The sequence below is a fragment of the Strigops habroptila genome, chromosome 13 (assembly GCF_004027225.2).
Source record: "Strigops habroptila isolate Jane chromosome 13, bStrHab1.2.pri, whole genome shotgun sequence".
Classification (NCBI taxonomy): Eukaryota; Metazoa; Chordata; class Aves; order Psittaciformes; family Psittacidae; genus Strigops; species Strigops habroptila.
This window is the reverse complement of record NC_044289.2, coordinates 3,461,731-3,743,776: the sequence shown is the minus strand read 5'-3', so window position 1 is coordinate 3,743,776 and position 282,046 is coordinate 3,461,731. Positions and strand designations below refer to the sequence as shown.

At 52.1% G+C, this 282,046-nt stretch overlaps 8 protein-coding genes across 11 annotated transcripts; 4 read left to right on the top strand and 4 right to left on the bottom strand.

Annotated features, from left to right (window-relative positions):
- Window positions 1–26,379: 26,379 nt before the first annotated feature.
- Window positions 26,380–30,451, bottom strand: LOC115615368 (perilipin-3-like). The gene is given in 9 exon segments (XM_030503453.1): window positions 26,380–26,841; window positions 26,934–27,062; window positions 27,195–27,394; window positions 27,609–27,864; window positions 28,101–28,183; window positions 28,786–28,981; window positions 29,669–29,754; window positions 30,386–30,421; window positions 30,424–30,451. Coding segments are annotated over 9 exon segments (1,476 nt in total).
- A 45,832-nt stretch (window positions 30,452–76,283) lies between these two features.
- Window positions 76,284–102,439, bottom strand: CHMP4B (charged multivesicular body protein 4B). The gene is made up of 5 exons (XM_030503509.1): window positions 102,025–102,439; window positions 82,522–82,699; window positions 81,664–81,778; window positions 81,006–81,132; window positions 76,284–77,832 (listed from the first exon to the last, which is right to left on the bottom strand). Exons 1-5 carry the CDS (start codon window positions 102,218–102,220, stop codon window positions 77,765–77,767), a joined length of 684 nt encoding a protein of 227 aa, XP_030359369.1. The 5' UTR covers window positions 102,221–102,439; the 3' UTR covers window positions 76,284–77,764.
- A 2,718-nt stretch (window positions 102,440–105,157) lies between these two features.
- Window positions 105,158–126,440, bottom strand: ZNF341 (zinc finger protein 341). Of its 2 annotated transcripts, XM_030503506.1 has the most exons (15): window positions 126,360–126,440; window positions 121,966–122,076; window positions 120,667–120,854; window positions 119,098–119,250; window positions 118,244–118,483; window positions 116,541–116,736; window positions 115,305–115,389; window positions 114,128–114,318; window positions 113,048–113,241; window positions 112,059–112,267; window positions 110,631–110,727; window positions 109,156–109,288; window positions 108,590–108,701; window positions 107,705–107,775; window positions 105,158–106,251 (listed from the first exon to the last, which is right to left on the bottom strand). In XM_030503506.1, the coding sequence occupies exons 1-15, from the start codon at window positions 126,388–126,390 to the stop codon at window positions 105,737–105,739; spliced, it is 2,526 nt and encodes an 841-aa protein (XP_030359366.1). In that variant the 5' UTR covers window positions 126,391–126,440; the 3' UTR covers window positions 105,158–105,736. The 2 variants fall into 2 exon arrangements, with proteins under 2 accessions (XP_030359366.1, XP_030359365.1); XM_030503505.1 differs by lacking the exon at window positions 126,360–126,440 and having other exon boundaries at window positions 121,966–122,361.
- Window positions 126,441–126,854: 414 nt separating this feature from the next.
- PXMP4 (peroxisomal membrane protein 4) lies at window positions 126,855–134,892 on the top strand. Its single transcript, XM_030503510.1, has 5 exons — window positions 126,855–127,004; window positions 127,979–128,041; window positions 128,695–128,893; window positions 129,629–129,889; window positions 131,383–134,892. Exons 1-4 carry the CDS (start codon window positions 126,889–126,891, stop codon window positions 129,887–129,889), a joined length of 639 nt encoding a protein of 212 aa, XP_030359370.1. The 5' UTR covers window positions 126,855–126,888; the 3' UTR covers window positions 131,383–134,892.
- A 2,966-nt stretch (window positions 134,893–137,858) lies between these two features.
- Window positions 137,859–141,849, top strand: E2F1 (E2F transcription factor 1). The gene is made up of 7 exons (XM_030503508.2): window positions 137,859–138,376; window positions 139,188–139,278; window positions 139,772–139,991; window positions 140,365–140,517; window positions 140,625–140,739; window positions 140,825–141,029; window positions 141,269–141,849. Exons 1-7 carry the CDS (start codon window positions 138,164–138,166, stop codon window positions 141,493–141,495), a joined length of 1,224 nt encoding a protein of 407 aa, XP_030359368.1. The 5' UTR covers window positions 137,859–138,163; the 3' UTR covers window positions 141,496–141,849.
- A 5,277-nt stretch (window positions 141,850–147,126) lies between these two features.
- On the top strand, window positions 147,127–172,445 carry NECAB3 (N-terminal EF-hand calcium binding protein 3). The gene is made up of 13 exons (XM_030503504.1): window positions 147,127–147,435; window positions 152,030–152,054; window positions 153,005–153,113; window positions 160,163–160,188; window positions 160,503–160,600; window positions 167,447–167,583; window positions 167,754–167,875; window positions 168,153–168,232; window positions 168,619–168,672; window positions 169,120–169,232; window positions 170,681–170,758; window positions 171,082–171,173; window positions 171,881–172,445. The coding sequence occupies exons 1-13, from the start codon at window positions 147,343–147,345 to the stop codon at window positions 171,907–171,909; spliced, it is 1,056 nt and encodes a 351-aa protein (XP_030359364.1). The 5' UTR covers window positions 147,127–147,342; the 3' UTR covers window positions 171,910–172,445.
- A 934-nt stretch (window positions 172,446–173,379) lies between these two features.
- CBFA2T2 (CBFA2/RUNX1 partner transcriptional co-repressor 2) lies at window positions 173,380–236,346 on the bottom strand. Of its 2 annotated transcripts, none has more exons than XM_030503502.1 (11): window positions 236,264–236,346; window positions 191,266–191,409; window positions 186,503–186,744; window positions 184,299–184,388; window positions 182,987–183,168; window positions 182,143–182,396; window positions 181,374–181,459; window positions 180,917–181,109; window positions 179,203–179,271; window positions 178,692–178,882; window positions 173,380–176,022 (listed from the first exon to the last, which is right to left on the bottom strand). In XM_030503502.1, exons 1-11 carry the CDS (start codon window positions 236,289–236,291, stop codon window positions 175,741–175,743), a joined length of 1,761 nt encoding a protein of 586 aa, XP_030359362.1. In that variant the 5' UTR covers window positions 236,292–236,346; the 3' UTR covers window positions 173,380–175,740. The 2 variants fall into 2 exon arrangements, with proteins under 2 accessions (XP_030359362.1, XP_030359363.1); XM_030503503.1 differs by lacking the exon at window positions 236,264–236,346 and adding an exon at window positions 213,223–214,499.
- Window positions 236,347–259,543: 23,197 nt separating this feature from the next.
- Window positions 259,544–271,712, top strand: SNTA1 (syntrophin alpha 1). Of its 2 annotated transcripts, none has more exons than XM_030503437.1 (8): window positions 259,544–259,846; window positions 262,647–262,832; window positions 268,450–268,648; window positions 268,740–268,947; window positions 269,016–269,146; window positions 270,098–270,294; window positions 270,371–270,558; window positions 270,836–271,712. In XM_030503437.1, exons 1-8 carry the CDS (start codon window positions 259,573–259,575, stop codon window positions 270,926–270,928), a joined length of 1,476 nt encoding a protein of 491 aa, XP_030359297.1. In that variant the 5' UTR covers window positions 259,544–259,572; the 3' UTR covers window positions 270,929–271,712. The 2 variants fall into 2 exon arrangements, with proteins under 2 accessions (XP_030359297.1, XP_030359298.1); XM_030503438.1 differs by lacking the exon at window positions 259,544–259,846 and adding an exon at window positions 262,261–262,491.
- Window positions 271,713–282,046: the final 10,334 nt, after the last annotated feature.

The following is a 282,046-nucleotide window of genomic DNA, read 5'->3' as shown; positions in this document are numbered from 1 at the left end:
CGTCTATACATCCCTAGCAAGATGCTGGACTCTATCCCCTTGGGAGAGGCCAGATCAGCCCCATCCCACCTGCCTGATCCCTGCCGTGGTTGAGCAGGGTCATGGCTCTTCCCTCCATAAAACAAATGAAGATCTGCTTAGGATGAGGTTTTAAATCTCCATTCAGAAATGGAGCATGGCCCAACCCTCCTCAGGCCAAACTCCTGGGTGGAGGATGGAAAACATTGCTCCTGCCATGTCATGATTTCTGATGAAAAATCATTCACTTGGAAAGCTGTCCACTGCATTTACCTGCTCACAGCTGTGAGGCACCTAGCGATGCCCTGCATGAGCCAGCAATGTCAGCAGAGCAGCATATTCTAGCTGATTTTCCATGTGATAAATGGATGGTAATATAGACAAGTGTGCAAACAAGCCGCAAACCCTGCCAACAAACCACAGAACCCAGCCCGGGAGCACTCTCCACTCTCTTTTGCCTCCAGCTGTCCTTTCTCTCTCCCAAAGGGACTCCTCCAAGCCCTGGCCAGCACCCATTCCTCTCATACCCGCTGCTGAGCCTGGCCCACAGCATGAGAACAGGCAGGCACTGAACAGCACTGCAGCAGAGGCTGAGAGCCATGACAAAGCCACCAGCCAGCAGCATTTGGGCAGCACACAGGGTTCCTGCACAGCCATCTGCTGCCCAGCTCTCACGTCAGTGCAGTGCTCCAGGCTCCAGTGAGCTTTGTGTCAAGACTTTTACTTAAGTTTTCACCTTTATTATACCCTTGCTCTTGAATTTAATAATGCATTTTTGTAGCCGTCAGATGCTATAAAAGGAGCTTGCCTTTCTTTGTTGTTCTTGTTTGAGAAATCCACCTGAAATCTAATACAAGTGGGGAAAAAGTATTATAGACCCACAATATCATAAATTGAGCAAGGGCAGAAATTCTTTCTTCCTAACCTTTCCAAGCATAAGCTCTTTCATTTACCTGAGACTTAGAGCATATAGGTTGGAATGAACTCATTAGAGGTAAATCACGTCAGGTATTACAGCAAGCCTTGGAGGAAGAAGACAGTGAGCTATTAAGTTGATGTTGAGTTTGCCTTTGCGAGCGTGCTGCCATCCTGCTGATTGGTATTCCTGGGGACACAGCCCACTTGATCATGTCCCCACAGCAAGTCCCAGGGCAGTCATCAGCTTCTGGAAGGTGTTGGTAGGACACATGGCCCCACTGACCTTCTCCATGCTATGGGCTGCCTCTGTGTCCTCCTGCTTTCTTTCCCCCCCCTCACTTTCTTTACCTGGAAGTGGAAGTTGCACTATGACGAGCAAGTCCTCAAGCGCTGGGAGGAGGAAAAGCAGTACCAAAGCCCAGCTTTAGCTCTCTGACCTTTTCCTCTTCCTCCCAACACCATTCCAAACACCTGCCTCAGGTTAAGAGGAGTGTAAGCCCAGGCAGCTAGCTCCTCAGAGGACCAGATGGACACTGGGATGGCAGGCAGTGCTCTGGATTTGTGTAAGAGCAGTCCAGGTGTTTTAGACCTAAGGTTCATGCACTCCACTATCCTTGGTCTGACAGCAACCAGTGCCAGACATTGAAGAGATAGATAGTATGAGAACAGCAAATGTAGGTATTTCCTGGATGTATTTTTCAACCCTCCAGAGATCTGCAGCTTCTAGAGGTAGTGTTTTTATACTTAACAGCCCTCCATGGATTCTTCTTTCCATGCATTTCCTTGATTTTTGAACCAAGGTAAACTTGCTGCATCTGTTGCTTCTGTAGCAAGGGTTTCCTCAGCTTATCTGCACGCTGAGGCAAGAGGAGCTGCCTTCACTTGGGCTTGAGCCTGTCACCTACAGGTTTCATCAGATGGCAGGAGGTATTACCCCTGAAAAGTCAGTGCAATTTGTTCCTTGTTCGTCTTCTACACATCAATCAGGATTTTAGAGTCCTTTGTAGGTTTTTGAGGCATGTATTTTCTCAGAAACAGTCAGTCCTAACAGGCCACAGTTAACCATGTGTCTACTCATTACAGCCTTTGGAATAGCTTCCACCATGTTGTCTGCTGCAGATGGAAAACTACCACGTGTCACTCTATGGACCTTTCCAATCCTATTTTTAGATAGCATTGTATCTGTCACTTTTCACTCTGGTATTGAGACAGTCTAGAGCAGAGGATTGCACCCTACAGTGAACAGGTCCAGTACTTCATTCTTATCTTGAGAGCATGTGGATGATACCATCTGGCCCCAGCAACCTGCTGCTGTTCATCTTGTTATCTTTTGCTGTAACCTCCTTTAGCAATGCATCAAATCATGACAAGTGTTCTGTAAAGAGAGGCTCTGAGGTACAGACCACCCTAAGCCTTGGTGGGCACAGACACAAAACAAGCCCTGTGTTTTTCTGCTGTGATTTTCCCATCTCTAAGTACTCCTTTTACACTTGGGTTGTCAAAGGCCATATGGGTTGTCAAGCAATTTTCCAGCTCCCAAGGGTTGAGGTGTTAGGGGTTTTGTAAGCTGCTCCTGTGTTTTTCCATGTGACCAGTTAATGTTTGTGTTCTCTTCTCAATTCCTTATCAGGATATTAACTCTATTTTGCTGAAGATGCTTTTGTATCCTCATAGTCTCCTGACGATGTTTATACATACCTTTTCTTTTGCATTCTTTCTGAAGAGTTTTATGGAGGAGAAGGTTGAGTATCCCAGTGGGAGTGAAAGAACTGTGGCTGCTGGAGGGGAACTCCTCTTCTAGGAAAGCTTGTCAAGCAAAGGCCAGGACCTGGAGTCCTTGCTTTGCTCCATCTCAATCCCACTCACCACTGGCATGGCCTGATTATGTTTGGGACACCTTGCATAGGTACCCAGAGTACATGGTTGCCCAGATCACTGGCCGTGCAGTAGTCCATCTTCGCAGTCAGACCCTTGCACAAGCAGGAGAGGCAAGACGCTGCACATACATTTCATTTCCTAGAGAGAGCAACTGGCCTCATGTTTTCAGGACCAAAGCATCACAGTCACTATGGAAAATTATTTGATTCTCCGAAGATTAGCTATGGAAGATGAAAAATACATTCTCTGTTCATTGTGCAGATAAAATATTTGATGACTAATTCTTTGTGACGTCTATATCCAGTTATGACTTCTGCCTCTATTCCTAAACTCATGAAGATAAATGGTATAACAGAGATCAGTAATCATATATTTTAATGTACTTGGAGTCTAATGTCTCTACTGAAGAGTGTACATGGCAAGAATGTCTTATTTCTGAGGGTGCTTTACATCAAGTGCTATTTCAGATGATCTCTAAGTTGGATACCCTGCTGTTTCTTGGCAAGTACAGACTCCCTGGATCTTACAGTCCCAACACTGACAGGCAGCAGGATGCATTTGCAGAGAATCTGAAGTGGCAACTCAGCCACTCATCCATCTCCTTAAACCCAGCACTTTTCTTTCCTGAGATGCCACAGGAATGTGGCCACTGTTCTTCCATTTGGTGTTCACTACTTTCCTCCTCACCACAAACCTAAGAGGACAGTAGCACCCACAGCCACACGCCAACCTCATTCCTGGGTGCCTGGAGGAGGTGAGACATGGCAGGGGAGGGGCGTATGGGTCCTGTGGGGTTTGTGCGTTGTTGGTGGCACAGCATGAGAGAAATATGTGTGTTTTGAAGCTTTCAGGATGTCCTGGTTTGGGGGAAGAGCCAGGCAGGTTCATGCATCATGAATTATCACACTGTGTTGTGTATCCTCTGAAGGCAAGAATCCCCCTGTGCTTCCATCACCCATGTTTTCCCATTAAGCCTGCTTAGCTCCTGGGAGACCTAAACCGGTTGACAAACCTTTACAGCAGGTTAAGAATGGGCAACACAGCAGCAGCCCAGCTGTGGGGAAGGACTGATCTACTCCTGAAGTCCCACCAGCCTCCTTCTCTATGGGAAGAGCCTGAGGGAGATCCAAATGGAAAAACCCCTGATGCTCTCACTGATGGAGCAAAGATCACGCTGGGTTAACTTCTCAGCATCAAAGGTGGCTGTGTTGTTTAGTTTCTGCCCTCTTCAGTATGAAACCAATTAATTTTACCAAAACCAGGTATTTTATAAAAAACAGCATTCCAGAATATCACCCACAATGTGCTTCTAAAGGAAGGCACTTGGCTGGGCTATTAAACTTTGATTCTCCAAAGATTAGCTGTGGAAGACTGGAAGATTAGCTAAAGACTGGAAGTAAAACACAGTTACTGCACTGGCAGAATGGGGCTGCAGTGGTGTAATCAGTGTGCTCACCCCAAAACTGAGACAGTCTGTACCAGTCACTGCTGTCCTTATCTACTGCACTGCCCCAGGAGTCCTGTCTCCCTTTTCATGAAGATGTGCTGAGATCCCCTCTGACACTGGACTTCATTTGCAATGAAGGTTTCTGACCAGCATTGCTATTTCTGGGGGCTGTGGCTTCCTTTCTGGGAAACAAAGCCGTCTACAGCACGGGGCAGATGAAATCACCATCAGAAGTTGACACCTTTTCACATCCTGCTATAAAACAGGCTGCAGGAGAAGAGCAATAAATCATTGTGGTGATCACCTCCTTCAGACTGGACCTGCAGGGTTTGAAAAAGAAATGCTTGCCCCAGGGTCACTGCAGAGAAATAGCTGCTGGATGATGGGGGATGTGAGGGGGACAGGATCTCATCCAGACCAATTTATCTTCTTCTGCTCAGAACTGCCTGACATCCTCCACAGACGGCCTGCCAGGAAATCAGCCATGACCAGGCCCATGTCCTCCCTCCAACATGGAGGTCAGAACATCCTGAGGCTTCAAAACACACTAATGGGCAACAAACCCCTTCCTTGCCTGCCTGCTCCCTCTTCCTCCTGCTCCCATCCCTGCCAATCCCAACATGGACGATGTGGTAACAGGAAGGAGGACAAAACCTGCTGAGGGAAGGTCTTCTTGCAGCCTCCCTTGGCCTCACATGGCTTTTTCCTTCTGAAAAGTCTGGACACAGCCCTGGCTGGTGGGGTGAGGTCTGACTTGGCTATTCCCAGTGAGATAGGGGGAAGTGGAAGCTGGGCTGGCACCGCATCCACCGGTGCATTACTGGGATGCCTTGGGAGGAATTCACGGGTTGGTAAAGGAGCCAAGCAGGGAACATGTGTCATTCAGGATGTTTTAGTTAAAATGATAAACCCAGCTTTGGAAAGAAGCATGAGATGGATTCACTCCAGGATTACTCAAATATGTTGCTTTGGGGGAATATACTTCACTTCTCTTTTAACTTCTATATCACATTAGAGACTGTTTTCTGGGATGGTGGATACTGTATTCTGAATACTTTATCACCAGACTCTGAGAGCTAGTGAAGTGTTTTGGATAATAGGGATGAATAATGTATCATGCATTCATTGCCTACCAGACTGATTTGTTTACTAATAATTTAAAGTACATTATTATTTTACTACTCACACACTGATTTACTTCCAAACATTGACTGAACAGATATCATTAAATTAGAATAATTTTTAACTCTAAAAAGATATTGTTTACAATTTGCTCCTGAGCAAGGCATTTGGGCTGAGCTACATGTATTTGTCTCTAGGATTAAATGATCTTCAAGCTGATTATTTCTAGGATATTTCAAGACTTCCATTTGTATCCAGGGTCCATCCTAGCTCTCTGGTTACTCAGCTCTTCAGCAAAGGACCTCAGCAAGCACAAGAAGAGTCCCTCATTAGTAGATCCTCTGCAAGATACTTGAACAGAAACCAAGCCTGCGGCTCCATGGTTTTCGCCTGGACTGACTCTTAATCCTGTGAAGAGCTTGTGCATCATTCTCTATTTCTGCACATAGCTCTGCAGTGCAAAACTAGTTATGGGTGGATCCTTTAGCATATTTTGCAATGCACAACATTTTTGTGCTCATGAAATTCAGAATCAGAATAACTCAATCTCTGAAACCTTTCTCTCTAGTCAGACTGTAGTGGGATAAAGTTCACAGGTTATAGCTGTAGAAAGGCAGCCAGGTTTAGGCTGTGCAGCTAATAGCTGTTGCACGTATTTGACATAATTTTTTCTGAAGCTCACTAACTTTGTAGTGGTACTACGAAGGCAAAGATCTGTTTTACACAAGTTTCATTGTCTGCAGATCCAAGGCTGCTAAATACATTCCTAACACTTCCATGTTATTCAGCAGTTTGAGTAATAGGACCTGTAAGAGGAATGAACAAACTGGGACCATTCAGCATAAAATATAGGAGATGGAGAAAGGGCAGGATGGAAAAGGCTGTTTCAAAGAGAGAGGCTGGTTGTTTTCCATGTACGTGGAAGCTAGGAAATGGTGCATTGAAAATGAAGTATGAAATATTCTACTTACTCATTAGGAACTTCTAAAAACCATTTTGTAGGTAATAGAGGACTGGAGTAGATTGTCTGGTGCAAATGCAGTGTCTCCTTCAAGGGAGGCTGGAAGAAGTGGCTGGACCAACATCCACGGGGTGAGATGGGGCTGACCCTGCTGGGCTGGTAAAATCCTAGCTTCAATCCAGACTCTCAGACAGCATTTGTCCAAGCTTCTGCATTTATGGCTACAAAACACAGTGCTGGAGCTATGGGGTGCACTCTGTGTACATGTCAATGCCTTCAGAAACCTGGCTTTAAAAAGAAACAAATGTATTCTGAATTATTTATATGTCAGGACTTACATTTGAGATAATTAAAATGGTGCTGGAAGGGGGTTCTGGCCGGATTTACTGCTGGGCATGCTCAGCCTCCATCTGCTCTTAACTGGGGTGTGAGAGTGGTTTGGAGGAGGAGGAAGTGTCACCTCTGCGCAGTTTGGACCCCCTTCATCCAGGGTCAATGGAGTCAAAAGATGTTTGTTCTGGAGGCAGGAAATCCCTTCCCGCTGGTGCTACATCTGTTAATTTGCTATAAAGAAGAAGCTGAGGTTTCACAAAACCTCAGCACTGACTCACAAGACTCTTGCAAACCCTCCCGAGAGAAAACCAAGGCAAGCTGTTGGGCTACAAAGAGCCCAAAGCAGGCAACCTTATTTGAATTTTCCTACCCCTTCAGATCTAGAGAAGTTAACAGTGTCAGAGAAGAGGAAAGCATCCAGACAGTGCTCTCAGGGATGAAAACTGGGAAAAGATTGCACGGCTTACAGGATGAGAATGAAATTAAATTGCAGCATACAAAACTCCAATATCCCAGCTGCAGGCTCAGCCACTAGATGAAACCAATCTAATTTGTTGGACTCTTTATTCCCAAAGCCTCCTGAGACCAGGAGTGAAAGCAAGAAGCTGCTCAGAGAGAAAAGAAAGTTTCCAGCCTGGAGGAGCAAAAGGGATGTCATGTTTATTTCAAAAGAGGGAGATCCAGCAAGATAAGTGCCAGTATTATCAGAACTTGGAGTTTTCTGAAGCTCCCATAATACTGATGGAGGAGCCGTGCATGATGCCAGTGGTTTGAAAGCCTCGGAGCTATTGTTGATGCAAATGTAAAGCAAAAGCTCCAGCAGCAGTTCCCAACCTGTCACTTACAGCCAACACAGGTCCCGTCCAGAGAGACCCTCCTGCTTTGCTCCAGGCAACCGTGGAGGAGAAACCTCCAGCCCAGCTAACACAGAGTGCGAAGGGCTGTGATGCTTACAGAGCCCGAGGGTAAAGAATAACAAATACCTTGGTCACTGGGGATGAGGTGGGCAGGAGGGAGCAGCCTAAAGGGAGTGGAGGAAAGTCACCCAGTCATCAGGTACCCGAAAGGTTGCCTGTGGAATGGCTTGTGTGGAAAAGCACCAAGATAAAAACACTTTGGGCTGTGAAAATGATTCCCTTAACACACTGACAAAACAGATTTCCCATATATCACAGGGAAAAGGGCTGTTTAGTCATCTGCAATTGGCATGTTTTCATAAACACTTGTGCTCCTGGGAGCTGTCAGGAATATTCCCCCAGTGCAACTCCGAGGAAGGGATTCATGGTATGCCCTGCAGACATGTGTGATTTCACATGACAAACTGCTGCAGCTTTCATGGAATGGCCAAAGCCTCAATGAGAGTATTCAAGAACTTAGTCACAGTCTTTTGCCTGGACTGGAACACTGTCAGGGATGGGGCAGCCACAGCTTCTCTGGGCACCCTGTGCCAGCGCCTCAGCACCCTCACAGGGAAGAACATCTGCCTGAAATCTCATCTCAGTCTCAGTTTAAAGTCATTCCCCCTTGTCCTATGTTGGTGGCTTCTGCTGGACTCACTGGTCTTGCACTGGGAGCCAGAACAGCCCAGCACTGCTGATGGGGTCTCACCAGTGCAGATAAAGGGCAAGGATCCCCTGTGTTGCCATGCTGGCTGCACTCCTGCTAATGCAGCTTCTGCAGGAGCACGGGGTTGATTCATGCTTTACTTGCCCATCAGCAGCCCCATTTCTGCAGCCTCTCAAGGTCCCTGTAGATAGCAGCCCTGACCCCCAGCATACCAACCATCCCCCCCAAGTTATGTGGAAGACACTCCAAAGCCTGTGCTGTCAAGGAGAGAGGTTTTATTCTGCAATGGCTCCAAGAACTTTGGTATGATTCCATGCAATTTAAAATATAAATTAATAAGATTATTTTAAATTGAAATGGAGTGGATTCTACATTCTTTGGTCCAAACTCTGCACAAACTACAATTTCTGATGCCTGACCTGCTCATGTATCTAAATCTCTCTTTCCTCATTCATATTAGAGCTGGTAGAATTAATACATTATTCAGTGATTTAGTCCCTCCGTCCATGATCCAAACCCATTTTCTGCAAATGTATTCACTGCTTTCTCATGTTTGTTGACTTATGTGAAGGACATTCAGCCAATATAGAGTATTTGGGAACATTTTGCTTTATTTGCAAAAAGTTATCTGTGGTGGGGAGGTCATTTCAGTCTCAAAGTGGTGTTCCCACCTACCAAATCTTTGTAAATGAAGGATTAGCAAATCACCAATGCAGATATGTAATAGGTATGGAATATTGAATAACAAGTAGTCAGGTCTACTTCCAGTTCAAGAAATCCTGGCTGCCACACAAATACCCTTACTTACTTTTGTTCTGGTATGAGGAAGAACTTGCTTCCCAGAGGCTGGTGGAGCTGTGTACCATGAATTCCCCTATATCCACAGCTAAGGACTAAGAACAGGACTCTGTAGGATTGCCCAAAACCCCCATATCAATTGGGAACATACCTTTATGAATATGTTCATCGTTTAGGTGAAGTTTGCATTGTATCTATTTGGAAAAGCTTTCAAATTGTGTTTACAGGTATTCTAGGGATACCTTGGAGGGGTGTCTAAATTCTAGGGGTACCTTAGAGAAGCGGGTGGGTGGGGGGGTGCGTGTTCAGAATTGCAGCTACTTTACTCAGAGCATCACTGAGACATGCTGTGCTGAGTCCCACGCTGACATGAACCTGTCCCATGGCACTGCCAAGTCAGGTTGAGCTCTCAGGAGCTCCTGAGCTTGGCCTGAGCCCTTGTTGTCCACATAGCTGCATGCAAGAAGTGTTGAAAGGACTGGACTGGAGGCCTTGCTGGGTCCCCTGAGACCTCCACAGACCTGGGGGTACTTTCCTGGTACCCCAGGGCTAGCAGAGCAGCCTCCCATCCCACAGGATCTCCCAAAGGACAGGCTGGATCCCACCTCCGGCAACAAGGAGCACACAGGTGCCAGAGTTCTGCACACCTATAACCCCGTTCCACCTCACTAAAGAAATCCCAATCAATATTCCCCATTAGAGAGCCACTGAAGTGGAAGTAATTTGGCCATGAGTTGTTGCTGGAGGTCTGATCTTCTTCCTGCTGTGGGCTGTGAAGGCTCTTAGAGTGAAAGATTTACAGTCTTTTGGAGAGACAGGGTTATCCTTCATGAGACAGGAACATTGACAAGCTGGGCCTTTTTGTCTTCATTCCACTCCTGAAAGTCCTCTTGATTCATTACACTTTGTCCTTCTCGTTGGTGTAATGAAATAAAAATGTTTATGTTGATATATAAAGATAGCAACATTGATTTTCTTTTCTGTGGTACGTTTGATTACTATCAAGCTTCCAAAACCTTCCCGAGGTCCTTTTTTATGTTATTGCAACACCTTTTCAAACTCACAGCTTTTTCCTAATTGTATTTTCTGCTGAGAGAAGCGTGTGGAAGAATCTGAAAAGGATGCAGGTGAGGTCTCAGAGGAGCCATTTCAATGCATTAAAATGTTGAGACACTGATTTTACAAAGACAGTACTTCGCAAATTACATATTTGCAAGAACTTGAGGTGAAATTATAAGACTGCAAGCAAAGTTATTCCACGTTTATTATTACTTCCTCTAGATTTTCATCTCATCTCAGATCCCTGGGGTTTTGGAGGTTTGCCCATCTTGTGACAGTATCTGTATTCCTGTTTCAGTGTATGATACCTTCTATAAGCTTATAGGAATGGATGAGCAGATGTGGGTAAGTTGTATGGGTGCTTTAAATATGCTCAAAACCAGAGCCAGCTTTAATGCTTACACAACATATTTGTTTCTCTGTGTTAAACCTGCACTAGGCTCGAACCTGAAGAAGCAGCCCCAGATTGGAAACCTGTGAGAGAACTGAAACATTTTACATTTACAGCTGAGGTCCCTTTCACATGCTCTGCTTTGCACCATACTATGGGAAAAAAGCAGAGACTGAGGCGGTGCTATTGCAATATTCCAAATCCTCAAGATGCAGAAAGCACAAGGAACCTTCCCAGTGCTTGTGCTACTCCAGACCAACAGCCAAAAATCAGTCAGAGGCTGTTAGGACCATCTCTTGCACAGCCGGTCTGCTCCAGGTGCTAAGCTGCTCCTACAACAAACACTTCCTTGTTAAGCTGCTTAGAACTATTGATTTACTGAGGCAGAATGTTAATTATTATGGGATCCATGAAAAGGTTTGTTGTTTCCTTTGTGCTTAACAAACAATGTTCTCCAATTAATCTGGGCTTTGTTATGAATGCGGGAAAGATTCTTCCTAACTACCAAAGAAATTGATTTTTCAGGTTTCAATGTGTTTACATTGGGCACAACTTCACCATTTTCTTGTTTGCTAAAAAGAAAGGGATATAGATATACTGAAGACACTAGAGGTTTAAATATCAGCTTCCCAACAGTGCCTGGAACTACATGTTTGAATAAGGCTTGAACCAAAATGGTTCAAAGAAGGAAGTTATGTTAATACACTGGAAACACAGTCCAAGCTTTTCTTCAGATTATGGCTCAGTCTTCTTTTCTGATTGTTGACTTAGGGATTTTCCTCTATCTTTTATGATCTTTCTTTGAAATATTTTCTTTTTGACTTCTAACTTAAAAGAAATCCCATTCCATTAATTCAGTCTTAGTTGTTCTTTGCTATTTCCTTCTACCAGTCAGCTCCTTCTTGGGGTCGCAGCTGGGGAAGGGGCAGCTGAAGAATAGCCTTTTGCTCCAATGGACCCTTGTTCTGGCTGAGATGCAGCACAATGAACCAGCTCACTGGGTACAGGCTGAAGCCATCCATTGGGCAGCCCCTTAATCTGATGAACCCCACTAGCCCTGGGGCTAGTGCACTTGTTCAGGATGTAGCAGGCCTGAAGTAAAGCCTCTTTGGATCTCCCTCCAAGTAGCCTGAAATCAAGACTATATACTACTTTGAGCTGTTCCTCTCAAGCCCTATGACCCTATCAATCAGAGCTGGTCTGTTCAGCACGAATGAGATTTGGAGCAGGGACTTGAACATCACACAGCCATGTGTAATTGCCATGGTCCGGAAGGCCAGTTCCTTGTTTCTTCTTCCAGTCAATGAAGATATTAAGCGTGGTTCCTCAACCCACACATGTCCAGAATACCAGCTGTTTAGCTATAAGAGGCACAAGGAAGTGATGTGAGTCACATCCCTGGTGAGTGCCTGGACTGTGGAGCCAAAGCAACACATCGAGCTGAAGCTTGCAGAACATCATGCACAAAGCCCCCAAGCTGCAGATCACATGGGGTGCAAGGCTGAGGGGAGCTCTGAGCAGTTCATGGTCAGCTCTGCACATACCTGCAGGCAGGAGTTTTAGTACTTCTGAGATGTTAGTGAGATAAATGGTCATTTCCTCAATATTTGCACCCTCAAGCTCCACTGGGAGAGGTGACAATCTAATAATTCCACTCCAGAATAGCAGACAAATACCTGCACACCCTCACCAATCTAACCCTAAGCAAACGCACACATCTTCACATTTGTCCTCAGTCTCCTCCAGGATGCATCTGAATCCTAGATGAAAACTCATTCGGCATTAAACACTTTGTTAGCTGGATTAGCCTGAGGGGTTGCTTGTAATTGCAGTATTGTTAGGGCTGCTTTTCATTCAGAATCATTCTGTTAGAGATGCTTTCACACCAAGTCTTGTAATTTTCCTAGTAGTGGGCTGAGTGTAAACTCTTTGCTAAGCTGATAGATGTCTTTTTCCATAAAGTCAATTACTGTAGAAAATCCACTAATACAAAAGGCATAATGCAATTATTTGGAATCGATTTCTTATAAGCTTATGAATAGACATTTGGGCAACTTCAAGTTTGCTGAGAGAGTTTATAATAATAGCTGTCACATTTTACATTAGTTTTAATCCCAGTGGATTTCAAAGCACTTTAAAACCCCTGAACTCGCATCTCTAAAGAGAAAGCATGGCCCAATGCCCACTTGCCTTTTACTCAGGAAATCTGCATTCAATTCCCCCTTTCACCAGAGCCTTCCAACACAATCCTTCACAAGTCTTCAAACTGCTCCTACAAAATGAGCAAAAATGCATGCTTCTTCCGCGGGGCAGTGAGAGGAAAGAAACCCTAATGACTGGCAGGGGTAAGAAGGTGCAAAGTGATGTGGAGGAAGTCCATTTAGACCAAGGATCTTAGGATGAGAGTCAACTGCCATGACTTACTCTCCTTCAGATGCTGATTCAGCTGGTCACCTTGCTTGAAGCCCTTTGATAAAGCAGTTGGGATGCCAGAGGAGAGGATCAATCCTATCTGCATGTCTAAAATGGGAGAGATGTCCCACTGCCAGCAGGGGAGCCTACTTTTCTCCATGGACTTTAAAGGAACCTAACAGCGAAGAATATGGATTTAGGCTTTTCACAATATAAAGCTAAAGGCCTCCTCCCCAGTATACCACAGAAGTCCCAGCAGTTGATTGAGAACTATGGACACTTTGGGGTTTTAGGAGTAAAAGGCAAGTGGTGATGATCTAAGCCAGGTTGGACATGCCTTGGAGCAACCTGCTCTAGGGGAAGGTGTCCCTGCCCATGGCAGGGCTTGGAACTGGAGGAGCTTTAGGGTCCCTTCCAACCCAAACCAGTTGATGATACTGAGCCATGAATGGTTTCAGGAGAATGCAGACCCCTGCCAGAGAGCCACAGAGGAAGGAAGCAAAAGGATGACAGCCAAGTACAGACCACAGTTGAGTGAGGCTGATGGCTAAAATCTGGCACACCCTTTGTGGTTTATTAATGGTGCATTTATGAGAAACATTCTGTAATAGCTTTGCAAAGCTCCAGAGTTATCCAAAGGCAGAACCTTCACAAGGAAATAGAACTGATGTACTGCAAGAGGCTTTAGTGAGGGTGTCATTGTTATTACTGGTCAACACAACCTATAGCTAAGAGAGATTTCATTAAAAAGCTAAGTAAAGCTGAGGTTCTGAAGTAAAATTGAGGCATGTATTCCCCCCGCAATGGATACATTCTGCATGACTGTAAGGAACAAGGAGTCACGTTTTTGTTTAGTTTTGCCTCTAAGATGAGCTTCATATCAGTATGCAGACCAGGAAAACCATCAGCACATACTGCATTGTGCTGAAATAAATCCACTTTTCATCTAGCACCCCCTACATTTGGCTTTTCTTATTTGTTTTGGTTTTGAAGTTGCAGTGGACATAAAACAAACCTGCTCCTTCTTCAGTTATATTCGTATCTGTTTCTACCACTTGAAGAATAGCTTTCATATTCTGAGAGGCCGGATAATAATTAATAGACTAGATAATTGCACCATCAAGGCTGCCACTTTGTATGGATGAGGATTTATTGCTTCAATGTTTTAAAACTCTCAGAATTGTTTCAGATGTATGGGAATTTTATAGTATTTCTTGTGCAGCACATCAGAAGCCAGCCTGAGGAAGGGCCAGGCTTAGCTGAAGTGGTTGTAATCATGCCACTGTTTTTAAAAGGACCTGAGAAAAAAAATTAGGCATTATAAAGACATATTGACAGATTAAATAGATTCTATGATGGGAACTGGTAAATGGCTCAATTAAAGCATGTGTGTATTACAACATTAGGCAATTATTAAATTAACAGATGGCAGGGACTTCTCAGAGCTCTCAAAATGGAACTTAGCAGCATGCAAGTGATAAAGGGAAAGTCATATGATAATGCAGGCAGGAATCTGAACACGCCTCTCAATCACTGGCACGTGGGAATTTGGGTGTTGAAACTGATGCCTTGATCTCACAGCAGCAATAAAAGAGTAACTCATACGATGATGAAAAATCTGTGTATTATTTCCCCCAGTCAATAGTAAATTGGTCCCCAAAAGGTGATTTTCCTTGTTCCCCAAGTAGCAACAAATCTGCTAGAGGAAAAAATATAGGGAAAGATAGAGGAACCAAAGCAAGCTAACTCACAAATAAGGATAATATCCACCTCTTTGCCCACAATCTCAGAGGCTGGGAATGCTCACCTGAGACCCAGGAAAGCACAGGACACATCCCTCCTGTTCTCTAGGGATCCCCGTCACATTCTGCACCTCCTGTTTGGGTCATAGTCCAGATCTCCACAACATCTCCAAAGCACAGTGTAGAAGTGAGCACTTTGCATCTTTCTTCCTTATCCTGTTCCCCTTGCTTAAGGGATTAAATTTTACTGGAGCAAAGACTGTAGTGCTGGTGAACCATCACATCCTCCATTCGACTCCTGAAATCTGCTAAGCACCACAGTATCCCGGATGAGAGTAGGCGGGTTAAGACCTCCTGGGAAGGGGCAGTTGGAAGAGCCCCCTTACAAACAAGACATGGCCCCTGTCTCTGCTCTGGACGTGGAAAAGATTGAGTATAATTTTGGCCCTTGGCTGAGCCCTGTCCCCTCAGGAAAGGGGCTCTTCACTCCTTGCCACTGGCACTTTTCTCAGCTGCAAGGATTTGTTAGGTTGTTATTAAATCCAAGAGTAAAAGCTTGAGAAAGGCTCTTTAGCCTGGAGGTGAGAACAGTCACTTGGGAACTAGGTTTGCTTCAGGGAACAATTAATTGTTTATACACAGCTTCACAGTGTTGAAAAAGTGATATTTACCATCCAGGCTGTCTCCTTGGACTGCCAGCGGTCAGAGCACTTTCCTGGCCAGATGACTGATCCCTTAAATCCCCTCCAGCAGAAAGAAAACTCAGATGACATCAACTTCTTGGGTGGTTTGTAAGCCCAGGCCTCCATTTTCAGCATGGAAATTTTTGCATTAAATGGAAAACTGTGCATCAAGCCACACGAAGGTCTGGAGTTTGGGGAAGATGGAGAGTAAAGTGTTGTTTCAGCTCTCCAAAGCTCAGCAGTTTTGGGGAGAAGTTTTGGGTTGGCTGTCACATGGAAAAATAAATCAATCATTCACAGCATTTTAGCAATTACCTCCTTTTCAGATACAATTTATCCACATTGGAAGCCTGGACTAAAAGCAAATCCAAGATAACTGTTGCATTATTCTGGACTTCTTAATATCTAATGATTTCCCAAGGTCTGGTCTGCACACAGAGCTCCCCTGGATGACAACTGGGAAGATGCCATTTACCTACAGTAATCATTTATTTATAAGAATTAAATAGGCAACGAGTGGTTGTTGGAGTTTGTACTCACAGTCTGACGGTCAACCACCTGAAAAGTAGCCTGGGAAGAAAGGTTACCTTTCAGAAGTGTTTCACAGGTAATAACAATTCAGATGTATTTGAGATGCACAAGGTAACACATCTTTGGAAGTACAGGAATCTGCTACTTGACAGCAAGAACAGCTGAGCTGGAGCATCTCACAGACTATCCAAGAAAACTCTTTACTACCACACACCCAAGAAAATAAATGTTAGACTTACACCTTCAGATATAAAGACAACCATCAGAACTCTTTCACTCTCCCAGGCAGGGACTGGGGTTGTATTATCTGTAGATAGATAACTATATGGAAAACAAAGAGATTTAGGAGCCAGAGACCTGTTTTCAGCAGTGGCATAGAAACACTGGCATACCAAGGGCCACATTCTCAGAGGTATCTGGGTTTAGAGATGCAAATAGACCCAAGTTATTCAGAGGCACAGTAGCCAGGGAAAGAGATTTTTCTTAAATCCAAATGCAATTGGTTTGAAATAGTATAGATACAGGTCAGGGATTTCAACCTGTAGGGAGGGGAGAGCACAGGAGGGGGCTGTGAGCCTGTTCAAAGGAGGCCACAAGAAGTGGCTTAAGAAATTACTTTCATCCACACCGTACCTCAGTCCATAGCCCTGGCTTCCAAAGCATTTGCATCTCAATCCAAAGCAGAAGCAGAATCCACAGGTTGAAGGTGTTTGAAAACTTCTGGTTCAGCCCATTTGGAAGACTCATATTACAGCAAGAAGGGCAAAACAACCATAACGATCCTGCTCTCCAAAGAAATTATTTATGCTTACAGAGAAAGTAAAAATTGAATTGGGCATTATGAAAAATACTCCGTGTAGCTGCAACTATAACCTAGATAATTCATTTAGGCTAAATATATGGTTGTAATTGAAAATCCAAATAAGGTATGCATATGCATTGATCCATGTGATTTAAATCAAGCTATAAAACATCAACATTATCCAGCCAAAGCTGCTGAAGAAATGGCAGCCAAGCAGAATATGAAATTCCAGGGAGACCATTGCACTGGCTGGGAGGAGGATTTAATTGATTTTGACAAAGAAACCTATTTGCTGTTTAATTGATTCCTACTTTAAACTCACAGCTCTCTCAGACCTAGCAGAGAGAAGCAGCAGAATAGTGATTACCCACAGCAAATTACAGCTGCCTGGCTCCAAAACACTTCAGTTCCTGGTTATTCTCTATTTACTGAATTACTACTGTGGCTTTTCAGAGAAACACTAACAGCTACTCGTGTAAGTACACGAATCTCCCAAAGTACAGGCTGATTGAAAGAGCTGTTCAGATCACCAGAAAGACCTCACAAGAAGAAGTAAGGATCCTCATTTTATTCCAAAAGGATTCATGCTCTTCTGCACTTCCTGTAGGTTAGCAGGAGCTGTATTTGCTGGGTGCAGAGAAGAAGGGGGGGTCACAAGCTGTGTCAATGCTGTAAAGTCGACTTGGGAAATCCTGTGACAGTAGTGGATGACACTTCCCAGCTTTGATAGATGCTTCTCCAGGAGCTACCACCACCACACTGACCTCCAGTCCATCTTCCCCGCTCCTAGAGAGAAACCATTCAGCAGCCTCATGAGCCCCAGGAGCAGCACTATGTCCTGGTGCTGCTGTGCCACTCCCTGTTACGCTGGAGCCTACAGGGCTGCTGCATTTACAGTGTCTCTGAAGCCCTCCAAGGGAATTCACAAGCATCACTGAGCCTTTACCTTCGTGTCAGGGAGTGAGTGAGAATGATTTTCTTTCCATCTTAAAACAAAAGCAACTCCTGCAAGTCAGGTACTTCCCCCATGCACAGGCTCTTTTAGACTGCCCTGGGGTGGAGTTGCACAACAAGACCAGTGGAAATACGAAAAGAACCTCAGAAACTGTTTGAGCGGGGAAAGCCACCAAAACACCCATGTGCTGCTGCAAGCCTTTGTGTAGCAACACCCTGGTGTGACCTGGGAGCTGTTAAGTGTAAAACCATGCTTAGCTCTCTACAACTGCTCTCTGCCAAGATCACAAGGAACACACAGATGGGCACTAGCTGCTGCAGACCTGCCAGCACAGCTCACGCAGCCCTGCTCCAGGAGCAACAAGAATGGTTGACTCACCCTCCTGAAGCCTGGAAGCACAAATGAGCACTCACAACGCACCATCTCCCTGTTGTTTAAGCCACTGTTTCCCCAAGTACCTCCCTAACAGTGACTGATGGACTCAGGGCAAAGATTTTTCAATTTGAAAAATCCATTCTCATTTAAGAAATCATCTTCCTCGGAGCTCATCCATTTGTCATACAGTGCAAGGCAGAGCTGGGGTTGCAGTCGGCACTGCTGGCACACTGCTCTTCAACAGAGAGGCAAAGGTCTGTGGAAAGTGAGGACAGAAAGTTTCGTAACTGCAGCTTGGAGAAAGAAGAATAAATCATTGACTTTGCTTCAGAATAATTAAAGAAATGATGCATGGAAGTGGTAAAGGATGGGCTGGACCTCAGAAAATACTATCATGATTAGTCAATACTTTATGGCAAGTCTTTTTCTGTCAGGGTTTAGACACTTTGTCCACCTCTCATGCTGAAATGCACCTTGCATGGAGGAGCAGCAGCACACATCTGGGGGTGAGACAGGCAGCACATGGAGATGCCCAGATACATGGCTCCAGGCTGAAGCTATTTGTGCAGATGCTTCAGAGACAGAAACAACTTGAAGACCTGACCTCCAACCTCTGTCCTGGGAAACACTGAAGCCTCCTCCAGCAGTTCTGGGAAGAGGGATGACAAATGACAGCTATACCCAGACTGACCTTTCACAAGCTCACCCCTAATTAAAGCAGGATTCCAAGACATCACTTACCCTCACCACAGTGTGGCCTGAGGGATCTTATTAAGGTGGCTGAACGCTTTAGTGCATCCTTACAGGAAGATGTTTACAGCCCTGGAGGCTCCCCTTGAATCTTTCTCCCCACAGATGAGGCTGCTGTGGGCCCCTGACTAGAAAGGGACCCTCTAAACCGATTCAATGAGAGAAGCAGCCTGAGAATTTCCTTCCTACTTCCAACAGAGGAACTTCCCAAATCAAAGGCTGCAATCAAATGAGAAAGAGCAAAGAGAAACACAGGTATTCTGCAAGCTTCTCCGAGGTGCATTTCCAGCACCTCTGGATGTCATTGTAAGAGTTTCCCAAGGAAAGGAGCTCAGAGACATCCAACTACACGACGACAGATAACCAGAGGCATTATGGAAAAGGCTGAATCCCTCTGGGGTGGGATGCTGCAGTGCCTGCCTATAACCATCAAAAAAAGGAGCCATGTGGGGGGCTAGATAACACCAGTTAGGACAGCTAACACCAAGAAGTAACTTATGAGAAGTGTATCGTACCTGAAGTACAGGGGAGAAGATAAACAACACCTGCACTCTGCACACCAGCCTGTTCCCATCAGGTTTACTGATGCATGTGATTCTCAGCCCCCTCCAGCAGCCCTACAGCACGCAACACCCCAGCATCTTGGATGCCATCCTTTATAGGGATCCTCATGCTAGCCCATCCCACAGCTCCTGCTTCCAGGCACCCCCATTCCCAAGAAGTAGGGGGAACACCACAAGGAGGTGATGGCAGGTCCTTCTGCCCGGGACAAGGTCTCTTCACCCCAGGAGCTCCAGAACTCATCCAACAAACATCCATAGCATCTGTGCCTTCTGCATTTCCCTCCATCTATAAGGAACTCTTATCTAAGCTCCTTAATTCCCATTGGCTCCTCCTAGTCACCTGCCAACAGGCTCCTGGAACTTAACCCCCAATTAGGGTGAAGAAACAAACCAGATTTCCCATAACAGCTGCCCAGCACCTCCTGAAACCACTGAGGAATTGCAGCAACTGGCCTTCTGCACAACCAGCAGTTATTACTGCAACCGGTGGTTTCTTCACCCTGCTCAGGTACCTCCTGCCTCCTTCCCCAAAGCATCCAAACAGAGGGACATCAAAAAGATGACTTTCTCTGAGCTGAGGTTTCTCTCCGAGCTGAAGAGTGTCCAGTGAGGTAACACCACAAGTTTCTGTGCTGCACACATCTTTGATAAAGCAGGCTGGGAACCAGGGAGTTTCTCTCCAGATCTGCCACACACCTTTTCCCATGGTAAATCCCAAATAAGTTTGGGCCTTTCAGTTTTTCCTAAGCAAGTGGATTGGATTGTCCAGGAGCTTTCCAACCCATCTCACAGGAGGCAAAGCTTATTCAAGTACCCATCAGCAGCAGTGATGTTGCTGCAGCATTTCAAACAAACACATGCATTTTGGTTTGGGGTTTCTTTCTGCAGGGAAAGCAGACAATCTGGCCCAGCATTTCCTTTATTACTCAGAAGCTTTTGATGTTGATAACTGCAAATGAGTCTTCAAAGCCCCAGCATTCCCCCAGAGGCAGTGAAACAAAGAGTTTCAAAGGGGAGCTGAGTGCTCACAAGAAGCATCACAAGTTTCAGCCATCAGGTTTCCAAATTTCATGTCCATTACCTGCAGTCAGCACTCAAACTGCACAGGAATGCTAAGATCAACATGGGGCTGTGGTCTGATGAAGCTTCCAGAAGGGATGCCATTACAGAAAGCAACCAGATCCCACCATTTCCTGCACATAAAAGCGGCTAAATCTTGAAGACCTTCACTTTTACATAAATAAAACCCAGCTTAAACACTGACAACTTGTCAAAGTGTGACCAAGCAACAGGGTTAAATAACCAGTGTTTTGCAGCATGTTATTTGATAGAGCTAATGTGCTCACCTTCCTCTTACCACCACAGCCAGGGCTGCATGCTCTGGCACATAGGCACAAAGGCTGATCAGCTCCATGGCCTTCTAAGGAAGGAATTTTAAGATGTAATTCTGGCGATTTGGTTCGAAGGACAAAACAGTTACTGATGGTAACTTCCAAAAAGAGCAGTCTCCCACTGGGCTGCTGTAGTTGATCACTTACAAACATGTATCATGGATTTTTTTTCCCCTCCAGATTGATGTTTTAATGCTCAGGAGCTGGCTGAACTGGGCATTTCCCAGTAGCAATACCAATGGACAGGCACAATGTAGGAAGAAGTTTTGGTCTGGCAATCAACCAAAAAGCCACATAAGTGATATCTTCAAACTTGCTTTCTCTGCTCTGAGGGTTTTTTAGCCATAGGTGCTCTGGTGAATGGGATTTTTGGGACAAAACGGGAACAGCCACCTCAACCACAGAGAAATGAAACCACCCTCTTGGGGCCTCTGTCCTTTACCTCCTTTATTCTGTAGGGTTTGCTGCAGTGTCTCTCTTGAGCAAAACTCTTCGCAGCAACATCGACAACAGGAAGGTTGGAAAACCCTGAGCCAGGATCTGCAGAAGCACAAGACCTGAAAGTGATATGTATTGCCTAGAAAGGGCTCTCCTTTTCTGTATTTCATTCTACAGCTTTAAAGCCTGAGCTGTACAAGGGTACCACATTGTCTTTCCTGAGGTCAAAATTCTCTAGTTGTGACTGTAAATCAGAATAAGGAAAGCCCCTGAATTCCTGGTTTTCACAATATGAAAACGTGTTTGGCCTCACACAGGAGTTTGAAGAAAGTAAAACTGGAAACACAGAGGTTGGAGATTGCATTGAGAGACTGCTTTTTACTTATTCTTGTTTCTGAGCTTAAATTACAAATGACACAAATAAGGTCCCTTTCTGCTTCAGCCCAACTTCCAGTTAGGGCCTGGAGCAGCACTCAGTAAGCATGAGAAGCCTCACATCTACTCCAATGTGGCTTTTGTGCTGATATAGAAAGTGAGGGGTTTGTCACTCATCAGCCGGTACAGCCCCTGGAGTAGGCACAACCCCACCAGGTAGGTGTAAGGAAGACACATACATGAAGACATCCTCATAGGGAACATGAACCCTTCAGCTCCTCAACACTTCCTTGTCCTCCATTTCCACATAGAAGCCAATGAACTTCCAATTCATCTGCTGCACACAAACCTGCTCATCAGGAACTGCTCTGTTGACACCTATGGTACCTGTGCTCCTCAGATTGCACAACTTGGACTACTCTGCCACAGAAAAAGCCCAAGAGGCCCTCTGGTCCACCACCTCACTGAGCCATCCCTGCAGGATGGCCAGCAAGTGCTGAGATCTGATCCTTCCCTGCTTTACAACCACTCCTCCCATGTCTGAACCCTCAGCAAAGCATAAGAGCTTTGCTTAGGCTCATTTGCCCTCCTTGGTGCTATTGTTCAGCCTCACTAGGAGAATGAGGGGTCACAGACCAAGACACACCAGCCATAGCATCACACAGTGTTGAGGAGGGGACAGAGCAAGACACACGTGACAGGTACAAGCACAAATAAATCAAAGCCTTAAAATTGCTTTTCTCTGCTTCACAACATGGCAGGTGTCTCCAGTCATTTCTTACAGGGTAAACACTGCATTTGGTGTGTAATTTGTTTGGTAAACCTTACATTTCAGCTATAATTACCCCATCAAGGCAGCTCAATGAAGATGACATTTAAAGTGACCTTCAGCTCACAGCTGCAGTATCCATCCCACGGGAGGTGGAGCTGGGGGGGAGGTAGCACATCATTCCCCAGGAGAGAGGTGCTGTGAGAGTGGCAGCCAGATGTGCCTCCAAAAATCAGCCAATTCACAGAGTGGTCTTTTAGTGAGATTTAGTGAGATTTAGTGCACATTAAAACCAAACTATTTGATTTCTCTGCCAGGACCACTGCAAGATGCAGGCAGTTGATATTTCCTCAAATGGGAGGGCTCAGGATCTCTTTCATCCTAGGGAATAACAGCTCCAGTAAAGTGATGATATCACCCTGGAGGATGGTCCATGCAGGAACAGTTACATGCAGCATACATCTCCTAGTGTCCCTCTTGCAAAGGAGTATTTCCTCTCCAACATTCACTTGCCAAAGGGCGGATATATTGTTTTGCCTTGCACTGAGACAGCCAGTGAGACAACTGGACAAGGTACATGCACACAGTGCCTCTAAAAAACAAAAGGAGCCTCTAGCTCCCTGCCATCTGGTTCCTCTCCTGCCCTCCTGCTTTCTCCACCTTGCCCAAGACCTGCCCTAAGTGAACCCCTCTTTTTACAGCACTCCCCTGCTTTTCTGCTCCAATCTTTCAGACATTCTATTTATCCCTCCTCCTCCATACTCACCGAATTCTCACCTTTAATCTCAATCCACCATTTTTCCATCCAGCCTCTCACCTGCACTCTACTTGTCCCCAGTCCTCCTGGTGTCTCCTCTTGCAGCTCTCTCGCTCCTTCCCACTCCTCCTCTCCCCAGCCTTAGCCTCAAACTCCTCCACATCCTTCCCTTCCTCATTGTTTCCTGCCCTCACTTGGCTTTCCAGACAATTGCATTTAATTCCCATGCCACCATGCCTTCCAGGACCTGGAGGAGTCCGTAGGAGAAACAGGCAGGAATCTGCCTCCTGCACTAAGCTCCCATCAGACTTTATGAAACAAGCTTAACATAGACAAAAATTATCATTACTGAGGATGGCATAAAAATCCAACCATGTCAGCATTCAGTTTGTTAATTATCCTCCAAATCCACTGCTGGAGATGCTGAAGCCATCGCTGAAGCTAAATAAATATGGGAATCGGAGGGAAACCAGGAAGTCAATACTGTAAACTAACTGCTTCTGCAAATGGATTTTCATTACCAGAGGGGCAGACACCAGTGTCCCGAAAGCATCGCAACAAGGGTAATTATTTCCTGGCAGTGCTCTGCATTCACACAGAGTACTTTGCCTTGTTTGCAGCAATAAAGGGCAGCAGAGCTATCGATCAGGTCAGACGCCTGTCACTCCTGGAGGCATCAGGGGTTTTAACAAGCCATGCAAAGAGCATTTTGGAATTGTCACAAGTTCACGCTTGGTTTGTAAGGCAATTTGAAGCAGACTTATTGACCTCCTTCCCTCCCCTGCCATCAGGCAACAGAGGGAAGGAAAGCTGTCCAGCTCCAAGTCTTGCCAGGACCTGCCAGAAGAGGCCTCTGGCAGGAGCCTTTGAAAGGAGGAAGAGTTGAATGCTGACACCAGCAAAGATTTTAGCTGGAAAAACAGCTATGTGCTCCAGTTAGGAGTGCAGGTCACTGCAGAATGCTGCTGCTGAAAGCACCTGTGTCCTTCTCCAGCAAACAAGTTTATATTCTTAGGGGCTCCTAAACCCACACTGGTCTCACTTGATCATTTCAGGTCAGCATAACCCAGCTCAGAGCACAGGGAAATGCCTCCAGGTTTCTCTCCCATGCTCTGGAACACATAGTTCCCTCCTCTAATGCAAGGAAAGGAGGTGCAGTAGGGAAGGGATGGGGATGGTTACAAAAGGGAAGCAGAGGGCCAAGTGCTAACCACAAAAATAGAATTCCTGCCTGCCCACATGAGACAGCAGCAGCAGGAATACTGCTCCCACACCAGCCAATCACAGCATCTTCATCCTTTCGCACCAAGGGCAGCTGCTTCATCCCATTCCAAACCAATTCCAATCAGCTTTAAAAGGACTTGAAGTTCCCCATCCACAGGGACTTAGGGTAACACAAAAGCTGGAGCCAGCCAGCTCCTGCCTGAGCAGAGCCCCAGTTACACAAGCAGCCCTTCAGGGAGGTCACAAACCTTTTAACATGGTGTTATTTCACAGCAGGCAGTAGTACAGCTCTTGCAAAAGAGATTACAATATCCAAGCATGTCAAGAAACACAGAAGTGAAAGGGGAAATTAAGTTCCTTGCAAGCAGCTAGAGAGCTTTTGCCTTTCAGCACTTGCTGAGAACTTCAGTTTCCCAGTCTATTGCCTTCATGACAAAGCTGCTTCGGAAACCCTCCTTAAGCAGTTACCCTTGCCAGTTAGAGGTCACAGTAACATGTTGGCTAATGCTTCCTAACTCAACTCATGAAACATGACAGCCTTTTGGAGTGATGCCCAAGGTAACCTTCACCCAGCATCAGCACATTGCCTGGCCTAGAAGTCAGGCATTTGAACAAAGAACAGCAGGAACTGAATGAAGAGAGGCAGAAGTACATGAACATGAGAATTAAATAATTAAAATGTGAAACAAACTGGCAGATGGAGATGGTGGCATCTACCAAAAGGGAAACAAGGAGCAAGTGCCCCTGTGATTGCATTTGAAATTCAAATCAACCTGTGTTATCACATGTGACCACAGCAGAAGCAGGGAGGAACAGCAGTAGTGGAGGGTAAGATATAATCACTTGGGCTATAATTATCAGCATCAAGGAACACTACATCATTCCCAAGGGCCACTGAGAGCCAAAAGGGACACGTCAAAGCATGTCTTCCCCACCAAAGTGTTTGTCTAGGGTTTTCACATCACCAACACATTTCTATCCAAATTTACTCAAAGTGTGGATAGTCAGACAAGCCTGGATAGAACAGAATAATCCGGATACTTTGCCAGAGCTCAGATGAGTTTCCATCTTAAACACTGCAGAAAGCCAGTCCATTGGGCATTCCCAGTTCCTTTCTCACTTTACCCCCCTCCTGTCTGTGCAGCATGGATAAGACCATAAGAGGAAATAAGTCAAACTATTCCTAACCACAGCTAGTCTTGGAACAGTAGTCACTTCTATTTGAGGAGAAAGTTCCACCTCTTCAAGCCTATATTTGCTCTCCCCCATCTCTGTTTCTGACCTCCATGAAACAATTTTAACCATCTTTAAAAAAAAGATAAGCTTAGAAGCAGTACTCATATGGGAGCAGATTCCACTTCTTTCCTTGAAGACAGGAAGACAAGAAGCAAGGAGCAGGCATTTTCATTTAGAAGTTCAAAAGGCATTTTGTCCATCAGCCTTTAATACTTCTGCAGCCCACCACTGCCCCACAACAGACTGATGTCTTCACCAGGTACTAACAGGCAGCTACAGGAGGAGAATTAGACCCAAGTGGACTGATAACAAAAGATGACAGCATCCTCACAGCTTCCCACAGCTTCTCCAAGCCTTGCAAAGTGCCAGGAGGGCACATACAGCTTGGGAGTGAGAAGGAATTACAGCTTCCTACTTCTCAGGGCAGTGGCAGGGCTTATCAGCTGTAATCCTTACTGCACCACTGACTTCTCACCAGTTATTGCATTCCTGACTGCACTATCAGCTTGGACAAGCACAGTTCACCTCTCTTGAGCAATACTCACTCTTGCAGAGTTTCTCCAGGAGAAGCTAGAGTCAGGAAGGATTTTTGCATGCAGTAGTTTTATTTTCAGCAGTTATGACCTAGTACAAGCAGCTTTTAGGAAGACAATTCTTTACACTGTATACTAGCTGAAGGTTTAAGATCAACAGCAATCATTATATTGAACATAAGCAGTGCCTGGATACACTGGTGAAGGACATACCATAGCTTGCTAGGGATGTGGCAGCATTGCAGAGCTTCAGTGTTCCTAGCATTCCTGAAGGCAACTACAAGCACCTAAGAGCGGCCCTGCTACTTCCACCACCTTCCTTAGAAGCTCCTAAGGATTTATTCACCAATAATCATCCAAGATGTGACATGGGAGATTCCACTTCTGTACTCACAGCCTTATCCTTTACATGAGTTGCAGAAGCCTCATGATGCCCTGCTCCTGCTGTCTCTGCCCCCTCCTCCTGCAAGGGTTCATCCTCCTGTGACATTTCCCTCTCCTCCCTGGGGGAGAAGGGTCCCACCAGCCAGGATAGAGGTATGTTGTTCTTCAGGTAGTCCAGCAGCTCCTCCATGTACTCATGGATCACAGCCAGCTTCCTCTGGTTCTGGGTCAAGATACTGCTGGACAAGTCCTGAAAGGATTTTGCTGCTGAGAAAGAAGCATGAAGCTCCTCTGTGTTAGTAAGAAGTAGTTTCACCTTATCCTGAAGGCTCGAGGGAAGACCTTGGATTGCAGACACTACTTTACAGCAGGTGATTTGTAGCTGCTGTGTGATACTACATGCCAACAGCAGGGCCAGAGACTCCATCTCCTGGGAGGAGGCAGAAAGGACAAAAATCAGAGGATGAGTTACTTTAACAAGGGGATGCCCAGAGCCCTTTACTTGCCTGCCCAGGGACATACCTCTGGCTCTGCAGAGCTGTTGTCTCCACCCTCTTTGGAAGACTTTCTACTCCAGTCCAGCCACATCTGGTGTAGTTTCTCCTGCTGCTCCTGAAGCTTTTGGTTAAATCCTTGCTTAAACACTTCAATCTGTGGCAAGGGAAGATCAGAGCATCAAGACAGATCTGCTGGTGAACAGCATAGCTCTTTATCATAGCATTGAAGTTGACACCAAACCAACCATTCGGTCCCTCTCCTTCCAGGAAACTGGGCTCAACCTACCAGGTCAATGATGGAGTGAAGCTGTGCAAGGGCCTCCTGCATGCCCTGCCAGACCTGCTTCATTTTGTCTGTTGAGTGCAGGTAGGCAAACAGACGAAGTTCATCAGGGAGAGACCTCAACCGCACGAAGTACCTCCTCTTCTCCTGCTGCTGCTCCACAGGCATTGTGTCTGCACCCTCTTCAGATACTGCCAGTTTGGCTGAAAGAAAGATGTAGTGTCTGCAAGAGGCTGAGCAGAGATGTTTACTACACAGAGAAAATAAGTATCAGGAAATCCTAGACTAGGAGACAGGTAGGCTCCAGCATGGCGTTTCTCATTAGCCCCATTCCAGAGTAACCAATTGCAGAATGGGGCTGGCCATCCCCAGTTTGATGGTTCCCATCACAAGTAGTCACATATACAGTTTCCTTACCTAGTTCTTCATTTCCCATAGGGAGAGAGCTGTCTTCTGTCACCCCCAGGACAGCTTCTGCTCCGCTTACGGCTGTCTGGCTCACTCCAGAGTCCATAACCATCCCCACACTGCTGGTCACTGCAGACCTGGCAGCCTCTATGCTGCTCTGAAGAGTCTCCTTAGTTACATCTATCACCTCCATCACTTTGCTGCTCACAGCATCCTTTGCATCAGCCACTCTGGATGATACCAGCTCTTTTGTGTCAGAGATAACCTGTGGAAGAGGAGACAGGTCAAATAAGGGATTGAGTCATGTAGTACACTACAATCATGAATTGCACCAAGGCAACACCATAGTCTCTGCCAAGTATTTACTCCTGTAGGAGCTTGCCCTATGCACCTAGGGGTAGTTCATTCATGATGTAAGAACCTACTTTGCTCCCAAGGTTAGAAACCCTGCAAGAACCTGCAAGGCCCCTCTGCCAGCCAGGGAAAGCCTTTGATTCTTACCTGTTCCATTGGCTTTTGAAGGAGTGGGATCTTTTCCCCTAGTTTATCCAAGCCCTTGGAGGCATACTCACTGGCCACAGCAACTGAAGAGGGAAAAAGAAAGTGTCAAACCCTGTTTTTCTGGAATCCCATCTCAAGTTCCACCTTCCCAAGATGTTGTACTGCAGGGAGCCTAGATGAAGATTAGATATTAGGCAGAAGTTCTTCCCTGTGAGGGTGCTGAGGCACTGGCACAGGGTGCCCAGAGAAGCTGTGGCTGCCCCATTCCTGGCAGTGTTCAAGGCCAGGTTGGACACAGGGGCTTGGAGCAACCTGCTCTAGTGGAAGGTGTCCCTGCCCATGGCAGGGGGTTGGAACTGGAGGAGCTTTAAGGTCCCTTCCAACCCAAACCAGTCTGGGATTCTATGAAACTCTCCATTCACACCACCAGGTCAGGTCTGTTAGAGGCTGACTCTGTAGAGCTGCTTGTCTTGGGCGCCTCGTAGATCTGTTCACTTTGATAGCGGCCAATTCTCACTTGTACAAGCATAGCCACCATCTGTGCCCAAGCCTCCACATCCCGAGGATCCAGGATCACATAGTAACTGACAGAAGGAGGTGCGCTCTCCGGGCTTAGTGTGAATTCAGGCCTGCCACAGACTATGTTATCAGGCAGGCTCAAACCTGTTCTTGCACAAGGCATTACCATGAGGCTCCAGTGTAGTCAGAACTGGCTGCACACAGCTGGCTGTGGCTTCAGTTACACTCTTCACTCCTTTCTCTGCTGCAGCACACACAGATCCGATGTAGGGGTGGCTCTCCTTTGTGGAGGTGTAAGCTGTAGAAACCATGTCACAGGCAGAGCTGACCAAAGTCAGGCTAGCCACCTGATTTACGGCATCCTAGAACATAAAAGATAAAGCCATGAAACTTGCAAACCTGTCCTTCCTACGTAGATTCTGTTCAAGCCACCCAGTCTGGTTGAAGCAGCAAGGCTTCGTTGTTTGGACATTTGCTTTAAAATCTACAACTCAGTTGTGAAACAAGCTGTGGAGCATTGGTCCATTCTAGAAAGGTCTTCCTTTAGCACAATGCTACCCAAGTGACAGCTGAGTTTGTGGGCAACCTCAACACTTCCGTACCCATAACCAGCTCTAATTCATTTGGCATAGCTATTTAACAAGCTAATACTCCAGAAAAGCATCATCAGACAGGATCAAGTTGGCTTTAAGTTGACAGACATTATATTAATTTTCAAGAAGGATGCTGCTGGTCATGGGAGTAAAGCAAAGGAGCTTCAGGGCTGCTCAACATGGGAGAGTTTCTGTAGAAGTACTGCCTGCAGCAAGCCTGTACCTACAGAGGTACAGAAACATCTTTCCTAGCTAAAAACCAAGCTATTTTGCTTAGCCTAGCAGGTTACATATGAGGTCTTCAGGCCTACTTTTTTGGCTATGCTACCACAAGTTTCCAGAGAAGCTGGAGGGCACAGCCTGAGCTTCTGTGGAGATTTAGCACCACAGAGGAGCCACCTCCTCATACCTGCACTCAGGAGCTGCCACCCCATACATCTCCCATGGAGCATTTACCTTCTGCTCCTCTTCCTTCACCTCCAGGGAGCTCTTGGCAGCTTCCTCTTTGTCAGGCATAGCAGAGGCCATTGCAGCTGAAATGCAAGTAGCACCACAGTTTTAGGAAGAGGAAAAGACAGGGAGCCTCCAGAGGAATTCACCTTCCCAGGGGACACATCCCTCTGACCACATTATAGGGAGAAGTTCCTTTACTACCCATTATGAGAAGACTCCCACAATGGGCTTATTCCCATCACTGAAGGAAAGGACCTGTGCTACTTGCAAAGCTGCCTAGTACTTAGGTTTCACATGGTTTATGATAACCAGAGAAGTGAGGAGAACAAAACCTTTCCTCACCCAGGAGAGCTCTTGTAAGAGAGGTTATAATGCCCATTGTCAACATACTTAGAAGCACTGGATTCCTCCTTCCTCCCCTTTGAGGAAATCTCACCTTAGAGAGATAGTAACAGCAGAACCAGAAAAATAAAGCAGCCCAAGAAGCTACCCTGCTGCTATTAACACATCCCAGGCAGAACCAGCTTCTCACTTGAAACCAGCACAGGCTGTGTCTAACCTCTCAGGCACAATCACAAACAACTTTGTGTTAGTTAAGACTAAGCCTATTCCATAATTAAGCCAGGTAAGAAGCACCTAAACACAAACCAGGAGTTTATAGAGCATTTAAAGCCCTAACACCTGGGAAAAAACCACCACCAAACATGTGAGAACACTACCTTTCTGCCCTGTTGGAGGCAAGCAGATGACCAGCAAGAAAGAACCTGTCACCACACCATGCTCCATTAGTCCTGCTCTGCCTTTTTATACTGGCTGGGGAAGTAGGGTAAGGAGGGACCCCCAGTGAGTGGCAGCTCTGGGAAGCAGCAGAAAGGAGCCAGGCTCTGTCCTGGCCAATTAGAGGTGGAATGTGGCAGATGGCCCCTGTTGTGGCTTGTTGATTACTCTGCAATCAGGCAGGTATCTCTACACCTTGCCCTGTGTAGAGGAGCTCCCTTTGGAGGCTCCTGGAAGATGAGAGGTATTACTGGCATGGAGCATGCACCTTCTATGATGCTGCCTCAGATCACACACCATCTGGAAATGGCAATTAGTTTTGTTTCTCTTTTTGAAGAGAAACAATAACCAGAAAAGAAAATGAAATATAGTAAAACAAATGCAGAAGAGGACTTCACACCTAATGTGGGATTCCTATTGCTTTTACCTGCTGGGGTTTAATGTCTAATGACAGAAGTGGCTGCTCAGCTGCTGCCTAATCTTAGAAGTGTTGGAACTCAAGTTTCTCATCTTGAAGTCCCCAGAGAGCCTGGTCTCTCTATGTCTTCCCCAGGGTCCATAAGGGTGAACAGTCGCTGCATAAGGCTGACAAGTAGCCAGGTTAGACCAGTGTGTACTTTCAGGTCTGATCTGACTTGTACCTTCCTGCTCAGGCAATCCACTTTCCTTCAAGTGGAGGATCTAGCTATAGATCCTCCATATAACATAGGACAGCCATGTTGTGCTATCTTGAGGAGAAGGAGAAGGCTGATGGCTGCTGGAATGGAGGTGACCAAAGGCAAGATGGTTGCACATTTCACCGCTTTTGCGAAGCATGAGTCAAAAGTGTCACAGGAAAGGTATCAAGCCCTGGAACAATGTACAGAGAAGTGTCAAACTGCCTTCGCCCCCCAGAGCCAGAGAAGGGAGGTCCACCAGGAGTGAGGCCAGAAACGGTAAATCACAAGAGTCTGGAAGTCCCTTACGGCTCTGGTTGGTTTAACTATTTACTAAGCAAGTCCCTTTCTTTTGCTGCTCAGAGCCCGTGTGTCTTTGTACATATAGGAATGCACAGGCAGGGACAACTATTGGGAGGGAAAGACACTACCCAAGGTGGGAACAGGGAGAATACGGGTGCTGCTGTGCTATGAAGAGCAAACAGGGAGTGTAAATCCTGTAGGTAAGTTACAGGAGGTAACTGATCCAACAGGTCCTGACGGTCTGCTCCAGTTGGTGCTGGAGAAATCAGTGAATCAACCAGCTCAGTTAATCTAAGAGGGTCACAGCTAACAGTTTATTATCTATATTACACAGTGAGCATTTGCACTGGTTGCAAACGAATCACTCTTTCTGTGCTCATTATTGCACTGGTGTTTGAAGACCACAGAGCTATTGTGGAAGAGCAGGGCTCCCACCAAGGCAGAGTAGAGCCTGCAGATGCTGTATCCATGACGACAGCTCCTTCCACTTTCAATCACCAATTGACACCAATTAGAGGTAGTCTTCCCAGTGCTAATGATGGGAATAGGGAGGCTGGAGCACTGGGCTGGACTTGGGGACTGTGGGACTCTGCCCTCAGTTCTGCCAGCTGCCTGTGGGATGACTTTCTCTGAGGCTGTTGGGCTCTGTGTCTCAGCTTCTCCATCTTTAAAATGGTGATCATGATTTTGACCTTTTTCCACAACATGTTTTGTGCTCTGCTGATGAAAAGTGCCAGATGAGAGCTGGGGATTTCTGATAACAAACTCCACACTTGCCATTAGAAAGGCAGTTCCTGCTCAAGTCAAAGCCACAGCCCCCTTAATCAGAGAAATAGTTTCTCTGTGCAGATCTGGCCAGCACCAGTTTCCAAGTTCTTGGATTTGCCTCCCTCCAGGAGTCACGTTCAGTCTCTGATGGGGTGATGTGCTGATGCAAGAGCTCAACTTGGGCACGTAAGCAGAGCTGTCAGGAGGGCAAGCTGAGCTCTATGCACACCAAATCTTGCTCCTTCTCCTGATACCTGGGCAAACTACATACAGCAACTGTCTGAAATAGGTGCCTGCTCCCTGAGAAGGTGCCACTAGCTGCCTTCCACCAGCATCCCTCTCAGCTGAACCAGGACTTCCCTGCGGGCTGGACCACTGGGCAACTAACTGAAGCAGGCAATAGCAGGTTACCCATACGAGACCATCCAAACCCCTCCAACAGCATCCTTAGCATGGAGATTGATGTGTAGTTAACTGTGCTCTGTTTCAGTGTGGAAGATGGATCTGGAGGACTTGTGCACAAAGGAAAACAGGAGGTCTGGATGCCTCTCTGCTCTACAGCACACTTGCTCAGATTGCACTTTCAATCACCTCTGTATCATGCTATCAGCAGGTAACATAGGACCAATATTTGAAGAGGGTTCCCTCTAAACTGTCAGAAACACCCCTCAGAAATATCAGTTGAAGTTTCATTCATAAAAAGAAACTGGAGTTTGAAATATGGATAGAGCATGGAAGAATAGGCACATTCTGAAGATCACTGCTTTAGGCAATCTCCTTAGCAGCTTGTTAGATGTTTTATAAGTGTCCTTCCCTGCTCTAGAAGAAATAATACTACTAATGATTGTGTCAGATACAAAATAATTTCACAGCCGTTTTTGTCTGCAAGCTTTCCAATCTTAATAAATCATGTGCCCTTCCATGCAGCTGAAGGGATCCAAAACCTGTAGCACAGGCAGCTTGGCTGGCAAAGAGAAATAATACATAAAATAGAAAGGACAGCAGGGCCATCTTTTGCTGCATTAGTTCCAGCCAATACTTTGTTTGCCTTAGCAAGTCAGGCGCTTACTGAACTGTGACACCTTCTCATTAGCACAGCTGAGCCCTCTCTGGGATCCCAGGAGGTGTTAGTATTAAGCATGGAGAAGCATTATAAGGGAATCAGCACAGCGGTCTGGTGTCCTGGGAGAGCTGGTGAACATCTCACCACCAGGGCTGGGGTGGTGAGATAGTTGTGCTGGTAGTGGGAGCTGTGCCACGATAGATGTCCCTTCAAGCAAAAGACACCATTTGCATGCCTGATGTATTGGGGGAATGTTTTAACCAGTGAACTGTGGGAACTAGTAAGGTCCATGTAAATACTCCCATGCTCAGGATGATTGTCCTTGTGGACATTACCACACATGAACAATTGCATCAATCCACTAGGAAAAGCTTTCCTGCTAGCAACGTCCTCTGCCATGGCAGAGATGAAGCCAGGCAGAAAGGGCACAAAAGTCTTTGTGTCTTCTACTCAACAACACACCAGTGAAAGTTTTACTTCTTTGATTTTAAATATGGGATACCCTATAGGGGAAGTGGCAAAATAATTTCACACTCCTCCCTTGAATGGTTGGTTTATTTCTAACAAAATCACTGCAACCCAGGCTAGAGTTATGTGAAATACCCAGAAACAGCCAGTACAAACTCCCATTTCCAGAAGTCTTTTGAAAGTCCCTGTGGAATTTTCACTGTGAGTGATGGGGGAAAGGTCCCAGAAGTGACTGGTTAAAAAAATAAATAAATAAAATAAATGCACTGAAAAGAGCAGAGGACAGTGACTCTTCAGTGCTCAATGCAGTTACAGACCACAGATAAATATCTTGCATTGCTAGATCAATCTTCCAATGTTGATTGCATTCATCTACTCCTTTGGCTCTGAAAAACAGAGAACATCATTGCAGACTCTTGTAGAAAGTAAGTGAAGGCCAACAGCTCTCCAGCATCAAAGTTTGGGTCTCCAGTGGTCTGTAGAGCACTTGAGTGGAACGATGGCCTCCTCTTCTGCTGCTTCTCCCTTTGAGGTGCTCCCTCCTGTCCAGTTCAGCTCATTGTGTATGCTGGTTTGAGGTGGGATAGAGCTGTTCCATCCATGCTGGTGAAGGAGAAGAGAATCACCCAAGCCTGCACAAGGAGAAACACCAGCATGTGAGTCCCTTGGCCACGTGTGGTCCCCAAACATGGGGGCTGATGAAGCAGGTTTACATCTCATGACTGACTGCAGATCCCGGCTGAACTTTATCTGGAATCTGCTCGCTCTCCATCCAATACTCTGATGTCTGCCAGACTGAGCTCACACAGTGATCTTTCTATCAGTTAGGATACTTACATCATTTTCTTACTCAGTTGCCTATTTTCTCACATTTTGCAAGAATTTAATTACCTTTGAAACCTATTCCCTGCTCTGTAAGATCTGATTGAAATTTAGCCAATGGATTCAGAAACTACAGAATAGGGACAATTTAAAAACCCAAAGGAGGGACTTACACTGCAATGTGAAATAATACATAAGCCATTCGAGTTCAATTTATCCACAGCACTTCCATTTTTTCCCTATATGTTAATTGATGCAATCTGGAGATATTTATTCTAATCCTGTATGTCCTCTCTTTTTTCACTGAACTGCCTGAAGTACCTGGCACCAACTGAGAGATATTCCTCCTCAAGACCTACCAGGGATCCCACACTGGGCAGAGCAGCCTCAGCTCACAGGCTTTTCAGTGTGTCTATAGAGTAAAGAATGCAATTCAAACAAGAAACAAAAGATCAGAAACCAGAAAGCTTGTGATTAACTAAATTTAAATCTCTGTGTGTGAATATTTAACCTCTGAATTGTTAAATCTATACCTGAACTCCTGAGCTTTGCCATAGAGGTAAATGGGCAACTCAACTGTAATGATCTTCAGGACACCATCATCTTCCACCTATATTGTTTCCACTGCACTGCTCTGTGACTAAGCTTTAGATCTTTCTAATTCCCCTGGCATGAGCCATGATAAACCCTCATAAGGTTCCCTTCGCCCATGACCACTGTCTCAGGGGATGGTGGGAGCTGCCTGTCCCTTGCATTAGTCTATCATAAGACACAGACAGTGCCAGCTTTTTCTTTCTGATAGAAAAGACTCCAATAACTTGTCAAGAAGGTTTGACAAGCCTTCTTGTCAAGGCTGAGATTGACAAGAATGACTGGTTGAGGCAATTTGGTGTTTTGAATCCCCCCATATATTGTCCTTTTCGGAAGGCACCTGACCTTCAGTCTCCTTCTTCAAATTGTCTTCCTACTGTAGCATTGACAGATCCCAAATGGATGTCTTTTTTCCACATAGCATGGCTTGAGGCTTTCGTGGGAGAATGATGTTGCAATATACAGTCCTTGAGGTCTGGAAACGTCATTTTATAGAGAAGAATCTATGTCACACTTCTTGGCAGGGAGGCCACAGGTGTTATTAAGTGCATAAATGTGGCTGAATGAACGTTGTCCATGGCCAGTTGAATTCTAGCCACCAAACACAAACACTGAAGTTTTAGACTTCCACAGAGTACTTGCAAAGTGTTGCCACCGTTGAAGTGCTGTTGGTAGATTAATTTCATTGTGGTTCAATGTGCAGTTTAATGGCATCAAGGTTAGAACAAATTACAGCCATTTTGTCTGGCCTCCAGTTCAACTGTAGCTCCAAGTGTTACTCACAGGATTCCACAAACGTTTCAGGAATATCTCTGGAATGCAAACAGCAGCCTATGCACTGTCACAGTTACTTTGCATTTGAATTTCAGAACCAGCAGCCTGAGGGGCAGAATAGTTTAAGTGCTTGGTGTGGCAAATCAGCATTCAGTCTTCTGTGGCTACATGATGCCAGGCAATCAAGATTGCTTATAGATGTAAAAATATTATGGGAGAACACTGATTCAATCAAGGGTAACTTGACTGTAACATTCACATATTGTTTTCCCCATCTGCCAACAGCTCTTTTATTGATTTTTTTGTTTGGTTGGGGTTTTATTTTATTGCAGAAGTTAATTTTAAAGATGTTACATGAGAAACGTGTGTGTCTATACTGCGGGATCACCTCTCTTTAAATTGATGCCCTCAACTCCGAACAACAATGCGTTTTCCAGCAGCCCCATTTTGGAACTGATGTCCATGCTGCCGTGGCTTTGTGGCCATCCCCACACCAGCAACCTCGAGGATGTCTGGCTTGGCACTGCCTGTGTGAGAAGGGGCATTATCTTCCTCCTGCTACAAATCTCCTGAGCTGTCAGTGGAGGCTCACAGCTCCAGTGATGCTCATGTTGAGCCGTGGCCAGGAGCTCCCTCTCCTTGTTTCCATGGGATTAGCTGTTTCCTGTGGCAGGCTTTCCCAGGAACCTCTCAATACCAGGGAGAGCTGCAGCTCTGTTCATAACTCACTACTTGCTGCTGTTTCATTTGACTGTGTGCTCTCGAGTAGCTTTTGTTTCCATTATTATCTGGAGCAGTGGGATACGACTGTCCTACTTTGCCTCTTGTAAAAAATAGCAGGGAAATAAGGTTTGATCTCTTTCAAACCACAGAGATAATTGTGAGCTTCCACCATCTTCTTAGTCAGTTGTTATAGCTATTTTAAAATTACTCTTTCAGAGCTCTTTTTTTCCATGGGGTCACCCAGATCGTTGGTAAATACACCTTTCAAAACACTTTTTTTCACTGACGGAACATTTTGTTCTCAATGTTGCAGCATTAGTGTGGATTTTAATATGTATCTCTTCCTTTTGCCATTCTTTAAAGTAGTTTGGAGGATATAATTTTCAAATCTTTTCTTGTTCGTCCTTTTATACAAGTGTCTCCATAGCTGCTTCTTTCTTTCTTTCCTCTTTTTGAAATCAGATTTCTTTCTGATAGGCTCAGATCTGAAGCAATTTGTTATGTTCCTTGCATTTGTCGTTTCTGAAGTCAGGCATTGCTTTTCACACAGTTTGTCATTATTTTTTGAGGCTTTTGTACTTCTTTCCTCCTCTTTTAATAGAAATTCTAATGTTTGTCAGACAATTTTATTTCTGGCATCTTTGTTCTCTGTTTTATTTGATCTTTCCTGTTGGTGCTTTCCTACAAGTTTTCTGGCTAAATTTCTTTAATTTTCAATTGACGTACTTTCTCTAAGTACTCTTGACATGGAAGAAAAGCAGAAAAAGCATTATGCTGGTTTGACAGTCTAATGAGAGGTAGAAACAAACCACACACTGAAAGGGGGGAAGCAGCTCCTTATGAATCTTGAAGGTTTCCTGGAGTGGAAAGATAACGTGTCTGATATATAGGAGTGAGGTCCAAAGGAGAATCATAGAACCATAGAATGGTTTGTGTTGGAAGGGACCTTAAAGCTCATCCAGTTCCAACTCCCTGCCATGGGCAGGGACACCTTCCACTAGAGCAGGTTGCTCCAAGCCCCTGTGTCCAACCTGGCCTTGAACACTGCCAGGGATGGGGCAGCCACAGCTTCTCGGTGCTGAACATCACCAAGCTGTGGATCCAGCCAAGCAACCATAGGAACACAAATTAGTTACTTCATAAAGTGGATCTCCTTTGGTAGAAGAAATGGAATGACTTCCACCAGATTCTGCCTGTCAGTGGAAGGTGATATACAGTGTATTCAGGTCTGGGTAGGGGTAGATCTCTTCACCGCATTTCCACAAGAATTCAGAAAGAAGGCCTTGTCATACACTAGGGTGAAAATCAAGTACAATAATAGAGACACTGAACAGTGATGTGGAAAAATAACCAGCTGTTTAGAAAAGCTTCCCCAGGTCTGAGGAAGGCTGGAACAAACCATGCTCAGCTGCTGCCCTGTACATTTCTCATGCTCTGCTTGTTTCTTCAGTTTCTTACAACCCTCTTTGTTCTGGCTGTATCTGTTCTTGATGCCAGTATCCAACCCAGCTGGGTTTCATGTGTGCTGAGAGCAGCCAAGGAGTCATGGAGGGGCTCTCATAAGCCATTTCTGCTGTATTATTTAATGCATTAAATCTATATTCATGCCATTTGAAGTCTGAGAGTTAGGGCCATGGTGCGCTGTGCTTACACACACAATCCAAAGCAAGAAGAAAGACAGATGCAAAAACCTTCCAGCAGCAAACAGGAGAAACAGCAGAAAACCAGGAGATTGCTAATAAAACTAGTCAGAATTACCAGTGCATGGCAGGGGGCTTTGCAACACCCCAGCCAAGGAAGGGGGGAAGCTGGGGACAGCATCACATCCCATCAGTGAGCTGCGAGAGGTGCAGGGTGAGCTGACAGTGAAGGTGGCAGCCTGGGAAATGCCCTGGAAGGACACGAATTCAGGGTGGATTGCATAAGCTGACTCTAGAGCAGCAAAGCAAAACAAGCTGCCCTCATTACAGTAATGGTAGGCAGCTTTTCCCTTTCTTGCCCAAAATACTGAACTTCCCCTCAGAAGGTATTAGCAAAGCCATCCCTCACCTCCACCTCTCCAGAGACCCCTGCCTCGAGAGCTGCTGTTTTTAAATGGCTCTCACCTCTGTCTGTATTTAGGGGAAAGTCCCATGGGCCCAAAAGGAAAACCTCAGCAGCAATCCAACTTTGTAAAGGGAATCTGTTTTCTGTGTAAAACCAAGCTACCTACAGAGAAATTATTCCCCAGACAGCAGGAACATCATGAGGCCTCTCCTGAAGTTTCTAAGAATCACTGCCATCAGGTAACACTTGCTGTTATTGGGCACGACCTCGATCCATTTCTTACTCTCTCATGTAGGAGCCTGTTTTAAGAACCTTTTAACTCGGTTGTTGGGGATGGAACAACGGAGGAAATGACAGGAATATGTAACACTTGGGAATTCTGCTGGAAGATACCACTTGCAAATGGTATCATCTCTCAGACCAGGTACCTTGGCAAGCCTGGCCTGGCCTTCCCTGAGGTCATATCCAAAGACAAGAACAAACATTGCGCTCAAGTCCAAGGGAGTAGAGCTTTCCACCACCTGTGACCTTCCCTTTCTCTTTAGTTCTGCTGGGGATACAAGGAAGAAGGGTCCATCTGCCTGCATGTGCCAAAACAACTGCCAGAGTTGTTGTCACAACTTTTAATACAAATGAAGACACATATAATTTATTCTCCCTTCTGTACAGAGCTAAAGTAGCATAGAAGTGATTGTATTGACGGAGACATCCACCAGCACACTCCCAAGCCTGCCACGTTTAAGCTGCATAGGTATTATTGAGGCTTGCTGGCCCTGTGTGTCCAAACTTGCTGGGAATCAAATTCCTGCTGCTCCCCAGCCTCTGGCTGGTCCCCTGCAGGCACCATCTCCCCAGTCCTCCCCAGAGCATTCAACCCACCCGAGAGCAAGTGTCTGCCTGCCCCAACTGACATCCCAGGTCAGAACATCCCACTCAGGAGCTGCTGTCATGTGCAGTTGCTGCTGGCAGTGCTGGGAGCATCTCTCCTCTTCCCAGGCCACCTGTGGGGACGGATGGGCTCCAGGTCTTCTGGGTTAATAGATGGGGAGAAGTGGGGTGTCTTCTTCTGAAAATAAGCCCCAATACCTGCTCATGTTACCAGCTGTGTAGAAATCCAGCATGCAGCAGCAGCAAGAGTCCTCAGGAGCAGCCACGGCCAGGTTGGACAGGGCTTGGAGCAACCTGCTCTAGTGGAAGGTGTTCCTGCCTGTGGCAGGGGGTTGGAACTGGATGAGCTTTAAGGTCCCTTCAACACAAACCTCTCTGTGATTCTATGACAACTTTGAAGGCTGCTTAGTTTAGAGATCAACAGCAGACGTAGCTGCAGCTTTCACATTAATTCCTGCACAAGGGCTAGAGATAAAACCAATGGGCTCAGCTCAAGACAAGTGAGAAACAAGGCAGGTCATGGAAGAAATCACTGACGCTGGACAGTGAAGCATGGAGGAAGGTGTAGTCTCTACCTGTGAGACCCTGAAGCACATCACAGAAGTCAGAGTCATCATGGTATATAGATGATGATGCCTCAGAGCAGGGGGCTGGACACCTTCCAGCCTAATCCTCTGTGGTGCCAGGGTGGGACAGAGGAGGAGGGAGCTGTATACATGGAGTCTGGTAAGATTTAAAAGGATTTTATAAAATCTTAAGATGATGTAACTTGGTTTAGATTTCAGTTCTTCTTTTGCACATCTGCTGCTTTTCATTAATTATAAGTAACAAAATGTGGTTTATTTTATGAAGCCTGGAGGTGTGGAACATGACCCAACTGTGCCAAACATCCACACAATTTATTTCTTACCAGATGTCCCAGTGCCCAGACTCACGGGCCGGGAAACACACTCTGAGCCCTGCTAAGTGCTCACCCTCAAATGAGCCTCTTCATCGTCCAGGAGTCCAAGATGTCAATTGAACTGATTTTAATAGTTTGGTTTCAGTTGAGAGGCTTCTGAGATGAACAGCCCAAAGCCAGAACTTCCCACATCTCCTTGTCCTAACTCTTTGCCACATTGTGCTCAGAGTAATGATTTACTGAAGCCCAGCTGGCACAAGGCCCCAGCCGCCCTCTGAGCTCCAGCTGTGCCCAGAAAACCAAATACTGGCACAAAATATGTTACCTGGAGGACAAAGAGGGTGGCCCATAACGTTCAAAGCAGGAGCTGTTCTGCAAGTCCGGAGCCATGATCACAGAATCCCAGATTGGTTTGTGTTGAAGGGACCTTAAAGCTCATCCAGTTCCAACCCCTGCCACGGGCAGGGACACCTTCCACTAGGGCAGGTTGCTCCAAGCCCCTGTGTCCAACGTGGCCTTGAACACTGCCAGGGATGGGGCAGCCACAGCTTCTCTGGGCACCTGGATGCTCCAGCTGGAGTTGCATCCACCCTCTTCCTGTTGTGATGCCCTTACATCAGCCTTGGAGGTCCTAAGACCCAAGGAACCGAATGGGTCATGAGGATATTCAGCTTGGGGACAATATTGCAGGAGGGAGTGCAGTTGTTCAGAGGGGTTTTGGAGGGAGGTTGCTGTTGTAATTCCAGTGCTCAGTACATGTTTGCAAAGCTCATGGCACAGCTCAAGTGCTTGTAGCCGCCTGCAGAGAGCTGGATGGCTCTGCCCCGTGACCACTGTCCATCTCACATGAGAGGGGCACGGGGCAAAGAAGTGTCTGCATGGCAGATCTTGACATTTCCTGCACAGCAACGGATTGCCTAGGCTGTATTATTGAAATGATAATAACAATGATGCCATTCATTGGCTGTGAGCAAGCACAGCCACTCAGCAGTCCACACGTGGATGTGCATCACTTCATTTACAAGAGTGCTCTCCTGGCAAGCAGCAGCTTGAAAATGGGGGAGAATGGTGTAAAATTTTACCCCCAAAATGGTTAATTTGAACCCATTTTGCAGGCAGGAAAACAAGCCCTTTAACAATACATCCAACTAAGGGCTGTGGATGCTCCTCTCCCTGCATTTCGGGTGGGAAAACATGAGCAACCAGCAGCTTGGAGATCTGCTGACAGCCTGCAGGAAACCTTCAGCTCGCTGGCACCCATGTGCTTAAAGACCTTTGGAGCCCTGTTTATGATCTGTGAGTCCAGCCCTCTGATGTGCAGCTAATCCCATGGGAACATTCCTAACCTACCACCAGCAGTGAGCAAGGACACATCTCCAACCTCTAAAGCTCTCCATGGATCTCTGCGTATGCAGCTGCTGTGGCAACAGCCTCCAGAAATGATGGTGCAATGCAGGCAAACTGAATTAGGTTTCAGGCTGAATCTCGTTGCAGAGTGGAGAGCACAAGCTGGGCTACTCGGACACGCAGGTTTGCAGCACCACTCCATCACCAAGCAGAAGATCACCGTGGCCAACACATCTCTTGGCTCCCAGCTACATGCTGGTCATTACTGTGAGGTTCATTAGGTGCTTTGTGAATAGGCAGGAAACCCAAATGCAGGACACTTTACCCTTAACTCATTGATGCTTATTTGAGAGTGCTGTGCTCCGGATTTAGCTTTGTCTTTGTTGGTAAAAGGAAGGAAATGACAGGCTGTTTCAGACAAAGCAAAGTATCAGTGATGCACAACACACCCTGGACAGAATATTCTGTGGCCGGTGTGTCAGTGAGATGGCAGACAAGAGGGCAGGGGGGAGGCAAGGGTTCCCTGCCTCTGCAGATATGGGAGCCCAACTCCCCAAAACCTGGATTGCCATGAGCTTACCTGAACTTGGAGAACTGGTCTGGACTCTGACAAGCACCTCCACCCTGGTGCTCACAGTGCATGGCAGCTGGATCCCACCATAGCATCATGACTCTTCTGTGTCCCAGCTCCCCTGGAATTCATTGAAAGGAAGTAAAGTTTCTAGTCCTCAGGACTGCAAAACACAGCTCCATTTCAGGTCATTTTTTGGCACTTTAGGTCCCTTTTTAACCCTTTTCCATTTTTAATTTCCACTCTTTTTTTTTTTAGTTGGACTGAATTTTAAAGCCAAAAATGTCTTTGAGAAAACCCCCCTTTGAAAAGCCCAAAGGGAAAAACCCCACTTAAAAATGCTCAAAGTATTTTATGGCATTTTGCTTTTTTTCTCTTTCAAACCTTTCCACTGAACCTCACCCTGATTCGTTCCACACCCTCAGAAACGTGATTTTTGGGACAAACACCCAGTTCATGAGAACATTTCACCCAGCTCTTGTTTTATATTCAACCAAGCATCAAGCTTTGGCAATGCAGAAGCCACAAATGTGCCTTCCCCTGGTGCCAGGAGCTTGGGGCCAGAGCCTGGGCTCTGTTGCCGTTGCTGTGAGTGCTCCTGCTATTAGTGCAATCAGCCCAGACCTTCAAGAGCAGGTTGGCAGGAGACACCCCCAAACAGGAGGGGCGACACTGCAAACTTGGCCCTGGCCATGCATGATGCCATGTCAGCAAGTAACTGCTTGTGGGCTGGGCTTGAAGTAATGCTCTGCTTCATGGTTGTAGTGATTCTTCTTCCCCTGGTAGGAGCTCACTGTGACTTGTAATGGGAAATGGTGATGTTGCTGTGTGGAGAAGTCTCATTCAAGTTGGTCACAAACAGGTAGATGAAGAAAGGCTTGTGAGAACAAAGACCCTTCCAAAACTTATTCTATCTTTCCAACCAAACCCAGCCCACAAAATATACTTCTGTGCTTTCATAGGTCTTGAAATAACAGCCACAAAACACATAGAAGCATATCCAGCCCTGAGCTCACTGTCCTGGAGGTTTTGTTATCCTTATCTTTGGCTTCTTGACACCGAAGGTCTTAAGGAGATAAATGCTCAGATGCTGCCGATATTCAACACCAACACCATCTGGCCCCTGTCCTTATTCAGTCTACATTAAAGACTAGAAAGCTTTTATGGAGTCATAAGAAATGAGGGGGGAAAGAGTGACATGTCATCTGGATTTCCTGCTGTTTGCTGGTAATTAAGTTTGTCACAATCTTGACAGAGCTGGGAACAATGGAGGGAATCAGAAAAAAAAAATGCAGAGGGAGGGAAAAAGATAATAAGAGTCTCTCTGGAGCTTTTTCCATATGATTCTATTACCAAAGAAAATTATTAAAAGAAATACTGATATTTCAATGATGTTTGCTCCCCAGCTCTACTGGGGATAGAAATTAAGCCTAACAATTTGTCCAATTTTTTTTAACTTCAGGTAATATCATTCCAGCATTTATTGGTCTGCACACCAGTTCCTGGGCTTTATATCAATTCAAATCTAGTGTCTCACTCTTTATTGTTTCATCTTAGTTCATATCCTTTCTTTGACTTGGAGAGAGAAAATAGCAATCCTCCCAGCTCAGCAGCAGTGTCTCTGATGCCAGGCTGAAGGGCACCTCAACAGAAGTTTCAGAAGCAACAGATGCCCGTCTGCATCTTCCTGCAGGAAAAAGGTGATCATTAGAGCTTATTTTCATCTTTTGCACTGCTCACTGCAGACCTGGCTGCAGGGTAAAACCAAAACCTCTTGGGGATGATTGCTGCAGAGGGAACTAACCTTCCTGCTTAGCCTCCTGCTGAAAGCCCCAGCACATCCCCAGGGCATTCTTTCATAGAATCCCAGACTGGTTTGGGTTGGAAGGGACTTTAAAGCCCATCCAGTCCCAACCCCTGCCACGGGCAGGGACACCTTCCACTAGAGCAGGTTGCTCTAAGCCCCTGTGTCCAACCTGGCCTTGAACACTGCCAGAGATGGGGCAAGCCCCTCTGCCAAACATCCCACCTATGCCAAGCCAATGGAGATGGAGATGAAGTTGTCCATAGATTGTCCTTGTTAGGAGCAGGGCTTCATGCTCCTCTGGGTCCACAGAATTATTTAAGTTGGAACAGACTCTTAAAATCATCAGATACAGTGTGGAAGGACACAGGCAGAGCAGGAGGTGTTGGCAGAGCTTCTCTTGGATAATAAGCAAGCTGTAGGAACCCAAACCAAGGGGCCATGCAGCATCCGTGATGTGCAAGAAGGGCACTAGTGGTGGCAAAGGGATGGTTTGAATGAGGGACTGTCTGCAGTGGAGAGGTAGTTTCAGGACTGAAAGACATTTCCAGACAAAAGAATAGTCTTTTTACGGGAAGTATTTCTAAAAGGAAAACATGAATGTGGGGAAATCATTGCAAAATTCCCCCAGCAGTTCTGGATTTGGCCTCATCTCTGCTCTATCAGTGCCCAGTTTAGAGATGCTGCTAGCCCCTGCATGAGCTCCTGACATGGTTTAGTGGCGGACTTGGCAGTGCTGGGTTAATGGTTGGTCTTGATGATCCCAAAGGTCTTTTCCAACTTAAACGATTCTATGAATTCTGCCTATTTTCCTTTATTTTCTTGGGAGGAATGACAATCATTTGCCGCTTAGGGGAAAATATAGTCCCTGCTGAAATAACTGCAGCATTAAGGGACACCATAGGACAGCTGCTCTGATGTTAATCTTATGCTTTCCCATCTCTTCACAAATGTTAAACCTGCAGAGGATTCTCAGAGTGGACTTTGCAGAGGGCCATGAAAATAGATTTATTTTGGAATATTTCCACTTGTCATCACGATTAATCACCAGAACCCAAGGAAAAGGAGCACAGTTTAGGAAATCACCAAGCAGGGAATTTGACTGCAGGAACCTGACAAATGGGCAGCAAGACAGAGAGATGGTTTAGAATAATCCATTTTCATGCCAGCTCCAGTAAAAAAGGAAAAAGAAAGACTGAGCAGCATCCTTCCCCGTGACAACCTCCCGAGCATAATCACGGCCTTCATCTGAAACCATGCAGGAGCTCCTCGGAACATTTCAGAAAGAGAAGGCACCTTATTTTTCAAGCCCTGTCTGAAGCATGAGCCTCAAGAGAGTCCCTCTGCTGTGAAAAATAAATGCTGCTCTATGAAAGAACTAAACCCACATTTCTCAAAACTAGCCTCAACTCTGGACATGAACTTCAGAATACACAGAATAATCTTGACTTATGTTTTGCTCTGAGGACACTGGCAAGACGGACTCAGTTTCTCCTCCTCTTCCCTTGTGAGTAGTTCCACTCCCCTCCACCATCTGCCATGAGGCAACAGGCTCCTCCGGGATGCGTTTCTGCAAGGTTAGCATCGTTAATAGGTAAGAGGAGTGGAGAGCTGCCCATTTTCTAACTCAGCAGCTAATACTTAGACTTAGCTAAGTCTAAGTCTGAGGCAGTAATAGCTGCACTGAGGCAGTAATAGCTGCACCCACTAAGTGTTTATAAATGACAGCCTGCCACAAGAGGGTAATGCCCAGCCGCAGCATCTGGCTATGAAAGGAAGCAGAAGCACGCCTGGGTTTCACTCTCCTAGCAAAGTGCCCTAACCTCCAAGTTACATGGGAGGATGAGGATGAAGAGGACAAGGAGGAAGAAGAGAGCCCCTTCCCAACAGCCTTGTGGTTCTTACCTTTGGCTCCATTTAGAGTCAGACACTTGCAGAACAGGTGGTTGAGTGAAATGGGAGTTTGCTCAGAGATCCACTGCAGTGAGAAGAAATGTATTTTGTGTCGATCCAAACCAATTTATCCTTTTGCGTCTTGGCAGCTGAGCTGTAAAGACAAAACAAAGAAATTCCCAAACTGCAGCCCTGCCTTGGTCTTCCTTCCAGGAAGCAGATGGTTGGTTTCTCCTACTCTGCTTCCCAAAACCCTCGATTTTGGGAAAAACCCAAAACATCCTTCATGTGCTCCATCTTCTGAGTGCATGCATAGCCAGAGCAAAAATGCCTCAAAGTGTTTTGTGGCTGCTAATTCAAGAACTATGAAAGCACACAAGCATATTTTGTGGGGCTAGGTTTGGTGGGAAAGATAGAATAAGTTTTGGAAGGGTCTTTGTTCTCACAAGCCTTTCTTCATCTACCTGTTTGTGACCAATCTGAATCAGTCTTCTCCACACAGCAACATCACCATTTCCCATTACAAGCCACAGTGAGCTCCTACCAGGGGAAGAAGAATCCCCACGGCCATGAAGTAGAGCATTATTTTAAGTCCAGCCCACAACCAGCTACTCATTGACAAAGAACTCCACAGGCTTCTTGACCACCAATTAACCATGAGAAAGTTAATAGCCAGATTTCACCATGAGTTTTGTTAGTAATCCATAACCAGAAAAGCATACTCCTGGGATTCCCGAGATGAACGATGCCTCATGAATAGTTCATTATCTTTATCCAAGACAAAGTGCTTTCTGAATATACTCCTAGCCATGAGGCTCCCATGGGACTTGCATCTCTGTGTGTCCACTGATATCTTGAGTGGATATACCAAAATCCTCTTCAGCAGTGCCAGATAAGGAAGCCCTCAGCTGCAATCTGCAGATGGAAGGAGCTCTCAGCTCCAAAAGCCAAAATTCAGTTTGTGCTCAATAATTAGAACCTCAAATACCAGCTTTCATGTGGGAGCTGAACCATTAAATTACAGAGGTAGATCTCAGCCTTTTTACACTAGGTGGAGTTTACTCATGTGGAAATTCCCTGGTGCATCCTCCAGTGGACTCATTAATGATGTAAAACAAGGTGAGCAGGCATCACTTTTATGGCATTGATTAAACATGTTTCTCTTCCCTCCAGACAACAAAATAATTTGTGGGTTGTTTGTTGAGGGGTTTTTTTTAATCCATTTGGCATAAACAAATTCCTCATTATTTCAGCTGAATGTCAGTGCTGATGCACGTGAGGTTTAGAGACGCAATCGGAACTGAAGTAACTTTACAGCAGCCTCAAACAAGGTCTTTGGGGCTGGTAAAAGGAGTCAGTGATGCCCCCAGGACTCCTGTGGCAGTCTTCTCTGAGCCTTGTCTTTGGCCTCAGCCACCAGGCACGCATTAGCCAAGGGAATGCAATGGGAACCACTATGCCAACTGCACTCCCCTACAGTTTCCTCAACTATAGGTGGTCGAAGCAGAAGGTCTTGTATTGGATTTTCTCTTATTCATTGCTCTAGCTCAAACATCAGTGATTGTACAACACAGTCAAACACCCATCTCTTATCAAAAGATTCCTGAGCCAAACTAAAACAAGTTTCTATTGCTTGTGTAGTCAGCAGAAGGGCTTCCCACAAGCAGCTCTTTCCTGCTCTCGATCACAGAGCTCTTTGTTAAATATAAATGTTTTAAAGGACACATGCAAGACCCTTCTAGCTGTTCACACACACAAATCTTTACACACAAGTATCTTTACTCGCTGAAGAAGTGTAGTAGGACTAATGAAATCCTAATCCGCATGCTAATTAATGTACATATTTTCTCAGTAAATTTTGCACAGCTATAAATGGCCAAATAAATAATGAATGCCATGAAATAATTTATGTGAGCTGTTTCTTACTGTACATGTTTTAATTACTGATATGAACACATCCTAATGAATTATTGAAAGTCACAATAAATAACATTACAATTAATTTGTCACCCATAAGTATGTGAGAAGCCAAATTCAAATAGGTATTGAATTCTGTTAACATGTTGCATTGTAATATTTGCCCAGTAATTGACAGCAAGAGAGGAAATATTCCTCCTGGCCAGCTTGATTAGAAACTCCGTTTCTGCTGGGTTTTGTTTGTGACTTCCAGTGTTAACATTCAGCAGCTAGAGCTGAGGAGATGCTTTTCATCATCAGACTTTCAGAGGGAGCTATGTGAGACCAGACTCCTTTATGAAGCACCATGTATAAAACCAACACCCCTCTTGAAGCATTATAAGCAAGCACTTCACACTCACACAGCACACTGCAACTGAGAATTTCACAGTCGCTTGTAGATTAATTAGTTAAGCTTTACAGTTTCCCTGTGGACCTACATATTATCATCCCACTTTCCCACAGTAAATCAAGGGATGGGGATGTTCTGAGCCTCTAAATGCAATCATTGCATGATGTAAACTGGTTTTGCCGCCGTGACCAGGGGTTAGAAGCAATTAGAGGAAAATGGCCAGTAATCAACATTACTTGTTGTTAGCATCCTCCATTGCTTGATTCTCATATGCATGCAGAGTTAAAAACTGTGCTCTGAGGGTAGATTTTTACAAGATGCTGCTGTGGTCTTTAAGAACCTGCCCTGGATGCTTTGCCCAGCAAGCCAGTTGCAAACATTTAGCAGAAGTGTGTGCCTAAAGACCTCCATCATGAAATGCTGAGTGCGTTTGCTGGATGGATGGATGGATGCAGCCACTCCCCTCATCCCAGCAGGCACACTCCAGCCTAAACTGTGCCACTTACCTATTAGTTATCCACTTAGTGTACCATGATGTGCAGCTCATCACTCAAACCCACTCCCTTTCCCTCTTTCAGCAAACCCATGGTTAACATGATGGATGAACTGCGACACTCTGAATGCTAGATTAATCAGCGAGAAGATTCATCCTTGGTCGGGATGCTCATGGTGACATTGCCTTCACCACAATTCAGCCAGGAGATGTCCCATCAGACAGTGCAGCTGAAGGTCATTTCACCATAAGGAGCACCAGAATAACAGCATGCAACCATCGCAGCTCCAAGCCGAGTGTCCAGGCTGAGCATGGACTTCTTCAAGTGGCCACTCGCAAGAGCAGAGCTCTCAGAGCACTGTTTTTCCTATCAGGGGCTGAATAGTGATTAAATTACCTATTAAATTAATAGCACATGTGGAAAATGGTTCAGTGGTTCAGACCCTAGGCTTAGAAAAAACCCACGTTCATGTCCTTGGTCTGCCCTTGTGTGTGCAACACCGTGTGGGTCAGGAACTGCCTGCCTAGGAAGAGCCAAGGCCTCAAGACCAGCCTCTGATGAAGGGTAACCAAATTCCTTCTCTTGCCTGTTCAGAGTGATCCCTCCCAGGCACACGATGGGTGGCACAGCAGGCAAGTACGGGGGAATGAAGCAGACTGGAAGTGACATTCTTCCATGCTGTCACTTCACGTTAGTCCCTGTGCCTACAGAATGGTAATAACTATTTTTAAGTTATGTTGCAGATTTGTTCAGGGTTTTCCAAGGCTTATCAAGCATTTCCATTTGAGAGATGTCATAGCTCCTGCTTTTGATCCTTTCTATGACTTTTCTTCATATTTCTTTATTTTTCCTTGTCCTGTCATACCCCAATCAATCAGTTTTCTCCACAAAGACAGCATCCACTTGTGATATTTTTAAAGGTTTTTCTATGAAAATTCTCAGTGAACAATTTCTGAGCAGCTCTACAAATGGAAAACACTAAATATTTGATAGAAAAGTAGCAATAGGTGGACAACCCCAACACAGACACACAAAATATCATCCTTAAGACAGCTTAGTTTGCAAACAAAGCTGCAAAAAACACTTGCAACTTGCAAATACACTGAAGGTAAAATTCCTTAAATATATATATATTTAGGAACAAATGCAAGAATCAGAGAATCGTCTCCATCTATTTCTACACAGGACACAACACATGGAGTTGCTCAAGCTCAGCTCATAGGCAAGATCTCAGCTCAACCCCCTCCCAGCAGCCTTGGCCAGAACAACCCCAGACACTGCCGTTCAGGTACAAAATGCTCAGGCTGGGAAGGCTGAGTGTGATCCCTGCAAAGCCCATGTCTCACAGTCACTGATATTCGCCATTCTATTATGGGACAGGTTCTTCACTGCTGATGTCCCCTTTGCCACATGTCCACATGGGCAAAACACTCCCCTCCCGGCTGCACACAAAGGTGTGAGAGCAGAGGGGAGGAAGGATGAAGATCAAAGCCCTGGAGAAAGAGGTGAGAGACCAGCCCCTTCCACCACCTGGAAGCAACACGAGATTCTGCTGTTTCCAGCAACATCCAGGGCTATCCCTGCTAACAAGGTGGAGGTGAGCTCAGGGAGAGGCACTGTGTTCAGATCCAGATCAAGACAAGGCACCATCCTTGTCAGCCTTTCCCCATGCACCCTGGCTTAGCCAAGTGACTTACTATTCACTGAATAGTTAACTAGCACATCTAATATGAACTTTGCTTTATAAATGACAAATCAAGCACCTTTTTTTAAAGCTATACCTTATCATAGTCTCTCCTCCAGCACTTTCATGGGCAGGAATAATTATTTAGTGCACACTGCATGTATAATGAATTTTCAGGCATACTTGTTTGATCTATAGCCTTGGAAATAAAAATCCCATTAGTCTAACAACCTCACCAATTATTTTCTGAGATCATTGAGCCTATTCCAGAGAAGAAAGTTGCATAAAATTGGAAGTGAATGGAGAACAGTGCAGTATGTTGTCTTACAGAGTCAAACATTTTACAGGAGTGTTTCACATCATGCTGGGGGAGATTGGTAGAATGAACAGAGAATTTGGGTCTGCTTTAGCCAGGTAGCTCACTTACTGCTGGAGGGTGGAAGTTGAGTTAAAATTAGGGAAGAAACACATTGGTCCAAATTCAGACATTAACCACAGAGCTGTCTCCATCCAAGCTAGTCACTCAGACTTCTTCTGAAGGCTGCATGTTAAAAACCCCAACTAAACAATCAAAAATGCTTCTCCAGGACATGTACTCTCACTGATTTCGGATGTCTCAGTCCACGGAGATGAATAGCACTCCAGAAAAATTGTTTTCCCTGTGGGCTCCGGGGGAAGCATGTGTAGCTCACTCACACAGACATGTTTGCACTGGAGACACGTAAAGTTGGATGAGGCAAATCTCTCCTCTATGTCCAATCTCACCAAGTCACCATGAGCTTCTAGGGGCTGTGGAGACCATGGCCCCTGAGAGCCACCCACCCTTGCTCTCTTTAGAGACCAACCTCCAAATGAGATCAGCTGCCCTCTGTAGTGACCACCTCTCTCCACTGCCTTGGCCAAAGTGAGGAAAAACAACCCACAACTGCTCTAATGAGATGCCTCAATGCAGATGGCTGATGCTGGCAAGTCGAATACAACACACAGAGGGATTTGTAAACTGAAGGCAACAAGAAGCCAAGTCCAAGACAAAGATTCCCAGTCAAGTCCACAGCTTGGAACAAGCTGGTGGTGAGCATGGACAGGATACAAGCTCAGTAAAACCCTGAACGAGAAGTAATTTACTGTTAGCATGGCTGGGAGGCTAAATAAGAATTACATCCAAATCTTGCTCCTGCATACGCTTTGTAGTTCATGGATCAATACATTGAGGAAGGTGTTAGAAAAGAGACTCAACATGGTTACGCCTCTGATGGCAGAGATGGCTCCAGGGCTTTCAACAGACCTTTCTCTGCCACTCACAGTGGCTGAAAGGAGGAGGGAGCACCAGGTTCTGTCTGCAGATAAGGTAAGTCAAAGCACAACTTAATTCCTGTTTGCTCAAGGCTGTTGGGAGATGTGTTTTGTGTGATTATAGAGGGGCAGAGGAGCCTGCAGCAGCAGCAAAGGAAGGTAGCAATTAGAGAAAATGCCTTAACAAACACAACATTTCTGACTCTCAAGTACTTCGTTCTGCACCCAAAAGGTGGCCTTTTACTGCTGAAACACCCATGAAAAATACAAATTAAACAGACCCTGAAAACAGAAACATTTTGTCCTTATGGGATGGGGTCAGCAGCAAAAGTGGAATTTCATAGGCAGAAAGGGTGATGTGAGTTGATCTAACAGGATAACTGTAGCTCTGATGAGCTATGGTCTTGTGCAGGGAGTGAAGAGATGCATTTTGGGGGTTCCTTCCACAGCTGGGACCACAACAACCCCAGCACTTACCTCCCAGAACCAGTCCAGCCTTGACGAGGAGCAGGGCTGAGAGTGCAGATCCCTGCCCCAGCTCACTCAGCCTGTTTCCTTCTGCTTTCACCCCCAACACATCCCTTTACCCTGTGCTTGGCTGTCATGGAGTATGCATCCTTGGTCTTGCTTCTCACCCTGTGCCTCTAAGCGGGTCACAGCTGTGTTTCTGCTCTTCTTTGCAGCTTTGCCCTCTTTCCAAGCCCGAGAGACACCATCTCCCTTCTTGCAGTCCTGACACACAGCACCCAGAGGGGTGATTGAAGTATGGGTGTCCCCCAAGACCTCAGGTGAAACATTGAACAGACCATGCTCAAGTTCAGACCATGCACAGGAAACATGGGTGCAAAAGCAACATCAGCACAAATGGGCTCTTTAGAGGCTGATGCCATCCCTGCTCTCATTTCCCCAGTTAACTGACCCTCCTGTTGGACTGATGCAACTGGCCATGGTGCTCAGCCAGGGAAGGTTATTTCTATTTTTAATAATCAAACATATTTTTTCTCCCCTGTCTCTCTGGAACAAGAACCACAATTGAAAGTAGAAGATGGAAGTATTAAAAACAACTGGGCATGATGAAAGGGCATGAATGGACTAATTGGGATGTGAAAATGGAGTCTCAGCTTGCTGCATTCACTACTGTCTACAGGAACCTGGGAACACTTTGCTCACTGGATTCCTTAATACCTATCTAACAGTGTCTAAGCTTTAGACACCCAACCAAACAGGGTCATGAGCCACTTCTGGTTAACTTCTAATGCTTGTCAAGTGCACACAGCAGGATATTAATTAAGGGTTTGAATAGATGGGCATCTCAGGTCACATCTGATCAGGTTCAAAGCGAGCGGCCCCCATTCTCCCCAGGAGCAGCTCATTACCACCCATCAGCAGAAGATCACAGCTCCAGGGCTGAGTCGTACCATGCTGCTGGAAGGCTCCTGGTGCCATTTAACAGAGATCAAGCAGGGTTTGCACAGAGCTGGAGCCCTTCTGCTCACCTGGGAGATGCTTCCCAGCAATGGGTAAGATGTAGCAGGAGGAGACACCAACCTCAGTCTGTCCAAACCCACCTGAGCCTGTCTGTCTTTCCCAAGACCCACTAGCTACATGTGAAGTGATTTATCTGCAGGAGCAGTGAAGTTGCTCCAAAGGCTGGAGCAGCTCTGCTCTGGAGCCAGGCTGGTTCAGCCTGGGCAAGAGAAGGCTCCTGAAGGGGAGACCTTAGAGCAGCTCCAGTGCCTAAAGGGGCTACAAGAAACCTGGAGAGGGGCTTTGGACAAGGGCCTGTAGGGACAGGACAAGAGGAATGGCTTTAACCTGCCAGAGGGGACACTGAGATGAGCTCTTAGGCAGAAGTGCTCAAGGGAAGCTAATCAGGGCAGCTAAGCCAACACACAGACATGTTTACTTATGTCTGCCTGTGTTTGTCAGGGCAGACTCAGCAGTGACAGCCTGCAGAGGACAGCAGGAAGGGCTGTATCACAGTCCTGCCCAGCAGCTCCCCCGGCAGAGATGCTCCAAGGAGGCTACAGCCCTTTACCAGGCTGCAGTCAGCCTCCTCTTGCATTGGGCACCTCAAGCCTGACCCAGCTTGGGTTTCACCTTTGGTCTCTGTAAGTCTTGGAGAAGATCAGGGATGTCTCTGAGCTTCAGCAAGTCAGTGGTGCTAAACTGATCTTGGGCACCACAGAGAGAGCTTAAACAGACCCTGAAGTCCAGCCACATGCACCTAGGTCTGCCTTGGGTCCAGCTGGTGAGATGACCACTCCTGGGCACACACCAGCCAGCCTGATACACCTCACCCTACACATGACGCTGAGTTCTTGGTATCAGAGATCTTTCCTTGCCATTGCTGCAGGGAGGGAAAAACACACCCTTGTCCCTCATGATTGCTCCCAAGACCTGTTGAGCTTTGAAAAGGAGACTGAAAAAGGCTTAGTTTTGTGCTAAAGGCTGTCACAGCCTCTAGAGCACTAGCTCTTCATGGATGAGCTGCTGGGCTGGGTGAGGGCTCCTGCACACCCAGGGAGCAGCAGGAGCCCTGGGTGCTAAGGGCAAACAGGAATCAAGCAGAAGATGCCTCTCTCCAGCACTATTCTGCAGAGCAGAGCCCTGTTCCTTTCCCGCAGCCACCCATCCCACAGAAGTGGCCAAGACAAATGATTCCTCCTAAAACACATTCCCAAGTTGGAAAGGGTGCAGAGATTGATGTGTCCCTGCACCAGACAGCTGGCAAGAGGGGAAAAAATTATATACAAAAAAAAAGATATATCAATCACTCCACAAATTGCACTCCAATACGTCCTTCAGGCATGAAGGTCCCCTGCTTGCTGCCATACTCAGTTCTTTTGGGGTATGCACAGGTTACAAGCAGCTAAGTGCATGTTTAAGAGAACCCTGCCCATCACAGCCACAAAGTCCATGCAGGGCATCACTGTGGGGTACCCAGCAGGGATGGGAGCCATGGGATTATCCACCCACCTTCCTTTCCCTGTCCCTCCACAGGGTCTGGCTGAGCAGCACTGCCTGGGAGCAAACCAGCACCGGAGCAAGGTGGGGTGTGAAGCACCACATGAATCACTGCCCACTGCCAGGGGCTTCCCCCCGGTGCAGAGGATGTAGTTGCTTTCATCCACTCACTCATGGGTTCTTCCTTCAGTTGTCATTCCTTCTCTCTAACTGAATCTTGATGCTGGTGTCTGTATTTGAGCGCTCAGCTGAGAGTGTCGTGCTAGACGCTGTGAGTGGAAAATCAAAGCTTTGCTGTAGTTCCAGGGCTGCCTGCAAACACCTCCCATAGATCAGGCTGTTACAAGCGGGTTCCTACCACAGCGCACTCGAATTGGGGTTACAAAACAAGCTCTGTTATTACTTCCCCTTTTTGCATACAGGTAACTATATCAGCTATTCACTATGTAAAAGTGAAGCTTTCTATGTTTTCTGAACTTTTTGAGAGGGAAAAGGGTTTGAAGAACATTTTGTCATTTTTTGAGTCATGGCGTAGCTATTACAAGATGATTTTCCCAGTAGTTTAAAAAGAAAACAACAATAGACACTTTTTAGAACTGGAATAAAGCCAAAAGCGAAAGTTTGAAACTGGTTCAGTCACCAGGCTGTGGAGCAACACTTGTAAGTGAGATGGACAAGTCAGATCACTTCTGAGCAGGAGCAGCAGGTATCTCCTACATCTGGCCCTTCAGTCAGCTTCTGTGGGATGGTTTGCTTTGCTTCTTTTTGTAGAGGAGCCAAATGGAGTCCTTTCCACTTCTCTGCGTTGCTGGAAAGTCTTCCCATATCCCTGTTGCTGGAGTGTTTTGAAGAGGAGGCGGCCAGCCTGTTGGCACGGCTTTGTTAGGGACAACAGCAGCCTGGGGAAGCTGCAGAGTGGGAGCCTGGGAGAGGCAGGACTGCAGTCTCAGAGCCCTGTGTTGTGTAAAACACTGCACAACTGCTGTAAGGACTGATAATCCACCTCCTCTCCACTGCCCCTGGTGTCTACACCAGATGTCTTTGAGGAATTGCACCCCCTAAGAGCACACTGATCTATCTGTTGTAGCCATAACTCAGCCAAAGAACACAACCCATCAGCCATCCAAGGTGGCATTCTTAACCCATGGTTTCTGTATTCCAAGGCACCCCCGACGCATAAGAGAAAATGAAGGAGTTGGGGGTCAGGTATCCGAGTAGGAGAACATGGCTTTGCCCTCAGCACATCACTTGGGGACTCTCACCACTTATGGAGCTACAATGAGCATCATTGCTCAGAGGGCACTTGAACTGCATGGGATGAGATTTGTGTTGGTACAGCCTCCAAGATCAACCAGAACTCAGTTGCTGCTTTCAATAAGGCAGATTTAGCTCTTGAACCATCTCTGTTTCTCATTGCCAGATGAATAATGAACAAATATAAATCACAAAGAATTTATCTGATGATGGCAAGGAGAGGAAAAGGATGAATAATTTATTTGATGGATATTATTCATCCATCCATAGAGCCAGCCAAGTAATGAAAACATTTATTCACAAATCGCTCTTCTGACAGTTGAAAACTTTCTACAGTAAGTTATTCAAATATATATGGTTTGAGTCCCTGAGAACCCACAACAGCGAGCTGACCTTGGAGAGGGGGAAGAAGTGTTAGTGCTGCACCTACCTTGTGCCTACCAGCTCTGGGGTAGCTCTGGACCATGGGAAATGGGATCTTCACTCACAAGACAACCCCAGAACTGGACAGTCACTTACCACATGGCCATGCTCAAAGGCCCAGCCTGAGGCTGCAGTCCACAAGTATCCCAAAAGGCACTTTGTCAGTGGCATCACAGCTGAGGTTCTCCACATCTGCACTCCAGCTGAGAGACCTGCCAAGCACCACAGTTACTCTCCTATCTGTGGAGACCATTGCTCTCTGATGCCTCAAAGGGGCTTCCAGCTCATGGCATTTAAAATCATTAGAACATGGCATGCCACTTTCTGATGAAGGCAAAGAGATGTTCTTCCCACCAGCCTTGCTCTGTTCCAAAGATGCAACAGCACCCACCCCTCCATAAATTAACCACAAGAAAGGCCTAAAAATAACTTCTTTTCTGTCACGGGGTATTGAGCTGCCTTTCCAAATCCTGTGGAGTTTATGCCATTATCAGAACTATTTCCTCCATCCTGTCTTACAACTTTTGGATTGATTAAATAAGCCAAATGGGTCCATATTGCCTCTAAACAACATGAACAACAGTCAAGCAAGGTTATAGCTGCCACATATGAAAATATGATATTTATGGCCCCCTGAATTCCAGTCACTATTTTACAAGCTCAGCTCCTCTAAAGCGGGTCACAAACCTAAATTGAGTCCCCAGGTGCAGGGTTGTGCACTTGGATCCTCCAAGATATTTAAAATTACACGAAGATGGACTGCTCCCTATTCACCATCCCGATACAGAGGCACAAAAACACACGTTGTTGCAGCATGGCCACAGAATAAATTGCCATCTGCTTTCAAGTAGTAGAAGAGGAAAAATTTCTATGGGCAGACCTCTGGAGCTGGTGAACCACAAAACTTGTCACAGTTGAATTAATCTCACAAAAACATCAAAATCCTGTCTGCTGCTCTGAAATAGATTCAAACTATCCATTCCCCTTTGGTGAATGAAGCTGAGATGGTAATCATGTTAAACCAGGTTGCTTATGAGATTTTATTGCTTCTGGGGAACTACAGTGGAACAACTCTGGGCATACAGCATTTGCAAGGTACTCCCTCTTCCCAACTGAGATTGTTATTGCAGAAGATGTGGAAATGAGGATTAAGACAAAAGTTCATGCAGGCTGAGCAGATGGCTGCTGTTTCCTTGCCACAAAGACCCTGATATAGGGCTATGTTTAGAGGGAGAAAAGCGGAAGGGTGTAGAGCAGCCTGGGATGACTTAGGACATCCACTTCCCTGCAAAAGCTCAATGTCGCTAAAAGCAGAAGTGTCCACAGCCAAGAAACTGCTCTTCATCCTTATCTCCACCTGCAGCAGGATGGGATCTGAGCTGCAGGACCTCAAACACCCAACCCAGTCACAGCTTTTTGAACAGTTACACATTTAAGGCCAGATCAGATAGCTTTTCCTAGGCTGAGTAATACCCTCCTCTACAGGGATCCTTAAGACCGCAACAGTGCTAATAACAGCATACAGAGTTCCTTCAAAGTAACAGTATTCTGGCCCTTAAAACACATACCTGCTACAAGGTCACCTATACAAGATGTTTCCATGACTTATTGCAAGTGTACAATTATCAAAGGTAGTTGGGACATCAAAATCAGTGTCACTGCAATAAAAAGGTGATAACATGAGCTGAACAAGATTTCCCAGGACACTGAACAGAGGAGTGAATAATCAAACTACACAGATGCATATATACCAGACTGGTACTGGTACTAAAGGGAGCTTACTTTGGTACATGCCATAAGCAGGCAAACTCATCTAGTCCAAGCTTCAGTTTGGTTTAGCGACATACACCCTTTTTCCCCATGCAGACATTGAACTAGAAGTTGCAGTGTGACTGGTGACCTCAAAGGATGTGTCTTGGTTATATCTGGGGTAACTTGCCCCAAATTTGCTTTAACCACAGCTGGTTTTCTGTTTGTCCAGACTAAAACCCTGCTGGCTTCTCCTGACAAGCACCCCAAGGGAGATCACACAGTGGGGCTGTCCCCAGCCCTGCTCAGAGCTGGGCATCAGAGGGTGGTCACCCTTCACCCTAAAGAGCAGCTCCATCTTCTTCCATCCTTGCCCATGGCATGTCCCTATTGAAGGTCTCACCCTCTGGCACATTTTCAGGGTTTCAGTGGTCCAAAACAATGGCCACAAGATGAACAATGTTGCATGCCAAAAATACAACAATTGGATGTTTCTGACCTTGAGCCTTACCTGGAAGCAGAGCCTGGGCTGAGACACACATGAAGGTTGTGCAAGCACAGCTCCACATTTCAGCTTAGTGCATTGACACAACGGGTTGGCCACACAAGCACCAACAGCCAGCCAGAGCCCCACCAGAGAGGTTGTTTTCCCCATTAAAGAATCATGGAATATCCCAAGTTGGAAGGACCCATAAGGATCATCGAGTCCAACTTCCTGCTCCTCACAGGAATAGCTTACCTCTTGGAGAGAAAAACCTGTTTATCCAGCACTGCTCTCATACTTCAGGGTCATAGTGAACACAAGGCACTTCATAAACAAGACAAACACTCCATTCTGATAGCAGATACCTGCATCATCTCAATGGCCAAACATCACCTTCAGTCAATATATTATTTTTAAATTTCTAGAGATCCTCAGCAGCATTTACTCAGAGCATCAAATAAATAAATAAATGAACTAGAGTCTATTTCTTAGAGTCTTTTCAGAGGTTTTAGTACCATTTATAAATGGATTTTTAAGCAAACTATTCCTGTGAACACACCTGCCTGGACAGCAGGATCTCACTGAGTGTCCAAGAACATCAGGAATGCTGAAAAGCTCCACCATAACCCTTCACCTGATGCGTTTTTATTCCTTTGCCCTTCATCACCAGGCCCAGTACTTCCTATTAACTTCCATTAAACCTTCACAGGTGCCTACCAAGCCAGAGATTTAAGGAGAATTTAAACTACCTGAACCTGCTAGAAAGGTTTATTGAAAGGAACAGTGAAATCTCTCCCTTCAGTTCCTCCAGGTTCATTTTTTACTGCTTTTCCCCCATTACTCATAAGTGTTTCCATATTTTTACATCCGAAGTGAGGTCCCCTTCATTCAGTTTTAATCTAAGGTCTGCAAAACCTCTGCAGCAGCCATGACTGCTCCAATGCCCATTTTGCTCAGGCGGATAGACATCCCCTCTGCAAAGATGCAGATGATGCCAGCAGCAGGTGGGCTGAGGGCAAGGACAATGACATGCTCCTGCCTCTGACATGGGGCTGACCAAAGAGACAGTCTGTGGTGGAAGAGGGGAGCAGGGGCTGGTATTTTTCATAGCATTTCTGGCCCAGAAAATGGTCTTTGACTCACCCAGCAATGTCTCAGTGAGATGGTGGGAGAAGACAAGAGCTGTTCATGGACAGCCTCACCTGCTGTGAGCCTTGCTGAGCCCCAGCTGGCCAAGAGGCAACGGTCGTACTTTCCCAGAAGACAGATAAATCCAGATAAGTGAAACATGGAATCATAGAATCACAGAGTGGTTTGGGTTGGAAGGGACCTTAAAGCTCATCCAGTTCCAACCCCCTGCCCCGGGCAGGGACACCTTCCACTAGAGCAGGTTGCTCCAAGGCCCTGTGTCCAACCTGGCCTTGAACACTGCCAGGGATGGGGCTGCCACAGCTTCTCTGGGTACCCCATGCCAGAGCCTCACCACTCTCTCTGCTGATTCTTGCTTAAGTGAAAATTAAAAGGCGTTTCCCTCAGAGTACTGCGAAGTTATTTCCACATTTTTACATTTTTCTTTGCAAAACCAGCTAGCAGGTATCAAATGAGATCAGCCTAAGGCGCCCTGCGGGCTTTGCTGGGATGATTGGGGTGGCCACCAGTGTCCCTATGAGGTCACCTACATCAGCTCCCTGTGTCCAGCCACCTTCCACGGCTGGGCAGTGAAGGGCAGGCAGCTATCCTGTAGCTCCATCTAGTGTGCTGCACACCTGCCACGGCCAGCACCCAGCTTTATCCCCATCTCTGCACTGTGGGAAGCCCTGGCTCCTGGAGTCCCGGGATTCCCGGAGACTCGTGCTTTGGGATTCTCAGAATCACAGAATCATGGAATGGTTTGGGTTGGAAGGGGCCTTAAAGCTCATCCAGATCCAACCCCCTGCCACAGGCAGGGACACCTTCCGCTAGAGCAGGTTGCTCCAAGCCCCTGTCTCCAACCTGGTTGTTGCCGCTGCAGAAGACACCATTAAACACAATTTTGGTGCATTTACAACCAGAGACAAAGCAAAAGGACATCGAGCCGCTATTTTTTACATCCTCTTATTGTTTTCCCACTTGAGAGCACTTGGGGCTGTCCCCACTGAAGAGCTTGTGCTGCTCACCAGCACTAGTGCAGAGCAGATCCAGGCATCAGGGCATGGCTGCCTGAAACACGGCTCTGGGGTTTCCAAAGGATTCAGGTTTTCAAGGTGTCAGCACCTGCCCGATTGCCTTCGAAAGCATCCACCACAGCAGAAGTGCTGAGGGCTCCAGGAAAAGGTGGTTTCCCCTTTAAACAATCTCTTGCTGTAGGGTGTCAGGAAACAGGGAGCCTCCACCGTGAGCATGACAGAGCTGTGAGCTCCTGGGTTTGCTTTAACCATCAGCATCAAAAGGGGAGAAAAAGGAGAGAAGATGATGGGAAGGAAGGGGAGGGGAAGGAGGGGAGGAGCAGCATTAGTTTCCAAAGGAATTAAGGAAAAAGCAGGATGATCCTTCTTGCTGCTTTTCCCCCAATATGCACTCTATTTGACATAGAAAGCCGGTTCTCTCTCTCCCCAGTACTCCATGCAAACCCGCTTTGAAAAGACCCCCTGCTACCCATGCCCACCCCACCAGCCTTGCACCCCAGCATCTCCCAATTCTCCTGCCTCTTGCTCCTCGGGGAAGCTACGCCAGACTTTGCGCATGGTTTTACATCTTTAACCATTCCCAATACACACAGTTTCAACAGCAAACACCTCTTTGTTCATCCATTGACCCAGGCACAGAAGCAAGAGGCTAATTGCTCACTGGGCTGATGAATGAGGTGTTATTTGTCACCTGCCTTGGTGCTGGGTCACAGTCCGGCCTCAGCGCTCACGGTGGGCTCAGGCTCTCCCATGCACTGAGATGGAAGGGAACTTTAAAGGGAGATGTATAAATACTTAAACCAAGACATGAATGATTAACAGAAATAACTGTCTTTCTTTTTGCCATGACAGTTGCCGAGATGCATTATAGAAGGCTACAAATGATCTCCAGCTATTAACAGATGAGGCTTCGGCATTAAATGAAGGTCACAGAATGATTTACACAACATGCTACCACCAATGCTAGTCAATCTTTTATTAAATACCTCTGCAGTGCTTTTAACTGCTAACTCCTCATCCAACACGTGCTCCACGCAGCTTACAACCACTCGGCTTTTCCAAGCTGTCTGCTTCAGTCCCTCAGACCAAACCACTGTGTGGAGAAAGGGAAATGGGCTGTAGAGCAGCAGGTTACAAACTAGCAGGGAAACTCTACTCTGCCCGGCTGGAGCGTTCAGAACTCTCAGAAAGACATCAGAGAGCAAACGTGATTCTTTCTTGGAATAAAACCACGGCAATTTTCCATGCTGGCCCCAGGGCTGGCGCCGCCCCATCCCAGGCATGAAGGACATGTTCATCTCTGTGTGGGTCCATGAGCTGCTGTGTTAATTTGGCTTTCGGTCCCATACGTCTTATAAAAATCTCTTAAAACAACTGCCATAAATGCTTTTATTCCGAGGATGTTCTGACTTCAACACATGTGATTCATCTCCCTGCTATAAATGACCCTTTTACAACAGGGACTGAGCAGCCAAAGGAAAGCAGAGCTGTTTTCTCCCTGCTATCACAATCAGGTTGTTTGGTCTAAAATGTGCCTTAAAAGTGAATCCATAATGTTCCTGGCAATGCAAGGAAACTGCTATTACCAGGAGTAAAATGTAGGTAGTAACTCTGTGGGTTTTTCTCCACTGAAACTGTAATTAACGTGGATCCTGTGTACTAAGTGCAGGGAGAAATACAGTCCTCACAGCAGTTAAAATGCATCTCATTAGCACTGAAACGACTGTATCATCAAAATGCATTATGTTCTGCGAAGAGGAATTGTGTAATTGAATTCCCACCAAAGCACAGTTCATCTGCATCCAGTGGCATTGTGGAGCTCACTTTGGCTGCTGCTAGAAATGAGGATTAATGGGGATATACCTGCTGCTTATTTGAGGGAGCACATGGATGTGCTGTGGGAAGGCCAGGGGCTGCAGTGAGAGGCTTGGTGCCCAAAACTCAGCCAGGCAAAAGGGGGCCGCTCCTGCAGTCTGCTCCTCCTGTTGGCAGGACCCATTAGACACTGAAAATGTCTTTGTAAACGCAGTAAATATTGCTTAAAAAAGGCCACCAATTCAAATGAAGGCACCCCTTTGCTCCATAAATACTTCAGTAATAATTAATGAGTGATTTATGCCATTGCTTTTGGATTATTCTAGGCTGTGTTGCTACAAGTGGCAGTGATGTGTATAAATCATTTCATGTGCTGCAAGAGGTGCAAACACACAAGCTAAGGAATTCTCCCAAGCCATGCATGTGGGGCTCTTCACCTCATTCAACTCCTTGATCTGCAGCATCTGAATGGGTAAAGTAGTATCAATTTAAATAAATACATTAAAAGCTTCCCACTTTCCATGGCTCAGCCCCCCAGACCCTGACTTCCATGGACTCCCACAGCGCAAGTGAGAATGGATCAGACCCCTTAGTGACTCCAACCCCTTCTTTGGACCACGCTTTGGGCTACAGGGAAGGCTGTGGGAGCCATCCATCATTTTCAACCTTTGCAAAACCAGGAGCTGCTGTGGTATCATTTTAAGCTGCCACTTGGGTGAGTTTTCCTTACTGGAGGCGTGAGGGATGCTGAGCTCCAGCTCCCCAAACATGTGGGGAATGGCCCCACAGCTCCTGGGCTCTTGCTCTGCCCACCAGTGCCTCAGTCCCCTCCGATGCAGCCAGGCACATCCCATCACTTCTACTCTTTGAATCCCATTATTCAGATCTAACAAGGAAATAATTTCAATCAATGAAATTAAAAATGCATTTGCATTTGAATTTTAAGTCAGTGTTAATTTGAAGGCACTGAAAGGAGCCCTCCAGCAGCATCAGGATCTGTGTGTGTCAGGGGGAGCAGGGATGGGGCTGGGGCTGGCGGAGGCAAAGAGCCTGCTCCATCACCCCGGGACAGCAATGCTTGTGCAGAGGAGGGACCCGGTCCCTGCGGAGCAGGGGCTGTGCTGGCAAAGGTGGAACAGGGCCAGTCCTGCTCCAGGTCCTCATCCAGGCAGCAGAGAGTCTCCCCAGCCTCAATGCAGCCCCTGAGCCATGTGTCCCACCTCCCTGCCCTGCACTGTGGGTTTATTCCAGCCGCCAGCAGACCTCTGTCAAACTGCCATAATGCAGCAACTGCCAAGAAGGTGCCCAGTGATGCTGAGCAGGACATGGCCATTGATGCGACAGTGGCACGGACCAGGTGAGACCCTTCCTGCTACAGCAGGAACTGCCTCACCCCCGCCTGGCCTTTGCTCTGATTTGAGATGGGATGTGCTGGATGACTATTGAGGCTGCCCACAGCTCCCGGGTCTTCCTGAGAGCAGGAGAGAGCTTTGCCAAGGTGAGAAAAGGGTCTCCAAGATCCTGTTGACCTGCACAGCATCAGTGCATTGAGCACTTTGAACCCGTCTCCTTCCAGCTCCTGCTCAAACCCAGTTTCCCCACTGAGCAGGCAACACTCTCTTGGTGAAGCTCCATACACAGCCAGTTATCAGGATGTCCCAGTGTGGAAGTGCCAATGGGCAAAGCAAAGCCTCAGTCAAGGAGGGCTCCTGCCAATTACATTTCTGCAGTAGCTGGGAAAAGAAGCTGGAAAATCCCTCAGAGAAGCCCTGAAGCCATGAGGCTGCAAGGAGGGATGAGCATGTTCGCAAGCTGCCCAGGTCCCCATGGGCTGTGGTGGCCTCTTAGGTCCCCTGCATGGGCAGCCCTGGTGGGCTCAGGAGATGCCAGGTCCTGGTTCCACTTTCTCCTTCATTTGCTGCTGGCCTCCAGCACTATAACACTCTCCACCTCCAGTTTCCATAAGTGCCACCAACCCGTGGTAAGCTCAGCTGAATGATGGTGCCACACAGAGATGGCTTTTGCCCAGAGAGAAGGAGATGCTTCTCATTTCATCTCCTTCAGCAAAGGCAGCCCAGAGAGCAATGCAGTGTACGGCTTGGTTTAATGCAGCTGTATAACAGTCCTATTGTAACCACAGCTAATTAGTTAAGTAATACCCTGTGTTATTAATTCTGCAGCTCTGCCACCATCAATGTATTTGTAATAATAGTGTTTCCTCTGTAATAGCATTAATCATAATGGATTTACTAAGAAATTAAGGGGGAATGGATATTATCTCCCTTGGGAACACCATTTGACAGCAGCTGTACGTGCCGTTATGATCTTTATTGGTTTATTCCTAATGTCTTGCTCATTAATCTGCTTTCTAACACCCCCCACAGACACCCCTCTGTGAGTGGAAACCACGAGGAGGAGAAAGCAGCCAGGCAAGGGGGGCTCCAAGCAGAGCAGCCCCAGAGAACCCACCAAATCCTTAGGGATGGCCAGCACAGCCGCAGGCGGCTTCTCACAGCATATGAGGGCAGGAGTACATGGTCCTGCCCTGCCTCAATGGGCCTACAAGGATGCTGGAGGGGGACTCTTCATCAGGGACTGTAGTGATAGGACAAGGGGTGATGGGTTTAAACTGAAAAAGCGGAAGTTCAGGCTAGATAGATATAAGGAAGAAGTTCTTCCCTGTGAGGGTGTTGAGGCACTGGCACAGATTGCCCAAAGAAGTGGTTAATGTTCCATCCCTGGCAGTGTTCAAGCCCAGGTTGGACAGAGCCTTGGGCAACATAGTCTAGGGTGAGACATCCCTGCCTGTGGCAGGGGGTTGGAACTGGATGAGCTTAAGGTCCTTTCCAATTCAAACCAGTCTGGGATTCTATGATTCTATGAATGGCCACGTCTGGGCAGCACCCACTTCTTTGGCCAGTTTGCTCAATCTCAGCTCCATGTTCAAGAGCCTCTTTTGGCACTTCCAGGGAGCAAGAAAGATCCAGCATCCCTTCCTGACGTTTATACCAAGCATGGAAAGGTTGTGTTGAATCCTTTCTCCTCCCAGCAGGCTTCTGGTTCAGGACACTTGCACCAGACCAGGCTATAGACCAACAGCAGCTTGTCCAAGACAAGGTATCAAGTGAGACATGCAGCTCGTGGATGCCCAGACAGGGCACCAAGCTCGGCCGTGCTGGTGCAGGAGCACTCCGGCATCCCCACACACCACATCGGTCACGGCCATGTCCCCATGGGAAACCTCAGCAACTCAGCCCCACCATCCTCACCAGCAGCACCCCATGAGCAGGGAACGGTGCTTTCACCGGCAGCTCTTTTCTGACAGAAATTAAAACCTGATTTATCTGCTAAAAATCAGATGACCTGACAAAAATTGAAGCCCGAATTCTAAAGCATCCAGCTCAGGGGTTTTACTGCGCTCAGCTTTCCTTGATTGCTTTATGGCTGCGCATAAAGACAATGAGGTTTTTAATGCAGACTGCATTAAACTCCTTTGATGACTTGCCCAGGAGAGCAGTGGTGCCACAGAGGCTGTCCAGCCACCAGCAAGATGACAAGCGGGAGGCCAGCAGTACAGCAGTGCTGGCCAGCACGGCCACCTCTGGGTGCTGGTGTCCCCAGCACAGGAGCCAGGGCCTCCGAGGAAACACAGAGGCTTCACAGCTAAAAGAACATGGATGTGTTGTCCCTGTCCTTCTCTCCTTGCAAAGGACCATATGGAGACAGGCTGAGAACATTGGGGCTGTTCAGCCTGGAGAAGAGAAGCTGCGTGGAGACCTCAGAGCAGCTTCCAGTGTCTGAAGGGGGCTACAGGGATGCTGGAGAGGGGCTCTTCATCAGGGACTGGAGTGATAGGACAAGGGGTGATGGGTTCAGACTGAAACAGGGGAAGTTCAGGTCAGATGTAAGGAAGAAGTTCTTTATTGTGAGGGTGCTGAGGTGCTGGCACAGGCTATCCAAAGAAGTAGTAAATGCTCCGTCCCTGGCAGTGTTCAAGCCCAGATTGGACAGAGCCTTGGGCAACATGGTCTAGAGGAAGGTGTCCCTGCCCATGGCAGGGGGTCGCAACTGGATGATCTTAAGGTCTTTTCCAACCCAAACCATTCTATGATTCTGTGATTCTATGACCCCTGGTTCATTGTCTCACCCCCAGTTCTCAATGCACCAAGAAAAATATTTTCTTCTTTTTCTTTGCCTCTTTAATATTTTTTCTATCTATTTTTGCCCCTTTAATTCTCAGCAGTGACTTGCCGTCAGGGGAGGACGCTGGAAAGCCATCCCCTGCGCCCTAGGTGAACTATAGAGCTGCTGATTGAGACGATGCCCACGCTCCCGCCTGGGCTCTACGCTTCCTGAAGCCATGAGCCTGTTTTCCCTCTCTCTCCGTGTTTGCCATGCTTAGTTCTAATTCGTTAAGCATGACTTGCAGCCTGGGTAATTACACTTGTCTTCATTAGTATGTATGACCACACACCGCCGCGCTCAGGAGGCTGTTCTGCTGCAGCCAGCTCCTCGCCAGGCTGGAACCCCCCACTTCCATCACAGGAGCCCAGCAGGCTGCTGAACCCAGGGGCTGCTGGCAGCTGATTGAACACAGAGATGCCTCTTGCACATGTGCCCATCAATCAGTTCTAACGTTAGCGCAAAGCAGGATGCCCTGATCACTGCTTGATCCTTGCCAGGAGCGAGCCTTGCCTGCGGGAGAGGCTGCGATGCTCTGTGGGGTGCAGGACCAGGGGCTGTCACAGGGAGGGACACCAGGAGGGTGGGAAGTGGGTCATGGGCCGGTTAAAGGGAGCCTTTAAAGGTATTTAAGGTGACTTTCAAATGAGACCATAAAGTCAGGTGAAGCCCAGCTGCAGGGTCAGCCCATGCTGACCATGGGTTGTGGATCAGGGGCAGGAGGGAAGCGTGGAGCAGGATAATTAAATGAGCAGAGATGAGGAAGATTAGTGGTGATTCCCAGCGTTTTGCCAAGCAACGCCGTGGGACTGGGAATAGATTACATTCTATTACAAGTGTTTCAAGATGTGCTGCAGATAAGCAATGAGAGAAATGATCCATCTCCATCGGAGGGGCAGGACACAAGGCTGGGGAGGGAATAACCAAGGGTGAGACACGGCCTGCCGTGCCCAGGATGAACCACAGCTGCCATTTGTCCCCAGCTCCTCTGGATGTCAAACAGCTTAATGTAGATCCCAGGTTATGATTAATACCACATGGAAGAGCACGATTCCTCCATCAGGACAGGGCATGGCAAGGATGCAGCTCACGGAGCGTGGATGTGGTGCAGGGAAGACACAGTGTGATTCAAACCGAGCTGATATCCAGCCCCGGAGCTGCTGATTGAGTTCTGAATTCCCAAGACAGCTGGTTTGGGGCTGAGCACTGGAGTTCTGCTGTTAAAGATGAACTGCCAGGCACTGCCAATGAGTCACTGACTTTATGAAGTCATTAACCACTCGATTGAAATCAGCTTTCTTTAGCACTGCCACCTTCCTGCTGGGCTTCCATCCGTCCATCCATCCATCCATCCATCCAAGCTCTGCACATCCATCTCAGTGCCCCAGCCCCACCCCCTTGGGTCCGTGCTGCAGCAGGATTTGCCAGGGTGAAGATGCTGTAGGTGAGAAACTCAGCTGCCTGGCTGCATTATCAGCACTTTTTTGATGGAGATGCCCCATTTTAGCACTCGTGATGCTGACAAATGACAAGCACTGGCTGGGCTCTGTGGGGTGCAGGCCGGGGCACTGCAGTCCCCCAAAACTCACTGCTCCCCCCATGGCTCATCCTGCACATGGCTGAAAAGGCAGCTCTACCCATGGCACAGCCACCTTTGGCTGTGGTGGGACATGCCCAGAGCACGGGCTGGGAGATCACCCCTGGAGTAGGGGGTTGCACACACTCCCCTGTATGGATGACACTACAGCAGCCACTCTGGGAACGCAGGTCCCTTCTCTTGCATGGGATCCCCTGCTTTGCATGGGACCGAGGGGACCCCGGCTTTGCCGCAGCCCCCCCAGGATCCCAGCTGCACCACAGCACCCAGCGCACTCCTGGTTTCCTAAGGGCAGAGCTGGAACAGGTCTTTTCCATCCAACTACTGGGATTTCACCTCCAAGATCCACGGGCTGTCCCAGCTCTGCCCATTGGGTGCAGACTGTTGGGGTGCAGAGTGATGCCCAAAAAGGACTCAGCCATTCCTGGCATCCCTGTGCCCCAGGACAAGGAGCATGGTCTGAACACTGTTGTGCTATGAGCTTTGCTGAACCAGCCACCAGCTCAGCACCAACACTGAGCACCCATTGCCACCTCCATGGGGGAATGCAGGAGAAAGATCTTCCCCCTCACACAGCCAAACCCTTCAGCTCAAGTTCAAGGCAACAGACCTGAGCCAGTTGATGCCCACGATGCTGCTCTGCTCACTAAGCCCAATGCTGCAGCAAGCACGATCCCCAGCTCCTCACCAGCCACCACAGGAGCGATGGGGACTCTGACAGCACGTGTCCAAGGGGAACTGCAGCTGGGTCTTTATCCCGACGCACCATCACTCTCCCTCACCTGGAATTGGTTTTTGATGGATTGGTAAAACAAAAGCAGCCCAAACCTTGCGAGCAATAACGGGAGCTGTGGTGCTAAGGAGCTGATTTAGCACCTCCGGCCTGGCTGAGGGGTGGTTTGGAAAGGGAGAATAAAGCACAGGCGGGTGATGGAGGAGGTGGGTGCAGGAAGATTTGTCACACTGCCTGATAGCGAACACTGGAAACTGTCCCAGCAGCAATATCAAAGCAAAATTCTCCCCCCTGAGCAATGTTTCCTCCTGTTGTGTTTCTCCACACACCACTCACCCTCTTTGCTCTCCCATCCGTTTGCTCTCCTTGTTTAACTTCATGCTTGTGTCCCTCGGCTCCTGTACGGGGGATAGAAGATGGTACCAAGCCCGCTGCAAACAAACCCAAGTTCTCCAGTGCTGCACTGGCAGGATTAAATGAGATTTGTCAATATTTGCTCAGGATTGAGGTGAAACTGAACCGAGTGAGGCTGAGAAATAGTGTCAGATACTGGATTGTGGAGGCCGTTGGTAGCGTGCGGTGGCGGCGATTGAGGCATCACCAGCTGCTAAACTGAAAAACCTCCTTTTGCTTTTCCTTCCCCTCCTTTTGTGTTTTAATTTCAGGTAAATTGATTGTGAGTTACACATTGTGCAGCCACAACCGAGCGGAGCAGAGACCCAACAACCTGTGATGTGCTCGGCAGGGTGAGCTCATCTGCACGAGTGCTTCCTGTTAACAAAGGGAAAGCAACAGCCAGAACTGAGGGTACCGCAGGTCCTGCACCCCGACACCAGGGCACGGGACCTCACTACCCCCTGCCTGCCCCAGCACCAACCTTAAAGCTCAACCAGTCCCAACCCCCTGCCACAGGCAGGGACACCTTCCACTAGAGCAGGTTGCTCCAAGCCCCTGTGTCCAACCTGGCCTTGAACACTGCCAGGGATGGGGCAGCCTTGGAACCACACAGGGGCTGGTGAAATGCATGAGGATGGGAAATGCTGGGAGGGCACCGATGCTTCCGGAGGGCCAAGAGACCATGGTGCCCACCCCAGCCTCAGGTGCAACAATGAGCTGCTCCCACTGAGGCATCTGAAACACTTCAGTGCAGATGCCTGTAAAGATAAAGAGATGCACGTCCTTCCATGGGCAGCCCCTCGGTGCTTCCCGCCGCGGTGGGAGGAGCTGAACCAGTTCAGGCCCTTCCTGGGGAAGGACATTCCCCACACGTGGTGCTCTCAGGCTGACACAGTGAGACTGGGCTTGGCTGACACTGTCCCTGCCGTGCCAGCACCCGACACTGAGATGTTGGCATCGCCTGGCACAGCTGCTCCGGGGCACCCTGAGGATGAGGCAAACGCTGCCCCACCTCAAGGTGAAGCAGGGCTGTGAAGGTTCCATTGCACAAACCCCCGGTGTCCAGCACTGTTCTCCTCCTGCCCCACAAGGCTGCTGCCCTGGGCTGCCTTTTCTCTCTAAGTCTGGGACCCGCTGTGGGCAGAGCACCCCTGAGCAGCACTGCCCAAGCACGGGTGGCTGTGAGGCCATTGGGGCCACCCGAGTGAGCGCCTTGGCCACAGTGCCCAGGCGCAACACCAAACACAGTCACAGGTTTGACTTTTCAAAGGGGAGAGCCTCTGGAGCTCGCACTGATACAGTTGGAGCTGTGAAAGCTCAGTGGGAGCTCGTCAGGAGATGCTCAAAACTGGGTCATTCACCAGAGCCCAGCAGAGCAGCACCCATGCTGCTGTCCCCTTCCTGCCTGAGGCAGCCCCAAGGTACCCTTAGACCCTGCACCCTCACCAGAGGCTGGGGTGTCCCATGGGGGCACCCATGGGTCCTCCTTCCCCCAGTCCCATACATACCATGGACATGTGGGGTGAAGGAGAGCTGCTGCCAATCCCCAGAGCCAACCTCCTATCATTGTGGGATGTGGAGCTTCCCCAAAAGCCCCTGTTGATGTGGTGGCCCTGGAGACCTGGCAGCTTCAGCCCCATGGCGATGAGCCCATCATCACCCTCAGACTCGCTGCCCATCACATTTATACACCGTGCTGACAGTTACCCAAAACATTTTTGTAGATATTTAGCCAAGAAGTAATGCCAAAGTCACATTTCATTATCATCTCAGCCCCAGCATTAATCACAGAGCAGCGACAGATGGTTCTACCCCCCTTCCCGCACCACCCATCCTCTCACCAGCACCTCCTTGGTCTGCAGGACACGTGTTGGTGTTTCCTGCTGGGAACATGCCGCATGGCAGAGCTTTAGCACTTGCTCCTGGCTCATGCTGTTAATGCAGAGGCTGAAAAGCCCATCCTGGAGGCTCCTGCAAGAAGGTGCCTCCTGCCTGCTCCTGCCTGCTGAGGGATACGCTGCCAGAGCCGAGGCAGTTTGGAACTAATTGCTGATAGGCATGCAGTATGTTACTGGTGTACTCAAGGATGTAGAATTCAGTGCCTAAAGGGGCGACAAGAAAGCTGGAGAGGGGCTTTGGACAAGGGCCTCTAGGGACAGGACAAGGGGAATGGCTTTAACCTACCTCCTTCCCCATCCCAGGCTGGACCAGCGCTGCTGAACCTGGACCTGCTCGGAGGTGGAACCCATCGCGGCATTGCCCTCTGCTGGCAATGCCTCCCAGGTACGGCTTCCCCCCAGAATACGCTGGGGAGCAGCCCCACTGCCCATGGCTGCCCCTTGGGCACCCACAGCACTCCGGCGCTGAACCCCGGTGGCACCGCTGGCCTCAGCCGGAGGGACGGGGTGAGGCAGAGGCTCGGCTGCAGGCTCTGGCAGGCTGCGTGTGCCCGGCAGAGCATCCGAGCCACTGGAAAGGAGACTGGAGCCTTTCAGAAGCCGGCTTCACCCTTTGGGAAACAGGGAGCTGTGAATTAAAGTTGGGAAAATGGTTTTCATTACCAGCTGGCAGCCAGTGCCCCTGTCGCTGCATTAAAACACTGGTCTCTAACTTAGAGAAGTTTAACACACTTCAGGAGAGACACAGAAACTATTTTATGGCTGCAAACCTCATTGGGAGATGCTTTCCAGAGGCGGGGGATGCCTGGCCCATGGGCCACCGCTGCTGTTGGGCACGGGGTGCCCCTGGCAGGGTGCCCTCAGCATCACCAGCACCGGGCAGGGTGAGTGCCGGCCGAGCACCACTGCTCAGCGCAAGCAGCTTCATGCCCATATCACAACCCGTCACAGAGGGATGGAGCCCGCGGGCAGCACCCTGTGTCCTGCAGCACCAGCAACGGGGGTCGGTGCCTCCCCTGAACCCCAAGGGAAGCGCCAGGGAGGGTGGGCAGGAGCCGCTGGGGTCCCACAGCGCTGCCTGCAGCCGCCGCGCCGAGCGTCGCGGTGTCTGTCCCGAAATGCAGCTTTGCCTCCGTGTGTTCAAGCAGGAGATTGCAGGGATGGAGCGAGCCGGTCTCAGCCTCCTGCGTGCCATGGCCCAGCGTGTAAATGGTGTGTGCTCCTGGACCGGGCTGAACGACACGTGTGGGCAAGCAGGGCAGAGGATGGGACCAGGCAGGGCAGCGGGACAAGCTTTTTGGATGTGTCGCTGTGCTGGAGAGCCCAGTCTAGACCCCACTGGTGCTGGGACAACTGGGACCCTCAAGCCAGGGACCCAGGAACCCAGAAAGCCTCAGTCCCACCAAGCCCCAAAGCCACCTTCTCTTTCGTCCCATAGGTGAGTCCCTGGCACCATCTGCCCCTGGGCAGGGACAGGAGCTGTGAAGGCGGCTGATTCTGGAGAACTCACAGTGGACAGAGAGGATCCATCCAAGCTGCTGTGTGTCGTGTCCCTCCTCCTGCTGAGCACCCTCCAGGTCCTTCTGCAATGCCTCCTCACATCGCATGCATGGAGCCCGTACATGGAAAAGGATGGGGAACCCCCCCGTTAGCACAGCAGGTAACGAGAACAGGAGCATCACTGCAGGTGAAGAGCCAGGCAAACAGCAAAGGGCAGGAGAAGCCCAGGAACAGCAGAAGGGGAGCACGAGCTGGCCCCAGACCCAGCTGGATCCAGCCAACCATCCCTCCTTCATACCCATGGGACAGCCAGCAAGGGATGCTGCGAGACGACACGCAGGAGGATGTCACTGTGTTCCCATAGCACAGGCAAGACAAGGGGAAACCTCTGAGAACACCCTAAAACATGGCCTCAAAATCCTGCCCAGCTCAGAGCCAAAACGCCTGGAGCCAGGGGAGGGCGGGCTGGGGCCAGGCTGCTGAGAGCCACAAGATCTGTAAAGCATCACTTTGATTTAATGAACCTTGATGTTTGAAAATTAAGTCAAGAGAGCTCTTTTATTTGCCACAGGGCTGAGCACAGGCCGCACGTGAGCAGGATTCCAAGAAGGAAGAGCTTTCCAGATGAGCAGAGTGCAATCTTGTCCTAAGAATCCAAAATAATGCTAAAAATAAGAGGGAGGGGACAAAGGCAGCGTGGAGCCCAGCATACAAATGTCCAGCTCCAGATCCTTGCAGCAGAGCTGGAATAGGCTTTAACTTACTGTATCGATTAGAGGTATTACAGCTCTTGAGCGAGAAGAAACTCACTCTTGCAGCAGGCTGATTCCATAAACACGCTGCATTCAGAGCCTCCAACAAGCTGAGTGGCTTTAATGAAAGGCTTGAGATTGAAACACATCTGCATAGGGATTAGGGAGCGTTCCAAACTGGTGATGGCATCTCCAGGGATGCAGGCACATTGCCGCAGTAACCCAATGAGCTGGGGTACCCACAAAGGAGCCCACGGTGCTTCCTGGGACACCAACATCCCAGGGACCCTGTGGCCAGGCAGCACTGCGGCCCCAGTGCAGCCAAGGGGCTCTGCAGCCCACTCTGCTTCTTGGATGTCCCAATGTCACTCACCAGTGATGTGCAGGGTGCTGGAGGTGGCCTCAGGGCCCCAGAAGGTGACATGGGTTGTGCTGGGGATGGAGAAGCTGGAGCATCGCAGGAGCATCCGATGAGTTTCCATGGTGGGTTTAACAGAGGATTCAGGCAGGGCAGGTTCAAGAGGAGGAAGGAAGGAGAAGCACAAGAGGCTCAGCCCAGGCTGTGACCTCCAGAGCCAGGCTGACCAGAGGACAGTCCTTCAGTGCCAAAACATGGTCCCAGCCCCAACCTCCCCCCAGAGCAAGCAGGGCAGGGGCTCCCAGCTCCAGCCTCACACGTGTCCCACAGCACCCACCTCGGTGCTCCCAAGGGCCCGGCCTCGTGGCACCCATCCACCCGCAGGAAAGCCCAGAGCCTGAGGCTCAGATTAGGGTTGGGAAAATCAGGGGCAGAAGCAACCAGACAATAACTCCCTCAGACATGGGGGTGAAGATAGAGCCAGGGACTGTCATGCGCTGCTGTGAAGCTGGGTTTATTTGGCAGTGAAGCAAGTCAGCTGTACTCTTCACCACGACTAGGTCCCAAGGTGGGATCTGGCTCCATGGATGCCATGGGAAGGGTGAGTGTGACAGAGGTGGGGTGGCAGCGTTTCAGGCAGGGAAAAGGACATCCCCAGGGCAAACACGGCAGCTGATTTATGCCACCAAGTGACAGCGAGGGGCTCTCACTCCTGAATGAAATGCCACGGCCTGTTCAGGGTGCAGCAGCTCCTGAAGAGCTGGGAAAGCATTCCTGCTCCCTCCCATCACAGCCCCTCAGCCCCTGCCTCCCACCACCTCCACATCCCCCTTCCCGAGCTGAGGACAGGGGTTCTCCGTGCCTGTGGAGAGCAGTCACACCTCCACCCATGCCCAGAGCACCACATGAACCAGCACCACCCCAGGGGCACTCAGTGGGCTCAGCCTTGCCCACGCTGTGACACTGAACCACAGCCACGTGCAGACACTGGACTGCTGAGCATGGGCAGAGCCGGGCTCTGCACAACTGCAGGATCCAGCTCCCAAACCCTCCCCGGAGCCACAAGTCCCTTTTTTGCTGCTATGGTTGGCACTGAAGCCCCCTCTGACCCCACCAGTGGCCATGCACAGTGGGATCTTCCCCAGACACAGCTCTGCTAGTCAAGGCTCTGGTGACTGTGTCTGGAGAGAACACACTCCGCAACCTGAGATGGTTCCCAATGCCCTGCTCCTGCTGCAGCAGGACCCGTGTGTGAGGCCACTCTCCATCGAGCTCTTCACACTCACACCAGGGAAGCCCCAGGAAGCACCTCCCAAGAGCCCGTTACCACCACGCATTAAGTAATGAGCAAATCCACTTCCAGCTCCTCAGTTAAGCAACTGGAGAGTGATTTGCCACCCGGTGGCTAATGGAACCCCGCTTATTTCCTGCCTATTTAACACTACATTGAAGGTTCTCACTGTTAAAGGTCTGTATGTTAAAACAGTCCCAGAAAGAGCATCTATGGAGGAAAGGCACACGGAAAATCCATTTATACATCTGGAAAGGTAAAGATCCAGTGACACGGAAGATGGATTTCATAGAGAGCAGCACTGGGCAGGGCGATGGATTTCCATTGCTCCTGGGAGGGAAGAGCCCTGCCTGCTGTGCAACACAAGTGCTCTGCAGCCCAGGGAGGACGTCTGCTGAGGTTCACAACCACAGCACTGAAAGCAAAGCCACCCCAGCCACTCTCTGGCCCAGCTTCTGCAACTGCCCTTACGTGTTCGCCCTGTCCCAAAGGTACAAAAGCAGATCCTCAGTGTGAGTGAAATCATAGAATCCCAAAGTGGTTTGGGTTGAAGGGACCTTAGGGCTCATCCAGTTCCAACCCCCTGCCACGGGCAGGGACACCTTCCACTAGAGCAGGTTGCTCCAAGCCCCTGTGTCCAACCTGGCCTTGAACACTGCCAGGGATGGGGCAGCCACAGCTTCTCTGGGCACCCTGTGCCAGCGCCTCAGCACCCTCACAGGGAAGAGCTTCTGCATAATGCCCAAGCTAAATCTACCCTCTTTCAGCTTAAAGCCATTCCATTTTACTCCAGGTATTTTAGCTCTTCACTGATATTATGCAATGCATCAGTGATACTCAAAGCAGAAAGGTGACAGTCCTCAGACACACTCATAAATTATAGGATTAAGAAACCACTCTGTCATTTATTAAAACAATCCCGAACAAACAGGCTGTAAAGAATAAGGCTGTTCCAGCTGCCTGGCTAAAAGTAAACGGGAATCACAACACGCACCCATCACAGCATCTGCCCCTTGCTGTGCACAACAGGTTCTTTCTTTAGTTACAGCAGTTGGCTAAATGAGCAGGAAGGAAAGCACAGCCCAGGCACAGCCGGGCTGCCACTTGGTGCCCCCATCACTTACAGCTTCTGAGTAGCAACAGCAGTAACCTTAAAAGCATTAACAGTGCTTATGGGATTTCTTTTCCTCTCCCAGCTACACCTGAGCACTTCTATTAAGACACTTCACTGCACTTGAGATGCTCACCCAGAACTCCTGTAATACCACTGCTTTAAAATACATTTGTTAGCACAAAGATACCATTGCTGACGAAAAACACAAAGCTGAAGCTCCCAGCTCTATCCTAAACCTGTTGCTTATACTATTAATTCAGCTTTGACTTCTTAGTGTGGGCATTTTGACATGGGGGACCAGAGTGTTATTACAATAAACCAGGTGAAGCAGCCCTCTGGCAGTGTTACTCAGCTAAGACTGTAGTTTTATACAAGTGTAGTACACACAACCAACTAGCTTTAAAGACCATGTTACATGTGTAGAAAGAGGCCAAACTGCAGGTAACTTACGGTCAGATTAAACACCACGAAAGAACTGACACCAGTAGCACCAAGTGAAAATTAATCGAGATATTTAATACAGTGCAATCCATAGTAGTTTCTTAATTAAAATAATTGTGTGCATGTATCTGAATGGGTTATGAATTATCACAAAAAAGCAATCAACATTGTAGTGCTAGGTAGAAAAATGTACAACTGAAACTGAAACCTTCCCTACTTCCAAGATAGCATCTGCCGATTGCAAAGCCTCCTCACCAATTGAAATGGGAGTAGTGACTAGGTTGTTGCAGTGACAAACACAAGGCTGGCCACACATCAGTCAAGGGATATAAATAGAACTTGCAAAGAACTAAAAACCTAAAGCATTCTTGCACCTAAACACAATAAGAAGCCGATGGTGACTTACGACTTGTCCTGGTTTGTAAATGCCTCACGAGACTTCTAGACACACTTAAACTGACTTAAAATGACAGAGTGTTCTTTTTTTCAGCTTACTTCAATTCAATATGGCCCAAACTTTGCAGATGAAGATCCAGCAGTGGCAGTAGCACAGTCCAAAAGCTGAATGTTTTGATTTTGCAAAGACCTTTTTACAGCAATTCAACCGTATAAACCGCAGGCAATTCCCTCTGCTCCCCTCTCTTTCCTTTGTGCAGACCATGCTACGCAGAAAACAGCAATGCAGTTCCCACTGCTTTGGGTTAAAATTAAAGATAAAGACATTTTGCTTATGCTTTCTCCTCAACACAACACATTTGCACCCAGAATAGGTAATCAAAGTCTTTTGCAGGCAGTTACTGCTGTGGTTACATGGTTCCTGCCCAAGCTTCCAGCTCTTTCATGTCATCATCCTCCTCTTCCTCTTTCTTCTTGGCTGCAAAACATTAAAAGGAAATAAATGAGTGAGAATCTTGACAGAACCTGATTCTTTGCAGGAGAGAAGCCTCTGTGCCACTGACCAAACCAATACATGAAGCACCAAATGCCAGCAGAGGATAAAAAATACACAAGAACTGAAGTAAAAGGTGCCTTCTGGAAAAACCAGCATGGGCTGAACTTCCTGACATTACCGCTTCAAGTGGAAAACCAACAGCTCACATGGAGGAACACAGACTGCATGAAGGGACGTGTGTGACCAGTGGTGTCTGTTGGTTTCCATCAGCACCAAGCCTCCAGCAGACCCCAAGCCTTCAGCTTCTGAGCCCCTCTCAGAGGCACACAGTTTCTTACAGAAACTCATCCAGTATTACAACATCTCTCCCATAAAAATTAATGCCTTATTCTGTCATGAAGTCCTCAAAGGGCAACAAATGAGACTCTTCATCAGGAACTGTAGTGATAGGACAAGGGGTGACGGGTTCAAACTAAAACAGGGAAGTTCAGGTTAGATATAAGGAAGAAGTTCTTCCCTGTGAGGGTGCTGAGGCGCTGGCACAGGGTGCCCAGAGAAGTGGTAAATGCTCCATCCCTGGCAGTGTTCAAGGCCAGGTTGCACAGAGCCTTGCGTGACAGGGTCTAGGGTGAGGCGTCCCTGCCCATGGCAGGGGGTTGGAACTGGATGTTCTTAAGGTCCTTTCCAACCCAAACCAGTCTGGGATTCTATGACTCTACTGTGATTTGGCCGAACCAGGTACAGAATTTGGAGACCTCCAACTCTCATGACAGTTCAAGCTCCTCAAGGGGCTGAACAGCTAACTGTGGGTATGTGCTACTGCCCCCCTCTAGCAGCAGGTTGGATGGGAATGTTTTGCAGCAGGCTACACACTGCCTTGCTCTCATTTCTGGTCCTTCCAGGGGAGCAAATGCTGCTATTTGTCATAATGGCACGAACTCAGTCTCTGGAGATTAAACCATTCACTGAGCAAAAAGGTTTTAACCCAGAAATAGCTGCAATGGTTTTGCTTCCAAAGGGCAAAAAAGGGTCAAATAATTCCTACTCAAAATGGTTTGTGTCATTCCCAATGAAACATTTGTGTAAGAGAGAACTGAGTCAGCTTTAAGTCAAACTCCAGACCTATTATTTGTCCAAGTTTGGAATTTGGTTTTCTATATTAAGCTCTTCCAGTCTCCCTTAAACAAAACCAGCTTTTCCCTGAATTCCTTCTGACATCAACTCAGCTGACAGGCAACCGCTGAAAGTTTCTCATTCAGACTGATTAAGTCAAAATCCAGACAGCTCCTGAGAGCTGGAAAAGCAGGAAAGCTCACAAACATTTTCCATTCAGTGACTGAAAAGGAGGTAATAGAGGCAGCTCTACTGCAGAGGGCACATTACTTCTTTCCAATGCCCTGTTAGGTGAAGTAGTCCCTTTGAAAGTCTGACCCATGATGGTCAGAAGCAAACCTTTAATCCCAGTGTATATTAAGTCAAATTTCAGTGAAAAATTATTTAGGTTAATAAAACCAAAAGCAAACCCACACAAAATCCCCACCCAGCACCACCCCAGAATCCTAAAGCTTCCCAAATGCCAGCCTTGGAGCAGTTTTATTTAAGTAGCATGCCCTTTAAATGCAGTAATGGAATTCTAATCGCCATCCAACAGCAGCTTAACGTAAAGCCTATAAAACAGAGAGTTTTATCCTCAGCATTTTTACTACCAAAACATTCATAATTTGTATTATTATTTTAGGAAGTGCTCTGTCTACATAAGTCTTATGTAGTACAGTAAAATATGTGCACAGTTACAAAGCCTCTGACTAGTGCACAGTCACCTCTACCTAATATAATGCAAGAATATTATGTATTTGGGTGTATTTGGGTTCAAGTCAGTATGGTTTAATGTCCATATCCAAAGACTATTTAGAGAACAAAAACCATTTACACCAGCTAGGGAATCAAATGATAAGGCACATTTATTTAATCTCTTTCTCCTGCTTTTGGACCTGAAGCTAGATGAAGCCTCAGATTCAAGCTATTTTGATAGAACCTACTCCCCTCTCATCATCACTTGTCAGCAACGCTGCCAAGCAAAACACAACCAAGAAAACACTAAATCAATTCTGTCATAATAAAAGAACTCTAAGACACAGGAGCAAACTTCACAGCACGTCACCTAAAGCAGAACCTTGCTGTCTGGCAGTGTCTGATGTTGCCCAAGTCCTTTTAAGCTTGGAAGGGCAGCAAGGTAATTAGAGACACACTGACCCACTGGGACTACTTTCAACCACTATTGTTCTGGCCCTTTTTTATTTAAGTAAGCACACGAATTGGAGCCACAAAGTCTACAACTTATTCATCACACACTAAGGCAGATTCAGCAAAATAGGCTAGTAAAGTGTCATATCCATTAATGCATGCCCGAGGTATTCCAGCTCAGTGATATTTCATGAGGTATCATTTCTAGTGCATAGAAGAGCGATCAGTTCACATTTAAGAGCAGCTTTGAACTGCCTGTGTAAATAGGAACATTTCCTGCTCATTCCCCATGTAAAATCATCACAGTAACTAAGATTTCCAAGATACATGTGCTCAAAGACTAGGATGACCCAAAGTTTGGTGCTGTCTGGCTTGAGTATGTGCAAACCTCACAGGCAGCAACAGCTGTCCCCAAAGGGGACTCTGAGCTTAGTTCATCCCAAAAGCCAGAAAAGCTGGGATCAAGTTAAAAACCAAAGCAGCAGCCAGGAAGCATGGTTCAGCGGGGGAATCTGCACCAGCCTGGGACTAATTCCAAGAGCTCATTTACTCTCCACTCCCTTTTCTTCCCCCTTAGGATGTCTGTCAAGATTACTTCCCTGTTGTGCCAGCAGCTACTGGTAGAAGGCTTCCTTTTAACACGTCTCCTCTCTACCCTGAGCATCACCCACGCTGTAGATAAACTGGTAGTGCTACAAGAGATAATAACTGTTCCTGTGATGGATATTCATTTGCATGGTTCTGAAAGGCAGGTTACCCCCACGGAGAAACAGCACTAGATGTATTTGTGATTCATGAAGCAACTTCTCTGCGCTGCCTGCAGCTACATCTCTCACGTCTGAGGAGCTGGCAGTTGTAATAAACATACTTCAAAACAATCCAAGATGTTTCTGGTAAAGCCCCATCCATACCTGGCTTTGATGGTATTGATATTGAGGGCACATTTGGTAGTGGTACTGTCTCGGGACCACTTATTTCCAGCAGGTTTTTGTCTAGTTCTTCTTGTTCTAGTTCCTCTAGTTCTGCCATGAGTTCATCCTGGGTTTTAAAGGAGGAAAACGAAGTAAAAAAAAAAGAAACTTTAAGTCATATTTATTAGCAAGTAGATTTAGCTGGTTGTATTATTAAAGAGAATAGCTTAAATGCACAGGATAAGAGCAAAGTGAGGAGATGAGGAGCCTGAATTCCTGTACCTGAGCTCCTGGTGGGTGAGGAAAGCAGTGAAGGGAAGAAGAAATCTAAGTTCATTCTCAAATTAGAGCATTCTCATCAGAAAATCAGGGCCACACCTGCTCTATGCACTGTAAGAACAGCTAAGTAACTAGTTCTAGGAGAGAATTTATATCGTAGAACTACACCTAGACACATGCAATATGCAGATCTCAAATGAAAGATCTCGTGAGCCAGCATCCCTGGAGGTATTTAAAAGACATGTAGAAGTGGTGCTTAGGGACATGGTTTAGTGGTGGACTTGGCGGTGTTGGGCTAATGGTTGTACTCAATGATCTTAAGGCTCTTTTCCAACATAAATGATTCTATGATATCAACAGAGGCAAATGTCAAGCATACCTCATCAAATTCTTCCCCAAATCCTACTGGCTTCGAGATGGCTGTTGAAATCTCATCTGCCAGCTCTTGCTGTTCTGCAATGTCCTGCATTAATTCATCTACTTTATCAATATCCCTGGAAAAGAAAGGAAAGAGTTCAATACAATCAGGCACTTTCCCAAGCGTCACTTCAGGCTTTATTTCTTGGGTTTTGCAGAGGCATCACACCATGGTGGTATTTATAAGGTCCTTCCCCAAAATACACCTTGCATGCAAGTCTGAATGTTATCCCCACCTCAACAAAACTGTGCATGTATATTTTACCTTGCCCTTGCAGCTTAGCTCACAGCATTTATATACAGAGCCTTCACATGAAGAGTTTTTGTTCTGCATTACCAGTATTAATAACAAACTGCTCTGTTGCCTCATCCAGCATTATTACATCTATAATAGTTGCTTCTGGAGCAAGTACAACATTCCCACAATGCAGTTTACCTTTAATTACTGCTACAAACACAAACTCCACTGCACAGAAAGACATTAAAGTCTTCCCTTGAGGCCTAAAATGCTTGCTGCTACTAGATGGATCTGTAACTGGTGCACCCTCCCATCTGCTTTAGCCTACACTGGTGCTAGCTTTCTTTTGGGCAAAACCAGCAGCTTGGTGCTGTATAAAACTGTGGGAAACTGTGAAAGCATTGATACTTGCATATTTTGTTCAATATCAAAGTATATCTGGTATTTTAGCTTCAGTAAGAGCATTTTAAAGGATTTTGCTATTCTAGTTCTACCTTTGGTTATGAAAGATTTGGCATTTAGCAGCTCAAACAAATGACAAACTAAACGGCCTATGGTAAGACGCAGAAGGGAATAACTTACATGTTGTCATGAGCAGCTTTCATAGCTTTAGCAGCAAATCCCATGTTCTTAAGCACTTCAGTGTTCGTGTTGGCATTCTCAAGGGCTTCCCTCTGAAATTCAATTGTTGATAACGTGCCATCTATCTGTGCAAGCTGCTTCTCGTACCTCTTCTTACGCTTCAGGGCCTGAAGAGCAGCTGAACAACAAAGAAAAGGGAAGGATTTGTGAGATTTATGCCCCAAAAAGCCATTCACATCTTGTCCCAAATGCCACTCAGCACAGAGAAGTACATAGCACATTCTGCTGCTTGTTGTCCACTCTTCTTCCTAGATAAACTAAGCTGCCTACCCCTTGTGTTCACCTCCTCCAACAAAGCTGTTTAAAGGTGGCCAGATGCCTGCTGCCCACCGCCTGTCACACGACAGAGCACACCAAGAAGCTGCTCAAGGATCACTCATAACGCACCACACACCAGAGGCTACACTACAAAACCCAGCAGGCTTCAATAGCCAAGCTGAGCCACCTAAAAACATCCTTGTTCGCCATCACCCCAACACATCAGGGCAACAGTCGCTGGTGCAGCTCCTGCCAGGTGAGGTTATGGAGCTGCAGCAGGTCCCTACAGAAGCAGCTCATTCAAATACAAACCAAGTGTTTCTTCAGCTTTGCTGCTTAATGCTGTGAGATGCACATATTGAACATATCTAGAAGTATTTATACAAAACCAAGCTTTGTGCATGCCCACCCACGGCAGCACCAACACAGAGCTCCACACCCAACAGGGATTCACCAGTGCAGGAGGACTGGTCCGACTCGCTGTACAGGTAGACTTCTCCAAGCTCGGCTCCACCCCACCCAGACAGGTACGCACCCAACAGGTCACAATAGGCAACAGCGAGCTCTTCCCGAGACACCCGGGCAGGCAACAGGTACAGCACTGTTCCCAAAACACTGCCAGTGAACACAAACTGCACCTGCATCTGATCCGCACTGGCTAAAAGCTTTGGTAGGAGCTGCAGTGTGGCAAGACCTGCCAAACACAGAGGGCTGATGAACAAACACCAACTATGACATGGAGGAAGACCAAAGTACAGCTTCCCTTCATGGTGTTTCTACTTCTCTTGATATGAACAGACTTGTCCACTGCATGACAGTCTTGGTCATGTAATCCCAGACTGGTTTGGGCTGGAAGGGACCTTAAAGCTCACCCAGTTCCAACCCCCTGCCACGAGCAGGCACACCTTCCACTAGAGCAGGTTGCTCCAAGCCCCGTCCATGTAGTTCACAACCTCAGTGTGGACACAAGCTCTGTCCTGCCAGCCCTGATCCCGGTTCCTGAACTCAGGCACATGCACACTTCATTTCCTCAGTGCTCTCCATCTCCGCGAGACTCCCAGCAGGAAAGAGTTAACACAACACAGGATCAGCTCTGATGAAACTCCACGTTGTGACCTCCCACAGCTCAGTCACATGCACCAGGAATGGTGGCAAATAAAGGCTTCAGACCTTTAAATCTCTGAGTGACGTTATCTCAAACCTTTGCAGATTTCCTGGAGTGAAGTAGGAAATCCCGGGAGCAGACAGCTTCCCTTACCCTTGCTCCGAGAGGGTAATAACTTTGTGACATGATGAGTATGTTCCTGTAATACACACCAAGTAGCTCCTCTCCTAAAAGCAGACTGGTCCTGCGGCCGCTCTGTACTTTGTCAGATGCCATAAGGAGAAGCTTGACAGTCCTTCAGGATAACGCCCTGGTATCCAGAAGCCCTGCACATACCTTCAGTTCTACAACTGGTTGTGAATATGATGGATTTGATTACTTCAGAATTACACTGATGTATTAGAGAATGGAGAAGTACTTTGTGAAGGCACAGTCGAGGCTGCCAAGGACAGAGGCACACAGGTTGATTCAGCAGAAGACTGAAACCACAGAGCACAGGTCACCTTGACTGAACCCAAAGATCCAAAATAAGCCCCTTCAGTGACTTTCACCCCAACAACCAGTAAATCTCCCCAGTACTTTGGGTCCAGTCCAACATCCAGCCTCCTCCGACAGGAGTGGGAACAGGCCTGGGGTTCTGCGTAACACACATGACAGCGTTTGCTCTGCGGAATCAAGCACGACACAAACATCATCTGACACGTTCCAGCTTTATGTCAGACCACAAAGTGCTGAGCAACACGTTGCTGGTGTATTCAGTCTGGTTAATTCTGTGCTAATGGTTTCATTAAGGATAGATAAAGTTTTCTTACTCAAAGATAAAGCTGTTAATGGGCTGTGGTTATGTAGTGACAGCTGCTGGGGAAGTGTCAGCGATGACACGTTCTTTATGGAGGATTTTGTGCATCATGGAGGATTACTTGCAAACCCAGAGATTTTACAACCATTAGACAAGCCCAAGTAAACTACAGTTTATGTACAGCTCCTCACTACAGCTTTCTCTGAGAATAGCTGCAGTTTAGCTGCAGTTCATGCTTATGTACTTTGAAAACAAGCTGCTCAGACACCAAACACTGCAAGAATCACTGTAAAAGAGCCTGTGATCAGCTTGTATCAGGACTGTGACCCTATTCCCTCCCTTCCCACACACACCAGCTCGGTGTATCAGAACACGCTCCCAGTTTCCACTCTGTTAGAAATCCTTTCCTTCATTCATTCATCATTTGTATATAGAAATCAAGGCTCCTGCTTTTACAAAAGCACGGTGCATAATCCTCCAGCTTGCACAGCAGAGCCGGGATCCACTTCAAGCCCTGAAGACAGCACAGCTCTCCCACCTGGGTGCTATGGTCAGAAGCCTGGCACACAGACCCCTGGTTTAGGAGCAGGAATCTGAACATCTCATACTAAACTTGCCTTGTGTCAAGTGATTAACTCCAAATGGATTTGTGGTATTTTCTAGAAACATTTCCAACTCCTTCAGAGCAAGAGTGGCCAAGGAAGGTATTTGTATTCCCCGCCTCTTCCATAAGGTGGATGCAAGGACAAAGCCTCTCATGGCCACAGCACCCACCTGCACCAACCTGAAGACTGACTGAGAGAAACGGGGCTTGGAGCAACCTGCTCTAGTGGAAGGTGTCCCTGCCCGTGGTAGGGGACTGGAACTGGATGAGCTTCAAGCTCCCTCCCAACACAAACCAGTCTGCGACTCTATGAAATGCCTGTTTCGGTAGCCTAAAAGCAATAAGGGCTGATCCACACCCCCAGCACTATGCACAGGGCCACACACAGAGCTGCTGTGTCTGGGCAGTTTGGAATAAATATTTAGCACAGGTCAATTAACATCAAAGTGATAAATGAGCTTCTTCACTGAGGAAAATCTTACACAGGGGATTGTCATTTTTTGCAGCTCGAAGCATTAAGGAATGTGGAACAAGGTATTCGGGGCCTCAAATTAGATGATCACAGCTTCCTGCTATTTATTTTCAGCTGGGTTTCCGGCTTAACAAGCCTTTAATGTAAACTTCTTGTTTATAACTAGAAGAAGTTAATAAAAAAACAAGTTAATTTAGGACACTCACATTCATAGAATTCACAGAATCCCAGACTGGTTTGTGTTGAAGGGAACTCACAGCTCATCCAGTTCCCACTCCTGCCATGGGCAGGGACACCTTCCACTAGAGCAGGTTGCTCCAAGCCCCTGTGTCCAACCTGGCCTTGAACACTGCCAGGGATGGGGCAGCCACAGCTTCTCTGGGAAAAGTCTGTGCCAGCGCCTCAGCACCCTCACAGGGAAGAGCTTCTGCCTCAGAGCTCATCTCAATCTCCCCTCTGGCAGGTTAAAGCCATTCCCCTTGTCCTGTCCCTACAGGCCCTTGTCCAAAGCCCCTCTCCAGGTTTCCTGGAGCCCCTTTAGGCACTGGAGCTGCTCTAAGGTCTCCCCTTCAGGAGCCTTCTCTTCTCCAGGCTGCCCCAGCCCAGCTCTCTCAGCCTGGCTCCAGAGCAGAGCTGCTCCAGCCCTCGCAGCATCCTGTTTGTTTAAGACCATTACAGTTAAGTCAATTTTCCATCTCTCAGGCCTGACTGCCCAATTTGCAGCTCTTTCTGGATGAGCACACCACATCAATACCCACAGCTCAGAGCTCACAAGGAATTCTTACAGTAAGGGTTCATCTGGAGGCAAAAATGGGAGCGATGCCAAGCTCTGCACAGGGGCCATTCCCTGGCCAGACACAGTCAAGGGGGAAGAGCCACAGAATCCTGCTTGAAATGCAGGACCAGCACCAGTCTGTGCTAGCAGAGACAACAGAGCTGCAGATTTTCCACATGTTGCTATCATGCTTCACATACCTTACAGAATGGAGGCACCTGAGAGAGGTGTAAATCCAAGCAGGTGATGCTGTTCTGATCTACAGCTCCTTTATCTCTACTCTCCTATTTAAGCCCTGATTTCTGAAACTAATGAGCAGTTGCACCATTTTTCCTGCAAAGAGTCTATACCATCAGCATAGCATAAACACTTACTGAAATCTTGGGTACTACAAGAGAAATAAATCCTTTTTAAGTTTCCATTGAAGTCAAAGCTCTAAGTACTTCGTCTGATGGGAATGGCATTGGCTCTTTTTCTCCAAAAAATAGAAGTTTCCAGAATTTGAAATAAATAGGAACCAGAGACAACAGGCTACAAACACACCCTCTGGCAGCACACACATGCAAGAAGTGGATGTCCTTCGAAGTCCAAGTGCAATATGGCCCACCTCTGCTCTTCATGAAGACTGCTGTCATATCAGGCAGCCATGGAAGGGGCAGCCCTTGGGTCCCACACCCCTAATGATGCCTTTACTGCTGCCAAGATAGTAATTACATAGGTAGGCAGCATCATTTAATAGCCAGCTTTAACTGCTGTGGAACCGCTTCGGCAGGACCTGTGACCATATATTAAGTTTAAAGCCTTTATTCTCCAGCCTTGCCAGAGGAACCTGTACACCAGGAACAGGTACAGAGAGGTGAGAGGCAGGGTCTGATCAGTGCTCGCTGTCCTATGAGCAGCTTTCCCACTGTGTGAAAGGATGCTCCAGGGAAGACACTCAATGACACCGCAAGTTTCTCCTCCCAGAGCATCCTGCCTTTGGTTGGGGTTAACTTCCTCTTGAAATATCATAGAATGGTTTGGGTTGAAGGGACCTTAAAGCTCACCCAGTTCCAACCCCTGCCACGGGCAGGGACACCTTCCACTAGAGCAGGTTGCTCCAAGCCCCTGTGTCCAACCTGGCCTTGAACACTGCCAGGGATGGGGCAGCCACAGCTTCTTTGGGCACCCTGTGCCAGCGCCTCAGCACCCTCACAGGGAAGAGCTTCTGCCTCAGAGCTCATCTCAATCTCCCCTCTGGCAGGTTAAAGCCATTTCCCTTGTCCTGTCCCTCCAGGCCCTTGTCCAAAGCCCCTCTCCAGGTTTCCTGTAGCCCCTGTAGGCACTGGAAGACTGTTAGAACGTCTCTGCACGTCCTATTACTTATAAACCCATCAGTATGAAAAGACAGTAGTTGCTGAACCATTTTACAACAATAAACTAACAAATTACTCTCCCAACCTGCTAAACAGCCAGGGATTAGATAACTGGTGAGAGAAGAGAAAACTACTGGTAGACTTAGAATTTACTATTAAAAAGAAGTTTAACATTTAAGATAACTTTCCCTTAATGAACCAACACAGACCCAATGACAGCAGAAAGATTTGCTCATGCCATGGCAGTCTGTTTTCCAAGACACAGCAAGAACCTGCCTGTAATCACTCAGTATTTTACACAACCTTTACAACCTGTATCTTATCACTAACAGGCGCAGTGTGTGGATTAGCTCATAAGTCCAATGTGCGTTATGAAGTGCATGCACTTAAAATAGCCTCTAAAAAAAAAAGCAGATAACATTTAGTTGTACTTTATTTGACTTTTAGTAAAGGTTTCAGCAGAAAGCATGAAGTATGCACTGGGGAAAAAGCAGTTCTATATATGATAACAATAAAAGGTAATACATTTAAAACTACCTGGGTGACTCCCACCATCCATCAGAAGACACTGAGCAGGCTCAAAATGAGCTTCTCCATGTGACATTTTGATCTGATCATTGTCTCTATTATCAGCTACGACTGGGATGCTGGAGCCAGCTTTTGTTCATAAAGGTTTCAGCACAGAGCTCTGACCACTTCCAATGGATTTCAATAGTTTATGACCCCTTTTCCATTGGCAAAGCAATAGAAAATGGCTCAGTGTTAATGACACCAGACTCTAACCTCCGCAGGTCCTTTTTACACAGAGAATCTCACAAAGGAAACATCAGCTCCCAGAGAGGAGCGAGTCCAGTGCAACAGCAGCTGAGTTAAAAGCAGTTGGATTTGGACTGGCGAATACAACAAGTGGAATGGAAGAACAGGCATGAAGGTACATTTGAAAACCATTTAACAGCCTTTTTAACACATAATATTTTGTAATAAAAAATAAAAAGCTATTTCTTCCTCTGGTTTGGGGTTTATTGGGGTTTTCTGTTGGTTTGGTTGGTTTTTGTGAGGGTGTATTTGTCTACTGTTGAGGGGTTTTATTTATTTAGTCTTCAATTGATGAACTCCAAAATCCTATTCGAAATTTCCTATTGATTTGGCATTTCTGTGACAGATCCTCCATAAATTCCAGCAGTTTCACACTTACTGTTTGTCCAGGGTGAACAACAAGAAGGGTTTCATCATTCTGCCTACCAGAGGAACACCCAGCCCTCCACCAGGACTGATAAGCAGGAAGTGGTGCTATGGTTTGAGTAACGCACACTCACAAGTGAAAACAGCGGAGCCATGTAGCCAGGCTCTCCTCCTCTGTCAGCACTGAGTGAAAAGCATGACTGCTCACCCGAATAACTCCACTTTGCTCCCAAGAAATGCTATCTGTAAGCATTTCAGTTCAGGTATCCTGGGCTGCATCAAAAGAAGCATGACCAGCAGGTTGAATGAGGTGATCCTGTCCCTCTGCCCCGCCCTCGTGAGACCTCACTTGCAGCACTGTGTGCAGTTCTGATGTCCTCAACGTAAGAGGGACATGGAGCTGTTGGAGCAGGTCCAGAGAAGGCCACGAGGATGACCAGGGGCTGGAGCACCTCCTGTATGGAGACAGACTGAGAACATTGGGGCTGTTCAGCCTGGAGAAGAGAAGCTGCGTGGAGACCTCAGAGCAGCTTCCAGTGTCTGAAGGGGGCTACAAGGATGCTGGAAAGGGACTCTTCATCAGGGACTGGAGTGATAGGACAAGGGGTGATGGGTTCAAACTGAAACAGGGAAAGTTCAGGTTGGATATAAGGAAGAAGCTCTTCCCTGTGAGGGTGCTGAGGCGCTGGCACAGGGTGCCCAGAGAAGCTGTGGCTGCCCCATCCCTGGCAGTGTTCAAGGCCAGGTTGGACACAGGGGCTTGGAGCAACCTGCTCTAGTGGAAGGTGTCCCTGCCTGTGGCAGGGGGTTGGACCTGGATGAGCTTTAAGGTTCCTTGCAACCCAAACCAGGCTGGGATTCTATGATTCTATGTGGTTTTGAAGTATTTCAACCTGTAGATAATTAATAGTAACAGAGCCATTATAAACCTTCGGATTTTAAACAGATTTAAAACAGGGGAAGTTTAGATTAGATATAAGGAAGAAGTTCTTTACAGTGAGGATGGTGAAGCACTGGAATGGGTTGCCCAGGGAGGTTGTGGATGATCCATCCCTGGCGGTGTCCAAGGCCAGGCTGGACAGAGCCTTGGGCCACACGGTTTAGTGCAAGGTGTCCCTGCCCATGGCAAGGGGTTGGAACTAGATGATCTTAAGGTCCTTTCCAACCCAAACTATTCTATGATTCTATGATTTTCCTTGCAATATTTACAGAAGTTTAAGTGAAATAAAGAAAACTTTCACTGTGCTAAGAAGCTGCAGGATAATAAAAACAATTTTACTACATGGTACTGCATTCAGAGAGGAAAAATTGACTATGAACATATGGGTGATTTAGTTAAAAATCAACAGCCCTTCTGTAAATAAGTACTGCTTCTGCACTTGAGGACAAGTAGTGTTAATGGGCTATTTACACATACAGTGATTCTATGGGATTAATGCTTTATCACTAGTAGAAATTAATGCTTTTAAATATCACTAGTAGAAACACGTAGATTTGTAGATAAAAACAAGGAAGAACTTTAGACTTCTTTTTTTACATCCTGGCAACTCCAAATTTTGCTGGCAAAGACATGTCTCAACTTGAGAGGAGCAGGAGGACCAGTAATTTCAAAGAGCACTGGGGAAAACTGGGAATATCATTGAAGAGTTTCACTGAATTCAAACCCAGACCTGTACCAAGCTCCATGTGTTTGTGAACCCAGAGAGTTTAACCCCACTGGTGGCTGCCTCTGCAAAAATCTGCTGAAAATCACACTCATATCTAAAGTAAAAAGGCTTCTCAACAAGAGGAAGACACATGGGTTAGTTCCCCCTCTGACTGAGAGGGAAGGTAACTTTATCTCACATCTAATTCTTACCTTGTCTCTGGCAAACAAAAGAAATGGCAGCAGCAGAGAGAGCACTGCAAAAGGACACCAGCTGTGTTCATATGGGATGAACAAGTTCCAGAGTAGCCTCACAAATACTGTAAACCAAATGTTATACACACCAAAATAAAGAGTGCAAGATACCTGCAGAGGAGCTCCCCAAATGGGGGGGTCTCCAGCAGAAAGCCCAGACACTAAAGACGACTGAGATGCTCAACTTCCTGCTGCCTGGCACATTGCACTGTGTATCCATCTGCAATGTGCTCAACAGAAAGAAGCATCATTATTTTTGCTGCTCCTGAAAATACCATTTCATCTTCCTGGCATTTGCCTCAGCAGCAAATTTAATCACAAGCGACATCCTCACTGCCCTTGAAGTGGGATAAACAAGAAGCACCAGGAGGTGTAAGAAGGCACCGGCTGCCTTGCCTGCAGTGGAGGAGCTTAATCTTAGGCAACAACTCCCATCTCTCATTCTACTGAGAATTAGCAAAGTGCCTACAATGTCTCAAAAATATTCCTAGGAAACAGAAAGGCAATTTAAAGCAATTCACAAAATATCTTCCAGTGCATCAAGCAGCTAAAAAAGTAGGTATAAATCCCATTAATCTTACCAAACTTTTTAGAAGAAAGTTTCTGTCCTATCTGTATTTAAAACACAAGATTACAACTTCTTCTTGAGCAAAGCAGTGCCGGAACATTTAGTCTATTGTGCAAGAAATTAAACAACAATAAGCATTCCTGGTCTAAACATAAGGAGGAAAAAGTACACCAGCAAACAGAGCATTGATCCAGGCAATACCCAAAGCAAACAGCAACCACCACCTCCTTCACTGACTGCAGCACTGCTCAGTGCTCTGATCAGCATCAGCTCGACCTTTGCACTAGCAGTTGGTGGTGTCCCACATGCCATGGCTGACGTGCAAGGCTGGAAACGTAACGCACTTCCTTGTCACGCTCCCTCATTATGAACTAGTCACACACAGTCATTTTCATGTGGAGCACAGAAAGTGTGTTTCCGAAGGTCAGAATGCGTGAGTACAGTGGTGTCCCTGAAACACAGAGTAATATAACGACAGGACAAGGGGAATGGCTTTAACCTGCCAGAGGGGAGATTGAGATGAGCTCTTAGGCAGAAACTCTTCCCTGTGAGGGTGCTGAGGCGCTGGCACAGGGTGCCCAGAGAAGCTGTGGCTGCCCCATCCCTGGCAGTGTTCAAGGCCAGGTTGGACACAGGGGCTTGGAGCAACCTGCTCTAGTGGAAGGTGTCCCTGCCCGTGGCAGGGGGTTGGAACAGGATGAGCTTTAAGGTTCCTTGCAACCCAAACCAGGCTGGGATTCTATAAAACTGCTCTTTTCTCACAGGCAAATTCCCAACCAACCGAATTCCTTACGCTTAACAGTATTTTTGTGATTAAGTCACAAAACTCAGAAGATTCTACCCTTAGTGGCCCATTTTGAGACCTTCAGTTCCTGGGGAATGAAGCCAGCGGCTGCCTGGGTAAATCCATCAGGCATTTTCCAGCTTTAGGCAATTACTATTAGAGTGTTGCCAAGTCTAAGAATTTCGTTGAGGCTGTCACAATATTTAGCATTTCTCTTAACATCTCATCTGGTGAAGTTCTGCTATTTGGAGATATGAAAACTTATGTATGCTCAGATTCCAACACTAAGGAAGAAGGGGGAAAGTCAAAACCACAAACCTTTAGAAACCCCAAAGTTCTAAAGCAAAGACGACAAAACATATTTATTTCCATCAAAAAATTCACTTGTACTTCTTGAATCCCCCTCCACACACTTAACTGGCCACGCTGCAGTGCTCCTTTTGAGGCCAGAACTGCATTTCCTGATGGCAATCCTGTTCCCTTTGGCAGTGCCCAGCTCCCAGAGTCAATGGTGCTGCCACGGAAGCACTTCCCAGAAGAGACTTTCTACCACTGGGTTTCCGCCCAGGACATTGCCCGTGCTGAGCCCACCATGGGGATGCCATGAAGACCTGTTATTCAGGTGAGATTGCAGTGACTGTCCACAGCTCCTGTCAGCCCACAACGAAGTTTGCTTTATAGCAACTTGCTTTATTTCATAACTAACAAAAATCACCTGCAAGGTTCTGAATACCACTGGCTGATGTTGCTGTCACCCTGGCCTTTGTGTTTCTTTTCCACTACATCCAAGGCACCTCAGTGCAGTCACCTGGAAGTAAACATGACATCCTTAAACATGAATAAGCTCCAGCCAAGCCATGAAGAGCACATACAACATGGATGTTGGGTAACACATAACACATCACCACATTAGTGGAAGAACCAACGTAGCTGATGTTATGAAAGAGGGACTACAAAAACGTCAGGTTTTACAGTGAAAGACATTGCAAGCCTTTGAAAGCATGGAGGAGCCTGGCAGTAACCCAAATGAGCTCAAGATGCAGCTACACAGCCAAATACATGACATATCAGGTTAACCTCAAAGGGTTTGTGCCAGCAGGGTGGTGACCACGCTACCAAGTCTCTTGGTTTACCTGGTGTCTAAACCAATTCTTGACCTCAATGCATTAGAGCTACTGCATGAGGGACTGGGGACAGAGCCCTTTCCATCTCATATTCTGTTCAGAAGCAATTGCTTGCTGGAGAATAGCTGCAGTGGAAGGTGGTACTGTCTGGTTATGGCTCTAGATCTGATGTGCAAGCTGCAGCAGCACAGTCCAGGATGGATCATCAGCTGGACTGATAACTTGCTGAGCTGGCTCCCTGACCTGGGGGAGGGCAAGGACTGCAGGAGCACACACTTTCAAGACTTTCAAGACAACCACTGTCTGTATCATTGCCCTATTCTTGTATCAGCCCCTATAAAAATGGTTGTTGGCAAAGCTTCATTCAAACAGTGAACCTGGAGGATGCCACAGCAGATCTTTTCCAAGCGGGCTTCCAAGTGCAAGGACATCATGGACAGAACTATTATTGCCTTTGCCACAGGCAGGCACGGAGCATCACCGGGGAAACTTGTGCTCTCCCGTGTTCCCACCAGCGGGGGGGTCACTGTGGCCATTTCACTGCCCTTGGCACTGGCCCCAGGGAAGGTTCCTCACCTGCAACCTGGGCACATCCTTGCGAGCAGAGCTGCCCCCATCTACCAACATCTTCAGCAACTCTAACACTGCTTCTGCTCAAAGACTCCACTGGGATGATTACAGAACCAACCTCCTTATCACGTGCTGCGGCCTTGGCTCGTCTGAGGGAAAGCAAAGGTCTGTCAACATCTGATGTATGGCCTATTTAGGACTCTCCAACTGTATCCTTTCTGTTTCAGGCAGTTTGTGTCCAGTTTGCTGGACAACTGGCTGCAAACTTCATGGAGAACATGCAAGCTGCTTCACTTCACAGTTGTGCAAAAATCACCCAGTTTTAAGCGCTGTGAGTGAACAACAGGATTCTGCTTTAGACCTCACTCCCACACTCTCTCTTTTGGAGCCTCGCTGGCTGCAGAAGGTCAGGCCACATCCTCCCTGCTCACACCACATCCCATGCAAAGTCTCTGAACAAGCAGCACGTACTGCCTCAAAACCCAGACAGGGCAATGGTAACAACTTTGAGTTTTTCCAAAATAGATGGGATTTCCAAGGGGAGAGCAAAAAGCTGCCAAAATCATCACAGTGGTCTCTTCCCAGCCAGGCCCAGTGAGTGCCAGCAGAGCATCCCCAGCCTGCTGCTGCCACCAGCAAGTACAAGCACACAGGCGCAATGCAGAGCATCTCTGCAGGCAGAAGCCCAACGTGTGCAGGCAGCAGAGGGGGGCTACCACAAGAAGAGGCACAACACATGCAGAGCTGCAACACAAGTCCTGTAAACACATCCATTCAGTCCAGTAGAACAGGCAGCTACAAGAGCTCAGAGGTGGTGGTGGTACCCTCCTGCGTAGGTCACTCCTGAATGCCAAACCAAAGAGCAACAGCAAAACAGTCTGGGCATCAACAACCAGTAATCCTTTTCCTGGACAGCACTGGCTGCAGGCTCCTGCTGGTGTGACACCATCCCTCCCTCCTGCGTTCAGTTAATCCCCTGCTCAGCAATGAAGCATGGCCATGTCCTTCCCCCTCACTTCAGGCCTGGAAGCACCAGGATTTGTCAGGTAAGGAGCAGTGGCCGCTCTGAATTCCAAGCCCCGATGCAGCACCTTTCCTACAGCGACCTGTGTGCCTAGCAGCACTGCAGTCTGCACCATGGAGCGTACCTGAGCACCCAGCCATCCCCAACATCCCAGCAGGTCCAGCTGGAATCCTGCTGCACAGCCCCAGTGATGCCCAAGTATAAGCACATGGTTCCTACCAGAATCCAGTGAGAACAAGCCAGAAGGGATTGATGGGCCTGAATGATACAAGTGCAAAGCACAACAACATCCTGGTCCAGATACACACTGCACAGCTCAGCACTAATTCTGCCCGTGAGAAACAGCCCAGCAGTTTTCTGCACAAGTCTGAGTAACCATGAGAGAGGTAAAGCAAGTTAACAATGTGCATCACCTGCAAATTCCAGCTTTGAACCAGCACTCCTTAAGCAGGATTCAATAGCTGGGCCTGGAGCTTAATGAGATCCTAGAATCCAACATTAGCACATTTGGAAAGAAATAGGTAATAAAACCAAAGTAGGTGGCTGCAAACATGCCAGGTTTGCCTTCTGACAGGGCTTGATGGAGAACAGGGACAGAGGAAGGATGTACTGCATCCAGCGCAGTCCCTAACTCATCTGGCAGAAACACGGGGGGGGGTTGGTTTTATTTATGCCACTTTTAAAAGCTGTTTTAAAAGGTATTTGAGAATCCCCCCATTCCTGCTCTATACTCCAGCAACCAGTCTCCAAAAGCCTCTGTTAAACACAGGTAGGGCAGAATTACAAACTATAAGTTTTGTCTTTTTAAACACCTATTTCAACAGAGGAATTATCACACTTTTCCCAAGAGAGGTGGTTAATGCTCAACCCATTCATCTCAGGGGACATGAAGGACTGGGGCAGTGCTGCTCTCAGTTCTCTTGCAGAAGCCCTGGTTTATGGTTAAGCACCTGGAACTCAAAGATGTATTTTACATTAGACTAGGACTTCAAACACAGCAGAATGAAGTACTACAAGAAGGGCTGGATGGTGTTTGCTGTAGGACTCCTGCTTCCCCTGCATCAGCATGATGGAAACAAAACCAGGTTCATTGTGTTTGACTCTGCGAACAGAGATCACTTCTCTTGCCAAGTATCAAGCAAGACCTTAAAAACACTTTTGGAAACAATCCATTAATGTCTAAGCCCTTCCATACTGGTCATTCAAGTCTCTGCCTGTAGCCAGGCCTAAAGCTGCAGCTTTCTGTTCCGTGAATTCCAGATTGGTGCAACATTCTGAACCGCTCAACCTGCTAAACCAAACTGCCCACAGCATCCTGCAGGAGCGTCTGTTGTTAATGACTGGTCAGCTGGGCCCCTGCCTGGGAGATCACACTCACATCACACTCATTTTATCACAAGCAGTGCCTCTAAGCTGACCAAGCAGGACAGGCAGCACTGCCCTCATCCTTCCAGCCACATTCCTGGCTCCCTCCCCTGCCAGCACCAGCACTGATGTGGTTAAGTGCAGAAAACAACCTTTTATTTTTAAGGAGTTCAGTTCTGGCTGGATCAGCAAACTCATCCACCTCATGCACTGCCCGCACCAGTGCTAACACCAGCACAAGAGAAACAGGCAGGACAAGGCAGCTTCTGGCCACCACATCACTCGGCATCAGCCGGTGGCGGTTCCACAGCCACACCACCATGCACCAGTTGCATGTTTCTAACTAAGTAATTAGTTTCTAGTTAACTAATTCAGCTGCTACTGAAAGAGGCAGTTCCAGACACAGTGACAGGCAAACCAGAGCAGCAGACTGATGTGACAGACTAAAAAGAGGCGAGGGGGTGGTGAACAGTTCATTTTCCATCAGATCAGCTGAACTGACTTACCTGTGGCAGCCCTGTGATTTACTGCAAGCTGGAGGCGGGCATAAAATCCTGGCTTTTGGCTTCAGCCTACACCCAGCTCTCCTGTTTGTTTGCTTTCATACAGGGTGGAGCATTGGAGTGTTCTCTTTCCAGGAACAGCCTCAATTATACAGCAGGAGTGTAGCAGTGGGTTTGCATCCATTTTGTGTGCCCAGTCACCAGTGCTAAAAAATTGTTCTATTCAATTTCAGTGAAACTTTGACACCAGAGAATTAAACCCACTGCCCAACAGAAACCAGAGCTGATAGAAGATCCAGGAAATGTCAGCCTCCTGCTAAAGCCTGAGAGTATTTACTGCATGTTGGCATGATATTAGCTTGTCACCCATTCTGGTCTTTGTGGACAAAAGGCAAAATCTAGTGGCAGGCAGGAACGCAACCGCATTGATTCACCCTGATCTAAAGTCTAGAATGGACTGTTTATGAAAATGGCACCACAGGTCAGTGTTGGATTCCTCTCCCTACTGTAATTTTAATATCGAGACATAACTTGAGCTTTGGGTTTCCATTAGAAACAGATTCTGGAATCGTTATTTCCAAAGGGAGGAGCCCCCAGTCTGGAGAGGGGCTTTGGACAAGGGCCTGGAGGGACAGGACAAGGGCAATGGCTTGAACCTGCCAGAGGGGAGACTGAGATGAGCTCTGAGGCAGAAGCTCTTCCCTGTGAGGGTGCTGAGGCGCTGGCACAGACTTTTCCCAGAGAAGCTGTGGCTGCCCCATCCCTGGCAGTGTTCAAGGCCAGGTTGGACACAGGGGCTTGGAGCAACCTGCTCTAGTGGAAGGTGTCCCTGCCCGTGGCAGGGGGTTGGAGCTGGGTGAGCTTTAAGGTCCTTTCCAACACAAACCACTCCATGAGTCTATAAGTAGATGGAAATCAAGGAATTAACCTGTGGCTTCTTTGCATATGCATGTACTCCCCTGGCAGCTTGGCTTTGTGTGACCAGGCAACAGTCACAAGGAAAGGAGTAAAACTGGAACAGGAGTGATCAAGATATAGCTTGAGCGATGCTTAAACGGAATATTGAGCCCCAGAACTTCATAACCCTTGGCAAGATCCAGCAGTTTGGTTTGGTTTGTGTAGTTTGAGGCCCTGATAAAATATGCCTGCGTGATGAACCGCCTCCATATGGACAAACTGGAGCGGAATGAAAGGCTGCAGCAGCACTCCCAAACCGCTGAGCCCAGAGCTGCCACTTCTTTTGTTAGAGCAAAGTCTGTTTTCAAGACCTTTAAAACCCAGGGAGATAGTGGCTCAGTGGTGTTCACACCATGCTGTGCTGCTGCTGGAGTGAAGGTGCTGAGGAGCCTCTTGCAGAAACAGAAGAAAAAGTAAGATAAGCACCCGCTTGTGTGCTGTTCTCAAAAGAATTGACTGAGCATCTCCGTGAGAACACAAACCGAAACACGACATAACCCCAGCTCTTCCCAGAAGAGGGAATATCAACTTGCATCTTTTCAAGAAACCCTTCTGAAGATTATCAGTCTTCTTCCCAGCAGTTTTTCAGCCCATGGACAAAAACCACCATGCACATTAAAGCCATAACCACTGCGCTCCCTAACATGCTGCAGAAGCAGCTGAGGTGCCTCAAACCAACCTAACACTTGGAGTCTGTTGCCCTCTTCCTGCCTCAGGAGCTGTTTTGATATTATCACAGAATCCCAGACTGGTTTGTGTTGGAAGGGACCTTAAAGCTCATCCAGTTCCAACCCCTGCCACGGGCAGGGACACCTTCCACTAGAGCAGGTTGCTCCAAGCCCCTGTGTCCAACCTGGCCTTGAACACTGCCAGGGATGGGGCAGCCACAGCTTCTCTGGGAAAAGTCTGTGCCAGCGCCTCAGCACCCTCACAGGGAAGAGCTTCTGCCTCAGAGCTCATCCCAGTCTCCCCTCTGGCAGGTTAAAGCCATTCCCCTTGTCCTGTCCCTACAGGCCCTTGTCCAAAGCCCCTCTCCAGGTTTCCTGGAGCCCCTTTAGGCACTGGAGCTGCTCCAAGGTCTCCCCTTAAGGAGCCTTCTCTTCTCCAGGCTGACCCAGCCCAGCTCTCTCAGCCTGGCTCCATATTGTGGGCTAATGAGAAGGAATAAGTAGAGTGAATGCAAAAAGCAAAAGAAGAGTACTCCTTATTGAAATGACTTGAGCTCCTTCAGAAGCACAGTGGTCACGGAAGTGCCACATCTGTGCAGCCAGGAAAGAACAGGAAGACCCTGAAAAAGGCACTTTTTAGTAAATGAAAGCCTCCCATGCCAAGAAACAACCCAAGACTGAGGAAACCTACACCAGAGAGTTACACTTTTAACTTCACAGTTTCATGAGGAGTTGGCTGGTTGTACAGCACAGAATCCTAAGTGCAGGTTGTGAAAAAGATACATCTACAGTAAGTTCCTCATTAATAAACCCCTGCTTGGGGCAGGCAGGGGAGCCAGAAGCCTCTAAGTTCTGTCCTTTCCTTAGACTCCAGAAGTGCAGCAGGAATTACTCAATGAGCCTTCAGAGATGTGGCTCACTTGGCACCCAAACAATCCCCCAGTGTGCTGCAGAGCAGGGAATGTTTCCTCTCCTCACCCCAAGTGTGCCAGAAGCCAGCTTTCCTCTGAGCAAACAGACACTGCATTCCAGGTTTTCCAAGGTGGCTTTCGGGTAACCTCCCTGCCCCACTGCTGCAGACACGTGTGTTCTTCTGTCCAGCTGAGCATTACACACACATCACCCTCAGTGCACTTCCCTATGGGCAGCAGGGATACACAGAAGGAGTAAAACCCCCAAGTCTTGGACATCTAACAAAGCTTAAGGATTCCTCAAGCTCAACACTTAAAAACTAATCTCTAGTTAGTTGCTTTTGATAGTTTTACTTCAAACATTTCAACTATATCAAAGGGTTTCCATTAAAAAGACAGACTTGCACATATAAACCAACATCTTTTTATTTTCACTTCAATTATTTATGGATTTAAGTGACTCTGCCTCAAAATTAAGTGATTCCTGGATTCTAAACCAGCCTGAAGCCAGAGATGGAAAAACCCAAACAATTGGATATTAAAAGTGCATTTTGTTGGAGCTCAGCCAGTGACTGGGATAAACGAGCAGCCCCTCAGTCTGTGCTGAGGGAACCTCACTCCGCAGCAAGCAGGTATCAGCTGCCTTTACAGCAGCCCAATGGTAGAAGTTGGCCTCTTAGTTTCAGGAGTCCTCTGGAAAAACAGAGGGTTTGTTTTCCAGCACATCCCCAGCCCTTCTCCTTTCACAGCTCTTTGATTACTCACCAGGATCCTGTTCTTCTGCCGACCTCAATTAGCCTGACCCAGAATGCTGGCAGTGAATGGGCAGGTTTTCCTTCTTCCTCCACCCCCAGAGAAACTTAATCCCTGCACTGCCCAAAGTGCTCCAGAGCACACAGAAGGGCAGCATGCACAGGAAGGCAGGGAGAGAGATGGCATTACAGCGAGGCAACACAAAGACCTCAACAACCAGCAGCAGAAAAAGAAGTTTAGAAGTTCAACGGGACCAGTGTGAAGACAGAGGATGCAGAAACTGCAGAAGGGGAAAGGAAGAAAGAGATGGATTTTAGTTCTCCTTTTAAGCTCAGTTCTCCTTTTAGGCTCAAAACTGCACCAGAAACTCAGACTTATTAAAACTGTTGCAATACATGTGATTTAGAAGTTAATGCGGTCAAGCCTGAAGTCAGGCTCTGGTGAGTCCTTCAGAAGACACCTGGGGCAGCAGAAGCGAGGCCTCTGCCACAGCTGCCAAACCCAGCCACGCTCCTGCGCTTGCTCCATGTGCTCTACTGCTCAAACACAGCGCGAGCAGAAGCCCTGCTGTAACACACTGTTCTGAAGTGTGAAAGGAGGCATAAAATGCTGACCAAAGGAGGGATATGAAGCAGAAACGTATCAGTAATTCCTGTAAACTAACCCTTGCTACTTGGCCAAGAGCTGGAGCCACAGCTAAACAGCCAGAGCTGAACCTCCTGCTGCCACCCAGCACAGAGAGGGCAACGCTGGCACAAAGAAACCAAAATGTGCTTTCCTGAACGCACCACTTTTAACCACCATTGTAGAACAAGAAGGAAGCTCAGCCAAGCAGTGAAATACCCAAGATGACAACTCACTTCTTGTCTTCAGGCTAACAGACCATTAACACATAGATTCACAGAGTGGTTTGGGTTGGAAGAGACCTTAAAGCTCACCCAGCTCCACCCCCCTACCATGGGCAGGGACACCTTCCACTAGAGCAGGTTGCTCCAAGCCCCTGTGTCCAACCTGGCCTTGAACACTGCCAGGGATGGGGCAGCCACAGCTTCTCTGGGAAAAGTCTGTGCCAGCGCCTCAGCACCCTCACAGGGAAGAGCTTCTGCCTCAGAGCTCATCTCAATCTCCCCTCTGGCAGGTTAAAGCCATTCCCCTGGTCCTGTCCCTACAGGCCCTTGTCCAAAGCCCCTCTCCAGGTTTCCTGTAGCCCCTTTAGGTTATCAAGCACGGCTTGCAAATGCATAGCTAGACCTCCCCAGGAAGACCAGGTTCCACCACTAAACACCAGTTTCTCATATCCATTTAAAAGCCACGTATAGCTTTAGGGTTCCCTGACCACCACACAAACATATTTAACCAAATCCTGAAACTCAGCAGAGTTTTGTCTGTTAGAAGATAAACCAGCACAGTCGAACAAGGCCTGATCCCGCAGGGATGCGCTGCTGTCCCCGCCGCTCCTGGACACAGCAGCAACACCCGGCCCCCGCTCCGCAGCGTTCCCCTCGCCTCTCCCCGGACCGCGGCACACGGACCGGACCGGACCCTCCTCGGAGGAGCCCGGCACCCCCGTGACATGGCTCCGCGCAGGAGTGACGCGGCCCCGCGTTAGTCACCCCCAGACACGGGCTGCCCGTCCCGTCCCGTCCCGTCCCTCCCCTTCCCCAGGCTCCGGGACAAGCCGCGCTGGGGCGGGGCTGCAGCCGGGCACAGCGCCCCCCGCCCCGGCCCTGCTGCCGCCGCCGGGGGCCGGGCCGCGCCGCTCTCACCGCGCTTGTTCTTGGTGCCGTGCTTGCGGGCGGCCGCCAGCTCCTGCTCGATCTTCTTCTCCAGGAACTCCTGCTTCTTGCTGAGCATCTCCTCCGTGTCGCGGAGCCGCTGGATCGCCTCCTGCGGGGACGGGCCTTTCCCGGCGCCCTTCCCGCCGGCGCCCGTCCCGAACAGCTTCCCCAGGAGCCCCGACATGGCTGCACCGCGCCCGGCCGGGCCGCCGAGGCCGCTGTGTGAGGCGGGGGCTGCGAGGACGGCCGTGAGCCCCGGTACGCGCCGCTCCCGGACCCGCCGCCGCCGCCGCCGCCGCCGCTCTCCCGCAGGGCTCCGCGACCCCGCCCGCCTGAGCCCGCCCCTCCGCCCCCCGCATACAGCTCCCGGCGTGCCCCGCGGCAGCCGCGCTGCGCCGCGGGCGGGAGTGGCTCCAAGGGGATGCTGGGAGATGTAGTCGCGGCCCGAGCGAGGCGCGGAGCACGGCGGGAAGGTGCGGTCCGCCCGGCGGAACCGGGAAGCGGCGTCACGGGGCGCGCTGACGTCCGCGGGAGCGGGCGGTGTCGCGACTGACCGCGCTGTCGCGATAGCGGGAGGCGACAGCCCTGCTCCTGACCCCCCCCCCCGTTCCCAATATCAAGCGTTTAAACGCGGAGTCGCGGTTGCTTCATTGCCAGTGACTTGTTTCCTTACGTCCAGGCTGCCCCCGCCACACGCTCCCATCCCCGGGGCAGCGCGGACACGTTCCGCGCTCGGTGGCCGCGGTACCCGAGCCCCTCAGCCCCTACTGGGTACTCGGCTTGTGCTTGGGCCCCCGGCACGTGTGACAGTGACGACCACCCCGGCCCGGCACAGCGTGGGGGAAAGGGGGTTAAATCATGAGAGATTTGGGGCAATAGCAGCGAGTCCTGCTGGAAATCACTCAAGGAAATGACTCGCTGCGTGTGAGCGGCGCTGGGCTGGGCAGTGCTCTGAAACACTGAGTGGCAGAGAGGAAAATGAACCAACAACTGCTCATGGGGTGAGAGCGCGTTTGTCCCCCCAGCACGCAGGGAAAGCACCGCTACAGACCATATAGAGCCCTCTCCAGGTTTCCTGTAGCCCCTTTAGGCACTGGAGCTGCTCTAAGGTCTCCCCTTCAGGAGCCTTCTCTTCTCCAGGCCGCCCCAGCCCAGCTCTCTCAGCCTGGCTCCAGAGCAGAGCTGCTCCAGCCCTCGCAGCAGCTCCGGGGCCTCCTCTGGCCTCGCTCCAGCACCTCCACGTCCCTCTTGTGCTGTTGCCCCCGAGCTGGACCAGGACTGCAGGTGCAGTGCTGCGAACAGGGCGGCATCTTTCAGCCCCCATGTCCCGAGGCTGTTCTGTGGCTCTGCTTCCACTCCTTGTGCTACACTCAGCGCAGCCAGTGGAAACCAGCTCCCAGAATCATCCTTAGACCGGTCCATGTGCAGAGCGGGTGGGAAGCAGGGCTCAGGAAGGCAAGGCCAGGCCTCCATCAGAGCAGCACACAACACATCATCATCCCAATATAGACCCGAGCACAGCGCTGCAGCGAGTGCCGGAGCCCACATAATGACACCGTGTGGTGCAGGTACAGAGGGGAGGAGAAGAGGGAAAGTATATTTAGCAAACGATTTCCTGATGCTGTTCCCCTCCTGGGAGAGCCGACTACTTAAAATACATTACACTGTGGGCAAGTAATCCCTGCCCTTCAAAGCAGACGAGATGCTTCCCAGAAGCACAAGAGCTCCTAAGTAGGAAGGGCCATCTGGAGGTCCCAGCCACCTCCACTCAGAGCAGGATGGTTCTGAGCTCTCACAGCCTCTCTGTGTAGAAATGTCTTTCCTTTATATCGTGTCAGAAGCTGCCATGTTCCAACATGCCTCTGTTGCCTCTTGTCCCATCCCTGTGCACCTCCAATTGTCCAACTCCACCTTCTCCACTCCTCCTGCCAGGCAGCGGCAAGACCTCTCCTTAACCTCTTCTAAAACCTGAACAACCCCCTTCTTACCCTCCCCTAGCACAGTGCTCCATTTCCTAACACCCACCAACACCAGGAGCTACAGAAGCATCACAAATAAGTGAAATGGGCAAAAAGGGAGTTGGGAAGTGAGGGAGCAAAGGCTGCGGGACCTGTCCTGGCAGGAGCCCTGTGAGTCTCTGGGGTGACTGAGGCAGCCGGTGGCAGCATAAAGCCAGAGGCTGAGTGTGCTGTAGGAAGCAAGGAGCCTGGCAGGGCAGTGGAGAAGGGAGCAGCACCTTTGGTGCTCTCCTGCCTGCCCTGGCCTCCAGCCCTGCCCCCGTGCTGGCCTTGGGAATCCTGCCTGGGAAATCGGAGAGAAGCCAAATGGACACCAGAAATTGTCCCAGTCACAGAATCATAGAACCACAGAGTGGTTTGTGTTGGAAGGGACCTTAAAGCTCATCCAGTTCCAACCCCCTGCCACGGGCAGGGACACCTTCCACTAGAGCAGGTTGCTCCAAGCCCCTGTGTCCAACCTGGCCTTGAACACTGCCAGGGATGGAGCAGCCACAGCTTCTCTGGGCACCCTGTGCCAGCGCCTCAGCACCCTCACAGGGAAGAGCTTCTGCCTCAGAGCTCATCTCAGTCTCCCCTCTGGCAGGTTCAAGCCATTCCCCTTGTCCTGTCCCTACAGGCCCTTGTCCGAAGCCCCTCTCCAGGTTTCCTGGAGCCCCTTTAGGCACTGGAGCTGCTCTAAGGTCTCCCCTTAAGGAGCCTTCTCTTCTCACACTGGAGTTTCTTGCTCCCTGACCAACTCGCACCCGCCCATAACCCACTGGAACAAGCAGCCCATGGAACTGAGCTGAGGGAACACACAGGCTGGGAGGCAGAAGAATGCTGCAGCACAGGAGCTGATGCTACAAAACCACCTCATGGTGCTCCACAGGTTTCCTGCATGACCAGGACAGGTCACTTCACCCAGGCCTTACTCTCCCCCCTGTACACAGAAGGTGTCATGTTTAACTGTCACTGTAAGAATTGACTCACGGATGTCCAAGGCACTTGGAGATCCTTGGATATGAAGAAGAACCATGAAAAGAACACACCCTGCAGAGAAATACCAGCCAGAGAGAAGAGCCAACCCAGGAGCATGCTCCCACCAACTGACTCCACACAGCATGTGAGGTCCATGGTGTTTATAACACATGTACAGACAAGGTCATCTCTCTACTGATAGAGACAGAGAGGAGAAAGATACCAGAGATAAGTCTGTCAGGGTATTTCTGAACAGTGTTCCCAAAGGATCTCAAGATGAACTTGCTTCCATTAGGAAGGATCAATAGTTTGCTCTTGGAAAGGCCACCCAAATACTGGGCAATAAAACTGTTAGGCCAGAAAAACCACAGATGGGACAGGCTGTGATTTGCAAAGCCACCCCCTTTCAGCAGCTCTGTTTGTTTGGTGCACGTTTGCATGCTCCTTCTTACCCTGATTCAGGGATCTTGGTCTTTCTCGCCCTAAGCTGACGCAGATGGACAAGAAATAATGGAGCCATTCTCTTCAGTGCCTTGTAGCCATCGGTGGCTTCCAAGCAGCCCTCTACCCAAGGATGGGAAGAACAAGCGGAGAGGAAAGCTCTTCTCTCCCGGGCCCATCTACCTCCCCACAAGAGCTTTGGTCTTTTTGACTGGGATAAATTTCAGCACCAAGTGTGACAGCCTCAGCAGCAGCCCTCAGCCACACAGTGGCTCTGTGCACCGTCACTCTGTTGTCTGGATGTACACGGGGACAGCCAGCATGGTGCAGGGGCCGTCCGAGGCAGCCTGCAGTTCTGCTAGGGCCAAATTGGATGTGATGCTGTTGGGCTGCCCAGGAACAACGAGGTCTGAGTCAGCAGCTCCTGACCCCCCAACCACAATGGACAGGACAGCGTCTGACTCCTGGAAGGGTTCTTTGTTCGGGCCACCCTCAGGGAGGCTTTCGCCAGCAGCCCCCTCCTTCAGCTCTGCCAGCCCCAGCGGGGTGGGGAGGGACAGGCCTGCCTTGCACCCCCGGGCCACCCGCTTCTTCTGGGGCTTCCTGAGCTGCAGGTCCTTGTCCTTGGGCGAGCCCAGGCGGCACTTGTGGTCCTTCATGTACTTGTGGCGCGTGAAGCCCTTGCTGCAGGTAGGGCAGCGGTATTTGTAGTTGCCGGTGTGCGAGCGCTGATGCTCCATCATGTGGGCTCGGCGGCTGAAGGACTTGTTACAGTACTGGCACTTGTGGATCTTCATCCCTGCACAGAGCATGGGAGGAGAGAGAGCTCGGTTAGAGACCTGCATCCACCAGGGAAACCTGCCCCTTCCCATATGGAGACAGGAGGAGAACATTGGGGCTCTTCAGCCTGGAGATGAGAAGCTGCGTGGAGACCTCAGAGCAGCTTCCAGTGTCTGAAGGGGGCTACAAGGATGCTGGAGAGGGACCTTCATCAGGGACTGGAGTGATAGGACAAGGGGTGGTGGGTTCAAACTGAAACAGGGGAAGTTCAGGTTGGAGATAAGGCAGAAGTTCTTCCCTGTGAGGGTGCTGAGGTGCTGGCACAGGGTGCCCAGAGAAGCTGTGGCTGCCCCATCCCTGGCAGTGTTCAAGGCCAGGTTGGACACAGGGGCTTGGAGCAACCTGCTCTAGTGGAAGGTGTCCCTGCCCGTGGCAGGGGTTGGAACTGGATGGGCTTTAAGGTCCTTTCCAACCCAAACCATGCTAGGATTCTATGATTCTGTGACAGCTTCATCTCCTCTTCCAAGGAGATGCTCCCAGATAAAAAGAAGGACACATTGCACCAAGCAAATCTGCAGACAGAAAAGGGTGAGCGGACACTTTGGATGTCTGTGTTTACAAGCTAAAACCAAAGTTCTTGCCCTAAATGAGAGGACTAAAATGCCACCAGAAAAGAATGTCAGGTAATTGTGATGAAAATGCAAAACTGTGATTTTTTCCAAGTGTCTTTGCCAAGGAAAGCCATTTCCCTTTCTTTTTCCTCCCAAGTATGGGAATGTACAGTCTGAAACAAACCACCCACTGCACTGTGAGCGCAGACCCAGCTGATCACACTCTGCAGGGCTTCGGACATGACAGGCATAAGAAAAGCCTTTCGGTTTTACCCCAAGAGACAAGTGTGAAGGTTCCCTGGGGCATGGGAATAAATCATGTCTTTATTAGGAGCAGGAGCATCATTTTCGGAACACAGAGAGAAGGGAACCAAATCCCGAGATCTCCTTTTGAATGTGAGATGGTTTGAGGGGAGGAGTGGACAGAGCACTCTGGATACTCATTTGGTAGCAAACAGACCAAGTAATCCAGCTCTGCCTCTAAGCCTCACAGCAGGCCCTGCCCACGGGTTTATATTGCCTTAGAAAACAGCCCAAAGGTGAGACTCAGCTGTAATGCAAGCTCACTTACACAGGCCTGCAGCAACAGAGAGCAAAAACCTACAGCTAGTAAATTCTATCAAGTATTTAGGCCTGTACCTGGGATCACTGTACCACAGGCAGTGGGAATCCTCACAGAGGAAGCTACACGGTAGCTGTGTTGGCTGAGCAGTGGTACAGGGCCGCTGCAGGGATTATAAAGCAGAGGCACTTGCACAGTTCGCTCTCTCTTCTTGCTCAGGTTTACTCCTGCAACAGGCTCCTGCAGCACCAGTGAATCCCAGTCACTTCCCTCCCAACCACTGGCAGAGCTGCACTTACCCGAATGGGACAGTATGTGAGCCTTCAGCTTGTCAGGCCTGTTGAACTCCTTATTGCAGCCCGTGTGGCTTCTGCAACAACAAGAAATGCTGATGAGCAGCATGAAGCCACTGAGATCAATGTACAAACACATCCTGGGCCATAAAGAGATCCACAACCTTCTCCTTAGCAGCACCCAGTGGGTCCCTTGGTGCAGTCTTAGTAGAAGCTCCACTATTTCAGCCCTTCTGGAGAGGGGCAAGAAAGAAACAGGCTGCTACAGGGACACATGGCTTCTGCTGTACTACACGTGGTCTGTGTCTCACTATGAATGCACCTAGAAGCAGCCAGTTCAAGATCCCAGCTGGAGTATTTTGGAAGGAGCCACAAGGTGGCTGGAGCAGGGAGCAGCCAGCCAGTCTTGGCTATCTCAGAAGGTCCATGGCTGTGCCATGGATTTGGGGATGCACCTCCTAAACCTGGGGTTCTCTGGCTCATACATTAGCTCCTTTGTTGCCAAGTGCTTTTCAAGATGTGGCAGTCAGGGAGAGCCCATCATTCGGGCAACTCTTTGCTTTGTGGTTAAACACTGCAGTGCCCCCCGGGTGTAACACATACCCCCCAGTGAAGGCAGGCTTTATTTTACAGGGCTTATGAACTGAGATGAAATAATGTGGCCCCACAGGAAGTCAATGACAAAAGACTGGGACGTCTGGGTTCCCAGTTTAACAGCACACAGCATTCCCACCTCCCCAAGCAGCCGTGGATTGGTAGATGGCACACATGTACCCTAGAGCACCTGCAGGAGACATTCCTGCCATCCCAAGCCCTATGCCAACCCCATTAAGACATGCATCCCAGCCCCATTAAGACATGCCACCCCACTGGAGATGATACACTACGTACGAGAAGGGACATTTGTATTTCTTGAAAGGCTCATGGATCAGCATGTGTCGCTTGAGCTTGTCTTTCCGGTTGAAAGCTGCATCACACACTGAGCACTTGAAGGGCTTTTCACCTGGATGAAAAGAGAACAAGAGTCAGGGATAGTCTGGTCACACAGAGCTGCTCTGGTCACATAAAGGATTCACTTGGACACTCTGCTTCTCCATAAACTTCTCCAAACTTCCCTATCCTGCCTGATGGGTAAGTGGATGGATACAAACCACACCGCTCCTGCTCTCCAGAGCCAGCTTCCTGAGCTTCTGCAACCACAAGCAACGGAGAACCCCTGTGTCCCACTTCTAAGTGGTGCAGCACTGGGCACGAGGCTAAACCAAGCCCATCTCCTGCACCCACGTCGCTACAAATGACTCCGTACAGTCAGCTGTTACTCTGGGTATCAGGAAAACAGACAGGGCAGGGAGGACCATGAGGCAGAGACAACAGGGAGCCCATAGGATGGTTTAGGTTGGAAGGGACCTTAAAGCTCATCCAGTTCACCCCGCCACGGGCAGGAGATGTCCCCATACCCGAGTGGATGTGAGCGTGCAGCTTGAGGTAGTGCTCCCGGCGGAAGAACTTCTTACAGATCTGGCACTTGAACTTGCTGCCACCGCCGTGCGTGGGGATGTGGCGCCGCAGGTACCTCTCGCAGGGGAACACCTACAACACACAGAGCAGGCTCAGAGCCAGCAGGGCCCCAGGGGCATCACAGCACCCAAACCAGGGGCATCACAGCACCCAAACCAGGGCTAAGAGCCAGCAGCACGCACGAGGCATCACTGTCCCTGCACAAGGTGTAGCCTGTATAGAAAGCATAAGAAGCTGATGGTAATTCCTTGCTCGGGAAGGATGCACTGAGAAAACCTTCAGGTTTCTGTAAGGGAATATACAGATAGAGCTTAACAAAAAAGAGAAGAAACTAAACAAAACACAACACACAAAAAAAACCCCCAAACCTTGTTATCCTTAAGAGTTGCTGCTCAGTTTTGTAACACCATACTGCAGAGGACCAGCACCCCAATGGATGCCCACTCTCCCAGCAAAGCCAGCAGCAGGACAAGGACCCCCAGGAGTTATCACCTTCCCACAGTGTGAGCTTCACTTTCTGCTTCCCAAGAATCTGTTACCAAAGGCTCGTGTTCTTTACAAAGCCAGTACGAACAGTTCCTTTGCCTAACGGGACACTGGAAACCCAAGCTGAGTGAATTCCTCATGAGCATGCTGCAGGCACACGGCTGAAGGGAGCACAGGGGTTCTGTGCTCTCACATCTCCAGAAAACAGCAGTATTAGTAAGAATACAAACAGAAGTAACAAACACTGCTGCAGGTAACGGGCTTTCAGACCCCCATGCTGCGTGCTCAAAGTGCCACCAGGCTCAGAAGGGCACCTGTCACTGGTGGGGGAAGTGGAGACAGGTACAGCAGGATGGGTCCTGACCACAGCAGGAGCGCGCTTCCCCTTCCTGAGCTACCTCAGTACAGAGCGGTCACTCCCCTGATGCTGTCCCTGCCCGCCCTGCAGGATGTGCCGTTCCTTTGCTACACACAGAGGAGCAAAGGGCCACGTTTTAGTCTGGATTTCAGAAAATAATTTATTAGAATTTAAACCCCACCAAATTCTGCCCCTCCAACTTGTGCTGAAGAGAGGGGTTTTCAGCCCAAACCTACCTGGGCACCACTGTGGTCCCAGTCACATCACTCAGATAGGTTTCTCTTTGGCAAGGGCACAGAGCACACATCCAAAAGAGAGGAATGAGGGGGAACCCTGACAGATTCTGTTCAGCAAATGGGAGCAGGAGGAAAGGCAGCACTGTGGGGAGGAACGTACTGTGTGAGAGGCCAGAGAGCTGGAGGGGAGCAGTGCCATCACCTCTGCCTCTCTGAAAAGCCCCTCATGAGCCTGCCAGTCGGTACTGAGGTAGGAAGGGAGAGGAAAGGGAGCAGAGGGTGCCCTCAGAGCCCTCACTACGTGTCCAGGGCCGGCCCAGGCAGCATCACCCACCTTCTGGCAGTGAGGGCAGGGGAAGTTGTGCGTCGCTGTCTGCAGATGGTGCTCCAGCGCCTCCGGGGTCGAGTACTTATTTACACACTTGACACATCTGGATGTGGAAAGAAAGGACAGAGCGTGAGCAAGGCCATGGCCAGCAAAGCCCCACACTGCAGGCAGAGCCCAGCCCAGGCACCTTCCAGCTTGATTTTGACTGGGTGGGTTTGGTACAGGCAGTAACACCCCCAGCCAGGTGCTCTGAAACCAGCAACCCACAAAGCCAGGTCACACTCACACTCAGCATCCTTCACGAGGGGAGATGCTGGAGAACTGGGTGGAGAAGCCTTTGAACTGCTAGTGCTCTTCCACATGGAATCCCATGGGAGCATCCAGACCTGAGCACAGATTCCACATTGCTTCCTCATGGAGACAAGCCCTGTGTAACGACTTTACCTTTCTTCACCTCCTTCCTTCTTCACTGCACAAAGACAGCAGCTCCCAGTGAAGGAGCTGAGTGGGGTCACGGCATAAGAGCAGTGTCACCCATGGCTGGGGCAGCCACAAGGTGACACGCTTCCATGTGGGGCCTACAGCATCTAACAGAGCTTCAGCTCCCACCACCATCTCTCCAAAGGCACCTGGGCCCTCTGCACCTAACCCCTGTTCTCACCTATCCTGGCAGTATTCCTGCTGGAGACCTCTGCCAGAGCTGAGGGATAACGGGCAATGGGGATGTGCACCATCAGCAGTGAACAGAGGCACTCACTGCATCTGCTGCAAACCCCTTTTTCCTTAGACCAGACTAAAACCTCCTCAAACATAAGCAGGGCTCTGATCCCAGAGATCCCCACCAGCAAGATGCAGGATGAAGCTTTGCAGTGCAAAGATAACTATAAACCATGGTCTATGCAAGCAGCAGCAGTTATTTATCCCCATGATGCTCCAAGGTGACTTCAGCATCTTCTGGGCTTCCCACACTTCCTGTATGTCTCTACAGGTTTCAAAAGCTCCAGAGCTCTTTGTGGAACTCCTCACCCTTTCCCTCTACACTAGTAGAAAGAATAGACCCTTTCACAGCAAAGGGACGGGAGATTTTCCCTGGGCACTGCTCCTACAGCACCCCCTTTGCTGGAGGTGTTTAAGAGGCTGGGAAGGGCCTTCCGTTGATCTCTGACCCAGCTGTACCCATCCCACTCTCCACTGGTGATCAGAGGACTTGCAGTGATGGGATCTTCCCACATAACTGATCCCAGCCTCTCACTGTCTCCCTGAAACATTCCTTGCATTCAAAGTGCTTGGCCCCAGCCTGGTTTGCCACCTGGGTGCCCAAAAGAACCACTGAACACGAGGCCCCATCTTCCCTCTACTGTCCCCACCACTCTCCTCAAACACACTCTGCACCACTCACTCCTACAAGCCTTGTGAGCACGATTGCTACTGTACTTGTACACGGCCACGTCCTTCTTGGGGCTGTGCTGGGGCAGGAGGCTGTGGGAGTACTGGTGCACACCCAGCTCGTACAGGGAGGGGAAGTCCTTGCTGCAGAGGTGGCAGCGGTAACTCAGCTCCTCCTGGTGGCTCTTGATGTGCTCAAGGAAGGACTCCAGCTTCTGGAAGGTCTGAGCACAGGTCTTCACCACACATTTGTACACCTGGGAGAAGAAGGGAGAGCAACTGGAGTGGCACAGCATGGAAACAACGGGGAAGATCCTCTGCCAGCAGCCACTGGCCTTCCTTTGTGGAAGTCACAGCTGCTGGGTCATTTACAGACAGGGACCAGTGTCCCTTGACCCCCTGTGCTGGAGAACAAAGCAGCACTGTGGTTCCCAGAGCATCCCACCATGCCCACAGCCAGCTCAGAGCACAGCAGTGAAACCCTGCCCTGCACTCCAGCAGGACACAGTGTGATGGCAAGACATCCCCTTCCTCTGCTGCCCTCCTCAGAGGAAGGGTCCCTAAGGAACAGTGCAGAGCAGCTCAGCACCAAATTGTGGCTGGGCAGCTCCAGGGGAACACAACAGCAGGCCCTGCTGGGAGTTGGATGTTCTGCAAACACAGACTGTCAGGGCACTGCCCTAAGGTGGGGAAACGGATGTTGGTACCCACGGGAGCGGGTGAGACCACAACACGCAGCAGTGACTGTCCCACGACCCGAGAGCTGCCACCTGCACTGAAAGCTCTGATCTTTGCCTCTTTGCTGCTTCTCTGTGCACCCAGACCTGCTGGGCTGACTTCTCACTCAGCAGGGGGAGGCAGTGGAGCTTTCCAAAGCCACCCAGACCACAGGGCTGCAACTCAGACATGCAGAGAGCTGAACTGCATGGGGAAGCACTGGCAGCTTTACAGAGCAAGAGGCTGAGGACAGACCCTGGGTCTACTACATGAAGCCCACCCCAATCTTGCCACCAACACAAGGCTCCCTCTGTCCCTACCTGCTCATTCTTGTGCTGTGTCATGTGTGATTTGAGCTGGAAATAGGTGTTGAATTTGTTGGGGCAGAACTGGCACTGGTAAGAGCTGTCGATCAACACAACCTGCTTGGCCTCCAGTTTGCCCCCCTCGCTCTCGTCCAGGGGGCTCATGTCTTGGGGTGGTGGTGGAGGGTTCCTCGAGGGCTGAGTCAGACCTGGAGAAAGGGAGAGACAGTCACAGCACTGCTGAAAGCTGCTCTGCAAGCACCATGCTGCTGAGACACACCGGGCCTGCCCCAGCCCAGCTTCTTCCTTCCTTTCACAGATGGATGCTTTACATCAGACAAATCTCACTAACAGGGGGGGTTTAAATTTGTCTGCAGGTTATTAAGGGCTCTGACTACTCCATCTTCCTTTCCTTAACCCATTCTCTGCTGCCAGGGACTTAACTGTGCCCTGGGGAGCAGCCACCAGAACAGGCCACCACTGAACCAGAGCCAACCTTACTCCCACCTCTGGCCGGAGGCAGGTCAGACCCAGCCAGCAGCTCCCAGTCTGCACAGAGCAGCTCCAGTGGGGCCTTGTCCCAGACATGACACTGTCCCTCCTACCAGGACCAAGGCCACAGAAGGTATCCAGAGCCCATCTGCACCAAGGAGCTCTTCTCTGCCTCAAGTGTTTTCAGTTGGCTGCTGGCCCCAGAGCCAGCCCACTGCGAACCAGGCAGAGCACTGGGCTGTGCTAAACCACCAGCCTGTCTGGCCTCCAAACCAGAGCTGCTGAGTGTGGCTGCAGCTGCGAGGCAGGGAAAAGGGGAAGACACCTCACCCTGTGTGTGTGCATGTATCTGCACAGTCTGGAGCCACTGCCTCCACCAGCACCCGAACCCTGTGGCTGGGGGTGCAAAAGGATGCACCTGACAGCTGGAGTCGAGCAGATGTGACTCCCTTCTCTCTGTGTGCTGGGAACCCCACAGGAGGGATGCAGCCAGCACACACAGCTCCTGCATCCCCTCTTCCCTCCCCGTGAGGAGGAGCAGGGACGTGCACACTCCTCCCATCACTGCTCTGCCCCAAGCACAAGCCATCCCCAGAACCAAACCTGTGTTCTCCTCGTCCTCTGGCTGGTTGGGATTCAAGGCCATGACCTGCACCGTGATGGAGTTGCGGGAGATGGTGCAGCCCAGGCCTGGAGGCCACACTTTGTGGGTTTGCATGTGCTTCTTCACGTTGGACTTCTGGGCAAAGGCTCGGCCACACACGATGCACTGGAAGGGCTTCTCACCTGTGTGGCTGGAGGCAGAAGGCACCAAATCAGCAGCCAGCAGAGAGAGGGAGCACGGAATGTGCTGGGGTGGCTGCTGCAGGGCTGCGCCAGGCACCTGGACCAGCCAAACGAGGGCTCCGAGACCTGACCAACTGGAGAAGGTGGGTTGTGAGGGGCCTGGGGAAACTAGCCTTGGGCACAGACACAACTCCTGCAGTCTGGGCATAGCAAGGCAGCAAAGTAGTAGAAGAGGAAAAGAGCTGTGCAGCAACCTCAGGGCATGCACTGCTGAGGCCTCTGCATGGACCTTGGGGACACCATCACTTTCTAACCCTCTTTTTCCCTGTCGTCTCTCCCTCTCCTACACAAGTCTTTTCCATCTTGCAGCCCCCAGACCTCCCTGAATTTGCTCTCCCCCATCCACAGAGAAAGGTCTTTCTACCCTGCCCTTCTGCTTCTGGAGGAAGGGAGGACTCCAACATATGGAGCATGTGAAGAGTCCTGGTTGGGAAGGGCAGTGAAACCACCACTTGTTCCTTCTCATCTGGCCTGAGTTCCACAGATGCCACTGGGGAGAACTCTGGAGGTTTTAAGCCTCCTGCCAGAGAAAAGCTCTTATAAGGGTTCCCTCTACAGACACAGAGCTTGGCTTATGGTCTGCTAACACCAGCAAACACAAAGGCTGCAGCTTGCTAAGGAGGGAGAGGAAAGGGCAGAGGCAAACGGTGGAAGTGCTGCTGCTCCACTGCTCAGGTGACAACAGGTTTGGCTTTCAAAGTCTCATCAGGGAGGAAAACAAGTCTCCAGTCCCAGCCCATAATCAGCAAGAAGCTCACATCCATGATGCAGCCTTCACCCCAGGTACTGGGGGGGTGTCCTGGAGCGAGGGGATGAAGGATCACCCCCAGCACAGCACAGAGGCTGGGACACGACAAACACAAGACTCCCCCCGTGGAGCTGTGCCCACCTCCACCCAGCCACGCTGCTGAGCCCAGCTTAGTGCCACTGTTACCTCCTGATGTGCTGCTGCAGGTCGAAGTTCTTGGTAAAGGCCTTGTCACAGTAAGTGCATTTCAGCTTGGGGGACTTGGGCTTGCCTGGAAGAGCAAGAACACACACAGGAATGAGACCACGTGGCACAGCCCCGTCCCCCTGCGCCACAGGGCCCTCACCCCAAGACATGTGCACTCAGGACCAACAATAAAGGGCTTATGGAAGGATAAGATCTGCCTGGCCACACTGGGGAGAGGTTATGGACACTGGACGTAGCCTGAGCTAAGTCTAGAAGTGCTGAGGAGAGTAGCAGTGGAGGGGGCAGAGCATCCCTGCAGGCATTAACCACTCCAGGGACCCTTCCAGCTGTGCTACAAAGCACCTACTTCAAAGGCATATTGGGCGTTGGGAAAAGACACAGGATTAGTGAGAGGAAGGGCCCCAGTTGTGTCTCTCTCCTATGAACTCACCATCAGCCAGAGCACAGGTGAGACACGGTGCTCCAGACATGATCCAGAAGATCAGTTACTCACATCTTCTGTCTACTATGATGGGGTATAAACCAGTGACAAACAGCAGAACCAGGGGCTGCTCTGGGAATTTCTGGACTGAGAGCTGCAGCCTGCACCATCATTCACACCTCTGCAAACAAGGTTAAAGCCCAGCATGTGTATGGCTGTGTCTCCAGAGGCCCAGCCTTGGAGACACAGGCCTTCCTCTACCTCATGCCTGGGACCTCCCTTGTCACTCACAGCTCTGTGTGTGCATCACATCAGCAATGGTCAGGCTTGGCCAGGGAGGATCTGACACTCCTCCAGCCTGTGATGGGGCACATCCCATCCTGCCTGACGTGGGGACAGGCATGTTTTCCTCACAGGCACTGAAACACCCGGCAGGGACAGCTCTGCTGAGCCCACCAGCATTGTGGCTGGGCAGTCTTCTTTGGGTTAAAATGGACCAAGCTCTAACACCTCACTTTGCAGGATGTCCCAGTCTCTGTAGCTGCAGAGATTCAGCACAAGCTTGCCCATGCAGGCGCACAGGGACAGTCCTTTCACGTGGGTTCAGATGTGCCAGACAAGCAGCACATCCACGCTTCCACCTGCTCTTGATAGCTTCCTGCAGGGCACCGTGTTCCTCCTCCGGAGCTGCACCCACAGGCAGTGCCACCCCACAGGGCCAGGAGAGCCCGGGGCTCGATGGTGCACTGTGTGACAGCAGGTCAGTGCAGGGCAGATGCTCTGAGGACACTCACCTTCCTGCAGCCCAACCTCGCTTTTGCAGCGCTGGCTTTTGGCCGCGGAGGTGGAATCAAAGCCAACCACGCTGCCTCCTCCTGCGCTGGCCAGAGGGCTGGGAGTGCTGGTGCTCTTGGGCTTGAACCCCTGCTTCCCAGGGCTGTACACAGGAGGAGAGGGGTACACAGGACTGTCCACACACTGGCTGGGTACCTGCAAGAGTGCAGTTTATCAGTGGAGCCAGGTTTGCTACGGTGACACTGCGCCCCAGCCTCCATCTCCAGCAGCACTTGCCACAGCAGGCTGAGCTTTCTGCCTCCTGCCAAACTGCATTCACTTGCTGGTTCACCAGTGTTCACTGTGTGTCTAACTAAAACTAACACCCTGCACAGCGTGAAACTCTCCTGCTGACCATCACAAAGTATCCAGCAGGTATTACAGGACAGCGAAGAAACACTCTGAAGGAGCCATCTAGTCCTCATTTAGGTCTAATGCCTGGAAGTTTCTTATCCTTCCAGAGCAGGTTACCAGAATGATCCCCACTGACCCAGTGGATTCACAGCAGCCCTGAAGGCAGGGAGGGATCTTCAGGCCCTGCTGCCTGCCCTGCAGAAGGGAAGGAAAGCACAAGAAAATCTAATGTGGCAAAGCCCAGCTTTTACATCAGCACCCATGTTAGAAAAGGGAACACAAAGAAAAAGAAGCATCAGACTGGGGTGAAATGGTTTAGGGGTGTTTCTGATGCCCACCCTAATAAACTCCTCAGACCACTGTGTATCCAACATCCCCCATCCATTTCTGACCACTGGTACTTCCACATCAGACGCCAGCTACAGAGATAAAGCTGACAAACCTCTGGCACAGCCAGTGGCTCCTGCTGTGAATGGCAGGGCTAACCTGGAGGCTGTGAGCAGCTGATCCACTGGTAAATCCCCCCCTGCCCCTGCCTCTCTTTGGGAAAAGCTGCCTTGTCAAGTTCAGCGCTATGTTTTTCTCTCCACTTCTGCCTGCAGAGCACAGCGGGTGCTCTGCACCTCTCTGCGAGGTGAGCTCCCTGTCACTCCCTGCACCTGCAGGTATCTCTCAAGCACAGCAGACATTCAGGTCTCCTAAACCTGTGCCAGCCAAGGCCTCCGTCCCTCTTAATTGCCTCTTGTTCTCAGAATCCCCATCATAGCATCCTCAGAGCAGCCTTCCGGTATCTGAAGGGAGCTACAAGGATGCCAGAGAGAGACTCTTCATCAGGGACTGCAGGGGTAGGACAAGGGGGAATGGGTTTAAACTTAAACAGGGGAAGTTCAGGTTGGATATAAGGCAGAAGTTCTTCCCTGTGAGGGTGCTGAGGCGCTGGCACAGGGTGCCCAGAGAAGCTGTGGCTGCCCCATCCCTGGCAGTGTTCAAGGCCAGGTTGGACACAGGGGCTTGGAGCAACCTGCTCTAGTGGAAGGTGTCCCTGCCCATGGCAGGGGGTTGGGGCTGGAGGAGCTCAAGGTCCTTTCCAACCCAAACCAGCCTGTGGTTCTATGATTCTATGATCACCTTGCCAACATCCTTCTGTTCAGCACTTCCTCCTGCACACACAATCACTGCCAAATACCCTAACACACCTTCCCAGGCTCTAGTTCCACATTTCCAGCCCAGGTGACTCCTGAGCAGCTTTGCTTTGCCAGAAGAGGCCCAGGAGGACAGAGCCCTGCAGACAGCCAGCCCCTGGCCTCACCTCCATGGGCGGGTAGGGCTGCATGCCCAGGCTCTGGATCTCCACCGCGCTGGTTGGTGCCATAGGAGCCGGGGCACTGTACACCTCCACCACGCCGCTGCCGCCGGCGCCGGGCGGCCCCGGAGCCCCCAGGCTCGGGGGGGGAGGAGGTGGAGGCTGAGGAGGTGGAGGTGGTGGTGGCGGTGGCGGGGGAGGCGGCTGGGACAGGTAGCCAGCCCCGGTGTGCATACTCAGGCTGCTCTGGAGGCACAACGGGGACACACAGACAACACGGAGACAGACAAGACGTTAGAAATGCAGCAGCGATGGGCTGGAGGCGCTGCTCCCCCACACACATTCCCAATCCCAGTTCAAAAGAGCACCTGCAGGAACAGGGGTGATGTCCTGACACAACTGACAGGTTGGACCAGACCCTGCTGGCTTGCAGAGGCTTGGCATGACCTGCCAGTAGGCACCGTCTCCTCCAAAACCCAAGTGCTCAAGCCCCACTGCTGGGTTTTTTGCTTTGTTTTTAAAGCTTTAATCCTTCTGGTTACAAAGAACATTACGAGAGCATGGAGAGCCCAGCCAGCCCCATGGAGAGCCCAAACCAACCATTTCAGGAAGAGAGAGGTCCAACCACTATATGGGGGCTCAACAAAAAGCTGAAGAGACCACGTTACAACGATCTGAGCACCCAGGAGAGGCCAGGCCCTGAAGCTGTCCTGCCATTTACCCTCCCCGAGCCTGGCTGTCACGTTGGGAAGGTGCCCAGGGGTCAGCCCTGCAGCAGATCTCTCGAGGCTGTTGACAGCAGGGCTCTGAGGCTGTGCCAGCACTGCCCCATGCACAGGGACTCCCCTGCATGCCCTTACCTGCGCCGGGGGCTGCACCGCCGGCATGGGCTGGTCCAAGGATGTGAACGCAGACATGGCCGACATGAGCACCTCATCGCTGACCAAGATGTTCCCCTGCACCAGCGTCTGGATCAAAGGGGATGGGGGAACGGTGATGTACGTAGAAATTTGCTGAAAGAACAAAAGAACACGTGGCTGAGCAGCACCAGCACAAAACAACAAACCAAAAGCCAGGACAGTGCTTTTTCCTGACCCTGAGTCTCGGCTTTCACAGCCTCTGGGCACCACATGAGCCCCAGCAGTTATCTACAGCTCCCTGCTGAGTCCGTGGTAATTTCCAGCAGTACCAATAAGGCAGCTCCAGGAATATTCGTCAGAAAAGGGGGTAAAATACGACAGCGGCCACTGGCTACAGTTCAGCTCAGGGTTATTAAAGATGTGCAGGACAAACTGGTCACAGACAAGGTCAGGCCTTTCCTGGGTGCTCCCCCCAGCCAGGGAAGGTGGAGAGCTGAGGGGGGCTGCTCTGCCTGCAGATGGTGAACATCAGGCTCTCCTCTTCAGACTGGAGCTGGATGACAGGAGGGGAGGGAGGCTGTTCTGTTTGCAGGGTGGGAACACCCCGTGTCTGCAGCCCTGGGCAGCACCATCCACTGGCACTACATGAACCTGAGAAAACCAGCTGGTTTGAAAGCACTTTGGAGACCACCAGGACTGCACCCACGTGTCACACACAAGGGACTCGCTCCTGGGAGCTCTGTTGGGAAGAGTCGTCGCTCCAGAGAGGATATTCCCCAAAACACACGTCACACCACATTACATGGGCTTACTTGCCGGGAACTGAGAGGAGGGATGCAGGGATGAAGCTGCCAGGCATTGCCCTCCTCTGCTGCTCACAAGCCAGACCACAGCCCAAGGCACAGCAAGGGCCATTCCACCCTGAGCACTGCAGGCACACGGCTGGGCTGCCAGGCTGTGGCACGGGCGCTCTCCAGTACAGCAGAAGTCTGGCTGTGGCACAGGCACAACGTGAAACCCCTCCTGTCCTGAAGAAGGGGCCATCAGACACTCGTGCTGGAGGAGACACCTTGCTGCAGAGGACCAGGCAGCTTTAACCATGAGGTCAAAAGCCAACAGGATCACAACTGAGCCTTCTAGGAAAGAGGTCAGTCATAGAATCCCAGACTGGTTTGGGTTGGAAAGGACCTTAAGCTCATCCAGTTCCAAGCCCCTGCCATGGGATGCCTCACATGACTAGACCATGTCACCAGAGGCTCTGTCCAACCTGGCCTTGAACACCACCAGGGATGGAGCAGTCACCACTTCTCTGGACAGCCTGTCCCAGCACCTCACCACCCTCACAGTAAAGAGCCTCTTCCTTATATCTAATCTTATATTCCCCTGTTTAAGTTTGGTCCCATTGTCCCTTGTCCTGTCGCTACAGTTCCTGATGAAGAGTCCTCTGCAGCATCCTTGTAGCCCCCTTCGGATCCTGAGGCACCACTGGATCTAAACACATCACCCAGAGGTCCCCCCAGCTCCCCAACCCCAGTGACAGCAGCAGAGCCTGTGCCTGCAGCGCGGTACCTGCCGGCTGGCGCCCGGAGCCTGCTGCACCGACGTGATGGACGGGGTGTACACGCTGTTGGTGGCCAGCGAGACGGTGGAGAGGGAAGGGGCATTGCCCTGGCACTGCTCTCTCTTGTGGGTCATGAAGGCAGGCAGCGAGTTGAACTGCTTCTTACACTTCCCGCAGAGGAACACGTCTTCATCATCTGCAATTAAAAGGACCAGGTCACTGCTCTGGGCTTCCTTCCGCAACTCCCAGTGCTACACGTGCCAACCACAGCCACAGGCAAACAGACACCTTTTGGAGCTTGGCACCTCGAGGGCATCATCACCAGGAGGGATCAGCTGCAAGGGCCAGGCTGTCCCTCCTCCATGATCCCAAGCGCTTCCTAGAGATAACTGATGTGATTGAGCCCATCCCAGCCCTGCTCCCGTATATGAAACCCAGCGTCTCCCTGGGACAAACTGAATCCCATTGTCTTTCTCATCCCAAAGACATGGACAACCTGCAGCACCCTCTGCTTCTACTCCAAACAGCTTCTTCCAAAGCACCTGCATTATGTTGGCTGAGGCAGATTTCATTATTCAGGTTGCACAAAGGAAGAGAAGGAACTTGAATCAGGGCAGAGTTGATGGCAGCTTGTGTCCAAAAGCCACCCGTCCCCAAGACTGCTTGTCTTTGGTACCTCTGCTTGATGTTAGAAGCAGAAAGAAGACAACCCAGTTACCACGTACTAGATGATATGTGCAGGTTAGCAAACCCCACAGGCACACACCACTGGCACTGACTCCAGTCAGACCCACAAGGCTGTACCTCCCATCTGGTTCACAGCCCAAGGCAGAACGTTTTTGGGGACACAGACAAAAACTCCCCCAGGGAATAACTCGGTACCACCCAGCGAGTCCTGGTCAAGCACTGCCCGTGTTCATGTGCACATAAATGACCAGTTCCCATATGCATTCCCATGGATGAGCTACTCAGTGCAGTTGTACATCCCCAGAGGATAAGGAATGATTCATTAAACACAAAATGTGAGCAGTAACAAGCACTAGTGGCAGGAGAGTGGCTGCTCCCTCCCTTCATGCCTTTATTGGAAACATATGGCCAAGTCTATCGCCACGACCATCTCCGAAAGCATCTCTGCTCACTTGGGCACTTGCCCCCTTGCTCCTGCTCTGCCCAGTCCTGCTGGGGGCTCACAGCACTCATAGCAGCACCCTGCACACACAGCTCTTCTGTTGGCTGTTCCAATAGTCAGAAGTGCACATTGCAGCCTTCCTGCCCCTCTTCTCCCTCCCAGCGCCACCAGGACTCACCCATGGACTGGATGGCAGCAGAGGAGTTGACATTTTGAGCAGATGGATCTGTCACACCTCCTTGACCATCCAGCAAGGACTGCACAGCCAGCACTGTCTGGTTATCCATTCCTGCAAGGAGACACAAGCTTGGATGGTCAATTGAGCACGGACTGAACATGGAGCACCCCCAAGCTGTGGAGGGAAGCTGCTCGCTGCCTGCTGCTGTCTTCTCCCAGAGCCACTCTCACCTTCTCGTCCCCCTCTACTCCACAGCATTCACTGTCCTCCTAAAGCAACGCTCCCACCTGCCTCCATACACCCCTCTGATACAAGAAGAAAAGGGAAGAAGGGCAAGGAAAGCCAGAAGAGGGCCTGGTTTCAGGCGTCTGCTGCACAGAGGAAGGATGCTTACAGACACTGAGAAGTCGGTATTTGGGATGCATGGACCAGATGGGCAGCCTGGAAGGATGTGCCTGGGGACAGAGTGTGATACAGCACAACTGAGCTTAGGGAAGACAAAACCGCTGGTGGGCAGCAAGTGTGTCCCAGCAGCAGTGTTAGAAATGCCTCCTGGTTTTCCAGACCAGTGTTCCCAGATCTGACCAGACACAGGGCTAGGAACTACAGGAGGATTTAGACACAGCTTTAGGAAGGAAATGCTAAGTGTGGGCTCCTGGGAGAGATCTCGGGGGGGACCCCACTTGACCACTGACCCACTTGACCAGCCTGGGACATGCGGAAGGACTGGCTTCCTCCATGGGCTCCTCTCAAGCAAGAGGTGCTGGTCGCTCTCTCTCATTGCCCTTTCCCGGCGGGCTGCAGCAGAGCACACGCTCCCCCAGCCACATTCGGTGTCAGAATCAGCTCACTCGCTTTGGCACAGAGATTCTTCCCTCCAGCTAAGATGTTCTAAAGCATTCCAGAGAAATGCAGGAGATGGGACTGCTCATGCAGGGAGACAACCCGGCCAGCAGCATGCAACCGATGGGTCAAACCTGACACACTCCTTTAGAACTCAGATGGAGACACGTAGAACAACCTGATTATGGGCTGAAAAGTGAAAAGAGTGATTTTTATGCATCGCTCCCTCCTACCATTCCTTTATGACAGGGAACCCACAGATAAAAGAAGGAGCACACCAGGGTTGCATGTTAGACCTTGAGGATGAAGAGAGAAAAAGGTGGGAGGTTCTTAGGTTGCTTTTCACTTCAAGATCTTTGCAAGCGCAATGTGCAAAGCTCTGAACTCGGAATTATGGGCCTCAGGAAAAAGAAAATCAGTCTGACCATTTCCAAGCAGTGAGGTGAGCACCATTCCTGATGAGAGGTCACTCAAGCAGCACCAGGAAGGACACTGAAGTGCCCTAACAGATCACAGCATAAAGGAAGCAGCATTGCAGTTCCTCTGGTCACTTGAACGCTTCTCCTGGACAACCAAGGTGTTACCTTCCTGATGGGGAATATCCATAGAATCCACAGCATTTTAAATGTAACCTAAATATGAATTTCTCCTGCATCTCCAGTGTGAAGCAGGCACCATCGAGACCCCGTGAACACCTTTCTGCTCACTAAGAGGAGGCTGCAGACACAGCACATGCCCTGGGAGAGGGGAGAGCCGCGCTCTGCAGCGTGGGGAGCAGAGGGCACAGGCAGCTGCAGATCCCACCACACCATAAAACCACCCCTGTGCCTAGGGAAGCCTTTGACATAAACCCCAGCAAAGCCGCAGGTCCAGTTCTGCGGCTGGTGCGGAGCGCTGCAGCCAGCCCTGCAGGACAGCACGCTGCTGCTGGAGCAGCCCTGCGTGCATCTGCTCACACCCCGACCAAAGCCCTGCTTTAAAATACACCTCCTCTCGTCCAAATCACCTCCTGGCAACTGCGGAGGCAGCACTGCAGGCTCCTGTTGGCACATCCCAAGCACAGAGCGAAACGGAGCAGCCCTTCCTCAGCAGAAGGGAGCTAGGAGGATGCAAAAGGAAAAGGGGGATCCAAAGTTCGGGTTCAGTGTATTATGGGGACAATTAAGAACAGTTTGCACCAAGAATGCCACTCACGATGTGCCTGGCACCGGGCAACTGGGTTTCCTCCTGGCACACAGCCACATCTTCCAAGTAGAAAAGCCAGATGATTGCAGGAAGAAGCTTAAGGAGAAGCCAAGACCTAAAGACAGGCAACAGCACTGCAGCAATGCTGTCAGTGTCACATTCAGCCTTCTGCTGGAGAAAAGAGGCCCAGGACCACAGGAATGTTTTGTTCATGTGGCAATCCATGTAACACCCACTGAGACCCTGCAGTTTCACAGGGTAAATGCACAATCCACCCTCAACACAGAGGGAAATCACCACGACCAGGGTTTAGTAACCCATGAAGACAAGCAGAGTTACACTGATGCCATTCACGGCCATCCATACACTCCAGGAGAAAGCTCTGGATTGATCCTGCACGGATTACAGCCAGCACTGATCTGCAGGATGTTCTTCACAGACATCAAACCTAAACCAAAAGCCATCTCATCTCCCCTGGCAGCAGCAGAGCCTCTCCCCAGAGCCTGACAAAAACAGGGCGATTTGGGAAGCCAAGATAAAAGTACGAGATCACTGATTTGTGGTTTTCCCCTTTCAGATTTCTCTCAGTTAGAGATGAAACAAGAGGGTCCCCTTCACCAGGCGCTGCGTTCCCCTCACACCCTCAGTTTCATGCAAACACGAGCACACTGGGTGCTTCAGTGACAGGCAAAAGGCACCTCTGCCTCCAGCACCTGCTGAGAACAGGCTGCCAAGTCACCACTGACTTGTGATCAGATCAAGAAGACAAAACACACAAACTCAGCTGCTAAAAGCTGCCAGTTGTGGGCTTAAAAGGAAAAAATAAGCTTTTTTCTTCGTTTGCTCCAATATTTTGCTCTCCTGGATCCTGCAAAAAAATCCACACAATGAGGAGAAAGTGTCCTGGGCTGCACCCCCAGAGCAGGAGCAGCAGGTCAGAGAGGGGATCCGGCCCCTCTGCTGCGCTCTGGGGAGACCCCCCCTGCAGTCCTGATCCAGCTCTGGGGCAACAGCACAAGAGGGACGTGGAGCTGCTGGAGCGAGGCCAGAGGAGGCCCCGGAGCTGCTGCGAGGGCTGGAGCAGCTCTGCTCTGGAGCCAGGCTGAGAGAGCTGGGCTGGGGCAGCCTGGAGAAGAGAAGGCTCCCGAAGAGGAGACCTTAGAGCAGCTCCAGTGCCTAAAGGGGCTCCAGGAAACCTGGAGAGGGGCTTTGGACAAGGGCCTGGAGGGACAGGACAAGGGGAATGGCTTTAACCTGCCAGAGGGGAGATTGAGATGAGCTCTGAGGCAGAAGCTCTTCCCTGTGAGGGTGCTGAGGCGCTGGCACAGACTTTTCCCAGAGAAGCTGTGGCTGCCCCATCCCTGGCAGTGTTCAAGGCCAGGTTGGACACAGGGGCTTGGAGCAACCTGCTCTAGTGGAAGGTGTCCCTGCCCGTGGCAGGGGGTTGGAACTGGATGATCTTAAGGTCCCTTCAACCCAAACCAATCTGGAATTCTATGGCTGTGAAGAGGAAATAGTGAACCTGATTCTACACAGAGATCTGTCAAATGCACCGAGTAACCTGACAAACTAGAAATATTTCTTCTTTGCTCCTGTTTCTGCTGTGATGGCAGGTGCTGTTCACAAAGCACAGGGTCACAATTCCAATCCAGGGCCTTCCAGTCAGCACAGTCATCCCATGGAACGGGGAACACACGTGTAATCCAGTTTAGGAAATAACCGCCGTGTGAGGCAGCTTTCCTCCAAAGATGCTGAGCTCGGTGCCAGCCTGCCCCGGCTCAGCACAGCCCAGTGCCCCCGCGGACGGCACCTGCCTGTGTCCTGATGCTAAACCGAGACGAACACGAGCGCGACCCGTTCCCCCGCAGCAACACACACATGCAGGAGCCAGCATCCACACGGGGAGCACCGGGGCCGGCAACGTGAGCCCGGGCGTGCGGGGAGGACGGGGGGGACACAGCATGCAGGGCACGGGGGGCTCCGGGACGGCGGTGCCCGGTGGGGTGGTGGTCCCGTTCCCCAGGCACAGGCAGGGGGTGCCGGGGACGGCACCCGGCGCTGCGCCAGCCCGGCCCGGAGCCCGCCCGCTGCGGTCCCGCCCCGCCGCCACCGCGCGGGGCCGCTCGCACCGCCCCGGGGCCGCGCCGGTGCGCGCCGCGGCCGCTGGGGAGCGGGGCACGGCCCCGCGCTGCCGGGAGCCCCCCCTCCTCGAGCCGCGCCGTGCCAGGCCTCACGGGGCGGCCCCGCCGCGGCCACTCGCCCGGCGGAGGCGGCGGCGCGGGGAGACCGGGGCGGGGGGGGGCGGGCAAAGGAGAGGCGCATCCCCGGTGCCGGCCCGGCTGGGCCCGGCGCGGCGGCCCCGTTACCTTCCAGCGCCTCGAAGATCGCCTGCGCCATCTTGGAGCCGCGGCGGCCGCGACCCGCCAGGCGGAGCGGGCACCGGCAGCGCCGCCGCCGCCAGGGGGCGCCGTCCGCCCGCGACGGGACCCGGGCACGGCGGGAGGGGCCGTGGTGCGGGGATTGGGCCGGGCAGCGACCCCCCCGCGGGTGCGGCCGCGCCGGGCGGGGCTCTCGTGTTCAACCTGTGGCGCGGCGGAGCGGCCCCGCCCGCAGCGCCCCGGGGGTCCGCGGGGGCCGGGCCCCGCGGAACCGCCGCCCCGCTCCTGTGCCGCGGGAGGGCCGCGGGCCCATCACCCGCACCGGGCACCCCCTGCCCTCCGCGGAGCCGCCCCGCGCATCCCTCATTGGCTGCGTGACGGACACTCTCCACCAATGAGCGCTTTAGGCGGCTCCGCTTATTGGCTTAAAGCGCTGATGGGCACCGCGGGGAGCCTATGAGCGCGGTGGGCCGGGCCGCGCGCCCGGAAGCGTGCGGGCCGCGGCGGCGGGGTCGGCATGGCGGGCGGCGGGGATCCGCTCCGCGCCCTGCTCCGCGCCGCCAACGCGCTCCTGCAGCAGCGCCGGTACCGCGCCGCGCTCGCCGTGCTCAAGGGCTTCCGCAACGGGGCCGTGTGAGTGCGGCGGGGCGGGAGGATGCGCCGGGCACGGCTGGGGGGGGGGTGTCGCGGTTCCCTCAGCGCCGCCGTGTCTGCCACGGGGCCGGCGCTGTGGCAGTGGAGGTTCGGGAGAGGCGCTTCCCGCTCCCGTCCGCATGAGCGGGGGTTAAAATGGTTTCAGGGTCCCCTTCGGGCCCGGTTTAGCGGGGTGTGCTCTGTAGCTACGCAGCGTCTGGGGGCGGGAGAGCTGCTGCGCCTGGGCTGCTCAGAAGGGATGTAGCTGTTAGTGGAAGAGAAATAAGATGATTTTATAGCATCGGGGTTTGGTCAAAGAGAAATTGAACATGAACCGTGTGCTGGGCTGCACCCCCAGAGCGTGAGCAGCAGCTCAGGGAGGGGATCCTGCCTCTCTGCTGCGCTCTGGGGAGACCCCCCCTGCAGTCCTGATCCAGCTCTGGGGCAACAGCACAAGAGGGACGTGGAGCTGCTGGAGCGAGGCCAGAGGAGGCCCCGGAGCTGCTGCGAGGGCTGGAGCAGCTCTGCTCTGGAGCCAGGCTGAGAGAGCTGGGCTGGGGCAGCCTGGAGAAGAGAAGGCTCCCGAAGGGGAGACCTTAGAGCAGCTCCAGTGCCTAAAGGGGCTCCAGGAAACCTGGAGAGGGGCTTTGGACAAGGGATGTAGGGACAGGACAAGGCGAATGGCTTTAACCTGCCAGAGGGGAGATTGAGATGAGCTCTGAGGCAGAAGCTCTTCCCTGTGAGGGTGCTGAGGCGCTGGCACAGACTTTTCCCAGAGAAGCTGTGGCTGCCCCATCCCTGGCAGTGTTCAAGGCCAGGTTGGACACAGGGGCTTGGAGCAACCTGCTCTAGTGGAAGGTGTCCCTGCCCGTGGCAGGGGGTTGGAACTGGATGAGCTTTAAGGTCCTTTCCAACACAAATCATTCCATGATTCTGTAGTACAGAAATGCTGATATACCTATTCACTTTTGCAGTTATGGAGCAAAAGTTCGTGCCCCACATGCCCTGGTGATGACTTTCCTGTTCAAGAGTGGAAGGTATGACCCTAGTTCTGTGTTTCTGTGTTACTGCGTTACTGCTTAGAATGCTTTCATCCAAACAGTCAATTTTTCATCCTTCATAAGGGCTTAAACAGCAGAAAGGTACATAAGCCATGGTCGTAGCCCGTTGTTCTGACAGCTAAACAGGACAACTCATATGCACACCAAGTATACGTAGTCATGGGGTGAACCACTCATAGAATGGTTGATGAGAACCAGTGGGCAGAGGAGAAATTAGCAGATGCAAACAGCAGCTGTCTGCTGTCTGCTCAATAAGGGAAGCCAAAGTATAGCCGTGCATGTTTTGGCTTTCCCCACTTATGCCAAACGTTTGCACTTAGGCAGTAATCAAAGAAAAGGCTGCTTGACTAGTCATGGAATTGGGCAGAAGCACCGTCACAGTATAAGAGCTGTACTTTGATGAATTTCTATGTATTTTATGAATTTGATGTATTTCTAGTCATAGACTTAGACAGCAGCACAGCTGCAGTCTAAGTCAGCTCTGCTCTGCTGAATGAGCCAGAGATGAGGGGGTTTCTGCTCCCTCAGCAGATGTTCTGTCAGGCCCTGTCAGAGGGGCAGTGTCCAGGCTGGGTGGCTGCAATGGTCCTGCCTTTGTGCTCCCCTAATTGTCTGTTTCTTTCCTTCAGTTTAAGAGAGAAATTGGAGTCGATTGCTCAGGCTACGTACACTCATTCCCGGAACTTGGCCTATTTTGTGTTCACCTACAAGGGGCTGATGGCGTTGCAGTCCCGACTGCAGGGGAAAAAAATCCCCTTTCATTCTTTCTTTGCAGCCTGCATTGGGGGTTGGCTGGTGTTCGGTGACAACAACCCCATCAACAGCCAGGTAAATGTGGTGGTTCAAAGCTTCCTTGCCCAGAAGCCCCAACAGATGCATGATCATGTGGCAGGAAGTGGTTGCTGTAGCCTGGCATGTGTCTGGGGGCTCTTACAGTGTAGAGTTACTCTTTTACCACGTTCCTCTTCACACAAGTTCTTGTTTTGGCTGCTTTACGCTGCAGTTCTAGAGGTGGTTGTGTGCCTCTGTGAAAGCTGTGTGCAATGTGAGCACTAAAAGCCCAGCTTTACCCCTAAAGCTGCACTTTAAGCCTCTGAAGGCAGGCAGGCACACAGTCAGGAGCTGGTGGGTTAACAGAGTCACAGATTCATCAGTCAGTAACCCTCAGAGATGCAGCTTAATCAAGTGTTCTACTTATGCAATGCCCTGCAGGAGCATCAGTCAGGCTGGGGTTAGGATGTGTCCACACTTCTGAGCTTGTCCCTGGCTGGGAGGTGAGCAGGGCTGCTCTGTGACTGTTCTATCAGCAGCAGCATTAGGTAACAACTGAGCAAGGACAGAAGTTGTGCAACTGCAAAGATGTGTGAAGTGTAACTTGTCTGTGACTAAATGAGAGCACAGGCAGAGAAGCAGGACTTGGAGGACACAAACATCTCCTGTTAGAAAGATTGCTCGATATGTGAACCTACAACCTGTTTGCTTTTAAGTTGAGTAAACTCTTTCCTGGCCAGTGTAGCTGCTCAGGGTGGTTACCTCATGCTCTTTGGGTTTTCCCTCATGCAGATCGTCATGTACCTGCTGTCCCGGATCCTGTTCGGCCTGTCTCGCCTGGCGGTGGAAAAGGGCTACATCCCACAGCCAAAGCAGGATCCCTTTCCCCTTGTTGCTGCTCTGGTCTGGGGGACAGTTCTGTGGCTCTTCGAGTACCACCGGCACACGCTGCAGCCCTCCCTGCAGTCCTCCATGACCTACCTGTACGACGACAGCAACACGTGGCACGACATCTCTGACTTCCTCGTTTATAACAAAAGGACAGACAAGTAGGTGGGTGGTTGTAAAACACCTCGGAATGGGATGGCACCTTCTGGCAGCTAAGGGAAAAGGTTCTGCTGTTGCTCCTGACTGGTGATTTAGTTAAATTAACAGCTATCGAGTAGAGTTGCCTCTTGTGTCCTGGCCAAAGTGTTCTGATCAGTCTTCTCTTGGCTCTGTTTAGCGCAAGTAAATACCCCACAGAAACTTGTTGCAGTCTTTAAAAGAGGCCTTATTTTCCCCACAAGAATAGCTTTGGGGCTTTTTGAAGAGACTAAATATACTTACAAAATAACAGCCTGACAGTAAGGGGAAAGTATGTCTAACCATGAAAAAACATTGTGGGATCATCTTACTGCTCGCTGTGCTCCCCACAGTGGGATGGGAGCAGGGACCTGCTCACGTTTGAAAGGAAAAATGTCATTTCTTGATTTCTGGGGATGACTGGCAGTCTTGTTTAAGCTAATCCAAGGTCAATGTGTGCTCCTTAAGAGGGTTTCTCTGCAGTTTGCCCTCAGGGAGACATTCAGATGTTGGAGAAATAAAACTGTTCAGATTGTCTGGGACGAGCCTGGGAAACGGGGCTTGGAAAGATTATTTGCCTTTGGTTTCTTTCATGCACTTGGGCTGAATCTGTCCCTCTGCAAATGCACTAATTTATACCCTGTCACTGCTTGAAACTTATTTGTGAAGTTTCTAAGAGCTGCTGGAACTAAATACCAGGAACAGTTACACAACTCGGCTGCTCTGAGGCAGGTTGGGGCGCATTGCACACCTCAGATAGCACCCTGCTGCTCCGCGTCTGCGAGTGAGCAGCACTTGCAACAAGCACTTTTGTTTCGGTGGAAGATAAGCACATGGGTTTCTTGTAGGGCCAGAATCTGCCCTCCCCAGCAGTGGTATGTGTTAGGGGTAGTCAAACTTGAATGTAGTTTGTTGCTGAGCTGGGTTGAGTCCACGGATGAATTCTCCTTGTCAAAATACCCAGGAGTAGCACAGCACACGCTGGGCTTGAACAGGTCAACCAGATAGGTGGGAAAGGTCAAAAGCTACCCAAATGAACACACTAAAACAGTCAGTGCAGAGCATTGCTCTGCCATATAACACTAAAGCATTCACTTAACGATGTACATTAAAATAATTCCTGATGCACTGGGGTTTTGTGGTGGTATTTTAAGAGAGCATTAAGTTCCCTGTGCCAACCATTCCCTTTGGCTCAGCCAGGACTGTTTTGTTTGCTCTCTCTGCACCCATCTGCTTTTCCATCCTGACCTGGCCATGGCATTTCATCACCCACTGGTGCTGTTCATCTGTACCCTCCAGGCTGTAGCAATTGGTTGTGTTCAATGGTATGGCTGAAATGGTACCTTTAAGTTCAGGTGGCTTCTGAGGAGAAACTTTTCCATTTCCTCTGAAGTCATTTTTCCTTGTCCTAAGCTGTTTTATTACTGTTACACCTATTCTCAGTGCTGCTTTGCTCTCTGTTTTTCCACTCTCCTTGTCAGCAACAGGGAGAGTGAAATATTCCCCTTCCCATTGCCTGGTGCTGTGATGTTTGGGATTGAATTGCATCCCAAGTGGCTCGGCTGGAGTAGGAATAAAGTCTTCTGCCTCTTGAACTGAATCTAACCCTGAGTCCCACCTACATCCACTGTGAGATCTCACAGTGTAGAGATGGAAGCTGCTTGTTCTCATGTCATGCAAATCCATGGTGTGTTTGGCGCCCAAAAGACAAGACAGTGCTTTGCCATAACAACTGTCTGTGGCACCTTCAACTTTTAGCTTCACCTGCTTTTACACCCTGTGCTGAACACTTGAACACTGATCAGTATTTAAGCGAGACCCCAGGAAAGCTATAGAAAGCTATAGAAATTAGGAACTGGGTTTGTTTCATTCTAGTTGAATATTTTGCTTGGTGTAGATAAGCTTAAAGATTCAAGTACAGAAAAAATACTGAAACTGAAGGTCTGATTTCTTTATAGACATGGACTCATTGAATGGTTTGGGTTGGAAGGGACCTTAAAGCTCACCCAGTTCCAACCCCCTGCCACGGGCAGGGACGCCTTCCACTAGAGCAGGTTGCTCCAAGCCCCTGTGTCCAACCTGGCCTTGAACACTGCCAGGGATGGGGCAGCCACAGCTTCTCTGGGCACCCTGTGCCAGCGCCTCAGCACCCTCACAGGGAAGAGCTGCTTCCTTATATCCAACCTAACATCCTTTCTTTGCACCACTGCTGGGTGTCTGAAGCAGCACATCTCTCTCTTTAATATGTCAGAAGCCTCAATATTGTCCCAAATAAGGATGTCAGTGTTCTAATATTGCTGCTTCCTACAAGCTGTGGTGGGATTTCAGAGAACTCTTCCATGGTCTGACAGCTCTGGCTTGGGAATTTCTCCCTATGACTATTCAGGCTCCTAAATCCTTCAGCGTGTGTAATTACTGTAGCAGGAGATGGTGCAGGCTGGTTATGTGAGTGTGTGTCTGGAAGGAGAGTTTAACCTCTTTAATTCAGAGCTGCCATTCCTTCCTCTGAGAAAGCCTTGGGAGTCCCTTAGAGGCAAAATCATTTTCCTCTGCTAAGTAGTTCTATCACTACAACCATGTGGCTGCTTGGGAAGCACTTTTCTGGCCACAGGAAGGACAAGTGGCTTGTCCTGTCCTTTTTAGCCTGCTGTCTGGAGTGTATCTGTCCTCTCTAGAAGGTACAAACAAGCCCATAGCAAGTTTCCACCTGGCAGCAGTGACTGTCAGTTGTCCCTGTTCAAAACCCTCTTTTTCTTTTGGGGAGCCTATCCCCAGCCTCGCTCTCAAAGCAAATTGTGCTTGAGCCTCCAACCATCTGTACTTGTGCTCCAGGAAGCAGCTGCTGTCCCTGGAAGACAAACTGCAGCTCATCCCAGAGCAGGTCCGTGGAGCAGCAGCCATCAGCAGCGCCTTTGTGGACGGTTGGTTTTCCTGCTGTGTCGGGGCAGGACGTTAAGCTCCAAGTCACTTCATTCCCCAGGGAAGTAATTGGAACAGTTCTTTAATGGCATTAGTCTGCATTGCTGGTTCTGGGACCAGATAGCTGGGGATGAACCCCTTATGCTACCAAGGTGTTGGAACAATGCGGGTGTGTGGTAAGGAAGTGAACTAGAAGTAATTTGTCTGAGTCGGACTTTTCGGATACAGAAGTTCCACTCCCTGCCCTCCCCCAGCGCTTTGTGTGGGGCTTGGAGTCCCCTGGTTGTGTCCCTTTTTTAGCAGCGTTAAAACCAAAAGAAGAAAGAGACAGTTGGAAGCCACCTGCAAATCAGCCAAATGCTTCAGAGTCACAAAGTGCCATTTTCTGCCCCCAGCCCCGATGGGCTTTGAGTGTTCAGCTGAAATGGGTTCGTTTGTCTACACCAACTTTATTCTCCCTTGTTATCTCTTGACACCTGACTGTGCGCTGCTGAGAGCCTCGGCAGAGGAGCAGGGTGTCTCGATGCTTGTCTAAAATGAAGGTTACTGGATAAAACCGAAGTGTTCATTTTAAACCCATGCTTCTCCTTTGGATTTGAAGCCTCTCTTCGAGGCAGTTTTAAAGGTTAATGAATCGAACCGATCAAAAGTTCTCAGAGTGAATAGCAGAGTGACTGCCCTGAGCTATTAATCATTTATTTGCTGACGGAACAAAGCAGCTCAGGGTTATTTAGTGCGGCTGCATGCTGCCCCAGCATTCCCACTGTGCTTCCCTGCTCTTTGGAGGACAGCTTGTGTGCCAGGGCTGGCTGTCAGGACCCTTTCCGGGACAATTGCATTATTTAACAAAGGAGAAAATGAAATGGGGGGGAAGGGGGAGGTGTGACATTTGGTTTAGCTCAGGTTTGCTGGACTCTGTGTGATCCTTTCAGTGAAGGGGAAGGATATTTGAGAAGGCAAAACCTCTGCTTGTGCAATTAGTGCCACAGGGAAGCGCTCGCCGAGGTGTGAACCTGCGGTGGCAGGGTGGCTGTGGCTGGGTAATGCCCTGTTCAGAGCAGTCGGGGTGGAAAGGCTGCACAAGACTTTGACACCCATGATGCAAGCCCTTCTTGCCCTGGTAGAGTAGTTCGAGCTGTGCTTTAAACCCAGCTGGGTTGGGGCAGGAGTGTGGGGTGATCTCTGGCAGCTGAAGCAGGGTGAACCCAGGCACCCATGGGGACCCCGGTGGCTGCAGAGGGGTCCCCGGGGCCTGCTGAGCTCTGCAGCCTGCTGGGTGCTGTCACATTTGGCTGGTGGAGCTGCAGTGACCAGAAGATCCCCTCACACGGCAGGAGCTGCTGTGGCTCCAGCCCGTTTTCACTGTGTCAGCACAGACCCGACCTTTGGCTCCCGCCCCGGCCGGGGACTGTTTCCTATTTGTCAGCCCGTGTTTGTCATCCTGGATCATGCCAACCCGAGCAGGATGTGTCCCGTGTTCTGGTGCTGGTTTTGAAATGAGGAGATAAGGGAGGAGAGGAAATGAGGTGTAATGCTCCCCAGCCTAATGCCTGCAGCCACTGTTAATGCTTTAGGGGTGCTAATCTCGACTCTTCAACCTGTGTGTTCACACCCGATTGTTGGAGAAGGGAACTTCTTCTGTTTTGTCTGTCTCATTTCCTTATGAGACTGGTGCTGAGGAGGGGAAAACAGATGAAATGCTCTGTTACATAAGCACTATTCCCTCTGCTTTTGGTATATATTTTATGTCCATGATTGCCACGTAATCCAGGCCCTGATTTTCTGAAAGCATAGAATAAAACAAGGAACATAAACTCAGGTCACTTGTAATGACACTGAAGAGGATGCTTGTAGCAATGGTTCAGGTTTGGGGTTTAAAACATGCAGGAGAGGAATCAGTGGGTTGTTGGAGTAGCTCTGTCCATGCTGAATTGACTCCTTGTGCAGGCAGTGGAGAACAGCAACCCAAGACTTTCTGCCACGCTCATGTGCAGGTTATTTCTGTGTAATCACCTTAATACTGTGCTTTCTAGAATAAGCATAACAATAAAACCCTAATTTTTTGTCTTTTTTTGCTGTCATCATTATTAAGCTAAGATATATGAAGTGATGCTTGGTTAGCACATGCTACTAATCCTGTATATGGAGAAGTCCCCCACAAAGTGCGTTGTTGGCATCAGTTGTGCTCTCGTGTCAGCAGCGTGGAGGCAGCAGCCAGCGCTGCTCTGCCCACAGCACTGGCTCTGCCTGCTGCACCACTGCTAGCTGGGGAGGAGCCGAGCTGCAGGGACACACTGGGGGCTGTCATCCTCGCGGTTTGGGGTTCCTTTTCATCACAGACTGGTTTGGGTTTTGGAAGGGACCTTAAAGATCATCCAGTTCCAAGCCCCTGGCACAGGGGAAGAGCTGGGGGGATGTTGTGCTTCCCTTCGCATGGCGCAGTCCATGTGGGAGCTGCTGGAAGCGGGAGCGTGCTGCAGGTGACAAGGACAGTAAAGGTGCTTCTGGGTCACCCCCATGCTGAGGTTACCTGAGCACAGGGATGCAGAGTGTATCCTCCAGCTCCCCTCCTGCCCGCTCCCACTGCCAGTAGGTGATTTGGCGGCATAGGCACCAGCTCTGGCTCTATCTGCAGCCCTGGGCTGAAGCTTGTCCTTCAGCCCAGGGCCCAGCAGACACCACTTGGCCTGGGCCTGTCCTGACTGCAGGGCAGCCCAAACCCACCCGAACCCAGCGCCTGCTGCGGGGCAGATCCATGTGGGGTACCAAGCTACGAACAGCTTACTGATCCTCCCTGTGACCAAGCGGGGCCGCTGAGACAGGACCTTATCTCCGCGCAGCACTCGCCAGACAGCTCATGTCGGGAGCACGTCCCCTCAGCAGGGCTGGCGAGGCCAGGAGGAGGCTGCAGCTGTGCAGGAGCCGGGATTCAGCTGCCTTCCCTCATATGCATGCAAGGAAAGCCCCGGCCCTTGCCTCTCCCACCACCATTTGCCTTTCATTTGTCCTGGCGCCCGCCCTCGTTCAGCGCCAGCACCAGCAGCCCTGCTTGGAGGAGAGGAGAGGAGAGAGGGGGGCAGAGCTCCGCCTGCTCACTCTGAATAACCCCCCGCATGAAGCGGGCTGGGGGGGCCCGGCCTTTGTGAGCCCGCGGGAGCAGCTGGTGAAGCAGCTGCGTCCCAAAGCCCACAGCATCCCGGGAAGCGCCTGCCCGCGGCTCCCCGGGGACAGGGAGAGCACCGCGGCCATCCCGGGGCTGCCTGGCCCCCTTCCCACATGGAACAACATGAACTGTGCGCTGACACCTGGTCTAACTGTTGCTTGTGCTTCACAGCCATGATGGAATTGCAGGGCAAGGGCTCCGGGAGAGCGGCCCTGGGATATTAACAGGACCAAATGTTAATTAACTGTGTTAATTTGCTTTAAGCGTGGCAGCGTTTCTGTTTGCTCTTTGTGGATGAAGAAATGAGGCGCAGGGAGGTGAAGTGATTGGTCATGGACATGCAGCGTGTTACTGGTATATTTAAGGGATCCAGTGCCTAAAGGCGCTGACAGGAAACTTGGAGAGGGGCTTTGGACAAGGGCCTGTAGGGACAGGACAAGGGGAATGGCTTTAACCTGCCAGAGGGGAGACTGAGATGAGCTCTGAGGCAGAAGCTCTTCCCTGTGAGGGTGCTGAGGCGCTGGCACAGACTTTTCCCAGAGAAGCTGTGGCTGCCCCATCCCTGGCAGTGTTCAAGGCCAGGTTGGACACAGGGGCTTGGAGCAACCTGCTCTAGTGGAAGGTGTCCCTGCCCGTGGCAGGGGTTGGAGCTGGATGAGCTTTAAGGTCCCTTCCCAAGGACTCTCTGAAATCACAGCACTGCTCCGTGCCGGCTGCCCTGCAGGGGAATTGCAGCCACTGCCAAAGTATCCAGCATAAAATCCTTTAAAGCCTGAAACCTGTTTGGCCAGTGCAGGGGCACAGCGTGTCGGGATCTGCTCCGCTGCACAGGAGTGAACTCATCGCTTCAAATGCCTCCTGCATCCCACGCACTGGTGGGAAAAACACCCGTCTCCTGCATCCCGGCCAGGTTGGGATCGGCTGCTGGGGGGGGGGGCACCACGGGCCCACAGCCATGCCCAGTGCCGGCCAGGGCCCCCCCGGGATATGTAGGGCAGCTCATGGGGGGCACAGGGGGGTTTTGGGTGTCTGGCTGTGGGCTATATCTCTGTGCGCTGGGAAAGGCCTCCTCTTTAAATGCACGGTTTTTATGGATGTATGTTATTATCCCTTTACGTTTTGCCTCCTCATGCAGCAGGAGGGTTATCAGCATCCCGCACGCTGCCGGTGGGAGCTGCCCGTGCTGTGTCTCATGGTGGATGGATTATCATCTCCCTCAGGATGGTGGCTGCCATCCCTCTGCCCTGGCCTCACCCCAGCCTCATCATCCCACCACCAGAGATAGCTCCTGTCATGGTCAAGTGCGGATTCTGCCTCTAGCTCTACAAGGGGTTATCACCTAGTGCTGAAGAAGCTGAGATCCGCAGCTGTTGGGTGTCTGGAAGCCGAAAATGCTGTGAATCATCCCTAAAACAGAGCAGATTGGAGCATTCCCAATCTTTCTGTGCGAGCCAGACCGCTTGAGCAATCCCAAGTCCCAAACGCTCATCCAGTCTCAGGGTGGGTTTGGAAGAGGGGAGATGGGCCAGCACTGAACTCATCCCTTCATCCCAAAATACTTTAATACAGTATCGCCTCCATCCCAGTGCAAGATTCCCAACACCCCTCACAGAGCATCCCGCTCCGAGGCAGAGTCCATGGAGTGGGTGATGTGAACTTGGCTCATGGGTGTGTGCCAGTGCCTTCCTCCTCCTCCTCCTCGTCCTCCTCCAATGCCATACACGGGGTAGGAGCTGGGTGCTGGGATAGGGATGCTTTGGAACTGGAATTGCCTGGGGGGGACGGTGGGAAGCGGAGCGGGGGGGGAGGCATCTGCCGCCCTTCTCCCCTTTTCACCGCCCCACTGTCCCCGCTCCGCACCCCCGCGGCGCCGCTGATTGGCCGTCTGTCCTCCCTCAACCAATAAGCATGCGGCACCGCCCGTCATTGACCAATGAGACGGCTCCTCCGCTCCCCCTACCGCGGTTCCCGGCGTCGGTGGCAGCCAATGAGGCGGGTGGCGGGGAGGCTCGCGCCGCTTTCGCGGCAAAAAGGATTTGGCGCGCAAAGAAGGCGCGCCGGGGCCGGTTGTACCGAACAATACGGGCGGTGGGAGCGGTTCTCGCTGCCCGGTCATGGGCCGTGACCCTGCAAACGCCTTCCCCGCCCCGCCGCCCGTCGCCCCGGTGGCCATGTGAGCCATGGCGGCGGCGGGCGGCGGCGCGGCGGGGCTGGCGGCGCTGCTGGGCAGCTCCTCCCCGCACCTCCTCATCGTCTCCGCCGCCGCTGACGAGCCCGCGGGCGGCGGAGGAGGAGGAGGACACCCCGATACCGACCAGGTCTTGCTCTTCGCCACACCGCAACCCGCCCGGCCCGGAGCTGCGCCGCGCCGGCCCGCGCTGGGCCGCCCGCCGGTAACCACCGGGGCTGGGGTCGGGATGGGGAGGGGGCTGCGGAGACCGGGACTCCTGTGCTGGGGACGGCGGGGCTGTGCTGGCTACTGGGCCGTGCTATGCACCGGGCCGTGCGATACTGGGCCGCGTTGGGCCGGGCTGTGCCGTGCCACGCCGGGTTGTGCGGCTCCCTGCTCCGCACCGTGCTGTGCCGTGCTGTACCCTGCTAGGCCGTGCCGTGCCCTGTGCCGTGCCCTATGCCTTGCCCTGTGCCTTGCCCTATGCCTTGCCCTGTGCCTTGCCCTATGCCGTGCCCTATGCCTTGCCCTATGCCGTGCCCTATGCCGTGCCCTATGCCTTGCCCTGTGCCTTGCCCTATACCTTGCCCTGTGCCGTGCCCTGTGCCGTGCCCTATACCTTGCCCTGTGCCGTGCCCTATGCCTTGCCCTGTGCCTTGCCCTATGCCGTGCCCTATGCCTTGCCCTATGCCTTGCCCTATGCCTTGCCCTGTGCCGTGCCCTATGCCGTGCCCTATACCGTGCCCTATGCCTTGCCCTATGCCGTGCCCTGTGCCGTGCCCTGTGCCGTGCCACGCAGCGCACCTGCCGAGCGCGGCCGCTCCGGAAGCCGCGCTGCCGGTCGGGACTCTGCCCCCGCCTGCTTTGGGGCGCTCCCCGCAGCGCGCCGGAGCCCCGGCCCCGCTCTGTGTGTGTGTGGCAGCGGTGGAGCCGGTCCCGTGAGCCTGCTCCTGCCGGTAGCGGGGCTCGGTGCCCCCGGGGAGGGGTCCCTGGGGGGTGGTGGCTGCCCCCCCGATGAGCCCCATCGCTTGCAGGTGAAGAGGAAGCTGAACTTGGAGACGGATCACCAGTACATAGCGGAGAGCCTGTCGGTGGGCCGGGGCAAGCCCAGGAACCCCGTCAGAGGTACCGGCTCTGCTCCTCCTGACCCCCCCAGCCTGCCCGGAGCAGGGGGGCTGCACCTCCAGGCTTGTCCCTGGCAGCTTCCCCCCATCCCTTCATGTTGTTTGAAGAGGCTGCTCCGTGGCTGTGCCCTGGGCTGGTGGCATGTCCTGCCCATTGGTTGAGCTCCGTCCCTCCCTGCGGGATGGAGCTGTAGGCACCAACACGGTGTCAGAGCAGCGTCCCAGGTGGACCCTCCATCATCTCCCCCCTCCCCGAGCGCTGGTACCTTGGTGTCACAGCAGAGCTTGTGGTCACAACTGAGCAAGGCTGTCAAAGCCTGTGCCGGGTCCTGCAGTACCCTTCCTGCGCAGGATGTGGGGAGCTCAACCCCATTGCCCAGAGAAAGCAGATGGGTTTCAGGGTGTTGGTCTTGGTCCATGGGCCACCTGTGAGCGTGGGGGGTGTTTTGGGTTTCCCTTGTGGCTAAATCACACTTGTCCTCGGCGGCTGGCAGGGGCAAAGTCTCCCGGGGAGAAGTCCCGCTACGAAACCTCTCTGAACCTCACCACCAAGCGCTTCCTGGAGCTGCTGAGCCAGTCCCCTGACGGCGTGGTGGACCTCAACTGGGCGGCTGAGGTCCTGAAGGTGCAGAAGAGGCGCATCTACGACATCACCAACGTCCTGGAGGGCATCCAGCTTATCACCAAGAAGTCCAAGAACAACATCCAGTGGCTGTATGTTCCTGGGCAGGGCTTATGGGGCTGGGCCTGGTTGTCCCCTGGGATGTGGGAGCTGCCTGGGCCAGGCTTGGGGTTGGGGAGGGTCTTGCTTGGGGTTCAAGTGGTGGCTGGGGAGCCACTTCATGTGGTCTGGGTGAGGGCTGTGCTCCATTGCAGCATCAGTGCTCTTGTGTTGGCTGTCAGTCCCCTCCCTGTGCCAGTCTGCAGAGTGGAGGCTGTGTCCAGGCTCCGGGAAGGGACCCCAGGGCTGTGCCCTACAGGGAATCCCCTGCGAGGCTGATTCCCCGGCTGTGGGGTGGGCTCTGCCATGGTGTGGGGGGCAGAGGGAGCTGCGGGTTTGGGTGCTGACGCCCGTGGTGCTCCGCAGGGGCAGCCAGGCCGCGGTGGGCGCCCCGGGCCGGCACCGGCGGCTGGAGCAGGAGCTGCGGGAGCTGCAGGCGGCGGAGCGGCAGCTGGACGAGCTCATCCAGACGTGCTCAGCACAGCTGCGCCTGCTCACCGAGGACCCCGCCAACCAGCAATATCCTTTGTGTGGGCTGCCGTGGGGCTGGGGGGGGGACACGGGGGGCTCAGCTGGGTGACAGGGTGGTTCACAGCACCCCGTCTGTGCTCCTTGACCCACCACACCGCAGCCTATGTGACCTGCCAGGACCTCCGCAGCATTGTGGACCCCGCGGAGCAAATGGTGATGGTTATCAAAGCCCCTGCAGAGACCCAGCTGCAGGTCTCGGACCCAGCGGAGGTGAGCTGGGGCCACCCTGTGTCTGCTCGCCCAGGCTCCCCAGGCACCCTTGTGCCTCCTGGTCTCATTCCTCCCCTTTCCTCAGGCTTTCCAGGTCTCCTTGCGAAGCACTCAGGGCCCCATCGACGTCTTCCTCTGCCCCGAGGACAGCTCAGGTGTCTGCAGCCCTGTCAAGAGCCCCTTCAAAGCCCCTGCAGAGGAGCCGTCTCCCAGCCACCCGCAGCCCAGAGCCTCCCCGCTCCTGCATCCCGCCCAGGACATGAACCTGCCGCTGCTGCCCGGAGAGCAAGGTGGGTGCCCGGGGCTGGGGGCAGGAGGAGCTGGGGACGGGGATGCGGGTGGCTCTGACTGTGGCCTCTGTGTTTGCAGCTATGAGTCCCTCTGCCGTCAGCACAAGCTGGGGTGATGCTCGGCCACCCGAGCAAGGCAGGGAGGTGGGAAGGCAGGTTCTGCATAGCCAAAAATGCCTCTTTTGGGGGGGTTTTTGTGTGTTCTCATGGGATTGACGGCTGCTTCCCCCCCCCTGCAGAAACACTGCTGCCGGGGAGCAGCAAGGGCCCGGCGGAGGAGCCGAGCCTCTCGCCGCTGGCCTCCATGGACGCGCTGCTGGAGCAGAGCAGGGAGGACTTCCCCGAGTTCCTGGCGGACGAGTTCATGAACCAGGCGCAGGACTATCACTTCGGGCTGGAGGAGGGCGAGGGCATCAGCGAGCTCTTCGACTGTGACTTTGGGGACTTCACACCCTTGGACTTCTGAGGGGAGCTGCAGGGTGTGGGGGGGTCACCCTGAGCTCCTGCCCCCCCCCCCAGCACCTCTCCCCATCCCTTTTGCAATACTTTCTTCTTAGCCCTCCAGCCCCCCCCCCCGCCCGGTGGGGGCCGGCAGCATCCGCGGCTCCTGCCCTGCAAGGGGGATGCCAGGGTGGGGGTCCCATCTCAGAGGACCCCCCCACAAGGGTTCTGATGATGGGGTGCCCCCTCCGGTGCCCGTTATCGAGCTTTAAGCAGTCCTGTGTATAGATTTGATTAATTTATTATTGTCCCCTGGGGACAGCATTTAATTTCCCAAGGGGGTGGGGGGGTCCTGCAGCAGAGTGGGGGTGCCGAGAAGTGTCGTTGTGTTGGGAAGGGGGTGGTGGAGAGGTGGGGGTGCTGGGTTGGGGCTGTGTCCCCCCTGCACAAGGGGGGGCTCCCACAGCCCAGCTGAGCGTGGGGTATTTATTTATTATTTATGGCATGTGGGAGCTCTCCCGGGACACGGGGGGGGACAGGAGGGAGCAAGGGGATGGTGCTGGGGGGGTGACATGGAGGGTCCCACCAGGGCTTTGCCTGCACGTCCTGGCTTTGCTTGCAGCCAGATTGGGGCTGCTGGTGAGGCCATTGTGGTGGCTACAGGAGGCGGGGACAGGGCTGGATGGGGCTGGTGGCCCCAGGACCGTGTGTGTGTCCCCTTGGAGGGGCACACAGCGGTGTCCCAGGGGGTGCATGTCTGCAGGTGGGGACCCAACGCTGGCTCCAGGCTTTTCCTCCCCTCGCACGCAGCCGTGCAGCCGCTGGGCTCTGTCTCCCTATCTGCTGCCCGCTGGGGCTGGGAGAGGTGGGGGGAGGAAAGGGGGGTCCTGGGCCCCCCCCCCGGGGCCGGGCTGGAGACGCACTTTCACTTTTACTGCCTTTTAACAAGCTTGTGTTCCTCTGAGCTTCCTGTTTAATAAAGGTTTCTACTGACTCTGGCCTCGGTGTGGGGCTGTGCTCAGGGGGCACGGGGGGGGTGGGACCCCAGCCCGAGAACCCAGCGGGGTTGGGGTTATCTTGGGGGTTGGTTTCTGTTCTGAACCGGAAAGGTGTGAGCATGGGTGTCCCTGCCTGGGCTCGCAGGTGCTGCTTTGGGCATTGCGGTGCTTTACCCCCTCCCCTGCAATTCCACATGCTCCCATGTGGGGATGAGAGCTGGGGCTGATCCTGCCCCACTCTGCTCCCCCGCAGAGGCTGTGTCACAGGGGGACAGGGCTCTGGCCCCACACAGGGATCACTTTCTCCTGCCTGGTCCCTCCCTGCCTTCCCCTGCTCTGGGGACAGCGTTTGCACAGGGTGCCCCTGCCCACAGCGCAGGAGGAGGACAGCGGCGTGGGGCCGGGCTGAAACCAGCCCATGGACGCTGCCGCACCAGTGACTTCCCAGCCGCCCTGGTTGCCCCAGCACCTCTTGTTCCTGCCTGAAGGCCCAAGTTCACGGCTCAAGGTTCAAGGTCCCCATGTCCCTGCTCACTGGGGTCAAGCTGGCTCTAAGCCCAGTGCCAGGCGGGGACGTGCCACTTCCTTCCCCTGTTTGGGCACTTGCTCCCTCCTCCTTTAAACAGCCTGAGAAATGTTTAAGCCCAGACCATGCTGTAAGCTCATCCTGCTCCCAGCCCTGTTCCCTGCAGCCCCTTGGGACTGTGCCATGCCATGCCATGCCATGCTGTCCCCAAGCCCAGCAGCCAGGCGGGCAATGGCACACACAGGCTGTCCCCTGTGCTTGAGTAGGGTGAGCCGCTGCGGTGTTGTCACAGTGTCACCCCATCACAATTCAACTGCAAGGCTCTCCTGCTGCTCTGGTCCATGGGGGTCCTGCCCCACAGAGCCACGGCAGGAGGATGGGGGGACCAGGGTGGGTGGCATCAGTCCCCTGCGTGCTGCACCCTCGGGTTGATGTTTGTCACCTGAGGTGATTGAGGGGCTGAAGCTTTTATGGGGTTCCCAGCGCAGCCATATGCCAACACATCCTCATCCCTGCGCTCAGCAAGATCCAGGTCTCCTGCCTCCGTTCTAGTTTCATTTTGGTGGGGGGTGATGGAGATCTGCAATGCTGCCCCAAGGGGTGGCACCCCATGGGGGGAAGTGGCCACTGGCTTTCACAGCGGGCACGGGGAGAGGCCTCACACCAACCCCCTGAGCTCTGCTCCCCTGTTCCCATGAGCGAGCTAACCCCCACAGCAGCACGGCTTTTCCCCTCAGCAAAGGTGAACCTCTGATGGCATTCCCCATCCTGTTCCCCTGATAGGGAACCTCCGGGATGATGAGCCCTTGTGACTCCCAGTCCCCATGAAAGCAGCCTCTCTGCTGGGGACAGAACCATGTCACCCATCTCTGGGGGATGCATCGGCAGCTCCCCATGAGCCAGAGCTCCACAAAAATAACCCCTGTGCCTCCCAGGGTGGTTCACGATGTGAATCCTGCTGTGCCGAATTGCTGGAGAAAGAGCTGATGATGGCTTGTGTTGGGGGTCTTGTTTCCAAAGGGCACATGGCGGGTTGGGAAGTGCTGTCTGGTTTTATGGCCCATCTGCACCATGGTTATAGACATGGTTTAGGCATCCTGCGTGCCCCATGGTCCTCAGCTCCCGTTTGCTCCCATCTCCCATTCCCTGGCAGTAACCCTGCAGGGACCGTGCCTGTCCAGCTCTGGGGTACAGACGTGGTGCTGAGCCCAGGCACTTGTGGGGTCTCCTGTCCCCGTGCTGCGAGGTTTGGACTCAGAGGAGTCAGGAGAGCCCAGCAGTGGGGTGAGCTCTGGGGCAGGCTGGGGGGCACCATTAGGTGCTGGCACAGCACAAAGCGCCCACCAGGCCACTGAGGATGCTTTCCTAGTGATCAATGAACAGGAGGAGTCTACAGAGGTAAGGTGCCAGGGGACGTGCTGGGAGGGGACTTGCAAAGGCTCAGAGTCTCCAGGTCCTGCCTGGCAGTGACTCGGAGCCTGCAGGTTCTCCATCCCTCTTCCTTTTAGGAGTCTCACTTCAACCAGGAACTCTTTAGTTACTGCATATTACGGGTGCCCTGCCAGGATGCACTGATAGCATGGAAAAAACCCTTTTGCTTTTGATTTTGCTTGTAGGGGAATCAGCCTAAACAGTGTCTGCACATGAAGGCACAGCTGGGGTCTGTGGCCTGGACCCTACTGGAGGGGAGATTGAGATGAGCTCTGAGGCAGAAGCTCTTCCCTGTGAGGGTGCTGAGGCGCTGGCACAGACTTTTCCCAGAGAAGCTGTGGCTGCCCCATCCCTGGCAGTGTTCAAGGCCAGGTTGGACACAGGGGCTTGGAGCAACCTGCTCTAGTGGAAGGTGTCCCTGCCCGGGGCAGGGGGCTGGAGCTGGATGAGCTTTAAGGTCCCTTCCAACCCAAATCACGCTGGGATTCATATCATTCTGTGATTGATAAGGTGCTGGTAAGTGGCTGCTTCATTTAACTCCTGCCCTATCCCCTACCTGGGAAGCAGAGCCTAGCCCTGGCGTCCTCCCCACAGCCAAGGCCAAGTCCCCCTTTGCTGCCGGTGGCTTTGGGGCACACTTTGGGAGCACCCATGGCAGGAGCTGGGGGCCCCCACTGCCTCCTGCCACCAGCAGCAGTTTTACCCTGGACTTCACCTTCGTTTCCAGCTGCTCCTTCCCCACGCCTGAAAGTCACGTTGACCCTGCGGCGTCCCAACTCGGACTGAGCACGGATTTTAGCAAGTGGTGTGAAAAGGCCCAGAAAGGGCTTTGCTTTGACCCATGGCAGAGCCCCCCCACCACCCCAACCCCTTCCCATGCTCCCTGGCAAGGTGATCCTCTGTCCCCACTGCCACCAGGGCATTTATCCCCTGCCCGTTTCTCTAGCACCTGCCCCCATTTTAGTTCGGTTTGATGGGATGTGATGATGGCCATGCTCAACAGCTCCAGCCCTTGCGCCTCTCTCTGCCTCCCCAAGGGCAGGGGACAGCACTGAGCCTTGTGCATGCACGTGCTCCCCGGAGTCCTCGGATACCCCCGCCACGTCCCAGGTGCACTTTTTCCGCCTCTTTTCCCTTGCACCCACCCGGAGCAGCCGGGAGATGGTAAAAATAACTGTGATGCATCACTGCAACTGCTCCGGGCTCAGCTTGCATCCGGTTGTCCCCGGGGGAGGAGGAGACCGAGGGAGCTCCACGTGCCGTGACTCGCTCACATTGGACTGGGGAAACATCTTGGGCTTCAGACCTGGGTTCAGTGAAGCTGAGCTCACTGTGTGAAGGGAGGGGTGGTGCAGATGGAGGCAAGGCTGGCTGGGGTTGTGCATCCAAACAAAACTGGTGCGTGCTCCTTTCTGTAAGTAAAATCCCAGGATACACAGAGAGGGATGGGAAGAAGCCCACCACCACAAGAAGTCACTGCACAACATGTACACAGGGAGTGGTGGGAACTTCTGCCCAGGCACGGCTTTATCTAGTTTATTTTTCCAAGTATCTGTTTCTGGTTTGTGAAAGCAAAGTTGAGTTTGTTCGTTGTGGATGCAAGTTGTGTTGGGCTGGTTCAGCCTGGAGAAGAGAAGGCTCCTGAAGGGGAGACCTTAGAGCAGCTCCAGTGCCTAAAGGGGCTCCAGGAAACCTGGAGAGGGGCTTTGGACAAGGGCCTGTAGGGACAGGCCAGGGGGAATGGCTTTAACCTGCCAGAGGGGAGATTGAGATGAGCTCTGAGGCAGAAGCTCTTCCCTGTGAGGGTGCTGAGGCGCTGGCACAGACTTTTCCCAGAGAAGCTGTGGCTGCCCCATCCCTGGCAGTGTTCAAGGCCAGGTTGGACACAGGGGCTTGGAGCAACCTGCTCTAGTGGAAGGAGTCCCTGTCCGTGGCAGGAGGTTGGAACTGGATGAGCTTTAACGTCCCTTCAACCCAAATCAAGCTGGGATTCTATGAAGAGCTTAGAGGACTGGCTGAGGTACGGACATGGATGTCTACCCCATTCCTTTCCACACACACAGGCCGCCGGGCGCCTGTGCTGGGCAGGGATGGAGGCAGCTCCTGCCTCCTCCTCCTCCCCTGCCCCTCCTGCAGCCCCTGATCAGGGTGCAGAGGGGGTTTTACATCTGCTCGCGGTACCGACCCTCATCGTACCACCCCCACACAGGAGCTGGCCCCACCGTGAGGTAAAGCCGTCTGGAACCACTCTGGGTGGTGGGACCACCCCAGGGCCAGCCGCAACCACAGCAGGACCACCCATGGCCACACTGGGACCAACTGGGCTACCCCAAGGCCAACAGTGACCGCACTCGGACCAGCCACGGCTAAACGGGGACGGACTGTGACAGCCAGGGACAGTGACACTACAGTGTGACCACCCAGGGCAGCACCGGGGCGATCTGGGGCCGCCAAGGGCTGTCCTGGAGCGATCGGAGCGCAGTGGGGCGCACTGGATCCAACCAGACCCAGCTCAGGGCAGCCCCTCGGCGGACCGACCCCTAGAGGCGACCGGCGCCCACCTCCCGCCCAGCGCCACCGGTACCGCCGCCCGCTCCCCGCACAGCGCCGCCCCGCCCCTCGCCCCTCCGCCAACCACAGGCACGGCCAGAGGTGCCAATCATTGGCTGCGGCCAATCGGATCGCCCCGGGGGCGGGCCCTCAGCGGAGGCAAAGTGTGCTGGCGGCTGCGGAGACGCTCGGTGAGTGCGGGTCTGCCGGCAGCTGCGGCAGTGTACGGCGGGGACCGCACCGCACCGCACCCGCTCTGCTTCTTACGGTAGCGTACGGCGGGGCACCGCACCGCTCCCTACGGCAGCGTATTCCGCCTTACGGCACCGCACCCCGGGGCGCCGTAGCGCCCGCGCCCGGCGGGGCCATGATGGCGTGCGCCGAGCTGCTGGCCGTATGCCTGCTCTCTGCCAACCGCGGCCCCGCGCCCCGCCGCCAACCGCTCCCCATCTTCCACGACGTGAGTACCGGCGGGGCGGGCCCGCTGCGAGACCCGGGCACACCGCCGGGGGTGGCGGGGACCAGGCAGCCGCGGTGCTGCCTCCTTCACGGGGGGCGTTGGGGTGCCCCGGCCGTGACTCGAGGTGTGGGTCGTGGTGTGTTAACGCTCGGCGTTGTGTCCTCCTGCTGAATGATGGGCGTCTGCGGGGCTGGAATCAGCCCGCTCCTTCCCCAGCGCCGGCTATGGTGGAGCTGTGGGTGGGACTGTGTAGATGGTAAAAGCTGTGAGACCCCACAGGCAGAGCGTGTCGGTCACCCGCTGCAGCTCCCGTCCCTGCTCACTCTGAAGGTCCCGGGAGTTGTGGTGGAAGATGCTCCTTGTGCAGGCTGGAGGTCGCCCGGGCATCTCGGTGGCTGCGGGTGGCTCGGGGGAGTTGAAGATGCGGATAGTGGCTGTTGTGTTCCTCACCAGACGGGTCCTGGCACAGTGCCTCCCATCACACCGCGACCTCTCCAGCCCTGTGGCCCGGGTGCTGCTGCTGCCGAGAGGGAGCTGTGCCCTGGGATGGGGCTCGGGGGAGGCAGCACCTCTGCCCTGTGGCACCAGGCATGCCTGCCCGTGTGCATGCCTAACTACCTCCCAGGACAAGTGGCACAGCCTGGGTCAAAGCCCACCTCTGCTGTTGGAGCCCACAGAGCTGCTCAATCCTCCTGCTCCTGGCTGTCTTATGTGAGCTGCAGGGTGCCTGGGTCGGGTGGGCAATGCCTGAACCTCCCTGGTGGGCCACCACCCCCTGTGTTACCCTATGTCCAGCACCCCGGGGACTGAGTCACCCCGTGGAGCCAAGAGGACATGTGAGTGGAGGTGCTGCCCCTGCCCTGCCACAGGGACCAGGGAGGAGAGAGCAAGTGAGGGTTGGTGGTGGTGCCCCAGCACCCGGACAGCCCTGGAGGTCCCAGGTGCTGGCTGTCTCCATCCTGTCCTGGTCCATGTGGTGCCACCTCTGTGCCCCAGTTCATCCCAGAGGAGAGGAGCAGGAAATCTCAGGCAGACTTAGGGAAGGTGAATGGAGCGGTTCTGTGTCTGGAGACCTCCTGGCACCCCCAGGGAGCAGCTGGGAAGCACGGCTCGCTCGGCCAGGCAGCTTCCAGCTGGGGGTCAGGGTCCCTCTCCTGCCGGGGCGGGGGTTGCAGACCGCAGGGCTCTCCAGCCAGCGTCATTAACTGCACTAATTACTTGGCTGAAGGGAGATGGGCTGGAGGGGGGTTGGTGGTGACAGCTGTGTTTCAGCTCAGCTCCTCAGGGCACTGCTGAGTCCCACATCTATCCCTCAGGGCGTCATTAAGGCAATTAAAATGGGAAGTGTTAACAGCAGTAGCGGTTCTGGCGGTTTCCCTTCCGCTTCCCTGTGGCTCCCTTTGCTCCCGCCTCAGCTCCGGAGCTTGCCAAGGGGGAGTTTAGTGTCTCTGCTTTAGTACCTGTTTCCAGCTTCCCCCCATGCTGGTCAGGGCAGCGGGAAGGCAGAGCTGCCCATAACAGATCCCGGGTGGCAGCTCGTGCTTCCCCTGGGATTGTCTCCCTGCCTTCAGGAGAGGTGAGGAGGAGGGTTTTGCCAGAGATGCGTTGCTGCAGGCGCGGTACGAACTGCAGTGCTGCCATCGCAGTTGTTTCTCTGTGCAGACATCTCAAGCCTCTGGGAGATTCGTTCCCCAGGCCGGTGCTCGGGGCTTGCTTAGCCCCCTCTTGGTCCATGAGAGCTTCGGCAAAGCCTCTTGGACACCCACCGGTTACCGCCGGAGCCCGGCTGCAGCCCGCCCCGTGTCCCCAGGGTGGCCGTCCCTGTCCATCAGCTGGCATGTCCCTGGCTGCGTGTCCGGTAGCTGCGGTTGCTTCCAGCCCTGCAGGCAGGATAAGCCCAGTCATGTCCCTCCTGCCGGGGGGTGGGGGCTTCATCCCCCAAATAATTGCCGGTTCAGTGCTGCTCCCATCGGTCCCAGTGTGTCTGTCACTGCAGGCACTGAGCGGGGCTGTGGCTGCTTGGACCCAGGGCTGGGGGCTAAGGGGAACGTCTCAGGTTTGGGGCAGTGTCCCTGTGTTTCTGAGGCTGCCAGCCCCTGAGTGCCAGTGAGGACTGCCTGCAGGGCCTCTCCAGCAGACCTGATCCCGTTCCCAGCCTGGCTTTGCATCGCTTTTCCTTGGCTTAGTCCCAGGGCTGCCCTCCGCACCGGGCTCTTGCGTTGGGAGCAGCACTTACCTGCCATTGCCATGCATGTCCCTGCCCGTGGCAGGGGTTGGAACCAGATGAGCTTTAAGGTCCTTTTCAACCCAAACCACCCTGTGATTCATTCTCTGTGCCTTTGCCCTGGGGAAGGGGACAGAGGGTCACTCTGTGGAGCGTGGAAGCTGCTCTGGGCTATTTTTGCTTGGCTGGAGTTGGATCCTGCCTCCTGCACAGGAGCCGTCGGGGTTCTCTGAGACACCCCTCTGCAGCGGGGTTGGCTGAGGACGGGCTCGCTGGAGGCGGTGAGGAGCCCTGCTGCCCCTGGGGAACATGGAGCAGATGTGGCCCTGCCTCGCAGGGCTCTGCTCCAGCCATGTGTGTTTATTTTGAGCTCCAGGCAGCCCTGGTGTGTGCACTGGCAGTGCTTTTCCATCGCACCACTGGAGCACAGGCTCCTGGGCACGAGGGAGCAGCATCAGCTCTGTTTGCTGAGGTTCATGCTGAGTCCAGGATGGGCTCACCCGGGACTTGAGACCTTCTCAGGGGTCTCCCCATGGGACCCCCCCCAAACTGTGTCCTCCCTCTTAGCCTGCAGACAGACCCTGCCGAGCAAGGCCAGCCCGTAAGTGGGAAATATTTGGCCTCACTTGAATCTCCATTTGGGTGACACTCTGCTGTCTTTGGGATGAGCTAGCTGGCTCAGTGACACTTGGAGTCCTAGAGATGTCACTGCATGAGCCAGGTGTCCCTCCAGTGACAGAGAGCTCTGCAGGATGAGGCTTTTGCCTTGGCAGAAGGTGGCATGCCCGAGGCAGGGAGGCGGCAGGGCGACACAGGCACATGGGACCCAGTGGTGCTGCCGGGGAGCCCTGGCATGTGTAACCCTACAGCTGTGAGACCCCTGATGCACAAGAGAGCCCTTTAGCCTGGAGGAAGTTGCTTTAAACCCCAGAGAATGCCCCACGTGTGGGAGCTGCAGGATCCTGTCTCGGATGCTAGAGGTAAAGCTCCAAAGTGAGTCCTGTGGGGCATTCAGAGAGCCCCTGCCCTGCTTTCCTGCACAGGCAGCAGCCTGGCTGCTGGAAGCTGGCATCCTGGAGGGATGGTTACCTGACAGTGCTCCATCCCCTGCAGCAGCTCGGCCTGGTGGGAACTTGCCTTGCTCAGCAGAGCATCCTTTGAGGCTGTGGTTTAGGCCATGGGGAAGGAGCAGGGAGCTCCGTGCTGGGATCAGCACCAGAAAAGCCTCTACCAGTTGCAAGTCAGTGGCTTCCTCAGGCGTGAGCAGCGGAGGTTTCTCTGGGCAGCTGTTTCTTTACCTCAAAGCGATTTTTCAGGGCCATTTCAGTGGCTAAATATGGGCTTGTGGCCTCAAAACACGCTGCGGAGCTGGCGGCGAGCGGTGCAGAAGGGAGCTGGGGGTGGAGGGGGAGCCGGCAGTGACACGTCTTCCTGCAGCAGGGAGAAGAGCTGCTCTGGGGGTGGTTTGAGCAGCGGCCTCTGCTTTGCAGGTGCATGGAAAGGAATACAACAAAGCCCACTTTCCCCTTTCCCTGCCCTTTTTCCTTCCTCATCTTTCTTCAGACCTTCGGATTTCTTTCTCAGCCAGGATGATTAAATGGGGTGATTAAAAAGAAGAAAGTTGCCACGCACACAACTCTGTCGTTGGCTTCGTTAGGATGTGCTGGTCAAAAGCTTGTACTGTTTGGTCTGGCAAGGTGCTCCCAGGCTTTGGAGATGATGCTGTTCCTCACTGGAGCCAGCCCCAGACCTTCCGCTAATTCCTGACGAAAGGGGAGCCAGGCAGGGATAAGAAGCCTCAGCTTTCTCCTGGCTTGGGAACTGGTTGGGAAGCTGGGTTTAGATGCTGAGCTGGAGCAACTGTGCTCTGGGGCAGAATTGGTTACAGATTAATGAATTCCTTAATTATTAATTACAGTGTGTGTGTTGAGGTGTTGGAGGAAGGGTTGTTGTGATTACAAAGTGCAGGACAAGAGCTGCTCCTCGGTGCAGACAGTTGGAGTGTCAGCGGCGATGCACAAAGCGCTTCCGTTACGGAGTGGTTTGATGCTTGATGTTCTTTCGTTTAAAGGGTCTGAAAAATTAAACACTCTCCATGAGGAGGGTGTAGCAAAGCCCTCTCTTTGCTCTAAAAGCTGCTCAGTGTGAGTGCTGGGCAGCTGTGCCGAGAGCTTTGCGCACTGAAGGCGAGAAATGGGTTTGGTTGTTCCCGAAGGGGGATGTCCCGGTGCAGCCCTGGCACTGGGGGTTCCTGGTGGCTCCCCGGGAGGTGGGTTTCCCATGCTGGCAGTGCTGGGTGCCCCTGGCTCTCTGCTCAGCAGTGAGGAGCCGGTGCTGCCTCACTAAACCCTCTCCTGTTTTCTCTTGCAGATCTTCCGGCGAGCTGACAAGAATGGTGAGTGCTTTGTTGTGCCACTGCTGGGTCTGGGTGAAGCAGCACAGCCCAGCCCTGCTGGGAGGTTTGGCTGCAAGAGCGAAGCAGGATAAGGGCAAGCAGCTCTCTGGCTGCAAGAAAAATGCCTTACTGCTTTGCCTGGAGCAGAGGATTGGGAAAGTGGGCTCCCAATTCACTGTCCATGTAGGACAGAGCCCTTCCCAAGCCCTTCTCCTGCCTGCGCGCACGTGATCTCTCATCTGCACTGCTAGCCCAGGGGCCATCAGGCTTCTGCTCCAGCCCTTGTAGGGTTCATTCAGCCTCTGCACTCAGTCCAGGGTTTTCCTGGTGGCCCTCTTTCTTCTGGCTGCCCATGGAGCCCCTGGCATTTGAGAGGCTTTTCTGCCTGGTTTCTAATCTGGCACACAGACACTGACAAGTCCAAAATCACAAGTCACTTCCCTGAGTCTTCCCACCCCCTCCTGGGCTCTGCTTCTTCATAGTAGCTTGCAGGCTCCAGGAGCTGCTTTTGTTGCAGATCAAAACACAGCCCAGGAGCTGAAGCCCTCCTCAGAGGGGAAGGAAAAAGCTCATGAGTCAATGGAGAGCTTTTCTTTCCATAAAAGCCTGATGCTGTCCTCACTGTGCCCTTTGTAATGGTCTCTTCTTGGACAGCCATCGAAGTACTGAGTGCCTGCATCTGTTTCTCTAAACGTTGCAGTGAGGTCTCTTGGAAAGGGCTGAAATTCCCACCTGGAATACCAGCAGCAGTGGCCCTGCTTGCCAGCACTGCTGGGGTTTTGATGGGGACTGGTGGGACATGCTTTCAATGAGAGCTCTGCTCTAATTACTATGCACAACATGCCCAAGCGGCCCACACTGCGGGTGGAGAGGCTGCTGGGAGGATCACTGGGGCCTGGATGCTGCTTTCTGCAGATATATAATTATTCTTCCCTTTTATTTCCCTGCAGATGATGGGAAGCTGTCATTTGAGGAGTTCAAGAACTATTTCGCTGATGGGATCCTGAGCTCGGAGGAGCTGTGGGAGTTATTCAGTGGCATTGACAGGCGTCACTCAGAGTAAGTACCGTGGTGGCACAGAGGAGGGGAGATGAAGGGGGATATAAAACTGCTTGCCTGTATATGGAGGACTTTTGGAGGCGGGTGTGATAAATAGGTTTATCTCACCCTGAGTCCCTCTTGTAACACGCAGATGTTAAAACCCATTGAACACCAGCTACGAGCATTGGTGAGGAGAGAAACCAGACATTTTGAGAACAGTCGTTCTCAGATTCACTGTAGCTCTGTAAATACAAGCATCCATTTAAGATTACATTAGTTTGGAAAATGTATTCCAGAAAAGCACAGCTCTCTAGAGCAGGTTGTATCTGCAGGAGGAGCGTGTGATGGTGTGAGGACGATGCACAGACTGTGCAAAGTCACAGGCTTTGCCACTGCTAACACAGGGAACTGCTTTGCACTTACGTAAGAGCTGCTTTGCACCAGGAGTGGCTCTGTGAGTGTAACTGAGAATTTAGGCCAGCTTCTTTTAAAAAAAGAAACCCCCAACGACAGGAGAAGTGGTTGCACTGAGCCCTGGTTTCCTCTTGACTGGTGCTATCTAGAGGAGTCTATTGGGCTTGGCTGGGTTTCTCATCCCAGTTATTCGCATACTGGCCTTGCTGGGGTCCCTGTGCCCTGCTGGGGCTGTGACCCAGTGGGTTTTGGCACTGGGAGAAACTGGCTGTTGCTGAATTGCCTGTCTGTTCAAATGGAAGGGTGCTGTGCAGGGAGAAGGTGGCTGCAGCTTCCTCCTGGTCTCGGGTGCAGGCTCAGCTCTGACTCCTACCACTTCCCTGGCACCTCAGGAAGCATCTCCTGCCCCTCTCTGATGCTCTTGTCCAGGGCAGTGTCTGAGCAGGTCCCCACCAGGGAGAGGTGACTTGGAACAGCCATAGCTGCACACACTGGTCCCAGGGCTTTGCAGAGCACCTGTGCCATGCCGAGATGCCAGCAGCCACCAAAAGTCACTGAGCCACTGACAGCAGATACCCAGCGGTCCCTGGCTGCAAGTCCCCGCATCATCCACCCAGGGCTGGAGGAGTGGGGATGGTTGACTCCTGCTGGGTGTTGAGTGTTGGGTTGAGCTGATGCTCCCACTGCAGTGATGGGGCAGAGAAGTGGGCTGCTGTTAGCACTTGCCTTTGAGCCTGGCTGCCTGTTGCTGCCTGTCCTGGCAGTTGTGCATGTTGGATGTGGGCAGCAGGAGGTGTCTCCTGAAAATCCCTTTGTCTCTTTGGGCTGTGATCCCAGGGAGACAGCAACGAGCCATTCTCCTTCCTCTGCAAAGGCTCCTTTCCTCTCACTTCATCTTGGGGTGACCTTGGAGTCACCCCCCCATACAATACTGCTGGAAAACACAGATTGCAGCAAAGTTTTAACTGTGCTGTTAACTGACCAGTGAAGATCTGCTTTACCACTGCTGTCAGGTCGGGCTGCTTCTGTCTGTCCAGAGCAGATGAACAAGGCTGACCAAAGGGCCCTGTGTGAGCGGGCTGATCCCAGAGCCGTGCACAGCCCTGGCTGCACTGGTGCTCCCTATAACTCATTACTGTAGTGATGGTGTGGGAGCTGTGGCAATGTGGCAGTTGCAGTGTTTTGCTGGTGACATCCATTAGCAAGGCATGACCATTGGGTCTTTGATCGCTTTCTGCCGTGAAGAGCAGAAGGGACCCTGCAGACAGAGCTGGTTTCCAAATCCCTGCGTTCAGTGACTTGAAGTAAATGTAGAAGATGCCATCTCTCCAGCCCTGTGAGGGTGCCCTCATTTCCACAAGAGCAGGAGGGAAGGTCCAGCCCTGAGGCCACTGCAGGTGCAGTTCCTGTTTCTGTCCTTGGCTGGGACATGGTCCATGTGCATGAGCACAGGGCTGGTGCATGGGACAGCCTCAGTGGGAGCAGGCGGGAGCGGGATGGGGACTGGGAGGTGGCAGCAGGGAACTGTATGTGATTTCTTCAGCTTCATCCCCAGCTCATGGAGGAGGAGGAGGAGGTGGGACCTCCCAGGGAGGGAGCCTGGCACTCAGGTTCTTGTCTGCTAAGAGGCATCCTACCCCCTGCAAACAATGTGGGGCAGCACTGTGTCTGCCAGAGCGCTCTGATGCTGGCTCAGCCTCCTGCCTGATGGGACAAGGGACTTGGAGAGACAGTCCCCAGGGAGCCATGACCCATCTGTCCCCACGGGCTGCGCAGGGAGTGCACAGCAGCAGGTAAAGGAAATCAAGCAGTGTTCAGCACACTGGGCCTCGTAGGGGTCTCTGGCTCTGTGTGCAGAGCTGGAGTTTCTGGCATTTATTTTGGGGTTGTGCAGGGGGACTTGCTCCTTTACAACCTCTGGTGTCTTATAAGGGCTGTGCTGGTGTCCCGTTGTCCCCTTGGCAGGGGGTGTTCAGCCCCTTGCTCCGGGCTGCCTGCTTGCCTGGCGCTTGCAGAGCTGGCTGAAGTTTGCTGCCAGGTTCAGGAGTTACTACCTGAGGTAATGCTCCAGTCTTGCAAAGCTGGAAAGCAACTACAAGCTTTACAAGCAGATCTGGTGTGCTCCTTTCGTGTCCCATAGCTTTTCTGATGATGGGAAAGTTTCACCCTTAATCCAGTGGGTGGATTTGGCAGAGGGGTGCTGCGTTCATCAGGTCTAAGCTGAAACTTGTGTTTCTTTGTCAGTGCCAACCTGATCCAAGCAGAGACAGTAACAGAGACCTTCATACCCAGGCACTCTCCGTGTGTGGGTAACAGAGCACTGCCCAGACACGTCCTGATCCTCGCCCATCACTGCAGACCTGCAGCAGCCCATGGCACTGTGCTCTCCTCCTCTCGCTGCCCTTCCCACCTGGTCTTTCGCTCCTCCTCCAAGCCACCCAGTGCTGGGGTGGGATGCTGTGGCCTGTGCATCAGGCACCTCGTGGGGTCGGGTTCAGGTTTTATGTTTCCCCACCAGGCTTTTTTGTTCTGCATTTCTGAAAAATCGTCTTTTTGGCTTCAAATTGTCTCTGTGATCTAATTCTCTGATGTTTACGAATTCAACACTTCATTGCAATTTGGTACCACAGCTAGGTCCACTGTGTAGTTTAGCTTGGCAGAGAGCTCCACACTGTTGCAGGCAGATTCATCTGCCTGGAAAAGTGCATTTTCAACCACTGAAATGTCTGGGTGAGAAGACACAAATGTTTTTGAAGGGATGAAGAAGCCCCGTTGTTGTAGATGCATCCTGGGAGATGCAAAGCACAGCTTGCTCCCTGAGTGTCTGTGTCTGTCTGCAGCCTGGCTGGATGGGTGGCAGCAGAGCCCAAGGTCTCATGGAACCACTTTGCAGAGAGTCATAGAATAACTGAGTAGTTTGGGTTGAAGGGACCTTAAAGCTTCCAACCCCCTGCCACAGGCAGGGACACCTTCCACTAGAGCAGGTTGCTCCAAGCCCCTGTGTCCAACCTGGCCTTGAACACTGCCAGGGATGGGGCAGCCACAGCTTCTCTGGGAAAAGTCTGTGCCAGCGCCTCAGCACCCTCACAGGGAAGAGCTTCTGCCTCAGAGCTCATCTCAATCTCCCCTCTGGCAGGTTCAAGCCATTCCCCTTGTCCTGTCCCTACAGGTCCTCGTCCAAAGCCCCTCTCCAGGTTTCCTGGAGCCCCTTTAGGCACTGGAGCTGCTCTAAGGTCTCCCCTTCAGGAGCCTTCTCTTCTCCAGGCTGCCCCAGCCCAGCTCTCTCAGCCTGGCTCCAGAGCAGAGCTGCTCCAGCCCTCGCAGCAGCTCCGTGGCCTCCTCTGGTCTTGCTCTAACAGCTCCACGTCCCTCCAGTGCTGGTGGCCCAGAGCTGAACACAGGATTGCAGGGGGGGGTCTCACAACGTCATTACAAATGGCTTTGGACTGAATGTTGCAGTGCTGTATAGGTTGCATGTCGTGTTTGCAGAGGACTGTGAAACCTGCCCAGGGGAGTGTTACAGGGACCTCATGTGTCTTTCTGTCCTCACGTGTTTGTTAGGTAAATTTGGGAATATAAGGTCTGGCAAATCCTCCTTTGCATGTGAGTGGTCAGAGGGTGGTGGCAGGAGTTGCGTGCAGGCTGCCCAGACCCTTGTGCCACAAGTGGAAGAGTTGGGAGTGCTGTTAAAAACTCTCAGTGGAAGTGACCTCTGGCCTCTGGTTCTGTGGAAGAAGGGACTTGTGTGAACTTTGCTTCCCTCTCTTTAGGCTCAGAGCTGCGGTGTGTGGCAGTCTGTGAATGATGGCGAGTGAATCACTGGGTGGCACTTCAAAGGTTTGGGGATGGCAGCAGAGGTTCCCAACACGATAAATGATAAATATAAAAACTTCCCATCTGCTTTGCTGAGCTGATTGCTGTTTTCTTGCATCAATTCCAGGCACATTCTCACCAAATCCCAACAGCATAATGATGACAAGATCCTTCATCATCAGTTCAAGCTTAATTACAGTTAATCAGTGGTTTGAGCACAGTCAAAATACAGCTATGTGGAAATGTGGAGAGGCTCAGGATGAGTGTTTTGGAGGCAGAGGATGGCTCTTCTCTTGGAGTGGGAGAGGGGATGGATGGCAGAGAGAGGAGTGGAGCAAAGCCTGTTGCAGCCCAGCAAAACGGGTTGGGATTTGATGTGCAGTTCTAGTTTCTGATGTGAAGTAGCTTCTGGTAGCATGAAAATGGCACCATCGGTCCTGTGCTTTGCTTGCAGAGCTCTGTCCTGCCCTGAACGGTGCCCTGGGGCTGCTATGGGATGTGGGAAGAGGTGTCCAAGCAGGGCGGCTGATGGGAAGCACATCTTCCCCTGGACAACTCCCCAGGGGCTGACTTTTGCCACAAGATCTCAGCGATGAGTTCAGTGTTCAACTGTTCACCGGTTTAGGTGTTGATCAGGTGCTTGTTTTTAAGCAGTGAACAGACAAGATGGAGTTATTAATGATCTCTGGGCTCTCCTTAGGAGCCCCAGGGTTGGAGTTGATGGTAGCTCCTTGTCACACAATGCTTGCTCACTGGAGCTGAGGTGGGGAATGAGGCAGTGGGTTGAGCTGGTGCCACCTTCCTGGTGACCCCAGCCCCAGGGTCTCAGTGGGGGCAGATGCAAAAGCCTGGATAACGTATACATTGCGTGTTTCACTGTGTGTTTTGTTACCTCATGTCCATATCCCCCCTTTTGTGGCTTTTACCCATCTCTAGGCTGGGAATAAGTGGCTGCAGTTACTGCTCCAGCTCACGGCTCTCGCAAGCAGTGCTGTGGATGCTGCAGTGCCAGGTCACTGGTGGCAGAGCAGCAGCAGTGGCTCTGCAGGCTCCAGGCAGCTTTCAGGGATCAGTGGAAGAACTAAGAAGGAGAAAAGCATTTTTCCAATCAAAACTTGTGCTTCAAGCCCCCGTCGCTCCATCCAGCAGAGCTGGGGTTGGATGTGTGGAGCTGCTCGGGGAGGGGATCAGCAAAGTTTGCTGGAGTGGAGACGGCAGAAGAAGGGGCTGTGACTTTGCTGATTTATCTGTATTGCATCCCAAGGGAAACACTGTTTGTTTTCATCTACTTTCAAACCTGTCTGCAGTGCCAGGACAGTGCAGCAGAGAAGCAGATCCTGCAGTAGGTGTTGGAAACAGGAGCCAAATCATATCCTAAACCTGCCTGTCTCCATTGCCTGAGAAGGCATCTGATGCCATTAGCTAAACAAAGGGTCTGCAGTGAAGCCTCACACCAATATTCATCATTTGAAGCACTGCCTATTACTAAAGTACACTGAGTGGAAGCCCAGCAGAAAGAGACACAGGAACCAGCCTTTGATGTTGAGGGGAAAAGCTGTAGAAAGATTTTGCTTAAATAATTATACCTGTTCCTGGCATGGTATTTTGGACACTGCACACTCTCCTCTAATTCTGTCTCAGGGTGTTTTTGCCCCTTTGCCCTGTGAGCAGTGTCAGAGGGGACACAAGGTGATGTGCTTGTGGTTTGACTTCGCCTGGGCAGCATCACTGCTGCCATCCTCGTGCTTGGAGCCCAGCAAACTCCAGGTATCACCAGTTCCTCCATGTGTGACAGCACTTAAACACTTCAAAAAGTCTCTTTCGTGCTCTCTTCCACTTTCCCAATCAGGATTAGAACTGGTTGTGATCATTATGGGGATTTTGAGACAGCAGAATGTCTTGAGTGGAGGCTGATTTGAATACGTGATGCCGTGGGGCATGTCCCTGCAGGCTCTGCAGGGATGCTGGGCAGCACAAGCAGCTCTGCCTCCATGGCTTTGGCCACCTGAGTGGATCCAACCACTTCATGCAAACCCATATCCCATCCCAAAAACATGTGGCTGTTTGTGGATGTTTCCTCCTCCTTCTCCACCCCAGCAGCACCTTTGTTAGCAACAGGAGGGACCTGTCCAAGCCCTGCAGGGGTGCCAGCACTGACTCTCCATCGCAGTGCTCTCTGTTTCTGAAACGGGATGTGGGGCTGACCCCCGCCTACAGGTATTTGGACCTAGATCTCTGTTTTAATGGCCTTCACATCAGGAACAAGCCCTCTCGTGGGTCCTGAAGCCATCCAGGGAAGGGGAGGATCACCTGTGGGGCAGGCAGGAGAGGAGGGGGCCTGTGCCATGGGGCAGCCAGCAGTGAGGATCTGGGCTGAGGTGAAAGGGGGCAGGAGGAGGGAGCCCTGGCCGAGTGCTCCACACCTCTGGGAGAAGAGGTTGGGTTGAAGAGGCAGCTTCTGGGGCTGGTCAGCTGCAGGGCACAGAAATGGGGCTGCCTCATGAGCCCAGGGGCACAGGGCACTGCCTTCCCTGCCCTCCATCCTGGCCTCATCCTGCTGTCACAGACACTCACAGCACATTCCAGCTCAGGAGATGCTGGTGGAGCAGCTTTGCTTGCTGCTTCAGCTCCCAAAGCAGAAGTGATGCTCTGCAGTCCTGCCTGGGTGCTGAGCACAGCTCCTGAGCTGCTGCCTCTAAACTCGTGCAGCCTTTTCTTTTCCTGGTGAGCAGTCAGTCTGTTGGGGGTCAGGACAAGCCCTCAAGACCCTGCTCACTACAACTGCTCTTCCCAAACTAGCCACCACATCTAACAAGAGCTTGTTTCTCTGTTTCTTGCAGTAACGTGGACACAGAGAAATTGTGTGGTAAGTAGAGTGATGTTCAGAGGGATTCCCCTCTTGAGGGTCTGTGGTGGGGCTTTGTGCACGTCTCACCTGGGCAATCAAGTGGCATTTGACAGTCCCTGTGCCTCAATCCCAGCACAGAGGGCATCCGTGCTTTTCCCAAGGGGAATGGGACATGTTGTCCCTAGGGATAGGAGAGGACTCTTCATTCCAGCCCAGGTGGGATCATGACTCTGGGGAGACAGTGCAGGGCTGTGTGCAGGAGGCAGCAGGGGCCGGGCAGGCAGAGGTGAAGGTCTGTGGTCTTCTCACTGTGCTCTTCTCTCCTGCTCCAGATTATTTCTCAGCGTATCTTGGAGAATACAGGAATGTGCTTTCCGCCCTGGAAGCCCTCAACTCTGCGGTCCTGGCAGCCATGGACAAAACCAAGCTGGTAAGCATGGGCCCACGGGAGGGTGGTGGGGCAGGCGGGTGGGTAACAGAAGCTGTGGTGATTTTAGCTGCTCGCTTAGGTTCAACTTGGGTACCAGAGGCAGCAAATGTACCTCCCAGTTCAATGGGGTTACCTGTGTGTGCTTTGGGTGTCCCCATGTGCAGGGAGTGCTGCAGCAGCACAGCCTGCAGCACACTGGAGGACAGGGAGCTGTGCTGGAGGAGCAGAAGGGTAGAACTGGTGCTTTAGTGCTCTGGAGATGGCTTCTTCCTCGGAGGGCTCTGGCAGTGGAGGTTTCAACAGCTCCTTGCGGACCACTTGCAGCATCCTGCCTGGGGATGCTGTTTCTGGGAGCATCACTGGCAACCTGTGTGGTTGAGCCAAAGCAAGGTGTTTACCACCAAGCACCGTGTGTGAAGTGGGGACACTGGGCTGACCCCAGCAGCTTGTGCTTCACACAGCCTGTGCTCACAGCCACAGAAAGGGGCTGCTGCATCGGGGGCAGGAGGGCAGCTCCGGGAACAGCGAGGTGCTTGGCAGCAGGTAGAGAATGGTGAAATTCATAGACTTGTGCCAAGTTCATCCCTGCAGTGAGTGCTCTCCCCTTCCCTGCAGCTTATACTGATAGGAAGCAGATTGAAGGATGCTAATAAGGACAAGCAGCCTCCTGCTCTGTGAGCCCCTTGCCTCTGCATGGAGAAGTCTGCAGTGCACTGCCTGTGCGCTAAATACAGCTGTGGACAAGCAGTGACCAGCACTGGAAGGGACCCTCCTGGGCCCCCTTTGCATCTGGAATGTATTAAGTGGTTTAGCCGTGTGCCTGGGGCTGGTGCTGTGTTGCAGCCATGGGAAGGGCCAGCCCTTGCATTCCCTTCAATGGCGTGGTTTGGTGCTTGTGGGAAGTGGATGAAGGGCATCCACTGGGATGGGACAAAAGTGAGGGAGGGATCCGGTCCCTCTCCCAGCTCTGCAGAGTCATCCAAGTGGTGTTTGTGCCTCTCTAGTGTCAGTCTGGATCGTGCCTTCTCTAAGTGTTCCCCTGGCCAGATCCAGCCTCAGCAGCATCTCCCTGTTCACTGGGAAATGTTATGCCAGGAGAGGGAGTCACTTGAAAATGCATTTTCTCTTTGATTCAGCTGCCCAACCCCCTTCACAGTTATTAAATACAATCCCAGAGGGAGAGAATTAATCCTCTTCAGAGCATTGCTTTATTTGTGTTCTTTTCTGGTTTGTCCTTTTTGATAATGAATTTGTCTATTTATGTATATCTCCAAAGCACAGTTACTGTCTGCCTCACAGTATTACCATGATGCATTCATTCCCTTCATAGTTTCTGGTGCCACAGGTGTTCCCTGGAAAAGAGAAGCAGGTCTTCCCTGTTGAAACAGATTTTTGTGGACCCACTTTTCCACCCCTGTTTGGATGCGCTGGATCCCGGAGCCGGGGCAGCCTCATGGTCACAGTGCTGCTCTCACCAGGGCGAGGGCTGCTCTGCTCCCTGAGCTCCGGGGTGCTCCAGGGCACATACTGGCCTTCCTGGGAAGCATCCCCCTGTGCTTCCCTGGTCCGCTGGGTTCCGAGCAGGGAGCGGGAGGAGAGGGCAATGCTCCAAGCCTGCAGTCAGGGCTCTTGCAGAGCTGTGGGAAATCCGCCGCTGTTAGGGGCTGGCAGAGGTGATAAACGCTGTGTTCTTACCTGCTGTGACCTGAACAGATTCCCATGTTTGTATTTCCAGAATGGGACTTGATCTCGGGTTATTATGGGATTAGTGGGTTTATTAGGTTGGATTTTAGCCAAAGCTCACACCTCTCGGAGCCAGGGCAGGGGGCAGAGAACAGACGTTTCCCATATTACATGTCTGTCTCTCACTTCTGTTAATTCAAACACCTCTAATGCCACCTTGGCTGAGCACTGAGAGCCCCAGTTTGGCAGAGACCTCCCTGCTGGAGGAGATGCCTGAAGCTTCGTCCCGGGGAGCAGCTCTTACTGGAGGTGCAGCCGTGCTGTGTGCTGAGCAGACTGGGAGAGACCCGCCTGCTCCAACAGCCCTCGCCGTAAAGCTCTGCTTCCAGAGCAGGGCTGCGGAGCCAGCAGATGTGGATCTGCAGTCCTCATATAGTGGACATCTAGGCACAAATACTCCACATGTATGGAGCCAACAGATGTGGGTAGACGTGGAGCCAGTAGATGTGGCTCTACAGTCCCTGCCTGTTTTCCCTAGGCTGTATTTAAGAGAGCTCTGCATGACTCCGGAGGAGGCAGGGATACCCAGGCTAGCTAGAAGGAGAAATAGTTCTCTGCTTTGAGCTGGGTCTCACTGGTTGAACCACAGCATCTCTTGGTTTGGACATGATCCATCTCTGGTAGTTCCTTGCTTTTGTTGCCAAGGATGCTGGAGAGGGGCTCTTCATCAGGGACTGTAGTGATAGGACAAGGGGTAACAGGTTCGAACTGAAACAAGGGAGGTTCAGGTTAGATATAAGGAAGAAGCTCTTCCCTGTGAGGGTGCTGAGGCGCTGGCACAGGGTGCCCAGAGAAGCTGTGGCTGCCCTATCCCTGGTTGAAGACCAGGTTGAACAGAGCCTTGGGTGACATGGTCAAGTGTGAGGTGTCCCTGCCCATGGCAGGGGGTTGGAACTGGGTGATCTTAAGGTCCTTTCCAACCCAAACCATTCCGTGATTCTATGTATGGTGGAAATACCTTGAGAAAGGGTCTGACATTTCTCACAGAGGACCTTTATGCTTAAGTCTTTCCATTCTCCACTTTGCAGGCACTGCAAATTAGCCCATAAATACCTCTCCAAGTCTTATTTCTCCTTTGGCAGGAGTTATGCAATCACCTATTCCATTCTGTCCCAAGCTTAATGATCATCATAAGAAACTAATAAAACCTCTCAAAAGCAGAATTACAGCAGCTCTTGGCAACTTTGGGGCTTTCATCTGGGTCAACAGAGCTGAAATTCCAGTCCACGACCAAAAAGCCTTGTCTCGTGCTTGCGGAGTTATTTCCTCCCTGACTCCTTTCCAATGGTCTTTGCTGCGAGCAGAAAACCCTGTGCTTGGTGAGACAGAGCACGTTTTTATTGAGCCTCTGTTACAGAGGGGTTTGAAGTGTGGGTGCAGCACTTGGCTTGTGCGCCCCAAAGCGAGGAGGGGGCTGGGCAGCTGAGCTGGAGGGAAGGTGCATTTTCCAATGGATTCCCTCCCCTGGCATGGGATTTTCCAAGTGGCTGCAGGCGGGTGAAGCAGCATTTGTGGTTCTCTGGAGAGATGGTTATTTCCATCCTCTCTCGGGCATGTTCCCCTGGGTGTGCTGTGTCTGTCGAGGCGAGAGACAGGCGGCAGCTGCTCGTCGTGTGCAGTGCTGGCCCCAAACACTGACGTGTCCATGTGGGACCCTGCTCTGCCCTTGGAAGTGGCTTGGGGTGTGCTGGGACTGGGAGGATGGGGAGCTTCAGAGCCGAGTCCCCTCCGAGCACAGCGTGCCCTGGGCTGGTGGGTGGGTTTGGGGGGTGGCTGGTGCCTGTGTTTGGGGTGCAGGGACTGCAGTGGGGTGAGCTGTGGGGCTCGGGACAGGTAGTGAGAGCGGCTGCCTGCTCCTGTGATTAAGCTCCATCCTCCAACACCATCCAGAGAGGACATGAGGATCAGGCCACCCTTGATGAAAGGGGAGAGGATGGGGAGTGCTGGGAGGCTGGCTTGGTTCCGGGGCTTCTCCCAGCACATGGCCCTTTGAAGGGGAGCGATGAAGGGGAGAGGCATCCGGCCCCTGTGCAGGGGGAAGCGGCCATATGCCGAAGCTGTGGGGGCCCCAGCAGGGGCTCGGCAGGATGCGCTGGAGAAGGGGGTGCACCAGAGGCTGCTTGCTGTGGGAAGTGTCCTCTGTGCACAAAGAGTGGCGACAGTGTCTGGATTGGGACCAGCTCCCAGAATGAAGCAGCCTGTGCCCGGCCATGCGGTGGGTGAATGATGTATCCCCCCATGAACCTCGGATCCTTTTCTGATCATCTGCTGGTGTGGGTCAGTTCACTACAGCAGCAGTGAAGGCAGGCGAGTGCTTTTCTGCCTGTTCACCGAGCTGAACCTGCTCCCTGAAGCACCAAATCAACTTTATACCCAAACTACAAAGTGGGAATTCAGTTCCCTGGTTCTCACCAGCTCATCCTCTGGACCTGGGGCTGAGCCGCTTCAGTGCCAAAATGAGAAAACACCTCCTGGAGTAAAGTTGCTGCAGTGCTGGTGCTGTGAGGACCTTCTGCTCCTCAGCTTGGCCCTCCCACCCCTGTGGTTCCCCGTGGACCTCAGGGTCCTGCTGCATGGATGGCTGGAAGGAGCTTTCCCCCTGGCTGGAGCAGCCCTTCCCTGTGCAGGCAGTGCATTCCTAAAGGACAGCTCTGCTGCAGTGCTCTGGCTGTGCAGCGTCAGGACCTGGCTGCACCCAGGCAGTCAGCGTGGCCTCGATTCACAGCAGGAGCTGTGGGAGTGTTGCCAGCACATCAGGCACATGCAGAGGAGAGTGATGGGACAGGCACAGAAATAACCTGGGCTGTAAATGAAAAGCAGTTTACTTCTTCTGGAGCGTTTGCATTGACCTTGCCCTCCCGCAGCAGCGCAGGAGCTGGCCCTGGTTCACCACCACAGCTCTGCCCGAGCAAGGCAGCGTGTTGGAGACCCTGCTCCTGCCCTGTGGTGGGATGCTCTGGATGCACCATCTGCCTACTGGAATATCCTGTGCATGTACTCAGCACCGTGCTCCTCGTACTCGCCCTTTGCCATCCATGCCTGCTGGAAGGATGTGAGTGATGCTGCTATGGAGCCCCCTGCCCAGGCTGCTGTGCCCCTCTCTGGGTTTGCCAGCACCTGAATCTGGCAGCCTGTGTCATGGAACAGGGCATTCAACTCCAAGCACATCCTCTCGGGAAAGCCAGGAAACATGGAGGAGCCCCCTGACAGCACGATGTTACCCACCATGTCCCCCTTAGTGTGGTCGGGTACCTTCTGGAGGCTCTGCCAGGCCAAGTGGTGGAGCCCTGGGGAGCTTTGGTGGAGCAGCTCCGGTTGGAAGAGCGGCTCCGGGCAGCAGAACCGTTCCTTGTCCAGGGTTATACAGTGCCCATCAGGGGCCTGAAATCTGGCTGGGTGATGGAAACCTTGGTTCTGGAGGTCTCCTTCATAGTCCATGGAGACATAGCAGCATTGCTTCTTCATCTGGATCACTGTCTTCGTCTTCAAGGCCTTCAGCGCCGAGGGCTCGTTGGGGCTGTCCATCAGCAGGCTGTGCAGGTAGCTGGAGAGGAAGCCACCAGCCACCCCCAGGCGGTAAGTGGCCTCCCTGCAGGTCTGTCCCAGGCACACGGAGGTGATGTGGGACACTCCGGCTCCAGCCTCCACGGCCAGACCCGTGACCCTGCCATAGGCGCAGAGGGAGAGGAACCCGGTGTTGGCCACGTGCAGGGCTGGCACCCCGAAGCGCTCGAAGAGCACCTCTGCCACCTTTTCCCTGTTGGTGGAGGGGCACGATGGCGAGTCAGCCATGAGCACTGGCTGCTCCTCTGGGGGAGCTCTCAGGCCGCAGAAGAAGAGGTGGCTCCATAGGTTTTCCATGCTGTCCCAGTCCTCAATGATGCCCTGCTTGAGCGGGTAAGACCTGGGTGCCACGGCGAAGCCTGCCATGCTTTCAGCAGTGCTGTGGTGCTGCTGCGCCTCCCGTGTGGTGCCTGCGCTGCAGGGATGTAGGAACATGGTCCTTAGCACAAACTTGGGCTGCTTCTGGCCTGCAAAGCCTGCCCGGGTGAAGCTGCTGCCGTTGTCGATGACGACTGCAGGCTTTAGCATGGCAAAGTCCTGAGGGACGCTGGGGAGGGAGGAAGGGCCTCACCCTGCAGTGGGACAAGAGGAGTCCTGTGGGGACAAACCAGGCACTGCAAGGGAGGCTGTGCCTCAGCCCCAGTGGAGGGCAAGTGCCTGCTCTGGAGGTGCTGTCTCTGGGAACATGCCTCAGCCTTTCCTCCTTGCTCCCTGCCTCACTGAGCATCCCTCCTTGGGTACCTCATCTCCATTCTTGGGGATATTCCTCAGGCCCTTGGGATGTCCAACAGTGCAAGGACAAAACTGCAGGTTGTTTTAAGGAAGCCAGTGGAAACAGGACAGGAAAGAGTGGCTGGAGCAGGCTGCAGGGAATGGCGCTGCCAGCAGTGCCCGCAGCACATGGAAAGGAGCAGGCCATGCTCACAGGGGCTGTCACTCGCTCTCAGTGGGCGACGTGGGGACAGGCTGTGGGGTGCCCCGAGCACAAGCGCACACATCACGTATTCAGCAGGGATCTCTTCCCGTTGGAGCAGAGAGGTTTGGTGCTGCCTTCCCAAGGAAAGAGGGCATGAAGCCCCTGCGCTGCCCTGTCCTGCCAGTGGTGGGTGCTCCCTGCAAGGGGCTGCCTGCACCCGGGGACCACTGCAGGCTCAGCACCACCAGCCTTGTCCCGGGAGCCCCACTGAGGGTGCAGGTAGGGAGCTCTGTGTGTCCCGCAGCCCTCCCCGGAGCTGGGGGCTATTCCTACAAGTGGCCATTACCTTGTGGCTTGGAATTGTCCATCTGTGGTCCCCTGACGCCTGCGGTGCGGTTGCTGGGCCAGGATGGGGTTATCGCGGTGCCTTCCCTGCTGTGACCTCACAGGCACGCACCCAGAGGATGCTCCTGTCCTGCAGTGTCATCCCTTCCTACAGTAACTCCAAATGTGATTGGAATCCAAAACATTGGGTTTATTTAACGCCAACCCCTTCCAGCTGGGACTCTGCTCCCCCTGACAGAGCCCGAGGCGGCTGATGGATCCTCTCCCCTTCCCCACAGAGGTACGAGACCTCCTCGAAGATGGAGCAGTTCCTGACGCGGTTCCTGCTGCGGGAGACCCTGCAGCAGCTGCAGTCCCTGCAGGCCTCGCTCGAGTGTGCCGTGGACACCGTGGAGGAGCAGGCGGGACGGGACAGGTAACGGGAGCAGGTCCTGCCCTGCCCGTGGGGGTCACAGTGTGGGGCAGGACCCACACGTCCCCCTGGGAGGGACATCTGGGAGCAGGATCTGCCCTTTCTGAGCCTGCTGTGAGCTGACCTGTGTACTGAATGACTTCAACCCCTCCTTTTGCATCTTATGCTTTCAGAAAGGACATAAAGAAGCCCGAGACCTCGGTTGGGCTGAGGTCAGGGAGGCGATGTGGGCGCAGAGGACAGAGGAACGTCTGCCTGTCTCCAACAGACCCCTATTCTGGGATGCTAACGACAGGTACCTGCAGCCCGGCCATCCATCGGTTGGTGTCTCTGCCCCACTGGAGCGGGTGTGGGAGCAGCAGCACAGAACAGAGCCTGGACCATCTCACCCACATGCCAGCTGGAGCTTCTGTGGGATGTTTTATCTCTGGAGCAATGGGAAAAGTTTAAGCAGAAAAATCAGTGTTTTGGTTTAAATAGGAGGTTTAGAAACTCTTGTGGTTTCCTGGGTCTTGAGCAAGCTTTTGCAATGAGGAGCTTTGTCAGTGACATCTCTGCCCTTCCCCACGCAGGCGTTTGTGTCGAAGACAACAGCCAGTGGATGGCGCAGATCAACAGGCTGCAGCAGCTCATCGAGAAGCTGGAGTGCAAGGTGTGTGCTGGGGGGGCAGCTGAGGGGCTGCCCGTGCTGCGGGTCAGTGCCAACAGCCCTGGAATTCCATCCTGACATCATTACAGAGCTGCACCCGGTCACCAGCCCCGGACTTGCAAAGCTGCTCGTCCCCTGCTGCCTCCAGAGTCCCCCTTTTCCCCTGGGCAGGGTCTGGCTGACCCTCCTCCATGGTCTGTGCTGATCTGACCAAGTCAGTCTGGACCCACTGAGCCCCACAGATGAGCAGGTCTCATCCCTGTTCTCCCAAAGGAACATCCAGAGTGGTTCCTGCCCGTCACTCTGAGCTGGCCTGGGGGTTACTGCCATGTTTGATCTTGTTGCAAAGTTCTCCCAGTGATGGTGGCTTTTGCTGTGGTTAAATGCAGAGCCCGCGCCTGGAGCCGCTGAAGGAGGAAGCGATGTGCAAAGGAAGAGATGCAGTAAGTCCCTGTCGTGTTCCTGGTGTTTGCGGTGACCCTGCAGCGTGCACAGGTCCCTAGTCCCACTCACACAGCCCGTGGAGACTGGAGTTACTGGGGTGAGCTGCTGGCTTTGCACTGGCTGCCCGGCCACACAGCAGGATGGGATCCGAGCTGGGAGCATGGGACCATCCATAGGGCAAGTGCAGCTCCATCAGGGCCATGAAGCCCTGGGCAGTGGCCATGGGCAGCCCAGAGGAAGGCAACGCTCCACTTATGAGTGCCCAAATGCCCCAGGGTTGCTCCGAGCACCCACAGACCATGCAGAGCCCCAGAGGAGGGTTCCCAGGCCCGTTTCAGTGGGGCGAGGACATAGGGAATGGCAGCAGCCCCAAAGCAGGACCCTGCCACCAGGGGCAGGAGGGGACACATTGTCCCTGCTGACACTGGTCCACTGTCCCTTCGCAGCACATCCTGGTGGCGAAGAGGCAGATCTCGGTGGCAACCAGCAGCATCGAGGAGTTCCGCCAGGCCTTCAGGTCCTACACGGAGGGCACGGCCGGGCAGAGCAGCTGCCTGCAGTAAGTGCTTGAACACAGCACCCTCGCGGCACAAAAAGGGGTTCTGGGGAGTGCTTTGTGTGCTGGTCAGGGCAGGGGTGGGCTCGGTGTGCAGAGGTTTGACCTAGCAGAGAGGACAGTGTCTCTAACTGCAGTTATCACCCCACCTCCTGCTGCAGGTCCTCCCAGCAAGGACCACAGGTCAGTGTCTGGCAAGGAGAAGGGTGGTTTTACTTGGTTTTATTGCCAGCTGTGGCTGTGGCAGGAACATGGATGTGTTCCTCCAGCACTGAAGGACTTGAAAGTAATGGGGGGGAAAGCCAAGGGCAGAGCTCGTGTTAGAGCATTGCTTTGTGCTGTGGGTAAGTGCTGGGGGAAGGAGAAGCAAGCGCTGTGTGGGACCAGAGCTGAGGCTGGAGCCGGGTCTGGCTGCAGTGCACACCACTGGAGATCACAGAGCTGCTCCTCCAGAGGCGCTCCCCTTCTCCCATGGGAGATTTTGAGCTGGAGATGTTCGTGCTCTTCCCATTTAAAGTGTCCTTTTTCAGCTCTTCAGTTGCAGCAGCACAAAACCGCGTTTTCAGTCCGCACAAAAGGAAGATCCTTGTTCTGACACGTGTGGCACAGAGAAGGGCAGGTTTTGTCCTCTGGAATCGATGGGCTTTTCTGTCAGGAGAACAATTAGTGCAGACAACGGGGTAGCGTTGCATGGGCAGCGCTCTCCTCGTGAGCGGAAAGCTGGAGCGGAGCCCAGGGAGGCTCCTGGGTCACAGCAGGGAACTGCTGTGGGGAATGTGGCCTCGGAGCTGTGGGTGAGCTGCCTCGCTGTCCCCTGGGCCGGTCCCTTCCTGCAGCAGCTGGAGGAAACGTTCATCCTCAGCTGGAACTGATGATGCTGCAGCCGGTGCAGATGGTTCCCCGCACCCTGAGCCGTGCTCCCGCTCCCCGCTGCTCCCTGCTCCATCTTCCCATGGGCTGGAAGAAGCCCCAGCCCAGTCCTGCTGCAGGCGGGAGCGTGGGAAGCGTTGGCCAAGCAGCATCACTTCGGGGGGCAGCGAGCCGGGGGGTTATGGTGAGATCTCAGCTCCTTGCACTTGGGCCTCAGTTTCTTGCCATGTGAGGGGTGAGGGATGACACGCTCCTGGTCCAAAGGGCTGGCGGGGTGAGCTGCTTCCTCAGGCTGTGTGCTGCAGTGCCGGGGATGGGCTAAGAAACACTTCATAAACCACTTTACTCGCTGGTTTGTGGCAGCAGCAGGTTTAACAGCTGTAAAGCTCCTGTGCTGCCCGGCTCTAGGAACTATGAAGCACGAGGGATTTGGGTTTGGGATCCCCTGGAGCCGTGTGCCAGCCCAGGCAGCCACAAACTGAGGATGAATCCATGCAGCTCTCTGACAGCCCGGGCCCGCTGTGGCTGCTCGGTGCCAGCCCCCCCAGTCAGTGTCACTCAGTGTCGCTCCTGTCCCGCAGCGTCTCCGCCTGCAAGCTGAGGGACGAGGCCTGCTTCATCCTGTACGAGTTCTGGCAGGACGCGACCGCCTGGAGGAGGTTGGAGCCTTCCCTCGTGTGGGGCTGGGTCCGGTGCTCTGGGTTGGGGGGAGTTTCCTCCGGGGCTGCCCCAGGACCCCCCCCTGCTCCCTGTCCCTGCACAGCACATCCTGCTGCTGCTGCTCCTCAGCCCAGTGCATCCCCGGGGCTGTTTGCTCCATCCCATGGACATTGCACACAAATTCCTGGTAAGGGATTTGGGGAGCGGGGAGGGATGTGCTGCTCGGGGAGGTGAACAATGAGCCCCGTGCATGGGCAGGGGTCCTGCACTCAGCCCCTCTCCTGCAGCCCCACAGCCCCTGACCCTGCGCCCTGTTCCGCAGCCACTTGCAGTCCAGCTGCAGCAAGACGTTCCAGCGCTCCATCATCAGCTTGCTGGAGTCCCCCGAGCTGCTGACCACCATGCTCTTCCCAGGTGAGGGCTGGGGGGGCCAGGGGACCCCACACTCCTGCTGTGGGGAGCAGGCACCGTGGATCCCTCCAGAGCAGAAGCTTGGCTCGGGGATGATGGACATTGATTCCCGAACCTGAGTGAGCCCCGTGTGCCCCGCTGGGCTGGGCTGTGCGTGCTGGCAGCACTGCGGGGCCTCTGCTCGCATGAGCTGAAGGCATCTGGGGTCTCACTTTATTTCCCCTGAGCTCTGAAGCTGCCCTGCAGAGCACTGGCCCTCCTGGGTTACTGCTCAGTGCTGCTGAGGCAGGGGAGAGACCAGGGAAAATGCATGTTCCCCCTGGTACTAATGGAAATCTGGCTGAGATGTGAGGAACCAGGAGAGCTTGGTGACAGGTAAGTCCCAGTTAAGCCCCAGTTTGCTGTTACTTGTGTAAAATAACATGAAACACGGATTAACTTGGACTAAATCCCAGGCTGGTCTCACTGACCACATTCCCAGCGCTCCCCCGTGGAAATCCCTCCAGCTCGAGTGGGTGACCCAGCTCCAGGCCATGCCCTGGCCATGCTCCTCACCCTGGGGTGGTGGGTGCTTTAGGGCTCGGTGCCAGGGACTTGCCAAAGAGTCTCACCTGCAGGGCCGGATCCCCTGTCTCTGCCGCTCCATATCCCCCCGCTGGTCCTGACTGCAGCTCCCGTTGCTGACTGCAGCTCCCTGCCTCTCTCCCCAGCATCCTGGTGGATCATGAACAACAACTGACCCTGGGCAGCCGCCTCCAGGACGCCGCTGGCATGTGGCAGACATGGAGCCCTCAGCACAGCCCTCACGTTCGTCCCCTCCGTGTCCCTCATCCCCTCCTGCAGCCCGACCCTGTTCCTCTTTCCATCTTATTTATTCCCTCTCCAAGCCATTCCCACTGGCACCAGTGGGAGCTGTGGTCGGGGTGGCCGTCAGGTCCTGGGGAGCACAGGGCTGGTTGCTGTGTCCCTCCTCTTCCTCCCCATGCTTCTCTTCCTCCTGGCTCCACAGCGTGCTGGGGGGCACGGCTCTGCCCGGCTGTGGCCTCCCCAGCCCTGGCAGTGGCTCTGCCCATGGGGCCGGTGCCTTGTGCACATTGTGAACAGTGTTTTATAGGAACCATTAATGGAGTATTCCTGGCGGGGGGGGGACGGCTCAGCCCTGGCCACGTGCAGCCATTGCAATGGCTGCGAGCCTGGCCTTGTGCCCCCCCAGCCGTGCCCGTGGCTGTGCACGTCCCCAATAAACCACTGCCCCAGTGCAGGGGCTCGAGCGCGGCTCCGAGCTCTTGCTTCATCCTGCGGCTGCACTGCCATAAACCAGCAACAGCGGTGCCAGGAGGGGGCTGGAGCCGAGTTCATGGTGTGGGGGTGAGTGGGGAAGTGCCTGTGGCTGGAGCAGAGCACAGCCCGTCCATGGGGTGCCCGCTTGGGGGTTCACCGTTGGTGCTGCAGGAGCTGATCCTCTGCCGAGCTGGTGTGAAAGGTGCTGGTACAGCAGCACAGGGTAAGTGTTGGCACCCCCCCAACCCTCGCTCTCCTGGGTACCTGTTCCCCTCTTTTCCCACTCCCTGTGGATGCTGCTTCCCACCAGCACCCTTGGAAACACTAATTTCATAGAATCACAGGCTGGTTTGGGTTGAAGGGACCTTAAAGCTCCTCCAGTTCCAACCCCCTGCCACGGGCAGGGACACCTTCCACTAGGGCAGGTCACTCCAAGCCCCTGTGTCCAACCTGGCCTTGAACACTGCCAGGGATGGGGCAGCCACAGCTTCTCTGGGAAAAGTCTGTGCCAGCGCCTCAGCACCCTCACAGGGAAGAACTTCTGCCTAATACCTGCCTGTTTCTTCCCCAGTCCATGGGTGCAGTAACTAAAATGCAGTTACCATGTGGCTGAAGGGCTACAGCTCCATCCCATGGACACTGCGCTCAAGCAGGAGTTTCCCAGGCATCCCTGGGTTTGGGGTGCAGGGAGGGAGACTTGGTGGATGCAGAGATGGGATCAGGAGGATCCTCCTTGCAGAGGAGCAGGGAACAGCAGCCACTGTAACCCCATCACACCCCATCCCATGGCTCAGGCAACCAAACAGCCACTGTCCCCCCTTGCTCCTGTGTCCCCCAGGCCCCGCAGCAGCATCACCACCCTGGGCACCACCAAGGCCATGGCCCAGCAGCATCCCCCAGAACCCCCAACAGCAGCAAACCTCTGCCCCTTCTGATGAATATAGTCTTTTTATTGACTACTTTGGAGTAGAACAAACTAAATACATCTGTACCAGTTTGGGTTCCTTTATACAGTACATTAAATAAGTTATGCACAGGAATGAAGTAACAAATTCCTATTACAGAATTAAATGCCAAAAAAAAAATTAATAGAGAAACCTCAACCCAACGTCTGCCCAAGTCTGGGGTTCACATTTATCATTCCATGTCAAACAAAAGCAATCGCTCTAATCACGACTGTTAGTATTTCATCCATGTACATTGGGGTTAATCTTAATACACCATCAAGGTTGCATGAGAATTATGGAAGACAATCTATGTACAAGCACCTTCCTCCTCTTCCCACATCCCACCTCACGGCATTCGGGTCGGGTCAGGGCAGAGGTGAGGGGTGGGATGTCACAACCAGACGTGATTTACCTGAGGCTGCTCCCAATGTGTCCCCTTGGGGCAGGGGAGCCCTTGAGCCCCCCGGGAGGGGAGCAGGGTGCAAGGGCAGCCCCTGCCCTGGTGCTCTCACACAAGCGTTTGCTGCTCGACACCGCGTGCTCCTCCGTGCCCAGCCCTGGGCACAGCAGGTCCTTGGGAGCTGTGCTGCAGTGGCAGGGGCAGAGCCGCTTCCCAGGACCTGTGCACGGCGGCTGCCGTGGTTTGGGGCTCACCCGACCACCTCCACCGCCCCTGGGGTGCAGGACTCCGCGCTGGGTGACACCGTCTCCAGGCTGCTGCAGCTCACGGCGCTTCATCCCAGGGCGCAGCATCCTCCTGCCCGGCCCCCAGGAGCTGTGTGCATGATAAAACCACACAGACACAGGAATCACCCAGCTCTATCCCATGACAGCAGCTTCCAGAACAGCTTTCCCTCAGGGACAAAGCTGGTTCAGAGGGTCATTCGTTCATCCCCGGGCAGCCAGCTCCATCACAGTAAGCTCTGGGATGATCCATCACATCTCCATTAATCGCCTCCAATTGAAAAAGTGATTAAAACTAATTTGGGAATTACTCGCCTCATTGGGCTCCAGCCCAGGAGCAGCCACAGAACACAGCTCTGCTGAATAGATGGTTCTCCAGAGCCTGTTGGTGTGCAGGGTGGGAGAATGGGGCAGCACCCAGCGGGCAGAGCCCATCAGGACCTCAGGACCTCTGTGAAGCATTGAGATGAGCCCCACTGTGCCCTCAGACGGCCCCATTGTGGGGTTTGCAGTGCCCCGAATCCCTCCACATCACATCCTGAGTGATGGATCTTCCCGGGCCGGCCATGGCATTCCTGTGGGATCTCGCTCTGCATGCTTGGGATGCTCTGAGGGCTGGATGAGGCAGTGGTGGCACATCCCTGGGGATGAGGAGAGGAGCGCAGCCCGTGTCGGAGCAGCACTGCAGGGCTGGGGGAAGAACCGATGTAGGAGGACACCAAGTCCTGTGTTTAGTTTGGCCAAGGCGTATGGAGAGCCCAGACCATAAATAACAGTCCTGTGAGGATCTCTGTGGTTCAAAACAACGGCAGAAACTCCCAAACTAACAACTTCCATGCAGTGAGAAACACAAAAGCTTTCTGCATAGCAAAGTAACAGTACCCAGGTGGGAAGGGCAGTAACTGCCTGCAACCAATCCAGGTTTGCTCTGCACGCTCTCCCCCAGCAAAGGTCCCACCAGGGCAACACGCAACCGTCCATCCCATCACTGAAAGGGATTAAAACCATCCAGAAGTGACTGTCCACAGCTCCCTGGTACCGACATTTGGTTTAGAGCAGATGAATCCCCTCCTCCCCCTCTGCAACCACCAGCTGCCAACCTGCAGGCAGAGGAGAAGCGGGCTCAGCTTTTGCCATTGCACTAGAGGACAAGATGCTCCTGCTGGGGACTCAGCTCCGGCCTGTTCACAGCAACACCCGGCCAGCACGGCCATCTGAGACACCATGCCTGGGAGCCAGGGGAGAATGGATGCATACTGTGGAAGAAAGGAAGCTGAGGGACGAGGTTGAGCACGTCTGACCCATGAGGATGGAGCTCTCATCGTTCACCCCGTGCTCAGCATCTCCTGCATGTGCCGGCAGTTCCCCATCGAGTCCAGGTCCCCCGAGCGAGTGCTCAGTGCCCTCCAGTCCTGAAGGATGGATGCTCTGGTTCTCCCTGCAGACAGAGATGGGCACCGAGGTGCTGTGGGCAAGGTTCTTCATGAGCCGCGGCAGGAAAAGGCAGAATGAGATGGCAAAGCCCGAGTGCCGGCGCTCCGAGGAGGCGGCACGATGTGTCAGATGTGTCACGGGATACAGGTTGCTGTGGGGTATTTTCTGGCTTAAAACCCCCCCCCAGGGAAACTACTCAACTGGAGCGAACCCAAACTTCCCCTTCAGAGCCCGTTCGTGTCTATGGCTGTCACGGATGCCGGGGTGGAGGAGCGAGATGTGGTCGCCGAGGTCTTCTCGAGGGCCGGGCTGGGAACGCCATCGAGGCTCTTGGCTGCGGAGCGGCCCGTGGGCAGAGCCAGGGGCTTGCTCTGGCCGTGCAGGCTCTGCCCGCAGATGCGGTGGTGCCTCTCCCAGTCCTTGTGCTGGCAGAAGGAGCCGCAGTACCGGGCGATGTTGCAGCCGCTGCAGGTCTCGCTGGCTTTGCGACCGCAGTTCCAGCAGCTCTGCAAGACCAGAGACACCATCACACTTCAGAACGGGTTCAGTTCCCAAGAGCTGCGGGACGGTGCTGACTCAGCAGCTCTGGAGGGGACCGTTCATCCCTCCCTCTGGCCCGGATTTAGTAATATTAACATGAGCAAGCCATTAATTCCTGCTACTTTGCCAAGGGTACTAACCCCTACTCCTCCGCTCTGCCCAAACCTGCCTGCCAGACTGCACCAGTCACATCCTCCACCCAAATGCACAGAGGAAACAGCAGGCAAGGACTAAAAACCACGCTGCAGATGCTGCTATTCGGCCTTTTTATTTCCTGTTTTAAGCAGCTCTATTTTGGTCTCGCTCCCAGCCAAGTACCTCCGCAGGGATTACAGCATGTTGTGCAGGCACCATTTGCTGTGCCCCCTGCCTCGCTGCACAGGAGGCTGGAGCAGGCTAATTTGGAAAGGGAAAACAGCTCCTTTGAAGCCAGGTGGAAGCAGAGCCTGAGCTCCGATCTGGAAGTGGAACAGAGCCCGTCCGGCCGCCTCCATGGGAGCGCTGGGAGCTGCGGCTGCTCCGAGAGGCAGCGCATGGATCAGCTTTCCTGCAGCTGCAGCACCGCGTCAGCAGCACACCCTGCACAGGGCAAGGTCAGCCCATGCAGAAAGAGCCTTGGCCGGAGCCTGATCCTGCTCAGCACAGCCCCTCTGGCTGCTCACCGCTTCGGTGCCCGCAAGCAAAGAGCTGTTGGAGCAGGGAAGGGGGTGGTGGGAGATGCTGCGTGCCATCGGACAGCCCTGTTGTACAAAGGGCAGTGAGATTCCCTGCTCCCGGGGTCTGCCCCGGAGCCACCAGCTCCTGGTGATGATTGATGGGCTGGAGGCAAAGCACCAACGTGAGCTGGTTGGGAACATGCTGCTGCAGAGCCAGTGTGACCCCAGCGCTGCTCGAGCTTCCAGAAGCAGGACTCACACCCACAAATCCCTACCAAAGCCTGTGGTAACTGCTGGAAAACTGGGTCACTGCGTTACAGCTGTTTTCACTTCAATGGGGGGGTTAAACTGTGTTTCAGAGGTTACACGTGTCAGAATACATGACAGCTTTTCAGCATGGCCCTCAGGAAAGGGCTCTGGGGCTCGCATGGGAGGGTGCTGGGGGGGGATGCTCAGCAGCAACTCGGGATGGCTGGAGGAGGATGACACTCCTCTGGTATTCCCCTCCACAGAAATCCGGCTTGTCTCATTTCTTCCATGGCTTCCTGAGCAGTTCCACCCACTCCCATCATGTGTTTACTGACTGGTGCATTGAACCGCCAGTGATTTAACTGGGAAATATCAGAGTGTAGAGAGAATTCTCTGCAATAACACCTAATATTTACATGGTTCCTGCTGTGCGTGGGGACCGGAGCTTCCTGAGCTCCGGACTGAAGCCCCGCAGGAGGAGGGAATGGGACTTGCAGCCCGCACAGTCCCAGCTGACATTAACTCCACGTTCCCATCCGATTTTTGCTCAGTGGAAATAAAGCCTCTGCATTCACGCAGGGAAATTAAAACAAGAAGCAAACCACACGTGGATGGGAAGTGGTGGCGCAGGAATGTGTGCAGTTCTCCTTGCCCAGCCCGGCTGAGATCTCCAAAGCTTAACATGAGCTTCCAGCTCAGCAGCAGTGCAGGTAATGAATGACCGAGGTGTAGAAAGAGTTACCTGTTCAGCAGTGTCACTGGCTATGGCAAACCAAGAGTCACCCCTTCTGGTCCAATGTCTCATTAGGTGTTACAAGGCTCCCCACAGCAGGGACGGCCACCCTGCACCAACGCTTCCCACCTACCCCTGTACATATGGGAGCGATGTAGCAATAGCTGTGGGGGCCTGGAGATGAGGTGACCACACACTGCCCAGGCCTGTGTTTTGGGAGCCAGTGAAACAGCCACATTCCAGACAATACACACGACACGGGGTGTGGTAGAGACCATCGGGTACATGCAGCTTCACCTGCAGCCGAGCTTCTACCCTGCGCTATTTTAAAGCCCACAAACAGCAATTCATTTTCTGCACGGATCAAGTGCCCCACAGCAGATTTCTGAGCTAAATGGAGAGTTGCATCCAGCAGCATCCCTCTGCTTCCACATCTCCCTCGATCTCAAGAAATCCCTGGTTGTCACACCGGGTCATAGAATCCCAGACTGGTTTGGGTTGAAGGGAGCTTAAAGCTCATCCAGTTCCAACCCCCTGCCACGGGCAGGGACACCTTCCACTAGAGCAGGTTGCTCCAAGCCCCTGTGTCCAACCTGGCCTTGAACACTGCCAGGGATGGGGCAGCCACAGCTTCTCTGGGAAAAGTCTGTGCCAGCGCCTCAGCACCCTCACAGGGAAGAGCTTCTGCCTCAGAGCTCATCTCAGTCTCCCCTCCAGTAAGTCCAGGCCACAGACCCCAGCTGTGCCTTCATGTGCAGACACTGTTTAGGCTGATTCCCCTACAAGCAAAATCAAAAGCAAAAGGGTTTTTTCCATGCTATCAGTGCATCCTGGCAGGGCACCCGTAATATGCAGTAACTAAAGAGTTCCTGGTTGAAGTGAGACTCCTAAAAGGAAGAGGGATGGAGAACCTGCAGGCTCCGAGTCACTGCCAGGCAGGACCTGGAGACTCTGAGCCTTTGCAAGTCCCCTCCCAGCACGTCCCCTGGCACCTTACCTCTGTAGACTCCTCCTGTTCATTGATCACTAGGAAAGCATCCTCGGTGGCCTGGCGCTTGGCGTCCGCAATGGTCTGCTCCATGCGCGCCCTCTCGGAGGCAATCATCTCAAATGCCTTCTGCTCGGCCTCCGCCACGGCTTTCTGCACCTCCGACATGGCCTGGCGCTTCACCTCGTTCACCGCTTCTTCTGGAAGGAAAGAGCAGCTTCACCACCCGCCCCAGGAGCGGGGTGAGCCTCGAGACACCCCCAGGTGCAGCCCCGTGTTCCCTGCGGCAGCACCAGCACCGCGACGCCAGGCTCAGCCCCACGGGATCCCCACAGCATCATCCAGAAGGAGCTGAGCCCTTTGGAAAAGCCAGGCCGGGGGTGTTGGCAGCCAGATGTGCACATCCCGGGGTGTTCCTGCAGCTGGGCTTCTCCTGTTTCTGCAGAGCAGAGCTGCAGCATCTGTGTTTACCTCGGGCGAGGCGGCAGAATCCCTCGCCAAGCTCCTCACAAACACTCACCAGCTTTTTTCCAGATCTCCTCAGTGACGTAGCCCGTTCCCGACCTGCTGCTGAACTCCCGCAACGAATCTGTTGGAATAAGGGACACAGGGAAAGGTTGGCAAAGCCTCGTCTCACCCAGCTGCTGCTTGAGTGCCCAGCAGTGCCTCGGTACATCGTGGGGCAGGGCAGAATCAACCAGCTCAAACTCGGAGCAGAGGATTCCTACAGCTAAAGCTGTTCATCAAACGCTCAGATGATAAATTACAACATTTAATTAGTGCCTTGCATAATTTATGACCCTGTATAACCCATTTCCTGGTACTCTATAACAACAGGCAATGCTTATGCTATGTTTATATGCCAAAACATCTGCACTGGCCGGAGACTTTGAGCATCAACCTATGTGACCAGCAGCTTACATTAAACGCAGCACTTCCCACTCCCAGGGGCAATTCAAAGGCTTGAAATGACAAACTGTCCTGCAAGACCTCTTAAACGAGAGGTGGACGCATCCCCCAGCACCCACGAGCCTGCAAAGAGCCAACATGACAGATAGGGATGGTGACACGAGCGCCTGAACACAGACTGCAGTCACACAGGGAAGCTTTTCAGAAGCCTCATCCTGTTCTCTACCTGCGTCCTTGGTTTTTAAGGCTTCAGGGTAACTTTCTGAAGGCTCAGAACAAAAACTGATTCATATCCAAGGCTGGTGGGAAGAACGAAAGCACTCCATGAGTTCTCATGACAAGAATGGAGCTTGACAATCAGCCCTTGGTCCCACAGGGGGAGGAAGCACCAACAGTGTTCCCAATTTATTAAAAAAGAATATGAAATGGTATCACCTTTAACACCATGGGGCTGTAAGTGTATTAGTCACTACAGACTTAAATACAAAAGGGCTAAAAGCTGGCTGTGCTCATCAGGCCATCACGCAGCCCAGCCACCCCTTGGGCTCGCAGCATATTTGTTGGGATGGAAATTAGAATCACATCCAGATGAATAAAGCAGCATTTTAGACTTGGGTTTGTATAAGGGTCAAAACCCCTGCATACTGGAGGTGAAAAATAGTCAGCTTTAATAAAGTAAAGTTGACTCATGATACAGAAATAGAATTAATAAGTCAGGTAGTAGCTCTTACAGCAGTCTTTGGCATTTTAAGAATTAGTAGACCTTGACATTTTAAACCCTGTAGGCAAGACAGACTGGGAGGGGAAGAGAGCTGGAACCAGCCACCTCTCCTGCCTTTTCACCTCCCAGTTTCTCAGCTGTGGATAAATTTGGCTCGGTTTGGTCAGCAAGTACAACTCAGTGACAAGGAAGATGCTCTTCTCCCAGCACTAACAGAAGCTGCTACTTCCAGGAGCTCACCCAGGAGCTTCCGCGTGTCCAATGACTTGTTTCTCTTCAAAGCATTGAGAACAGTTCTGCGTTGCTTCAGTGTGTAATTTATAGAATCATGGAATGGTTTGGGTTGGAAGGGACCTTAATGCTCATCCACTTCCAACCCCCTGCCACGGGCAGGGACACCTTCCACTAGAGCAGGTTGCTCCAAGCCCCTGTGTCCAACCTGGCCTTGAACACTGCCAGGGATGGGGCAGCCACAGCTTCTCTGGGCACCCTGTGCCAGCGCTTCACCACAAATCATACTATAATTTGACTCTATTATCAACACTTTATGTCTAATACTGTCATAAGAGGACACCAAAAAGAGGCTGTGGCTGCCCCGGCTCACCGCTGCCGATGGAGTCGGAGCTGCTGGGGCTGTGCTGCCTGGGGAGCAGGTCGCTGCCCGCCTTGCGCGGCTCGGCCTCGCTGCACCGCCTCTTCCAGTAGTTGAGCTCCTCCCGGTCGGCCTCCTGGCAGCGCCGCAGCACGGCCATGGAGCGCCGCGTCTTCTCCACCATCTCCATGATGCAGTTCAGTGCCTGCAGGGAGGAACGTGCGCTCAGTCTGGCTCACAGGGTCATGCCCTGAATTGGAGGCACCACCCCAGGAAGATGCCATTGTCTGGAGTGATGCTCCCATCTTCCCTCCCCACCATCCACCTTCTCGTGGTGGCTTGCTCCTCTACGAGCCTCTCAGAAAGCCCAGATATGGTATCAACAACAAGAAAATCACAAATTGGAGCAGGCGGATCACTGGGTTGCTGCATCCCACAGAGCTTCCCACATCTCCTGCCTGTTCCTTACGTGATCAAGATGCTTCCACTCGTCAGCCCACTCTCTCTCCGTTAAGCGGTGGTCCACCAGCTCGTCCTGGTATCCTCCATTCAGACCTGCAATAAACCACAGCCACGAGAGTGATCAGATGGACCAAGTGCTTTCAGTGCTGGAGAGGGGAGGTGGCCCCTAAGTGATATCAAAGAGATGTATTTCCAGCTACATATTGCTGGGATTGTAAAACACATCTCAAGAAGGTGGCTCTATAAGGGTAATTCCACACTGGTGCTTTTATCCTTATCTGTGTCACCGTCTCTGAAGTGCTACAATCCACTCACAGGTCTGGATCTGACCTACCTGGGAGCTGTCTCCCTTATAAACCCACAGGAGCTCAGAGCTTGTGCCCTGTTGGAAACACAGCGTGTACCTCCCACAGCCCCCTGGGGAGAAATGGGGTGGGGGGCCAGGCTCTGCTCTGCTGCTTTAGTGATCTCAGGGAAGGTACTTTCTACTTCCCTGCCCTCCATTCCTGCCTGCTGGGTTGGCCACACTCAACTCACACACCAGGTCCTTCCTCCTTACCCTCAGTGACTCCAGCCTTTACACGTATATAGGGAAATACAGCTTCAATCTTCCCATTTTTAACCTCCCACGCTCTGAATTCCCTTCAAAACCTCTGCTGAGGACACGGCCAGTGTTACACAGCTTTGGGCGCGAGTGGCCAAGCAGGGACTGATGCCAAAGCTCAATTCCTGGACCTCACAGCTCCTACAACTAAAAGTCCTCCAGGCTTCCTCACCCAGAGCGCCGTGCCTGTCCCGAATCTCTCTGTGCTCCAGCATCTTGCTGGGGTCCCTGTAGAGGTGGGAGGTCGCAATGTCTTCCAAGGTGTAGTGCTGGAGCGGCGGCGGGGTGGGGTGGAACTGCCCCCCGGGGTTCACCAGGGGGATGGTGAGGGCCGGGCTGTGCCGGGGCGCGGGGCTGATGGTGCACACCCTCTTGGCCGGAGGGTCTGTCGGCAGCGGGTCCCTCTCAAAGCTGCTGTCGTCCCTTCTGCAACCACACCAGCAGGGAGGTGTTTGTTAGCACCACGTGAGTGCACTTGGAAAGATGCAGATTTCAAACCAGCAGAGCTTGGGTAGCGATGATTTTACTGGGGGGAAAGGCAGGGAGCTAAACCAAACACACTCAACTTGGGAACAAATCCACAGGATGACCCTGTCAAAAGAACAAGGTCAAGATGCCCGAGTGCTGTGATTCATCTTTCTGAGCATGACCACATTAACATTTCACAGTTTAGATAAAGCTGAGGCATGCTCCACATCATTACATAACAAATTCTAACTTGGAATAAGAAGTGGTGAAAAGGAACTGCACCCTTCTAAGACAGTGCCTCTGTGGGCTGCCCCAGGAAGGGGGGGCTCAGCTGCCGCTGGAACAGAACCTGCTTGAAGGAGGATCCCAACCTGAATTCACAGTGCAGGAAGAACAATCACTGATGTCTTATTAACAGCCAGAACAGTTGTTGAGAGTGATAAAATCCTCTGCTTTAGCCCTGGATTCTGCTTGAAGCTTTGACAGCAGCAAAGCTGAACCAAGTCACGACTTCAAGACCGTGGCAGAGTGCCGAGTGCCGTGTTTACCTGTCTGGACTGTGCCTCTTCCCATTCCCGTTCACCTCGATGAGCAGCTCGGAGGAGTCGGCGGGGGACGTGGTGTTTGTGTTCAGCAGGATGTGCTCGTGCTGTGCCAGGTACTGGGAGGGCGTCTGCTTGGCAGCGCGGGCACAGTGCAGCAGCTCTCTCTGCAGCAGCGGGAGGTTGGCCTGAAAAACAAGCGGGGTCTGCTTTACCCAGGCATTCACAGGTTTGCTCTGCACACCTCAGAGGAGTAACGCTGGGTTAATGCATCCCACTGAGCTTCTCCCCCTCTGCTGCGCTCTGGGGAGAACCCCCTGCAGTCCTGATCCAGGTCTGGGGCAACAGCACAAGAGGGACGTGGAGCTGCTGGAGCGAGGCCAGAGGAGGCCCCGGAGCTGCTGCGAGGGCTGGAGCAGCTCTGCTCTGGAGCCAGGCTGAGAGAGCTGGGCTGGGGCAGCCTGGAGAAGAGAAGGCTCCTCAAGGGGAGACCTTAGAGCAGCTCCAGTGCCTAAAGGGGCTCCAGGAAACCTGGAGAGGGGCTTTGGGCAAGGGCCTGGAGGGACAGGACAAGGGGGAATGGCTTTAACCTGCCAGAGGGGAGATTGAGATGAGCTCTGAGGCAGAAGCTCTTCGCTGTGAGGGTGCTGAGGCGCTGGCACAGACTTTTCCCAGAGAAGCTGTGGCTGCCCCATCCCTGGCAGTGTTCAAGGCCAGGTTGGACACAGGGGCTTGGAGCAACCTGCTCTAGTGGAAGGTGTCCCTGCCCGTGGCAGGGGGTTGGAACTAGATGAACTTTAAGGTCCCTTCCAACACAAACCATTCCATAATTCTATTAACACCTAGAGCCTGTGGCCCCCACTCAGGATCCTCCAGCTCTTGGTGTCTGCACGAGGATTTATCTGTATTTCCTCAAGAGCTGAAGATGGCCTGACGCTGATGCACCCAAAACCCAAGTGTCACGGGGAGCGCTCTGTGCTTCCAGCATCTAACCACCCCAGAAAGGCTCCGTGTGCCAGCACTTCAAATATTCTAGATCTGAACATCTGCAAATAAGATTATAGGATCAGAAGCTCCTGATGGAGCTTGGTTTGTCCCCTTTATCCCTAACACGCAAGCAGACATATGTGGCACTTGTTACAACGTTAGCATTCTGCAAGCCCGTCCCGCATGGCCACTGCTTGGTCTGTGTGGTCTGTCTTGGACTGGAACTAAATTGCTGTGGTGCTTGAAGGAAGAGCTTTCCCAGGCATGACACGCTGCCAAGCACACAGCCCGGCACATGGAGCACCAGCAAACCCCACCAGCTCCCTGTCACCTTCAGAAAGGGGATCACAAAGGGCCGGAGGGGGAAGTTCGTCGCCTCTTGCAGCTTGCAGTGAAATTCCTCGATCGTCACCGTTGAGTTCTGAGGAAACAAATTAAGAAATGAAATGACAATTTGCTCTTATTTTTAGACACGTGGGAAACGGCTCCAAATGAACAGAACTGGAAGAGAGACTGCATCTGCCAATACAGGACTGACAGCTTCCATCGGATTCTGCCTAACAGTCAAAAAGACTCAGGCCAATGGAGCAGGAATGCTGCACCAGGCGAGGGGTGAGCGCTGCCTGGTCCAGCATCCTCCCGGCCCCAGGGCTGGGAGCAGAGCCTGGCTCTGGGAAGCAGCAGGACCCAGCTGGCAGCTCCTGCAGGGAGCCAGCAGTGATTCCAGCTGCTCAGAGCTGCACCCTTTCCTCTCCTCCTTCCTCCTGCTCAGCTCACCTCGTCTAACCCACCAGCCACGAGGTCTCCATCACCCTGCTGCTCCTGCAGCACATCCCCTGGCGCTGTGCAGGCTGGGTGCTCCCTGGGACAAGCAGCATTTGATAACCTGCATATACAAAATTCAACCCTGCAGCAATCACCATAGTGAGTGGTGAGATGATAGAGGAACCTGCACAGCTTAACATTTCCATTTCCAAAAGGGCAAGCTAAGGTACTACCCGACACCCATGGAAATGCATATTCCTTCCTTCAGCAGCAGTGTTTTGCATCCAGTGTTCAAGCCCTGGCAGTGTTCAAGGCCAGGTTGGACACAGGGGCTTGGAGCAACCTGCTCTAGTGGAAGGTGTCCCTGCCCGTGGCAGGGGGCTGGAACTGGATGAGCTTTAAGGTCCCTTCCAACACAAACCATTTTATCATCCTACGAAACACTGAAAGCCCCCAAGGCTATGGACAGACTCACGGTTGTTCTGCCCATGCCAAACAGCACAGCTGAGCTCGGGATCAGCACTGGGTGCCATATGGGACCAGTGCTGGCTGGGCAGCATGCTGCTGTGCTCCAGGGTCTCAGTCCCAGGTCTGGGCTTGCACAGCATTTCTATCAGGTAATTTGTATACCTGCAAATACTTGATACGATTCTGCAGCAAGACTCCTTCATTTGGGTTTTGAAGGGTGTTTTCAGCTGTCCATAGCTGCTAAGAGGTACGAGGGCACACACACACTGTGTTTGCACTGCCACCCACCCCAGCTCTTGCAAATCCGAGCATAGGAATGCAAAAGGGCAGAAGATGCACAAGTTACTGACCAAGCCCTTTTCTATAGCTGCACCTTCAGACTGTTACAGGCATGAATGTGTCTGGAAGAACCAATGCCTTTGGCAATGCACATATGCAATCCCACAAAGCAGCACACCAGGAGCCCAGCCCTCTGAGTTTGCAACCGCTGCCTTCCCATCCTCTGCAGGCTTTGGCAACAGCTCACTCTGCTGTGCCAGTGGGCTTGGGTTAAGACATGGCAGGAGCAGCCCATAAAGAGGAAAACAGCCCATTAAATACATCACTGCTTATCAATAAATTACATCTTTGAGGTGTCCTGATAGTCTCTATACACGTGGGAGCAGAGCAGGACTCCCGGCTCTCTGGAGTGAGTCCCTGCTAGCAGCAGCACCCTGCTCTTCCCATTACTGCTGGCTCCTTTGCTGAGCAAAGCAGCGTTGAGTTGACACACTGAAGTCAGGCCAGCACTAACTAAGCAGTGGCTGGAACTGGTTTTTCATTGTATGGAAGCAGATCAGAGTTAAACTGATCTGTGGTTGGGGTCAGGCAATTAACACTGCACAGGCAAGCGAACACTTCCCTAGCTATAGAGCGTAACTATAGACTCTTCTGAACTGGGTGACCAGTTTCATTTATGAGAAGAAATGGAGAAGCCCAGCATACCTATGACATGAGACCTGTGGCCTTTAGAGAAAGGCTTTGTCCCAGTCCATCCAGCATTCCTTAAGTGTAGCTGCACACAAGCTGATGTCAAAGCCACTGGACAAAGAGCTTTTTGAAACCCACCAAAGCCAAGAAAGAAAGAAGTCAGCAAGTTTACCAGAAAGCACAAACACTGCAGAGCCTTGCTCAGCCAACACCTCTGCTTGTAAACATGCAGACACACAATGTTGTGTAATGTGGGCATGTGCTGGCTGTCAGGATCCCATCCCAAAGAGCTCTCCAAGATCAAGGCAGCCTGAGTTGGGATGTGAGGCTTACCACTAACGCCAGGACCAGGGTCCGGACCTTCTCGCCTATCTCTGGTGAGATGTCATTGCCAAACTGCTGCAGGGTAGTGAGGAAGCGCTTCAGCTTGCTGAGCTGCCGGGCACCACACGTGGCTGGGAGCTGCTGGTTGGTCAGCGAGGACGAGGAGGAGGAGGAAGGACCGTTGCTGAACCTCTGGGGTGGGGATGGAGCCCCGTTCAGCGTCGGCGGGGAATGGTTTATTCCGTTGGGCACTGTAAATAGGAGAGAGAAGAGACATTGAGCATCAGATGGACACGTCCTCTGGTGTTTAAGAGGATCCAGGAGCCTGCTGCTGCTGGCTGATTGCTGCCAGCAAACAGGGCAAGAACCAGGAAACGGGCTATGAGCAGAGCAGAGCCTGCACACGGTGCTGGAGGGCACCCAGCGACAGAGCTGATTACCGACAACACGTGTGCCTTCTCCTCAACTTTCCCCTGGGCTCACAGGGATGCTCTTGCAGCCCTCAGCACATGAGAACCACACACCAAGCCAAGGCATTGGGTTGGAAGGGACCTTAAAGCTCACCCAGTTCCAACCCCCTGCCACAGGCAGGGACACCTTCCACTAGAGCAGGTTGCTCCAAGTCCCTGTGTCCAACGTGGCCTTGAACACTGCCAGGGATGGGGCAGCCACAGCTTCTCTGGGCACCCTGTGCCAGCGCCTCAGCACCCTCACAGGGAAGAGCTTCTGCCTAAGATCCAATCTAAACCTCCCGACTTTCCTCAGGTGTGATTTACACCACAGCCAGTCACCTCCCTGGCATTCCTCTCCTCTGCTCAGTGAGCTTCATACCCAGGGCCATCAAACACCAACAGAATTAGGGCTCAGCAGAGCAGCCGCACCACTATTTGCATTTGAGGCAGCCTGAGGGGACGTGGGGTCAGGCTGCACAGAGCTGCCGCTGTGGCAGACCAAGCTCAGGCTAAGGAATTAAATGTGCTTTAGCTCAAAGCTAAAATAGCACAAGTAGAGCCCTCAGCAAGAATTAGCGATCAGGGTTTCCTGGCCTTTGTCAGGCAGAAAATGACACCAGACATCCCAACCAGCCTGCCCAGCCCCAGCCTTTACAGTAAGACACCAGTGCTCATTATAGCCAGGGGCCCACTAGCAGAACCTGCAGCTCAGGTGCCTCCTCCTCACCCCAAGGAGAACCAACAGCATCCTGCCCACGGCTCCCATTGCACCTCCCCAGGGATTTACAGGGAGTTTCACAAGCAGGGTTGTTTTTCCCAACCTGGTCCCATCTGCAGCAGTGCCTCCTGTAAGTGGTGAGCATGTCGAAACAGACTGAAGGGCTGGAAGTTTGGGAACTCGGCAAGGGATTAGAATCAATTGTTGACATCCCCACACTGCTGTTGTGCAATCCAGAGCCCTGTCTGAAGAGCAGCTGTGCACTGGGACACCAATGCAGCACAAACCAGAGTTTGAGAGGTGAAAAGTACATCATTGTAAATACAGTTTTAGCTGATCCACTGGTTTATCCTTAAAGCCCAGCCCTGAATCCCTTATGGATGTAAGTGCTGAAGAGATGGCCACAAGCTGTATAAACCATTTCAAATGATGGCGTTCAGAGAAGAAGCACTGCAGCCACCCCGCAGAGCTGCCCCCTGCATGCAGGGCATGCAGTGATGGAGCAACAACTTGCCAAAAGAGATGCCAAAACTCTCACTGCAGCTTCACGAGGATCACACCAAACCCTCGTGACCCAGGGAGGGGTTTTCGGAGAAGGCAGCAGGAGGGATGTGAACAGTTAAACCGCTCTGGGGCACACCAGGGTGGGAGGCTGGAAAGGCTCCACACACCTGGACCTGCCGTGGTGAGCACAGAGGGAACCCAGGAGGATTTAACCAGAGTCAGTTAAGATGCAAGGGAAAGATAAGGCTGAAGAGACCATGAAAGGTGGTTCCTGCTAACCAAGGGGTGACAGGTTCTTTGGGGGCATAACAAAGACGTGTCCTTTCGCAGACAGAGAGATGATGAAATAAAGGCAAAGGCCAGGATTAAGAGAATGAAGGTACAAAGGCAAAGCAAACTCATGCCTTTTGTTATGGAACAACACAACCTCAGAAACTCCTGTGCACATCGACTTCCCCAAGGCAGCAAAGGGACAGAGATGTCCTGCAGAGATGGCACGTACCTGCAGGGTCAGCTACCATGGAGCACCAGCAAACATAGAGCTGTGTGAAAGGCAAAGCTTCCATGAATTACTCATCCAGAGCACTTATTTCACAATAAAATTGTTATAAATAGGGGAAAGCTGCCCAGAGAAAGCTTCTCAAATAGCAAAGGTCAAGGGAGGGGATCCTGCCCCTCTGCTGCGCTCCGGGGAGACCCCCCTTGCAGTCCTGATCCAGCTCTGGGGCAACAGCACAAGAGGGATGTGGAGCTGCTGGAGCGAGGCCAGAGGAGGCCCCGGAGCTGCTGCGAGGGCTGGAGCAGCTCTGCTCTGGAGCCAGGCTGAGAGAGCTGGGCTGGGGCAGCCTGGAGAAGAGAAGGCTCCTGAAGGGGACACCTTAGAGCAGCTCCAGTGCCTAAAGGGGCTCCAGGAAACCTGGAGAGGGGCTTTGGACAAGGGCCTGTAGGGACAGGACAAGGGGAATGGCTTGAACCTGCCAGAGGGGAGATTGAGATGAGCTCTGAGGCAGAAGCTCTTCCCTGTGAGGGTGCTGAGGCGCTGGCACAGGGTGCCCAGAGAAGCTGTGGCTGCCCCATCCCTGGCAGTGTTCAAGGCCAGGTTGGACACAGGGGCTTGGAGCAACCTGCTCTAGTGGAAGGTGTCCCTGCCCCTGGCAGGGGGTTGGAACTGGATGAGCTTTAAGGTCCCTTCAACCCAAACAAGTCTGGGATTCTATGAACAGCTCTGCTGTGACTGAGGCACTTCACCCGCTTCTCTGTTTCACTTCCTCTTATTGTTTCACATGAAAGACCAGCAGAGCAATGGGCTCTATTTATAGCCGGGAGAAGCGGGGCTGTGAGATCCACACGGGGCCAGGGGGCCGCAGCTCCTCAGGAGAGGCTGCCCTGGGTGGCAGCGGTGGCTGTTGGTGGACTCTGGAGCAGAACACGCTGGGTTAGAGCTGCCGTTAGACACAGCCCTGTAACCGCTGCGTGTTGGGGCTCCCCCTGCCCGGCCTGACCCTCCTGTGAGCACCGTTACCGCAGGGCAACCAGCAGTTATCTGCTCCGGCACAGCACCGGGATCTGCTCCCCACAGACCACAGAGCCGGGCTGGGACCTCCGCTTCCAGGTGAAAAGACCGTGCTGAAGCAAGTGAGGTGGATACTGGTTTGTAGTATCCCATGGGGGTTACTGGTTTGGGGAGAGGGGGATGCTAAACTCCTGGGAACATAAAAGTCATCACCTAGGGCTACTCTGTTAAATTCTCCTTAGGTCCTCAATAGGCTTTTGCTGCTTCTCCAACCCTTTTGTTAGTGATCCACAAGCAGACAGGGCCTTCCTCCAGCATGTTCCTCCTCACCTGCCCCAGCCGTGGGCTTTTACAGTGTAGGACACGCACCCAGTGACTCTGACCAAGACCCTTTGGTGTAACTGAGACGTAAAGCAGCAAGAATGAACTTCACCACAGGCTCCATCTCTCATCAATCTTGGAAAGAGGCAATTAAGTCATGTGCAATCAGCAGATTCAGGCTCCTTGGCCCTTACCAGTGTGCCAAGCAACCTCGTTGGGAAAATTAATTCCTGTCACTTTGCTAATGGTCTTTTTCTGCCTGAGCAAAAGGAGAGCCATTAAAAACCCCTCAGCACATAGAGATGGGGATGTGTCTGGCGGGATAACCCAGTGATTAGGGCTACTGCCAGCACCACGCAATACATTAGTGTGTGTCCTGATGGAGCTGGATTGTAAACCTTCAAAATCCCCTGCCAGCATGCAACTGTGAGATACCCCAGGCACCAGCATGGACAGCAAAGCAATGCAGAACCAGCTAGGGAGACGCTCAGTGCAGGGCAAAAGGGGTGAGGAGAGCATGGAAAATATGAATGTGCCACGTGCAGGGCTCAGATAACGCCATGCCCAACAAAGAAAAGCAGCTTTTCTTCAGAACGATGCTTTTTAGCAGACATTAAACGGCTTTAATGTTGGCTAAAGAAGGAAAAAAGGACTCTTTCTAGGCTCTAAGAAAAAGCCACATGTCCATCCCCTCCGTGGAGTCACCTCTGAGCCAGAAGTGGGTGCAAGGCTGTGCTGCAGATGGGCAGGACCAGGACTGACTGTGGCTTCATAGGCAAGATTATAAAGAAGAAGATGGAGAAAAGAGAATCTGGATGGACAGAAAGGCATCTCTGACGCTGGGAAATTAGAAAAAAAGGAAAACTTTCTAATCTCAGCTGCAGAAACACTGTCTGCAAAGTGAGATAGAGTAGAGTGGGAATTAACTCCTCCAAAAGATAGAGTGAAAAGCCCAGCTCTTGGCTCGTTTGAAGCCAGCCTGATAAAAGACTTCAATTTCTTAAGGAGTTTATGGTGGAAATCAAGGCTGCACTTGCAAAGAGAAGGACTCTAGGCAGCAAGGTAGGAGCAGGCAGGAGGTAGGGGGGGATTACAGACCCTGTTATACATCCTGCATATGTAGCAGAACAGCAGAAAAGCCCCAGTCCCCCTTTCCTTACAGCCATGCAGCACAGCTTAGACATCCCCAGCGACTCCTACAAGCAGAGCCTTCCCTCCTGGCTAGAGCTGGTCCCTGGGAAAAGCAGCATTGCTGGGATCTTACGTGCAGCCGGAGTGAAGGACACGGGCCGGGGGCCGCCGGGGTTCACGGGGGGCAGCGGTGGCATGTTGGGAGGAGAGGACCTGGACTGTATCTTCACTTCCACGGGCGATCCGGGCATCACTGGCACCCTCTTCTCACCAGCAACTGTACAAAGAGAAGGTGGTAACGCTTAGTGCCAGCCAGCGACAAGCATTTCCCCGCCCAGCACACGGAGCACGGTTGCAAGGGTGAAGATAAGAGGCAGGGGGAGGTCACACCAGGCTCTTGCTGCTCTGCATGGCCCCAGGTCACCATAGGCAAGAGGCAGAGCATGGCCCCAGGCTTGGGGACAGGCATCGGGGTGAAACACGTGTCCAGAGGTGCTGCCAGGCAGGCTCAGGATGCCCGTGTTCACCATCCCAGTCTCTTGACTGCATCTTCTCACCCCTTATGCCTGAAGCTGCTTCCTCAAGGACTTTCTGCCTGTTTGCTTTGCCCCCATTTAAGATCCCTCCAACACTCCCTGTGCCCAGACGCACCTCACCAGTACGAGGGACCGAGGTTTCACTTCCAGCCCTGCTTCCCAACCAGCAAAGCCACGCTCTGAAGCAGCCGCTGTGGCAAACAGCTCCCTGACCAGTTTTACATGTTTGCTTTTAACCAAAAAGCTCAAAATTAAAGGTTCCTACATCTCTCCCTCACACCAAGGTGGTCCCTGTGCCAGCCATCACTCAGCCTTGCATGTACCCTGTGTCCATGCTGCCCGGCTCGGAGATGGTCTCTCCAGAGGGATTGCAACCTCTCTCAGAGCCATGCAACAGGCACCCATGTTTTTGGGTGGGTGCTGGCCCAGTGCAGGGAGCATTGGTGCAGCTGTGCCAGCAAGTGATCCAGATGGGCACAGGGTTGTAAAGATGAGCTGGCACCAGCTGCTGACACCCTCTCTCCTGTGTGCAGTCTCTGGTGTCTAATACATGACCAGCTCACACTGCAGCTTCTTTTCCAGCATCTGAGGGGCCCTCCTGTCGACCCTGGCACTGGTGGGGCATCCCAGCTCAGCTGAACAGCGTGGCCACGCTCCTGGCTCCAGCCTCAAAAGGCATCCTTGAGGGGAAAGCAGAGAAAAGGAGGAAATATGTTGCTTGGAGCAACCTGCTCTAGTGGAAGGTGTCCCTGCCCGTGGCAGAGGGCTGGAACTGGATGAGCTTTAAGGTCCCTTCCAACCCAAACCAGTCTGGGATTCTATGTGGTTCATGCTCTTTGCAAGCTCAGCTGCAGGCAGGCCAAGGAGAGCACGACATTGTTCCCTGCCTGCTGCTGGCCCATTCCCACCACACACCCCAAATACCAGCACACTGCCACCCACCTGCCTCATTTGATCTTCTTCACCCCCTTCCTATGAAACCCTCTTCCCCAGGCATGTATGTCCAAGCTGATATTGCCATGCTATGGAGAGAAACAGAGCGTGAAACCCATCCTTACGGTTTCTCCTCTTTCCTCCTAAAATGCTTCTAGGGCACATTAAGAAAGCAGAACTGATTTCGTTGATTTACAGGGATAGGGGGAAGTCACATGGAATTTATAGCCCCAAAATAAAACCAGCTACTGCCGGGCTGCTGCATGAAACACCAAACCCAAAGTCCACGAGAAGCCAACACCTTCTATTCCAAGCTCTCACCCAAACAGGATTGTTAAATTTAAAAGCTTCCTGCAAGGACCTGGGGCATCTATAAACGCAGATAAACACCATCTTTCTGAAACTCCTCATTTTTAGCCTAAACACATTCATTTAATGAGAATCATGTGAGCAAACCAGACTGCGAACAAGGACTTGAGTCAGCCTCGAGTTGTCCTGGGGCTAAAAACGAGCCAGTGAGATGGTCCGTGGGGAAACGCTGCCTCCCTGGTCTCCTTCTTCCACATTTCACTGCTCAGAAATATTTACTGCCTCACCAATGGCAACATTTCAGTGCTGCCTCCAGATGCACAGAGAGGATGCTGAGATGCTCCTCAAAACGCCTGCGGGTCTCTCCACTGTATCAGTCATCTGAGATCATGCTGAAGAGTCAAATGCCATGACAGATTTTTGGATAATGCTCCAAGAAGAATAATTCTTGTCAATGACTGAATACTCCAAGTGTCAGAGCAGGACAGCTGCCTAAATTGGAAACATTGGGTTGTTTTCCTTCCAAACCCTACCTGGAGTTGGAAACATCTCCAAATGTTAGGTTGTTATTTTCCAAGCAATGCCTGTAAGACACAGATTGAACCTGTTTATGGCACAACCCAAATGCCAAACCTGCAGTGGCATGTGCTCAACTTTGCACCCAGGACCTGCCAGAGTTGACCAGAGAGAGAAGCAGGAGCCACACGGCCACCCAGCCGGTGGGAGAGCTGCTTTCCCACCCTTGAACATGCTGGAGCTTCACATGGGAAGATGATACCCTCGGAGTAAGACAAAACCTGATCACAGAGATGTGTCAGTCTTGGATGGAAGCAGGAAGTTCACCTTCTCCCAAAGCCGATGAAGCCTGAAGACCAGGTTTCCCACTGACAGGAGTTATGGGTTTCAGATGCTGCAAAGCTGCTCTCTGGGTGAGGACAGCTGTAGGCACGTACCAGTTCATGCTGCGTGCCCTATATATTCGTGTGTCCCATTTAAGGGGCCCAGGTGTGCAAGAGCCTAGAAAGCCCCAAAGCTTTGAATACACCCGAAACCCTTCATCCCTCTCCTCTCCAGTGACACACTGAAAGGCCCTGGTTTCATTTGACTCACTGTGTTGACTGTTGGTGTGCACTGCATTTCCTTTGCTGCTCCAGCTCTCATCCTAGCATAACAAATTAAAAAGCAGCATATGTCAAGATGAAGTGCAGCTGATGATTCTCCTTTCTGGAGAGGAGGAAGAGCCAAGTGAGACAAGAGGACAGCACAGCAGGAGAAAAACAGGGGTCTCCACTGGTCCTCAGAGAAGTCTCACTCCTGCTCTCCCTGGGGACGGAGGCTCCAGTTCTCCAACACCACAGCAGTTTCAGAGGAGGCGAGTTCAACACCTACTCAAGACATATCTCATCCTATTTCTTTTCTTTAAAGAAGTCTTTCTCCTGTGGTGGGTGGTACAAAGGGAGTGTTGCTGCGATAGGTAACCTCTGAGGAGCCGCTAGCATTTACTCACATTGTAAACTGCATAAAGAAGCTGCTTCATTGATCTCTTCATGCCTTTGGGTTTGAGGAAAGGGAAAAGACACAAGAAAAACAAATAGTGACAAGTTTGGGAGTATCTCAAGTACCTGGAATTTAAATTAGTCCTTAAATGCCTTTGGGAATTAGAGAACATCCCTGGCAGTGTTCAAGGCCAGGTTGGACACAGGGGCTTGGAGCAACCTGCTCTAGTGGAAGGTGTCCCTGCCCGTGGCAAGGGGTTGGAACTATATGAGCTTTAAGGTCCCTTCCAACACAAACCACTCTGTGGTTCTATGAGTCTATGAAATAAAAACACTTCATGAGGAAGACTAGATGTTACCTTCTCCCAGAAAGCAAGGTAAGGAAGAGAGCCAGGAATAACCCTGGGGGCAGACACAAACTGTCTGCTCCCCATCTGCTCCCTAACTTCAAAATATAGTTCCAACAGACGGCAGAATAACACCAGGACGGGAGATTTACATTCAGCAACAAAAAAGACCCTGAACCTGCCTCGCACCTTACTGGGGCCATGACTCCCAGGTTACGTTTCCCATACGCACGATCACGTTTCGAAGAGGTGATGGGCAGTTATGCCGTGAACATGAATGTAGATAACTTCAAGCCATTCTTGACACAGGAGGAGGATTCCTCTTGATTCACTGCTGTGAGAGTTAAGAAAGAAGGAGGAACCTGCCTGGCCTGGGAGCAATTTTATACATCCCATTTATAAAGAAGCTGCAGTCGGAACTGCTCCCACAAACCCGTCTGCCAGAGTCGAGCACTCCGGCTTTCTGCAGAAGTCACAACATGAAACTTATTGGAAGAAGTAAGAGGAAAACCACATTGAACAAGAGACAGCACTGCACAACCAGCAGGTATGCACAGGGGGGTTTGCTCTTCCCTTCTGCAGTTTGTGGGACAGAGAGAGCAGACTCAAAAATCAGACCTTGTCCACAAGGCTCTGGCCTAAGTGGTTAGATTCACTCTGTAAATCAACAGTTTTGGGTTTAGGTGATGTCTGTTGAATAAAAGACTGTGTACAAGGGTTGGCCCAGTGGTTCAGAGTCTCTGGAGTGAAAGCAGGGAACTGTTTCATACACAAAGAAGAGGTTTAATCAGAGCAGATGTTTTTGACTTTCATCTAGAACAGGCAGAATATGCTCATAACCTAAAAAGCCATTTCTCACCTCAGAAAGTGAAGAGCCCAACATTCCTACCTGCCTCTGGAGAGCAAGGGACTGGGGAATCATCCCAGTAGCAGCAGCCAAGCTTAAGTTTAGCAAAAGAAATTCTGGGTCTGAGTTTGTTCTGGAGCCAGTGGACAGACACTGCCAAAGGGGATCCAGCCCATGCCAAAACATTCGAAGCAAGGGAGATAAGCCACACTCCAGACACACCTCTCTTTCCACTGGCCCTGCCACCTCAGATGACCACTGGGCCTAGAGGCATGAATTACAGATTGCCAACAGGTCAGGAAAATGAACCCTTCCTACAAACAGGCTGTGGAACCAGAGGCTTCCTTCCCCATCACTCACATGGGTAAGAGCCTCTGGTTTAACATAAAGCAACACAAAGCTTCTCTAAATAGAATTATAGAATCACAGAGTGGTTTGGGTTGGAAAGGACCTTAAGATCATCCAGTTCCAACCCCCCTGCCATGGGCAGGGACAGCACACACTAGACCATGTCACCCAAGGCTCTGTCCAGCCTGGCCTTGAACACTGCCAGGGATGGGGCAGCCACAGCTTCTCTGGGCACCCTGTGCCAGCGCCTCAGCACCCTCACAGGGAAGAACTTCTGCCTCATCTCCAGCCTAAATCTCCCCTGTTTCAGTTTGAGCCCATCACCCCTTGTCCTATCACTCCAGTCCCTGATGAAGAGTCCCTCTCCAGCATCCTTGTAGCCCCTTTCGGACACCGGAAGCTGCTCTGAGGTCTCCACGCAGCTTCTCTTCTCCAGGCTGAACAGCCCCAATGTTCTCAGCCTATCTCCATACGGGAGGTGCTCCAGCGCCTGATCATCCTTGTGGCCTCCTCCGGACTTGCTCCAACAGCTCCCTGTCCTTCTGATGTTGAGGACACCAGAACTGTACACACATAAAGAGACCATTTGAAAGAGGGAACCAAAGGAAGGATTCACCTCGGAGCCCTCTCCAGTGTCAGGATGCCGCCTGCAGCCCACTGTTAAGATAAGCAGCTCCGTGTAGCACCCTGAGGAAGGAGCCAGGGAAATGGCCCCAGCCCCACACGCTGCGATGGACCCGCCGCAGTTGGCTGCCGCCGCAGGGCTCCCTGGTGCTAGTCTGAATGCAAACGAGAGGCAGCAGCAGCGTAACCTCCCCGGCTCATGTAAATAGGGTGAGATGAAATATGGTTCAGCACCTCCCCAGCTTCGGCGAATGTTTATTTTGAATAACATGCTTATCTGCTCCAACTGCTCACCATCTGTTTTCAATCTCCACCAAGCTAATATTTTTCACATTTAGGAACTGAGAAATGGGAAGAATTACATTTAAATGTTATTAACATCTTTCCTCCGCTCTAAGGTTGCCTTTCCCTCCCCTTGATGGCTCTAAGCCATCTGTAGAGCACCTTTGCAGTTCTCCAAGGCATGCAGATGAGAGGTTATCTACATGCAAAGCAAGAGGATCATTACTCAGACTTCCAGAAGACACCATTTACCACTACGCCACTGCAATCCCTCCATCACCTGCTTCCATACAGCTTCCCTCAAGCTCAAACTGGAATCACATCGTGGAGCAAAGAGCCAATATTTTATCTTTTTGCAGCATCACTGCATCAAAAAGCGATGGGAGGGGGAAGACTGAAGATAAGCATCGGAACAAGGCAGCCAATATAGCAGGATTAGGAATAAAAGGATGATCGGGTTAGTCCCAGTCTGGTGGAGAAGGAGACATTAAGAGCTTTGCAGTCAAGGTTACATTTCTATAGCAATACAAATTTATGTGCATGTGGGGTGGCTTCCAAAGGTCCTCCTTTGCTCGAGTCAATAAATGATAATTTACAGCCAGAACTGGGAGACATGAGTGAGTCAAACAGATCAGCAGCAAATGCTGGTCCTTCTCCATCCTCCTCCTCCACGCCAAAGCATGGAGTTGGCCAAGATGGTACTATAGCATCTGTTGCAGTGGGTAACTTATGTTCCTGCACAGATATTTCCTCCACCAAATGCGATCAGCCTATTTTTACCCTGTTCAGCTTGGGTTTATAGCACATCCAGGCTCCTGAGCTGCAAGATGCTGTGGGAGGGGAGAGGACTCGGCACCTCGCAGGAGAGCCTCGCGTCACACAGGAGGGAGCTGCTGAGCCTGGGATAGGCATTTTATACATCAAAAATAAACCCGTGTATCTCCATTGCCATCTAGTCCTCTCCCACACACAGCTGTTTCACTTTAAATCTCAATTCAATGTGAAACTCAGATAGAAGAACTTGAAAGAGCAAAGTATGTTATCGTGCACAGGCAGTCCTGAAAGCAGTTAATAAGGGAAATAAGATTAATAATTTATTCCTGAAGGCAGACTGCAGATCCTTATCCCTCCTGCCCTTCAGTGAGTTTTAGAAAACCCTATTAATGTGCCTGGCTTTACAGACTCATCAGCAGCACAGGTTGGACTCCACAGCAGTTCTCTTCTGCTGTGTTCCCCCCCCAGGCAAGATGGTTGCAGCTCCAGCTCTGCCCTCGCCATGGCCACATCGCATCCATCAGCACAAACCCACCTGCACAGCATCCCTGCTTCCTTAGCTCTGGTTTCCTCATGGTCCAGGGACTCATACCAGGGCCAGCAGTGCAAACACATGGATTCAGGATCCATCCCCCAAACTATCACATCCAATAGCCCCCAGAGTGGGGCGTCCATCAACCCCTCAAACTCTGGTCATCTTGCTTCTACAAGAACACAAACCACTTTGTGGTACCCTCCATTCTCCTTCTCTTTTCCATGAAGAAGCAAGGGAATAGGGAATAGTTATTCAGACCATGAAAGCTCCTAAAAACCATTTACACACTGTGTGGCAGCCACCTGGGAGCTGTTGCTGCTCTTACCAATACGCCACAGCAATTCCCTTCCCACACTGCTAGTGCCCATGCAAATAAGTTTGGGAGACCCAAGTTAATTTCTTCATGTCCCTGCCAACAGCTTCTGCTCATCCATTATCCCAAAGGGATGCAGTGACACTGTTGGGGAGCCTGTGATGCCCCAGGGCAGAGAATCCTCCTCATCCTCACCTGGAACCCTCCCCATAGAGTCAGACTGGTTTGCGTTGAAGGGACCTTAAAGCTCGTCCAGTTCCAACCCCCTGCCATGGGCAGGGACACCTTCCACTAGAGCAGGTTGCTCAAGGCCCTGTCCAATTCATTTGATTAGTTACTGCTAAAGTATTCTGGTAATTTTTCATTAGCTCATTGTTCCATTTAAAGCTACAGAGTGAAGATTTATTTTGTTCCTAAATCATCCATTCCTATTACAATATGAAGAAATATTTACTCCTCCGCACTATATTTACTTCTCAGGCTAAAGCCCTCTGAATGAAAAATGAAAGCAGTTACAGATATCAAACAGGCAATTATCACAATCAGGGAAAAATGAGTATTTCAAAGTCCCAGCCTGCTGTGCTGCTCTCCAAATCCTCCGGCTCCAACTGTAACCATGGCGGCAGGAGCAAACTTTCCAGATGGGAACATCTGTCTCTCATTTGCCACAGGGAAGAAAACACCAGGAAGATGAACGGCTCCCGAGGCCGTCGGAGCCCAGACACAACATGGACAAAAGGGATGGACCATTTAGAAAGAGACTTAGAGCAGCAGCTTGGTATCAAAGATTATTGTTTGTCAATAATTATTTGGAGGGGCGGAGGGTGTTCTATATACAAATGTTATGTTGGGAAAAAAGAGCTTGAGTTTCATTTATAGTAAAGGCTATGTATAGTGAAAGCGAGAATTGAGTTAACCATGCTGGTATGAATGTCCCTTAGTGACAAGACAAGAGGAATGGCTTTAACCTGCCAGAGGGGAGATTGAGATGAGCTCTTAGGCAGAAGTTCTTCCCTGTGAGGGTGCTGAGGCGCTGGCACAGGGTGCCCAGAGAAGCTGTGGCTGCCCCATCCCTGGCAGTGTTCAAGGCCAGGTTGGACACAGGGGCTTGGAGCAACCTGCTCTAGTGGAAGGTGTCCCTGCCCATGGCAGGGGGTTGGAACTGGATGAGCTTTAAGGTCCCTTCCAACACAAATCAGCCTGTGAGTCTATGATATGAAAGACATATGCAATTCACCCCTATGGGGTCCAGAAAGTAAACACCAAGTTTACTCCAGAGTGTAAAAAGTGACCCAAGACGTGGGAACCTCTCAGCTGAAAGACACGCTAACCCAGGATCCCCCAGCAGTGCTAGCCCCGAAAGTGTGTCCTTTTACCAGCATTCTTTAAACTCTGCTGCAGTGCAGGGAGCCTATTTACAAAGGCAGGCAGGCCCCTTCCTCAGACCTTTAAGATCATCAAGTCCAACCATTCCCCCAGCACTGCCAAGGCCACATGATGCTCATTTCTGCCCCAGTTCAGCAGCACCACAAAGGTGCATGATGTGCAAACCATGCTCTGCACATCAACACCAAAGCCACCAGCTCCACCACCGCTCCACAGCCAGCATCAGCACATCAAGGTTTTCCTCCCCATCATTGATGTTCCTCAGCAGCACTTGTTCATTGTAGAGGTACTCATTACAGCAACTCAGACACCGTTCTTATTTCTAATTAGCAGCTTAGTTCTTGACGTCTATTCAACAGCCACCAGTTTTACTTGGTGTAAGCCCTCTCTGGAAGAGCACCAGCCTGTTGTACAGGGTAACAACATTAAATGCAGTTAATTCTGAAACAGGACCAAAGTGTTGGAGAAAGGAGAGCTTCAGAATGGATGCAACTGTCTTTAGACTTCTGCAAGCACTGGTCTTCATAGAATCCCAGACTGGTTTGGGTTGGAAGCGACCTTAAAGCTCATCCAGTCCCAACCCCCCGCCACGGGCAGGGACACCTTCCACTAGAGCAGGTTGCTCCAAGCCCCTGTGTCCAACCTGGCCTTGAACACTGCCAGGGATGGGGCAGCCACAGCTTCTCTGGGAAAAGTCTGTGCCAGCGCCTCAGCACCCTCACAGCGAAGAGCTTCTGCCTCAGAGCTCATCTCAATCTCCCCTCTGGCAGGTTAAAGCCATTCCCCTTGTCCTGTCCCTACGGGCCCTTGTCCAAAGCCCCTCTCCAGGTTTCCTGGAGCCCCTTTAGGCACTGGAGCTGCTCTAAGGTCTCCCCTTCAGGAGTCTTCTCTTCTCCAGGCTGAACCAGCCCAGCTCTCTCAGCCATTCTCCAGAGCAGAGCTGCTCCAGCCCTCGCAGCAGCTTCATTTTAAACCAAAATTGTGCTAAACTCTGCTGAGGTATAAAAAAAAAGTTAATTTCTTACCAAAACCCCCGTAGGTTTTACAGCACAACTGAGCACGGCAGTTCTGGGAGTGGAAATCATCTTCTTCCTGCTTATGCTAAATGATGTAAATAAAGCTCCAACTTTTGTACCTGTAAAAATCTGGGTGACCCAAATGAGGAAAACACGGGCAACCAAGCTCTAACTTTTGAAAGCGGTCTCACCTTAACAGAGGCTTTGGGGCAGGCTGTAGGATTTGATATTATCCACACTCATCAATCCCTTCAAACCTTGCATTGCTGGCCATTGAACAAGCACCTCCACCCTTCTCCTGCTCTCCAGATGAAACACATTCGCACTGGGTTCCAGTTTGTTACCTCCCTCTCCAGCCCAGCAGCATCAGAGCAGCAGTGGGAGAGCCCAGGGAGCCGTGTTTAACTGACAGCATCTTGTTGCTAATGAGATCTGAGGGGCTCCCCACAGCTCCTAATAGTCAGCAGAAATGCACTCACTGATGTAGATGGGCTTCAGGGCAGCAGAGATGCTGAAGCAGGCTCCTAGGAACGACCCAGGCCACCAGCGCAGCTCCCCAGGAGGACCAGCATGAGGCCACCACTGCTGCAGCTCTCTCTGGGCTCCTCTGGCCACAGGTACAGGTCTGGAGAGCCTTGGGGAGGCTACAGGGTTGTCTCACCCAGGGAAAAGTGTTCCTGGAGGGATCTGGTTGCTCTGCAGCACGTACTGCATAAGAGCCTCTCACATGGATCCTGCAATTAGAGGTGTCTGAGCAGGCACATCAACAGTGGTTAAAACCCATCGGGAAGTCCTCAGTGGGAGAGATTTAAGCCACAGATTCATGTGACCACCACCCAACAAGCTCCATTTGGGAGCCTGGGACCCCCTGCCTCCTCTGCTGCCCTTCTTCATTCTTTAATAAGGGTTCAGAAAAGGGGAACCTGCAGAAAGCAGGAACCTTCAGCAGCACTGATGCTGCAGCAATGTTCTGCTCCCAGCAAGGCCACAGCTACGGTGATGTGGCCCCCTTCTCCCTGTGCTGTGCTGCTCCAAAGAAGCCAGGTAAGTGCTGTGGGTCCAGCATTCCTATGACTTCCCCAGGGGAACCACTCTTCCAACTCAAGCACCTTCCCAGGGGATTTTTGCTGGGTCCTGAAGCTTCCATGCAGTGAGTCTGGTTCATTCCTGGAAGCTGGGGGCAGAAAACAAGTGATGGTCTATTCTGAGATACGAGGGCAGTGACCCTTCTTTTTCACCGCCTGGTGGTTTATATCCCAGCTCTTGGTTTCAGTAGGAAAAATAAAGTTGTGGAAGAGGAGGGAATTTTCTAGCCAGTTCGGTAAGAATCTAGCAGATGTCAGAAGGATGCTGTTTCTGGGTCAGCGCAGCAAGTCCCTTTCCTCAAAGGCTTCCCACCAGACATAGAAACATATAGCCCACACAGGGCAGAGCCATCCCAGAGCACCACAGAAGTTCATACAACACAAGATAAAAGAGGAATAGCCTGAAAATCATTAAATGAGGAAATAGCTTAATTTAAAATAAGAGCATGGATTCAGAACCACCACAAATGCTCCATCCCTGGCAGTGTTCAAGGCCAGGCTGGACAGAGCCTTGGGTGGCATGGTCTAGTGTGAGGTGTCCCTGCCCATGGCAGGGGGTTGGAACTAGATGATCTTAAGGTCCTTTCCAACCTAAACCATTCTATGATTCTATGATTCCTCTTAAAATCATCCAGTAATTGAAGATTTAAGAACTCTAAACCTTGTTACTAAAGACGTACAGGAGGAGGATTAAGTTAGAAGATTTAAACCAACAATCTAAGAATACATCCCTCTCTCACTCCTCCATCTTCCAAGCCCTGCTGCTTGACAATTTGGTTCCCATCACTATAGATCAAGCTAAAAAAGCCACCACTGACCTCAAAAAACAGGCAGCACTGAGAAAAGGTGGATTTCTTACAGCATCATGAACAGCACTGAGTGTGCAGGGATCTGAAGCTAATGGGAACTGGTGTCTAAGGGGTGAGGGTATCCAGTGAGTAGAAAATACTCCAACTGAGTAAAACAGGAACTGAGGATGTAAAAATCCATGCATACAAGGCAGGCTCAAAGTACCAGCACCAGCGGCCCAAGCACCATGACCAGTAACTGCTAAATAATGGCTCTTCACAAAGCAAGGCTATTTCTTAAAGAAGGGAGAAGATCTAAAGGCTGAAAACCACATTTAATCCATAACAATCACTTCAACCACAGAGAGGCACAAATAATACCAAGGACGCCCAAAGCTATTACTAAAAGCTTAAATTAAACTAGGGAAAAAAAAAAAAACAAACCAAAGTGTTTGTTAAGCACAGAGTAGGTTCAAGTCCCGACCATCTGGAGAAGGAAACAGTCCAGAAGCTCGTAGTCAAAGGGCTACTTTAGATGAAAACAATGGTCCTTTCTGCTAAAACCAAAACAAATTCAATATCCACCCCCAAACAAAACACTAGCCAAGTTCTACCACATACCCAAAATGAAGTAAGCAAGGAAGGAGACAATAAACAGCCCCCCTTGGGGCCCTGAAGTCATACCGTTCGCTCTCTTTTCCAAACATAAAGCAGAGTCCAGCAGGGAGTCTCCCTTCTCTGGACGGAGGCTGAAGAGCAGGAGCTCACCGACCACCAGCCAGCTCCAGGGCTAAAGTTCCACCAAACTTTATCCAAGAAATCAAGGAGGAACTTGGGAAGTCTTTTTCATCCCCATTACTTACAACTTCCTACAAGTGCCCAAGTCCAAACCGAGGACCACAAGCATCCCTCACCCCCCAGTGGCTTTACTACTGCAGCCCTTGCACCAGTGCTGGCAATGCTGCACCACCAGCCATCTTGCTGCCCTGTTGATGTCCCTAAGGCAGCCAAGACTCCTCATCACACCACAACTCAGGCTGGCTCTTTAGAGAGCATGCTTCATCCACTTGGGCGCTAAGTACATTAACTGCTGCCCAGCTAATAGTCACTCCCGATCAATGACACACATTGAGCCCTGCCAAGATGACAATTCTGCTGCTTAAAAACACTCCTCACAAAACAAATTGCTTTTCCCCTTTGCCCCAAGCATGAGGAAAGCTTTCCACCATCCCACAGAGCTGGAAGCACAGGAAAAATGCATCTAGGGATGGGGTTTATAGGTGTTTAGGAGCCTGATGATGTAGATGGACACCTACACACCTGTAGGAGCCGACATAAGCTGACAGCATCTCCTGCAGAGCCCAGGCATGGAGAGACGGGGGTAGACAGGGGAGCCATTAAAGCTCACTACTTCTTGGTCTCTTCAAGGAACAACCCCAGCAGGGATGGATGCACAGCAGTAGCTGTCTCTGCTGTGCCTCCTTCCCCTTGCTCTCATGGGCAGCAGAGGTGGAGATTTTCCATGGATAACCTCTGGAGATTCAGTGATGCACAGGGACCATCAGGGACCATCGAGTGAAGGTGTTGGCTCAGCTGCTGATGCACTTGCTTTCAAAGCATCGTGCAACACAGCATAGAAAGGACTTTCCAAGTCATCATTCTTAGGGTTGTCCTAACCTAGTTACTAGCAACCTGCATCAGACTACTCACTATCAGCTGGAGCATAAGGTAAAGACAATGTTAAGCAAGAACTGCAATCACCAAAATTGCAAGCCCAGGAAATAGAGCCCACCACAAACGACAAAAAAACCCAACAGCAAAGCCTCAGGTTTGTTTTAAGCTGCTGCTTTCCTCCCCTGGTCACAGCAAAGCCTGTGACAAAGTGCCTATAAATTTCCTGTAATGCTGCAGCAGTGAGCAGAGCCCCATCTGTGCCTGGGCACAGGTGAGACCTCACCAGCATGTAAGTGCAGGCTGCCTCTCAATTACACTCACCAGCCCATTAGGCAAATGAGCTTTGCATATGAGAGGACAGCAAGGAAGTCAAGAAATAGGCCCTGAAGTAAAAGATGTTTTACAACCTACATATCCCTGGGAAGATGTGGACAGTGATTTTGCTGTTCTATCCAGGGCTATGTTAGATGTTCATGGCCTTCAGCTTTCTGCTGTTAGCACTGGTGTGCTTGTGAGGATGGTCTCTCCACCACGCAGAACTGAAGCCAGCCAGTGACGTCTGCATACCCTGCATCCCTCCTCCAGAAATATGCTCATTTATCAGGGACTGTAGCAACAGGACAAGGAGTAATGGGTTTAAACTTACACAGGGGAAGTTCAGGTTAGATCTAAGGCAGAAGCTCTTCCCTGTGAGGGTGCTGAGGTGCTGGCACAGGGTGCCCAGAGAAGCTGTGGCTGCCCCATCCCTGGCAGTGTTCAAGGCCAGGTTGGACACAGGGGCTTGGAGCAACCTGCTCTAGCGGAAGGTGTCCCTGCTCGTGGCAGGGGGTTGGAACTGGATGAGCTTTAAGATCCTTCCAACCCAAACCAATTTGGGATTCTGTGATTTGCAGGTTCTGCCTTGCAGTAAGCTTGATGGAAGAGTAAAATATTACTGGCCCCAGAGAACTGAAAATGATTCCATGTGGGTTTCAATAAATAAACCACTCACCTACAGAATTATCTCCAGCACCCTAAGAAGGCGCAGCAGCACATGCTGCCCCAGGGTATGGGATTACACTGGTGTCCCGTGTCACCGAGGACATTCGTGTGGACTAAACAGTTCTGCTCAGGTGATCCTGAAGAATCAGCCTGCTGCACGTCCCTGTTTTTTTCCCCTGGTGAGTGTATGCAAAACAGAGACAACCCAGCTCCTCTCCCAGGATCCAGATGGCACTTGCAAACCTTGTCTGTGTATCAAATGTTGTTTTTTAGATCAAGTGTCCCTGGTTGACAACACAGAACTTCACGATGCTATCTTTAGAGAGGCTTCTCTGCAAAGAAACACCCTTGGAGCATACGTTACAAGGAATATGCTAATGTGGCAGGGTGTTTTCAGCACACACAAATGGATCTTGTTTCTGGGAGCTCAGATACCCCAGAACAAGCTGAGCCTGGCTGAAGATGAAGGGTCATTCAGCTCCCCTTCGAGCACCAAGTCCCTACAGAAAAGATGTGTCAATGAGTTAAGATTGTAGAGAAAGGTTAATGTAGACCACAGGAGATGCAGGATGAGCTCATAGCAAAGTCCACTCACACACTGGAACCATGCTCACCAAAACCCCCTACTCAATGAGTTAAAGTAGCTAAAACCAGCCAAATCCAAGACTTTCCATTCCCTCATTTCTCCTACAGGTTTAAAGATTCCTACCCTACTTTCTTGTTCATCCAAATGCAAGGGGCTGATAATAAACCAATGGTTTTCCTCCTCAATGTCTTCATTTCCTCCTCCAGATTTCATGTAAAGATAAAAGCAGCACATGCAAAGTAACTTTTTTGTTTAAACAGCCCATTAATAAAGAACAAAACTCTACAAAACTTTGAGTTTCACACATTCCTGTTGTTCCTCATCAAAAGAATTACCAGTAATTGTTCAAAATAACATCACCACCCCCAAAAATGCACCACCCCGGGTTGTTTCCTGTGCTCCTCAGCTCCAAGAACAAGACTCATTACCTGCATGTGTGCACTTCCTGACCTGTACACACTCCCACTAAGCAGCAAACCGGCGTTACAGAAGCCAGGAGAAGACAAAGGTGGCTGCAGAACCAGCAAAAGTCACGCTGCAGCTCATCCCCAGATCTGGAGAGGTGGCTGAAATAACCCCTGCCTGCTGCTGAAAAGAACATTTCAGAACAGTGACATCAAGTAAAGCAGCTTCTCTTGAAAAAAGAAAGTGATCCAGGAGGTAGCTCCTTCCATACTGCAGGTGCTCACAGTAAACACCATATGGCCTGTTAATTTAATTAGGGAGAAGAAACCCCCGAAGTTTGAGATTTGACTTTGAAGGGTTTAAAACAAGGATGGGGAAAATTGCTCCAGACACTCAATCAGGTTGTGTTGCCAGCTTCATCCATCCTGCTGACCTGCTTTAGCTGCACAGGACCCCTCAGGGGATGGGATTTAGAAGTCCACAACCAGATGTGCCCAACCTGTACCATTTCAGCTGCAGGAAGAGCTGGCTGGTCCACACCAGGCAGCCAAGCCAGGACAGGTCTGTACCAGGAAGTGCAGTAAATAACCAGAGTACTTCAGCTAAACCCATCTCCACAGATACCAACCAGGATTTCTATTGTAAGCCCTCTCACAAACTACATTGGTGGGTTCCACCCATCAAGGCAGGATGCTCCTCAAGGTAGAGGTCAACCTGACAAATGCCAAAGAACCAATGCTGAGACACGGTCTCAGGTCAAGTCCATTCCATTTGTATTTGTAATCTTGAGGTCAACCTGCCAAGCCCCTGCCATTCCCAAAGACTCACTGCAGCATCTACCTCCAGACTAGGAACAGGGACTCTTTGACCAAAGGGGCTCTCTTTCCTGAATAAAAGGTCATTCTCTGTTTTGAACGTGTTTTCCATGTCCTGATCTGAGGAGAGAGGAGCATATTTAGGATCTTTTCTAGCTAGAGGTTTGCATACACGTATCTGTACCACAACAGGAGACTGCAGCACCGCTGCCATACTGGAGCACTCTCCTAGGTGCTCAGCCTCCAGGCTGTCCAGTGCACCACTGGCAGGGAACAAGACAGATCCCATAGAAATGGCTACTGGGACACCAACGAGAATGCAAAGACACAAAATCTACTGGTTATCTACGAACAAGCCTTAAGAGCTGAGGCTTACGGGGCTTTCTGATGGGCTTTCATCTTCAAGCAGCCTGCTCAGGCCCAGGCAGGAGCATGCAATGCCTTGGTCATGGTGCTTTGAGCACCATCATCCCCCAAAAAGCTGCTCTGTCAGGAGCCACCAGCACAAACCTCATCAGCTTCAACACTGCAGCATAACCAAACTCCTCTGGGGAGGCCCAGCATGTCATAAGGGAAACCCAATGTCTCTCCATAGAAGTATACACCTCGACCAACTGACAGAGCTTTGTCATCTAAGTTGCTGGGATAGAAGCACAGGGGAAAGCTATGCCTGCTGCCTCCAGTGCAGAGACAAGCTGCCACTCTCCTCCGTGGCACAAAGCAGGTCAGGGCTGTGTGGGCTGGTCCCCTCACCACAGGACATGACCCACCTCGATGGAGATGCTCCACGCAGCTGCAGAACAGATTCATGTTCAAATCCTAGGTAGGGCAGCAAGAAATACCCCCCTCCTCTCTCCTAACTGCAGCACATCTCACCTTGAGCAAACCCACTCTGCCAGAAGAGATTTGGGGGTTTCCTTCAACCTGCTGATGAATTGTACCAGGAGAAAAATCCCCTCGTTCCTAGAATGTTGCAGCCTCAACTGGTGGGTAGTTTCTCTTTGGCTCCTCTCAACAGTTGACCACACTCACAAATTATCAACCCACTTATTCAATTATTGTTCCCTTTTCTCTCCAGACCCAGGCTGGGATCATGTATCCCGTTAACCAGTGCTGCAGCAATATCCCAGAGCCCAGTTTCCCATCTTCTAGTTAAAAAACCCCAACCCCACCCCAAATTACCAAACATCTAAAGCCCAGCAGACTCCTTCCTGCTCAGCAAGAAACCCTCCTCTCAGGACACTGCAAAGATTTCATTTACTACCAATTGCCCTCTGGTTATTGTACATTTATGGGGTGGGGACTGAAGAAAGGAAGCAAACAGGGAGAGGGTGTAATTAGCTTTGCCTGGAAAACGTTCATCCCAGTTGTAACAGCAACTGGAGCCTGTCGGGAGCTTAAGAGAATCGGGGTTTTGTTCCTTGCTGAAGTGTCTGTGTTGGGAGGGGGGAGTGATAAAAAAAAAAGGGGGTAGAAAAAGAAATATATTAAGGGGAAAAAAAAAAAATCAATAAGTGGATCGTACTTCTTGCCACAAGCCCATATGGAAGTAATCAAGCACAAGGGTGGCAGCTGGGGCCAATAACAGTCACCTGCAGTTGAGGGACATGGGGGTTTCGGATGGGTTTTTAATGCTAATTTCCTGGAGGAACAATGCGGGAGCGGCAGCCGAGGCGGGATGAATAGGGCCCAGCGGGAACAATGGCTGCACCTGGCGCCGGGAGCAGCGGCACGGAGCCGGCACGCGGCCGCGGCACATCTGCTGTGCACAGCCACGTCCCCCCGCGCTGCGCCGGCAGCCCAGAGCTCCGGCTCCAGCGCGCAGCCTCGCACGCTCCAACAGGTTGAGCGGGGTCGGGGCGCCGGCGCCCCTGCTTGGGGTGAGCTCACGGATGGGTCTCAGCGCTCTTGAGGGTTTCTGGATGCGGGAGAGGGGACTCTCCTTCAGGGACTGCAGCGATAGGACAAGGGGTGATGGGTTCAGACTGAAACAGGGGAAGTTCAGGTCAGATATAAGGAGGAAGCTCTTCCCTGTGAGGGTGCTGAGGCGCTGGCACAGGGTGCCCAGAGAAGCTGTGGCTGCCCCATCCCTGGCAGTGTTCAAGGCCAGGTTGGACAGAGCCTTGGGCGACATGGTCTAGTGTGATGCATCCCTGCCCGTGGCAGGGGGTTGGGACTGCATGATCTTAGGGTCCTTTCCAACCCAAACTATTCAGTGATTCTTGGGTTGTTTTTGGTGAAAGAGACGCCTTTGAAAGGGTTGGATATGCAGCATCCCACCGTCAGGTTGTGGCGTCCTGTTGCTGGAAGGAAAACTGACTCTTGGCTTTGTAGTTTCCATAGGACTGGAGAGCAACAGAGCAGCAGAGCTACAACAGTCCTGGTTCTTCTAAATGGTCTTCTGGCCACCTGTGAGTGTCCTCCTTCACCAGCACAAGTCCTGTTATGGACACGAAGGACAGGAGTCCTACACGGGAGCACGCCAAGGAAATTCAGTACACATTATTGTAAAACCTTAAGCTTGGCTTGTAAAAACACCACTGCCCAGCCTAGTAAAAGGCATGATAGTTACATTTTAAAATGCTTTGAAACCACTCTTGCCCATTCAGACTTGAGCCACCAACACACAAAGCACCGCTAAGGTCAAGGTCTTGCCTCGGGAAATTGCTTACAGACCCAGGAACTGAACCCAAACCCCTCCGTGCTGCACTTCAGCTGCAGGATCATCACTCACTAGTTCTTCCTGGCTTCTGCTCTTGCTCTAAACAAAGGTTTTTCCAGCCTTTCCCTGAACGCTGCATGAATTAAGACAGTCTCCATCATAAAAATAGAAGTTGCCCTGGCTCCCAGAGACCTGCAGTGATGCTGCCCCCAGGGACTGCTCTGGAGTGTCTGTCAAAACACATTTCATACCTAGCTTCTAACAAGCAGTTGGATATGGAAGCAGTCACTAGATGCTAGGATAAAGGCAAGCTTATGATCTAGCCCAGAACCAGTATAGATAAGCCAGCTCTTATTATGGGAAAAAGACCCAACAGGCAACAGATTACAACCATCTCCCGTTCGGGTTTAAGAACCAGCCAGCGTTGCCTTAAATCTGCTACATATGCCCAAGTCCTCAAATGACTTTCTTCAGCTCTCCAGCAATACTCTAAACATCGCACATACACGTCAAACAAATCCTGTTTTTTAGCCAAACCCTAAAAAAAACAGAGCTGGAAAAAACAAGAGGCCACCTGGCTCACCCATCCCAGCGGAGAGCCGTGGGAGCGCGCTGCCTCCTGCACACTGCTGCTGCTGCTCTTATGGGTCAGTTTGGGGTCCAAAGAGCTGGTTGTCCTGAACACTCAGCTCCTGAAACGCTCTTTCCTGCTGTCCCCTTCCAGCGATCACCTCCACAAGCCAAACTCCACTGTGAGCAATGTGTGACAGAGCTCTGTAAAGCAGCAGTCAAATAATTAGAGACTCACAGTGATCTGACAGACAAGGCAGCAGCAGAAGTGAAACCCTGCTCCCCGGGGGACACTGGTCCTGCAAGAGTAAGAGGAATAAAACAGAAGGGAAAGAACAAGCCAAGAGCCTGCCCCACGTTCATGTGAGCAAAGCTCCCTTCACTCCTGGCTGGAGCAGGTTGAAATGAGCCTCTGCAAAAACCAGCACATTCAACTTGCAAAAACAGCAGCAGCGTCTTGGAAGTGAACAGGGGCCGTGGCTCCAGGCCCCAGGCAGAGCAGAACCCGACTTGGCAGCACTGGTTTGGCCTTTTCACTATTAAATGAAGTTTCTGCTCTTTTCCTCAGGGCATTCCCTGTGTAACAGACTTCTCAGATTAACAATTTATTCTCCTTGCCTTTAGCAATTCTGCTCCTTCCTCAGACCCTTCAAATCCTTCCGTTGGCTTCCTGCACTTCCCTGTTGGCAGGGTTTGCTCACACTGCCTTTGCTTTACTGCTTTTACCTTGGTTCTTTACACTGCATTAGTTGCAGGTTTCTCTATGACTGAGCACGGCTGCCCCATCCCTGGCAGTGTTCAAGGCCAGGTTGGACACAGGGGCTTGGAGCAACCTGCTCTAGTGGAAGGTGTCCCTGCCCATGGCAGGGGTTGGAACTGGATGAGCTTTAAGGTCCCTTCCAACACAAACCAGTCTGGGATTCTCTTCTCCAAACACAACCACCCCTCTCACCTAAGCACCAGCCCGTCAGGCACACCAAATCCTTTCCAAAAATAGAGAAACCTGAGAAGAAAACCTGGTTTCCCACAGGGCTTGAGCAAGACACTGGTAAATCAGTTATTTCATGGCCAAATCATGCTGCCCTGGCGCCGGCAAAACTTCCGTTTGCTGCCTCAGAGCCCGACCTGCACGGAGACAACGGGAGCAGATGCTCCAACACGCGGCGCTCCCAAATTCAGGAAGTCTTTGGGAGAGCTGCAGCAGAGGAGCACAGCGCTCTGCTTTTAGAGATCATCACCCTCTGCGCAGCTTGGCTGGAGATCTGCTGGGTTTCATTCCTCCTTTGTGAGACGGAGTCGCAGAGCATTAGGCAGCACACACTCCTCACTCCCTCCGGGATGTGAGGGATGCTCGGGAGGTGTTTGGCATGCTGTAGAAGCAGACTTACAAGCTCTATTTTTTAAAGCCTGTACCCAAATGCTTGTGTGCTTCAAGAGAAGGGAAACCTGAAGGTGGCACATGCAGGGGCTGAGCCGGAGGAGCACGGAGCTGCAGCCCATGCAGCACCCTGCCAGGGACCTGGCCAGGCTGCACCGCGCTCTCCCTGGGGAAACCCTGTCACTTGGCACAGCGAGAACTAACCCGGACAAAGCAACAGCAAAGTGTCCCAAAGGGAATCAGCCTGCGCCACACAGCTCAGCAAATACTCCTCTCTCTTTTCCCAGCTTGATAGCAAGCCATCCTCAACCACATTTCAGCTCCCCAAACTTTGAGTGCTGATTTTGGGGCACCTCCCACGGCTGGGCAGGGTTTCTCCAGCACAGAAAGTGGGCTGTGAGTACCACCACGTAGGAACCAAGGGCTGCAAGGGGGAGAAAAAGCCAGTAATATCCCAGAGACCCAGGCAGCAGCTCAGCAAACATGCAACAGAGAGATCCCTACAACAAGAGGGATCCCTACAACAAGCCATGCTGGAGGGCTGGAGGAGCAATTTCAACCGCTGAACCTTCCCAAAAAAATAGGAGAGGGGAGAATGTGCAGGTTTAAAATACACATGAGGATCGGGAGATTATAATGGAATAAAAGAAAATACAGCAGCCTGCATCCCGACAGTGGAAATATATAGGGCAGGGAAGTGTGTTCCAGTAGCACAAAATTGATCCAAGAGATTTAGATGCTGGTAGCATCAGTTGCTGCTCGAGGAGCGCAAAGACAAAAAAGGGAGCAGCAGCCTCTGCCACAATGCAGAGGAGCACAGAAAACACAGAGAGCATTAAGGAAATTTGGGAGCTGATGGAAGAAATCCACCTCTGCAGATTCCACCCTCCCACCCCCTGCTTCACTATCAGCGGGCAGAAATGAGAGTAAGGCTCGGTACAGCAGAGAAACACGTTCTGCTAAAATACACAAACCCCTTCCTGCTTTTTCCCATTTCCCTAGAACACGCTGAATCCCAGCCTTCTGCTCATGGAGGGGGGAGAAAATACAAATCAGGAAAAGATAATAATCACCCATTCCATAGCAACATAGAGGAGCTGTAATGCAGCTCTCCTTGGAGAGAGTTGAGTGTTTTCTCAGCTGCAGAATCCACGCATGCCGCCGGCTCCTCTATTGAAGTTTCCCCCGGCAGAGCCACTGCAGAGGACCGGAGGCAGGGATGGGTGGCTCCCACCCTCTCCCTCTACCTGTGCTCAAGGTTGAGGCTCTCCGTGGACCACCAGCAAAACCCACGTTGCTGTTCAAAGCTCCTCGTCAGCGGCTCAGCATGCCCCCCCACCCCGAGCATCCCCACTGCGCCTTACCCAGTCCCCTTTAACAACAGACCCCTCTCTGCTTACCCTACACAGCGAGGTTGCAAGGATCCAGCTGCTGGTGGATACACCTATTTTCTTTGAAATATAAAGCAAAAGGGCTCTTCCTCCTCCTCCTCCTCCACTCGTGATCTTCGAGCGCAGCCGGAGCCCAGCCTGCCTTCTCCTTTCATTAGCTGGACATGTGTCAGGTCCCGCACATCTGCGATTTCTCACTGCCTGGAGCCGCCTGTCCGATTTCAGGGAAACACAGATGGATCCCAGATGGGAAGGTCCTGCCAAACAGACCAGCTCTCCACCTTGCCAGAATACCCAGCTTAGAGGCACACACCCTGGGCTCCCTGCCTGCTCCCTGCCTGCGCCGCTGCTGCCAGGCTGCTCGCCAGCTGATGTCACCAAGCACACACCTACCAGCGCCTCGCAGCCCGCCTGACATTAACTTGTTAAATACATGGGATTTGTTTATGGCCGGCAATAACAGCAAGAGGAAAGGAGGGTTTCACCAGCACGGGTCGTCCCCAAACCCACTCTGCCTTTACACAGCATCGGGTGCAAACCAGCCTTCATCTTAGCCCTCGGTTTTGAAATCTGGATAAGCTTTTGGCTAAAGCAGGGAATTAATTCTGTGAAGGTTTCCCCCATGCACGTAAATCTTCGCTGTAAAAACTCCCCTCCAAGCCCCAGCGCCAGAGTTTGCGGCGCTGGAAAGCTGGCATGTGTTAGCAATTAGAAGCAACAGCAAGATAACAAGATACTGATGTTGTGAGGGTACCAAAGGAGGACTCGAAAATTCAAAAGAAGAGCAATTAAATGTGTAACATATTACTGGGATCGAAGAGGAAGTGTTCAAGGAAAATGTAAATCTGAAATGGTTTATACAGGGAGTAAACCCCATGAGGGATCTCGCAGCATCACGGGAGGCTCAGGACACAAACCCACTGGACACAGACACATTTGTTATTCCTCTCCCATTAACACCAGACGTGGCAGCTCTGCCACCTACAACCCCCTGGTCATTCTGAATAGCTGCTCCCCGACGCGCAGCATGAACAACAGGTATTAACTGGAGGCCCCAGACTAATCTCATCAGCCCAGCACCATTCACCACAAGCTGGGTGCTGGGGGAACAGGGATTTACGCAGCAGCATCCCTCGCCACGCAGATGGGGGTCCCTGGCTGGAACTGCCCTGGAGAAGAGGCAGTTCCCCTCAGTGACTGCCCAAACCACCTCCGGGATCCCACAGAACCCAAGGGGGAGAAGCAATGTTTGCACTCTGCTTGCAGGCCCTGCACAGGCACACTGAGAGCTCCAGTCTGTATCTGTATATTCAGGTCTCAATATAACCCTTTCCAAATCTCTGCAGGCAAAACCACCTCTCCTTCCAGCTGCTTGTTGTGAACCAGAGACCTACGTACCTTGCCCAGACAGTGAAAACCTACCATGGCCCAAGTTGAGGGATGCTGATGCTTCAAAATCCCCAAAATCACACAAGCTGAATTCTCCACCATTGGTGTAAAAGTGATAGTTCATTTAATCACAGACAGCAAAATCCCTCTTTTATGGCATTTCCAAAGCTCTGGTAGGCGACTGCTAACTGCCAAGCCATGTCCATAAACCTACTACAAGTACTGCCCCCCGGCATCCCACCCAGCCCTTCACCCCCTGCTTCTCTGCCTCTTACTCCTAATTAGTTTAAGGTACCTCTGCTTCTCTTTGGGAAAAGGTTGTAAAAGAAGGGGAAAAATAAAAGTGCTTTAAAGGAAGTATTAAAAAGCATTCTAGGAGCAGGCATGGCATGCGTTCATGAACACATGGGCCACCATCTCCTCCCCCCAGCACAGGCAGGATGCTGGATGGTAACTGGGGCAGGCACTGAGGCAGGAGATGTTCAGTTGTAGGAGCACATGAAGCTCTGCAGCCTTGGCTGGGTGAGCACATCACACCAAGAAGGGCAGCGTGGCTGCAGGCAGAGAGGGCACAGACTCACAGCTACCTGCCCACCTCCAAACCTCAGTGAAGAGCAGCAATTTCACATGCTGCACTTCAAACAAGCTGAATCCCAGTCAAGTTTCAACACACGGATACCTGGAGCTCCCTGTGAAGCGATGCTGAGGCTGGGAGCAGGCAGATCCCACTTCTTCCTGCACCCCAGGCCCCGCTGGCAGGGCTGCTGGCAAAGCACATCAGTAAAACATTTCATTTCAGTTTAGCTCGCGGGGGCTTCTGACACTTGTGATGGAGGTTGCGCAAAATGCTGCAGCTCTCGAGATTTCATAAGCTGAGATGGAAAAATCATCTCTGAGTTACACAGACAATGAAGGAGACAAACCCCAGCAGCTCCACGAGCACCAGAATTAATGAAGTTATTTTCCTATGGACTGGTGTGTCATGGTTTGTGCCCCGGCGCCTCGCGCTGTGCGGTCCCCAACAGAAGCCCTCCCCAGCCAGGGTCGAGCCAGCAGTGGTGGCTCTCGTGGATTCTCTGATGTCTTGCAAGGGGCAAGCTCATGTTGCAGCTTTGTCCCCAGTGGAGATGTCACCAGGCAGATGGACACAGCCCTGGGCTTAAGGCATTAAGCATTCAGCATCAGACACCGCTGTTCCCTGTCCCGACATCACCAAACCAGCCTGAAACCAGGCAGTAAATCCAAAAGCTGAGCACAAGAGAAGAGGGGGATGCTGTACGACCAACAGAAGATGCAGCCTGGGAGCTGTCAGGTCTCTGGGTCAAAGTCATCAGAGAAACCCCTCTTACAAGACACAGAGGATAGCCTGAGATTTGGGGGTTTTATCTGAAAGAGGTAACTAGCACTACGTGTTCCCTCTCCTTCTTTTTAAATCCTATTTTAACTTAAGGACCTCAACAGCTTGTAAATGTTTCACTTTACATAAACAAAAGCTGTCCCCAACTATGACAACTGGGTTGTAACTCTCATTTGTCAAACCATGGCCAGATAAATCTTTTCCCTATTTTTACAACCTGAAGTAGTTTAACACATCAAAACGTCAGGCCGTTCTGCGTATTTGCAGTATAGTTACAATGATTTGACTTCATCAGCCTGTATGAAACTGTGCACAGTCTTTGCCATGGTGTCCACAGGCCAATGTCTACCAAACCCCCAATATTCCAAGGAAAGAAATCCCCACTTCTGGCTAGAGAGGCAGGAATATGCCAGACCTCATGGCTCACCTTGGAGTAAGGAAGGTGCACGTGTGGTTTTGGGCTCTCAAGGTGTAAAAACTAAGGGTGGGGACACCTGGGTGCTCTTGAGTAGTAGTCATTGCAAAAGTGCCTTTGAAAGGCTTGTGGTTGTATCTTAAACATGAGCCATGTGCCTAAGCTCACCCAAACCATGATCCATCCCTAAGCTCACCCAAACCATGATCCATCCCTAACCTCTCCACTGGCAGAGGCCCATGAAGCTGCAAGTAAGCCAGAAGAAAGCCTCTGGCACACCATGACCTGCTCCGCCACTGCCTTTACCAATGGAGCAGAGGGCAACACGCTAATAGAGGACATGAAGATGCATCATCTACTGACCTCCAGCACCATCTCTACACAACCAATAGGCCAACCTGCTCCCCAAATACGCACTAAGATAGATTTTGTAACTCAGACATGGGCACTAGGGTGCAAGGAAGGAGGACTGCAGGCAGCACGGGGCAAACTGCTTTCCCCGGCTCGCCACATCAATCTGCTTCTGCTTTCTTCTCCTGGGAATGTTCCATGGAAAGAACGATGCAAACAAAATTTGAACACTGGGAGCTATTGATACCTGCTGCTGAGTGTGGTTTCTGAGGAAAGCGAGGCAATCTGAAGAATTTTTCCAGTTTCCAGTGGAATTTTTATCACAGCCCATGGCCACAGCAAGCACAAGAGACCCAAACTCCTTCTGATTTCTCTTCTGTTCCACCCGTATTTCATGACATGCCACAGCTTTATTTTTGTGCCTGCTGTGTTCTTACCTCAGAAAGAAGCTTCCCTCGTATTCACAGCAGCTCTGGAAGGCTTTTGCCTTTTTAAGCTGACCACTTTCCATCCCGCAGAAGAATAAATCCAAATGCACCAAGGCAGCCAAAGCCATTTATCAGGCTAAGTGGAAACTGTAAATTCATGCTAACTGGAATCTGATGGAAACCAATTGGGATCCTCCTCCTCCAGGCTCAGGTCTGGCAGGAAAGTCAAACATTTTATTGCCTCCTTTATGCGTTACTTACAAGTCAGTGGAGCCAAGAAGGGGCTGCTCCCTTTGAAGCCATGCTGGTGGTGTTGCAGGGGAGGCTCGTTGACTTGAGTTCAAGCTCAGCTGACAGAGGCATGCACACCCCCCCCCCCCCAAACAGTGCTTAAACCTCTCCATTCCTAGCAAATTTATCACATGTAACAAACATCCTCTTTTCAATACAGCCATGATTTAAATTAGCACATGGGAGATGATGGTAACAAGCTTAATTCGTCAAGTAAATCTAATCACATTGCCTTCTGAAGGAGGAGGAGTGCTTGGCTTTTGTGCCATTTCAGTCCTGCCCAGAGAGGGGGGAAATGTATTAAGACTTGGTCTTAACTGAGCTGGCAGAATTTACACCCCGAAAAACTATGATCAGACATTGCAACGGGAGCAAAGGTGCAACAAGGAATTAAGCACAACCTAAAGAAACTACTGAAACTTTACTTCTGGCCACTGATTTAGGGCTTGGGGGATGACAACACCTAAGCAAAACTGACCTTATTCCTGCTGTATTACTGCATATGTAAAGAAAAACCACCCAGGAACGGATATCCTGTCAAAAAATCCCCCCCCAAAACAACTAACCAATTCCTAAACCTAACAGCCTTGCTCTGCTGAGAGATCCAAGCCTCTGTAGCTGTCATGGGTATATAAACCAAACACAGAAATAGGGAAAAAGTGAGTAATCTTGTTTGCAGAGACTAAAGCCCAGCCTGCAGAGGATTAAGCCTAGTCCAGCAGCTCTGCAGCCTGATAATATCCTCCAGATCAACAGCAGAGCTGTTCAATGACAGAGGTTTGTTCCAATACATGCACCCACTTCCCTCCAATTGTCGTTTCAGGCACACTTGTCTTTCCCTGCCCAACACTCCAGGTGGGATCAGGAGCATTCCCGGCTTTGGAAGCAGAGCTGATGGAGCCTCTCCTGCAGCTGACTCGGGCACCTCCCTGCTGCTTCAGAAAACCAGTTACCTGCCTACAGCTGACATTTCTGCCCTAGTCCTTACAGGGCATCCCCTTCAGCATGTATTATGGTGCAGACAAGCTCTGGAAGCAGAAATCTCCCTTCTGTAGGTGAGATGATGTGCTTTGGGAGCTGTGTCCCAGGTCAGACACTCTATTCTGGGCTCCCAGTGCGCCCCACACCTCCCCTGTGGAAGATTTTTAACAATGAAGAGAGCACATGTCAAAGCTTATCAAAGCAGGGCTTGTCAGCAGAACTTTGACTACAAGAAACCTGGAAAGGGGCTTTGGACAAGGGCCTGTAGGGACAGGACAAGGAGAATGGCTTTAACCTGCCAGAGGGGAGATTGAGATGAGCTCTGAGGCAGAAGCTCTTCCCTGTGAGGGTGCTGAGGCGCTGGCACAGGGTGCCCAGAGAAGCTGTGGCTGCCCCATCCCTGGCAGTGTTCAAGGCCAGGTTGGACACAGGGGCTTGGAGCAACCTGCTCTAGTGGAAGGTGTCCCTGCCCGTGGCAGGGGGTTGGAGCTGGGTGAGCTTTAAGGTCCCTTCCAACACAAACCAGTCTGGGATTCTGCGTATTGTGGTTTTGGTCTCCTTCCAGAAAGAACAGCATTTGCAATCAAAACCAGGAGTGATAAAATGCCTGTGATGGATCCCCAGACCTCTCCCTACAGCAGGGTCATTACACCCCAGCTCGCTTCCTGCACCTCCCTCAACTGGTGACTTCCCTCCTGCAGGCTGTGGCTTTTCCCCTGATAACAGCTTTTCCCTCTTTATCTTGGGCTCTTAACAGAAACCTTTTCCCCACCTCATCCTGAGCTTCCTTCCCCTCCAGTCCCTGGGACTGCAGCACCTGGGAGTGCTGCTGGGTGTTGGTACCTCATCTCACTGCCAAGCCATGCCCTGGCATCGCACAGCCAAAGGAGGATTATTTTCTCATTCATCAGTTGTCACAAACCTGGTACCTGGATTCAAAACAACCAAATTTCTCCCCCAGACCACAGCCTCCATTTAAGACACCTACTAAATAAATAAATCCTCAGTCATTTTGTTCTTTTTACCCAGTAAAACCATCAGTCCAGGACTTGATGCAGGGCTTTCCAGAGCATCCCAGTTTACAGGTTTAAGACCTGAACAGGATTCCCTTCCCTCCAGCCTCACCAAACAACCAAAACTCACGTTTTAAATGGGTTGTGTGTGGGGGGGTTAGTTTTATTTTCCCAAACATTTTCCCTTGCAAAGCCCACCCTTGCCAGCTCCTGCTGCCAGTGGCCTTTTGGACCTAAGAAACGGTGGGTTTAAGAAAAGGACAAGCAAAGACAGAAGGCAGCGCAGCCCTTTGCGCCTGGCCCAGCATTCCAGGGCTGCGCTCCCGGCTCCACCAAGTCTGATTTAGTAGCACTGCTGGGAGCGATTAGTTTGCAGCAGCAGCACCAGCGCGGCCACCCAGGCGCAGGCAGGGCGAGAGGCTCCGCTGACACGGGGCCATGTGCCCGCCAGCCCGCCCCGGGGGGCGGAGCGGCTGCGGCTTCGCTCGGGGCGGGAGCCAGGGAGAAAGCGGCGCGGCTGGGAGCGAGGGGAGAGCGGAGGTCGGGCCGGGAAGGGCTGGATCTCACCCACACCCTCCTGCTGCCCAGGGTTAGTTAATGGGATGCTGGTTAAGAGGGCAGCCTCCATCTGGATCTTCCTTTTTGCCTGCCTGTTGCTCCTCGTTTCCATGTCCTGTAACCACTTCTTCCTTTCTATATCCTTCTTCCCTCTCCGCTACCACGCTTTCTTTTGGCCTTACTTCTGCTTCCACCATCTCCCAGCCCCTCACCTGCCTCCACTTCCCTATTAGCACAGAGAAGCTCCGGCATTCCCAACAGCTGATCCTGAAGATCAGCATGCTCATACCCCACCAGCAAAAGCTCAGAGCATCCGCTGAGCTCAGCCACCCAGAATCATAGAATCCTTAAGATCATCAAGTCCAACCGTTCCCCAGCACTGCCAAGGCCACCACTAACCCATGGCACTGAGGGCCTGATGTACACAGTTTGGGAACACTTCCAGGGACGGTGACTCCAGCACTGCCCTGGGCAGCCTGTTCCAATGCCTGAGCACCCTTTGGGGAAGGAATTGTTCCTCATCTCCATCTAAACTTCCCCTGGTGCAGCTTGAGGCCGTTTCCTCTTGTCCCATCCCTTGTTCCTTGGGAGCAGAGACCAGCCCCCTCCTCTCTCCATCCACCTGCCTGTGTGTCTGGTACCTGCCTCTGCTGCCTACCCAGAACTAAAGCATGCGCCAGCCTCAAAACCCACATGGAATGAGGAACCACACGGCTGTTCTCCATGCGCTGCCGCCGCTTCTCCCAGCGAGCTGTGGGCACTCCTGTCTTGGTGCTGGGAGACCCAAGGTAAAACCAGGCAGAGAGAGGAGCCCCCAGCCCCACATGGGATCAGCCTCATGAGCTGCTGCTGCTGAATGGAATGCAGAAGAGTGAAGCTTTAGGCATGAAAGCGGAAACCCAACAACTCGTGTGGGTTATGCATCCCACCGGATCTCCTCTTGGAGGTAGTAATAACAGCAAGATTAAGTGACATGGGTGGTAACGTGCAAAGTCTTCTAACAGCTGCCAGAATTTAGCCTCAGTATCCAAAAATGTCTGTTTTGGATGTAGGACAGAGTTAACCCCCTGAAATGAAGGACTGGATCTGTGGTGGGAGAGGCAGGGAGAAAGGAAAGGAGAAAACAAGCGATGAAGCATCATTTGAGAGTCATTAAGGCTTTGCGGTTCTCCAACTGGCTTCTATTAGGATTGCATCTGTATTTGGGTGCCTAAAGGGGGAAAAAATAAAGGGAAAAACTCATTTCCAGAGGTGAGGAGCAAGCAGCAGGTTCCCTCCTGTGCCTCTGTGCTTCCACTGCCCCTGGGGTGCTCAGATGCAGCTCAGGGAGGACCAGGCACAGTGAACAAGGACCTGATATTTTATTACCTTCCTCTCCTGTCGGAAGCGGAGCCTATTTGCAGATTTACAGCTCCTCTCAACAGGAAGTTCATGTTTACAAGTTTCCAGGGAAAGAAAAGGCAGCATTCCTGTCCTATGTGATAGCTTGGTGGGACGCCGTCTCACGTGGGAGTTCTCGCATTGGTATGTTAGACAGGAATGAGTTTGAGGCATGTAAAAACATCCAGAGAAAAAGTTAAAGCTATGAAAAAATGCAAAGGCCAGAAGGAAAACAGTAATCCAGCAATTTGCTGGAAAATACACAGCAAGACGGCATGGCCACGTCTGGAAAAAGACTTGTGCAGCATCTGGGATTCACACTTCAAAGAAACAGAAGAATTTTAAGAGGATGAAAAAACTATATTCAGGCACTAACATGAATTCTTCTCCTCTGGTCCAAATCTCTGGTCATTCCCATTACACCGTTCCTTCAAGGGTCAGCAGCCAAGCTCAGCCCACAGCCACACCAGGGTGGCCCCATCCCTCCCAACAAGCGCACACATGGGACCACGGCGGTGTCTGGTGGTGCTGCTGGATCCACTGGGACCTACCAGGATCCATCCTGCCCCCTGAGCTCAACCCCAGATCAAGCCCCCTCCTTTCTGCAGCCACCAGTGATCAGAGAGGTTTGAGCAATGGGAAAACCACAGCTGATAACCAGAAAGCAGAGGCAGGCTCAGGCAAGCAGGAGGCAGAAACAGCCCCATCCTGTGACACCCGGACCTAAAACTTCCCCTTCCATATGGTTACTAAAACCACCAAAACTAAACAAAAAACCCAACCCTCTTTTAAAACTTACACAAAACAAGGAGCCATCAGGACAGCCAAAGGTCAAGCCAGTGCTCTACCAGGATGCCAAAGCACCGTGTTCACAGCAGTAAACATTTATTGAGGCCACGTTGTACAGTTTAGTCAATACAATTACAGGGCACCAAGGGTGGTTTCTGATCCTCTGAGCACACACTGGTCCCAGGGAAAGTTTCTGTCTTGACAAATGGCCATTTTCCAACAGAAGAATGATTCAATCAGAAGATTCTTCTGAAACAAACTCATTCAACAGAACACAACAGGTATAGAAAATCAAGTCTCAAAAAGATACAGCTACCTCCTCCCTAGAGAAACAGCGGCAGAAAACCAGGCTGACAAAGCACACAAGGCACCCACCCTCAAAACCCTCTACGATTTAACATGCTTGATACCAACCCAGCTAGAGAGGAAGCCCATAACTGCTGGAGGCACCACATTCCTCCAGCACCACCGTGTCTGTACCCAACACTTTCAGCCACCACTGCCCCCAGCACAGATTTTGGATGACCCACCTCACGCAGAGGTGCCCATCTCCACTTGCTCCTTGGGCATTTGAGCTCTTTCCAGCAGCAATAAGAATAAAATTCCCAGTGGAGTCACAGGGATGGGAGGAGAGAATCATGCAAAGTTCCTAAAACTTATTTTTCCAATCTAAGCGCTTAGGAGGAAACCACTATCAAGTAGCTTCCTGCCCTGGATCCGAGCATTTTACATCCATGTGACACCATCCCTACAGTAGGGGACAGGAGCCATCACATCCCTTACCATTTCTATGCAGGAGAAAGGGAGACCTGCTTGTCCCCAGTCCTCCTTGTTTTGTGGTCCTCCTGGCAAGCTCCTTGTGGCAGTGGAGCGAGTGCTCAGCACCCTGCTCTGCTTCATGCATGCTCAGCACCCCTGCCCCTGCCTGCTCCCACTAACCTGGTAAGAAATATGCTGAAAAGCACTTGAGACAGTTCAAAGAGAAGATTTTTCAGTAGACTGAAAAGAGCATCACATCAAAGAAGTCAGATGTCTTCCACCCCCCGCACCGGACGTACATGTTCAGACAACTGTCAAGACTAGGAAGTCAAATGTCTGTGTGTTGAATTAACATTAACATAGGGGGAAAAGCAAGAGGCCAAGAATTACCTTCAACCCAAACCTCAGATTTACTGAGCATGAAACTTCAACAGCTGTCAAAATCTTGATTTCCTTTATAAAAAACCCCAAATCTCAGTGGAAAGAATCAGAAAGAAACATCTTAATTTCAAAAAGTAATAATAAAAACATGGGTCAGGAGATGAACAAGAGAGATTCATCAGCAAAGCTTCTCCAAAGTGGGGCTGGATTTGATGGCACAGGCAGCACTCTGGAAAGAGCTGATTTGATTTGGCTGGTTTGCTACTGGGAAAAGAAACAATAAACCACGTTGAGCACATGTTTAGTTCCACTGCACATCACTGCCCCAACGCAGAGCCGAGGCCAGGGTGAAGCCATGTGTATCCCGGTGATCCTGCCCAGGTGACCCAGCTCCACGTGGGGCTGCTCTAACCTTTCCCAGCTGTGTTTTGGTGATGGTCTGAACGTCTCCACGTGCTGCTGCAGATGGAGCAGCTGCAGGGAAAGGCAGACACCTGCCCGCGGTGCAGGGGAGATCAGACAGCAGCTCCTGCCCTACTTAAGGCCGCAACAGTATTTGGATTGTAAATGCTGTGCTTGGGGTTAATAAAACTGGTGGCTCTGAGCCCAAGTCACTCGAAATGCTGTACACTGAGGTCTGAGTTCAGCCTGGCTCATTTATGTACAGTTAATAGCCACAGCCAGCTCTCCACTGACCCGCCACCACAAAAACCCTGAAGGTGTGGAGGAGATGAGTGACAGATACACACTGGTCCTACTCAGAGCTTAGACCAACATCAGATGCCCCAACCATCATAGAATCCCAGAGTGGTTTGTGTCGGAAGGGACCTTAAAGCTCATCCAGGTCCAACCCCCAGCCACGGGCATGGACACCTTCCACTAGAGCAGGTTGCTCCAAGCCCCTGTGTCCAACCTGGCCTTGAACACTGCCAGGGATGGGGCAGCCACAGCTTCTCTGGGCACCCTGTGCCAGCGCCTCAGCACCCTCACAGGGAAGAGCTTCTGCCTCAGAGCTCATGTCAGTCTCCCCTCTGGCAGGTTCAAGCCATTCCCCTTGTCCTGTCCCTACAGGCCCTTGCCCAAAGCACCTTTCCAGGTTTCTTGTAGCCCCTTTAGGCACTGAGAGCTGCTCTAAGCTCTCCCTGGAGCCCTCTCTTCTCCAGCTGAACAAGCCCTGATCATACACTTCCAACCAGTTGCACCTAGCACAACACTTGGGTTGCACCAAGCCGACCAGGGCTGCTGGTGGCACTCAGCCCCGGCACGCTGCAGCTCCTCCAGCATCACCCAAGCTGAGCCCAGCCACCACCAGGCCTGGTGCAGGAGAAGGACACCACATGTGCCGTTATCTGCTCCTGACCTGGTGCTCCAAGCTATAGCGTGAGTACTTTGAATGTTACCTCTCAGATCTAGGAAAACAGATGACAAATACACATCCGCTGGAGAACGTTGTTATGAGCAGAGCAAGAGAAGTAGTAAAACTATTTTGTGAGGGATTTTTACAGCAGCCGTTTCAAGGAACACCTCTCTGCATGTTAATACTGCAGTCTGAGCAGGCTTCTAGTCTAAGCATTCCTTCTTTTTGAAGACTTTTTACAACTAAACAGCAGCGTAATGCATCTACCTTACTAGCAGTGCTGCTTCAGCGTTTCTTGTCACTGTTTTCCTGCCAGTCCTTGTTCAGTGATGACAATATTTATATTAAGAACACAAGAATATGGATCTATGTGATTACAAACTGTAAAGACAGACACTGCACTTAAAAAAACCCAAATAAAACCACTTCCCAATAGGCTCCAAACGTCTGGACGCTGCAGCAGCAGGAAAAGAAGCTGTTTGTTAGAGCCAGCAGTGAGTTTTAGATGACTTGAACCTCATTCAGAACCCCAGTCATATGGGAAAAAAGCTGTAAGATGTAATAAAGTTTTGGAAGAAAAGAGAGAATTTGAGGGCAAAATTTAGATCTTGCAGAGCCAAACTGACAGGAATTGGTTCAAGAAGTCTGCAGGGGCAACTTGTATTGACTACAGAAGATTCTTGCGCACATGAAAAGTTTTTTCCTGCTTGCTTGTTTTGGCATATGGCAAAGCTGCAAACTCGCCCCCAAGGTTCTCACCAACAACAGAGGCTGTTCAATGCCAGAAGGAGTCTCGGAGATGCCACTGGCACTGCAGGTTGCCCAGAGAAGCTGTGGCTGCCCCATCCCTGGCAGTGTTCAAGGCCAGGTTGGACACAGGGGCTTGGAGCAACCTGCTCTAGTGGAAGGTGTCCCTGCCCATGGCAGGGGTTGGAACTGGATGATCTTAAGGTCCTTTCCAACTCAAACCAGGCTGGGATTCTACGTTTGAATGAGAAGTGCTGGAGGTGCAGCCCACTAAAATTCTTCCATGTTTTCAGGAGTCAAGTCCAATCAAAGCAGCATTTGTGAAAGCTCCTCTGGGGTCCCATTTCCCAACACCTGCATCCCCATGTCTCCTGAGCACTCAGTCTGCCCCTTGCCTTGGCTGTTTCACAGTACATCTCTGCCTGCAGAAGTTGACTATGAAAATGGACTGTGGCTGTCTTCTTCACCCTTGCAGTACGGCTAATGCAAGAGGAATAATCCTGGTTTAATGAGGAAACTATGGGAACTTTGATAAAGCATATGTTATAAAAGCCCTACATCCCTGGAACCGGATGATGGACCTCTAAACTGAATTTTCTAAGTACCTGTCTCAAGCTGTGTAACATAACAGGAGGCAGGAGAGCAGACCTGCTTGTTTGCAAGGCACCATAAATCTGTAGCAGCACTGGAGGCACATTTCCCATGGCTGTTAAGACCCAAGTGCCACCCCTTCAACAAAATGCCCCATCCTCTGCCTGCTGGAGGAGACAAGAGGACACCACAATCTCCAGCTCACCCAACTCCATCTCTTCAACTCACAGCACACCTCTTGCATGCCAAAAATGAGGCTGACCATGGTGTAGCTGACCTGTCCTCAAGAAACTGGACCAAAACCACCAGCTGATTTCATACAGACCAACAAACAGCACTGAGACAGCAGGAACTTCATCAAAGCCAACCTGAGCTGCAGTTGAGCTGGTGACCTCCAAGCTGAACCTTCAAGCCTCTGCCAGACAAAGAATCAGTGCCAGGTTTTGCATTACAATAAAACCATTTGAAAACAATTCCTCATTACAAGTGAAGTGTAGAAATCCACTTTCTGCTCATTGTACACACACTTGTTTCTGACCTCACAAGACCTTGCTCCGGCACCAAAGAAGAACCCAATGAACTGACATTTCAACACTTTGTTTTACCCTCAAGTATAAACATGCAACTGCTGAGAAAACCCAGCGATGCTCTGACCTGACACAACCAGTCGTGTCGAGGGATCATTCCTGTGCTGTATCACTGACTGGAATTACCAGAGCTTTGCCAGCAGCTTAATGAGATGGAAACTCACGCTCCCACTGCCAGGATTTGTTTGTCGGGGTATAAACTATTTGGATGCCCCAAATATTTTGCTTCTGTGTTATAAAACAGGTGTGAAGAGGTGCATCTCCATCCACGGAGCTGCTGCTCGGGAAGCACAGACATTTGGCCAACACCATCAGTGACAGATTTGAATTCCTGGCGTGCTGGATGTGCACAGGCACAGGCACAATGTCCATCGGCTCCTCCTCACCTCGGTTGTTCCTGCTGACCATCGAATCATGGAATGGTTTGTGTTGGAAGGGACCTTAAAGCTCATCCAGCTCCAACCCCTGCCACGGGCAGGGACACCTTCCACTAGAGCAGGTTGCTCCAAGCCCCTGTGTCCAACCTGGCCTTGAACACTGCCAGGGATGGGGCAGCCTTAAAGCAGCTCCCAGTGGCTAAAGGGACTCCAGGAAACCTGGAGAGGGGCTTTGGACAAGGGCCTGTAGGGACAGGACAAGGGGAATGGCTTTAACCTGCCAGAGGGGAGATTGAGATGAGCTCTGAGGCAGAAGCTCTTCCCTGTGAGGGTGCTGAGGCGCTGGCACAGGGTGCCCAGAGGAGCTGTGGCTGCCCCATCCCTGGCAGTGTTCAAGGCCAGGTTGGACACAGGGGCTTGGAGCAACCTGCTCTAGTGGAAGGTGTCCCTGCCCGTGGCAGGGGCTTGGAACTGGATGAGCTTTAAGGTCTCTTCCAACCCAAACCAGTCTGGGATTCTCCAGAGCTGCTTGGGCTGCCTTACACCACAAGAGCATCAGCAGGACAGTGAAGGTGCAGTGCTGGTGGGAACTGAGGCAACCCTTATTGACATACACAAAAGGGAAAGCAGAGAATCTATGCCAACCAAACTATCTTGTATGGTGTCTGTGAGACTGAAAGCAGGAATTTCTGCATTATAAGATCCCGGTCTCTGATGCTCAACTGTCCATACACCATCAGAGGAGTCATCAGCACTGATGGAGGATCAAGGATATGTGGTAAATGGTATTCAGAAGTAGTGATTGAGTCTACAAATGTTATTTTTGTGACTATATTTTACCATAAAAAGATAACAAATTTCATTCCATTAACTTTATTTCAAGCTTAGCTTAAATTAGAGGTACAGGGCTCGAGGGAAACTGCTGTAATTATTAAATGGGAAATAAAACTTGCTGAACACAGTTGCTGCAGTGACTGAAGCCTCAACGTTTAACTAAAACTGGTAGCAGGCAAATGAAGAACCATCTCAAAACGCCCTGCCCAGCAGCTTTCATAGTTGTTTACCCATTCCCATGCACAAAGAGGGTTTATTTTTCCTCTTCCTAAAATCAATATTACCCAGGGTAAAAAAATCAGCTTATTCAATGAGACAAGTATATTCAAGAAGAAACAAGAGGAAAAGTGCCTGTGAACATTTTCAGAGCAGTGCTGGAAAACTAGAGCAAGACCAAGCAGGTGCTGTCAGATATCGGCAGCAGGGACAGTGATGCTAAAGTCCGTGTGGGTACAGGGCTGCCCGTGTCTCTAAATTCTCACCTCTCCTTTGTGTGTACAGCTTTACAGGTGAGGAGTGCCTTGGCTGGAGAAATGGATGCAGGGATGACAGCAGAGACCAGGTTAAGGAGCTGTTCCTGCCTCTGTGCTTTTCCATCACACAGCCTTGAACTATTTCAGCTCCGGGAAGGACCCAGGGATGCCCTTCCAGATCTGTTAAACTAATTTGCTTCGTGGCTGCCACAGATTTCCCATATATTTTTTTCTGGGAAGGATCCTCAAGTTTGCTGCCTTTTCTCTCCATCTCTAAGCAGATGTCCTGGCAAAAAAAATCAGTCCTGGGAAGTAGATGGTTCCACGATGAGGAGATCAAGTTTAATACAACTTCCACCTATGAAGGGGAAGGAGAAGGGAGCAGGCGATGCTCAGAAAGGTGGAAACCTGGATGCATCTGCTTGTTCAGACATCCAACCGCGGCACAAGCACTGACACACACTGAAGTACATGCCCAGGCTCAAACAGGAGGTAGGTGTTTAGGCTGACACAAGTGATCTCAAGCTTGGCTTGAAGGTTTTTCAGTGCTTCCTGCTCTGTGACAGTTTAGGAGTGGGAATGCACCGAAAGAATGTTCCTGAAGATGAGTTTCTCAGCCCTGCATCAAGTACGGCATGTATCGTCACCACGGGAAGGTGCTCCATTGGCATCTGGAGTGTGAAGAGGGAAGCAAACAGCAGAAGGAAAGCAAAGCACTAGAAAGAATTTCTGGCTGGAATTTGCTGCTTTCAATCCTCGTGTGAACGCGGGCTGTGTGCTGCAGAACACCACACTCGCACCGCGGAAGCAAAATGGGCACAAGGCTTCCATCCAACTTGGGTTTAATGGCAGAGAAGATAGACCCGCTCTTTGAGAAGACTCCCAGTTGTTGATGTCTATTTTGTCTGGCGAAGGAGCACAGCATTCCTCCTTCCTTCTTGCCAACAGTGCTGGAAGTACGGTGTACTTTAAAGTAATTACAGTAGCTCATCCCGGAAATGGCTGCATTTCAAACTAGGCAGGAGATACACAAGTGGGGAGTGCTTCCCTGAGGAAGGTTTAACCTGCCTTCAGACCTCGGGATGAAAAGATGCTCTCCCAAACAAACCATCACTGTTTGCTTCCTATACCTGCCTAGTTTGTCTCCCCTTAGCCTACCTAACCCTGCCAGCAGCTCCATGCTGGCAAATAAAGGGAAGCACAGCCCCAGCACAGCAGCCACGGGCAGGAGCTGCCTTCCTACAAAGGCTTGATCCAGGCTTTTTCTTGTTGAGCTGTTGTCTCTCTGACTCCTCAGGAAAACTGGCTGATGTTTGGCTGCGCCAACCCTGTACCCCTCTAAGTACACAGCCTGGGTTCTGCAGTAGGCCAGGACGTGTTCAGTGCTCTGATTATCGGTGGAACAGCCACAATTACCCAAATAAAACTATTACTATATTGGGCCTTAGATCATAAATAGAACTTAATGGATTTTATTACATCCCAGGAAGCGAGAGCTACAGAAGGAAAAGTACTGCGACGTGTGCATTGCTGCTACCTATCAATTTCTCCTAAACACTCAGCACTTAAGAAATACCCCAAGAAACACATGCTCCCACAGCCTAACTATTTCCAGTTCCCCTCTGAGCTCTTCCCTTTTAGCCAACTCGCACGGTACGTTTTAGCAGCTGAAAATTAAAGGGTCACAATATTGAGCCTTCAGGTATCAAGTTCACAATGGAAATAGCAGCTGACACAGAAAGGGCACCGCTGAGCGTGGCGGGAATAATTCTGTTGCCTCGGAGCTGGAAGCAGCTCCCTTACACAAAGTTTGTTATTTAACTCAGTGAGAAATGAAAGAAAATGCCACAGCCATGGATTTATTCCTTGCACAGCCTCTTTCAAATTATACTCCAAAACCAGAGCTGTATTAGCAGTGAGTCTTAACTGCTGGCTGCAGCATCCTCTTTAATCCAAATAACTCCCTTTCAAGTGCTGGTGAACGCAGCGATGGCCATGGCCTAAGTGAGGGCTGCTTGTCCTTCAAGCCCATGCGAGCTCTCCTGCTGGAGCCCAACTTCCAGAAACTTCACAAGAGCCAAACACAACTGGATGCCTTGGGTCCAACAGCAAACAACGAGAAATCCAGGATGTCCAACAGCCAAGTGACCTCATGGAGAAGGGCAGGGACAAGGAGGGCTTCTGTGGGGCCACGGGAAGCCAGCCAGATGAGCCTGCTTCCCATTTGCCCTCCTCACCTCATCCAGGAAAGGCCATGTTGCCACCCCGGGGACTCCCCACCTGGCCCTGCTCCGCGGTGACAGCCCAGGCCTGCTGCTATCTCCCAAACAGATGCATTTATTCTCTCGAGAGCCTCCCACTTCTTATCTAGCCGGCAGTTTCCAAACGCTGGTCGCCAAGTCCAGCTCAAACCACTTTAAGCTCTTTTAGGCAACTATTCCTGGAAGCGCTTTGGCTGGGGAGCGAGCAGCAGGGTCCCCCCCGCGCTGCCCTGCGAGGGGATGGGGATGGAAAGCACCTCCCGCACCGCGCTCTGGTGCCGCTGTAAACAGGCCCTGGCACGGGAATGGATGTACAGTTTACAGAGATCCCTTGCTTGAAGCAAATCTGCCTCTCAACACATGGCCAAACTCTCACGCAATAAATTAACTATTTGGCAGCCACTGAACTAGCTCTGGAGCCAAACCAATTAGGGTTTAATGTGATCCCAATTTCCTATTTCTGAGGTGGGGGTCGGGGTGGGGGGGGACAGAAGGGGGAAGAAGAGGGAGGGTGAAGTAAATCCCCTCCTGCTTTATAAATCCTTTGCCAATCATCCCAGCTAAACCTGTCACCCACAGCTCTAACTGTGTGTTCGCACTCGCGGGCTCCGAGGGCCGCTGTGGGAACGGGCGCGTTGGACGCAGCCAGCCCGACTCCCCACATGTGTTTTCCATACTTGGGAAATTCAATCATTTAAAAAATATTTACCAAGCTTTGTCTTTAATTAGAAAAACATGAGGACGGATAAGGCAAGTTATTGTTTCTAAGCTAGAAATGTCAGAGGTCCTAATGATGTCAGAAGATAAAGCCCATAACCGACCCACAGACGCGCTGGCAGGGTGAAGGCAAATGTTTCGAAGGTTTTTTTCCATCTCCCCTCAATGCTCAGTGTTTTACAGTCACAATTCAGCAGTGACTCCTCAGCACCACCGAACCTAATCAGGGAGGAGGAGGAGGAGGAGGGAAGATTCCTCCCCGCAGATCTGCTAGACAGGGTGTTTTAATGCAAAAGAGCTTGCACAGCAGGGGAGGGGAGGAACACGGGAACCATTTGACTCCTTTGTGTTTTAACATCCTGACTCCAGACCCTCCCCTGCACATGCAATTACCTGCCATCACCTAAGATACGCAAATTAATCTCATCTGCACCTGGAAATGCCACAGGCTGAGAAATACCCATGCTTTAAAAAGTGTTACATTCAGTTTCTGTTTAACCAAGACCCACAGAAACGAAACATTTGCTCCCAAGAACATAGCCACAAAATACTTGTGTGAGTATCCCACAATACGCACATAAGAAAGCTGACCGTGCTCCAGCAGACAACCAGGAGCATCTGCCTGGCCAGGACCATATGTGACCATACAGATGTACCCCATACTACAGCCCCTCTTCCATCTCCATTTGCTCAAGCACCTCCGGCCAGATGCAAAGAGTGTCCGCGGGCAGGATGCACAACAACTTTAGAAGTATAAAGCAAATATGTGTTGGCTAGCAGACACAAAAGATAGCCCAGATGTAATGAGTTATTTGGCTTAGCATTTGTGTGCTCACCACTCTGAAGTCTTTGCTGGCGTCAGCAGCGTCCCTGGATGGGCTCCCCAGCGCTGCCACCAGCCCAGTCCCACCAGTGCCGGTGACTGCTCAACCCAACCATCCCTCACCAGTCCCCAGCCAGCCCAGCCTATTCCCACACACACACCAACCACGTACAGCCTCCCTGTTTTGTTTCCTTTAGGATTTTATACCTCCTTCTCCTCCTCCTCTTGTTGCCTCCTGTCAGAAATGGTGTGATAAAATGCATGTGAAAGCCAGGTGGGAGCATCCCAGGTGACATATTTGGAGGAATTTGCTGCTACAGCAACTAGGTGCACTATTAGGAAGTGACAGACCAACTCCCAAGAGATCATGAGGATTAGAAACATGGACATGTAGTTGAGGGAGGAGCTGGTATCAATGCTAACAAACTGGTGCGTCTCTTGAGTCCACACAGAGACAAGCAGCAGTAGTTCTGCAAGCAATCACTAAGTATCCATCTGATTATTTTACGATATCCACAAAAAGAACCCGCTATACCTTCCATTCAAAACCATTCTGTAATAACTCAAAAAGCTTCAAAGTGTCTCCTATGGACATGCCATTTATCTTCTGAAAATATCCTTGCAAGCCAAGGTTGAGGGCTATTATCAGCTACTATCTTAAATACTAACATAAATCTACACTGGAGAAAATCCCTGCCTGAAGAGTCTGATCCTTTAAATTATATATACCAAGACTGCAAAGCACACCTTCGAGGAAAACATGTGCAGATTTTGACCTCAAAGTCCAAATGCTGAGTAAGTTACTACTCATAGAAGTTAGTGCTTTTCTCTAGAAGAACATGAAATGGAGTAAAGAGCATTTTAGCTGAGCTCTAAGGTCAGGGTTGAGTAACCTGGAGTGCGCAAACACAGCTGAAACGATGACCATGACCCCTTGATAGCTGAATCAAACATGGGTGTGCACACATGTGGGATATGGGAGGGATGGGAAGGTGACAGGGACAAGGGAGCAGTTTTCTGCCCCAGGCACTGGCTGGACAAGTGCCTTCAGGAAGGTGGTCTTCCATCTGGAAAAGGTCCAGGTAGATCACCAGCCTGGGTGGAAGCGCTGCCTCCGGGACTTGCTACATCAGAGACACATTCACTTCTCACCTTCCTGAGTTTTACAGCTGCCTCCTTCTTCTGAAATCAAAGGGTTTACCTTTGATTCCTGCCAGCAGAAGTGAAACCCAAGCAGTCCTCCTCCCCTCTGCAGTGGTTTATGGCAACATCTCAAGGTAGCTGCAAAGCCTTGGCAGCTCAGGCTGATGGAAACTGTACTCAGCTCACTATTCCACTCCAGTCCTGCTTTTAAGAGTCAACTGCATGAGCTCTACCTGAAGTACATGCTCTTTTCTATCCACAGAGAAGCTGCAAATCAAAAAACTTCTCTTTTCTCTGACTGCTTTAAAAAAACAGTTTATTTCACCCTCCCGAACACTGGTGCAAGGGAAGAGTTAACAGCTTAAGCCTTTTACTTTACAGCATATGAAAACCAAGACTAAGTTCCTGAAAGAGCCATTTTAATTTCTGCCCATTGGAAGTATCCATGTAAGACAAGCATGTTCATGAGAGTTAGTATGTGCCTTAAACTAACATAGAACATCCCAAAGTTTCAAAACAGCCCCACATTTCTTCTTTCTTTCTGGATCATTAGTTTCACACTGAGCACTGAACCACTTCTCTGTAATACACATCCAAAGGAATCAAGCAACCTCCTGACATTACCAGCAACTGTATTTATACTACAGCAGAAATCACTGGGCTGATAAGCAAAGCAATGCATATCATTTGTGCTTCTGAAAGTTATCAGTCTACAGCTGACTGTTCACTTTCTTGAGAGCAAAGATAAAACTCAACAGTGTTCTTGGGCAAACACCAGGCCCAAGAACCAAGTGATCCAGCGTTCAGCCTACCAGGACACTGTTACCTGTTCTAGCTATAAACTGCCAAAGGCTGTAACACATATTTATGTGCCTACCCCTAGAAAACAGCTGTGTGGCTCACCAGGGTTAATATTAGCACTTCACCAATGGACGCTGAGCCACAGGCATATCAAAAGTGCCTAAGAAATGATGCTTTAGGTGTTGCTGAATCACAGGAAGCATCCCAGGCACTTGTCACCCTTTCCTGCCAGTGTCTATGGCCTTGTTGTACATGCTGGCCTAAGGTCAGTGCAAGCACTTCAGATCTGTCAGCAGGACCCAGATGAAAAGCCCTAATATCAGACATGGTTAAATATTGTAAACCTGAGCACCTACATAAACATTTATCTCTTCCTGTCACGATTCAGAAAGAAACATTCAAACAACTTGCCCAAGGTTGCAGAAAGTTTCGCAGCTGAGAGAGGAAATGGTTTCACATACCCACTGTGAGGCTATGGCTTTAGGCACATCAGTCTCCTTCAGCTTCGATTATTTCTAAGCAGGATTTCAAAGGCCTGTCTCTCCTCTCAGTGCTCAGTCTAAGAGAACCAGGGAATCTCACCAGTCCCTGCACACACCATGAGCAGACACACTGAGTGGGATTTGTTTCATCAACTCCTCATTGCCAAAGCCTAAGCCAGTTATGCTGGGCTCCCCTTGCAGTCAATGAAAAAGCCCAGGCACCTCCAGCATGTAATTTGTCTCATCCAGAGAGAGGTGTCCAAGACTGGGAAGATGAATCACCACCAGAAGCGCCTGTTTCTCCACTGCAACTGCAAAGGGAGCTTGGAGAAAGGAGATCAGACCCAGAGGCCTGACTTCTGGACAACGAGATTAAAGCAGATGATCTGACCCAACCTCCTTCTGTGGGGCCTTTTCTTCAAGGCAGACAAAATGAAGAGCCCTCCCTGGCAGTGAGATTAGGAGCCCATCAACCAGGTACCAGTGTTCTGCAAACCCAGGGGGATGTGAACACTCTTGCCCACCATTGTGCCCTCCTCCCGCTGTAGCTGCATGGGCCACCGGCTGTTTCAAGACCACATGCTTTGACAGGCTAATATTTGTAACTGCCTTAAGGGATAACAACCTCACTCTGAACTTCTCCACACACTCTGCACTAAGCAACATGAGAGAGTATTCATCCACACTCTGTAATTTCCGCCACTTGGTAATTCCTTCTCAGTATCGGGAATTCAGCTTTCAGGGTGGTTTCCACATTAGCGTCAGCATCTATCTTTACATTGCTTCCCTATGAGCAATCACACTTCAAAATTCCCTCATTTCCTCTGAGCTTTGGGATGTGCTTTTAACTGCTTTTCTCCCTTCACTGAACTATGACTTATCAACAGGCTGTGATTGTGTAAATGGCCCATCCAGGCTGTGAGCCTGGACATGCCATTACCCACAGACATCGCAGCTCCGTCTGGCACCTCTCTCCTCAGCCCAGGACCGTCCTTTCCAGACTGTGGATAAACAAACGCTGTGCACACAAGCACAGGTGAGAAGAACGGTCAGGAGGTCATGACGGTGCAAGGCACAGGCTAACTAACCATCTACCCTGCTCCAGCAGCACGCCTCCCTGATCTCCTGCCAACCTCATTGCTTTCAGAGCGCAACTCTTCTGGTGACAAACCTCCTGTGTTGGGAAATTAACGAAAACTCCAGTTATCCACCTTCCCGAGCCCAAGTAGCAGAGGATGCTAGGACAGACAGGCTTCATGTACACACACACACTGCCCATCCGAGTGCACGCTACGGGTCTGGCCACAGCCGAACCCACTGTCCTGCTCCTGGCCAAGCGATGGGGTGCCGGGGGGGGCTGCAGGCACCGGCCCTGCCCCACGCCGGGTCATGGAGCCGCATCCAGCGCGGAAAACACGCACACACCCGCGGGGCTGGTTTCGCGGACGGGGGGTCCCCGAGGCTGCCCCCGGCCCGGCTGCCCCCCGCTTTGAGAGCAATGAACCGCATGTGAGCACCACGCACCGACCCACACTGCGGTCCAACACACACACGTGTGCCGCGGGCAGAGCCCAGCGCAGCGCCCCCCCGAACCCCCGCGGGCGCTGAGCCCCGCTCCCCCGCGCCGCCTCCCGCCGCCCGCGGCCCGGCCAGGCCGAGGCGTCCCCGCCGCCGCCCGGCCCCGTTCCCGGCCCCGCTAGGCCCTTCGCCCCCGTCCGAGCGGCGCCGAGCGGGCCGGCGCCTCCCCCCGCGCCGCGGCTCTTACACTGGCAGCCGCCCGGGATCCCCACCATCGCCCGGCTCCTCGGCGCCTCCTCCCGCTCCCCGCCACGGCCCCACCGGCCCGGCCCGGCCCTTCGCCGTGACGCTACCGGGGGCGCGGCCTACCCGGCCCGCCCCGGTAAGGCCGCCGGAGGCTCAGCCAGCCGCCAGCTACCGGAGCGGGGCGCCCCGCTTTGAGGGCACGCTTTGTAGATGACTTGAATGATGGATTTCAGCCTCACTGGGGCGTGTGGCCTCCCCAAAATCACCTCACCCGCTGCAGCGAGGCTTCCCCATTGCCCCCTAGGTGTTACAGCACCGGAGGCTGCGCTGCGGTGGAAGCAACCCGAGTGTCCGAGCTGCCCCATGGCATTCCCCGCAGCCCCACGCCTCGAAGGGGTGGTTTCAGTTTAGGTAGCCAGGGTGTCCTGGGGGTTCTCGAGGTGATGTTTCAAGAGGTGCAGGACAAGTGATGTGGAGAATCATGGTTTGGGTTGGGAGGGATGTTGGACATCCTCTAGTCCTGCTCCAGGGATGTTTTGCACCGTGATGAGGTGGCTCTAAGCCTCATCCAACCTTCATGCCCCCACAACTCCTCTGGGTAACCAGTGTCTCACCACCTTCAGCGTAAAAACTGTCTTCCTTAAATCTAAACTGACCCTCTTCCAAATCCTCTGCCCTTTGTCTTGTCTCTACAAGCCTTGGTGACAAGTCCCCATCTTAGAAGCCTTTGTCTATTGAAAGGCTGCAATAAGGAAGAATGGGGCTTTTCCCAAGGACCGACTAACTCCATGGTCCTTCTTCTGTGGAAAGGGGGGACCTGAAAAGCCTTGCTACAAGCTCCCTTGGTTAGGTTTGACTTTGTTGGCCAGGGAGCTCTGTGTGCCAGGAGACCTCCCATGGGCTGCTGCCTTTCCACAAGTACCCCAAGGCAGTCTGGCCACAGGAAATCACCTTTAGATTTACATGGAAAAAACCCCAGAAGTTAAGTCAAATATCCACATCAGAGCTGAGATGTCCAAAGTCCAAACCTTGAGAGCCATTTACCTCTGGTAGGTTCCTCAAGGCCCAGAAATGCCAGAATTTGTGATCATGAGAGCTTCATTGAGAGCCTGAGCGTCCTGCCAGGGGTTTGTCGAGGCTGCAGCCTTGTGCCGAAGTCCTGTTGGGATCTGAGACATATCATTAAGCACACAACCTTGGTCCCCTCCTGGAGGGACTTGCCATCAGAGGTGTTCTCTAGGGAAACAGCAAACAGGCCAGCAGGGTTAGGGACTTCCTGACGCACTTGGAAGTAGCTGTAGGAGGAAGATCATGTGTCTGCAAATTGAGTTATACCCAAGGTCTTTGTTCCCAGCAATAAAACGTATATGTGGTCCTGGAAGCAGGGCCAGCACCTAGTCTCTTGTCCTAGGGAGATGTCCTCACCACCAGTTAACAAGTCACACTGGAACCAGTGTGGCTCTCAACGACTTGCTGTCTCTTGCCTCAGCCTTGAGGCAGAGCTTATCACCCGTGAAGGGGAGCTCTTGGCATGGAGCAGGAGATCCAAACTGGCACTCTCCATCCCCTCAAGTCCCTGCCTGTATAACCAAGGCAGTAAGTGCTGTGAGCTCTTGGGGAAAAAGGGCACACAGGGCTGCTGTTTCCCAGTAGGACCATGCTCCCAACAAACTGGGTTTGGACTTCCCCAGCCATGGGCTGGTGGTTGCTGGCCAGCAGCCTGTCGAAAGCCCAGCTATGGGTGAGCTGTGGTGCACTGCAGCTCGGCAGTGGTTAGCTCTGGATGCTGAGGGAGCCACAGGCTCCTTTTGAGTTTGCTGGCCAGGAACAGGCATCTCTTGGGCCCAGATGTCCCACGATGGAACAGATCCAAATTTCTGCTAAAATGACAGGACCATCCGTCTAGTCTCATCATCCTTGCTTAACTTCGTGGCTTTGCCTCTTCCCCTTGCGAGGCACCAGCGCTTCCCTGGACCATTCTGTCTGCCAGAGCCTGCATCCCACACACAGCTCTTATCTCCTGCCACGCTGGCTGCAGCTTGGCTCTGGCCCGTGTTTACCACCACTTCATTTCAGTGTCATCAGCAGCCTCGCTGTGGCCAAATCTACGCTGGTGAAGCAGAAGGGGCTGTTGTGTGGGGTGCTGATAAGAGCTTTGTTTTAATTTAGCTGGTCTGCAAAGCCTGTGAAGCCACTAGGAGAGTATCAGGCTGGGCTCCATCGGAGGCTTCACCAACATAATGGGAGCAGCTCCCCAAGCTGCTGGGCCATGCTCCCCATCCACAGCCCGGCGTCTCCCCGAGGTTCATCCGTGCTGGAGCCCTCCATGTGCCTGAGCACAGGGGAGGAGATGGGAACTGCTGTGCTGATGGCATGGGGCTGTTGCTGCTCTGCTCCGTGTCCCATCCCTCATGGGCACCATGATGTTGGGAGGACATGCCCTAGTGTGAAGTGTCATTGTTCGGGATGGGGAGACGGTGAGAAGGACTGGGGCCACAAAGCCGAGCCCTGAGATGTGCTGGGGAAAGGTTTGAAGGAGGAGTAAAGGTATTTTTCATCTTCCTTTCTGTACAACAGCGTTGGTGTTGCCCAGGTACAGCCATGGTGGGCACAAAACAGCTTCATTACAGGGTCTGCATTGATGCTTTGTTTCTAAAGATGAAACTCTGCAGAGGGAAACCCCAAAGAGGAGAAGATTGTGCTAAATAACACTCATAATACCTGCAGAGTGGCGGGATGGGGTACATACAGGGCTTGATCTTGCAGACCTCAATGCTGATGAAAGACCTAGGAGCTTTGGGGACATTTCCATAGTTACATGTGACTTCCCCATGGAAGCAAGCTCATGTTTTAGGTGTGGCCATCCTGCTGATCCTTCAGCAAGTCTCTTCTACAGAGACAGAGAGGGGTGAGCAGAGAATGGGCTTTTCATGCTCCTTCTCAGGAGTGGTGCCAAGTTGTGGGCGAGACCTGGGTCATGGGCATGGTCCTGTAGGGAGGATAAGCTCCAGATCCTGACGGTCTGTGAGCAGGGAGACCATGTCACCCTGCGGGGAGTGCCCCTTCCCCACCTCCAGTGCCCCAGGTTTTAAGCCATACAGTGAGCTGAGCTTGTCTCGTGCTCTCTGGAGCTGGGGTAGAGCTTGGGGAACACCAACAGCCATGAGATGAAGGGCTCAGTCGCAGTTCTTGCTCTGTCGGTACATCGGTACACAGAGCAGCGTTTATTTGCTCTAAGAGAAAAACCCCACCAGCCTTTGTGAGTCTGGATTTATGATCTGTGTCCAACAGAGCAACACCTGTTCACTCACCTGATGTTTCTGTATGTCCTTGAAACAGGCTTGTGCATTAGAGAACATGCTCTGCGGGCACATGGACTTCACTTGGAACCCTCTTCTTTTATCTGGGGCAAGAAAAAGAAGACTTCTCAGCCCTGTGCAGTATGGGAGCACACATGTCCTAGAGAGGTAAATATGTATGTCTCAATCTGTAGACATATATCATACCCGACTGAGCATCCAGTTTTGCAAACAGCATTTTAGGACTATAAATACACATCCTCACCCATACCCGAGCACTGATGTAAAGCACCCTTCTGGGTTTGATCCTCTTTCGCTCACTGTGTTCCTTGAGCTTCTGCTCCAGCTCCTGAAAAGGTCGTACCAAAGGAAACCTCCTTCATTGCATGGCCTTGAGTCCCTCTCTGAATAAGTCCTGTACCCCAACCTGACAGAGGTGGGAAGCTCAGCCTCTGGGAGCAGCACTTTGCAACCTTGCTCCTGTTCTTCCCAAGGGAGGGTTTGTGTGAGCCCTGTACAGCAGGGTTTGGAGCAAGGGGGTTCACCAGCAGGCCTGAGGTGCTGAGGTATCTCTCTCCCTGCAGCTGGTGATGTAGCTGACAGCAGCTGAAGGTTGCTCTCCTCTCTGCAGACCCATGTTAAAAAGAGGGAGCTAGGTAGATCTCAGTTGATGATCATGGCCCTAGGCTGGGACATGCTCTTTCAGTCAGAGACGATGCCCATTCTTGCTCCCCACAGCTCAGTTCCTTCAGCCTTGTCCTGCCTCTTCGTCACCCTTTTGCTGTCCCCTCCTAGGTCCCACACCAGCTCAGTCCTGCCATTTCCTTTACAGGAGACACAAATGTGGTGGCAAGGATTAACAGGTCTGATCAAAGAATAGCAAGCATAAGAGCAAGAGGGAACGTTATTTAGAAATCTTTCATCTCACTGGCATGTGTAGCTCTAGAAATGATGAAGAAAGAGTAATTACTGCCATAAAAATGCATGGGAAATAAGATAAAGGGTTTATCTACAGCACAGGTCATGGCAGAGTAACCTGCCCTCTTCTCTCGCTGGGAACTGGCTTTCAAAACAAGGCAGGACGGGAAGTTCAGCACAAGCATCATTAACATGGGCGAGAACCGAATGAGAGCAGCGGGGCAGATGGTGCCAGAAGGAGAGGCTGGAGCTTGGTGGAGTTTCCCAAGGTAGCTCCTGGTGTCCAGTCCGTGTTTCTCCTGGCACCGTGTGAGTGCACAAAGGCAGGTCAGCATTGCCCAGAGCACCAGGGTGGGACCTCACCGAGCAAGAACTGCTGGAGCAGAGGAGGGCTGGGATGAGCCCTGTTCACCAGGTTGGAGGCAGAGCATACAGCAGCTATTGAGCCCAAACAGGCAATAATTCTGTGATAAAATCTGAGGACATTATTTATCATGCAGGTCCCTCTCTTCAAATATGCATGTTTGAACCCGAGAGTGTCCAGCCTGCCTCAGAAACTGTAATGCTGCCCCTGAAACCATCTCAGATCTTCCTTGTTTCTATATTCAAGCTGATGGGTGCCTGCTGCAGCCATAAAGATGGTGATATTGTCTTGAATATCAAATTTGTTTTCCAAAGGCCATCTGGCTGCGTTTCTGTATGTTTGGGAAAGCAGTGACACCAGCAGTGCTGCCTTACCCCCAAAATGCCCTGTGCTGGGAGAGGAAACGGCTGGAGGGGCTGAAAAGAGACTTGTGAGCATTCACTAGTCAGGGCTGTGTATCAGGGGTGTGCATCCCTTTGTGAGATCTCTCAGCTCTTCACTGAGGTGAAGAAACATTGGTCAGCATCTCAGGGGGCAGCAAGAGGGTCCTTTCTCCTGTCATCTGCTCCTCCAGGTCACCTCTGGCCGGGCACTCGTACCCTTGTGCAGCTCAGGGTTTCAGCTCTGCGTTTCCCACCGGTGCATGCAAACCATGATGGCCTCTGCCAGGGTCCACAGCCATGCTCCCCATGGGCAGTGGGAGAGCTCAGTGCCAGGCAGGATCAGGCCAAGGTGATGCAGAGCCAACAAGTTGAAAGCAAGTTGTCAGACCCTTTCCTGGCACCAGTGCACAGCAAGAGCTGAGGAAATCCCAGCCCTTGTGCTGATTTGGACTTGTCAGGTGATGATGCTTCCCAGGTTGTCTTGCTTTTGGCTTCTGCTGTGCTTTTGGGAGCAGGGACACCATCCAGCCTCGGGGATGCCAGAGCCACAGCGTGTTTTGGTGTTGTTCGGGGACCTGCAGCCCCAAAACTGCTCAAACTTTTAACTTGCCATCTCAAACCAGCTCCTTTGCTTGCTTGAGAGCAGTGCTCAGCTGCGCCCGTGCCGAGCCGCACAGGCTGCCTGCCATCTGGCATGAGCAGGACCAAGTAGAGTTAAATAAATGTTAAATACACACTAACACCATGTGACACCAGCAAAAGGCAGTGACTTCAAGCTCGAAGAGTCTGCTTGTGTAAACAGCATCCTGAAATTAATATTTACCTTTGAAAACAAACAGATATTTGGGGTGTTTCGTAGTCTTTCTGCCTAGCAGATGCCAAGAACAACAGCTTGGTACTGCAGGGAATTGGCTTGACAGCTCAGGGGACGGCAAACTCCCACCAGTCTCCAGACTGCGAGGTCAGAGCCGGTCCCTCTCTTTTCAAGCAGATAAATTCACACAAGCACCAGATTAATCTTTGCTCGGGGGCTGCGACCTCTAATGAGGAGCAGGAGCCGCCCTGGCGGCAGCGGGGATTCCAGCGGCAGATGGGCTGGAGGATGAGGGGTTCGGGGGTGCTCAGAGCAGAGCCTCGTGCACAGGGGCTCTGGGGAGGCAGGAGGGCTGTCCCGGGGTGCATCACCACCAGCCCCGACACTGTGCTCCAGCTCCAGCCTGGGGGTGCATCCCATAAGTGTTATACAAATTGCAACCAAAGCTGCCATCAGAGCACAACCAGGCTCGGGATGAGGCTCACTGCGCACCCCAGGTTGTCCCTTGTTTCTGCTGCTCCTCCAGGAAGAGATCTCCTGGCCATCCCCATCCTAAAGTGAGCACCCAGTGCTTTTTGGGGGTTTGCTACAGTGTTTTATCATTTCTTTATCGTTTTGGGATATGTGTGGCCAAAACAGACACAAAGCAAAGATTAGCTGTCACCCTCAAGGTATTGAGGCTCTCAGTAAAGAAGGGATGAGTGGGGCAGGGGTAGGAGCCCCGTTCCAGCTTTAGCAGGCTATTTTTTGCAGATGTCTGAAGCAGAAGGAGCTTTAGGTGCCTCTTACTGCTCAGCACTTCTGCCATCACCCACTGACTTTATTTCACCCCTGTGCTCCGAACGCACCTCCTTGGCTTCATCCCTGGCACTTTCATCATCCAGCCAGGCTGGATGTGGCTCTGACAACCTGGTGTAGTTGAAGGTGTCCCTGCTCATTGCAGGGGGATTGGACTAGATGAGCTTTGAAGGTCCCTTCCAACCCAAACCATTCCATGATTCTATGATCATCTTCCTCCTCGCTGGAGATGGCTCTTCCCAACTGGCTGTGGTGCTCATTCCCTCCTGCATCCCGCATCTGGCTGTGGTGCTTATCCCACCCATCAGGTGGGATAAGGGCTTTGGACTGGTGTGGCTGTGCATGGGTCATGCTCCACGTGCCCCTCCTGGCTCTCACACGGCTCCTACCTTGGATTTTCAACTCCCCCCAGCAGATTCATGGCTTTTCAACCTCCTATGGAAGGGGAGAGAAGGGGCACAGGGAGATGGCGGAGCTGGGGAACCCGAATCCATCCCTCCAGGACACACTGATCCCATGAGCATCACATCCCGTACAGGGGGACATGGGGCTGCCACCTGCCACTGGCCCGCTGGGCAGCTGCTGGCTTGGGATGACAAAGTGACACCCGGGTTCGGAGGCAAAGTAAACCCATTAATGCAGCAGCATGTGGCTGGGAGCGGGCGGGCAGGAGGATGTGGGTAGGTTCTATTACCCCTGTAAAAGAAAACCCAACAATGACACCGGCACGGCTGCGAGTGGGGCCCCTCTGCAGGCAGTGGGGGGGTGATGGGGGCAGATTAAACACATGACACCCCAAAAGTGACGTCAAGCCAAGCTGAGTGCACGAAACCGCATGAGCTATAGGGTGCTTGAAGGGCTGCACTAACCTGGGGTGCTCAGCACTTCCGGAGTGCCTGTGCTGGAGAAAATAGCGTATTTGAGTAAGAGCTCATGTTGAATACATCTTTCTTTTGAAATCCAAACCTCTTTGCACTGAAACTGCTGACATTGCACGGCAGGGCTTGCAGTTACAGTGATTTAAAACATGACAGTGAGTGGTAAGCAATGCTCTGCTGTGCCCAAGTCAAAGGGGGAACCTGCAGCTCGTTGCAGGGGACCGGGGCTGGGGGAAGCACAAACAAGCTTTGACAGCTCTGGGCTGTTTCTGACTTCGCTTCCCCCCTCAGTTCAGCTGCTGAGGAGGTCAGCCAGAGTTGAGCTGGGAAAGCTGGGGAGGTTTCCATCGAGTCACAGCTCCAGGCTAACGCCGGAGGGTGCGATCGGGTCTGTGGGGATGAGGGATGGGGATGCAATGACTGGGTCTGGGCAATGCCGTCACCCTCCCACTTCTTGGGATGGGTCCAGCTCCGGAGGGGGTGTCCAAAACACACTCGTGTCTCCTGTCTGCATCCCCTTACTAATTAAAACCAATTGGTGATGACATTTGGTGCCTGGTAATCAAATACCAGTTTTCCCTAAATAGCGGTTGATATAAATAAGACTAACCCTGAATCTCCGCTGTTAAAATGAATGGGTTAGTTGTATTTATATGAGAACCTAGAAACTGAGGCTCCAAACAAACAGACTCAAATAATCCTCTCTGAACTGGGAAAAAAAGGAACCCTGGAGTTTTGAGGAAGAGCCATGCCCTGGTATGAAGATGTTTTCAGAGCTGGAAACAGGAGTTGGTCTTTCTTCAGGGAAATAACTGCAGAGCTCAGGTAGGGGAGACGGTTTAGAGCAAGTTTCCTGCCTGCTGATTTCAGTCACACACTGTAATTGCTCTGCCCTGCCCATTTCCACCTTGACAAAGGGTTTTATGTGAGGATTCTAAGAAATATTTCTATAATATAGAAGAAATGTGTAAGTAAGATTATATAAAACTTTATATAAGAATAAATACAACATATAAGAGAATACATAAAAATTCTTATGTATGTGCAAAGAAGAATATATCTAAAACTCCAAGGCAGGGGGTTGGAACTGGATGAGCTTTAAGGTCCCTTCCAACCCAAACCAGTCTGTGCTTCTATAAATATAAATACGTAAATATAAAAAAAAGATGCATAATACATAAAATAAATACGTAGAAGAAATATTTCATTTCTTATCTGAACAAAGCCAGAGAGCAGCAATTCTGTTATGGGTAGCGAGGGCTGGAAATGATGGACAAGAGGGAAGGTTTGCTCTGAGGGTGGGAATGATTCCCCCAGGCCATGCCCTTGCCCACCAGCATCTCTGTGCCCCCTGGACATGGCTGGTGGGATCTCACAGGTCAAGTGCTGTGTTGGATGTGGGGCTCCCAGGTACCCCCTGCAGTGTCTGCAATCGCTCTGTGCAGCGAGCTGGAGAGGTTGGAGTGTCTCAAGGCTGTGGAGATGCCCTGCAGAGGGGCATGTTGGCTCATGGATGCTCTGCCCAGTGCTTGGCACATGCCTTGGCCCCAGCTCCATTCCTGGCCACCTTCCCATGGAGATTGCTTTCCTAGAAAGCTCTCCCTGCTGCCGGCTGGCCAGTCCCGGAGCACCCGCTGCTCCCTGGCCCTGGCTCCAGAGATGCCTGAAGCCTGGAGCTGATGAACCAGCAGTGCCGGGACTCCTTCCATCCCAGCACCAGGGCTGCCGAGCCCAGAAGGAGACCAGCAGGGTTTGGGTTTGTGGGTGTGCATTGTCCATGGGTGCGAAATAACACATGGGTGTGCTCCTCCTGCCCTGCCGCATCGCCCGGCTCTGCCCAGCCCCGCTGCCGGGTGGTTATAATTTGGTTATGGCTTATTTTTATATATTTGGGGGGAAAAAATACTCCAGGAATGCTAGAGAATTAAAACTAGGTGTAGCATCTGAGCCTCGAATGCAGCCTTCTGCCCCAGCCACCTCCTGCCCCAGGTCCCCTGGGCTGGGGCTCGCTGCCCGGTGGTGTGGCACAGGGTGGCTCCAGCACACGGGATGTTCCAGCTCAACAATGCCCTCTGTTAATTTGGATGGAAGTTTGTTTTGGAAAAGGTAAGGGAACAAGTGTGTGATATTTTCGTTCCAAACTCAGGCTTTGGTGTATGTGATAAGCTGCAGAGCTAGGGATCAGCAGAAATTGAAATGAATTTCACTGTTACTGACTTTAAACAAAAATAAAAAGCCATTAACTGGCACATTCGGAAATGTCATGATTTTTCCAGCTGTTCAGCACAAAAACCAATCTGGAAGTGTCAGAATTTGAGCCCCCATCAGCCCTGTGAGCCTGGACGGCTCCTGAGGCTTTGGTGAACCCCAACGAACAGGATCCCTGTTTGCTTTGGCTTCCTTGGAGAGGCCCCGGCTGCACATCACGTTTCCTGCATGAGGACATCAGCCCTGTTGGCATCTCCCGGTGGTGTCTGGGGCTCTGCCCAAAGGCCCACGAGGGTGAGGAGGGTGTTTTGGCAGCTCTGCTCACGGCTGGACTACCCGCCCTGGTCACTGATGCCGTTCCTGCCATGGGATCATGCATCTCCCGGCCGAGCCGGACCAACCAGCAGCACAGGGTGCCCTGGGAGCAGGCAGCTCACATGGGGAGTGGTGGAGAGCACAAAGCCCATATCAGCAATGATTTCCTGACAAACACTGCGGCTCATTGTCTGTTCTCATTTATAAACTGCTCCACACCAGCCATCTGATATCCATTATTACAATTACAAACAACCCACAGTAACTCTCCAGCTGGTCAGCTCCATCCTAACAGCACTGCAGCCATTCAAGGATGCCATATGGTACCAGAGTTTCCAAAGCAGCATTGTCAATCAGCCTTATTAATTTCTGAGTTCATTTCTTTTCCTTTTAGGGATATATATATATTTTTTTTTTATTTCTATGTAAGACAGAGACACTTCTCTGATCTTAATTTGGAAGATGCAGCTTGACAGACTAATTGAAACATCTACATCTACAAGGCAGCTGGCAGGGAAAGGAAGAGCTTGAACTCTGTGAGCAGCCCCCCGAGTAATGGTGCTCATGCAAGACCTCCAAGTGTGTCTTACCATATATACCACAGTGCGTGCCACGAGAATATTAAAAACCCATTAGATCCAGAGTGCCAGCCATGGCTGGCTCTTTGACTGCAGATGGAGGGCTGCTAATGGCCATTTCCCTTCGATCTCTCAGTCTCCTTTGAGCTATATTTATTTTCCCCCAACATTTTGGAGCCTCTGGGTGTGCTGCTGGAGATAGTTGCAGATGCTGAGACGCTGCTGGCTCTGCCCGTGCGCATCCTCAAGTGCTGTCTGACCAGGTCTGTGCTGCTGCCACTGGGTGGATCCTCCTTTTGGGGTGTTTTATGGGGAAAGAGACACTTTCATGCTGGGCCACTTCCACGTGGCACCATTGCAGTTGGCTGCATCGTGGCTCTGTCACCGTGTCATCGTGGCTGGTGGTGAGGTATCTCGTCCAAGCGCAGGTGCTGGATGTGGCTGCTCCCAGCCCTTACACACATCAGGTCACAGCACCTCAAGCAGCACCAGGGCAGGTTTAGATTGGACATTAGGATCAATTCCTTCCCCACAGGGTGCTCAGGCATTGGAACAGGCTGCCCAGGGCAGTGCTGGAGTCACCGTCCCTGGAGGTGTTCACACCCCGTGTAGCCGAGGCCTCAGTGCCATGGGTTAGTGGTGGCCTTGGCAGTGCTGGGCAACGGTTGGACTGGATGATCTTTAAGGTCTTTTCCAACCTGTTTCATTCTGTGATTCTATGACTGGGCACTGCATCTTCTGCACTCACAGCAGTTGGCTGCAGGGACCGGAGTGGGTTAGTTTTTGCTTTGCTTTTGTGTTTTAAAGCAAGACCAGCAATCACTGGGGGACGGTTTCTTTTCTTGGGCTGGATTTTATGCTTCTGAAACCCTCAGCCCCAGCTAAAGCTCAGCACCAGAGCTCCAGCAGGAGTTTCCTTCCCTGGCATGGGATAGAGATGATGGGAGGAGTGGAGAAGGGGACCTTTCAGTGTAAGCCACTGGCAGCATCGCACCTTCATGGTGTCCCTGGTTTCACGTTTGGTCTCTCCCTGGTTGACCATGTGTTTAAGAGCAGAAGCTGCCTGTCAGACTATGCGTGCCTGGGGCAGCATCCCCCAAAGCGCTGGGCTGTGGTACCCAGAGCTGCTCACTGCGTGGTTTCCCTCCCGGCTGCAATGCGTGGCCAGGGAAATAGGAAGCAGGCTGAGAAGAGAGGACATGCAGGAGCTCTGTGTGATGTGGCGGGTGAGAGCAGCATGTTTCAGGTGCTGTGCATTATGCAGATTGCCTGGGATTATGTAAAACCTCTTTGTTCATCCTCCCAGTCGAGGGCAAAGAGCTCTGTGGGGCTGGGACAGGCTGGAGGGAGAATCTGCAGCCGCACAGATGGTGACACCAGGCTCCAGCCACCAGAGGAGGATGTGTCCTGCCTGCCCCTGCCTGTCCTGCAGCCCCTATGGGCACTTCCCACACTGCTTTTAGCTCTTTGGAGGCAGGCCCCAGCCTTGGGGATCCAGCACAAGCTACAGCCTATTCCAGCTCTGTCAGGGGCTTCACTCATCCAGAGCCATGGCCAATGTCCACCTCTGGGTGGGACTTTATGAGCCATCCCTGGCAGTGTTCAAGGCCAGGTTGGACACAGGGGCTTGGAGCAACCTGCTCTAGTGGAAGGTGTCCCTGCCCGTGGCAGGGGGTTGGAGCTGGGTGAGCTTTAAGGTCCCTTCAACCCAAACCTTCTGTGATTCTAGTCTATGATTCTATGACTGAAGGAGAAGAAAGAACCACGTAGGCAGAGGAAGTAATAAGAGCAGAAAGTCATGCTGGCTTGGCTTCCCCTCCAATATGCAGAAGAGATGGTGTCAGCAGTGAGTCAGCTGGGGAGGTATGTGAAATCATAATTGAAGAATGCTGAGAAAACAGCAAAATCCCACAGAAAAAAAAGTGTGGGGAAAAAACCCAACAACCCTCAAGTAAAAGCAACAGGGATGGAGCAGAACCAGAGCCTCAGCGCTGGGCAGAGACATGAAAGAGGATGGGTTTAGCAACTGGGCACTCTTCAGGGCACGATGGGACAACTGCAGAATTGCATCAGGGCTGGGGAAAAGGAAACCCCAAAGCTTCCTGCTGTGGAACTAAGGGCTGCATGTCCCTGCAGCAGCGCGCTGGAACGACCCATGTGAGATCCCGGAGGCTCCCCCGGTGCATTCCCACCCCACAGGGAATGTGGTGGCCACGAGGGCTCCTTTGAACAAGTGTCATCGGGAATCTGGGGAAACAATGGAGCTGCGCAGGGCCAGGCTCTGCTCAATGCCTGGCTCCCGGCGCCATCGCATCCTGAAGGACACACTCCTTTGTGCCACGTTAGCTCAGCACCAGCACGGTCACACCTCGGTTCATGCAGCGTGTCCTGCTCTGGCTGAGTGCTGGAGTCATCTGCAGCCACCCCTGCCACACTGCCAGGGCTCAGAGCATGGGCTGGGCAGGGGAAACCTCTGCCTTAGCACCCCTCCTGACATTGCCCTTGCAGCTTATGCTCAGATCAATGGAGGAGAGAGTATTTGCCTTTTCCCAAAGTCCTTGAAGATGTTGGAACAGGAGAAGTCCGCTCTGCAGGCTGCTCTGCCCCGGGGGTTGTGCCTGCAACTGCCTGCACCAGGGATGGGTTGGGAAGCGAGCAAGCACCCATGCAGCACCCTCAGCCCCACAGCGTGGTGCCAAGGTCAGTGTTTGCTCCAGAGCCTGGCCCGCACCAGCTTTCCAAGAACCTTTGGAGGAGGAAAAACCCCTCAAACAAACCAACAACCCAACCTCATGTTTTCATTTGCAGCTGGAGCGAGGCCAGATGTTGCAGCAGGACATGTTTTTGGTGAAAATGGAGCTGCTGTCTCATAGCCAGCACCCGTTGAATGGCTCCTGCCCAGCCACCACTGTGCCCAGGAGGGGAGAGCTGCTGCCTGGAGGGTTTTGGGGCTGAGCCTGGGCCCCATCGAGTCCCCATCGAGGTGACACCGAGGGGACGGGCTGCCCCTCCTGCGGGCTGCAATCCCAACTTTGCTTTGAAAACTCTCCAGTGCTTTGTTCTCCCCCTGATACAATCCATTTGGAGCAAATGCAGTCTCAGAGCATCTTGCCAAGCCCGCAAGCTTTGGGGAGGCTGCTGCGAAGCATTAGCGGCAGATAAGGCTTCCTTGGGGAGGGATGTCTGGTGGGGGAGGCGGCACTGGTGGAGCCTTGCCTCTTCTTGTCCCTGGCCTGGGGACTCTGCTGACCATGCAGAGGAGCCTGAGGGACCTCCACCAGCCAGGGGATGCCGGCCTCTGCCTTGGGTCCCTTACCTAACGGGCTCCAGGGCCTGCCTCCGCACACTGCTGCTCCTTGCATCCCTTCACTGATGGTCCCCTGCCTGCCCCAGCATCACTCAGCTCCCTGGGGAGCAAGGGGCATGAAGCAGTGGGGCTGGGATGGAGCCACCATGCTGGGGGTCCTGGTCCTGAGCCCCAGCACTATGGGAGCCAAAGCTGGACTCACCCCATCTGCAGCCACAGGAGGGTGGGAGCTTTTCAAGCCCTTGGAGGGAAATCAGAATCATAGAATAGAATCAACAGCCTGGTTTGGGTTGGAAGGGACCTTAAAGCTCCTTCAGTCCCAACCCCCTGCCACGGGCAGGGACACCTTCCACTAGAGCAGGTTGCTCCAAGCCCCTGTGTCCAACCTGGCCTTGAACACTGCCAGGGATGGGGCAGCCACAGCTTCTCTGGGCACCCTGTGCCAGCGCCTCAGCACCCTCACAGGGAAGAACTTCTGCCTAAGAGCTCATCTCAATCTCCCCTCTGGCAGGTTAAAGCCATTCCCCTTGTCCTGTCCCTACAGGCCCTTGTCCAAAGCCCCTCTCCAGGTTTCCTGGAGCCCCTTTAGGCACTGGAGCTGCTCTAAGGTCTCCCTAGAGCCTTCTCTCCCCCTCTTGCCTTGACGTCCCTGGTCCCTGTCCAGGCATCACTCCTGACACCCATCTCCTGCACCCTCCCATGGGAGGAGCCCTCCCAACATCCCAGCTGGGTGCCACATGTCTGCCCCAGGCCCTGGCTCTCCCCTTGGCATCCTCCAGATCCCTCAGGCCCTACATTTCTATATGCACCATCGATAAGCAGCATTTATGTGCTGCACTGGTGTTGTGCAGCACTTGCACAGAGCATGCACTTACACCATGCAGCAGTGACACACAGCAGTGACACGCAGCAGTGACACGCAGCAGTGACATGCAGCATTTATATGCAGCTTTTAGAGGCAGTGTTTTTGCCATGATGTGAGGAGGGAAGAAGAGAAGAGGTTTCCAGCCCTCTACTCGGGTCAGCCTGCAGCAGGCAGTGTTGGAGGTGCAGGCAGGGTCCCTGCGAGGTGATGGGTGATGGGTGATCAGTGTGATCAGTGTGATGAGCCCAGGGTGCAGGATGTCCCCAGCCCAGCAGCCCCGTGGGGACCCTCAGTGACAGTTGATGGGGGGTGGGAGCGGGCAGGGTGCAGTGGGGAGGTTAATGCTGTTATAAGCCGGGGCAGGGGGTCTCCAACAGACGAAGCCTCGCTGGCCAGATGGGGAGACTCGTCTGCCGCTCGCCGGGGCCACAAAGGAGGGTCCCTGGTAGCAGCTGGTCCAAGGAAGAGGTTAAGGAGACACGTGTCAGGGCAAAGCCCAAGGGTGGCAGACGTGGCCCCGGCCTTTGTCGGGGGTCACCTCCCATCTGACGGCGAGCAGGTGGGGCCGGAGGGGCGGTGGATGGCTCCATCCCCAGCCCGGCATCGCCAGAGACACCGCCCGCTGCCCGTGTGCCTTCTGCACACAATGAACCTTTTTATCCTGGGTTCTTTTCCCCCAGGAAGAATGGGAACAGCCCCGTGGCTGACGGTGGTCACCGGATGCTCTGGCCTGGAGCAGGGGACATGGCAGGGGACAATGAGAGGGTTAGTTGCTTGAGAGCAGGGTCTGGCTGAGCATCCTCCTGGGCTGACTCGCAGGAGCCCAAAAGGGATCGGGATGGGCGCCCATCAATCCTGCTCATTTTGAATCATAGGATCAATGAAGTTGGAAAAGACCTTTAAGCTCATCAAGTCCAACCATTCCCCAGCACTGCCAAGGCCACCACTAACCCATGGCACTGAGGGCCTTGTCCGCATGGTTTGGGAACACCTCCAGGAACGGTGACTCCAGCACTGCCCTGAGCAGCCTGTTCCAGTGCCTGAGCACCCTCTGGGGAAGTAATTGTTCCTAATATCCGATGGTTTTCCTATATTCTGGTACCTTCCGGCCAGCCCCAGGCAATAGCTCACCCCTGGGGCTGGCACTGGCAGAGCTGCAGCCCCAGGGGCACTGCTGGCCCCAGGAGCCACCGAGGCAGAGCTCACTCCGGCACAGCTCAGCACCCCCAACCCATTCCAGGCCCCCTGCACTCCCTTCGCGGGCTCATTTCAATTATCTTCTCCAGGCCATATGAATTCTATTAATATCAAAGTAATGAGGTAATTACTGTGATTCGGAGCCACGGCTGGGGAATTGCTTGGGATAGGATTTCGCCAGCCAAGAGGGTAAATTAAAAACTCTCTTTGGAAAGGAGCAAAGGGCTGTTCCAGAGGCGAGCAGGGCCAGCCTGGGGCAGTGGGTGATATCGAGGGTGTCCTTCCCCTGACTGATGCTGGTGCTGGGCCCCTTCTCATACTGGGGGTCTTCTTTGGAGATGCCGTGGGCTGGGTGGGGGGCTCGCAGCAGCGATGATGGACCCATACTCTTGCTGCAGCCCTTCCAGCCCCTGCACAAGCCCCCTCAGGGCTTGTGCCTGGAGCATCCACCCTGGAATGCAGATGGATGCCCTGCTCAGTCTGCCCCAAACCAAGTGGGTTCAGGCTGCTGCCCTCTTTCAGGCCAGGGACCTGAAAAGACCATCAGGAAGGGGGAAACAGCAGGGGCCATGTATATATGTGTATGTCCTCCTATGGAGGAGCTGGAGACAAGCTCCAGCTACACAGGCTGAAAAGAAGAGCTTTGTATGGGGCAGTGGATGGGACCCCCAGAAAACATCATCGAATCACAGAGTGGTTTGGGTTGGAAGGGACCTTAAAGCTCACCCAGCTCCAACGCCCTGCCACGGGCAGGGACACCTTCCACTAGAGCAGGTTACTCCAAGCCCCTGTGTCCAACCTGGCCTTGAACACTGCCAGGGATGGGGCAGCCACAGCTTCTCTGGGCACCCTGTGCCAGCGCCTCAGCACCCTCACAGGGAAGAGCTTCTGCCTCAGAGCTCATCTCAATCTCCCCTCTGGCAGGTTAAAGCCATTCCCCTTGTCCTGTCCCTCCAGGCCCTTGCCCAAAGCCCCTCTCCAGGTTTCCTGTAGCCCCTTTCGGCACTGGAGCTGCTCTAAGGTCTCCCCTTCAGGAGCCTTCTCTTCTTCAGGCTGACCCAGCCCAGCTTTGCTCACAAATGAAAGGAAGGAGCCCCTCCTGCATCCACCCGCTGTGGGAAAGTTGGGACACAAGCAGAGCCTGGTCCCAGCTGCAGTGGGGCCCCAGCCAGGAACCAGGGATGGTGCTGGGCACAGGGCAGGCAGGAGGCTGAGCTGGGGGAGCGTGCACACAGCCAGGGGTAAAAATAGCTCTTGTTGTGGAGCAGGAGTGTCACAGATCCCTGCCAAGCAGGGAGGGAGCATGAGCTGCCTCCCAAGTCCTTATGAAAGGAATGCGGTAGGGGAGGGGAGGGTGGGTTTTGGGCCCATGGTGCTGAGCGGAAAGCCAGGGTGTGCAGGGGAACCCTGTGGGGCAGCACCCACAGGGAGTGGCTGGGGCTCCCCCAGAGCCCAGAGTAACCAGGCACTGAGGTGAGAAACCCTCCCCAGTGACCCCTCAGCACAGATAAGGAGGAAGGTCTTCCCTGTGAGGGTGCTGAGGCGCTGGCACAGGGTGCCCAGAGAAGCTGTGGCTGCCCCATCCCTGGCAGTGTTCAAGGCCAGGTTGGACACAGGGGCCTGGAGCAACCTGCTCTAGTGGAAGGCGTCCCTGCCCGTGGCAGGGGTTGGAGCTGGATGAGCTTTAAGGTCCTTTCCAACACAGACCGGTCTGTGACTCTATGATAACCAACATCCCAGGGGAAGCGTGTCCCCTGTCCCCCGCCGGTGCTGGCCCGTGTCCCCGCAGCCAGGGCGGGGGGCTCCGGCCACCCCTGCCCACGGCAGCGCCGGCGGCTGCAGAGCGGCTCTTTGCTGGCATCTGCTGCCAGCTTGAGGTCCTGCAGCTGCCTCCTGCCGTGGAGCCGGCCCGGGGCTCGGCCCGCGCTGCTCCGCACCCCGCCGGGGGGAAGGAGAAAGGGTCCCTGCGGAGAGGGGTCCATCGCCCCGCAAGCACCAGCAAGGCCAGCAATGCTCTTGCAGGGGAGGTGAAGCCCCAGCAGGAGGATGCACTGAACTCAAAACCCTGATACTAAAGTTAGAAGTGGGAAAAGGTCCACTTCGGCTCATAAACAGTCTTTTCCTGGGATACAAGGCTCTTCCCATCCCTTCTGTGCCTCTGTGCTGTGCTTAGGACAAGAGGCTCTTCCTACAGCATCTCCTGAACAACATGACAGCCATCAAGGTCTCCTCGTGCTCTAGACCTTCAGACATCAACCTCGGAGTTCTCCTATTGATGGGCCATCGGAGAGAAACAACAGCAGTGGCAAGAAGTCACATTTATCCAAGCTCTATTTGTTAAATTAAAACAGCCCAGAGCATCCTGCTGTGATGGTGGATCCAGGTGGGTTTGGGGCTTTGCTGGAGCACATCGGTGTTCGCATGGGCACAGGGGGCACCAGGAGGGCTGTGCTGGGGTCCCTGGCTGCACAGCCACATCCAGAAGCCCTCTCCATGCACGGGACTGCATTTGCCAAGGAGGAGGGCTTTGCTCAAGTGTCTTTGTCCATCTGTCCACCCCCTCTGAACTCTCAGCCTGACCAGGATTTTAGCAAACCCCTTGGCAAACACGTGGGATGCAACTAAAGCCAGGCTGCAGCAGCTGGGGAGCAGGGAAGGGTTTGACATCTCTAAATAAAGCACTTGGAGGTCACCAGGAGGGATGGGATCCAGAGGGACCCGGATGGGCTGGAGAGGTGCAAATCAGTGCAAACCTCATGATGTTCAACAAGGCCAAGTGCAAGGTCCTGCACTGGGGTTGGGGCAATCCCAAGCACAAACACAGTCTTGGTGGAGGCTCGATTGGAGCAGTCCTGAAAAGGGCTTGGGGTTGTTGGGTGAGGAGAAGCTCTCCATGACCCGGCTTCAGTGTGTGCTTGAGCCCAGAACCCCACCGTGTGCTGGGCTGCACCCCCAGAGCATGAGCAGCAGGTCAGGGAGGGGATCCTGCCCCTCTGCTGCGCTCTGGGGAGACCCCCCCCCTGCAGTCCTGATCCAGCTCTGGGGCAACAGCACAAGAGGGACGTGGAGCTGCTGGAGCGAGGCCAGAGGAGGCCCCGGAGCTGCTGCGAGGGCTGGAGCAGCTCTGCTCTGGAGCCAGGCTGAGAGAGCTGGGCTGGGGCAGCCTGGAGAAGAGAAGGCTCCTGAAGGGGACACCTTAGAGCAGCTCCAGGGGCTCCAGGAAATCTCCAGCAGTGTCTCCCACCAGCTCTGCAGCCCAGGAGATGCCTCCTCCCCAGTGCTCGGCAGGGAGGAATCAGCATTTTCAGCTGCAAGCTGCAAATGAATCAAAACACAGGGGATTTGTGCCATCCCCTATGGAAGAGGCCAATGGGATGAATCAGCCCAATCAAAACTGCAAACATGACGGTAGATTTTACAATGTGCAGTTCTTGTGCTGACTTTTATGATTAATTTATGTCCATTAAATTACCCCAGGGGCTGAACGAAATCCCTGCCACTGATGCCACTTGGTTTTAGAGCATCTGAGAGGCAGAAGCAGCAGCAGGCAGTGCATACTGGGCTTTAATCTGCTGCAGCTTTTGCCTTTCCCAAAGCTATTTTACCTCCTTAGTGCTGCTTTTTGCCACCCAGTCTCTTGTTCTTTGATAGAAATGATCCTGCCCTAACATAATGATCTGCCACATCGTAGCAAAAGTATTTTCACATGACAAGAAACCAGCTGATTGTGGTTATGTTACAGGGATCTGGTAAGAGAAGAGCCTGGACTGAGATGTAAGAAACTTTGTAGGACACTAATTATGTCCCAAAGCAAACAGAAAGTAATCTCAAGTTAAAGAACTCTGATATTCCAGTGATTTTAAAGTCAGACAATGCCGTTTCAGTACGTTTCCTGCATAAGAAAGGATGAATCCATCTGTTAAATACATATTGCACATCTAAATCTATTCATATCTATATTAAAATCTATCTCTATTAAAATCTATCTATAGGAATGCCTATCTATATAATAAGAGCTATTTTACTTCCCTTCCATTCCTCGCAGGGTTTTCATGTGTCCTCACCATGAATTCCCAGAGGACACTGAGCAGAGCAGCACTTCCCTGGTGCTGAGGGCTAAGGACTGTCAGAGGGAGCATCCCAAGCACTGCTGGGTGCTACCTGCATCCCTGTGGCTTGGGAATGTTGTCCCAGGGACTGAATGTGAGCTCCTGAGGTCTTTTATTTTGCTTCAGAAGGGATTAATTTAATCAAGACAAGTAACAAACCATCCCTATAAATAGACCGGTGGGCTCTGACACAGCTCCTGGCTACGCCGAGTACTGAGGCTCATAATAGCTGCTTAACGACGCAGTTCAGGGGGCTGGGGAGAATATGCAGAGAAAACACCAGGATGGGCTCAGTCCCGTTGGAAATCAGCTGGGAAGCAGCACCGGACCCCAGTTCGGCTGGAGACTGATGCTGTTTGCAGCTGAAACACAGCCGGGGTCAGGGCCCCGCAGCACCCCCAGCCCCACACCGCAGCCTCCGTGCTCCTTCTCTTCCCTCTGCTCCTGCTGCGGGGCGGAATTCCCAGCTGGGCCTTTGTCACCACGCACGTGTGTTGCTGCGGGAAGATTCTATTCCTGTGAATAGAATCAGTTCTTCAGGCGAGTCCTCCCCCGCTGCTCCCCCTCAGCAGGAGCCCTGACGAATGCCGCTGGCATCTCTGGAAGCTGCGACTTGCTCCTGCCTGCCAGCCCCGGCCACAGCCTTCAGCCTCCTCCCTCCCAGCCCACGGGCTGCCCGTGGCAAGGGAATTATGCTCATGGTGTCTTGCAGAGGGACAAATCCAGCCGGGACCACCCCGTGCACTGGGTTCCCAGCGTTCACCATGTGCCCTGGGACACGAAGGGGCCCCTAAGAGATGAAGGAGCCTGAGCAGAAGCAGGCTCAGGAGCCCAGCCAGGGGAGCCAAGCCTGCAGGAAGGACCCAAGAGCAGCAGCACCTCTGCTTGGAGATGGCTTCCCAGGCCACAGCTCTCACCTGGCCCGGCCATGCAGAGGGGACAGCAAATGAGTTTTGCCTTTGATTGAAGCCTGGAGCCAAGCCCCACAATGCTGGACTAGTCTGCTGTACCCCCTGCTCAGGATGAGCCTCCCAGTATAGGACCAGGATCCTACGGGTGCTTTGGGCTCCTGATGTGTCAATGTCTAATCAAAACCTCCCCTCTTGATGCAATTGCCAAAAGAACACTAATTGCTGAAGATGGGGAGAAGAGGCGGTCCCGCAGCTGCACTGAAGTGGTGGCCATGGCATGAGCTTTTTACGGTGTCTGCATGTTGGCCTCATGTTGTGCCCTGGCTCTGGGGACCGTGGTGTTGTCTCCGTCCCAGCAGCAGGACAGGGGAGGGCAGGGCTTCTCCCTCTGCCTGACATGGACACCATCTGGATGGCTTCCATGCATCCAGGCCATGCTTCTCAGCATGCTGCCGGTCACAGAGCTGGGAAATGAAAGAAAACAGTGCTGTTCTGCTGCACTAAAAGCAGAATTTAGACTTCCCACTGCTGCTTCAGACAGGAACATGGCCTTAAAGGCTGGAAGTGTCAAAAACAGCATTGGGAAGGGAAAAACCCCATGACAAACTGCTGATTGCAGCTGCCTGGCTGGGAAAGTGAGGGCTCCAGAGTGGGTGGCACAGGGAAAATGAGCCCTGTCTCCACTCAAGGACCAAAGGACAAAATTCTGCTCTGCTGTACCCAAACCGAGCGGTGCAGGCAGCCTGTGGGGTGTGCAGGGATGGGATCACAGGGCAATACCTTTAGCTGGGTGACAGGCCAGTGCAGAAGTGCTTCCTACAGCGAGCAGCATCGTACCCCAAAGGCAAGGACTCGCTTAAGCCAAATCCCTGACTTTGCAGCAGAAAGAACATGGGGAATATGTGAACCTTCTGTTTTGTAGAGAAACAACCTTCAGGGTTTCCTCTGCTGCGACCTCAAGACATTCCACAGCTGCTGCTGTGTGGGAGGGAGCCCCGAGAGCATTCTTCCCTCTGTGCGTGGCTGATGCTCAGCACTGGCTGTGGCCCCGGCCAGGGAAGGGCTGTGCTGAGCGGTGCTGAATGCAGCCCCTGGCCCTGAGCAGCCACAGCCTCTCAGTCCATCCCCTCCACAGCCTGATGTGGATGTTCCTCAATTCTTACAAATCCCGGTGTTCTGCAGAGGGCCCTGGACCTCAGTAGCCCCATCCCCAAGCCCCATGGAGCACTAGGAGTGCAAGGGGCTCAGAGGATGTGCAAGAGGTATTTGCTCCTACTCCTAGAGGTATTTTCTACTCCTAAGTGCTGCCTCTTGGCTGCACAGAAACATGTGGGGCTGGAAAGAAGACAAAATACTGTTCCTGTTTGCGAGGACAAGCAAGGGGACAAAGCAACACAGACCCTCTGAGTGCCTGCAAACACCATCTCCCTGTTCAGCACCCACTGGGCTGTTGGGAGGTGCCTGCCCTGGGGTCACTGCAAAGAAACTGCCCCCTGAAGAACTCCTTGGCCAGGGCTGGGTGCAGGCAGCCCCTGCACAGCCCTGCCCTGAACATGGGGCCACCGCCTGCCCCTGTGCCACTGCTGGCCCCTGGGAAGGAGTTAAGAGTGTTTTGGGAAGCTGGTGCCATGTCATCTTGTGAATCACAGAATCCCAGAGTGGTTTGTGTTGGAAGGGACCTTAAAGCCCATCCAGCTCCAACCCCTGCCACGGGCAGGGACACCTTCCACTAGAGCAGGTTGCTCCAAGCCCCTGTGTCCAACCTGGCCTTGAACACTGCCAGGGATGGGGCAGCCACAGCTTCTCTGGGCACCCTGTGCCAGCGCCTCAGCACCCTCACAGGGAAGAACTTCTGCCTAAGAGCTCATCTCCATCTCCCCTCTGGCAGGTTAAAGCCATTCCCCTTGTCCTGTCCCTACAGGCCCCTGTCCAAAGCCCCTCTCCAGGTTTCTCCTTGGTCCTTTTAGGTGCTGGAAGACTGTCACTGGGCCAGACCTGTGACAAGCAACAGAGCACTGGGGTCTCGTGCCCCTCCTGGTGCCCCATCCTGACCCAGAGTGGGGAGCACTGGGGAGCACCAGGTCATCCCGTACCCCATGCTGAGCTGGAACGGGGAGCACTGGGGTCCCGGGTCCCTCCCCATGCCCCGTCCCGGGCCGGAGCGGGGAGGACCGGGTACCCGTGTCCCTCGTAGTGCCCTGTCCCAGAAGAGAGTGAGGAGCACCGGGGACCCTGTTCCCTCCGTAGCCCATCCCGTCCAGGAGCAGGGCGCCCCGTGCCCGTCCCGGTGCCGGTGCCTGCGGGGCGGTGCGCGGGGCGTTGCGCGGGGCGGTGCGCGGGAGCCCAGCGGGGCGGCAGCGCGGAAGATGGCGGCGGGCAGGCGCGCCCCGCGCACGGGGCTGCTGGAGCTGCGCGGCCCCGGCGGGCAATGGCTCCGCGTCCTGCTCTCGCTGGCCGAGGACGCGCTCGGGGTGAGCCCGGCCGATGGCCCCGGCCCCGCTGCCGGTCCCGGCGAGGCCCCGGCGGCGCAGCTGAACGGCGGCGAACCGGGCTCCGCCGTGCCTGAGGCGCTCGCTAACATCAGGCGCACGGTGCGCGTCGTCAAGCAGGACGTAGGGGGGCTCGGCATCAGCATCAAAGGTGAGCGATGGTGCCGGGGGAGGTGGGGAGCACCGGGCACCGGGACCTGTTGCTGCCGCCTTTCCTGCTGCCGGGCTTGGAAGGGAAACCCGGGGGGGGAGCGGGCTGGGGTCCGGGTCTTCACATCCCATAGCACTCTGCCCGAACCCTTGTGCAGGAGGAGGGGGGGACACGTGGCAGTGATGGGACCCCAAACATCCGCAGCCCATGGAAAGAGCAGCACTTCGGGGTGCAGCAGTGACCAGCCAGCCCCTGCCCACCGTGCCCTGGCTGGAGCGGGGGTCCCAGTGCCCCCTTGCACCCAAGGGTAGGGTGCAGTCCCACGGGGCAGGTGGGACACACCGGGCACCCGGTTACACAAGAGCTGCCCGTTTGCAGCCCCAGGGAGGGCTCTGCCTGCGTGTCCTTGTCCCCTCCGTGCCTCCATGCTGGGAAATGCCCCGTTAAACGATCGGCACAGGGAAGGAGGCGATTGCAAAGCCCTTAGAGATCTCCAGGCGTGGAGAGCTGGGGTGTTAAACCAGCTCAGGCTTGGAGATATCTGCTCCCGGAGAGCTGAGCAGCGGGAAGCCTCCGTGCTGTAATCCCTGTTTTCCCTCCCGAGTTGTCCCCCTCCTCGGTGACTCGCCCGAACTTCAGGCTGGAAACTTTTTGGGGCAGGGATGGCGTTTCTGCCTGCCTTGGCTTTCTACGCGGCGTCAGCGTGTTGGAAACTCCATGAAAGGAGGACGAAGCAGCAGCAAGCAGGCAGGGAAAGGGCTGTCATGAGGCGTGGGGGAGAGAGTTTAAACTCTGTGTGCGTGCAGGCAGTGAGCTCGGTATCCCCTGGTCAGCTCTCGCTTCCTGACGTGGCTTCTCCCAGCTCGGAGGGGACTCAGCCACGGCCTCTGGCTCCCTCTGGAAGCGGGAGGCTTTGCGATGGGGATGTCCGGATCGAAAGCTGTGTCTGCGTGATGCCTGAGCCTGCCAGCCCATTTTGGGAAGCGCAGAGCCCCCTTCACAATACCCCGTTGGCTGCCAAGTTACTGCCAGCTCCGCGGCTCTCCCAGGAAAGGAGGAACATCGCTGGGCTCAGTTAAACTTCATTTTTGCAGTGACGTACGTGGAAACCAAGTAGTCACCATCCCAACGGGGAGCTGGGAGCTGTTCCGGGCTGCCCCGGAGCGCACCGCTCCTCCTCACCCTGCTGCCACGTCCCCGGTAAAGCTGTGCCAGCCACGGTTCACCCGCAGACGCTTCACTGTGAACCGGGGTGCGGGTTCAGTGTCGTGCTGTGGGATGTGGTGAGGGGACGGGCACCGGGGCTGGCCGTGCCCTGGCTGCTGGGCAGCGGGAGCCGTGCGGGAGCCGGGCTGGCCGAGCGCGGGGCCCCGGCGGGGTGAGGAGCTGCAGGGACGGACTCAGCAGCCCCCGCGGGGGCCTCTGACAGCTGATAACCGGAGCCCTGCGGGGGCCTGGCAGGCGTCGGAGCGAGGAAATGCATGTGGCACCGGCTGGGAGCAGCCCTGGGGCGGTGACAACAGCCCCGGCTCAACGTCTGCCTCCGGAGTAGAGTCACACCATGAACCAGGTTGGAAAAGACCTTTAAGATCATCAAGTCCAACCGTTCCCAGCACTGCCAAGGCCACCACTAACCCATGGCACTGAGGCCTCGGCTACACGGTGTGTGAGCACTTCCAGGGACGGTGACTCCAGCCCTGCCCTGGGCAGCCTGTTCCAATGCCTGAGCACCCTTTGGGGAAGGAATTGTTCCTCATCTCCATCTAAACCTGCCCTGGTGCAGCTTGAGGCCGTTTTCTCTTGTCCCATCCCTTGTTCCTTGGGAGCAGAGACCAGCCCCCTCCTGGCTCCATCCTCCTGTCAGGCAGTTGCAGAGAGCGAGAAGGTCCCCCCTGAGCCTTTACTTCTCCAGACTATACCCCCCAGGTCCCTCAGCCGTTCCTCATCACACTTGTGCTCCAGGCCCTGCACCAGCTCTGGTGCCCTTCTCTGGCCCCGCTCCAGCACCTCAATGTGTCTGTTGCAGCGAGGGGCCCAGAACTGACACAGGATTTGAGGTGCAGCCTCACCAGTGCCCAGCACAGGGGGACAATCCCTGCCCTGGCCCTGCTGCCACACTGGTGCTGATACAGGCCAGGATGCTGATGCCCTTCTTGGCTGCCTGGGCACAAAGTTCCCCCATCCTGGGCTGATGAGGGGTCATCTCTTGGAGGCTCCTCAGGACAGGCTGTCCTGCGGTGTAGGGCACATTGGGGGCTCCTATCCAGTGGTAGCTGCTGCAGCCCTGCTCCTCCCTGGCACGGAGGCAGCAATGCCGCTCGGATCTCCCTGTGGGTTCAAAAGTTAACATGCAAATTGATCTCCTTGAGCTGCTGGGAGGTTTGAATGGCATCCTTTTAGTCTGGAGGATGGGGAGCAGCAGGTAAATAGGGCTACTGTGCGGAGGGGAGCAAACAGCCAGATCGGTTCACTTCTCCCTGGCTCTTTCACCTCTCCAAAAAGATTCAGCTCTTATCTGTTTAGATCCTTGGGGCAGGGATAGTTGCTCCCACACAATACCAATAAAGACATGCTTTCCTGCCAGAATTGATGGGGAGATGGCCACGTTGAGTGTTCGCTATGTGAGGAAACCTGCGACCATTCAGGTTGGTTTTGGAGCCATCATCTGTGTGGCTCCAAAGCCTCATGGTTGTTGCAGGCATGCTGTGGGCAGCAGGCTGGTCCCCGAGCATCCCCCTCCCCACCTGCTCCTCTGTGTGCTCCAGCAGCCACAACCCCTTCGTTTCTCTTCTGTTCCAAGGTGGCCGAGAGAATAAAATGCCCATCTTGATCTCCAAGATCTTTAAGGGGCTGGCGGCGGATCAGACCGAGGCGCTGTATGTGGGGGATGCCATCCTCGCTGTCAATGGCACCGACCTTTCCGAGGCGACGCACGACGAGGCGGTTCAGGCCTTAAAGAAGACGGGCAAGGAGGTGGTTTTGGAAGGTAGGAGATGAGGGTGCGAGGGGGGACGAGGGTCCTTCTGCTGTCAGGGGCTGATCCCTGTTTTCCCTGGGGATGTACTGGGAGCAGCGGGTGGCACATCATCTGCATATTCATTTGCATACCCTTTCGAATGGAAACAGCATGTACAGACTGGTTTATCTGCTCATCCTGAGCTGGAGGTCACTGCTGGGGTCTCTATCTCCCTCCAGATAAGGAGGACGCGTATGTGTGTGCCATCACTCGATGCCCAGTGGCTCCCTCCTTCTCCCTGCTGCGGGACCATGGGCAGGCAGTGATGGGAGACGTGTTTATGGGGTTTGTGACTGTTCTGTTGCACAGCACCACCCTGAGCTCTGCTGTTCCTGGGGCAATATAAAACTTTTTCTCCTTTCCCTGTGATTCTCATTTAAACCCACATCCTTGGCTGGTGCAGTTCTGCAGGCCTGTACCAGTGGGGATGGAGGACACTGGCACCCCGCTCCTTGCTGAGCATCTTTGGGTTTGCTGGGGGAGTTTGGGCAGGAGGAGCAAGGTGCCAGGCGCAGGCAGGGCCAGCATGGGAGAGCACCCACGGGAGCTGCCTGCCTTGGGGCAACTGAACCCCAACTGCAGCCCCCCCCCCAGCTGGCAGCTGAGGCTATGAGCATCCCAGAGATGCAGCCTTCACCATCCCAGGGGAGACCGGAGCTGCTCTCCTGGGAACTGGCTCCCTCGTGGTGCGGGGTGGCTGGTCCCTGGTACTGGGGGGGTCACACTGCAGCCACCACAAACACCACCTGGGGAGTGGGTGAGGGCTGGTGGGTTGGGACTGTGGGAGCCCTGAAGGGGACACCCCAATTTTCTCCCATTGCCCTTCACATTACCCCTGTCTGTGTTTGCCCACCCTGGGCCAGCTCGGCTGGGCAGGGGGGAGCACCCAGGATCTGTCCCTGAGGACAGGACCCTTCCCCTCCCCAACCCCCGGATCACCCTGGCTGACCAAGAGGGTCTTGGCACCAGAAACCCTTCCTGGTGCAGTTGTAGGGCTGCAGAGGGAGGTTTCATGTGGGGGCAGCGCTCTGCTCTCTGCCTGCACAAGGAGCAGTGCTGTGTGTTGTGCTGCCAGCAGCCGCCGTGGCTCATACTTCCCTTCCCCACATTGTCTCAGCTCCAGATTCTCAGTTTTAGCTTCGCTCAGCCCTTTCTGCTGTGGGTTCCTCCTCTCCTGGGAGCCGCAGGACCACAGTTCAGCTGGAGGAATGTGCTGCTCTGCACAGCTGCTGGGAGCAGATAGGGTTGGTGGTGGGGTGGTTTTTGTTTTGCTTGGGTTTTTTTGACCAAAGAGAAATACAAGAGCCCCTTTCTCTGCGAGTCTGCAGAATTCCTCCCATAGCTGCTGTCCTTGGACCACCCTCTCTGTTACTTTTTGTCATCCTTTACTTTGGTGTGGGTTTCCTTTCTGCTAGAGGTCCCGCGGGAGGTGGAGATGAGCTTCTCTCCCTGGACCACCTCCTCCTCCTCCATCCCCCTGCAGAGCCGGGCGCTGCCACGGAGGCAGGGCCTTTGCTGCTGTAGCTCAGGTATGACCTGCTGGGCTTCTGAATTCAGTAGAACTTCCAGCAGGGACCCCTGGGAGGAGAGTGGGGCTGGGCCAGCTCCACCATGACACTCCAGAGGCTTTGTGATGAGTGTGTAGCTGTTGGGCTCCTGTGGTGTGGTGTTGCTCAGGGATGCTGCAGGCACCAGCCGGAGCCTGGTGGACATCAGATATAAACGTGGTGCATCTCCATCTCCTCCCTGTTCTGGGAAGGATGACCCATTGCCGCTGCAGGGCTGACACTGTGGAATAGTCCCCATCAGGCTGGCACTGCCCTGTGGAGGTGGTGGCCCTGCCTCGGGATGGAGTGTCCCCTGCCTTATACCTGCCACCCCAATGGCTCTCCAGGAGCCTGCCCCGGGGAGGGGTGGCAGGGCTGGGGGCAGAGGGTGGCCTTAAGGTGCCCAAATGGGGTTAAAGGTGGGTTCCCAGCTCCCTTCTGCTGCTTGGGCTCGCTCGAGAGCTTGCGGAGAAGCACCTTAACATCACTTTCTGGTCCCTGAGTGCTGCTAGATGTGACTGACTTCCCTTAGGGTTGCTGTAAGCACCAAAACTGAGTACAGCCAGGGTCTGTTTGCCGCCTTGCTCCTCCTGGCTGTGTCCATTCCCTGTTTGAGGAGTTTTTAGGGTAGTTTGCAAGCAGCACCGCAGCAGATAATAAACCAGGGAGCAGCTCCTCACAGGGCAGTGAGTGTCTCCAAAGTGGCCAAGCTGGGAGGTGACACATTTGGATGTGAACAGCAGCAGCAGCAGCCCGACGTGCTGGCTCCCACTCTGGGCTCAGCTTGGCTCTGCCTCCCGGGTGTCCTTGCTGGCCGGGCATGAGGACGCGCACATACCTCTCCCTGTGTGCTGCCAAGAGGTTCTTTTGGATGTGCCAAACTACTCTCTTGATATTTACAGGAGGAGTTTGACTGTATTTATATTACAGTGTTATTCTGGGGAAGAGCTGCTCTCCCTTACCTTATTTTTCCCTTTTTTTGGGGTGTTGTTTTTTTCATTGCTTGGAATCCAGTGACCCTCTGTGGCAGAAGAAAGGCTGATAAACACCCTTCCAGCTGCCTTGGGAAGGGCTTCAGTGCCAGCGGTGATTTTCCTGGTGAGGCCCTTGTGCCATATTGGCACAGGGAGAAAACTGGGAGCAGTGAGGAGAAGGAGCTATGGGCATCTCGTTTCCATGGCAGCCCTGAGCTTGTTGGCCACAGGGCAGCTCCTGGGGCTGTTGCAGCTCTCCAGGACTCACTCAGCCAAGTAAAAGCTTGGAAGCTTGGAATTCACAAAGCAAAGGGCTGCCTGGGGAGCATGGCTCTGGTGGGCTGATTGTCCTAACCGTGGGAAGCCCAAGCAGTTGTGGAGGGTGATGTGCATGGTGTGAAATGTGAAATACCACAACATCTCTGTGACCCTGCGGTAAATAACACACAGTGCAGAGCAGAAGGGGGTTTTGAGTGGAGGTGGGTGGCGTGGTTCTGTGTCACTGCTGCTCTTGGGGCTCAGAAGGGCTTCAGGAGAGAAAGTATTGAGGTGTCCTCCAGCTCTTCATGGGACACCAAAGTGAATGTCTGCTGACAGTTACCAGTAGCAGAGGTGATGCACAATATGGTGTGTTTGCTTTAATGAGACAGAGGTAATTAATGAATCCCTTTAATACCAGCTGATGCCGCAGTGAAGGGACAGGCAGAAGTGAATCAACCCGCTATAAAGCCCATGCTGGGGTCACCGGAGGAGACAGCAGCTCCCATGGGATGAGGCCTGGTGCACAGCCCCCCTGGGAGCACCGCAGCCTCCAACACATCCCACCTCCCCATGCAGGCTTGGGACACCCCATGCTGTGGGAACCCATGGGTGCTTCCTGACCAGCCTTAAATCCTCCTTAAAGCCATGTGCCAGAGAGACAACGCTGGCTGTGGCTGTTGCCTCATTCTCCATGTTCCATCCTGGGGCTGGGCACTACTCTGTCCCCCATGGCTCGGTCGGGATGTGACCCTGACTGCACAGCTAATGCCGGTGACGTCCTCTGCGTGCCCCGGGAGCCACGGGCTGGCACAGGGATGCTGCTCAGGTTTCAGGGACTGAGTGCTGTCTTGCTGAACTCCAATTAGTTCCCAAGCACTGGGATAATGGCAGGTTCACGCTGCCAAGATTAATGGCTCAGGGTAGAATCCAAGGCGGCTCAGATGCCTGCGGGAACGCGGCAGCTATTTATAACGGGAGGAACATGGGGCTGGTGGCCCCACACTGCCTCCTTGGCTGGGGCCACCGTGGGGTGACCGGCCTCACATGCTACAGCAGCATCGCAGCCATGTATAGCTGTGCCCTGCTGGGGCTGGGCAGAACGGGGCACCACTTCCCACCGCAGCTCCTGCCGGGGTTTCAGCATCGAGAGGTTTTGGGGAGCTGGCTGGGTTGGGAATGAAGCGGGAGATGGGTGGTGGTGGGTCGGTGAAGGATGGGGGTAGGCTATGCGTGAAGACTCTCTCCTGGTGGGAAGAGGGCTTTTTCCTGGCACAAAATCAGACTGCTGTGGCTTTGCTGCAGTGATGGAGCTGGTCCCCCAGGCAGCAACCTACAAGAGTTGGCTGCAAAGCCAAGCTCATGTCCCCCCTCCTGCCACCCTCACTGCTGGCTTGGACCTGAGTGAAACCAGCAGTGATGGCTGGGGACATTAGGAAGCAGTTCTTCCCTGTGAGGGTGCTGAGGCGCTGGCACAGGGTGCCCAGAGAAGCTGTGGCTGCCCCATCCCTGGCAGTGTTCAAGGCCAGGTTGGACACAGGGGCTTGGAGCAACCTGCTCTAGTGGAAGGTGTCCCTGCCCGTGGCAGGGGGTTGGAACTGGGTGAGCTTTAAAGTCCCTTCCAACACAAACCAGATTGGGATTCTATGACTCTATGACATGGCAGCAGGCATGTCCCTCCGGTGGTGTTTTCCCCAGGGGCCACCCAAAGGAAAGCCCTTCCCTGGAGCCACTGGCTGGTGCCACAGGGCAGCACCACGACTGGCACCTCCCCCTGCTCAGCCCAAGGCTTTTGGCCGGTTCTGCTGACCTCATTTTCAGGATGCAGCGGTGGGGCCCATCAGTTCCTGGGGACCTTGATGTCCCCTTCCCCTAACCCTTGGGACCCGACTGCTGTTCCCGCGTGGCTCCGAGGGCTCTGGCTCCGGAGCTGGACTCGCTGGGGACCGATGGCTGTGTTCTTGTCCCTGGTTTGTAACCCAGGACAGGGCGGTGTGAGCTGCGAGCACGCAGCTCCCAACTGGAGGCTTTTCCTGGGGCTGAGCCATGGTATTTGAGAGCTGTTGCTCCCAGCTGGCGGCAGGACCAGCTGTACCAGCACAGTTTGCAGGGTGTAATTTTGGCCTGGGACTCCTGCCCATTCCCCGCCTCCTGCCTCCATGTGCGGCCCCGGGGACCTGAGCACACTTGGATCTGTGAACTGATCTGGGCTAAAGGAAAGGAAAAAGGGGGAAAAGGCCATTTTTATCCCTCTTGAGGGGCCCCGGGCTGGGATGGTGGGGCAGAGGTCCCAGCATGCATAGGTATCATAAAGTCATAGAATAGTTAGGGTTGGAAAGGACCTTAAGACCTTGGATATCTAGTTCTAACCCCCTGCCATGGCCAGGGACGCCTCACACTAGACCATGTTGCCCAAGCCCTGTCCAACCTGGCCTTGAACACTGCCAGGGATGGGGCAGCCACAGCTTCTCTGGGCACCCTGTGCCAGCGCCTCAGCACCCTCACAGGGAAGAACTGCTTCCTTATATCTAACCTGAACTGCCCCTGTTTCAGTTTAAACCCATTGCCCCTTGTTCTTTTGCTACAATCCCTAATGAAGAGAATGTCGTGTCACCCTCTGGTACCACCTTGCCCCACCAGTGCCACAGCAGTGCAGGGCAGAGGGCACACAGCACCCGTGGGTGCTCTGAGGAGGTGATGGAGGTGACACCAGCTCTGGTGCAGGGAGGGTCCAAAGGGTTTCAGTGGGGCAGGATGAGGCCACCCCGACCCATGCCGTGCCCTCAACCAGTGCTGCCTCTCTTCCAGTGAAGTACATGAAGGAGATCTCACCTTACTTCAAGAACTCCTCTGCGGGTGCAACAGTGAGCTGGGACCCCTCACCTGCCACCCTGCAGAAGCGCTCCTCTCCCGTCCTGCCCCCTAAGGAGCTCCGGGAGGTCAGGACCGTGCCCCTCAAGATGTGCTACGTGTCCTGCAAGTGCCTCCCCACCGACCCAGAGCACAGGTCAGGGCAGGGTGCGGGGCTGGGGTGATGCCACCGTGGTGCCCCGTGGTGCTGAGGGCCTGTGTGGATGCATGGGGCTGTGTCCCTGCAGGTACCTGGAGGTGTGCTCAGCGGACGGGCGCGTCGCCCTGTTCCTGCGGGCGAAGGACGAGGCGACGGCGCAGTCGTGGCTCAGCGCCATCCAGGCCAGCGCGGGCGCACTGGTGCCGCGGGTGAAGGAGGAGCTGCAGGCTCAGCTGGCCGGTGCTGGCGCCGTGGCTGGACGGGACGTCAAGCACGTGGGCTGGCTGACCGAGCAGGTACCCCCGTGCCCCCCGCCACCCCCTGCCACCGCGCTGCCAGTGGCCCTGACCCAGTCCCATTGCAGCTCCCCAGCGCCGGCACCAGGAACCTCTTGGCCATCCTCACCGAGAAGGAGCTGCTGCTGTACAGCAGCCTGCCGCAGAGCCGGGATGCCCTGGGCAAGCCTGTGCACAGCTACCCCCTCATCGCCACCAGGTAGGGACCATGGCGCAGCGCCCTCCTCTCTTGCATGGGGGACAGGGCTATGGCAGTGTCTGGGGTGGTGGCAGGGGCTGGGGGTCAGGGCAGAGCCCTGGCGATGGTGACAGTTCCCAGGGTGGCAGCAGGGGCTTTTGAGGTGATGGTAGAGTCCAGGGGTGGTGGCAGGGCTTTGGGATGATGGCAGAGCCCTGGGCTGGTGGTGATGTCCAGGGATGGTGACTGTGTCCTGGGAATGGTGGTGGTGTCTGGGGTGGTGGCAAGACCCTGGGGATAGTGATAGTGTCCAGGGGTGGTGGCAGAGTCCTGGGATAATGGCAGAGTCCTGGGGTGGTGGTGATGTCCAGGGGTGGGGAGGGGGTCAAGGCCATGGTGGCAGTGTCCTGGGGACGGTGGCAGGACCCAAGGAGACTAAGATGAGCTCTAAGGCAGAAGTTCTTCCCTGTGAGGGTGCTGAGGCGCTGGCACAGGGTGCCCAGGGAAGCTGTGGCTGCCCCATCCCTGGCAGTGTTCAAGGCCAGGTTGGACACAGGGGCTTGGAGCAAGCTGCTCTAGTGGAAGGTGTCCCTGCCCGTGGCAGGGGGTTGGAGCTGGGTGAGCTATAAGGTCCCTTCCAACCCAAACCATCCCATGGTTCTGTGACAGTGCCCAGGGCTGCTGGCAGGACCCCAGGGGTGGTGACAGTGTCCGGGCTCCAGGCACGGAGCAGCCGCTCCGGCGGGTTCGGGCTCTGCGGGGGAGCATCCGCGGGGCTGCAGCGACCCCTGCCGGCCGCGCCGCGCATGCACCACCGCGGTGCTGAGCGGTGCTGGGTGCGGTGCTGAGCGGAGCGGTGCCGAGTGCGGTGCTGGGTGCGGTGCTGAGCGGTGCTGGGTGCCGTGCTGGGTGCTGTGCTGAGCGGTGCTGGGTGCCGTGCTGGGTGCGGTGCTGAGCGGAGCGGTGCCGCAGGCTGGTGCACTCGGGGCCGGCCAAGGGCTCGGCGCTGTACGAGGCGGAGCTGTCGTTCGCGCTGCGCAGCGGCACCCGGCTGGGCGTGCAGACACACCTCTTCAGCCTGGAGAGCCCCCGCGACCTGGCGCTGTGGACGCGGCTGCTGGTGGACGGCACCCACGGGGCGGCCGAGCTGGTGCAGGAGGTGTCGGCAGGTCAGCGGGGGGCCGGGGGGGCCGGGCGCTGGGGCCCACGGCCGCTTCTCACCTCTGTGCCCATCCCCATCCACAGCCTGCACGTGGAAGGGGCAGGATTGCACCCTGTCCATCCACATCGACAAGGGCTTCACCATCTCCACCACCGAGCCCGGGCTCAGCAAGACCATCCTGCTCCAGCAGCCCTTTGAGAAGCTGCAGATGTCCTCTGATGATGGTACCAAGATGCTCTACCTGGACTTTGGTGGTCCAGAGGGAGAGATTGTGAGTTGGCTTTACCCTCATCACCTCCTACTATGCTCCCACCGGCCCTGAGGGGGGAGATGGGGAGCAGAGCACCCACCCTGCACACAGCAACCATCCTGCCTGGCCCGGGCACCCACCCCTGGCTGCTCACAGCCCCTTCCCAGGGTCCCCCTAAGGCTGTGGTGACATCTATGGGGCTCCGGGTGGTCCCTGCCCTCCCTGCCACAAGCAGAAAGCTGGCTGCTCCAGGAACAGCCCTCCCCATTGCAAACATCCCTCTGCTCCTTTCTTGCAGCAATTGGACCTTCACTCTTGCCCCAAAACCATCGTGTTCATCATCCACTCCTTCCTCTCGGCCAAGGTGACCCGGCTGGGGCTGCTGGCATGAAGAGGGAACGGAGCACCGGGCAGAGCTGCCCCAGCCCCGGCTGATCTATGCACCTTCCTCCCGGCCAAACCCAGCCCCAAGCCATCCCATGGAGACTGGACCCTGCAGGGTCACACCACCCCTGCCAAGGAACAGCACCATCCGGCTGGGAAAAACCACTCCCGCGGCGTTTGGGGGCAGCAGAGGGGTGAAATCCCTCTTGGATGGCAGCACCGGGACTTCTCCGGTCCCTGCATCCCCTTCTTCCTCCACGCTGATGCTCGGTGGTGGCTGGTTGGAGCCGCCCGGTTGGAGCCGCCGTGAACGGCCGCGGTCGTCACCCCAGTGCCTTGTGAGATGATATTTTCTGTACAAAGAAGCTGTTTGTATCAATGTTTTATATTTATATCAAGCAGTTATAAATGCTGATGCAGCAGCTCTCGCCCACCTGGTTTGGACCCTCTGGAGAGTCCCCAGGTCCTGCAGCACAAGGACGTGTGTCCGTCCCTGGACAGACAGCCCGAGGGCTCGAGACCGCATCTAGCTCCGTAGTGCTTGAGATGGGAGCTGCAGATCAGCTCTGTTTGCCAAATTTTACCATATTGTACCAAATGATAGGAACCACTTTGCTTTGTTGGAGTTGGATGGTTCATTTTACTGTGCTAACTCCTGGGGCACTTTATTGCTCAGTTTAGGGGGGACTGCTGGGAAATAACTTCTTTTATGAACCAAAAGATTCCTCATGAAAATGCCTTTTTTGGGGGGGATCAAATAAACGTTGCAGATCACAACCTGCGGGAGCCAAGGTCTGTCTCCTGGTTTCACTTGGAGAAGTACAGAATGTGTGTGTGGGTGATACCTGGGCTGTGCCCCAGGGTGTTTGCTGCCACGGCTTTGCTTGGAGGCTGCGGGATGTTGCTGTGAGCTGGTGGTGTTGGCCTGAGGGTGCTGAGGACCCTGGGGGGGGTCTCAGGTGGGGACAAAGGTCTTTTAAGGTGCCCAACCCTGTGGCAGAGAGGGACACGCTGGTGACTGCACCAGTGTGGTGATACCAGGTGGGTTTGCATACCTTGTGCTTCATGCTTTGGGATGCTCAGCAGAGGGTGGGCATCATTTCCAGACTCACAGAAGTTGTGTTTTTCTATTTTCCCAGTGGAAGCGGCCGCCTGGCTCAGCAGCAGCAGAGGCTTGGAATGTTGTTCCCTTCTCATGCAGCCCTTGCTGGAAAGGTCAGCCAGTGAATGCAGCCCTCGTGCTGTGGTTATGGTGTCTGCGAGCACTGCAGGTAGTTACTGAGTGCATCCCGGATTAACCATGACCCCTGTTATCCAAGCCCACCTGTTAGTGTGGGGCTCGGCACCAAAAAGCCTTTTCTCACCCAAAAAGTGAGGGGTCGTGCTGCTGCTGTGGCTGCTGTGGGTGAGCTGCAGGGGATGCCCAAGATACTACAAGGAGATGTAGTGATGGGACAAGGGGGAATGGCTTTAACCTGCCAGAGGGGAGACTGAGATGAGCTCTGAGGCAGAAGCTCTTCCCTGTGAGGGTGCTGAGGCGCTGGCACAGGGTGCCCAGAGAAGCTGTGGCTGCCCCATCCCTGGCAGTGTTCAAGGCCAGGTTGGACACAGGGGCTTGGAGCAAGCTGCTCTAGTGGAAGGTGTCCCTGCCCGTGGCAGGGGGTTGGAACTGGATGAGCTTTAAGGTCCCTTCCAACCCAAACCAGGCTGGGATTTGATGATTCTATGAAAGCAATAAAAAAGCAACAAGGGCAATGATGTGTGTGTGGTTTGAGCAGGGCGAAAGGACAGGAACAGCTTATTTGGTGTAAAGAAATAGTTGTTACGTGGTGCATGAGCACTCAGCTGCTCTGCTCTCAGTGGGACAGGGTGCTGGAGACAGAGACGAGGTGCCCATGCAGGTACAGCCTGTTCCTCCCGATGCAGAGCCCCGTGGCTGGCAGCAGTGATCTTTGATGATGAACAAGCCCCTACTTTTTATTGCACATAACTGCCAGATTTCCAGGAGCCCTTGCAAATGGATTTGCAAAAGAAACCCCCCCTGTTACTAACTGTTAAATCAATACAAGTAATTTAGAAACAGATGGTGTATTTTTCTATGATCAAAAGCATGTCTGCACAAGGAAACACATTATTACTGCAATTTACCTTTCTCTTCCGGCCCTACAGCCATTACTCTTTGGGGTTCATTCCAATAAAAGAGGGAATCACTCCCAATCCAGAGCAGATTTCCTATTAATCTTACAGGCCACAAACTGCTGTGACTTTACCAGCACAGCTCAGGCGGAGCATCACACTCCATGCTTGGGCTATGGAGGAAACAGCTCGGTTTGGAGTTGGATATTTCTTTCCTTTGCTTTCTTTGCATTTGATATTGGTGGTGGGGTGAGGATTTTTCCCCCCTCATGCATTTATGGTGGTTTGTCAGCTTCATCACCCTTTGGCACCATCCTCTGCTTCATGGGACCCATTCTGCAAAGATGCTCTTGCAAAGGGGCCTGCAAAGAAGAATATTTCTCTGAGTGATGTGGGACCTTGTAACATAAACCACCAGAAAGAGAGGATAGAACTGACTCCTCAAGAGGAGCCTATGGCAGCTGGAAATCTCTCCCTAAGCCCAGCAGCATCTTTGATTCCTGGGAAGATGTCCAGAGAAGTGGTATGAGCATCTTGGTGTTGGTGGTTATTTTCCAGGCTGGTGCCGAAAGATGGAGGGCAAAGACCCCAAAGTCTTGGGGAAAAAACATGGCAATTATTTCCTAAAACTCCTAGTTTTCCTAAAATTCCCAATTCTCATGGGTATAAATGTCCAGAAGCATTCAGACATCCGGAATCAGCACTGAATCTCTCTGCCCAGGGAAGGTCTTGGGATTGGCAGCAGGGACAGATTCCTGGTGCAGGACAGCATCTGCATGGAGTGATGAGTGCTCCTGCTTGGGACCACACCACACTGTTCCCTGGAGAAGAACAACAGCTCATCAGGGTTTTATTCTGCAAAGCACTTTTATGGCAGAAGGACTAATATTATTGGAAGTGGCTTAAAAGTAAATATAATGAACTCAGCTTAGAGAACTGGAATGATGGTGATGGGCTCGGATAAAACCACATTTCCTCAGCCGAGTCACTTAGAGGCAACTGTAGTTTTATTTAGCCAGTGTGACTCAAACAGCTCAGGGAAAGGGGATTTTAAAGGTGCTGGGAGTGATGGGAAATGGATGGCAAATGGGAAAGGAAGAGGAAGAAAGTAATATTTTCTTTCTACATAGAGTTCTCGGGATGCTGGTGGTCAGAGGGGGGGAAATGGGGGTGGAAATGGAGGCACAGAGACATGATACCAGCCTGTGCTGTGCATGGAGAGAAGAGGGTAGTGGCAATGGGGTTGGCATCAGCCTGGCTCTTGTGCCATTCCTTGCCCTTTGGGAGCTGATCCAGCCACGGGTGAGCTCTCTGTTTCCTCCAAAGGGAAACCCATCACTGGCAGCATCCCCAGCAGCAATATCACAAGCAGAAATTGTCCCCAGAAATGGCTTTTCCAGGTCTTCTGACCTAGAAAACAGCCCTGAATGAGGGAGCCAGAGAAGGAAGAGAGAGGCGCTGCAGGAAGAGTGATTAGGTTGTCCCCAGGTGTTTGCTCACCCATGGCAGAACACTGTTTCCCTCCCGATACTGCTTGTACTTTCCATTAGCCAGCTCTGACCTTTTAGTGCCATAATCAAACAAGACAACCTAACACTTAAATCTGAGCGTTTAGCGCTGACATTTACAATTGGTTCTCAAGTAAGAGAGACCAAATGAAAATTTCCTGGCAGACAGCATGCTGCAGGGAAGGGGAATCAAATAATTCATTTGCTGAATAAGAGGCGCGCGGGCCCCGTCAGCAGCCGCAGTGCTCCGGCTGCTATTTGTACTGGAGAGCTTGTCATTAAAAGCCAATATTCATCTGGAGTTGGTGCAGCACAGCAGTGCCAGTGATCCCACACACATCTCCCGTTTGGGGCGTGGGAAACTGTATTTGGCATTTGGTGAAGGTAAACAGGAGTGTTTACCTCGGGCAGAGTGGGGATGCTACATTAAATGTTAAGGATCCGAGGCAGTAATGAGGATGTTTTCTCTCATTCAGCCTTGGCTGTATTCATAGAATCATAGAGACTGGTTTGGGTTGAAGGACCTTAAAGCTCATCCAGTTCCAACCCCTGCCACAGGCAGGGACACCTTCCACTAGAGCAGCTTGCTCCAAGCCCCTGTGTCCAACCTGGCCTTGAACACTGCCAGGGATGGGGCAGCCACAGCTTCTCTGGGCACCCTGTGCCAGCGCCTCAGCACCCTCACAGGGAAGAACTTCTGCCTCAGAGCTCATCTCAGCCTCCCCTCTGGCAGGTTAAAGCCATTCCCCTTGTCCTGTCCCTACAGGCTCTTGTCCAAAGCCCCTCTCCAGGTTTCCTGGAGCCCCTTTAGGCACTGGAGCTGCTCTAAGGTCTCCCCTTCAGGAGCCTTCTCTTCTCCAGGCTGCCCCAGCCCAGCTCTCTCAGCCTGGCTCCAGAGCAGAGCTGCTCCAGCCCTCGCAGCAGCTCCGGGGCCTCCCCTGGCCTCGCTCCAGCAGATCCACACTTCCTCTTGCCTGAAAAGTGAGTGCTCGATGCATCCCTTGGTGCATCCCTTGGTGCACCCCTTACTGTGGCTCTGCACTTGTCCCTGTGCATGATCCTGGGCAGGGATGGGCTTTTCCAACCCCATGTCTGGGGGAACCAAGCCCTGAGCGTTTAGTGGCATTGGTGTGGTGAGGACATAAGGCTGGTGGTATGTAGGGGTGTGCTGAGAGCCAAAACACCCGTGGAACCCCCCAGGTCCTGCACCCATCCCACCATGGCTCCCCCATTCACTCCATTAATTACTATTTTGCCTTGTGCCCTCTGGGCTGCTGCTTCCCGCCATGTTCCTCCTTCTCCTTTCACTCCTTATGGAAAACACTACTTCCCTTCCTGCCTCCCCGTTGCTGTGCCTGCCTGATGGGTGCTCGGTCCTTCCACCCTGCGAATGACATCTCCTTGGCAACAGAGCGTGATGTGAAATTGCCCGGCTGGCAGGAGGAACGAGCCGTGGATAACCCTTTTCTCCTCCCTGTGTTAGAGGTAAAGCAAACGGTGGTGGGATGTTTTAATACGTGTTGTTCTCAAGGAGGCTTTCCCCTGACATGCTGTGGGACAGCCGGTGGTGGAGGTTCTCAGCCACATCCTTGGGTGGAACCTGCTTGTCTGGGGGGACAGAGCTGGTTGGTGTGGGCAGGGACCCCATAGTTCAGCCGGAGCTTTTCCTCCATCTCTTTGAGCACCCCTGGACCCTCATCTCTCTGTATCTCCTTTTCTGGCAGCACTCGCATCTCCACAAGGCTAAGGCGGGGATAGAAACACCTCTTAACTGGACATCCCCATTTCTCCTTGGGGCTGGGCCCTGTTTCCTTTTCCCAGCTGCTGCTTTCCGTGCCATTACACACTCTCCAAGAGCTCCACATCCCTTCCCAGGGCCCTCCTGTGTGCTCTGGCTGCCTTTCCCTCCTGCTGGCACCATCCAGGGGGTCCTAGGTCCTGGACACTGCAGCAGCCTCCTGACCCCTCCAGGGTGAACACAGAGACATACACCCATGTTTTCATCCTCCCCTCATCTCTTTGCTGAACCTGGGATGCTGCAGAGACCCTGGAGTGATGCACGAGGAGCTGCCCAGGATCTAACCCATCTCCTACCCAGCCAGAACCCTTGAACCCAGTAAGTATCAGCATCTGCTCAATGTGAGTTTGGATAAACTGTTAAATCCACTCAGGATCCCACTTCAGCCATTTCCCATTAAAGCTTTATTAGCAAACCTTTTGCCTTATTGTAGGCAAATCTTGGACCTTTTCTGTAGCATTTGCTCCTTTGGGAGTTTCTATGTGACGTTAGTCCATTTGGGCTAATTTCTACACTTTTTAGTTAAAAAGAAAGGAACAAAGAAAGCCGAGAGTACAAGGAGAGGGAAGCAAATAGGTCTCAAGCAGCGTCTCTGGTCCTGATGAGCCGGAGGGAAATGAGCCCATGGGTGACATCTCAATTGTCCAACAAGGAGGACCCCCAGATGGATGCTGGCACTGAACACACTGGGGAAAGATCCAGCAGGAAGACAGGGAAAGGCAGATGCTTCCACCCAGCTCTGCCACTCATCTGCTCCTGGAGCAGGAATGGGCTGGCTCCGTGCCTCAGTTTCTCTTTCTGTAAAAGGGGCATATTCCTGCTCCCCTCCAGGGCGCACTGACAGCCCTGAGCAGCAGAAGCAGAGCCCAGTCCTGCACCTGCAATGATCCCAAGGGATGAAGTGCTTTGGAAAAGTTCCCGTAGTGTCTTTGTGTATGTGTGGTATGTGTGATGCCTTTGCAGATGTAAATGTTACAGCACTCGCCTGTAAGGAAATGGTGGAGTAAAAAGCTGAGTTGTTTTATCTATCTATCTATCTATCTATCTATCTATCTATCTATCTATCTATCTATCTATCCATCCATCCATCCATCCATCTATCCATCTATCCATCTGTCTACCTATCCATCTATCCATTTATCCATCTATCTACCCATCTATCCATCTGTCTACCTATCCATCTATCCATTTATCCATCTATCTACCCATCCATCTATCTATCTATCTATCCATCTATCTATCTCTCTCTCTCCATTTAATATATCCATTTAGTTTCTCTCTGTGTGTTCTCAAACAGATTAGGTTTCAAGAGGCTCAGGACTGGCTGAATTGACAACCAGAAGACACAGGTTTGTTTTACATCCACACTATGAAAACCACATAGAATTGGACTTGGTTTTATAACACTCATTCAGCAATCCTGAAGCCAGAAATGGGATTTAATGTATAATGTGGTGAGACACAGATGAGACCCTTTCAGAGTTTCCATGTTTCTGTTATACTAACATATTATCAATGCTGCATGGTCGATTCACCCCCCCATCAAATCCCTTCTAAAAGCAGAAGGTTGTTTCTGAAGGCTTCACTGTGGGGTGACGTCTCCATATGCAATAAGTGACCTGTTGTCTCAGATACGATATGGGAATAAATAGCAAATTAAAAATAATAATAATACTAAAACTAAACCCTGGAGATCAGGCAAAGCAGCGGAATCTCCAGCCCCCAGGAAGCTCCTGCTCCAGGAAAGGGCATGTAGCCATGGCAACAGGAGCCCTCACTGTCACGATAATAAAAAAATATATTATTCTAGGAGAGCTCTTAAAAGGGAAATCTACATTTCATGGAGGGGGATGATGAGATATTGGGCAGCAGAGTGAGAAATGAGCCAGAGGAGCCCAGAAAGTGATGCCGGCACTTCTGCACCCAGCTCAGAGGGGGATGCAGACCCAGCGGGAGGATGTGGGAGCATCCCATGGCTGTATCCAGGACTTGGCTGCCTCCGTCTCCTCCGTGCCCCAGTGGACATGACTCAGACACGGCTGTGAAGGAGATCCATCCTAACGTGTATACCTGGAGCCATGTGGATCTGGGGGTGAAAGCTGGGGCTTCAAGGGCTGTGCCAGTGCAGGGGGGCATGGGGAGCTCTGGGAGCCCTGCTGAGGTCTGGTGACAGCAGCCAAAGCTCCAGCATCCATTAGGCACTGAGCATCCTCGTGGCATCAAGGCCCACTGTGTGCTCCTGGCCGCAGGGCATGTGTGCCATGGGGCTGCAGCAGCTTCATGGGAAGGGTTTGAGGTTTTGGCGAAGAGGGAATTGTGGAAAACCAGCATTTTGGCTGAACTTTTCCTGGGGTTGAATTTCGGAAAGAGGCTAAAAACTGGTGCTGGCAAGTCAGTGCTAAAAAAAAGATGTATTGAAGTTGCACAGACTCATAGAATGGGTTGGGTTGGGAGGGACCTCCAGGGGGAGGGAGGGATGTCCTGGCGCTGTGGCTCTGTCTGGGTTTTGGGGTGTTTCATCTCAGAATCAACTGGGTTGGAAAAGACCTTTAAGATCATCAAGTCCAACCACTATCCCAGGACTGCCAAAGCCACCACTAACCTGTGTCACTAAGTGGTGCATCTTTGGGTCCTGCCTGCTGACAGCACCAAAGTGTAGGGTAAAAACACCCCATTGGGGCACCCCCCGAACCCTTCCTGTGGGTATTCCCTGCAGCATGGAGCAGGGAAGCTGGACTAGGAATGGAGAGAGAAAGAGGAGCCCAGTGGCACTGCCCAGGAATGCTCCTGCTTTGATGCACTAACCAGGTCTCTTCTCTCTCTTTCCCAGCATCACTCCCCAGCTCTGCCCTGCTAAAGCTGGCTTCGTGGCCCAGCCTCACTCCTGCTGTGGCTGAAGGAGATGCTCAGGTGAGCCCAGGAAGGGATGGGGCCAAAATACACATCTTTATGTGTCCCAGCGCAGCTGGGCAGCCAGGGCAATGGAGGAGGAGGATCCATGGAGACGCCCTGCTCACTGCCCCTCCTCCTCCCCAAACACCATCTCCCCACTGTGATCACATCCATGACCATATCCCCACTGGTAGAAACCACTAACACTTTGTGTCTCCCACTGGTCTCTCTGGTTGTTAAGGTTTCTGCAGCACTGTTAGCAGTCGCTGATGGAGATAAACTCACCTTCTGCCTGCGAAGACGTGCAAATCCTCCTTGTAACCTCTCCGGCTGCTGGGATACCAGCAAAATGAGCTTGCTTTAACTGTTTTTTCTGCCTCCTCCTCCTGCACGCTGACTGTGGTGAACCATGAAGTCCCAGGGCACATTGGCAGCACTCGTCCCAGGAAATCTCTCTTGACAAAACACTTGGAAATATTCCTGGATCCTCCTGGGCACGGAAGGAAGGGAGATGGCATCCCTGGATGCTGCTGGTGCTCTGTGCCCATCTCCAGGGGCTTTAATAAAAGCATAGACCCAGGGCTCACATCATCTGCTGCCCAGAGAAAACCCTATGTGGTGTCCATGCATTAGGGAGAAGCCATTTCTAGACACCTTGGAGGAAGCAGAGACTCTCGAGACCCAGAGATAAATGCAGGACTTGGGCTTTATGATGTCTTAACTCCACTGTCCCACAGCACATGCTGGTTCCAAGGACATTATCTTAGCTCAGCGGAGCAAGAGATGGGTGGATGGTAATTCCCATACAACCTCCACATCCTGAAGGGAAACAAGAGCAGTGCAAGCTGCCTACGGAGCCCCTGTCAATGCTGCTCCGGCCAGGGGGAACCGCAGCATCCCCTGTGCTGGTGGGGCTCTGCTGAGCCTTGCTCATATTCTCACTATGTCCTATAACCCCATAACCTGGGGCTCAAGCCCCCACCTCCATATCATCCTACAGCCAAAAGGGGATTTGCCCTGGTTCCATTAAGCATGTGTCTCAGCACCCTCAGCCTCCCCTTCTCCCTTGTGGGGCCACACTGATCTCCATGTTATTTTAGCCTAAAAGCAGGAATTGAGGTTCCTGGCTCCAGGACAGCATTAATGCCCAGCACAACGCATCAGAGCTATAAATACATCACTGCTCCATTAGAGAGCAAATCCAGAATTGCATCCAAAGCCACCAGCAATGGGATGGAGTGCAGCTTTCTAACCAGCATGATCCCAGTGGACTGGCATTTAGGACACAGCTCTTTCAGGAGTCCCAAAATATCAGAGGCTTTTTTCCTTCCATTAGAATTACAATCACAGGATGCAAAATAAATGCAGTTTGTGAAAGAATCCTGAAACTTGCTTGGAGCAGAAAGGTGGAGCTGGATGCTGGGGGCAGAGGGAGGATGCAGGGGGTTTGTTGGTCCCTCTGTCACTCCCCTCCACTGCAGGGACCCCCCAGCAGAGCCGGTGGGTCCAGCTGTGGGTCTCCTTCGGGTGCTGCTGGGTGCTGGAGCTGGGGCGGGCTCAAATCTGGATCGTGAGTAGGTGTGAGCTTGCAGGGCTGTGCTGATTAAAATCAGATGATAAAGCATATCTCACGGGTAAGAGCCTTCCAGTGCCTGAAAGGGGGGCTACAAGAAACCTGGAGAGGGACTTTGGACAAGGGCCTGAAGGGACAGGACAAGGGGAATGGCTTTAACCTGCCAGAGGGGAGATTGAGATGAGCTCTGAGGCAGAAGCTCTTCCCTGTGAGGGTGCTGAGGCGCTGGCACAGGGTGCCCAGAGAAGCTGTGGCTGCCCCATCCCTGGCAGTGTTCAAGGCCAGGTTGGACACAGGGGCTTGGAGCAACCTGCTCTAGTGGAAGGTGTCCCTGCCCGTGGCAGGGGGTTGGATGAGCTTTAAGGTCCCTTCGAACACAAACCACTCTGTGATTCTATGATGTGGACAGGTGTTGGAAACGGGGAAAGCGGGGAGCGGGGCTCGGAGGGGCTCACCGCCGCCCTGCCCCGCCCGGTGCCGTGTGCGGGGCTGGTTTCCCGGCTCAGAGCGCACAATCCCCGGGAACCATTCCATGGTTCCATCACTTCCCCCTTCCCGGGCTCAGTCCCGGCCGCTCTGCCGCGGGCCCTGCAGGGGGCGCTCACGCCGTGCGCAGCACCCAGGAACCTCTCCCTGGGCCGCGGGTTCGCGTCCTCCCGGGGAAGGTTCCTGGGGATGGGTCCAAGCTTCACGTCCTGCAAATTAACTGAGGCTTCACACCTCGCAAACTGCGTCCTAGTGATGCCCTGCAGCCTGGGGCAGCGCAAGAGCGGAGACCAGCTGGTGCTGCAAAGGGTTTTTACCTGGGAGCTGGCTCTGTGCGATGCACAGGTTCACACACATCCAGAACTGCCTTCCAGGCTCTCCGCCCCAGGGATGCTCCTGCACCGCCTGAGCTGGGTGCATCCAACCACTTTAGCCTGGATGGAGTAATGCTTCATCCTGATCTTGGGTCTCGTGCTGCTCGTGCATCATCTGAACAAATTCCTGGGATTTTCCTGGTTCCGGTACCCATTTCCAAGTGCAGCAGTTGGCCTTTTGGGCTCTCTTTGAGCTCCCTTTGCTGGTGCTTACAAAATACCCCAGGCCATGGGCCAGCCGTTACTGGAGGGTCTTTCCTCCTGCCCCAGCAAAAACCTCCCAGGAGATGGGCAGAGGTGGCAGCAGAGATCGTGGTGGCCCAAAGGCATCACCCTTTGGGAGGCAATTCTGGATCTT

Coding starts and splice junctions, on each gene's coding strand:
- PXMP4 (XM_030503510.1), top strand. CDS start 126,889: ATGGCGGGCGGCGGGGATCCGCTCCGCGCCCTGCTCCGCGCCGCCAAC. Junction 127,005..127,978: donor GGCTTCCGCAACGGGGCCGT/GTGAGTGCGGCG, acceptor TCACTTTTGCAG/TTATGGAGCAAAAGTTCGTG. Junction 128,894..129,628: donor ACAACCCCATCAACAGCCAG/GTAAATGTGGTG, acceptor TCCCTCATGCAG/ATCGTCATGTACCTGCTGTC.
- CBFA2T2 (XM_030503502.1), bottom strand. CDS start 236,291: ATGGTGGGGATCCCGGGCGGCTGCCAGT. Junction 183,169..184,298: donor TTGTGATCCCCTTTCTGAAG/GTGACAGGGAGC, acceptor CTTGTTTTTCAG/GCCAACCTCCCGCTGCTGCA. Junction 181,460..182,142: donor GGACAGGCACGGCGCTCTGG/GTGAGGAAGCCT, acceptor GGTTTATTGCAG/GTCTGAATGGAGGATACCAG.
- SNTA1 (XM_030503437.1), top strand. CDS start 259,573: ATGGCGGCGGGCAGGCGCGCCCCGCGCACGGGGCTGCTGGAGCTGCGC. Junction 259,847..262,646: donor GCTCGGCATCAGCATCAAAG/GTGAGCGATGGT, acceptor TTCTGTTCCAAG/GTGGCCGAGAGAATAAAATG. Junction 270,295..270,370: donor GGTGCAGGAGGTGTCGGCAG/GTCAGCGGGGGG, acceptor CCCCATCCACAG/CCTGCACGTGGAAGGGGCAG.
- CHMP4B (XM_030503509.1), bottom strand. CDS start 102,220: ATGTCGGGGCTCCTGGGGAAGCTGTTCGGGACGGGCGCCGGCGGGAAG. Junction 81,779..82,521: donor AAAGCTGCTCATGACAACAT/GTAAGTTATTCC, acceptor TTTCTTTTCCAG/GGATATTGATAAAGTAGATG. Junction 77,833..81,005: donor ATCAATACCATCAAAGCCAG/GTATGGATGGGG, acceptor AATGTTTTGCAG/CCAAGAAGAAAGAGGAAGAG.
- E2F1 (XM_030503508.2), top strand. CDS start 138,164: ATGGCGGCGGCGGGCGGCGGCGCGGCGGGGCTGGCGGCGCTGCTGGGC. Junction 140,740..140,824: donor AGGTCTCGGACCCAGCGGAG/GTGAGCTGGGGC, acceptor CCCTTTCCTCAG/GCTTTCCAGGTCTCCTTGCG. Junction 141,030..141,268: donor GCTGCTGCCCGGAGAGCAAG/GTGGGTGCCCGG, acceptor CCCCCCCTGCAG/AAACACTGCTGCCGGGGAGC.
- ZNF341 (XM_030503505.1), bottom strand. CDS start 122,125: ATGTTCAGTCCGTGCTCAATTGACCATCCAAGCTTGTGTCTCCTTGCA. Junction 113,242..114,127: donor AGAGGACGAGGAGAACACAG/GTTTGGTTCTGG, acceptor CCCTTTCTCCAG/GTCTGACTCAGCCCTCGAGG. Junction 112,268..113,047: donor CACAGCACAAGAATGAGCAG/GTAGGGACAGAG, acceptor TTCTTCTCCCAG/GTGTACAAATGTGTGGTGAA.
- NECAB3 (XM_030503504.1), top strand. CDS start 147,343: ATGATGGCGTGCGCCGAGCTGCTGGCCGTATGCCTGCTCTCTGCCAAC. Junction 160,189..160,502: donor GGACACAGAGAAATTGTGTG/GTAAGTAGAGTG, acceptor CTCCTGCTCCAG/ATTATTTCTCAGCGTATCTT. Junction 170,759..171,081: donor GACGCGACCGCCTGGAGGAG/GTTGGAGCCTTC, acceptor CCTGTTCCGCAG/CCACTTGCAGTCCAGCTGCA.